Source organism: Acipenser ruthenus, chromosome 8 (genome assembly GCF_902713425.1).
Source record: "Acipenser ruthenus chromosome 8, fAciRut3.2 maternal haplotype, whole genome shotgun sequence".
NCBI classification, from domain to species: Eukaryota; Metazoa; Chordata; class Actinopteri; order Acipenseriformes; family Acipenseridae; genus Acipenser; species Acipenser ruthenus.
The window spans coordinates 35,204,643-35,493,000 of NC_081196.1; the positions used below are offsets into that span (position 1 = coordinate 35,204,643).

The 288,358-nt window shown below is 37.7% G+C and overlaps 13 protein-coding genes, 1 non-coding gene and 1 pseudogene across 27 annotated transcripts in view; 8 read left to right on the forward strand and 7 right to left on the reverse strand.

The window, feature by feature from the left end:
• Positions 1-18,653: 18,653 nt before the first annotated feature.
• On the reverse strand, positions 18,654-53,999 carry LOC117407358 (succinate--CoA ligase [ADP-forming] subunit beta, mitochondrial). Its single transcript, XM_034012314.3, has 11 exons — positions 53,859-53,999; positions 51,892-52,072; positions 45,989-46,088; positions 43,540-43,702; positions 42,125-42,253; positions 41,704-41,842; positions 38,229-38,390; positions 36,609-36,751; positions 27,423-27,543; positions 21,532-21,620; positions 18,654-20,215 (listed from the first exon to the last, which is right to left on the reverse strand). Exons 1-11 carry the CDS (start codon positions 53,940-53,942, stop codon positions 20,141-20,143), a joined length of 1,386 nt encoding a protein of 461 aa, XP_033868205.1. The 5' UTR covers positions 53,943-53,999; the 3' UTR covers positions 18,654-20,140.
• A 1,884-nt stretch (positions 54,000-55,883) lies between these two features.
• nudt15 (nudix (nucleoside diphosphate linked moiety X)-type motif 15) lies at positions 55,884-59,301 on the forward strand. Its single transcript, XM_034010468.3, has 3 exons — positions 55,884-56,270; positions 57,611-57,807; positions 58,816-59,301. Exons 1-3 carry the CDS (start codon positions 56,101-56,103, stop codon positions 58,950-58,952), a joined length of 504 nt encoding a protein of 167 aa, XP_033866359.1. The 5' UTR covers positions 55,884-56,100; the 3' UTR covers positions 58,953-59,301.
• Positions 59,302-59,346: 45 nt separating this feature from the next.
• Positions 59,347-65,559, reverse strand: LOC117407133 (mediator of RNA polymerase II transcription subunit 4). Its single transcript, XM_034011801.2, has 7 exons — positions 65,406-65,559; positions 64,799-64,865; positions 63,474-63,644; positions 62,829-62,886; positions 62,546-62,632; positions 61,460-61,591; positions 59,347-60,774 (listed from the first exon to the last, which is right to left on the reverse strand). Exons 1-7 carry the CDS (start codon positions 65,474-65,476, stop codon positions 60,602-60,604), a joined length of 759 nt encoding a protein of 252 aa, XP_033867692.1. The 5' UTR covers positions 65,477-65,559; the 3' UTR covers positions 59,347-60,601.
• A 2,088-nt stretch (positions 65,560-67,647) lies between these two features.
• Positions 67,648-80,893, forward strand: LOC117407132 (integral membrane protein 2B). Of its 4 annotated transcripts, XM_059028858.1 has the most exons (8): positions 67,648-67,884; positions 75,683-75,814; positions 77,500-77,562; positions 77,752-77,802; positions 78,452-78,655; positions 78,861-78,971; positions 79,574-79,724; positions 80,161-80,893. In XM_059028858.1, exons 1-8 carry the CDS (start codon positions 67,792-67,794, stop codon positions 80,247-80,249), a joined length of 894 nt encoding a protein of 297 aa, XP_058884841.1. In that variant the 5' UTR covers positions 67,648-67,791; the 3' UTR covers positions 80,250-80,893. The 4 variants fall into 4 exon arrangements, with proteins under 4 accessions (XP_058884841.1, XP_033867690.1, XP_058884842.1 ...); XM_034011799.3 differs by lacking the exon at positions 77,752-77,802; XM_059028859.1 differs by lacking the exon at positions 77,500-77,562.
• Positions 80,894-82,462: 1,569 nt separating this feature from the next.
• On the forward strand, positions 82,463-104,638 carry LOC117406943 (serine/threonine-protein kinase Nek5-like). Of its 2 annotated transcripts, none has more exons than XM_059028860.1 (23): positions 82,463-82,507; positions 85,117-85,242; positions 85,880-85,976; positions 86,620-86,717; positions 87,060-87,143; positions 88,460-88,530; positions 89,559-89,645; positions 90,667-90,721; positions 91,512-91,712; positions 92,827-92,917; positions 94,087-94,199; positions 94,799-94,980; positions 96,142-96,220; positions 97,046-97,165; positions 98,953-99,030; positions 99,486-99,590; positions 99,681-99,761; positions 100,160-100,213; positions 100,678-100,807; positions 101,679-101,828; positions 102,006-102,137; positions 102,655-102,754; positions 103,643-104,638. In XM_059028860.1, the coding sequence occupies exons 2-23, from the start codon at positions 85,126-85,128 to the stop codon at positions 103,836-103,838; spliced, it is 2,421 nt and encodes an 806-aa protein (XP_058884843.1). In that variant the 5' UTR covers positions 82,463-82,507; positions 85,117-85,125; the 3' UTR covers positions 103,839-104,638. The 2 variants fall into 2 exon arrangements, with proteins under 2 accessions (XP_058884843.1, XP_033867299.1); XM_034011408.3 differs by having other exon boundaries at positions 82,474-82,614.
• Positions 104,639-105,660: 1,022 nt separating this feature from the next.
• LOC117406822 (GDP-Man:Man(3)GlcNAc(2)-PP-Dol alpha-1,2-mannosyltransferase-like) lies at positions 105,661-109,393 on the reverse strand. The gene is made up of 4 exons (XM_034011145.3): positions 109,007-109,393; positions 108,482-108,703; positions 106,726-107,657; positions 105,661-106,362 (listed from the first exon to the last, which is right to left on the reverse strand). Exons 1-4 carry the CDS (start codon positions 109,042-109,044, stop codon positions 106,079-106,081), a joined length of 1,476 nt encoding a protein of 491 aa, XP_033867036.1. The 5' UTR covers positions 109,045-109,393; the 3' UTR covers positions 105,661-106,078.
• Positions 109,394-111,103: 1,710 nt separating this feature from the next.
• atp7b (ATPase copper transporting beta) lies at positions 111,104-142,088 on the forward strand. Of its 3 annotated transcripts, none has more exons than XM_034012057.3 (21): positions 111,104-111,183; positions 115,153-116,356; positions 118,199-118,462; positions 119,071-119,234; positions 119,817-119,978; positions 121,736-121,812; positions 123,297-123,471; positions 124,379-124,612; positions 125,821-125,912; positions 126,926-127,053; positions 127,904-128,058; positions 130,276-130,410; positions 131,255-131,449; positions 131,884-132,066; positions 132,276-132,483; positions 132,620-132,766; positions 133,412-133,554; positions 135,346-135,549; positions 136,261-136,378; positions 137,219-137,321; positions 138,204-142,088. In XM_034012057.3, exons 1-21 carry the CDS (start codon positions 111,139-111,141, stop codon positions 138,469-138,471), a joined length of 4,404 nt encoding a protein of 1,467 aa, XP_033867948.3. In that variant the 5' UTR covers positions 111,104-111,138; the 3' UTR covers positions 138,472-142,088. The 3 variants fall into 3 exon arrangements, with proteins under 3 accessions (XP_033867948.3, XP_033867947.3, XP_033867946.3); XM_034012056.3 differs by lacking the exon at positions 111,104-111,183 and adding an exon at positions 112,890-113,298 and having other exon boundaries at positions 118,202-118,462; XM_034012055.3 differs by lacking the exon at positions 111,104-111,183 and adding an exon at positions 112,891-113,298.
• On the reverse strand, positions 112,314-112,423 carry trnal-caa (transfer RNA leucine (anticodon CAA)). Its single transcript has 2 exons — positions 112,386-112,423; positions 112,314-112,359 (listed from the first exon to the last, which is right to left on the reverse strand). It is a non-coding gene; the product is annotated as a tRNA-Leu (tRNA).
• Positions 142,089-146,585: 4,497 nt separating the features above from the next.
• Positions 146,586-154,026, forward strand: LOC117407028 (transmembrane protein 272-like). 2 transcript variants are annotated; one of them, XM_034011560.3, is made up of 5 exons: positions 146,590-146,941; positions 150,325-150,407; positions 151,016-151,075; positions 151,992-152,074; positions 152,572-154,026. In XM_034011560.3, exons 2-5 carry the CDS (start codon positions 150,350-150,352, stop codon positions 152,932-152,934), a joined length of 564 nt encoding a protein of 187 aa, XP_033867451.1. In that variant the 5' UTR covers positions 146,590-146,941; positions 150,325-150,349; the 3' UTR covers positions 152,935-154,026. The 2 variants fall into 2 exon arrangements, with proteins under 2 accessions (XP_033867453.1, XP_033867451.1); XM_034011562.3 differs by lacking the exon at positions 151,016-151,075 and having other exon boundaries at positions 146,586-146,941.
• A 1,839-nt stretch (positions 154,027-155,865) lies between these two features.
• Positions 155,866-161,690, forward strand: LOC117406700 (dehydrogenase/reductase SDR family member 12). Its single transcript, XM_034010970.3, has 10 exons — positions 155,866-156,040; positions 156,588-156,721; positions 157,330-157,412; positions 157,901-157,993; positions 158,096-158,177; positions 159,006-159,067; positions 159,237-159,341; positions 159,635-159,725; positions 160,537-160,674; positions 161,359-161,690. Exons 1-10 carry the CDS (start codon positions 155,985-155,987, stop codon positions 161,490-161,492), a joined length of 978 nt encoding a protein of 325 aa, XP_033866861.3. The 5' UTR covers positions 155,866-155,984; the 3' UTR covers positions 161,493-161,690.
• Positions 161,691-165,419: 3,729 nt separating this feature from the next.
• Positions 165,420-193,177, reverse strand: LOC117406699 (WD repeat and FYVE domain-containing protein 2). The gene is made up of 12 exons (XM_034010969.3): positions 192,841-193,177; positions 186,842-186,909; positions 181,462-181,535; positions 180,537-180,591; positions 179,641-179,791; positions 179,350-179,462; positions 177,872-177,998; positions 173,965-174,070; positions 173,237-173,338; positions 170,895-171,025; positions 168,302-168,410; positions 165,420-167,496 (listed from the first exon to the last, which is right to left on the reverse strand). The coding sequence occupies exons 1-12, from the start codon at positions 192,975-192,977 to the stop codon at positions 167,467-167,469; spliced, it is 1,203 nt and encodes a 400-aa protein (XP_033866860.1). The 5' UTR covers positions 192,978-193,177; the 3' UTR covers positions 165,420-167,466.
• Positions 193,178-201,045: 7,868 nt separating this feature from the next.
• LOC117407440 (integrator complex subunit 6-like) lies at positions 201,046-237,429 on the forward strand. Of its 3 annotated transcripts, XM_059028861.1 has the most exons (19): positions 201,046-201,492; positions 201,630-201,707; positions 202,296-202,445; positions 209,637-209,726; positions 216,837-217,020; positions 221,433-221,558; positions 222,312-222,463; positions 224,524-224,676; positions 225,859-225,991; positions 226,730-226,824; positions 227,479-227,589; positions 229,695-229,910; positions 230,096-230,222; positions 231,184-231,326; positions 232,271-232,511; positions 234,441-234,485; positions 234,801-235,172; positions 236,032-236,125; positions 236,727-237,429. In XM_059028861.1, the coding sequence occupies exons 1-19, from the start codon at positions 201,382-201,384 to the stop codon at positions 236,818-236,820; spliced, it is 2,715 nt and encodes a 904-aa protein (XP_058884844.1). In that variant the 5' UTR covers positions 201,046-201,381; the 3' UTR covers positions 236,821-237,429. The 3 variants fall into 3 exon arrangements, with proteins under 3 accessions (XP_058884844.1, XP_033868359.3, XP_058884845.1); XM_034012468.3 differs by lacking the exon at positions 234,441-234,485; XM_059028862.1 differs by lacking the exon at positions 209,637-209,726.
• A 1,672-nt stretch (positions 237,430-239,101) lies between these two features.
• Positions 239,102-244,431, reverse strand: LOC117406519 (probable serpin E3; annotated as a pseudogene).
• A 7,444-nt stretch (positions 244,432-251,875) lies between these two features.
• LOC117406864 (protein FAM124A-like) lies at positions 251,876-274,150 on the reverse strand. Of its 3 annotated transcripts, none has more exons than XM_034011224.3 (4): positions 273,908-274,150; positions 265,840-265,871; positions 259,500-260,239; positions 251,876-255,356 (listed from the first exon to the last, which is right to left on the reverse strand). In XM_034011224.3, exons 1-4 carry the CDS (start codon positions 273,961-273,963, stop codon positions 254,517-254,519), a joined length of 1,668 nt encoding a protein of 555 aa, XP_033867115.3. In that variant the 5' UTR covers positions 273,964-274,150; the 3' UTR covers positions 251,876-254,516. The 3 variants fall into 3 exon arrangements, with proteins under 3 accessions (XP_033867115.3, XP_058884846.1, XP_058884847.1); XM_059028863.1 differs by lacking the exon at positions 273,908-274,150 and adding an exon at positions 266,192-266,591; XM_059028864.1 differs by lacking the exon at positions 273,908-274,150 and adding an exon at positions 266,033-266,181.
• A 13,178-nt stretch (positions 274,151-287,328) lies between these two features.
• The window catches only part of LOC117407193 (glycerol kinase-like), a 30,366-nt gene continuing 29,336 nt past the window's right edge, over positions 287,329-288,358 (forward strand). For all 3 annotated transcript variants that reach the window (XM_059028865.1, XM_059028867.1, XM_059028866.1), the window contains exon 1: positions 287,329-287,548. In XM_059028865.1, coding sequence (XP_058884848.1) covers positions 287,471-287,548 — 78 coding nt within the window. In that variant the 5' untranslated portion in view covers positions 287,329-287,470. The remainder of the gene's footprint in view (positions 287,549-288,358) is intronic.

Below are 288,358 nucleotides of genomic sequence, written 5' to 3' on the forward strand. Positions count from 1 at the left end.
GCGTCCTCTTTTAAACCCAGGAACTTGAGAGCTGATGCCAGCGAGCTACTGACATCTGGAGGACAAAGGCCAGCCCTGCAGGTGTCCGCTTTTGAGCTCACTGGGCACTTGGCCAGCAGGGTTTGCTATAGCACGATGAGCAGAAACAGACCCTGCCAGTTTTCCTTCCCTAACCCACGGGAGTGCCAGAGCCAATGCGACGCTGCTTTTGGAATCCCCAGTGAAGACTGGCCACTTTGCACAACCAGGACATGAACCTGCGCTGTATGTAAATCTTAAACCTGCTAAGGTCCTTATTTAGCAGAAGTTGTTTATATTGTAAATGCATCAGAATCTCAGGGGATATATGGAGGCTTTTTCTCTGCCTGTCTGAGTGTCAATCTTTCTGAGTTTTGCATATATCTGGAGAACTGCTTGGCCAATTGTGATGGTAATACCCTTTTTCATGTAACTGATGGCTGTAATTTTTTAATTTACAGCTAGGCTGGGAGATGAATGTCAATTCTAAAAGGAGGCACCACTCTATTTATTCAAGCAACATGAGTCATAAAATGCACGACTGGTCTCTTTTAATTTTATTTGGACTTAAATGACAGCTCCCGTAATGGTTTTATATCCTCTGCAAAAGTACTGAAGACACATTTAGCAGTTTTTGATGTGTTAATTGGCTCGGTCTGATCAAAAGCAAAGGAAGGTCTGTACTTAAAGAAATGGAGTATAACAGTGAGTTTGAATGAGTTTGTGTCTCACATCTATGGCTCAAAGGCCAGCCCCCATAACTTTGAAAATGCATCTCTCAAAGCAAGTTCACTCCAATTGAGTGTCATTAGCAACCCTGCAAACATCTGAAGAAGAATACGTTCAATGTGTCTAAAGGTTCAAATGCAATAACAAATATACAAAACAAAATGAAAATCCATTATGCTCTCCTTCTCAGGGCTACAAAAGCCCACTAATATATTTTAAGGAGCTCATACATATTTCACCTGGAATAAAATTGTGGATAAAGTTAGCTTGTGTCGCCATTCATATTAATCCAACGTACACAGTATTTAATAATAATGCTAGAAACTTTTTAGGAGGACCTCTTAAACATTCAACTTTCCTTCTGCTTTATCCTTTGTGCTGGAGCGCTTTTTGCAGACTGTTGTAAAATTACCTATAAGTGCTATGTTCAGTTTTGAAAGAAAGAGTTTCCCTTATAAAGGTTTCTCATAGTAAAGGCATAGCCAAGTGCAACAAAGCATAGTGAAAGCATTCTAAAGACTACCAAGGTACTGTATGGTAAAGCATACTGTATTAATAAACATGGCAAACCAGGGAAAACTATGGTAAATGCAAAGTATAACGAATTCTCAACAAAAGAAAGTGCAGGTACTCATACGCACAGCTGGGTGTAAACATTTAAAAAAATTAGACAATTTGAGTGCCAATGAATACTTTAAAAATGTATACATATTGGTACACAATACATTTTTAAATACAAAATAAGCTTAAAAAATAACTGATCAATTATAAACAATTCACCATAAACGAAGCTGAATATACTGCAAGCTTTGTACCCTCTGCTTGTATCACTCAGTCATGTACTGTAATATAACACTTAAGTTAAATCTTAAATAATAAGAATTAAGAAATATTATACTATGCAGTAACTGCTGTAGAGGGGGAGTTTTGTTTCACAATATCCTAAAAAAAAGGGATGATGTTATAAATAATGGTACAAAAAAACAACTGTGCTATAAAAAATATGATACAAAAAGGTCTAAGTCAAACAATGCACAATAGAGGCTAAAATACCCCTCAAATTTATTATGTAACAGGCACTACTACTACTAATGATGTACTTGGCTATTTTAATCTCCATAGCATTCTATTCTGAAATCATCCCCATACTTTATAGACCCTGTGTACTCACCTACAACAGGACCTGGCCATACTACAATAATAGCCTTGGATTAGAACATATATCCCTGTTTCTTTTTTTATTTTGTACTTATTACTTATCTTACAATAATATGTTCTGTGTGCTTCTCTGTTGGGTTTCTGCGTAGATTAATTACCATGCTCTATTTTCTGGCAGAAACAGTATAAAAGTAGACTTTTATTTTATTTTATTTTATCCCTGGCATTGTGGTTTCTGCACAAGAAACAAAGTGGCAAAAGACACATTTTTATAAAGTAATATTACTGTGGTTTACTTCGGCCTTGTTTTTGTAGATGTGCACGCAACAAAACAAAACGTTGATCACTATACTTAACATGTACATTGCAAGTTGGGCCAGTGTTTGAAAAGCGTGAAGCACACCTCCATCTGTATCCTGATTCTGACTCACTTACCAAATCTGAAGCTGCACTTGGATCCTGTTTTTTTTTTATGTTATTGTTATTCCCTACTGTCCCACACATCACTTTTGGCAATGTAGTAAATCGGTGCAAGGCAAAACGCGTTATGATAATTATTTCTAATATTTATCAACTATGTAATTTATGGTAAACACTGATGTGGATTTGTGCCTTCAAATTCATGTGCAGCAATGTTTGTTTCAAATATTTCAGATAGTTTCTAAGCCATACTAAAGAAAATAATTATTACTTCATAATAATAATAATTACTCCATACCACTGTTTTGACGTTGCACTGCTAAAGTTTTCTCTCATTGATCAGTTAATGAGCACTGACAAAGCGAAATGGGCAGAGATTTGTGGCTTATGACAAAATTTAATCTGATCAGAATGAAAGCTCTGCCAATCAGCATGCAGTGATTATACTGACGTTAATGGTGGCCAATAGCAACTAGCAGAAAGAGAAGCAGTGTGAGGAAACAGAATGCAAGCAGCACAAACTGTGCTGAACGAAAGGGCATTTGAGAAACGTTGTGCTGTTGGACTGTGTGAGTGGAGCATCAGAATAAGTCCCGGTACAGAGTACAGGTGAGTACTGGCAGAATTTAACCCCCAAGTATAACCATGGGAAAAGCATGGGAAAAATGCAAAGAAAGCTGTACATTCAAATGTTTAAAATAACAATAAAGACACTGTTCATCAGTTTCTAATTGCAATAAAACTCTGGTCATCAGGTAAGCCAATTCAGTCATTAATGATCAGGGTTCTGTTGCATAATTAGTAAATGAGATTTCCTTTAACCTGATTGGTCAATACGAGGTCATTAATCTCTGTTAAAGGATCTTGAATGTTATCGTTCAAACTATGTTAATCACTGTTCCAAATCCGCTGGAAAATAAGTAAATACAATATTAATTTATATATTTTACCTTTTTCTGCTTGATTAAAATCTCCGTTCTTGTACACACCCCCTGAATGTTGTCTATCAATGTAGACTAACTTCCTCGCTGTCCTATATGTTCAGTCTATCTATTTAAATTTAGTATGGCAAATAAAGTAAAAAAAAATTAAATTAGAGAATAGTGTTTACTGTCAGCGGCAATACAGTACACACAATAGCAACTCGTTTCCGAATTCAACTGAATGCAGTCTGATTGCTTTTCGCAACTTTATTTCAGCATATCACAGTAACAACACAGGACGGTGATCCATTCTCTAACAAAGCCAGGAAGGAGGCTGTGAATAAACTTTATGAACACATACTATGAACAAACAGCATGACCAGCATTAACACATGTAGACTACTAGATACTAACGGTACTAACGGTAACTTAAATACGGAAACTTGCACGAACCTGCGCTCAAGTCCTAATTAAAAAATACATTTTAGTTATACTTTTTTTCTTTTGCATGTTTTACAAACAGTTCACTATTAGCTTTTGTGTACTAAGTACCTGAGCTGAATAACAGCTCCATGTAAGTAGAAGATTTTTTTATTATTTAGGAAATTGGAAATAACCTGAAGGCTACCAGACCACAGGTGGAATTCTGAACGAACCGTATTACTCATAGAATATTGAGGGAAAAGTTTGTATTCACTAGCAACAAAAACTAGTGCTGAATAAAATCACGAAACAAGCCAAACAGAAAAATGTAAAATGTTATTTCTTTACGTATCCATTTTCAAATAGCAATAGAACCCTCATAAGAGAGCTTTACCGTCTGGTAAGGACCTTCTCATTATGTTAAATGCCCTCGCCTTCAGCTCAGGACATTTACTGTAAGTATCTCATCTTTAACATAGGTAAAAAAAACAAAAATAGGATAAATTAGAAATCAAACTAGCAGTCCTAAGTTGTTGTTTTTTTTAGAACATTTAATATAGTGATTAATATATTTTCAAAATCACTGAAAAGCAAGTTATTTGAATCTACTCCAATAGTGTGTTATTTTCCACATTTAAATGATATTTCCGTGCATTTCTTTTTTACAGAATGAGGCTGCGGAATTTCTAAATACAATACATATATAATACAAGATCGGAAAAGTCCCTAATTATTCAATCAATCTTGCGTCCTTTAGCCAGTCTGTATATTTTAAATAAACCCTGCAGCTGCTGAATGAATGCTATTTGTGTCCGTTAGAGTTTGTGTTCTAACTTCCTGGGACTGGTCTGGCTATCTTTATTTTTACTGACCTGAAAGCAAATCTCATCATTTTTTTAAAGAAAGGTCTCTTATAGAACAGTATAACTTCTAATCAATGGTACAGTGTCCCAATTTCTTTTTAAAATGTATGTTTACATATCCATTTTTTTATTACATTTTTAGATATTTTTAAAACTGTTTAGGTAAACTCTATGGGGTGAAATAAGTTGCCCAATAAAAAAAGAATGATATAGTATAGCATAGATAGGACACTTCATATTTTACAATTATACACTCAGTGACGGAAGAGGTTATTAAGGAACTTTATAACCCTTATAAGCTTGTGCTGAAAATAACATTTTCAGACCAGTTTTCACCACCTGTTTTCTTTACTGAACTGTAACAAAGTTAGAATATGTATAACCCTCTATTCCTACAAGAGGTAGGTGGTCCAAGCCTTTTTGGCTCACATGTTAATTTAGTGGTCAGTAGGTTTTGGTAAAATGCACAAAATGCAAATGGAGATATTTTATTTATTTATTTATTTTAATTTAGTCGTTGCCAATCATTTTTTTTATTATTATTTTCTCCCCAATTTGAAATGGCCAATTATTTTTAGGCTCAGCTCACCGCTACCACCCCTGCGCTGACTTGGGGGGGCAAAGACGAACACACGCTGTCCTCCGAAGTGTGTGCTGTCAGACGACCGCTTTTTTTCACTCACCATGCAGCCACCCAAGAGCTACTGCGTCAGAGGACAACGCAGCTCTCGGGCAAGCTCGCAGGGGCCCAGCCAGACTACAGGGGTCGCTGGTGCGCGGTGAGCCGAGGACACCCTGGCCAACCTAACCCTCCCTCCCCCAGGAAGCTCCTGTCCTCGGTCGGCAAAGGAATAGCCTGGACTCGAACTTTTTTCAGCAGACACAAATAAATAGTATTGAGTGTAAAATTGAACAGGACTGTGGCTTCAGTATTTAGTATACCGTGTGGTGCCATGGGAACAATATAATATTAACTAAGTAAACAATTCTATAAGTCCAGTGAGCATGGCATGTTTGACCTATTGCATCTGACCTATAAGTCATAACTAATATGTCAAAACATCTTGGCCTTCCCTTTTCATATGGTAATTCATCATCATTCATATGCCAGGAGGTTTCTAGTGAAGGTCACCAGTTTCTCCAGCTTGTCAGCTATTTAAAGAAAATGCACTTAATAGTAGAAAACTACATTTGAACAAAATCATAGCAAATAAAAAGATAATACCAAAGTATGATTTCTATACTACTTAGAAGAATACTACACAATTCTCCAAACTATACAAAATGTCTTTTATATAGTCCAAAAGGTCGGCCTTTGTGTTTATTTATTTATGTCTTACAGCTCATGCTTCAGGACACTTTATTATTAGGGGAGTTGTGTTCTGGTTTCGACCTAATGAGATAAATACATTTGAAATGGTGAAGAGACAATTGAATGAGGTTAAATATATTATTAAAACATTAAGTGCAATAAGAGTCAAATAAGAAACCCATGATTAAAGGCTTAATGCAACATGCATGAAGAGTAAGACAGTAAACTTTGGCCTTGATTCTTGTTCCATAACAAGCTGGTTTTCAGATGATGTTGAATCATATTCAGCAATGCTACCTGCTGGAAACTAACCACATTACAGCGGATTGTGATGAATGAAAAGTACCAGTGGATAGTGGTATTTTGTTCCTCACTTCCTAAATGGTTATAAAAAGGTAGTTCACCAATAGAGTTTGAATTAGGACATTCATTGATACACTTTGAGACAGGCACAATAAAGGAGCAACAGAACACCCTGAATAGAGACATGAGAACCGTGTATTGACTCCTTCCCTTTATAATGATGGCCCTGTTTATATAGAATAAATGTTTCATACGCACTTCTCAATACAGGTACATGAACCAAACAGTAGCTACACTGTGTATTTAATCAGTATTTAAGTATTTCATCTATGTGCGACAGACAGAGAATTGTCTGATGTCTAAAAACTAATGGAGTTTTTAGACATCAGACATCCCACTACTGTCCAGTAGGTGGCAGTGCAGTAAACCACTGGGGTATAAGATATCGGGAACTTGAACCTTCTTTTCATTAGTGAAGAATCCGGCTAAGGAAGAGAAAGCATAACTGTCTCGGTTTCTTTATTTCACAGTAATCTGTAATGAGTCATCCCCAGACCCGTAACAAACTCTTGGGGGCTCGTCCGGGATCGGTGTGAGATACATATTTAGAAAATGCACATTGTTCCTATGATATGAACCAGTAGACAGCGAAGCTATCGTGTCTGTGGAGCGAGTGGTCTTCAGCGAGAGAGCGAGAGGGGATCGAGTCGGCTGTTCCTGGGGAGGCACGCAAGAACATCATCAGGGACATTAAAAAGCTGCTATGCAATGTTGGCAGGGATCAACTCAAGGAGCTTGTAACGACAATGAAAACACAGTGGATAGAGAGACTGCCTGAGGTAACCTGTGTTAGTGAGGAGGAATTTTTTGAATATGTGTGTGATTTTTATGAATGGTGATGTACTTTGTGCATTAGAAGATGTTTTTTTTCTGAACTGCTCTTCGTAAAAGATCAGTTAACAGACATAATTAATGGAGATACATCTCAGAAAGTGAAAGCAACACAAATGCAGATTTAAGTGTTGAAGCACCAGCTGTAGTAAATGTAATTCCTTCAGCTAATGTAGATATTGATAATTTACATTACCAACACATGTTAAATGAATATGCAGAATTAGGTAAACAAATTGAAAAGTGCAAAAACAAATTAACAATAGCTGCTAATACAGAACCTGTTACCAAAGGGAGGTTGAGTTTAAGTAGTAGAAAATCAGATGCATATGCCAGTCATGTTCCGGTGACAAAATAACCATATTGAGAGAAATTGTGTCATGTTTGCCTAAGAAAGAACTCAGAGTGTATGGAGGACTGTGACAGAGATCGAATGATTCTTGGTGTTAGATCTCCCTCTTGACCTGTGAGGGCACGGTGCAAGAGGAACAGAGTACCCTTAATTAAATGGCACGACAATTTATTCCGAAGGGTAGATGGAAGTCGGTCATTTAGGAAGAGGGCGGAGCTACGGCACCCAAGCTCATTGACCTGGACGGTAAGCGGCGTGGCATCCGAGGACTGGAGGAGCGGATGCGCTCGTTAACCTCGGGGTCATGGGCGAGGGTATAAATAGGGGGCATGGCTTGAGTGATCTGTTCCTTTGCATATGGTTAAGTTAACTAACTGAGAAGGAGCCCGTACTGTGAATAAACCGTGAGTGTTTTCATGTCTGTGTATTAACACTGTGTGTCTTGTGTGTTATTTGTCACTGAAGATTACTGAGCACGATCCGGAGCTGCAGCCGCAGGCCAGCGAAAAACCCGGACTTCACCACTCACCTTTCCACTACAGGAACCCTCTTTGTTTTTACCACTAGCACTAAAATCATGCACTCTCTAAATTGTGTCTGTGTTTTGTGTTTTGTGCGGGTGACGGAACGGGACTTTGGGTTACGGGTCAAACCCATGGGATTACAAACCGAAGTGATACACGCCGCTGTACCACTTCCAACACTGTTATTATTTGCAGGTTTGCCTTAAGGCTCTGGACATTTATTAAATTAAATAAACACCCTTGCACCTGTACAAACGTTGTCTGTGTGATTACTCCGCTCTGCACTGCACTCACCTGCACGTCTTTACCACTTTGCCACAAGGACAAATAGGGGATGTGACTTCTGACATTAGCTTTAATAGCCTCAGTAAGCAGATAGATGAGGGCCTGAGTGAAAAATATAGTGAAACTGAAATTAAAAATAATCAAACCTGGAAATGTCAAAGAGATGCTCACTAGCAAAGACGATCTTAATCTGACTGAGTTAAGAAACTTTCTGAAATCATTTTCTCACTATCTTGGTGAGAAAAGCAGTACTGAGTTTTTCCAAGAGTTGATGAGTGCTAGACAATTTGATAGAGAAACACCACAACAGTACTTATACAGAATAATGGGTCTGAAACAGAAAGTTCTGTTTGCACCGCGTCAGACTGAGACAGATATTAAGTATGACAAGGACTTAGTTTAGGGTGTTTATTTACACACTTTACATTAGGGTCTCAGTGGGAAATATGCAGACATTGGTAGAGACATGAAACTATACCTTTCTGATCTTACAGTGACTGATGAGTTCCTTCTAAATAAAATAATGAAAGCCACAAATGATGAAGCAGAAAGACAGAAGAGGTTAGGTACCACTTCACATAGTAAAGCTACCACAGTACATAGTGTTCAGTCAGAACAGGACTCTGAAGGGGAATTAAACCCAGAAAAACAACAGCAATGGCAAAATGAAGTACAGACCAGTCGGAAAGCAATATTGGATTTAAACACCCAGGTCTGTGCACTTACAAAGTCAATTGAAAGATTGGTGGACACAAAGACAGCCAATAGAGATCCTACCCAGAATGCTGTAGGGAAGGAGTCACGAAGACTGTGTCACAGTTGCGCAAAGCAGGGGAATTCTGATTATTCTCATTGTTTTTATTGTGGTGAAAGTGGGCATAGAGCCATTGGATGTCTTAGTAAACTACAGAAGTCGGGAAACGGTTACTGCAGAGGGACAACCAGTAACCGCACAGATAGACCAGTCCCAAAGTATATGTTTAACTGCACAGATAGACCAGGCCAAAAGTGTATGTGTAAAAAAAAAAGAAACAGCAATAACAACCGTAATTGTATTCCTAAAGGTGATTTAACTAACAATGTGAAGGATTTAGAAGACCTGTCTAACTTTATGCCATCACACCAGGCTTCAGGCCAACACAAGCAAGTAGCTCAGTTAGTTGGGAGGAAATGTTTATTAAAATATGATTTGAATAAGATTGCAACTACTGTATTGATGGATACAGGATTACAGCATCATAGACTGTAAATGCAACACAAAATACCTACCTGAGCAAAAGGTACGTCCGATCAATGAGTTAATTGGTACAGAAACAATACTGAACTTAACTTCAACGAATGGAGCAGTTTCATCCTTTGACAGATGGGTGGAGATACCAGTGCAGCTAAGTGGAGGGCATGAGAACCACCTTTCCTGGTGAGTGAGATTTCTCTTGAACATCCACTGCTTGGATTTAATATAACTGAAGAGACCATTAAGAGCATTTCAACAAAAGGGAGCAATTATTTTAATGGCCTTGTTCTCCTTAAGCAATGCAATGGGGGCTGAAAAGGAAAAAAATGAAAGCATTAATTAACCTTGTTAAAAGTAATAATAAGGAGCAAAAAAATTGCCCGGTAAAAACAGGTCAAGGTTGTGTTACAATTCCTAAAGGTCACTCTGTTTATATAAAATGTAGAGTCCATCTGCCAGCTAGAGAGAAGACCTTCATGCTTTTTGAACCACAAGAATCCACACTTCCAGAAGTACTGAACATATGTGAAGGCCTAATTAGCATTCCAAAAGGAGCTTCGTGTAAAACCCAGATACTGGCTGAAAATTGCTCTAAACATGACATAGAAATCCAACAAAAACAGGAAGGAAAGCTGAAAGTTATTGGATATGGATCGATAACCTTGACTGCTGCTGAGAAAGGTTACCACATGCATTCCGGGAAGTTAGAATTTCTTGCTTTAAAGTGGGCACTGTGTGATAAATTTCGTGATTACTTATATTATGCACTCAATTTTACTGTCTTCACAGATAACAATCCACTCACTTATGTGCTGAGTACTGCTAAACTCAATGCCACTGGACATCACTGGGTTGGTGAGTTAGCAGACTTTCACTTTGATATTAAATGCAGACCAGGCAAAGTAAACATTGATGCCTGACACACTGTCTCAAATCCCCTTTGGCATTGAGAAATACGTAGACAAATGCACAGAAGACATCCCAAAATAAGTCATAACAGCAGTATGGGAAGGAGGTGAGATGTCAAAGAGTGAAGAAGGATGTTGGGCTAATGTACTTAACCTAATTGCTGAACAAGAACATGATGCTACGAATAGTGAGAATACCATTATGCCGTGATAAGCCATGAAGATAAGCCGTGAAGAACTAAGACTGTCGCAGCAGGAAGATACAACTATCAGGGACCTGTTGGTATTCAAAGCAAAAAAACAAACACCAATGACCACTGAAAGGAAAATTTTCAGTAAACCTACTAAAAAGCTATTTCATGAATGGAGCTGACTCTTTATTAAAGATGGTTTGCTGTACAGAAAAACTGTGACAAGAGAACAACTGATTGTGCCAGAAAAGTTCAGAAACACGGTGTTGAAGTCCTTGCATGGTGACATGGGTCATCCCGGAACTGAGAAAGTAACTAGCTTGGCTCATGATAGATTTTTTTGGCCATTCATGCAGTGGGATATTGAAGAATATGTAACTGCCCATGCATTAAACAGAAACGACAGGCAATTCACAATTGAGCAATGATGGGAAGCATTGTTACCAGCTCACCATTTGAATTAGTTGCAATAGATTTTCTCCATCTAGAACCAAGTAAAGGTGGTTATGAATATATTCTAATTGTGATGGATCACTTCACACGTTTCACACAGGCATATCCTACCAGAAACAAATCTGCTAAAACAGCTGCAGAAAGGATATTTAATGACTTAGATTCCAAGATTTGGATACCCAGAGAAGTTACACCATGACCAGGGTAGAACGTTTTGAGAATGAACTGTTCAAGCATTTAAGACAACTTGCTGGCATAACACATTCTAGAACTAGCCAATACCACCCACAAAGCAACCATGTTGAGAGGTTGAACAGAACTGTACTACAAATGTTAAGAACATTAGAAGAAGAAAAGAAAAGCTCATGGAAAGACTATTTACCACAGGTAATTCATGCATACAATTGCACCAAACATGAAGCAACAGGATACTTTCCATTCTTTTTAGTTTATGGAAGACACCCCAGATTACCAGTAGACTTAGTATTCGGAATTGGGAAGAATGAAAATCAAGTTAACCCACAGAACTATGCATAGAAATGGGTTGCCAGAATGACTGAAGCATACGAGACTGCCGCCACTAACAGTCAAAAATCATCAGAAAAAGGAAAAAAATATTATGATAAAATGGTGAAAGGAACTGTTTTACATCCAGGAGACAGAGTACTTGTGAAAAACCTATCAGAGAGAGGGGGACCTGGAAAATTGAGATCTTATTGGGAAAAAACACTGTATCGAGTAATTGAAAAGACAGAAAACAGTCCTGTCTATAGAGTGAAATCAGAGGTTAGTGACCAACGAAGTAGGGTTTTACACCGCAGCTTACTACTGTCGTAATGAATAACATCCCATTTGAAACAACTGATGAACGTACTTCAACTACAACTGGAAAGATGAACGAAAATCAAAAGTGCCCAAGCTACAGAAGACAACAAGTGAACCTTGGAAAGTAGCAGTGACTGACTCTGAAGACTCTGATGAGGAAGACTATGCTGGTTTAAGATACTGGTTGAGATCATATGATCAAGACACTGACGTACAAAGAAGCAGAACACCGAAGCCTGGCTGTGAGTCAAGAAGAGGTGATATGGATGTCAGAGCAGAAGAGTTCTTTCCAGAAAAGAATACAGAACCAGTAACGGAAAAACATATGGATCAAGCTGTACCAGAAGATCTGAATGAGAAAACTGTTGAAACTGTAGAAACTGTAGAAACTGTTGACTGTAAAAACTCAAACACCATCAGAGCTGCCCAATAGCACAACTGCTTTCTGTCAAAATCTGACAGAAAAGCGTTTATCAGTCTAAGTGACAATGATTGAAGTGTTTATGTAAGTAGATTGTTTATTAATGTAAACTTGTTGATAAATGTCAGGAGCCATTTTCATTTTTGTAGGGGAGAGTGTGACAGACAGATAATTGTCTGATGTTTAAAAACTAATGGAGTTTTGTTTATCACACCCTTCACTTAAAAGCTATACTGCTATTAAAACAACTAGCCTGTTATCCCACTACTGTCCAGTAGGTGGCAGTGCAGTAAGCCACTGGGGTATAAGATATCGGGAACTCGAACCTTCTTTTCATTAGTAAAGTATCCGGCTAAGGAAGATAAAGCATAATTGTCTCGGTTTCTTTATTTCACAGGTTAGTTTGGGGATAAATAAATCGAATCATAGCTAAAATAGTAAAAGTGGAATAATGGTAAATTGCTCTTGACATTACAGTGTCTATTGTTATTACTGTTGGTTTGGTTATTCATAAAAAGAAAGTAAAGAAAGTATTTTATGATTAGTACATTTTACCAAGTGCATAACAAAGAACAAGGTTCTAATGTAAAAAGTATCAAACTGATATTATTGGTAAAATACCTTAATCTTATGCATATATTTCTTGAAAAATTACAGTCAGACAATACAAATTAATTTTTTGTGAAATTAAGTTATTTTGTTTGTATTAAAATGGAGACGCGAATTGCTATGAAACAAGAGAAGATGGCGGTAGCACATTGTTTTCTGAACAAAAATAAATATAACTAGTAATGAAAATGTAATGGTTATTTTCTGTAAAAGAAATGGAAACTGATGGAAGTAAGAAATGTATTTTTGTAAATGTGCTATTTTGTGTCATTAGTAAGGAAGAGAAAGCATAACTGTCTCGGTTTCTTTATTTCACAGTAACTTGAAACGAGTCAGACCCGTAACATATGCACTGGCAACAAAATGATTACATCTGGAAAATACATCTTGGTAATGTATGGATTATCATCCAGGAATAACAGGTGAATGCTATCAACTGCTGGATTCAGATCTACCACTGCGACCCAATCATATACCCAATAGCTGTTCATCCATATTGATAAGAGGCTAGCTGTAAAACAAGTAGAAATCTGAAAAAGAACCAAGTGAATGTAAAAAAGAAACTCCAAGTAAAACATGAAGGAATTTGGGGTCCATCATTTTTAATATTTAAATTTAAAAATAGGGGTCTAAGTTGCACCCAAATATCTAATATACATTTTTTTTTGTATGTTGGGTTTGGGTTTGTGTTTGGGTTAGGGTCAGGGTGGGTTGATATCAGCCTTTTTCTTTCCAAGTGTGTCACTGGTTCCCTTTTAGCCAAGCGGTAATCCAAGTCAAACTTTCTTTTTTAAATAACAAGAGTTCAGTTTACTTCTAAAAGGAAACAATGTCCATGTTCCAATGCAGCTAACCACTTTGCAAGTATATTTATGGTGAAAAAATAAATAGAAATAAAAATAAAAAATAATGAAACAAAACCATATAATAAAGAGATAAACAAAATAACTAACTTCCAAAATAAAAAAAAATAGTATAGATTGTGCTATACTTCCCTCTAGCCCTAGGCCTAGCCCTAGCCCTAGCTTTGGGATATCACAACAAAGGTCTGTGTCGACTGAGCTCTTGGGTATAACTGACTGTAGTGATGGGACTGAAGCCTCAGCTGATTCGACCCCACATGAACCAATTGAATCAAACAGTGTTACGAAGCAAAGGTTCATGTGGTTCATTTGAACCACTAGGTCATGTGACCCATGAACAGTGTTTAGCAGTAGCTGATAGGAAGGAAACAATTTTCTTTTACCCAACAGTACTCACAGTGTGGTGTTTCAGTCAAGCTGAAACAATTTTTTTTTTTAAATCAAGATGCTGCTTTTTGTTTTATATCTCATAAACATTTGCGTATTTTTTCAAATTAACAACAAACAAAAAAAGCATTATGTACAAACAGATCTCTTTATGAACATTATTGGTACTATAAGTGTATAAAGGATACAGAGTACAACATTTCTTTAAAAATGGAAACGGCAGGGATTCAAACCCACTATTTTCCACCTCTACTTTAGAACTAAAGCTATACTACATGCGCCATCGAAGAATCTGCATGCAAGCTTTAATCAAAATATCATACTTACACACAGTCTTACACGCTACGGTTGCTGAAGGCTCAAATGACGCTGTCTTATTTCAAGCAACAAGAGCTTGTTTTCGATTGGACAACACTTTTATATTTCTAGTATGATTATTTAAGCAGGTTTTCTTGGTTAATCGCATGTGTGGTTGATACATAAAATAAATATTCCAGGCAATTTTGAAAAAAGGAACGGCCGAGCTCTGTCTAGAAAAAGCACTTAAATGTTCCTTTACACTGAAACTATTGTTAAAATTATAGATGCCCAATTAACCAAGAAAATTAAAAATGAAATTGCTCGATATTGTATGTCAAAATTATATGAAATGTCACTATAGAACACATTGCCATCTCTGAGCATTAGTGCAATTGTCCACTTAACTAAATGCCTTCTCTCTGGAGATAGGGGGCAATGTATTGAGTTGTGCAGATCTACCAAGAGATGGCACTAAAGAGTATTTAGTTCTGTCTTTCTCTGCCAATCTGAATTTGGCAATTATTGCCACTGGTTTGGTATTGACTCCACATATGGGAGACCACACTTTGGGACACATTCAGTAAGCGAGAGCTACAGGTAGCTTCTCTTTAAATAATTTGTTCATGACTTGCTCATGAATTATGCATTTTCAGAAAACGTTGTTTGGAGGGTGTGGTACTTTGTTATCTAATTATTGACTACGAACCTTCTTTTTGTCATGAATCGTTTTCCACAGGTTAAACTGTATATTGACATAATCAACCATTCAATAAATGGCACATCATGAAATGTGTTTAAAATATTGATTCCTAGTAAACGTTAGGTGGTATATAACCAATGCTTATTTATTCAGTTGCATATAGTTTTAAAATGACAAGCAGGTGCAGACCAACCAAAAGTCATTTAGCACCTGACGTGCATAGGGAATCCCTACAGTTTACATGGTAAACACATTGACAGAAACTTCTCATATTTGTCTGCTCCCCCTATAAAAGCATTAACGCATAGGGGAAACATGATAAAGCATAGGTAAGCATTGTAAAGCATATAAAAAAAAAAACATGACGAACCATGGTAAAATACATTAAATGCATTGTAAAACTGTGGGAAAATTAGCAAAATGACCATGCAAAATTACTTTATAAGGGTCTTATTACTAAGACATAATGCTGCCAGCCAGTCTAATAAGTGTGCGCTAAAATTATATATATTTTTTTTTATCTAATTGGAAATGTCTGCTCCTTATTTATCAGGGTTCCCTTGGAAACTCAATGTTGAGCTTTCGCCTGGTTGAATGATTGTGCATACAAATGATCATCATTAATAAAAGCCCTGGAGACCGGTAATGAAGGTTCCTTCATGATGCTTTTATTCTTTTCATATGCGGCACACATTCATTGCACAAAATGATAGAGTTATGCAAAAATGTTTTCCTGAGCTGTAGTGTGCCTCAAACACAGCACTGTACTTTTGTTTTAAATTTCTATTTGTGATTTTATTTTCTTGTTTAATGCTATTGTGTATGTATCATTATGGGAGCCTGTTCCAAGTTGTGGAGTCGTACTCATATGATTCATACAGCATGACAAACACCTTTGTATATTGGTTAGTACAGCAAGTTTTTACCTTCCCATAGGGTAAATGTACTGCTTATCAAATGAGACATATTTCAAAAGAGATTTCAGACAGTTGAGCAGGAAATAAGTAATACATTTGAGGTATGTAAAACAACTGCACATTTATATTAAACTGAAGATGTTCACGTAATAAACCCATTTGTGGATTTTATACTAAAACAGTAGTATTTTGCCTGCTTTTTCAATGGCTCATTTTAATGTATTTAAACTCACTAGAGCCCCTTTTACACTGGCACTCTTACCCGGGTCCCGACAGCAGCAGCGACCCACCTCAGGATTTTTTAAAGAGACGATTTTCTATTCAGGGATAGCAAGGTGTTTAGTGAGCAAGTAGTCTGAGTGAAGTTATTCAAAAATAAGTTCCCCATCCCCAGTTTTACTGCATACCAAGAAAAAGAAGAACATTTGGGGTTTCTATTATACTTGTGAGATGAACTGTTTATTAAAATATTGTGCATATTTTAAAGAGGAGGAAAAATGGGCATAGGTGTAGGAAGACTGGCCAGACTTCAGCAATGGGCCAGCTGAGAGGATTTGAATACTGAGCTTAAGATTTAAATCAGCCTAACCCTAATCGAAAGAATATAGTACAGTTTTACATTGGCCCGTCTTTCTGCACCAGCTAATGAGCGTGGCTGTCTCTCTTCACCTACAGTATGATGAAAAATGGGCAATACAATCCTCACTTCTAGTCTTGCTGTCAATCATCTGTTGTTTCCATAATTTGTGTCGGTACTGTATCTCTCATTATATATATATATTAATCATCAAATTATAATTGTTTTACATTTGTACTGTAGAATTCAGCTGTTAACACTAATGATGTAAATAAGGCCTATTAAATGCTGCTTCTGCCATTAAGTGCTTTGGCACCATCTACAGGTCAAAATACAAAATACTGTTATGACAGAAATGCTGACATGACCACAGGGAGATGTGGTGTAAAAATGTTTTGAATAGAGGGTTAGGTACCCGACTGTTTATATTGTCGATCTGGATATGTGAATGAATATATATATATATATATATATATATATATATATATATATATATAGTCTGAAGCTTCATAAAACGAAAAAAATGACCAACCCCATAGCATCCAGACCGATACTTACGGGATCAAAATCCTGTGGGGCAGGGTGTTAGTTTCTATAACTCAAGACTATGCAATTTTATTGGAAAAGACACAAGCAATGCAGACTAGATACAGGGTTTCAAATCATATATTTGTCCAGGCCTGCTCTTACCCTTTGAACCTCTGCAGAACATTTAGAAGCTTTGCTTCCATCATTGGACATGCTTCCATTCTATTGACTGTGAACCAACATATCAAACAGACAATTTGAATTTGAAACATTCAAATCTGTTTCATATACCTGCTTTTTGTAATGTTTCCAATGAAAACCATTTAATAAGATTAATTTTTGTATTGCATTGGATTGGGATTACTGCTAAAATGATCTGTGGGAATCTGGAAAGAAACAAAAGCTAACAACTATTCAAAAGGGTGATTCTCAACTGAGGCACAATTTTGTTTTTACATCATGTCAGCAGACTGCAGGGTCTATTTTAATGATCTAGACAGTGGCGGATCAAAATACTACTGCTGTGTCACATCTTAATCCAGTTGGGGATTCACCCACTTATTCAGCTTACTGACGTACAAGGTGAAGGCCCATGGAAAAAATCAGGTTTATAAATCTTAGGGTGACAGTATTAACATCCACCTTTATATCATTAAAATGCGGTTTGTTATGCTATTGGAGGGACCACAGCTACCTGTATGTTTGTTTGTTTTTTATTGCAGTTTTCTTCCACTATTCCTTATTCATGTTTTTCTGTTGTAATTGTTCAAACAGGAAAGTGATGCCTGTTTCTGAATTGTGGTAATGCAAGCACTGTTAAACTACAAAAGGGACCATTTTGGATATAGGCCTTACTCGGGTTAACCATTCAGTATGATCAGGATCCAGACTTCTTCATTGAAGATTGACAGGAGTCAGACAACTGAAATCTCCTATGGCACATTTCCATCTCCTAGTCCAGACACATGCTTGTTCTATTCACCAAGCCCCTCTGGCACAACTTGTTCTGTGTATCCCCAGGAACCTCGCCGTTAGCTAGATCACAGCTGCACAGTCCAACGCTAGCTCTCCAGATGTATCTATTTATGTACATCTGAAGCACAGAGCATACTTGGATAATATTAAAAATATCTGGTAATTGTTATATTGTGCATCTTTTGACTAACATTACTTTTGTTGACTAATGTAGTACGAATTAAACCAGTCTACATTTTACATCAATAGCTCATTGGGCACATACATTTTAAATAGTGAGCAGATAGGTTTGTTGATTGTTTGAGTAGTATTGTTAAAATTGCCAAAATGAGTTGATTAAGAATCTGTATAAATAGCCATTTTTGTAATGTTTTCATACTGAAAACTTATGATTCTTTGATCTGTATTTTTGTTCACGTTTTCTTTTGTTTGATACCTATGCTTAAACATTTGATTAAATCCATTAGACCTGAGTGTTGTGTTTCTTTTGTGCATCAGTACATAGTTCAGTTCATTCCATATCCTAATCTAGTTTAAAAAAAAAAAAAAAAAATCACACATCACTTTAACACCAACACAATTTATTTAAAGAATTAAAATGTCATTGCATTCTATTTTCAACGTGTGAATGTCCTTCAACTAAGAGTCTTTAACCATAAGTTTAAATATTTTACAGCAAGGTCTCCTTATTTACAAGGGAAATAACAGCAAAACATTGATAGGATAACAGTGTTTTCTATAGTTTGGTGAATATGAGAATGCAGCTGCAGTTCATTAAATGACTATTTTCAATCCATTTACCGACAATAAAACGATCACTGACTTTCAAGAGCTAAACGTCGTGTTCTAAAGCATGGAGATCTAGCAGCAAATTGTAATCAGTGTTTACCTGGTGTGTGCGGATACTCATTTTCTGAGTAATTGCCTTCAAGAAGAATTTGTCAGCAGGTATTAAATAAATCAAAACACAATAAATCAAAACAAGAAAAGCTGCCCTTCTCTACCCTTTGCAATTGAGTACCAATCAATGGCAATTAACTTCTGCAGGTAAGACAATCGCTTCTAAAATATAACTGAGTTTTAGTTAGTTTGATTATAACAGGTTCTATATCAAACAGCTTATTATTGATTGATAATAATTGTGTTAGAGGGAAAGAAAGGGCCTGCATTGTTTTGTGTTGAGTAACCGACATGTTTGATTCCATTTAATTAGCAGTTATTTAGAAATTATGAGTAATCGGCACACCCCAAGTGTTTCCCCATTAAACCTGGATACTCCTGAATTTACAGTGGTTTTTCCATCCAGGGTATAAGTGAACACATAGTTCTTTGGAAATCAACAGCACACACAAAAAGGTTATGAAAATCCCATTTTCTATTGAAGAATTCCTAACCACACCTGCATGTGCATCCAGAATGAAATTATTCCAACTGTATCAATTCTGAACTGAGTCACATCCTTAAATCCAGCAAAGTCTTTAAATCAAACACAAGGACAATCAACATTACAGCAAGCCTTTGTTCAGGTGGAAGTCATATTAATGATCTTTAAGGAAAAAGATCACTGTTCACTTTGTATTACAAAGCGCACTTTTCAGTCCATTGTCAAGAAAATATTCAGAGCTATTTCACTAAGTGTCAGAAGCATTGATTTGAGCATGATTCTCTGTGGTGAATGAGTTTGAAAGTTTCTAGCACAGGAGTAGACTGGTATAGGGTGGTGTAACGAAAGGGAGAACCTCGAAAATCGACAGAATAAGAAGATTGAACATAGTGCACTTTAATAAATATCTTCTCATTCCATCGATATGGGTAAATCAAGGTTTACAGCAAAAGAGAGGCAGGTGGTTCTTTTAAGCGAAGGTTAACTAAAGGGAAATACATCCTGCAGGGATACTAGAGCAATACATCACGTGTTTTTACTAGAAGTCTGCATGTTTTTGCACAGGTCCTGTTAATAAAAGTTGAGCTCATGCCACCAAACAAATGCAAACAAAAAATAAACCAACAGTATTGTGAAGAATAAACTTCAGAACCACAGCTCTTCTTTATTAGATTGGCAGCTGGAATTTCACATCCACTTGAGCTTCTTTTGCTAGCGATACGATTTCTGAAAGCTTGACAACCTAGACATGGAAAGGAGGGACAGATTTAAACAGAGCACACAAGTAAGATTCCACTTTATGTAAGATGCTTCTGCGAGTTAATCACGGATTTCAAGTGATTTCAAACCTGGAGGCCCATCCCTTCCAACATAAATAAATCATTTTGTACCTGGAAGGTATTTTAATATTGCTGGCACCTGCTTACCCTGGCAGATGATAAAGCTGGAGTGGGTGTGTGCATGTTCGAGGGCTTGCCGACACTTACCAGCCACAGTGGAGGCAGGTGTATGATTCAGGAAGATGGTAGATGTCAGTGAGGCTCCCAAAGCAAGACAAAGCAGCTAACAATACTGCCATTAAAGCAAAGCGAGCTGCAGGGCTGCAAGTCACCATGAGGCACAACCAGAGCATTCTTGAGTCAGTTTGGACACACCACTTAATTGGTATCACCCCTGAGCACTGAATGAGGTAAAGGTGCAATAACCAAGTTTTGTAATGTAAATTCTTATTATTATCACTTATAATTAAGCTTGCTCCTTTTCAATGTTTGTCCAAGGACTCTATCATTAGTAAGGGTTTGTATATCTAGATCTTTAAAAAAAAAAATATATATACTTTTTTATGACATCTGCCTTGCGATGAGTACAAGTTTAAGTAGAATGTCTTGAATGATATTCTGCCATCTGGCATTCATAGTCTTATAGCAGTAACATTTTTCTTCCTCTTAAATATGATTCCATTGCTTCCCAAAACACATCTGGATGAGTTTCTAAAGGGTTATTTGTATTTATGCAGATTTGTATCCCCTTCGCAATAAATGTAAGGAAATATTTATCAAAAACTAAACTTCTTCCTTTTAGTTTTTTGTCTGTTAAAACATGGTGACAACCATATCATCACTGGTGCATGATCCGATAAGTATTGAAGTATTGACACAGTATTAGATGTCATAATCATGTCAATTCATGAATATGAATTGTGGAGATTTTAATAAAATGTGTGGTCTCTCTATTGGGTTGTTGATCCTCCATTTATCTTTATCTCCCATCTCTTCCATAAATCAATGCACTGTTTTTCATTTTAAAGTTTCTATGATTAGATTGATCCTTTTGTGCCTTCACAGAAGCCTCATCCGTGAAAATTAAAAAATAAAACGCTTGGTTACTGCCTTGTTGTAATCAGCATTATCTAAAGTAATGTAATACTGAAAGAGTGTTTATCTTTGGGATGACATGTAAACGATTTACTTGCCTGTGACATCCTGCTATGTTAATGTAAGTTATGTAAAAGACCAATCACAAGACTAAATGCTAAAGAGTACTTTTCAAATGACTTACCATTTTTGCAGCTTCATCCAAGTCATCACAGGCCAGGATCTTGAGGCTACTGGCAGCAATCAGAGCTTTTGCATCATCAACTCGTGTTCCTGGAAAATGAAAGTATGAAATCCATGAAGTTATTTATTTCTAGTTTTGTAACATTAACTGGTGTAAATGTCTATCTTCAGAAAATTGTGCTAATAATGTATTCTCCCCAGTTTATTTTACTTCAAATCCAGAACTAAAGGATAACTTCTCTTTTGAAATGAAAACACTACTAAAGCAACTAAGCAGATCATCTGAACAACAGAATGAGTAGTTAAAGGTAAAATACAAGTGTGATTATATCCCTCGATTCTGACAATCTGACCAGTGCTAAAGAATGTCTTTACTAAGTGCATACAGGGGATGTAGACCATGGAGATCAACTTTAACTTCTTCAGACTCATTTTGAATTTTCAGCCTTGGGAGGGGGTGGGGGGGTGGTGGGGTGGGGGGAGAATGTGTGTTTCAAAAAAAGTATATTCTTGTTTGTCTTGGGTATCACACCCTTCAATATTGTAGTAGGAAAAAAATGTATTAAAGTCCCCCTGCCTCGCATACCCAGAAGGGTATAATGGAGCATAATTGATTATTACCACAACATTGTGAAGTTCTTTAATATTTAGCTGAAGTTTTCTTCTTTTATTTTCATGTTGCCACAGATCCTACCACCACACTATACACATGAACTTCCTGCGCAACATGTATTAGGTTCCCCTCTTGCCCACAGAGCGAGTGGGGACCCTATACCTGCTGCCCAGGAATGAAACATGCAGTGGTAGTATAAGTTGGCTTCATCCTAGTCCGGGTAAAAATAAAGTATGCAAGACACTAGCAAAATGATAAGGTAAGAAAATGGATTTGAAAGCTTTGATTATTATTACCCCTGTAAGGCAGGCCGTGGGAGAAAGAGCACCCTTCTAGGACTAATGTTAGGTATGAGTCATTTGTGTGAAAAACTAAAAGGTCCAACAGCAAAGGGTAACTAATGGTCTGTGGAAATGCAGTCTAACAGAATGAAAGCCTTGTCTGAACAGTATTTTTAATGAATAGGCTGAATGGAAGAGCTGCACTTAAAAGACTGAAAATAAAATTAAATAAACCCCCTCAGTACCAGCCAAGGTTTTATCTCATTCAACACTTGCTTTGAAACCCTGTTCTGAAACCCTTTCTGCGCTTTCAGTGACATTTTTATATATTTTTCAAACTATCTGCTTGTGGCAACGATGGCTTATGGGTGACGGCAGACCAGGAAATAGACACAGTAGTGCGGGGACGAAGCACTGGTATGGGTATTTTAATTATAATACAAAGGTTTGTACAAAACAACACAACACAAAACAAAAGGCACGATAGCCAAAAGAAACAGACACACAAAACAAAGTACCGTGCTGGTCGAAATCCAGCATGAGTAGCAACTGTAGTTATCTTTGTTTGTATAGTCACTCACATCTCGTTCTTACTCCCTTAACACCCAACCAAGACGGAGAGGTTTCTGTCTCTTTTATGCAGCTGTGCCTTAACTCGGTTGCTTGTTAAATCATTCAAACAAGACCAGGCACAGTCTGCGTGTGAAGTACTTTGGCAGGGAAGGCAATCAGTCCTTCCCTGCCAACCTAAACCATCTGTGCACAAATACATACATACATTCAAATCATAAAACAACAACAATACAAAATAAACAAAATAAACCAACATACACACAAGGGCGGGGTGTACCCTGCCACACTGCTTGAGAGCAGTCAACATTTTTGCAAAAAGTACTTCCGAACCCAACAGCAGCACTGAAAAGTTTCTTTTGCAGTTTGGTGGTAGGATTGGGACAATAACCTGTTAATGTGATATTATCAATAAATTTCTCAGACTTTATTCATTTTTGTACTGAAATTATTTGCGATGATCGTGCTTCTGTCTAAAAAGTATCAGCGCCACTGCTACCCTCTCTCTAAACAGACTGGTTTCTAAAGAGATGTCGGGGAATGGTGTCAGGTGTCAATTACTTTAATTCAGTCCACCCTCTGATGTGGGAGAGAACAGTGGCTGCATCTTAGCAAAAAGCTGACAGAGAAAAATAAAATAGTGTGTAAGAAAGGCATGGTATATGCAACAAGAATATGCAAATTACTGTATTTATAATAAAATACGGGAGGATAGATTTGAATGTGTTTTTCAGTTTTCCAAATTTGGCCTTGCACGAATGAATGATATCGTGCAGCTCTTAAACTGGCTTTACAAGAAGTTTTTATGTTGTGTTGAAGAGCCGCAAGTGCAGCCTGCCTCATCTGGCCACCAAAAAAATGTAACACAAAAAGCAAGGGAAACTAAATAAATACCCAGACATGGCGTTACACAAATACCAAATAAATAAAAATACCAGCATTCCATAAGAGAGCGCTTTGCACTATCCATGCATTATTTGATACATACTTTCGGACTGCATATATATTTATATACATATTATACATGTACTGTAACAAGGTAGGGAGGGAGTTAATATCCTCCCTGCCAGAAACGTGTATTTGTTTAATTGTTTTTGTTATTGTTTAAAATTATTATGTATTGTTTAATTCTCACCTGCACTTGGCTGCCATTGTAAATTAGAGCCATTAGAGTATTTCTAGAGAGCAAGCAGTCTGCTCGAGGCTGCTGTGTGAAGGAGCCTGTGACAGGGATGGACGAGTGGTGACGTCAGACCAAAAGAAGGCACAACAAAAACAAAAGGTACGGTGCAGTGGCGCGGGCGCCGTTTTATTTAAAGCAAACAAAAATAAATATTTAAACAAAAATAAACACTGTGCTCACCGAGCAAAACAAAAGGGTAAACAAAAACAAATCACGAACACAAAATCCACAATAAATAATAAATAAACCATACAGGTCAGGCTGGGCAGTCGCTGTCACTGTTCCTGTATGCTATAATTTAGTTTCGTTTTCACCCGATCACTCTCGCTCTCTCCGATTCTACAACACCCACCCTGAACTAGAGAGCCGCAGGCTCTTTATAACAGGTGACCATCTCCCGATTAGCAACAAATTAAATCACCTAATTAATTCGGGAGATGGCCACCTTCTGCACAAGTTTTAATTATGTACCATGTGGATGGGGTTTCCCATCCACATTACTAAACAGTATAAAATAAACAAACGGCTACACCGTCAAAATACAAAACAATAACACATACGGCGCTCGCCGACATAAATATAATAATTCATCAAAATAAACAAATACAAAATAACACAAGCGCGGAGGGGGAACCCTCGTTCTAAAATAAAATAAACAATGTACAGGGCTGCTCGCCCTGTTACAGAGCCCGATTGAAAGTGTGCTCAGTCTGAAGAGAAAAAAGGTATTGTGTGAAGCCTTTAAGTTAATTGTTTAAAAAAAAGGTGTTTTTGTGTTTTATTTTGTAGCCGGTAAACAGCTTAGCTGTCCGGAGTATAGTCAGGGTGTTCCTGTGTGTAGTCAGCACTCCGAAAACAGTGTTATGTTTTGGTTTTGTTTATTTTGTTTATTAAAAATAGTGCATAAGCGCCTAAAATCTCAAGTTCCTTTGTCTGGGTCTCTCATTAAAGGAGCAAACGAACCGTGGAGAGCAAGCCCGGTTTACAGTACATATATAATTTATACAAGGTTTCCTACAGAAGGGTAGCTTCAGCAATTCTGTTCCTTATCGTAGTGCTAAATGGAGCTAAATTCCAGCACTTTAGGTTAATGATATAAAAAAATAAGAATATCCAGTACAAATGTTTAGTAGATTAGATTTTCAAAATAATGGTAGTAAATCAACAATAGGCTACCCTACTCACCCACATTTCCCACTACACAATGTTCTTATAATAATAGTAATACCAGTAGCCCATACAAGTTCAGTCTGTAAGTCTGCAGCAAGCTGATATTGAGCCCCATATTTGTCATTTTGAACAAATTTGTGGAACCAACAGTTTTTTTCTTCTTTTTCATGTTTTTGTTCTTGTGAAATAAGACAAATTTTAAGTTTAAGAGCTTTTACTTCAACTCTATACATGGTCGCTAAAGCCTGGTGCTGATGTCGGTAGCCCACAGCAATATAGACCACTGGCACGAATTCCCAGCTATGCTAATTTAATACATTTCGGGATACAAACTTGATCTCTCAATTTTTTTGTTCTTAATATGTACCCATGGTAGATGCTAATTAAGACTAGTGTAACATGAATCGCATCTTATCTGCTAAGGGACTGAAAAGACTAAGCTTAAAAGCATTCAGCTACCCAGTCACCAAACATGAAATTAACAGTGTAAAGAGTAAAAAAATATCTTTCTATGTTTTGCAAGCTGCCTTGTTACTATTGTTACTGTTTCAGTTTGGTCAAAGAATCTTGCCAGGGCTACTTTCAGCAGATCTCAGTTGTTAATAAAGAATTGCTTGGTACCATCTTTACTTCTACTGCATTCCAGTCCTCTCTTTAGCAGTGCCATGTTTTGGTAGTGCACTTCCTGTAGCGTGAGGAATGTGCTTGATATGTGCGCTACGTCACACTCTCACGAAAACAGAGAGAATTTGGAGTTTTTAAACTGCATGTAATCCACGCCACTGTCTCAATTAATGTGTTGACATAAGAGAATTGTGATATTTTTATTTTTCAATCCTACTTTGTGATATATTTCCTCTATTCACTAAACTAGTTTCTACCTGCATAAATCCATTAGCTTGCCGACAGCATTTGGTAAAATATACAATTTTCTTATAAGGTTAACTCATTGTAAATTCAAAGAGAAAAACAAGTAGTTGCTTGGTTTATTAAGAAAGAACAGTGCAAAGCAGAAGAGTATAAATTGTCAATCTCTTGCTCTGGTTTGTAATAGTCACATTACATATTAAAACTTAAGCTTCTCTGCATGTTTCTCTGCATGTTTCTCTGCAGTGGGCAGGTGCTTTCATAGGCCCAACAGGGGTCTAATATGGGTTGAATCAGTCTGAGTCATCATCGGTTTGAGATAGAAAGCCCAGAGCGAAGGAAAAAAAAACACACAATGCTTCACTAGAACGTTTAATTCAGAGATCCGACAGACTTGACAAGACCCCGGGTTTCCATCTCATTTCACTGTTCCTTTTTATCACTTAAAAAAAAGAGAAACAAACAAAACAAAAAAAAAATCAGCAGCCTCCAGAAACGGCTCATCTGACATTCTGTGCTGCATCTGATCCCAACGCCTTGCCTACCTGACTGCTTGCGCTAAGTGTGCTGTAGGGGATCGCTGGTTTGAGTTTCTCCCTAGTCAGCCCTGCTGTGTGCAACTGTTTGTGTGTTACTGTTCTGTTGACAAGCAGGGTTTACCAAAGCAACATCCCTCCTGCAAATTATTCAATTTTATCTGAAAAGGGAGCTTCCTCTGAAGACGTCTAAATCTCAAGGATCATAATATAAGAGTGCCCTTCATAAAGGTCATTATGAAAAGTAGGTTTGAAAGGTTAGGATTAATTGGGGGATGAAATTCAATGAACCAGTAATGGGATGGGGGGGGGGGATCAGAATTTCAACACCTGACAACAAATATCAAAAGGTCACACGGCAGCTCAAAGGTCAGAATGTTGATCATTTAAAAATGTAAGAGATGCAGAAGAAGCTTATATTTGAAAGTGACGTTCAGCTAAAATAATCTCTTCTTGTCAGAGATCATGATAATGCAATCTACACTACTAAACCTGTAGAATTCTCCCGTTGAAAACAGGCTGAAAATGTACAGGGGTTTGTGCAATGCAGAAGACAGAAGGTAAGGAGCTGGTTATAATGGCTATACACGTTTCCTGTAACACTTTCATGTAACTGCTAAACCAATTATAAATACAATACTGATGATTGTTAGCAAAGAAAAGAATACAAACCTTGTAATCTGACCACAATAGGAATCTTCAGGTCCAGATCCGTAACTGCCATAATAATACCTTGTGCAATAACATCACAGCGCATGATACCTCCAAAGATATTCACCAATATGGCCAGCACCTGTTGCAGACAATAGCAGCATTAGACTTGAGCATTTATTTGGATAGTAGAGAAGTAAGACAAATAAAATGCAAGGTAATATATTAAAGCTATTTATTACTTATTTTTCCATATACAATTAAATGCTGTAAACATACAGTTTTATACACACATAGATGTTCCGGATATTTCTTTTGCCTCTAGTAGATACCAGAACAATTCACATCAATACAAAAATATATAACTACAGTTCTTCTGGGATCTTTGGAAAAAGCAGTTTTCACTGTCGGAAGGCTTGGAATATATAACTTTACATTAATAAGGGCACACTGAATTTGGAACGGTGAATAGTTTCACTTCAACAGAATCATTGGTTTCTAGATCACGCCGTATCAATCTCAGATTTTTCAGGACCCTGAGGAGTACATTTGTCACAAGCATTTCACCCTGCTGCCCTGAATGCAAGATACACTTGAAGAATACCTACAGGGAAGAGGACTCAAGAATCCTGTTTATGAGAACATTATTAGATTAATATTTAAGGCCCCCATCTCCACACCGTTTTTTCTTTTTCAGCCCTCATCTGCTGAAAATTGCTCTACCAACAGAAGCAGAGCTAGATTTCACCTTGCATATTACCAATAAAACAGTATATAACAGATGTCTTGGACTGGGAGCATCAGAGTACGGGTTATACAGACACGCATATCATGTAAATAGACCTCAGCTTTCAGTCTGTTTGTTCGTACCAATATTCACACACAGACGTTCGCCTAACCCTATAGTAACATTTTTTTAAACCTCTATATCATCTGCAAGGATGTGTCAATACTTGAAAGTATCTCTACCCTTCACACAGAAAGTGTTGCTTTGTGGACCAGAATGCTTGTGTATTCCTTACGTTGGTTGTGAGGACAATGCAAAGGTGAAAAATAACCCAATATGACATCACAGAATAATACCCCACAGAACCAAACATGCCATATTCTTAATATTTTTCCAAATATTTTAACTATGCCCCCTCTAACTTCTAGATCCAAAGCATAGGCTGTTATCCCTTTTTCCTTTGATTAAAATCCTAGCCTTGTTCCATTGCATGTATTGACTTAAAACATCCACGCATTCATATTGAACTCTACCACATGACATCACTCTGCTTAAATGAAAATATACCTATTGAATCTTTAATTTCCAAGACTGACAAGAGATCTGGATAAACTCATCCCAGACAAATTTGTTAAGCTAAATCCCCTGCTATGAAGATTGGCTAGGCCTGACTTTGTTAAGCACATTTAGATTGTTATCAGAACTAAGTATGGAACTTCAAACAGATTTTTGTTTACACCTTGTATCTTGAAACTGATAACAGGGCCATGTAAAGTTATTGCGAGACTCTAGTGTTTCCGAAAGTGAATTCCATAAGAGATTTGGTCAAAAACTGAGTAATACTCCTGTCACAAGCAGCTTTTGTTTGTACTTCCTGTGCTATAAGAAATTAGACCCTTTTGCATGGAATGCCTCTATAGCTTGATGTCAGGATCCTCATTGGGTCCAGATGCAGTTACTATGAATTTACCCACTGATGATATTGATGAAGGAATAGACTGGAAACCTAGTGATATGAAAAATAGTGAGTTCTGGCCTACACCTGGGTTGTGGATGAAGGGAATCCCTCTTAAGGTTACCCTTTGTGAGCAGCGTGAAATGCATCAAGAAAATAGCTATCAATCCAGTACTATTGTTGCTGGTGAAAGAATGACTCTGAATAGAGGGAGTAGAAGCAAGTCTCTGATAAAATGTAGGGGTGAGTTATCAATGATAGGGCCCAAACCCTGCCCTGCTTGTAGCCATATGGTTAAACATTGTCAAATGCTATTTCAATGTGATGGCCCCGAAAGTGTGTCATTCTCGCACCTGAATATTGATCCAGATAATGGGGTGTGAAACTGATCATACTGTAAGATGGGCACATTTGGGTAAACTGGAATTCAAAGACCGTGTCCAGATATTTTGCAGGTATCAAGTGAAGGCTATTGTCCCTCATACCTGTGATGTGAAAAGATGGCTATCTCGTCCTGTCGTGGCCTTCACAGAACCACTCAGCGCTAAACCAGAGAGAGAAGTTGAATCCTGCTGGAGCAGGGCTGATTTGCTGGACATAAATTGGAGAATCTAAAATTGCTGAAGTACCCTACTTATAAATGTATTATGCTATATTCTTTGTTAGTTTACAATAATATAATATACCCTGTTATTAATCTATTGTATTATTGTTTAAAATATTCTTGGTAACCAGTAACAATGTTATTAGTGGAATTGGATGGAATCTGTGTAGAAGATTAATTACTGGAAAATCATGCTAGCATGCTGAAAGCTTGGAGCCTCTTTCTTATCAAGAGGTAGGATCTCTAAAATAAACATAAAGTCTCTTTGGCATTCCGAACCAGTGAAGCAAAGGAGAGCAAACTCTATAAAAATAGCAAAAAGTGTTGGGGCATTTAGAATTGAATTAAAGGAAATAGTGGTTTGTGATTTTTTAAGTGTATTAGCAGAAAGTTTATAAGAAATTGGAACTAAGAGAATATAGTGCAAAAATTAACAAAGTAAAAACTTTAGTCAAAGCAGAATGGTACCAGTCTGTGTCAAGAATATAGTAGGCTTGTCAAAAAGAAGGTAATTAATCTTGGTAACCCTTGCTCGTTTGCAGTACCATGCAGAGGGTGATGTTAGGGGGTTTTGAAATCCAAGGTTTCTATAATAAGTGATCTTACATATAAGAAATACCTCTTGGTACAGGAAAGGGAGAGTCAGTGGTGAACTATATGGACTCATTAAATCATAGGAACCTGGTAAATTACGTATTTTTCAAGAATGCAGCTTTAGAAATGTATTTCAACAGTGCTTAACAAAACTTAGAACATGGTTTAAAGTAGTAAAGAGAAATAATTACCATGCTGACATTATTTATTTCTCATAAAATTTAATGCAAAAGAGGGAAACAAATAAATTTGGTCTGCAATGGTTGCAGTTGGGTTTGTGTGGGTGTGTGTTTACAACCAGTTGGATTTGTGTGGGGGTGTGTTTACGCTGCAACCTAACTCGTTTCCAATATCTTATTCTTACTATGATTGGCTGCAAAGACACCAGGGCTAACCAGCAATTGGATAATGTTTTGTTGGGTGGGTTTTTATTGCGCACAGGTTTCCTAGTAACTGTAATATTACTTGAGTCACGGAGCCCAAATGCTCAAGTCCGAGTCCAAGTCACACAAGGTCGAGTCCGAGTCTTTTGCAGCCGTGACTCGAGTCCGAGTCACAAAAAATGCGACTTGAGTCGGACTCGAGTCCTACAAGTCTGGTAAAAGCTTATATTTACTGACTGTGATGACTGGCGGCAGCATGAACGCTACGGAGGGGAATAATAATAATAATAATAATAATAATAATAAATAATAGTTACCTTTTCTATTGTGTGGCCCTGCAGCAGAGTGCTTCTCTGCAAAACTGCAGTACCTCCTTGTTGCCAGAGCAAATGCTTCTAATTTTTTTCAAATCAAAAACGCAAACATCTCAAGATTTGGTGAAAACGATTCTGTGACATTGTCTATACATAAGAAAAAATGAATACCAGGTTTGTTTACATCCAGGAGCTGGCACGTAAAACACAGACGCAGTTTCATTGAATTGCAGCCAGACCACACCACCCCCCACATTCCATTGAAATACATACTTCCGTGTGGGCTAGGAAGGATGTGGGGGTGGGTTATAGGTAGGGTTGCCTACCGACTTATAAAAAAGCAGGACAAGGCAAAGGGTGGTCACACCAAATATTGATTTGATGTAGATTTTTCTTCTGTTCACTCACTTTGCATTTTGTTTATTGATAAATATAAACTATTAACATGTCTATTTTTGAAAGCATTCTTACTTTACAGCATTTTTTACACCTGCCTAAAACTTTTGCACAGTACTGTATGCTTCTTTGATAATGGCTTTTTTATGCTATGCTATATCATATATCTACAGTATATACAGCTTACTAAATGTAGGGTCTTTTAGTTATGAAAAAAATATTATCTGCCATTAGCTGTAGCACTACATGCTTGATAATGTGATTAAGCTTTTTGGGAAGTAAAGGAAGGAGTATTGTGAGGAGTTACAGGGTAATTATTAATAATACTGTCTCTGAAATTACTTCTGTCAATAAGCAGCAAAAGCTAGTTTTTATTAAAATGTTAAAATCAGGTTAAAAACACCATATGCTAAATAAATGTGCAATTTAGTAATATGATGTGCATGAATTTGCCTACTCACCCTGTTTCCACTTGTATTTGTCATTTCTTTTTGCAGCACAAAGGTCTTTATGTTCTTCGATAAATGTTTTTAATTCAGTGCATGTTAATTTTCCAAAGTTTAAAAAGGACTTCAAGTTCTGACTTGACCACAGCAACCGACAACCTGTTCCTTTTATCTGACATCTTCCATGTGACTAAAGACACGTTCTGCAAATGCATTACTGACAGGAACTGAGAAAACAAAAGAAACAATCTTCAGTAATTCAGTTGCTTGAGCTTCCTTGCGAAAAAAATAAACCCATTTTTTGTCTGGTGTCAGATCTTGAGGTATGGTTGTGATTACATCTAAGTACAGTAAACTCTCCATAGAGCTTGTCTTCATCAATGCTCAGATGTAGCTTGTCCATCAGTGCTTCTATGCCAGTCCATTGTATATTACTTCCGTCATCCAGTCGCAGAATGCCAACCAGAATTAACCATGCTAATTCTGGCACCGCAACTCTGTCCTCTTCTGCAGAATCCTTCTTTATCATAAAGGTAGCAATTGCCTGATTTTTGCATTTTGACTGCACATTCTTTTGGTGTTTTTGGGTCTTTTCGTGATTCTCAAGTGACGCTTTCACTAAGATTTTTGCCAGGCATAAAACACAGGTCGCTGAATAGGGATCTCTTTGGGTAGGCCTTAACCACTCTGAAGGTTTCTCTTTTTTTCCACATTCTTGACTGTAAGACGTAAACCGCTTACACTTCTTTTTTGGTGGTTGGGATGTATCAGACGTTTCGTCGTTGGTTTCTCCCCCCATTGTATTTCTGTACACATAAATCCTCGAAAAATTCCACTAAGTTTTCTACTCAACGATGCAAAGTACAGTTATAATAAGCAATGCAACGCTTGAACATGTGCGCAGTTAGGCTAATTGGCTGATGCTACTGTGTAGCTAGCCAATAAAAAGCAAGAACTGACTATTGTATGATATAAGGCGTGCTTACGCTAATTTAAGGGGCATGCAAAATATCATGGGTAGCAGAATAGCTCTTAATTCAGGAAGAGGGGAAAACAACATATAAATGCATTGTTATGATGGATGCAGAACTTGTAGTATTAGGGATCTGATTAAAAAAAGAAAAAAAAACGGGACAAGTTCATGTCCAGGGCAGTCTTACAGATTTGTGACTATTGTAGGCTATGCAGAAAAAAAAAATGTATTGTATTGTACTACATGTCAAAATTACGCGTCTGGCGGTTCTAGGTAGACGTGCTTATAAAATTGTTATTTTTGCAAATCTGCCACTCAAATGCAGTCAGGATATCTAATACATATGTTTAGGAAAAAAAAATGATACCCGAATCTCGCACTCACAATGGGGGGGGGCACTTTTACACAAGGTCGACTTTTACTCGAGCAAATACGGTACTCTTATTTTTGTAAGAAGGTATTTACTTTCAACTGATATATGATAACATTGAATTGAATCAAAGTTGAATACTGTCTAAACCTTAAATCATATGCCAAATGAATCAATCGTATTTATAGCCATAATTCTTGATTACTGTAAAATATATATTCATATGTTTAAGTCTAACTTTTGATTGCACTTGGATATGATTGTAGTTTTGATGGTGATATAGAAGGATATTGTGGTAAAACCCTACATCATTACAGTAAGGTATTGTTTATACATGGCTAAAGGCGTGTCTTGAGAAGGTATCCAAATACATGTTTACTTGCCTCGAGATAGCTTAAGGATTTATGTTACAATTACTTTATGATTTTCTTCCAGTTCTATTGTTTTTAAGCACAACTAAACGTTTGGCTTTAGGTTTTTCCTGGCTATAAAAACAAATAAAAAACTGACACTTTCACCACAATCCCTGGATGCCCTAATTGAACATGTTTGGGATAAACCTGAACAGTACATTCATCATTAGGATCCTCTGCCCAGCTCCATGCACCAATTGCATTAAATATTAATGACTGAATGGATTAACATGCCTCAAGACACCTTCCAAAACCGTGTCAAGGCTCTGATCAGGGCAAGCAGTGGCCCAGATACAAGTCTTAATAAATTGGCCAGGTAGCATATGTCCGTGTAGCAGGGCTGGGGCCATGCACATAAGGAGGGGGCTTCTGTGATTGTTTATTGTAAATACAAGTGTTGTGACTGTAGAAATAAATAGTGGGATTGGTTTTAATGGGGAACCTGACGCTCTGTGTGTAGTAGCCTGCCAGCTGTGTTTAATTGCGGGAACGAGCAGTGTGTGTGTGTGTGTGTGTTTACCAGCTGTGAGCTCCTAATCAGCAGGTGGGCATGGTGTAGCAGAGCAGCAGGAATAACAGGATCCTGATTAAACAGATCAGGGCTGCTGTAAGCCATTGAGGTCTCTTCATGGGGTCACCATGAAGAGGTGTACATTACCATTCTATATTCTTGCAGCTGCTATGCAAACTCCCCCCTTACTCCAAAGATAGAATTGCCTTGTTGTCTCAAACTGACGATTTGTCTGCGCAAGCCTTCTATGTTTCATTACTCGGACAGAGTCGAAGGAGAGGCTGTCAGACTGTCACTGTCTCGTTCACGCAGAAATTACCACAGAAATAAGAGAAATGGACATCAATGAGAATTTAATTATTAAAGTCGAAAAATATAATGACACCATGTGGTAAGAAAGAGGAGAACAATTGGAAATTGATGGTATGTCTCTCTCTCTATTTCACCTTAATTTTGGTCAAAGTGACGGGGAGAGCCACACACTGGTTCCATATTTCTGTAAAATGACGCTTCTTTGTTTTAATAATGTTGATGAAGAACAAGAAAAAGAAGAAGAAAACGACGACACATTCACACACTAACTGAAGATTGTATTAAAACTGAAAATGTGTAGATGTATTCTTTTTGAATGATTTACATGTTAAACCAGATCACATATAAACATTCACTGTTAAATGTCATTTTTTTTAGTGTGTGGTGTACCCAGACTATTTCTTTGTTTTATTTATTTTATTTCGGCTCTACAAAATGGCAAAAGCAGACTATTTTGTTTTCATGACTAGCTACAGCTGTGTTTTTTTTAATTTTATGTCCTCATGCTGTATTCATGTTGTTTGCTTTGCTCCTGATGTGCATAACCCTTAAGTCTAGGTCAGTGGCATAGCTGTCAGTCATGTGCAAAAATCTTGATCTGTCTAGGTTAAGGTTTTTCATCAATCCCATGGTTTTTCAGCAGGAGTCTCACTGGTGTGAACACTTAGGGGTTGACATGTATGTTGATGCCATTAAAGGTTATTTATTCGGAAGATCGTGGACTGGAAAGTCCTTAAGGAAAAAGAGTATAATCATTATCCTGTGAAACTGACACCTTTGATGCAATTGAACATAATTTTGTCAGGAATGTATCCATGATGGGCTTCTAAATCATACACAGAGTCTATACAGTTTCTCAGCTGACAGAATTACCATACTGCCCTGCTCTCAAGACACCTAGAATCCATGGTTACTACAGTCATTCTGAATAATCCCCCTTTAAATGTGAAAAGGTGTCAAACAAGGTGAAAAAAACAGGCATTATTTTTCAAACTGAGAGTCAATCAAGCCACAGTTATTTTAAATTGATCCTCCTTTGAAAATGAGATGCCCTGAGGACTGAGGGGGGGGGGAGTATTTGTTTGCTAATTATCTTAAATAACATACCTTACTGAATAAATGAGGAAACATTATTTTCATTATGCGATTATTCAATGCAACCTGTTCCGGTTATCTGCACCAAACAGGAATAAAACATATTCTATGATCAGTATTCATTTTGTCCTTTCTATATCATTTTTTCTAAGCACCCCAACATGTTTTCACACAGACTGGATATATGTGCTACAACCCAACTCATTCTAGGCACTCGTTAAAATGAGTTGCATGCTTTCCAGGTTATATAAATAAAATAAAATAAAAATAAAAAATAATAATAATAAAAAAAAAGGACAAAATTGGTACTTCCGAAATTTCTTTTTAAAAATACTGCAAATGTTTGCACATGTTAATACAAGCTAGCGAGCTGAAGAGCCTATTATAAAATGTCATCCTTTTCTGAGATGTGCTCCATAATATGAAAGCAAGTTACATGAGAATCAGCAAGAAAAATACTGTAGATCTTGCTGTTTCGTTTTTGTTTTTGTTTTTTTCTAAAGGAACTTGTATGCAGTTATTAGCAGAACAGATCCCACTTGAATTAGGTTTTTATGAATTAGATCGCTGTTTTAGTCCAACGATGCCCAAGGCTTGTCACAGTGGTATTTCTTTTTTAATTGAACAACTTGCTGACTTCAGCCTCACAGGTTTTGAAATAGAACAGACAGAGGCTTCAGAATAACACAAGCGTGTAATCGATCAGGTTTAAATGTTTCGAGCCAAAGCAACTAATACACTTGTGTTTCTGCGATGACAGCAATACACAAATGAAAAGAAAGTTTCCCCTGGCCACGCAAAATGCAACTACAATCACAATAATCTAAATACAAACAGTAATTTTTTATCATCAAGAGGCAACCTTGAAGTTTTCTTTGTGTTTCTGTGCGACTGCCTTCGACACGGCAAAAAACAAAATCTCAATTCTCAAAATATGAAGAAAGCAGAGCAGATAACCAAGCAGGGTCCTGGGTGTTCCACAGCAGAATTACTGTACTCGCTTATTTGCATATTAAAGACCTTTGTAATAGAAGGATTTTCTTTTTGTGCTGAAAGAGCTCTGCAAGGTGCACTTACTATAGTGGAATCGGCCACATTTGGAGATCTCACTTACCTTTTTGTCCGAAGTGATTAGTTTAAATGCATCTGTGACTTGCTGAGCAGTGGCACCACCTCCAACATCCAAGAAATTGGCAGGAGTCCCTCCATGAAGTTTGATGATATCCATTGTGGCCATTGCTAAGCCAGCCCCATTAACTGCAAGAGAATTTTCCAAAACTTTCATTTGCCAAATAGATATACATGGAAGATGTTAGTCATGCTGCACAAATTCAGCTCAAAACACCCACAAGCTTTTCTGTGAAGTTAGTCAAAACAAGATGAACTGGAAAGATAGTAAATGCAAAGTACTGTATTACATTGTCATTTCAGAAAGGATACATTTTTTTATATAAAATATTTCAATAAGTCTAATAGTTATAATGTTGTCCATGCAAATGCACTGAAGTTTTGGTTTCTTAATGCATTAATTAGCAGTAATTGGGGCTTAGTATACATTATATAGATTCTTTAGAAATGTACTCATCTTTTATAAGTTGTCCTGGAAGAGTAAAGCAGAACAAAAGCCCATAAAATTGGCAAGGAGTAATTTTTTGTTAATTATTAAAACAATAAAATAATGTAACCCATATAAAAATCAATAGCGATAACTGTTTCAAGCAGCTCTACACTTGAGAACACTGCTGTTCAGATGGCTTTTATCAGGGTTCAAAAGAAAGATTTTCCAGTGCTTTGAAGACGTTTCACCGTTAGCACATTTTCTCTTGCTTTGATAAGCATGTCTAAGTGTGGAAGTACACTGCCTGGCCACTTTATTAGGATCTGTCAATCAGACTGGATTTGGCATCACCCTGGTGGGGGGCATGTTCTCCTGATATAACAGAGTCCCATGATAACACTGGAGGGTCAAACCAATGCTGTAGATACTTAAGAATCTTGAGGGTCAAGTCCACCCAACATTGCTGCACTTGTACCATGATGGCGATGGCCAATTTCAAGACGAAAGGGTTTAAGGAACATATCAGTGACTTCTGGCATTGTTAATGACAACCACAATCCCTGGCATGTGTTTGGGATGAACTTGAAAGACACATTCATCATCAATATCTTCTGCCTACATCTCTACACCAACTGCATGAAATGTTAATGACTGAATGGATTAACATCTCTCGAGACAACTCCCAGTATCTTAAGAGTCTATGTCACATTACTGCGATCACGGAAAACAATGGCCCAACCCCATATTAGGTAGAAGCCCCAATAAAGTGTCCTGGCAGTTTATGTCAAACATTAATTTCTAGATACACCGTGAGACACACTCATCCATTTTAGATTAAAGTTGGTGTACAAATAACTTAGCACAGTTCACAAGGGCATCAATCAAAGTGACCTACTTTTTCACAGTTCTTGCACCTCTTTGGCTTAGTTCTTTAATGTTATCCTAAACTGCTTTGCTGGTTTTGATGAAACTTTCTTAATGCTATTGTTTTTTCACATTCTGTGAATTGTTGGGTCAGGTGACCTATTTTTCATGGTACTGCCACCGGTAATTCACACGCTTTGTATGTTTTTAACAAACCTTGCTGTAAACAAACAGTCAGGTCTGCAGAGTGTTGTTCTAGGAATGGAATTTATGGTGTATACGAATGATTAGACAGGTACGCAGAATTGATACCTAGGCAACCAATGTCTCCATCCAGGCCAATGTAGTTGAGATCAGATTTGGCTGCCTGCCTGTCTCGCTCGTCTTCTTGGCTCCAGTCACGCAGGGCAAAGATTTTCTTCTGACGATACTCTGCGTTGGAATCAAAGTTTAACTTGGCATCCATGCACATCACTGCAACACAAACAAAAAACAAAACACAGACTCAATAATGTGAATGCAGCGGAAGTACAGTCTAATAAAGGAGATATAGTGGCTGGGGTAACACGCTACTTTAGTTGGAAATATTGGACTGGCATAGTTGATGACCTGCATAGTTAATCAGTTTGAGAATGGGTAAGTAGATACATTCTATTGCACTAGGGGGAACGCCCCCATAGCCATTAAAAACCATGTAGTCATGAGACAACGCAAGGGAAAAGAGCTAAACTACACAGCATGCCACCTAAACATGAGCACCTTAACCGGGTAGCTAATGATGTAAAAGCACAAGATTTGCTTTCTGAAGACAACTACTGATCATTATTATGTGTGGTCAGAAAGTAGGGAGGAGATAGAGGAAGATGATGGCTGCAGAGGATTTCATCTGAAGGTATTGATCAATATGACCAACCACCCCGAAAAAGAACACTGGTAGTGAGGTGCAAGGAGCAGCTAGGGTTTGTTTAAGGTTCAAAGCAGACCACACAGTCATAGGCTTTTTTTCTCTCCTCTTCAGGGATTGGTACGGAACCTCTAAAGGGGCATGGTGTGAATTAAAAATAAAGAAAATAAGCTTAGTATCTTGTGCTCATAAGAGAATATCTTGTGAGCATGACTTCTTATCTCGGGAGCATGAGTTTGTGGTTAATCCTTGTACTAGATTGGGGTAACAGAGCACACAGGTATGGCTAACCAATTGATTGCTGCAGGACTTTTGGCTAAGGCAACCATGCACTTTCTTATCTTTAAAAAAACTGCTGCTACACAAGCTACGTGTTAATAGCTTGGTCTCTGTCATTGTTCAAGTTTGTCTATCTTCACAAATTCACTTTAGGGAACATTATTAACTTCTGTTTTCTGGAAACTAGCAAATGTTGGTTTACATACATATTTGCACATAACTTACTGCTGGTAAAAAGAAAACGTGATGGTTTGTAAACTGCATGTTGTGTGTATTACTGAATCTTTTTGATATGCACATGTGTTGTAAATGAATGAATATTGATGATCTATGTATTTAATTCTGCAGTATAAAATACATTAAGACAAGCACAGGAAATGTTATTGAATATTTTTCAGATGGTCATGACAAAGCCAAGAAACTGTTTCCAGATACATAAATTAGTTTGGAGTCGGAATCAACAACAGCCCATAAAATATCAGGCTTAAATTATGTTTTCCTAAAAAATTAACACTTATACATTTTTTTTTTTTTTTTTTTTTTTTTTTTAAATTGTATACACCGTTGACTGCATACTTCACGTAGCACATCACTGTCTCAGCAATGGACCTATCTGTAGAACCGTCCGTGCATGCTTTGCAAGGGCGTGAGCTGGTCTAAAAAGCCCTTTCAGATTTAAAATCACAGACATGTTTATGGGGTGAAGTAATTCTTGTTATGCTTTTGATGTGCCTTATTTGGCAGTCTCGTTTCACAGTTATTGGCATGACAAGGGGAGGTTTCAGTTCTGAGTGACTATTTTGCAAGCATTATGAATGTTTGTTCACCACTGCTACACCCCGTTAGAAAATTGACTTTTCCAGCATTTTTTAAACACAAGCCTATGAATGCGACAGTATATATGTACACTTTTTTTAAGCACTCGCCCACAGGACTACTGAGACACAAACATCAACTAGTCCTCATTAGTTTTAATACGCCTCAGGCGAGCATTGGTTTCTAACCCTGAATAGCTGTTTGGTGTTTGAGGACTTGTGCAATAAATGTTACAGTGGAATATTCACGTCCTTCTTCCATGTTCTCTTTGAGTAAATCAACTTGCTCTATAAAATTATGTAGCTGCGATACCCTGGTATTTAAACTGGGGCAAAATAGGGTGTAGTATGTAGAACTTGGTTCTACTATTAGGTCCTAGTGAGAATTTATAATTGTGGTAGATATTAAATATTTATCTGGCTCCCCAGATAATAAACCATTATAACCCGTCATAATTATGTGATAAGTGACAGACATTTCAATTGTATTTTTGGAATTATGGGATTATTTCGCAGAAAGGGTTTCACTGATATTAATGAGGGGATTCACAGATAATATGTCGAGCCCACAAGATGGTAACCTTCCTTTTTAATTTACACCATGTTCCTTTAGGGATTCCGTGGGATGGGGGTTCATAATTCCTTAAAAAATGGAAACATTTAGGGCTACCTAAAAAGGCTGCTTGCTCATTTAAATACCAAGATATATATATTTTTAAACCTTCTAAAAAAAATGGTAATAAAATAAATGAATTTTAGCAACCTGACTAAGGCAGAGTACAGATAATGTTGTCATATTGGTTTATGAGTTGCCATGAGGCAAACTTGATTGTTATTCTTCCCAAAAGGCTTGTTCCGGTTTGCCTTTTACATGTGATCACTCAGGTAGCCTGCAAACCAAACATTAGTCAGGAGGGCTGGAAGCTTGAGAATTACTTACCCAGACACAAGACCCCTTTTGCCCCCTAAAGGTAACTAACTGCTACTGCAAAGGCAATATTATTTTGTATATGTACTGCTTATCTCTGTTACAACTTCAGGAATTTCAAACGTGAAATAAGAGCTTAGGCTCACTGTACACGTTTATAATTCTTTAAAACGTGTTTAGAATTTCTCTGCTAACAGTTATGCCTTAGAAGCACAAAAGCTGTTCTATCAAAATAAACAGGAGATTTTGAGAAAAAAATAAATGTAGGCTTGTAAACTGTGGGGGGAAAAAAATGAAGATGTTTTTATGATAGTGTCATGAACCAGGTACCCAAGGTGGAAACACTGTTCTTGTTTCCTACAAAGGAAGTAGTCAATCAAAATTGGAGGGGAAGATTCTTAAACAGACATTTACCTGGGACCTTGCATTTTCTATTTAGAATATCCTTTCATTCATATTTTGTTTTTACTTTTATGGCATTCACAATTATTCTAAGTGGTTCTAGGTTCTGTTCTCATTTTTCTCTAAATCTGCCTGTACCTGGCTTTGAGCTTGTCTTGAGTGTCCTAAGTTCTGTGACTGAATTCAAATCATGTGGTAATGTTACTTTAGCCACACCTACTAAATATAAGTCAATTCTGGAACCAACCACACATACATACTGACCTGAACAATCCCTGTCATTCAGTCTCAAGCAGAGAAACACTGTGTGGACTAATGTCCTCTTGAGACCACCTAACACATATCATGCGTGACCTCAGCCAGGTTCTAGCCCAGGCCTCCTGAGGTGAAAGGCCTTTTGGAAGCCGCATCCTGGTATATAAAAGCAGTTTAAATCTCACTGATAGAAAGACACAGTACCGCTTCCAGAAGAGTCTTCCACCATGGGGTTGATCTCCAACATGGAAGCGTCATACTTCAGGAATAAATTGTACAGCTTGATCATGTTTTCTGCAGCCTCGTTGATCAAGTTAGGCGGGAATCCCATTTTTTGTGCGACCTGCAGTACAGACAGTGGATCAATATGAACCGCAAATAATGAGCTTGAACCCCTAAAACACACACCCACACACTGACCAAACTGTTAAGCTTTCTATTAAAGAGGATCTAGTTTAAAAAAAGTTATTTGAATTGTATGCTAGTCTCCCTGGACTAATTTTAATTCTCAATACTGGTCTTCTAACTTGTCTATCTGATCAAAGCAGGTCTGTATTTAGAATCCTGCTCATCACTATTAAGGTGAGCCTTTTCATTTATGCACCTTTCTCATTGAATACAATACCTTGACAGCTTGTTCCACCTTGATGCCTTCAACAATATCAATTGGTTCCTTGATGATGGCCTCAGGATTTTCTGCAGCTACGTCTTCTATATTGACACCCCCCTGAGAGCTTCCTATTAAAACTGGGCCCTTTAAATGGAAATTCAAAGACAACATGACTGATATGTGAATGGCATGCACACCACAGTATTGACTTGTCTTAAACATTACAGCATCTACCAGAAGAGGCAGAATCTTAAAACAAGCGACTAGAAAGCCATATCCGAGAAAGGGGAATCTGGGATGCTGAAGGTAATAAATGAATTTAGCAAATCTCAGGTGCCACAAATAAATATGTATTTATATGGAAATGTGTCTTTATACTACTCGTGTTGGGTGTTCTAAAGCATATTTTTGAATGTCCACTTGTAGCAGTGACACCAAGCTCTCCACAGCAACACCTAATTGTGAAACAAAAACACATGACTTCATGAAATCTATCATCTGAAGTAAATGGTTAATTCCATACGGTATAAAAATAAAACAATGGTTCTTGGTGGGTAACTGAAAAAATAATACATTTGTAGTAAGCTCGGGACCATCATCCCTCTGTGTTTAGGTCTCCCCTCACTCAATGATTAATGAACATAGAGGGAAAACACAATGGTCCACATTTCCATTATACATCAGTTAACTCCTGTTTATTTTTTTCTTTAAAAAAAAAAATCATTTTAATGTTACCAAATGAGAAACAAACAACTTGAGGGTGCTTGGGAGACTTGTGTTATATTACCTAGTTGTTTGGTTCTGGCTTTGTCATATTAACAGGTGTTTTTTTTGTTTGTTTTATTTTTTCTCTATCCACAAAATAGGAGTTAAAGACTGGAGTAGACACATTGAAACTATAGCCCCATGGTTCTCAGTGGATAATATAAAACTAAAGGTAAAGTGTAATTTTCACCAGCAGGGAATACATGTACCACATAAAACACTGCATATATTTGAGAAATTGAATTATGTACACGCAAATCTGCATCACAACAGACAAGCAAGAGAAGTGTACCTGTTCACAGCTGTACATAAAATGTGTGACATTGAAGAGCACATAATGGCTTACTCTTAATTACTGCCATTAGTTTGCTTTGATAAAGTTAGAAAACTAAAAAAACAAATTAACAAAAAAAGCATACAGTGCTTAAGGTCTTACTGTAAAGGAGCTCTACAAAAGCAGATCTGAAACAACATTTTAAAAAACAGTTTTCTTTACTAATGTGCCATCTAGTGGCAATAACCGGGACTTTTCCATGAAGTGTGGCCAAAACAGACTACAGGCATCAGATGAAAATGTTAATACATTTTGTCATTGAAATCTGAATAAAAATGAGACTACATAGAGTAAAGCTACGGATACAACTACAAAATGTGCAAGCACTCACTTGATAGGACCTTTCCATTGTGATTGCGAAGTAGTACTCCCGTCTTGGGTACCTGCGCTCACAGATAAACACCTGGTTGCATATTCTGCCCTTCTCCCCTGTCTGCTTTGTAAATAACTTCTTCCCAATCATTTTGCTGGAAACATCTCTGGCTTCTTCAGGGCTGAAAATAAAGAATTAAGTCATTTTCCAAACCTGGGTTTCTTGTCATGTAAATTGGCACAGATATATTCGGTGGCTTGTGTTGTAATAACAATTTTGTGCTTAAAAGAAGAAATAACCAAGGCTTTACACCAAAATGCCCTACGTCTCATTAGCAGTTTAACATGGCAAACAAACAAGACGGCATGGTAACGCAAAGCAATATCTTTTAGTTTCAAGCTTTTTATCCATCCTAATTTACCAGGATATTATATTCAAACCACAGGATTATATTTTCCCCATTATAACAATTCCTGAACATAGTCTCTGGAAAAATCACTTTGACTTTTAGAATCTATCCACCTGCTTCTCAATAGCTTTGGTACTACTGCCACTACTCACCTACTACTATCAATTCATTCCATATAAAACACAATAAGAAACCTGACTTACATCCTGTATCATGAAACAAAACCATGAAATCAAAAAATCAAAAGATAAGACAGAACCGTAATTCACCACTCTGTACTGTTATTGTACATGTATGTACAATAACAGAGCTCTCTCTCGTTTAGGTATATTATTGAAATGACCAAGTGCCAAGAGTTTGAACACAGACCCCTGTTAAACTGGATTAACGGAACGCAATTCTCATCATAACATGAATAAGTCACACCTGACTAACATGCAGCTCTAAGGGAGGAACAATTTGACATCAAACTCCTGTCTCATCATTTAAAAGTTAGTTCTGAAACCCAGGACTGGGTGCAGGGTAGAGAGTGACATTAGGACGGGACTCCTGCGGGACGGGAATACATTTCTCTTTATGTTTGTGGGAATGGATGGAAACGGAAATTAAACTGGCAGGAACGGGTGGGACCGGGAATAAAGTTATAAATCTCACAGGAACGAACGGGAGCGAAACTGAAGGCTGTGGGAAGAGCAGTACAGTACCAAACTTTAGTTTGTCAGACGAGCTACAAGAACTGTAATATTAAACCAATCAATATGAGATGTTATAAAATTAAACCAATCAAATGCACTCTCAGATTTCTGGGTATCCATGTATTTACCAAGACAGACACTATAACCCGCGTATCAACGACACTCATTTTAATTGACACACCCCATTTAGTGATGTGTACTGGCCCACCCATTCAATTCAACCCCACTGCATCTTGCCATCGTCGATTGCAACTAACATTTACAGTAAAACTGTAAAATACCTAAAGTGATTTTAAATATGTCAACCTCAGCAAATAATTGGATCAATTAAACTTATAGGGAGTTCAGTTGGAGTGAAACTCAAGACTGTGTCCCTGAAATGTTTTCTTTTTTCTATTGTCAACACATTATGCATAATAAAACAGTTGCAGTTGGTTTGTGTGGTTCTTGTTATTCTTGTAATCGGTAATACGGCAGTAATGAATGAAATTTAAAACATTCAGCTGGGAACAGGATGAGAATGAAAAACACAAGAAAAAATGGGCAACCCAAAAAATATCCTGCTTGAAAGGTATGTCATACAGCGAGAGGTTAAAAGAAATCAGTCTCTTCTCTTTTTCTTAAATATCACGGGACAGGACATTTTTCAACAAGACTGGATGGGACAGGAATGCAAACAAATTATATGTACGGAACAGTACGGGACGGGAACAATTCTGGTGGGACAGGAAAAGAACAATAATTACATTTAATTTTTTTTCACGGGATGGGATGGGACAGGAACATTTCTGATGAGACAGGATGGGACAGAACTCAAGTTTCATTCCTGTGCCACTCTCTAGTGCAAGTTTCAAGCCATGTGCAAGGATTTGTCCCATGCCAATAATGGCCAGACCCCAGACCCACACGCCCAGCCCAAAGCAGACAAGTGAATCCTCTGCTCTCCAGCCATTCCATCTGAGCTACCCATACTCAATCAAAAGGTTCAGCGTGATTGTTAAGTTTAAAATATATGCTGACATCAGCTCTCCAGTGTAGTGTTATACATTTTATTGCTGCAATCAAGGCTTCATATATTTTCTCTGACAATAGTTGCCCACCTCCAATGCCCCTACCAAACAAAGCTCAGGGAAAACTGGGGTTTCAAAGCACACACACATGCCGATAATATTTCGGGCACCCTCAGCTAAAATGTTTTGGCTCTGGTCACAAACTGTCTCCACGATCAATTATCCTGTTAGTGTTGCTCCAGGGGTGCAGTTTTTCTGGGTTGTGAACTAAAATACTTAAAGTTGAACACTGTTACTAAAGGAAGAAGTAGCAATGGATTTTAAAACCTGAGGGCCTATAAAAAGTCACTCACGAGAAAACAATCTTGACTCCTCCCTTCAAGCCTCCTTCGAATGTGCCTTTTCCTCTGCCACCAGCCAAGACTTGTGCCTTCACTACCAGATCCTTGGAACCTACAAATAAAAACCACATTGTATTGGAGAACAACTTTGTATTGCAAACTTTCTGTCGTAATGCACTTTTAAAAAAAAATTAGACAAAAAAGTGTTTTGTATCTTACTGTGGGGATTTCAAAGGTCACTTCTACAGAATGTTGCAAAGTTTAAAAATGATAAAATAAATCCTTTATTTATATTTATTTACCTTTACATAAATAACATACAGTACTGCACTGTTCTTTAAATACCAGAGATTTATGTCTGAATCCAAATAAGAAAAAAATTACAAAGTAGGCTGTCCTCAAATTAGGACAATGGCACTTAAGGGGTTAATGACAACAGGGCAGAAGACCACACAAGACAGGTTACCAAGGGGCTGTTCGGATAACAGTTTGACTGTATTACAGAAATAAAGACAAAGCTACAAGACTGTCTAGATTAAAAAAAAAAAGGAAAATATTATACATTTGTAATTTGAAGATTTAAAATGTACAACAATAAAAGGTATGGTTTACCAGTTCCTAATAGCAAAAATCTGGGTTTATCTGGTAGTTGAACTACAAGTAGTCTGTATGACGGGTTAACAAAAGAATCCTTCCCAGCTTTTGCTCTTGCACACTGTATTGCTGTGTTTTCACTGGATCTTCAGTTTGAACTGTCTCAGGATAATACAGAACCTTTCCAAAGCTATATGCTCAGAATTTTCCATCACAGAGGTATGACGCAATACAGCACAAATAATTCAATTAGGGCTACATGCTTCAGCGCGTATGGTCTGGTTGTAAACAACTTGATTAAAACGTAGTTTAAATGGTAAATCTAAATCATTCACAACAATGCACAGTAAGACAGTCACATTTTGGCAGTAGGCTTCAGATATTATTCTGTACATATTACCCCTTCTTTTACCTCAATAGTTTTGCAAGATGTTTAAGACACGAGCAAAAGCAAGTAGCGCTGGATTAATTTATCAAGTAGTGAGGTGCAAAATGAAGTCCAAGATCAACAATAACAAGTGTTAAAATAATATACAAGTGCAGCGCAAAGGAAAAAGAAAAACAATGAACACACCTAGAGAGGATCCTCATTATCACACACCTCAAAAGATATATTGTATGAGTGGATCACATTATAGCCAAAAGCAATCCAGAACATCTACAAGAGACTTGGAGTGCATGATAAAAATGCAGTTTTTGTGATCACCATGTACAGTTTGACAGACAGACAGACACAGACAGACAGACAGACAGACAGACAGACATCTGGACAGACACTATCTGCACATAAGATTTCCCATACTAGTGGCAAACAAGCAAGTGGACCATGCCAAATTTATTTCGAGTGAAAATATGATTATTAAAAGAGAAAAACCACATCAGGCAACTGTAGACATTCTAAAGCAATCGCCACGTGTCGTTTAAACTGACAGTATTCTAGGGTCAAGATACAAATCAGACATTGCAGCATACAGTAGTGACTTCATCACAATTCAAGAAACCAATAACTGAACTGCTCCTAAACTGTGGAAAAGTTTTTATGGAATATTTCCCTCAGGAGGGTTGAAAATAACTTTGTAACTGATTGTGACAGAGAATGATTCTTGGTGATAAATCTCCCTCCTGACCTGTGAGGGCGCTGTTTAAAGGGAACAGAGTGCCCTGGACTGGATGGCCTGACAATTTATTCCCAGGGTTAGGTGGAAGTCAGCCATCTAGAAAAGGGGCACAGCTGCGGTACATTAACCCTTAGCGGTCCATTTATTCCGCGCAAGGTCCAATTTATTTTCACACGTGCAGTTTATTTTAGATGCGCTGTTTAAAAGTATTTTTTTTCACAGTAAAACAGGTTTAAAAGGCACTGCATATCAACAGGACACTCAGTACTGCATCTCCAGCCCCGCCCCACCCCTTGTTCGCTGTATTTTTCACATACCTCTACATAGTAGTGCATACCAATAAATCATCTCCTGATCACTCGTTTTATCACCAAACTCCTCAATAATGCGATCCAAGTTATTATTTTATTACTATAACATATAAAAAAAGCTCTGCAAAAGTCTGTGATATTCTTTGAACGCTGGATGCAGAAGCAGATATCTTGTTTGTTTATGTCCGTGTTATTTCTGTGGTGGACCGGAAAGGGAAAATTGCAATGTCGGACCAGGTCCGACATAGGACTACATTGCTGTGTATTGCCTGGGATTATTATTTGTGGTTACGAAAGACCTGGAATTACAATAAACCTCCGCTCCAAATAAAGCATTGTTTGGACATTGAAATCACTTGTTTGTCGTTACTTCTACACCTGCGCACTGCAAATCACTTTGCCACACTGACATTAAAAAAATAATATAGAAGTAAGAATAAGCCACTATCAGACAAAAAGGCAGAACTGAGATACCTAATAAGTGAAGAAAAGTAAAGTATTTAAAAAGTACAGCACTACTGGTCAAGCTGCCTTCATATGCACTTCCAAACCAAGTAAATAAGGGTATCCCATTTCAAAGATCAGGTCAGGACAGGAATAGATAACCATGAACAGCTAGGTTATTTTTGGACAGTCACTGAAGAACAGCAGCAAACGGGAGTATAAGCCCTATAAAAAGAAGCTCGACTGAGAGCATGAACCTGTTGCTCGAATAGGGCTGGGTAACTTTTGCTGTATAAACTGCAATCTTTACCGGCTTTCATGGTTTATTGCCGGGCTCTTCAACGTCCGGCCCGCGGGCCACGCCCGGCCTGCAAGGGACAACCAAGTGGCCCACCAACAGTCAGCAAAAATCAAAATCAACTCAAATAAAAAGAAAAAGTAAAAAACAAAATAAAAAAAACATTAACATTGTAAATCAATGTGCGAGTTAGACGTGCGTCTTATTTTTGTATCCGTCAAAGCAGCGTGTGCATCACACCACCTCTTTCAAGTCACTAAGTCACTCAGCGTGACTCACGCAGCCATTTCCACTGTCAGTTTAAATAAATGTCAGTTTAACATGCTTACATTAATGTAGCTTTATTTTCCTAATCCATTGTTTTTTGAGACTCATTAAATAGTATACAAAAGAAGATTAACAGTTAGGTCAGAAACATCAAATGTCATTAGTTGGGAAATTAACAAAAGTAGAAACATGAAAACATTGATTTCCCATAAGCTACTGTTATCCCTTTCCATGGGACTAATCGGTTTGTTTTTAACTTATCCAAGTGTTCATTTTTGTGTCAGAGATGGAATAGAAACAAAGACACACGTTTATTTGTTTTAAGTGGCACATTCACATATTGTGTGATGAAAGTTTTTTCTGTACATTTTTACTATTTTTTTCAGTCAAATTACCTTCCTTACAACCACATTAAGTTCTCGCTCTCAGACTGTTATACTATTAATATGTCACATAGATTTAAAAATGTTTGGAATGATAATCCCTTAAATGCTCACACTGTTCTATTATTAAAGTACTATTCATATGGTAAAATGTCTAAGTCTTGTTCAATATACTAACATTACGTTAACTTATATCATATTTATTATATTGCTTAAAAATGTGCTGAGTAAAATGCTTCTGGCACACCTACTGCTAACTTTTTTACAATCTGGCCCCCTTAAAAACTAGTTGAAGAGCCATGGTGTATTGCAACTAACTGAGGTGTTTCAGAAGATGTTATTTATACAGGGATATTCCCAGGAACTATTTAATTCACAGTATACTGAACACTAAGAACAAATGCATTCAGTTTTGTTAATTAAATCATAGAACAAGTTACAGATTCTCAAATGTTTATGATATTTTAAAAAATAAGTGTGCATTACAGAGTTAAACATCTTATTTTATATATAAACAGAAGAGAATCAAAGAATGTAAATAAAATCTATTCAGGACGTTTGACATAAGTCCTTCCTGAGCTAAAATGCCACACCGCACAGCACACATTTGGAACCCTGTTCTTGCCACTAGTAGAATTTTCAATACAAATGGTTCTGAGATGCCCAGTTTGAAGATGGGGTGTATTTATGGGATTAGACTCACTTAATTACATTCCCCTCCTTTATGGGCCCTCATATTAAATACAGATATAATATAACAAGAGATATTTGAGCATGTTAAGCCTCTCCGTGATGATTACTGAGCGGGCCAGTGTGTTGTAAATCTGCAGCAGGTTTATGAAGCAGCCATTTCAACATTCACTCAGATACAAGCAACAAGGACCGTGCTATTTTTGTGATCAACAAGGACCTTGGCGTTCCACAACTGAGGTTTGAGCGAACGATCAAAAGAGCTTTAATGACACGATCTCAAGGGTGTCATAACAAGAGAGTGAAGAGGGAGCTCCCTACGATTAAAGCATAAACACGCTGTAAGTGTTACGGATATATGAAATTAGGTTAAAACAATCACAGCTATACACATTGTGGCAATACCAAAGGTGATTGAGAGAATCATAATGAAATGAAATAAATACTGTTTCACACCCTAAACTATGGCAACATACATCCCTAAACAGGTTTGGCTGAGCACCGTTTTACTGATACCCGGTAGATTTGCAAAAATAAACAGGGGAGCGACTGCATGCAAAATACTGCAGTACTTTTTAGCAAGGAGAGCTACCGTGCTAACAACTCAAGGCAAACTCGCACAGCTTCTGCATACTGTGATGGCTGAATATTTCTCATTCTATCCTATGCATTATTTACTATTATAAAAGAACATTCGCACAGGATGACTGCAGCCTTTATTTCCCAGTCATGTGTATTGCTTCTGAGAAGTGAGGAATTTTGCCCATAATGAGTAAAACTCTCAAACTATTAGAATAGTTCTGATATGCATTTGATCATTGCTATACATGTTAGGGAACCGAAAGTCAACACCAGCAGTACAAACCTACAATTTCTTACGAAGCAAAGTGTTCAACTGCCAGATTTGTAGAAATGGTACAGATTCAGGGGGTCCCCGAGTGTCTCATCCAGTCAAAGTACTGCTGCTGGGAGTGCAGGATGAGTCACACAGCTTGGACGGCGTCAGTTCATGTCCAGGCTGTGCAAAGAGGCCGAACTTTGCTGGGGACTCCGAAGGGGGCGTCACATTGGCTCTGACGCTCCCTGGATGAGGGATGGGAAACCGGAAGGGAGTCCTTCTCCTCATTGTGCAAAAGCGAACCTTACTGGCCAGAGATCGAGCACATTCAGAGTGGATAAAATGCAGGGCTGATCTCTGTTCTCCGGGATCGGTAGCCCGCCCACCTCTACTCTGGATTGCTCAGCGTAAAAGCAATCCTGGTTTTAGGCTTGTGAGATTGGAGGACGCTCACACACCCTCAGAACGTCTGTGCTGTGTGGGGACCCGCCGCGGTGAGGAGAAAAAACATAATTGGACATTCCAAATTGGGGGGAAAAATAAATAATATTAATTGGTCACTCTAAATTAAAAATAAATGAATAAGAAAATTATACATTCAGATAACTGTGCTACTAGATATCAAAGATTTCATTTTCCCCTGTTAGTAAGTACATTTTGTTTGAGTGACACTCTGTGTCTTCCCCTTTCATCGACTAAAACCTTTACAGACACTGATCTGATCTTTGGTAAACAATATTAAAAAAAAAGTTCTATAAACAGTCTGCAAACAAGGAAGGAAGGAGATGGGAGGATTTTAATTGCAAATTATTATCTGTATGGGAACTTATTGGCAAGAATGCACAAAAGATAAACTACTCAAAATGTCTTCTTGTAATACAGAACACTATTAAAAAGAACACATCACAATATTATACTGTAAACCACTTTGCATGGCTACACATACCGAACCGGTAAAAGCAACCACCATACCTATCTCTTTGGCAACTGAATAGGCTTCTTCAGCGGAGCTTGCCACCATTCCCTTGGGTACGGAGATGCCTGACTCTTTCAGCAGCCCAATGCTCATGTATTCATGCAGTGAGAGGGCCCTCTGCTGCTGCTGTTGTTGGAATCCATGACTAGCAAATAATCCTGAAGCTCCTCCAAGCACCTGGTAAACAGAAAGAGAATACTGTATAGAACTGTATGGAGCTGAACCAGCACAGTCAATCCCCACAGTGCAGTGCTTTGTTTTATATCTAGTTTCCTTTTTCTTTGGCAGATAATAAACTGAAACATACAACAGGAACACCATACAGTGGGAACAGCAGACTTACAACTAAGGACTGATCAGCATAGCAGTGGAAAGTGGCAGACAGAGGCAAACATTATATCTAGGACAACTATACTGGTAGTTTAAACCTCTTATTGCAGGTCTGCATATGTGGTTCCATATTAAACAGCAGAAAGCAGCATTTTTACAGGGGTGGGGAGGTTAAAATGTTTGTTTTTCACCCGATCTTTAAACCGTCAAAGAGCGATCAGTCGCAAGTCACAACCCCTTCCAGAAAGTATGAACAATCTTCTACCTGATCAATCATGACCAAAAGTGGAAAAGGTCAAATGATACATAACACTGTACACTGGTGTACCATAAAAAAGCCTGCTATTTTTCTTAATTTACAAAAAAAAATGTACTGTGTTTAATTGTTTTAGCAGTACCCACACAGCAAGTCATATGCTGGTTCAAACATACGAGGTATTTTAAGACAGCTTACTTGCTTACTTTTTAAATACATGTCTGCTTTTTACAGCCATGGTATTCAAAACTATTTTGAAAACATTCTACACTTAACAGTAAAGAGAAGTGTACAATTTTAGTTTTTTGTATTAGTAGACCCAAAATAAAAAATAAAAAAAACTCTTGGGAATGTGTTTGTTTTTGTATTTGGAAATTTCTCAAGCTAAATGTGATCAGTACTTTAAAACTGAATGTTTTTACTCAGCTCTCAGTTTAAATTTCCAAGCACTATTTTAAACCCAGACGACCCCAAATAAGATAAATACCACTGGACAGTTGATATGGTTAGGTTGGGAGATCAGAGTGACAGGTGTTGCATTATTTGTATACCGCCAGCAAAAGCATTTATTATTATTATTATTATTATTATTATTATTATTATTATTATTAATAATTTGACAGACACTTTTATCCAAGGTGAATTAATTATTATTTGAGGTTAAGGAAATTATATGCATTTGCTGCTTCAAATGTAACTTTGTAAGCTGTTTATCTGCGGGATGTGACTGCTAAGTTGTCAATAACATGCACTTACACCGGTAGGGTTTGGTTCATAAATAACAATAAGCAAACCTTATGACTTCTTATCGTTGCATGGCAAGCGTGACCTTTCACCCACTACCGTGTACTGTACTATAACATAACAAACCCCGGCTCCCTTTGTAACACCAGCATATCCTCTCCCGCAGTGTGTGATGCAAGAGACGATCTTGGATCAAAAGCATCACTGCCCGAATTTCAACATCAGATAAACTTCTTTTGGCCTCAATTCTACCACTGCATCATTCATACAGTAATTCCGGCTTACCCAGTTAAATATCCCAGCAGTGATACAATGGGTTGAATATTACTGAAGCTTAGTTTGAAGGACAATCACAATCAGTCTCCGTGTGCAACAAGGACTAGAGGTCGGACTGCTATGATTTCTTAGAAACAGATGATTACATATACAACAGAAACTTGTCAGGGGCATGAAACGATAGATTGTCCATTTTAAATTAATACTCGATAACTGAACTATCAATCGTCAATATGGTAATGTCAAGTTGACCCCTTCGTTTCAAAGCAGTTTTTATATAATTGCCCTTGCTGTCTACACTCAGCTCTCCTAATGCCTCACACGGGACACTGTCCCTTTCCCCCTGATCCCTAGTACCTTGGCTGCGGCACTGATCGCCCTCCTGGATCCGGAGTTTCTCAGCCCCACCGAGACCCTGCCACAAATAAGGGATGTCGCCATCTTTACCTCAGAGCACAGACTTTACAGGCAATGCACTTGCGCACTAGGTTAGTAAATTGCATTCCGCGGCTGCGCATTACAGTGCTGCTAGATTGGGCGGGTTCACGCCCAGTTGGGCTTGAAAAAATGGCTTTGGGCGGGTGCCTATTTTTTGGGCTAGTTTGGGCATTTGTGCGGGTATTGCATTTGGATATATTTTGAATAGTTTTAAAATATTTACGATGTTTTTAAGCAAAATACTAAGCTATATAATACACAACCATTAGTGTTTACATCACTGTAGCTAAACATTGTAACAATAACACGCATCATTCTGTCGTACATTCCATTATTACTTTGGGCTACAAACGTACCACTTTCTAAAAGGCAGTTTGGTAACAAGCATTGCAAATGAGAATTTGTTCTCAAGGGTTTTACTTGATTAAAGAAAAGGAATGATTGATGGATTCGTATCAGTGTTATTCCGCTAATTAAAATAAAAGGCTAAAGTTGAGTGCCCTCGTGTCACATTATAAGATATGCTAACAGTACTATTGAATAACAATTAGTTTTTACAGGAAGCATAAATTGGTACACTTGCAAATTCGAAGGAAGTTCCACAAACTCACCAGAGTGCCATCAATCAATAATAAACAAACGTAGGCTCACCATTTTACTTTACAAATACGTCTGTGTACTACTAATAAATAATATATATATATATATATATATATATATATATATATATATATATATATATATATATATATATATATATATATATATATATATTAGTTGATCTCGAGTTAGTATTTGTCACCTGGATGGACACTGACAAACTCATTGGCACGATATTTAGGTGTGATTTCTATAGATTTCGGCATCTTTAAACGGCTTGCTGAGTATGTGCACTTACTGAAATAAACTGCAGCTACGTATCAACATGAATGTGACACTGATAGTGCGCCTCGTTCACCAGACGCAGTTTTATTGAACAAGTATGTTTACTAAATGTAAAGCAACATTGACTGTCGATGATTATATATGACAAGTGTATTGATTTGGTTAGCAAACAACCAAAAAAAAGCCTTGCATGGTTTTTGCAAGTGTAAAAATAAAAATTCTCCGACAGCATAGAAAATCCGTGTATACTGCAGTTTCGTTAGTCGATTTTATGTATTGCTGGTCCCTAAATGGCAAGACATCCCGGTTTGTAGGAAACTGTCAGAACAATAGGCTACTAACAAAAAATAAACACCACTATTTGTGTGTAGACATGTAATTTTATCATGTTCATTGTTTTTATTATATTACTGTATACTACAGAGAACAACGAAGTACAACTGTTAAAATGTACAGCAGAATAATAAATCGGTGTCAACTAGTCCACGTATTTTTCGTTAATATTATCAACTATTGTTGCTTAAAAATACATTTTAAATCGTTTATATATACTTAACAAATAAATTATACTAAAATCCGAGCGTGAATTTAGCGAGAAACTTGCATCGACATCGTAGGTTTCAAACGTTTTTGGTTTTCAAGACATACACGAATGATTGTTAACCCCGTGATTTGAAAGATTTTTCTCCACTTTTAATTCGTTTTTTTTTTAAAGTTATGCAGAAAACGAGAGCGCCACATTGTTTAGAACCGCGTAGCAACAATATCCAAGGAAGTAGGTGTTTGTTACGAAACCAAAGAGCCGTATTACAGCCAATGGCTCACTGAGCCATGTCTGTTTGATAGCAACGTTTCCAGTGGCATAACTGATTTTCGTTATTTCGTTGCACTTACTGTGGTTTCTACATTAAATATGTAAGTCCTGTGTATTTGAATGACTTTAATTTATCTTAATACATTTAACTTTCAAAAGATTAAATCACTTACGTTGCTAGAAGTTTATCTATAAAAAATAAATAAAAAGCGCGGAACCTTAAATTAGGTAAAGCTATGGATTGGTCGGTCTCTTTTATTAAGCACACCTCCCATAGAGCAAGGCGAGTGGGAGGATTTGATTACTTTTATGTCAAATTGCTTCCAAACTCAGGACTGTGCAACACAGTACTGTGGCAAAGTTGTTGATTTTACTGGAGACGAAAACACTAAATGTACCATATTAGAGAGAAATTAACACGTTTTATAGAAATTGAGCTGACTGCTATTTTTTAATGTAATTATGGAGCCGGCGAGTGGCGCTTCTATATCTGGACCTCCTAAGCGTCCTGGGGTTGGAGTGGGTGTGCTTGTTACTAGCAGCTCGCATCCAAATTGTGTCCTGTTGGGAAGAAGGAAAGGTTCCATGGGAAAAGGAACTTCCCAGCTTCCAGGAGGGCACTTGGAATTCGGGTAATGAATGTAATGGGCATACAGTATATAATCATAATGTACTATATAATAATCATTAACGTGAAGAATAGGAAACAAATAAAACAAAAGGTTTATTTGAGTTGTTTCCCAGTAATGGTGTGTGTAAATTATTGTACGCAGAATTGTGTATTTAGTGTTTTGTTTTTTTTTCCTTCTTGTGTGATAGAAGAATGATAGAATAATCGCACGAAGAGTTCTAATCTAATGTGTTTGGGTGATCTCTGTGATTTGTATAACCTGAATTATGATATTATATGAAGTTTGATGTTAACATAGTATTAGATTTACAATGTTGAACTAACACACTGGAATGTGGCCAAGGGTCAGCAGCCCTGTTTCAGAGAAGTGCATGAGTCAGCGACATGAGAATAGGACACTGTCTCAAATGATAATATTTTGAGACAGCGATAATTCCTCTTTTCTCCCCAGTCACTTAGCTAATATTCTTGTATTGGGGGAATCAACTTTGTGGGACCTCACAGACACTCTCTCCCTAGCAACTAGAAAAATCAACCAATCAGAAAAGTCGGTAGACAACAGTGTCAAGAATACCACAAGGTTGGTTTGAGCTGATGAGGAGGATAGGAATTACCACAAGTCATGAACTCTGTGCAAAAACTGATTATATAAGGAACTGTTTGACTTAGTGTATTTTGAGCTTTCTTTGCGGTTGCTTGCAGAGTCTGTGTTACTTTGTTGAATGCTCCAGTCTGCAGACTAATAAAATGTGAGTTGCTCCGACTTGTCTCTGTCTCAATCGTTCTCTCGGTACGGGACCGGTGCCTGCTCGGTTGTATGCAGAAAATTCCACCACACTTGTCATTAAATACTATTTTTTGTTTGTTTTTGTTTTTGTCATAAACTGGTACCAAAAAAAAAAGACTTTTACATCCTGAAAATTATAGCTGTGTTTAAGCTGTAAGCAATCGTTAATTAATGTAAAAATATGTTACTTGGGATTTCTGTGATATATATATTTTTCATGTGATAGAATAAAGAATCATGCAGGTTGCCTTAAAAATGAGAGTGCCCCTTGAGCCAGAAAAAAAATGAATTGACCTATTTGTGATGTCTTCAGTTGTGTTTTTTAAATGAATATTTCTTCCTATTCCATTTTCATTTTAGATAATACACACATAAATTACCTCCATATCCCTGAAAAATATTTGGTCATCAAAATTAACATTTGGGGCAGATTTGTATAAGGTCCCTGAGTAAGAATTTTGAGTTTTGTATTTCTAGTTTTGAATCTTTAGCAGCTGAATCTATCCCCTTTAAAAAAAAAAAAAGTTGTACAAAAGTAAGCTTCTGTTTTCCAGAGAAACTTGGGAAGAGTGTGCTGAAAGGGAGGTGCTAGAAGAAGCAGGGCTTCATCTGAAGAATGTTTGTTACACATCTGTAGTGAACTCCATTAAATTAGAGGAAGATTACCACTATATCACCTTAATAATGAGAGGAGAAGTGGATACAAGCTACCCATCCGAACCTGTGAATTTAGAGCCTGAGAAGAATGAAGGTATGGATGTGTGTATATATAATCACATTTTCAAGCACATGCTTTGGAATACATACAGTACAGGGTGGCTCTGGTCACTTGACCAGTTCTCAGTTGCTGAGGACAAAGTATGTGCTTTAGAACAGTGGTTCCCAAACTGGGGTCCTGCAGCACATGCAGATATATTGACACTACCAAAGCAATGTTGGTCATGCCAGGAGATTAATTCATTTATGTTGGCGCTTCATTTACATGAACACTTACTCATTTGATGCCAGCTCTATAACAAAAGGCAAAGCTTTCGAAGATGGGAATTTTCTCTACATGTCAGTGATTGGGTGAAAGAAAAAATTAAACATTTACTGTGGAAGTGGTTTCACTTTCAATGGACCTACCAAAGAGTATAGTTGCAGAAATGAATTTCATGTGTATTGAATCCTATCTTTAAACAATATAATCTTGAAGGCAAAGTAGGAAAATATACCTTAAATGAACAAAGGATTCAGTGCACATAGAAAAATAAGAATATGGCAATAAGCAAGTTCATTACTGCAAATACAATGCATTCAACCATTGTATATTTGTGTGTGTGTGTATATATATATATATATATATATATTAGTAGGTAAAATCCCATGTCCGTTATAATCTTCATTTCAAATACCTGTGCTGACATATACTTGGTGAATGGTGAATACAGAAACATTTTTAAACTTTTTTGTTGTTAAAATATATATTTTTATGTTACAAATAACTTGTGTGTATAGGAGGATAAAGAGAAGCAAGTATATCTTGATCTGAAGCTCTCCTTTTATGTAAATATTTTACACCAGACAACTAAATTGATCTGAAGCACCTTGTTTCCATTTGGACCTATGCTTGCCTACTGGGAAGTTTCCCTACACTGACGACTTCATACATTTGAGTTGCATGTCTTTGTTCTTATACTCAGTCTGTATGGTTCACCAAGATATATGCAATTCAGCAGCATCTTTCTTCTATTAACTTAAAACATGTTCTCTGTAATAGGATGGACCTGGATGAAATGGGAAGATTTCCCACCAGACAGCCAGCTTTTCCTGCCTTTAGCCTGCCTGAAAAAACAAGGATACCATCCTTTCAAAGACTGTTCAACATCTCACAGCGGAACACCAACTCAACAGTAGATATCCTGGGCTGTATTCATACATCAAAGTGCTGGTTAATGTATTGTGGGCCAGTGTGTTTACCTACATGTTAATGCATTATTAATGTGTCCCTATAGGTTAAATACATTGTGTGTCTGCTGTTTTAAATTAAATAAATGCTGTAATGTGAATTGAATTATCATAGTGGATATATAGTCAGATGTCTCAATACCAATTAGTGTATAGTTGTAACCCCATTCAATAAACCTTGTAATGGGTAACTTATGTATTAATGGTGGAATCTTAAAAGGACAAGGGAAGCGACAGCCAAAAATGACACTTTTCATGAGTATTGACTCCTACGTAGACCCATTTGTGTTGTGCTCATTACGAACATTTTTCATCTTTACATCCACTTTTTCTATGCATGTGCCATCTTTAACAAATACCACCTTTATTAACTAATCACGTCATAATGCTAAACAAACGCTCAAGACTAGAAAAGTACAAACAGAATTACCTTCAAATGAGCAAAAAGGCAAAGTTCTAATTATGAAACAATTTCCATAGCAAATATTTAATGCATTATCTTACAGAACCTTAACCATTTTACTGTGGGTCAGTGTGCACATGGAACAGTGTTATCTAAGGAAAGCTTTTCTGACTTTAATACATTGGATAGTTGGTATCATGAGATTCAACTTAGGTTAATGCCTGCCCTTCTTGCAAACATAATTGCATCTCTAATGTAAAGTTTGAGGAATATTAAATGTAGTTCAGCTCACTTTTTAAAAAAATATATAAATAGTCCCTTACTTTCCATAACTATATAAAAAAAGCCACATTTTCTGCTTTTATCCCGTATTTACATTTTTCATTAACAAAAGCATGTATCCTTGTGACTTAACTCAAGTCTCTCTGCTATGTGTTAGCAGGTAGCTTACTGTTAGAATAGTCTGTACTGGTTCTAGTTGGAACTTGTTCACCATTTTGATACACCTTGAATTATGTACATTTAATTCAATGACTGGATTATTTTTCTCTTCAACTCTTTAATTTACAAAGTAGGAAAATGTCACGATTGATAATACAGTACTATTTACAAATTCCAGAGAAATGCAGACCACTTCAGTAGAAAAGCTATCACCACTAGATACTATTTTGAAACAGTAACTTAACCAAATACATCCTCTCTGTTGCATATTATCCACTTTCTTCAGTACAAAGATAATTTAAGTTCCTTGGGTGCTACTAACTATAACATCATCCACCATCAAATCAATGAACCATTCTCCAATTAACTCTCAAACCTGAAGCAGGGTATTCTTATGTGTGTTTAGTTCTGTCCTGTCTCTATATAGCAGATTACAGTGACAAAAGGAAGCCAGATACAACTTTTGACAACCCTACAATGCAGCCTACCGACCCACTTGTGTTAACCCAGCTATACTGAAACTGTGTTTAATAGGAGATAGGGGCCTTTGTTTATTGGCTCTTTTTTGTCTTTAAATAGTCCGAGTGGTTTACAGCGCAGCGGAATCCAGTATGCTTTTCCAATTGCAGCCATTTTCATTCCCTTCTGCGACAGGGAAAAGTTTAATAGAAGTTTCTTCTCAGCTGCTAAAATGCAGTTAGGAAGTTCCGAGTCCATTGCACGCTCTCTCTCCCTCCCTTTTTTTCCTTTACATCTAGTCGGAATCGCTGCTGCTGCTGGAGGAGTCTGTGGACATCACCTCCACGTCGTCCTCGTTCTCCTTGTTGTGTCCCGGAGGCTCCAGCATAAAGTCATTGCTGTGGTTTGGAGGCAGCATGTTCATAGACATGTCACTCGACTGCCACGGGTACTGCGGAGTCAACACATCTGAAAGACAGGAGCAACAGTTAGGAGAGCTTTCACATGGGCAGACAAGGTGGCAAAGCTTACTTATAGGTTCTCTGCGTTTGGCATGGTCAAGTGATTTAGCTTCTTAACTGACAACTTTTTTGTGGTTTCAGAACTGAACAGGTATGTCAGTGATGTATGCCCCCACAGTCATAGCTGTAAATACAAAATAAGAGCCATTGGTAATCTGAAAAAGTACATATAGCCACTACAGCCACTGTGTGCCTCTGTAAAAAAGGTGCCTTTGTATACCTCAATAATTTGTGTTGAAGAATGTCATTTTTAAATCAGGTCTGGGTATGCCGTTCTCTAGATGAATACATCTGAAATTTTGCAGTTGTATGTATGGCCACAATACCCCAGTGGGAGTAAAATGAGAACACTTTATTGTTAAGCCTTTTGGGAATAGGAACAACCAGAAATTGTGGTTTGATAAGAAAAATACATCTACACATTGGAATAAGATTTGAAAGAACAAACTGCTCATTGAACATTTCTTGTGTTCTAATGTCCAAAAACCAACAAATGCAGAGCCAGCGGCTAAAACACCTACACAAACATTTTTTAAAGTGTGCAACTATGCAAACACATGTTGCAATCCACATATAAAAAGAAAAAAAAAAAACACAATAAATGAAGTAAAACAAAACAATTACAAAATTACCTGGTAATCTCCCAGCAGCCAGTGCATCCCCAGGCAGGTGTCCATTGACACCATTGGTAGGGAGGTTACTCATCTGTCCCAACAACCCACTCCTCATCTCCAGGTCAGTCGGGTATGGTCTGCGGGGGTCACCTAATGAAAAGAAACATAATATAAAATATCTTCCTTGCATGTATTAACAAATACAAAACTAACAGGACTGTATAATACTTTGATTCCGAGTAGTGAATCATAGCTGGAAGTGTAGAAGCACTGTATAGGTAGTATAAATACAAATGTACATTAATAAAGATGCCGCACATCACTTTAGATTCTTGCTGGATTGATCGTCTCTTGTGTGCTTAAAAAATGAGTGTTTTGTGGGGTATTTATACTTGTAAGCATGTTTTATACAGCCTGCTCTTTTTTTAGTACAATAACTGTAATTCCTCCCGTTTGAGCGCATGAACAATAAATTGACGAAGCATAATTCCAAACCATGTGCAGTTTAGCTGCACTCCGACAAAATGCACAAAAGCTTTAATGCTAGAACCACCATGTGGGTCAATTTGACCCATTTTGCATTTAAAACGTTAATTACTCTTCCGTTGTAAATCGTATGCATATGTCCGTTTTTGACTTTTCCTAAATATATAAATTAAATATCCCGATGGCGTTTGATAGTCAGAATCGGAAAAAATGATAAAAGTTATAAACAGTTCTACCTAGAACCACCACGTGGGTCAATGTGACCCATGCATTACAATACATGTCTTTTTTTTAATATAACAAGATAATCTATTTTTTTTGTAAATGCAGCAAACAATTCAATTACTGGTTTTTTTTTTCCACCTTATTCGTGTTGATTTGTACCAGTTGGGGGTCAAACCAAAATAAAAAGTTGTTTAAATCCATAACCAGTCAGAGGAACAACTAATCAAGAGAAAAACTGTGACATTTTTGCGTTCTCACACTGCGACAGGTAAATAGCTGGCCGTGGCTACTGCATATCATTGGGGTTGTCTTGTAACTAAATTATCGAGGACTGCTAGAATTAATTTTCAAAAGCAAGTTTATAGGATTATGGAAAAATGCCAGACAACTCACCTGGCACCCAAGTCAGAGGAGCACACACCGCATTACTGGCACTGATGCGGTGAGCATACTTAATAATTTCTTCAGAGGAGATGCTACCTGGAAAAAGAAATGGGAGAGAAAGTGCTAATTAGGAAAAGAACCAGAAATACATGTGGCAATGTTAAAATAAAGTAATGGTCTGAAACAGTTATGCTCACACATCTAAAACATTCCAAATACCCCAAACTATTATTTTTTTTAACACCCTATGGCTATATGTTTGCTTAATTCAAATGGTGTTCTGAATACCAACCTTTTCTTGCTTTTTCTATTGATTTTAATTTTTCCTTTGCTTGATATACTGCAGTTGCCTAGAGACGGAGAGAAGAAAATAACATTTCATTCATTTTACAAACACAACTATACTGTAGGATTTGGATTCAATATAATATAACAATAGCTCATTTGCACATTAGATGAAAATAAACAAAACTTAACATATTACGGTCAATTACAATTATCCACCTGATCAAGCCAGTCCCCTGCCAGTTACCTATCCCAGTAGTGAGCTGCTATGTTTCATTATAAAACAGGCGTTGTGATATTTAAGCATATCACAACACCCTGGCGTACCAGAATTCTTAATTAACCAACATGTTGGTTTGTTTTTTTGGAGAAGCAAGAATGAACTCTATCTGATCACAAGTATGTCCCCCTACCCGACAATTCAAGATTAGAGCAATAAGAATGATGAAAAAACTGATAAACAGCAGTATGTACAAAATAGTTCATAAGATGAATCAATTAATTAATAACTTGAAAAGTGACTCCAGATATCTGTGAAAAATGCAAGCATGACACAGAGGGATAGAGCATGTTGCAGGAGATATTACTGGCAATGGTGTACTGTGTAAACAAGCTTCAGCTGTACAGCAATTCTTGAAGTTTCTCCTCTCACCAGTATGTGTTCAGCTTCTTTAAGCTGCTTCTGCAGCTGCTGGATGTCACTGTCCCTCTTCTCCACCTCCTTCTCCAGAAGCTGCATCTCCTGATGCACTTTGCCCTGCTCCTGAGCCACCTTCATCAACTCCTGAAACTCCCCGTCCCTCTGCACCAACAACTCCAGGATCTGCAAAAACATTCCCTCTTAATACCAGTTTAGGTCGGCCAGGGTGTCCTTGGCTCACCGCACACCAGCGACCCCTGTAGTCTGGCCAGGCGCCTGCGGGCTTGCCTGTCAGCTGCCCGAGAGCTGCGTTGTCTCAGAGGCTGTAGCTCTTGTTTTGCTGCGTGGTGATTACACAGTGTGAAAAAAAGCGGTCGGCTCACGGCACACGCTTCAGAGGACAGCGTGTGTTCGTCTTCGCCCTCCCGAGTCAGCGCAGGAGTGGTAGCAGTGAGCTGAGCTTCAAAATAATAATGGGCCATTTCAAATTGGGAGAAAATAAAAAATAACTGGCAACGACTAAATATATATTAAAAAAAAAAAAAAAAAAAAAAAAAAAAATCATTTTTAACTGCAATGTTACTTTGAACTACTGTACAAAAACGTAGTATTAAAATAAAAATCAGAGACAAAAGCTATACTTACTCACTTTACTGACCACAGCCAATACGACTTTGAAGATAAGTACGTTAAAATAACTTATATTTTAACATTAAAAGCTAACTGAACATGTCAAAACTTCAACATGAAGCCACATAGACAAAAAATAAGGAAATGCATTAATAAGTCATTATAAAACAGTTTGTTTAATAATATAAGCACCTTTTTTTAGCGGTTGCCTCTGACGATGGTTCCAGTTGGAAGCTGCACTGAGGTGTTTACGCTACAACCCGCGTGTGTAGCTTTAAATTTCTTATTCTTACTGCAATTGGCTGCAAAGACAACAGGGCTAGCCAGAGATTGGATAAAGTTTGTTTTGTTGTTTTTTCTTATGTATAGTTTCTCACTAACTGAAGACATTGGGTGCGTTCACGGAGATCATTCTGCGTAGATTCTGTGCAGAATCTGTCAAATTTAGCCAATGATCTTCTAAGAATGATCTCCGTGAACGCACCCATTGTATTCTGGGAGATGTAGTTATTTTTACGCATTAAGTTTAAATTCAGTGCATATTTCGGATTTTGTAATGCGTAAAAACTGCTAGTACGCAGCCAATCTGTACCGCTGACTTATACTATATTATATTTTGACATACATGTATACCATGCTCTCCGTACATCAACAATACAGTTAATTACCATGAAATGCAAAGACAGGCGTCGTCATTTTCAACTTACTTGACTCTCCTCACCAGGCTGTGGTAGCTTCTGATTTCTTGATAACGCCAACATTTCGATCAATTCCCTGTTAATGTAGGAAGTCTATTAGTGTTTTGTTTTTGAAAGACCTTTTTCTGAAAGCATTCAATATTCAGGAATATATCATATGGCAATACTATCAGATGTATAATAAAAGCTTACTAATTGTTTTCGTTTATTTACTCTATTTTACCAACACATATTACATTGACCTGATATCCAAGATGTCGTGTTTATTCTGGTTCTCAGATTTTTACTTCAAATTCACATTATGTCATGGTTTACTAGAAACAGTAAAACAAAAGAATAGCCAGTTTGTATCTAAACACACATAACAAAAATCATTCATTTAATTTAACACTGTATTTTAAGTGCATACATCCTATGGCGTCTGGTTTAATTTACAATTATTTCTCGGATTAATTCAAGAATGATATTTTAATTAATCTAATCAATCGTGATAACCACAGTGCTGCATCCACATAAATGTAAACGTGACTTTTCGCATCTGAAATCAGTTTGTTTTTTTGGTTTTTTTTACAGTCTGGTTTATGGTATATATGAATTACTTTCTCTCAATATTTACCTTGATAACACCTCCACGTCGTCTAAAACACTCAATAATCTCTCTTTAGTTGATCTCTCAGAAACTGCCATGGCCGAGTTTTGCTTTTCCTGCACAGGTCCACACCAACTAAGTAAACAAGATGGAGATGGAAAGAAGAAAAGCTACCAAGAGCAAAATGTGAAATACACATGGCGACAACTAGTGGAGGAAGGGTACTACTGCACAGTATTCCCGTAGTCAGGTGTTTTCTTGTATTTGTTATTGTGTTTTACTGGCGCATTAAATTATTCTTTCCTGTAGATTAATGTACTTAATTACGGCTTCATGGCCCCTAGAATTTTCAGTGGTTTTATATCGGTTTTACCAACTTGTTTCTTAATCTCGCCATTCATTTGCATTATTTCCTACAATATTAAACAATTCTCCAGTTTCATTCACAAAAAACACTGACTGCATAGACCAGTATTATGTTTCCCAACCAAGAAAATGTAATACAATTTAAATTGCAATAGCAAATAGCCTTGTGAGAATAACGTCTTCAATTCCAGTATGCCCCTTAAACTCCACCCTCCTACCCACTTCCTGATTCATTTTATAATACCCTCTCCATTTTGTCCCTTCAATCCCCCTTCTCTGCTATCTCTCTCCCCCCCCCCCCCCCCCCCCCCCCTACATTATTTTTAAAAAATAATCAGTTCTGGAGAATAATTAAGTCACTTTCATTTAAAGTCTAACTCTTGCCTCTCCCAATTCTACGCTTGCAAAATATACAGCTTTTTGATCTTGTTATCCTTCAAAATAACTAATCAGTTGCTTTTCATAGCATTCATGTCCACAGTCGTCTGTCAGATCCCTACATTTATTTAATCTATCACAAATATCACACATGTAGGTTTCTTACTTTTCAAACAGCCAGCAAGTGCTTCCTAAGCACTTGTATTAAACCACATGTAATGTTATTTACAGAGAACTGTGCTGACACAATGTCTGATGAGTAGCACTCATTATGGAAGCTGACAACACATCTTCCAGATGCTGACATTAGAAAGTTGTTTGTTAATGCTGTTTTAATGTAAGCTGATGGGGAAGGCAACATCTGCACACTAAAAAGACAGCTACTCTTATTGACGTAACCAAATGTCAGCTGATCTAATCCAATAGAAGGCTCTACATGGTGTAAATATCGCCTGATTATCATTAGAGGTTAGTGTAACTGGCATTTAGATTCATTGGGCATTAGTTCACCCCTAAAAAGGGATAATTTAGTTAAGACAATGTCTAAAATGAACACCTTACTGTAGGTTGTTATTGGAGACACCACAGGGATCCATCTGGCTCATCTACCTGTCTCACTGACCCACACTACCCCATGCTCAAAACTAATACCATAAGTAACCAATGTCTTTTCCACAGCAAACAGCAGGGTTCCACTGTTCCAGTGGGCAGCTGCAGGAAACATACACTGAGGTGATTGACTGAAAACAACTTCTACTGGGCGTAGGAGGAGCCAAGTGTCATGGCCATGAGCAGCATGTTCAGACCTCCCTAGCAGCACCATAAGAGTTGATATGGATTTTCATTTATGTTTATCTTCCATAGGACAAAAATTGAAATACAATTTAAATCTTGATCTACAGTACCTTTATTTTCTAACTTCTGCAACAGCCTGTACAAAAAATGTTGATTAACTCTACTAGGATAATAATGATATAACATTTGTGGGGATCTTTGGAGGTCTGTCTGTTCATCCATCTGTCTATATTTCACACTTACATTTTTGCATATAGCTGGATAATCACTTATCAAATTGGTATCATATTTTGTATTCTTCATAGTGGCAGCTCTAATTTTGAATTTACAGCCATGACGGTTTATTCAATATTTTAATTGTAATACTCTGTACCATGGTTCTGTTGACCAAAAAAAACATATCTTCATAAATGCCATTAAACAGCATTTAAATAATCTTTCTAAGTACATTTTCATCATCAAGCAACTACAAAATGTTACTGATAAAGTGTTGTTTATTTAATTTAATCAAGTATCCTATAGTTTTAGTTTCTATTTCATAATTGTCGAAAGTTTATGCAAACACACGGCCACTCCTACTTTCAAAATCAGATTATGAACCATGAGAAGAACACCCTACCGAAATGTGCGGTGTAACTAGTTCTGTTCTGTACTGTCTGTATTGTAAACGAAAAGCGCGCCCCTTGTGGTCAGTTTCTAGTATGTTTTCACAGACAAGTCCTTGTTATTATAAACTGCGTCACTCTGCCAGTTTGTGTAGAGAGAGATAGGAGGTGGTAGAGTAATCTGGTGAAGGGTTCCAAAGGTTTATTGGCAATATTAAATAAATATTTGTGTCTTGATTTTTATATTCGTTGGGTCTACATTTGGCACGATGGTAAAGGTGTCGTTCAATTCGGCCCTCGCTCAGAAAGATGCGAAAAAGGAAGAAGAAAAGAGTGAAACTCTTATCATTCCTGAAGACAAGGTGAGCTGTGTTTTTGGTGTTTTAAAAAAAAGCGGCACCATGGTGATTGTTGTTACGTTTAAATACTGGTTAATATAGTTAATGTTGGGAATCAAATATTTTGTTTGTCAGTCTTTATACAAATAAAAACGTGAGTTACTTTGTGTGAGGCTTTTTTCGTACGCAGTGTCGAATTACCCGTAGCTTAGGCTACATTTCTGTGAAGAATTGGCAACGAAAAATAACACAGCGCAGGCGTCTACATAGGATGACATTAGATATCTGTAGAATTAAAACGATGCATTAATGATTTAGTGTAACATCACAGGCTGTACAGTTTAAAACCATGGTCATTTTTATAATGTTACAAGCCAAAAATGGCTGACTGTGCTAGTACTAGTACATTTGTTCTAGTTGTTTTCATTTCTTATCAGCACAGCACAGCTGTGTCTGCAAGAGTCCTCTCACAACAGAGGCCATGCAAATGCAGGTTACACATTATCTTTTCACACTAGGTTTTGGAAATGCCAGAATATTTGTATACATTGGAAATGAGAACCGACTTTATGAAATATAGAATATACCCTCAATTGTGTTCAGAAATGTATTTTCATTCTTATCCTTATGAAATGTTATACGATTTTTGAATGACTCTGGATAAAAGGTGTGACGAAATGTAATTTGTCATAACTATCTGAACAACTTTTAATTGCTTTTTATCTTTATTACGAATGGATTATTCAATTTTTGTCATTAACCCAGTTAGCAAAGGCACTGCATTTAGGTTGCAGTTAGCCCTGCCTGAGGTCGAATCACAAGCATTGTTTAATTTTTATTTTATTTTTTAAATGTCATTAACGATTATTTGCCTTCAGCTGATTGTGAACTGTACACCTACAAAAACATACAACTGTAAATCATAACGACGCTGTTTTTCTAAATCCATTACAGCCTACCTGTTCAACTTGTAATATCAAGCATTTGATATGCAGACTGTATATTTTCAATGTTGAAATTCCTTAAGCAAAATCTAATTTAGCTGGCAGGTATACCATATTGTGGTCATTCAAGACCCCAAAATTGCCTTCATATTCAGCAACACTATTCTATGATTATCTAGAAAAATGAATCCTTGTGGCAGAAATTTTACAGTGCTACTGTCGCTGCACCTCACCTGTCTAAGTCTGGTATTTCAAAGACCATTTGAGGTACTTCATGTTAGCTGGGCTAAATAAAACCTGCATGTCAGTGACTTTCACTTTAATATCTGCCTGTATGACTGTTCCTGTTTCTTCACGAAAGAGTCTCTGAGTCTGTTAAGGTGACAAAATCTAGGGGCAGACTTTATTTGCAGTTTATGCAAAATTAGATAAATTATTTTAAACAGCTGTTCCACATTCCACCAAGAATCAACATACTTTATTAAAATAATATCACAACAATAATTAATTGTGATAAAGTAGAGAGATTAGAAGTGGGAATACTTATTTTTACTAAAACAACCCCAGATGCAAACATTCTAAATTAATTCCTATAGCCTACACATTTGTTAATTTTTATTGAGGATAGTACAAGACTCACATGTATGCTAATTGTATGTACTGTAAGTAGAGATCATTTTAGTATATAGCACAGGTACACCATAGTTCTAAAATAAACATATATATACATTATTATTATTATTTATTTCTTAGCAGACGCCCTTATCCAGGGCGACTTACAATTGTTACAAGATATCACATTATTTTTTACATACAATTACCCATTTATACAGTTGGGTTTTAACTGGAGCAATCTAGGTAAAGTACCCTGCTCAAGGGTACAGCAGCAGCAGTGTCCCCCACCTGGGATTGAGTCCAGAGCCCTAACCACTACTCCATAAGTGGTAGGCTCATTTGATAATACTTGTAACTTATAATTACAGTAATGTTTCTGCAGAGGAATTTCATCTTGTTGAGACACAAGCCACAATGAAATGAAATACTTGGCATCCAGCCAGTGCAGGCTTCCTATGATGTCAAATCAGCAAATAGATCAAATGATACTTGTGGTTTGAGTGGGGTCCTTTGCTAAGAAAAAACAGCTGAATAACATTCTGGGGCTACTTCCTCACTTACTGCTCAAAATATTACTCCCTGCTATGTATGTTTCTATGTCAGCTGTAACATAATTAGAGCTTCTCTCTTTCTTTTTTTTATTAATTTCTTTTTTCGGTGCTTATTTTGATTTTCGAGTTTTATGTAAATTGTTTTTTTCGGGGCTTTCGGTTTTTGTATACTGTATTTAACGTTATTGTTTTCAGTTACTTTCCAGAATTCTTAGGCTTTTTTTTTTTTTTCTCACAGTACGTACAGTAACTCTACAGTACTTGCACACTTCAATTATACTTCTCTCCTTAGCTGTCTTCCACAATGAAATCCTTATGGACATGGGCTTATTCTTCAGGGGTTTTTGTAAATCGGTAGGTAGTAAATTCCACAAGCGTGTAAATAATACCTATCGAATTGTAATATAGCTTTAAATCTCGTGAGCAAGAACAATCCTTAATTTCCAATTGTAATCTAATTTTAAATCTCGCAAGCGTGTATAATCCAGCAATAGAAATGTAGGAATTTGCTGCCACTCGGTAGGTAGGGTGGGTTTAAAGTATTCAGAAAGCATGAATGCAAGATACAAGTCAGAATGGAGGGGCATTGCCCAACTGCACTGGGAAAGGGTTTTTTTTTTTTTTTTGTAGGTTATTTTTTTTTTCACGGGGAAAAGGGTGAAAATGTGTTTTAGACATACACCGATTTCATTTTTCTGTGGGGGAGGGGGATCGCTTTTTATCGGTTAAAACTGCAAATCAGAAGCCCTAAACATAATACAGTTGTAATAAAACTTTATTATATTCTCTACCACAGCTTACTGAGAATGTCTTAATATGGATTGAGGAACTGTAGAATTGTATTGCAGGTGTTCTGCATTCACTTGTTTCCAATTTCCTGCTTTCAAGGAATTTAATTCACAGAATTACTGTTTTGTTATGTGAAGACACATTTCAAGTGTTCAAAAATGTGAACTACAGTGGTATGGGGAAGTGCTCGTTATCCGAAGAGATGTTTAGGATTATAATTCCTCTCTCCCCATCCGGCCCCAGATTTGAGTAAACTTTACATGCCTATGACATTGCAGATCATGACCCTTTTTTGTACAGGCAGCTGTAAGCGGAGGTAAAGGCAATAATGTCCATAAGCTTGTTACATTTTGGTGCATGTGCAAAAGTTTTTCTACCAGCTGGTCACACCTCCAACACAGAAAAAAACATTATAATCAATTTTATATACTGTAGCAGTGCTGATTTATCTAATTAAATAGACAGTTTATATGTAATACTGTAGGCAATTTCATGTAAACTAGCCATGATTAAATATTACCTATTAAATACCTATCTAGAAACTTTAGAAGTCTTGGAATTGAGTAAGGGTGTTCAAGTGGAGTAGATTACTGTAGATTTCTATGGTGACCCACACCTTGCAGTGTTGGCTAACATTTTTAATACTTTGTTATAATGCAGAACACGATTGCATTTGTTAGGGTGTCGAATATACTGTGTTGGAAAACTCCTGGTCTAATGCATGGCACTCACAAAAGTTCAAGGAAAAAGTCAAATGTGAAGAGAAAGCAGCTCATAGGATCATTCTTTTGATATCTGTTCCATGATTCTTTTGTTTGTCCAGTTATTTGTAAAGACAGCTTTACCCCACATCTTATACATTTTGCTGATTTAGTGGCTGATTTTGTATAAAAAAAGTTATAATTTCAGTTGGCTAGACTTATAGAGCTGCATTGTATTTTCCATTTATGGTGAAAGGCTGTTTTACCAAAGGTTTCTTTAGAGGAAGTTTTAACTATTTCGAGCTATAGCTTTTTGGATGATTAAATTATACCCCCTTGAGTTGTAAACGGCTCCTTAGTTGTGTGGTTCTACTTTTGTAAAATTAACTATTGTTTATTGTCCTCAAATAATAGAAGTTAGGCTGGAGTAAAAGTTGTATGCTGCCTTTTTTTTTTTTTTTTAAACAACCAAATGAGCCTGCACTCAAATCTCAAGTTCAGTTCAACAAAAGAGCATATTTCAAGACAATACAGACATGCTTTGGTCCAAACATACCATCGTCAAAACATGTGAGTAACTTAGGTAAACACAAAAAGCATCTGTAGTTGATTATGATTTCTTTTAAGTAATGGAACTCACTCCTCTGGGATTCAGGGACTTACCAAATAGCTGTAGACACTCTTTAATTGGGACACCAAAGAATTGATCCCTTGCCTGGATTGACTCGGCCTAGATGCAGTTCTCAAACGAACACTCCAGGGCAGGTTGGCCGCCTGCCTGTCAGGACGTTTGGGAAATCTCATTTGATTTAAATAATTCCAGGAGAGATCTGATGGACGATGGATATGCCTTAGAAGCCATAAAGGTACTTTGTTACATATGAGGGGCGCCTACGTACTGATGCCCCTATGTCACATATTGTAGGGTTGAACTGAGTTGCAGATGGAAATAGGTTGTGAGGTTTGAATACAAGATGAAGCCTGTGAATCAGTCCCTGTCAACAGCCTGTTGAGTCATGTTAGTGTTTCAGCATAGCTCAACAGAACTTAACTGTTTAATGTGAAGTTTTAACTGGATGTCTGGCTAATGGGAACACTGGTTTCTTAAGCTAACATTAGGTGCTGCAAGATTAGTTCTAGTGGGAACACTGGTTTCTTAAGCTAACATTAGGTGTTGCAAGACTAGTTCTAGTCAGGGTCTGTGAAACAAGTCATATGTAACACATTTGAAATGCATGCCCCTAAGGGTCTGGACCATTAAATGGTTTTTCATCCAAACTGTGAGTGAGAAGTCTAAGGCAGTACTAGAAGTGACAGGGGCAACTGTTATATTCATATTATGTATATATCTCAATTTATTTAGTAAGGATTTTACTGTCCTCTCTCTCCTTTTCAAAACATACTAACAGTAATGTATTGCATTTTCTTTAATAAGGAGAGTAGTCCACCCTCTGTTATATAAAAAAAAAAGTAAGATACAAAAAAAAAAAAAAAACGCTAGTGCAGGCAGAAATGAATATGTCCTCCAGCCTGCCAAGCGGAAGCTCTCATTCTGCCCATGATCATTAGCGTTGCCATGCAGTGTAGCGAGGAACAGAGAAGATGAGGGTACTGCAGGTCAGACCACAACTTGATAGGATTTTATTTCAATTGTTATTTCATGATTAAACCTATTTAAGCTTCCTGCCTAACCACAGTGTGCTTCGTCAAGTTTATCGATGGCGAAAGTAGACATGGATGTATAGCACATATTCAAATTACTGCAGTTATTGCCCCCTTTTAGTATGTTTCTGACAGTAGTTTTGTGTGAGGTGACTTTCATTGTTCTATATAGTCACAGCAGACAGCAGCTATTGGAACTCTGCTCAAACTGAGAATCGTGTTACAGCAGACATGAAACTCCTTAAAAGATTATAAGATTGATGTATCTTAAATCCTGAGATACAGTTCACGTACTGTAAATGAACTAAGTGGTCTTCCAGCAATGAGTTTTCCTTGTGGACTTCCAATTTCCTAATGACTTGGCTAGGTTTCACACAATTGTTTCCCTCTTGCATCTGAAACAAAACCTTTGCTACAGTACATGAACCATCTGTTAGAGGTTAAAGGAAACCACACCTTTACACTGATAAAATTGTTTGGGTCCACAGGCTCTTCACAATAGACAAGGGGAAGGAACAGGAATCATTTGTGACTGGCTGAAAGAGAGATTTTTTTACAGGAAAAGTTAGTCGGTTACCACAGTTTATTTGGCTCAGGCAAAGTTTTAGGTTGGCCAGGGTGTCCTCGGCTCACCACGCACCAGCGACCCTGTAGACTGGCCGGGCGCCTGCAGGCTTGCCTGTAAGCTGCCCAGAGCTGCCTTGTCCTCTGACACTGTAGCTGTGGGTTGGCTGCATGGCGGGCCTGCAGAGTGAAAAGAAGCGGTCGGCTGACAGCACACGTTTCTGAGGAGAAAAGTAGTGCTGGATGTTCTAAGTGCCGCAAGACATTATTCTCTCATACGTGATTCTCGGCCGCTATCTTTAAGCATTATAGAAACTCAGTACACTGCAGTATAAGTAAACATTTTTGGAAAAAAAATACAATATTAAGTTTATCTAGGTGTTGTTTTGCAAGCGGTGACTTTCGCATTAACTCCATTAATTTTTTGGGCGCCAGTGCACCGAAGGTTATGCACATATTACTCAGGCACCGTAAAAGCCACTACCTGTTTAAAAGTACAGACTCTGGGCTTTCCAAAGACGTATTCGGTGTGTGTATGCGGTACTCCTAGCCGGAACTACGACTGCCTGAAGTTAAGCCTCTCATCATGTGACAGAGTTCACAGCTTAGATTTAGTTTTGAATCTATTGCCCCGTCTTTGAAGCAGCTAGACTGAAAGGGGAGGTATCGTTGGAAAGCTTAGAAGCTCAGCCCCTCCCCCCCCCATGTTCATTTCACATCGAGGTTCAATGGTGCATTGTTTTTCTTTTAGCCATCTATGATTACAATATGTATAGCAGTGACCAAACATGAGTTTTTTGGAAAAGAGTTTTTTTTTGTTTGTTTTTTACATATATTCACATCTCTACCACATATAGTATGCCTGATCCAGTTGCAACTTACATAATATGAAAGGACATTTTGTGGCCTTTCATTTGATATGTTGCATGCATGCAGTACAAACTATTCAGTAAAACATACATAAATGAAAACTGAAAAACAGGCGGAAATAGGGCTGTGTGTAAAGAGTTAAAAAAGAAATGGCGTGCTGGTTAAAAAGAAAAGCACCTTTTTCTTGTGCTGCATGCAAAAACTTCACGTCAGGCAATGGCAAAAGCAATGGAGAGTGCTCTGTCTCACAGTGATGAACAGCTGTTAGGTCTCCTGAAAGCAGCTTATTTTAAAGCTACACCAGTGTGAATGATGATGCAGTAAAATACGTATAGTTTTTTATATGCAAAAGTGCCTTTTTTTTTTTTTTGCCATTCCCCCCCTAAAATTTTGGAATCCCCCCATTGGCTGCAGCATAGGGGGTAAATCCCCCCAGCACACAAAAATGAAATTCAAGCCCTGGAATGAATTTTTTCTTTCATGATACAAGACCAAAAGCACAACATAGCTCATTGTAGTTCCCCAAATGGTTCTCTCCCTCTCTCATTTAGTATTTATTTATTTTATTTTTTTAAACTGTTCATCCTTGAATGATCATTTGATATTATTATGCATTAATATTATTATTATTTATTTCTTAGCAGACACCCTTATCCAGGGCGACTTACAATTGTTACAAGATATCACATTATTTTTACATACAATTACCCATTTATACAGTTGGATTTTTACTGGAGCAATATAGGTAAAGTACCTTGCTCAAGGGTACAACAGCAGTGTCCCCCACTGGGGATTGAACCCACAACCCTCTGGTCAAGAGTCCAGAGCCCTAACCACTACTCCACACTGCTGCCTAATCATACAAGTAGCCAGTCTGGACTATATATTGTATTGTGATATTAGTATATTGTTACACCCCTAATCAATATGTTCATTTTTCACTCGCTCGCATTGCTTTAAAATATGTGGATGGTTGTCTTTCTCATATTAATGATGGCAATGGGATTGTAAAGCCATGGTCCTGGATTGCCACTTGGTGGTGTCGAAAGAAGCCAATCATTTAGGAAAAGTTAATTACACTTTCTTGAAGACTTTTAATCTGTGTGTCTTTTTTTTTTGACTGCAGGATCCTGAAGATGAGATTCATATCCGCCATCAGTCAAAAACCTGGTGCTGGTGCATGTGCCTTGGACTAGCTCTGATGCTGTCTGGTCTGGTAGTTGGAGGTGCTTATCTCTACCGATACTTCATGTACCCGGTAAACATTTACTTTTTGTGGATACTCTTTCCCAGTCTCCATTATGGCAGATTTTCTGGGGTTGTTTTCTTATTGTTCTTTCAGGAGCCCCTTAGGTTAATACTGTGGTCCGTGCTAAACAGGAGCAGATATTAAAAAGAGGGCGATGATATGGGTGATCCTGCAGCCACCGGCGTAGATTTAGCTAGGGACGGTAGGGACATGTCCCTACCAATGTCAAGGGACCGTTGAATTGTCCCTACCAATAATTTTGATAAATCTGAAACGTCTTTGTCATGTTATTTTATCCGCTCCACAAAGGGTTAACTCTCTCAAGATCCCCTCATTGCTCCTCCCTCCTCCCAAAAAAAAAAAACGCTAATTTGATTGGCTTAGGCACTAGGTTCTCAACCGGGCGGTGAACGTTTGAATAATAACGTACTAGTAATAATAACAGTGACGTGCCAAACGATACTCCCGATTTCGCCCTTTGAGTGCAGCGAGTTATTAAAGAGAATGGCACCCTGGGATTTGTAGGTGTTTGGTGGGGTTTTGGGGTGTAATCAGCAGACAAGAAAACTACAAATTCCATAATGCATCACTGTAACACAGACTCGGTGCACGGCTGACGTCAAGGACCAAGCAGAGTGTTCTGTTTTCATTGAGGCGCGAAAGTGAACAAGGACTCTGGAGTTAAAGGTGATTCTCCGGGTTTAAAATAAGGAACATTCTAGTCAATCTTAAACGGTGTATATTGTGCCACATTTTTCACATTTATTTTAAAAAATAAGAACAAATGTAATCAGTTAAATTCGATATTTATTTTGTGTTTGTTGGTTAATGCGTTGTCGCATTATTTCAATCCTCCTCCTTCCTCCCTTTGTAACTAACTTACTCCTTGCTTGATATTTTTGTATCGTGTGTGTAAAAAGCGAACACGAACATATATTTGATTGAATGGACAGTGTGACTATCCAGGCGGCTAAATAAACGCTCTATATTATATAGGTAGTCATAAAAAAATATATATTAAAAAGTCAAATTAACCGGGGGGGGGGGGGGGGGGGAGGAGATATAAAAATAAATTTCAGTGGGGCGCGAGTAAAAAAAGGTTGAGACCCGCTGGCTTAGGCTGGACTCTGGAAAGACGCTCATCTGAAGCTGCCGCTTGCCGGTCAGTCTGATATGAGTGTGAGCCACTGACTGAATGAAATCCAAGTACCGCGGCTGAAGGTATTGTCAGCTCGTCAGCAACATAGTTTGAGAGAATAAACCTACCTACCTACCTAATGGGTAGGTAAGTAGGTTTATTACGTTAGCGACCCATTGCTAGCTGCTAACCCCACATCCTTGGTGGCTAGCTAGCTTGTTTCACAGCTAATCATTATGTGTGTGTGTGTGTGTGTGAGAGAGAGAGAGAGTGTCAGTGTGCGTGAGCATGTTTTGATATCGTCAACCAACTAACGTTAGCTAATCACTTCAATTTGGCTTTAGGTGACTAAAGCATAATGGCAGCCAAAAAAATAAAGATGGACATAAGGAAGTTTTTTTTAGAAAAAGTCAAAGTGTAAGTAGGAAGATGTTGTTAAAGTAATAAACACAATTGATAATGATTCTCATAGCAAATGAAAAAATAATTTACTAATGAAGTTAGCAGAGTCATACTTTCTCTCTAAACAGCATGCATCAATTTATCATTTTATCAGGTGAATGAAGCATTGCAACCTGGTAAAAGCAGTACAGAGGCAGGTGGAGCAACAGGGTCGCAGGTGAGGTCTGCAATGGCTTAGTGATAATAAAAGTGAAAGTGTTAGACTCAGTTTTGAGATATATTATTGTTTGAGGCACATTGTGATATGATAGTAGGCTAATGCTGTATAGTAATACTCAGCAAATAAAGTTAGCATAGCCATATATTTTCTCTCTATATGACATGCATCAATTTATTATTTTATCAGGTGAATGAAGCAATGCACCTAGGTACGAGCAGCAGCACAGACACAGGAGAGGTAGGCAGAGCACGTGAGCGTGCATGTGCTCATGCTTGTAGTGGTAGGGGTAATGGTAGCTTACAGTAAGGCTGGGATAGGTTATAATTCAGGTTATTAGTAATTCTATAGCAGGGATGTCAAACCAGCTTCCAGGAGGGCCACTTTATCATAGTGTTTTAAGTGTATACCAGCCAACTTCATGTCAATCAGATTATCCTCAATTCATTCATTTCAAGCCACCAGAAGTGACCATTTAACAGCTGTCTCCTAAGAAATGTCTTCCCGGGGGGGCACGCCCCTGAACCCCCCTAGCGACCGCGACTCCACCCCCTTAAAAAATGGTGTCCCCACCAATGTTCAAACCAAACCTACGCCCTTGCCTGCAGCTGCTTTTTCATCTCATCTTGCCAAGGCGTACAAACAAATGCAGCAGGGCAAGGCAAAAAATAAGGAAAATGTTACAAAGTAATATAAAGATTGGTTAAAACATAAATTAAATTGTGTAAACATGAATTAAAAAAGAAATGGAAAATGTAAAACGATAAAATAGACCCCGGTGAGTTAGTGGTTATTTAAACTCGGGATTGTTTTCTTAAGACTGGACTCCCTTCCTGAATATATACCTCTAAAGCTGACTTAACGTATAACTGTTCTTTGGTATTCCTAGGAAGGTGAAGGAGTGTTCTTCTGTGGCGTGAAGTACCGTGAGGAAGATTATATGATCCCAAATGCTCCCAACCCGTCTGCTCGTTTGCATGAGATTGAAGAAAGAATCCGTATTCTTGAGGAGGACCAAGTTGAGCTGATTAACATCCCTGTCCCAGAGTTTGCTGACAGTGACCCGGCTGACATAGTTCATGATTTTCAAAGAGTAAGAAGTTTTATATTGACTAAAGCAAATGTTCAGCTAATCCGTGTAATCAGCATTAGTAATAATGTAGAATATTTAAAGGAATTATTGCATATCAAATAGGATTTACTAAAATTTTGTGCAGGTGATATGATGATTAAGATAATTTTTGACACTTGCAGCAACTGTATAATATTTGCACTGCATTGTGTGTTTTTTCTGCTAGAGGCTTACAGCTTACCTGGATCTCAGTCTTAACAGATGCTATGTGATTCCCCTGAACACTTCTATTGTCATGCCACCAAGAGACTTCCTGGAGCTGCTGATTAACATCAAGGTAAGAGCCATGCATCTATGCTGTGATTAGTTCAGAAAGCCTCTCCTTTTTAATAGGGGGTTGAGGTGGCTTAAAGTTAAGTCAAGTTTTGTAGCCTTTTTTATGATTATTTTCTTGATTATTTTTTTATTACAGGTTTTGATAGATACGTGTTGTACAACTATAGCAAAGACACAACCATATATATTTTGAGATGATGGCATCTTTTCATTTTATATAAATGATGGTGGATCTAAATAATAAAAAAATGACCAACCTTTTTTTACTTTGTAAACTTTTAAAGACTGAAGAGACTACCTAATACCCTAAAGCAGGGGTGCACATTTCCAGTCCTAGAGGTCAGGAGCCCTCCTTGTCTATTCCACCTGTATCCTAAATTACCTAATTGAACCAATTTAACCTCATTCCTGGTGTGAATCAGTTTATTTCATGATCTATAAAACCTGGATGACTCTGAACATTATTTAAAAAGAGTGCTCTAGATGCAGGTTTTCCTAGAGACCTACTTTTTTATGATGAAAAAAGCAGCAGTAATTTGATCCATCATGGTATGTACTTTATTTTTTTATTATTACTAATGAATCAATAAACTGTTCCTGCAGGCTGGAACCTACCTGCCCCAGTCGTATCTGATCCACGAGCAGATGATTGTCACTGATCGCATTGAAAATGTCGATCAGCTGGGCTATTTCATTTATAACCTCTGCCGTGGCAAGGAGACCTACAGACTTCAGCGCAGAGATGCTATTAGAGGTAAGCTGACAAAATGCACATTGGTATTATAGTCTAATGAAATCTTAACTCCACACAGATCAGGAAAGGAGTGAAAATAGCTCTAACGAAAAGTATTAGAATGGCTTTTAAAACACAAACAGCTTAGTTTTACATTTTTAAAAAGGAAGACAGCTGATGTTGTATACACATTTTAATGGCTGTGTGTTTTACTGAGTATTTACTGTCTAGCGTCTGTTTATAGGCCACTGGTCTACAGAATATAACAAATTAACATTAAAAATACAATTGCATGGATAACTGGTAGCATAACAATAAAAATAAGTAGTCAAAAGTTAAAACTTGGCAAAAAGTGGGAACTTTTTTTAAGCTTGTCCTAGTTGATTGTAAACAATTTACTGTTTTTTTTTTTTTAATACTGTAGTCTAATATGCATATTATGTTTCTTTCAAAACAGGCATTCAGAAGCGTGAGGCTTTGAACTGCCACACAATCCGTCACTTTGAGAATAGGTTTGCTGTCGAAACTGTCATCTGTGAGAAGTAGTGTATTATAGAAGCACTGAAGTGACAGCTTGCTGTTGAAAAACCACACTTATTTTTTTCACTTTTGTGTGCAGTGATTGGGTTTTTAATCCTGTTTTTTCAGTTTTGTTGCTTTCTATTTTTTAATGAACTAGTAATGTAAACAGGGTTGTGTTGTAAAACTTCATCCTTACTCATCTCGTAGATAATATTAGCACCAACTAACTATTGACAAGTTATTCTGTCAAGTGTTATGTTTTAATTTTTTTAATAATAAAAAAATAGCGGCAATATTCTAAAAACAATGGTATTTACATCTTATCTATTTTTGTGAAGTTTCATTTTCAGGGTTTAACTGTTTGATTAATGTAACCTTTAAATGGAGTCCAGCTGAATTAGAAAAATGTCATGGACTGGGCAATATAATTTTATCTGTATTTTAAAATGCAAAGTAATTGAAAAAAGTGCAATTCACATCAAATTTTATACCACTTACCTGGTTGTAGAATGTTTTTATCCAATTTTTTTTTTTAGGTTTTAGATTTTACTTATTTGCTGTAACAAACAAGATACCACAAAGCATTTGGAAAATGTATACCTTATAGTACTAATTTGTATATAACCTTCCTTCTGTGTAACTTATACCACAATAAATCTTGGACACAATCCTTTCTCTGTCTCATTTGTTCATATTAAAGTTGCCATTGATGTGTAATTCTCATTTATATGTAAGTGACGATGTGCCAGCCTCGCTGGCGACACTTCAACTTATAATATATAATTTGGAATGACAACCTTTTTCTGCCGAGTATTTTATTAAGCTGCCACCATCCCAGTGTCGGAACCTCAGTGTTATGTACTTTATATCCTGCATGCTAAATGTGTGCATGACCATGTCACTGATGGCAGGAGTTTTTTTTTTATTTATTTTCTCCTAACAATGTGTGGTAGTCTGATATAATCTGGAAAGAATTGCAAGTCAGCCTAAAAGTTTCTTTCCTAAGGATAGTACTCCTCATGTTATACAAACTGAAATCACAGTATAAAACATACATTAGTCAAATAAAAGCATTTTTACTCCATAATAACTTGAATTTTTGAAGATTTTTTTTTTCTTAATGACCCTTCTACAACTTTTGCAAGTGGCAACTATGAGTTAGTACATGAAAATCTAAACAAAACCACGTTTACAAACGGGACAAATGCTGCACACTTTTTTTTTTTTTTTTTTTTTTTTTTAACTGAGCTTCAGCCTTTTGGAAGCAAAAAGTGAGTAAAACAACAACAAAAAAAGTATTTATCCAAGCTTGCATGTGTGATGTACTTCCATTTTCTGTTGATAATAAGAGACTGGGCAAGATGCCACAAGATCCTGGGGAAAGTTACCTTATCTGTGAAAGCAACAAGCTCTGCAAAAATTGATGCCAGCAATTACGCAATTATAGTTGAGTAAATGTTTCGAAAAATGAAACATAAAACAGTGCTTCTGATGTGAAAAATATATCACAATCTTTTATTACAAAGGGGTGTAGTGAAGAGCACCGCTTCCGTACTTCACATATAGAATATTGAACTGTTTTGAGCCTAGTAATATATGGAGATAGATACATATGCAACCCACACAAATAAGAAAACAATACAATGACTGTAAGAAACCCTTGCAAGATAAATAATTAAAAATTCTGAATATAGCGTGCCTCTGGTCTGGAACAACAGGTGTGAATAATGTGTAAGAGAGATGACGGGAACCTGTATCAACGCTGTGCTGAGGTGTCAGCGTTTTACATACAACTAGATGTATTGGAAGTTCTTATTTATAGACCCATATATCAGAAATTAAGTAGATAAAATAAGCTAAAGATTTATTTAAAAGATCTATTTAATCGCAAAGAAATAAAGGTGGCCTTACACAATTTTTTTTTTTTTTTGCGAACGGGTGCACTTGTTTCTAAACCTTAGTTCTGTTGAGTGTATGTGGAAACGGGGACGGCAGGCGTCGTGGTACGGTTGAGAGGGGTTGGGGTGAGGGTAGAATAGCGACCCCTCACTTCTAAATATAGCACTACATTACAGCTACCAAAATTTAACCTCACAAAGGGTTAATGGATTCAAACATTTATTAAGGTATTTGGAGTACCCATAATTGCATGACATCAATTCTGGCAATTTCCTTCCACGCTTTTCTTTAGAATTGGTAGGTACACCTCACACATAAATAATGCACAGCATTGTGAAAAAACTACAAATCCCAGAGTGCATAGGTACCCGCAGTGTTAAGAGGTGAGTTCCTGCTGCACTGAGCTTGGCATTTTGAACGACGTGTATTATATACACTGCATTTTTTTACAGTAGCTCCTCAGTGCAGAACATAAAGTGACGTGATTCAGGTGAGTATTTGATCGAACGGAGACACATGTAGGAATGTTAGGAATCAGTGGGAATAAAGTTTGTTCTTCTAAGACTGTCTATGTGTACTTGTCGCCTTGGTAACGGTGCTGTTAGTACTTGCAGGTGACATTTTGGCTGCGGCTTTTGCAGTTTTTATTTCTGAAAAAACAATCTCGTATGAATGCACAGAGGCCGTTACTTCTTGCTTAATTAGTAGAGATATGCAGCTTGCCTGTCTCGCTGAAGCTTCAATAATTCAGTTTTTCATTTTAAAATAGTGATACCTGTTTTAAAGTGACTTTACTATCACTTCATCTTGATCTTTGGAGCTCATTTATATTTTAGTCTATATTCTCTAAAATGATCGATACGGGAGTTTGTTCTGAACAACTGCAGCGACAATGTCTTTCTGTTCATCTCTGATTCTGAAACTTAAAAGAATTAATTTCCATTTCTATTTTTTAAGTCCACTTTTGGTTTGTAGAACTATTCACCACTACCAATAATGTCACATTTTGTTGAATTACAAATAATGTATGCACAGTTTTTCAAACAAACTTTTTTTTTTTATTCAAAGCTGTAGTGGTTAAACTGAACACTGTTATATGAGGAGGAGGTTAAATGTCAGCAAAATTTGCAAAGAAAATGTACAAAATGAAATTTACTGGTTGCATAAGTATTCAGCCCCTTAAATCAGTACTTGGTAGAAGCACCTGCTATGAGTTTTTTTGGATAGGTCTCTACTAGCTTTGCACAGTAGGATGGTGACATTTTTGCCCATTATTCACGTGAAAATTGCTCCAGTTCTGATAAGTTTGTTGGGGATCGCCAATGGACTGCAAGCTTCAAGTCTTGCTATAAATTTCTGATTGGATTCAAGTCAGGACTTTGACTGGGCCACTCAAGAACATTAATTCTCTTCTTGTTCAACCACTCTAGTTTGGCTTTGGCTTTGTCCTGCTGAAATGTGAATTTCCTCCCCAGTTCCAGAGTCTTGACTGACTCAAACAGGTTTTCCTCAATGATTCACCTGTACTTTGCACCATCCATTCTCCCCTCTATCCTGACAAGCTTCCCAGTCCCTGCTTAAGAGAACCATCCCCATAACATGATGCTGCCACAACCATGCTTGACAGTTGGGATGGTGTTGACTCGGTGATGTGCAGTGTTGGGCTTGCGCCAGACGTAACGCTTTGAATTTAGACCGAAAAGTTCAATTTTTGTCTCGTCTGACCACAAAACCTTTTTCCACATGTCTGCAGTATCATCTACATGCTTTTTCGCAAACTCCATACGTGCTTTAAGATGAGGCTTTTTGAGTAATGGCTTCTTTCTGGCCATCCGTCCATACAGACCAGCTTTGTGTAGGGACCGGCTTATTGTTGATGTGTGAACACTGACTCCCATCTCAGACACATAACTCTGCAGATCTCGCAAGGTCATTGTTGGCTTCAGAGTGACATCCCAAACCAGTTTCTTGCCTGCCTGACTGCTCTGTTTGGGAGGGTGACCTGATCTGGGTAGCGTCTTGGTGGTATGATGCATCTTCCACTTCTTAATGATAGACTTCACTGTGCTGAGAAGGATAATCATCACCTTTTAAATTTTCTTGTACCCTTCTCCCGCTCTGTGCCTCTCTACCACTTTATCCCTGACTTGTTTCGAAAGCTCCTTGGTCTTCATGGTTGCTTTGTTGGATCACTATGTGAGTTGCAGCTTGAAAGTCTTTATGTACCTGAGGGAAATTATCTACAAGTTAAACCATTTTGAGTACACACAGGCTGAAACCATTTCACTAATTTTGTGACCTTTCAAACAAATCATTTGCACCTGAGCTGATTTAGGGCTGCAGTAGCAAAGGGGTTGAATACTTATGCAACTGAGATTAATCTGTTTTTCTCTGTAAATATTACTTATTTATATTGTATCTGCATTTTTTTTTACTTTATCAGTGTGGAGTAGTTTGTGTAGATTCTACATGTAAAGTCTAATTTGAAAGCATCGTGGAGTACACTCAGGTGCCAACAAAATGTGAAAACTTTGCAGGGGGGTGAATACTTCTGCAAACCACTGTGTGTATATATATATACAATATCAATCCACCCTCTCGTCTATTGCTACATAAGATGGATCTTTTACATTCCCTCAAGACTGGCCTGATAAAAATACCCTTTACTTCTGATGTCTAAGAAAAAAAGTAGGCAGATATTCCTTTTATTTTTATCTTGGGTGATTTGGTTTCTGAGTTATGGGACTGAAGTTTTCGTAGAGTTGTGAAGATCATTGGGCGCATGCACTACATGTATATAACCATCTTTCTGTTGTTCACCAGTTATCAAACTACAATGAAACAATAAACAGTGTGTCTAAGTACTTTTAGTAAAATCACCCTGCACTGTGTGATTTCCACCACTATATGAGTATTGGCTTTGAAAACAAAGCAAACAACTGCTTTGATGTGACAAATAAACTATGGCTTTTACACCATTTTCATCATTTAGAAACGGGAGATGGATAAATATGAAGTTGTCAGAATGATTGGCGAAGGAGCTTTTGGAAAAGCTTTCCTAGTGAAAGCCAAAGAGAACAACGGTCAGTGTGTCATAAAGGAGATCAACTTCGCCAGGGTAAGAAGGTTCTTCTTCACATCTAGAGTGCATTACATTGCTGAGGCTAGTGTACGGCATCTTGTTAAACATTGTCAATGTCATCCATTACATGTTCAGTCCTGTTCATTTTGTTTTTATTCCTCACATTTGTAAGCCAGGGTCTCATCCCAATGGAGAGATGAATCCCAGTCCATACATCTATGTGCAAGAGTCTAACACTTTTAGCTATATCTTGGTGCAGGCTATCTCTTGAGAGCCACTTGCCTGTTTTATTGACCGTATTCCTGAGCATTTGTTATAGTAGAATTCTACTCTTGTAAATGTGTCGTGAAAAGTGAGCGTCATCTACTGTCTGTGTAACACCCTTTTTTCGATCAACCTCCATCCACCACCTTGCAGCAAACCTCGTTCAACCAATCTAATATCTTTTCTAGATCTTTATCACTGGCAGTCCTGCCAGTCCCAGAGTGTAGCTTCTTCTGATAAACGCATTCTTGCAGTCAGGCGTGTATATGCATTACCAAGTAAAGCATTGCAATCCATCATCATGATTGTAATGGTGACTGCTTTTTTTAATGGACTGACACCTGTAATGCTTTATTTAAATTACTGGAGTAGATATGATAAGTTACTAACAGCATGTCTTTTTTTTCAGATGCCTGTTAAAGAAAAGGAGGCTTCTCGCAAGGAAGTGACACTGCTGTCCAGGATGAAACACCCAAACGTGGTCACCTTTTTAAATTCATTTGAAGGTTTGCCTTGATGAAGTTTCTACTGTCACATAAACTCTTTCTCACAGTATATTGAGCATTTTGAGTATAGTGTAGTGAAAAGGTATGTTTCAGTATACAATGCTGTTATACCAAAGCAAGTACTTCTTGTCAGCTACTTATCTTACTTATTGTATTCTAGTAGTACTTGCACTTACTGTAAACTACACTGTATTTAAATCTTGTTTTTGCAGTGTAACCTTGTAATGCCCTGTACACTGTACATCGCCTTGGATAAAGGCATGAGCCAAATAAACTACAAATACTAATATCAATAGAACCAGTGCACGTGCATACATACCTCATAATCGCATATTAATCCCACAGTAAGGGACAGGTTAAAAATATTTGTAAAAACTGTAGCGGATTATAGCCAAATGCAATCTGAAATGTTGAGAGGCTAGGAGTGTGTTAAAAGTTTTGTGAAGATTGGTGCAAAATCAAGAGAGCATGTTTACTTTGTGGAGTATGATAGGCAGATAGGCAGACAGAGAGAGAGACAGGCAGACAGACAGGCAGGCAGGCAGGCAGACAGACAGACAGACAGACAGGCAGACAGGCAGACAGAGATACGATCGTCAGGACCCGAAAAAAAACAGCAACCCTGTTTATCTTTGTGTTTTAGAGAAAATGAAGCTGTACATAGTAATGGAGTACTGTGATGGGGGTGATCTAATGAAGAGGATCAGCATGCAGAGAGGGCTCCTGTTTGCAGAGGCTCAGGTAAAGTGGGATCAGTGTCATCTGTCTGTAGCTTTAGCTCAGGATGGACAGTGTTGCTTTTCAGAATTATACAGTTTTAGTGTTAACTGACTATTTTACAAAGACAGATAACACTTTAGGAGCATGTATCAGGTGGAGTGCTCTGGTGATGTCATAGTAGATGATATTCTGAGGAATGGGTTATAATTGTGCATGTGTACTTTTATATCATACGTAAATGTTGCTTAAGATGCCATTATTAATGCTAGCTGTTCAATACTATAATTTGTTTTTGTTGGGGATATTGAATGATGTGAGTTTATTTTGTAAAGCCAGGTTTACCTTGCTTTATTTTCTCTCCAGATTTTAGATTGGTTTGTGCAGATCTGCATGGGATTGAAACATATCCACGACAGAAAAGTCTTGCATAGAGACATCAAAGCTCAGGTAATGGGGTTCAGTTTTTCATACATTTATTATAAATAATGATTGCTACTACAGCTATGGTCAAAAGTTTTGCATCACCTAGAATTTTAGGATTGAGACATAATAAAAAAAAAAAAAAAAAAAAAAAAAACAAAAAACTGGATGAACATAATTTAGATCTTTTATTTAACATCATGTAATCAAAGAAACTACAAAATGATATCGCAAACGTCTACTAGAAGCCATACTAGTTGTACAGTAGTTCATGTTAATGTCAATTTCAGTATGTTAACGTGACATTATTCAGCAGGTTTCATTTGTCTTTATGAAGCTAAATTAGTTCATTCTATAGGCTGATGCAAAACTTTTGGCCATTGCTGTAGTCATTAATGACCCCCTACTTGGGTAGTTAACTCTCTTTTAACAGTGCATATCTGTCCTAAGAAAAATAGTATTGTAAAAACATAGCAAAATGTTATAAAGCATTGTGAAAAAGCATTGCTAAGCGAGCATAGTAAAGCACAGAGGTATGGTAAATAGGGCTGGGTATCGGCAGTGTCTTGGTGATACGAGGGTCATGATACGATATGTATTGCGATACAAGGGTCATGATACGATACTTGTCACGAATAAAGCATGTTTGCCAAACATGGCAAACCATGGTAAACTGTGGTAAATGCACAGTATAACCATAGAACAGTCATGGGAAAACTGAAAATTTCAGTTAAAAGCCCAAAGCAAAGGCAGTAGTGTTTTACTCTTCCAGGTACCGGTATGACAAGACTTCAGCTGATACAGAAAACCCCCAAAAAAGGAATTTGATGTACTGTAACATAAATATATACTGTACCTGTGTGGCCACAAAAATAGAGACCTGCGACCAGCCTACAATCAGGCTGAAACCAGGGGGGTCTTATCCAGTATTGAAATTTTCTGTGACTTGAGCCATGTTAATGTGTCTGGTTCTGGACACAATGCTTTGCACACGTCTGCAAGATTGATCCATCACGACCCTCTTGCTATCGGAAATTGTGCTTTCTTGTTGTGTTCTGAAAACACATTGAAGGAGGTTGGTCATTGCAGCCTCTAAGTTGATGGTCAAGCCCACTATCCCCTAGCACTGAGATCCTTCTGCTTTGCCCGTTGTTGCTGAATAGTTCCACACAACTCTCACACAAATTATCTAGTGGATCACATAAAAACTACGGTACTTACCTATTTTAGGGTAATTCATTGGTGTGTGTCTTCACTATAATCTGCCATAGTTATGTGAATTTATATCTACTGCAAATTAATAATACATCTTTTTTAACATTCCTTTTATCTTATTTTTACAGAACATATTTATAGCCAACAATGGAATGAAAGTAAAACTTGGAGACTTTGGAATTGCAAGAATGTTAAACAAGTAAGAGTGTGCTTTTGAGGGTATGTGAGGAACAACTGGAATCCCCTTCCCATTTAAAATGAAGTAATTTAAGGCTGATTGACTCCGCAGATATTGACCTATGGTGTCTCATGGAAAGTTCTTACCTCCCTCCCTCCCTTTTCTACCTCCTTCATTCCATCTTTGCGCAGGGATAATGGCATTGCTATGGTGTGTTACAGGGTCAACGAAGCCAGGATGTCAAGGGCATTATTTGAACAATGGAGTTCCATTATTACCAAGGCAGGGTCATTATCACTATTATACTACACTTCCTAAAGCAGTGTCATTGTTAACCTCTATCTGTTTGAAATAATCATTGTAGTCCACTGAAAGAGTTCACTTTGAGAGCAGGGTTCGAGCATCCGTGGCAAGAGGTGTCCTCTCAGTCGTGCTTATTTTGCTGATCAGGGTGAGCAGTGTCTGATTGTTGTATAAAAACTAAAATCCCTTGTGCTCAGCATGAAGTCCAGTATAAATGCACATTCAAGCTTGGCAGGCGTGTCAGGGTACAGCACTTGAAACATTTTCTTCAACTGCAAGAGGTTAAAAATGAAAAGACGTGACCCTTTCTGAGAGCTCCATCAAATCAATGCTTTTGTTTGAAATGTGATACCAAGTGCTTTACTGATCAGCTACTAATTAAATGAAACAAACATGGATATATTGAACTTCATGCAGGACAGATTTTCAGTACTTATTTCTTACTAAATCCCCATTCTTGCTTGGAGTTGGGAGCTTGCTTATCTGCTTCACTGCGAAGGCTTGAGTCAGCAAGGTAGGGCTCAGTTCTGCCAGGCTCAGCCCATGTGACATATGGATTTGTTTCATTGTATATGCATTCCTGAACTCCTGTAAAGTAATGTGATCTACACAGATATTGTAGCAGTACTGCTAATTCACCCTTACAGTGCAGTTATATTGTACCTGCTTGATTGGGGTGAAATCAGTGTACCAGTCATCATGTTATTTAACTTATTTATTTCTTTTTATTCACCCTTTCATAATAGCACAACGGAGCTGGCACGCACGTGTGTTGGCACACCATACTATTTATCTCCCGAGATCTGTGAGAATAGACCATACAACAATAAAACGTAGGTACCTTTCTCTTTAAGACGCGTTTATTTTCCATTGTCTGAAACCAACTTTAGTTTGTCCTTGTTTTCATAATTAAGAAGCGGATGAGCCTTGCAAAGCTCTGGCACTCATTCAGATTATGATTGTTATTGCTAGCGAAGATAAGGCTCTGAACAATAACTTCTAGCCCTTCATTGTTTAAAGTGAGGGAAAAAACATTTTGTTCTTTTTATTTTAGTTCTTACCAACATAAAAACACTACAGTCAAGTCAAAATACTGTTGCTTTAGTACACATAAGTAGCATTGCACTCTTTTTTTAATGTGAATGACCTGAATTTTAAACCTTTTAAAGCTGTTTTTAAAATAATTAAGTCAATTTGTGTACATTTACCGAAACAATTTTAATCAAATGAGAAAAGTACAAAAAATTAAAAGTCAACAACTTGATGGTTTGTACAAGAGAAATAAATTTGGCAGAACAATTAAATGTTAAAGAATGTCTTTATTTGCTAGCATGTCTGTTCCAAATTTCTTCAATACAGTTCTTTTTAAAACGACAACAAACTAAATGCAATTTTGAAATGGTCCAGTAAACAAAAGCTGAATAAACAGTCTAATAAAAACAAAGAAACCAACGCCTTTGAAACAGGGAGCCAGAGAAGATAAGTGCTGATGTAATGTGGTATTTTGAACCAGACGTGATTTCAATACCGCCTTGAAAAGTGAAGAACCATAAAGTATATGTGCAATTAGGGATCATATACCTCTACCATTCTCTGTTATTTCTGCATAGTCATTATTTACTTGGGTCTCCAAGTGGCTCACCTGGTAAAGGCACTGCAGCGTGGTGTGCAGGGTGAGTCATACAGTCAGGGGAATAAAGGTTTGTGTCCTGGTTGTGTCTTTGCTGGTGATTCCACAATAATTAGACAGACCACATAAACAAAAATAAATCACTCTGGAAATTCATCTTTTAGGAGTCCTTTCAAAAGCAGTTCTCAACATGAATATATATAACATGATGAACCTATTTTCAGGGATATTTGGTCTCTGGGCTGTGTGCTGTATGAACTCTGCACTCTGAAGCATCCAGTAAGTAAGATCTTTGTTTGAATGATGATTTTACCAGTTCATGTACCAGTATTCAAACACTGAGGCAAAATATTTCTGAGATGCAATTGGTTTAGGTAGGAATTGTTGTGTAGGGAGCCACCCTCAATTGAGACACAACCTCCGACATCAATCAGAGGTCAGTCAAGGCCGTGTGGTGGAGGACCATGAGCCCCACAAGAAGGGATAAAGCTGCTAGAAGGAGGAGGAGGATAAATAACCTTTTTTTGTGGTAAAAGCAACACTGTGTTTAAGAGGTTGGTTATGAATTAGCAAAGGAGGATGTAGTCTCTAGAACTGGAGCATCCAACAAAGGAAAAAAAAAAATTAAAGAATAATTCCCTTGAACTATTGAAAATTGAGTTATTTTTTAAAACATCAACAATACACCTACAATGGGATAATGGCATTGCTGTGGTGTGTTATGAGATAATAGTGGCGACATTATTTGAATAAGGAAGTTCCATTACACTCCACAGCAATTCCATTATCAGTCTTATACTAGACCTTATATTTATTTATTTACCTTAGTCCCCTGAAAGAGTTCATTTTGCAAGAGCAGGACTCCTATTTAGTAAACATCTATTACATTGTTGTCATTACATTAAGATAAATTCTTCATGAGCACACACTTATTGTGAACAGGCGAAGTAGATTCTCCATATTAGACCCAGAGCACAATATTAAGTCTTTTACATAAAGCGTGACAATGGAGGTTCAAGCAATAACACTTGAGATGACGACAGTGAGGTGAATGTTTCTGTTGTTTCAGTTCGAAGGCAGTAACCTACGGCAGTTAGTGGTGAAGATCTGCAGGGGACACTTTGTTCCAGTTGCTCCGAGATATTCCTACGATCTGCGCATTTTAGTGACACAGCTGTTCAAAATCAGCCCCCGGGATCGCCCATCGGTTAACTCTATTCTGAAGAAACCCTTCTTGGAAAAGCTCATAGCCAAGCATTTAAGTCCTGAGGTAACGTGCCATTCTTAATCCTCATTTTTGTTATCCTGGAGCTCAGCGTTTGGGGGCTAGGGTCAGGAGCCATCCCTCCCAGGGAGACGTTTTATTTTATTTATTCAGTTTATTCATAATTACTCCCTGAGACTATAAAGTCTCATTTCCAGAGAGGCCCCAGGGTAAATGGCAGCAGCATGGAATAGACCAGGAATCACAGTAGTCACTCCAGCCCAGTTAGAACGAAGGAAGGAACAAAACTACCATGACTATCTGCACAGGACCAAACAATATGGGACATTGAGGGTATTGCTAGCCCATTTGTTTTTAAGCCATTATATTTCACACTCTAACATAACATAATAAAATATATTTTAATATCTGTGGATATATTAGGAGTGATAGGCAGGCAAAAAGTGGAAAAAGTTCTACTTGTTGTTTTTAATCATGTTGCTGCAATAAAAAGGGGCCCATGTTTAGCTTTGTCACTTTGACATTACATCTTTACAGGACTGATACTATATAACTTAGCCCCTTTCATAGATACCACATCTTTATATGGTTGATCCATTTATGTTAACTTGGCTGTTTCTGTACATGTGAAATGTTTTTGGACAGAGAAATACAGATTACATTATATATATATATATATATATATATATATATATATATATATATATATATACCAATAAAAAAAGTCCAGGGATTGCACTTCAAAAGAGCAGTGTAATAATCAACCAAATTCACGTTAAGCCACTCCACAGGCTCTCCGCACTGAGGAAAATTACCTTGTGCCAAACATAGTTTTACATTTCCTGAGAGCAGGAGGTAGCGGCTGGCAAGATCCACATTTGGAAATGGTTCATCTCCCTGCTAAATGTTCAGGCACCATTGCAGTTGATTCTGAACTCCCCATCTCCACTACTTGATGAACAATTCAAAACCAGCTTGTCTGTGCAGAAAGGTGTGGGAGGAGTCTTACCTCTGTCATCCACCCATCCCTATGAATATGTTCCGTCAAGACCAGTTGACGCAAGATCCTGACATCATTGTTATATAAGAGCAATAAAATGTGTGTATACTAAAGCAGGTATTGTTCTGTTTATATTTGTATTGTCTTCTTTATTTCCAGCTGATAAAAGAGGAATTTAGTCACACTGTCCTGCACAGGAAGAAGCCCTCAGCATCAAAGCCTGTTGGACATGTTTCAGCACAGGCACAAGGTACAGTCAGGAACACTATTCAATCAGACTTCACTTCAAAATTAAAAGCTCCCATTGAATAAGATCAATGACATGTGAAAGATGCTCTTAAGTTGTTTTAGCATGATTAAGGGCACATGAAGATGTCAATACCAGTCAACAGTCTCATTTTAAGAAACATTTCATCTATAAAATAAGACTTACTGGTAATATCAGTTTAATACCCGTTTAAGCATATTTTATTTATGTGGGGTGTAAAAATAAAAGTAATTTTCTTTTTGCAAACGCACTTTTGTTATATAATTTAACTTATGTTTAACAATAAAAGCATGTCTGCAGGTTATTTCTAACCCACAGTAAAACCATTAGTTCAATAAAACAGTCCACAAAACAGCTTGCTATGGATGAGTATTGACTGACCAAATAGCCTCCTCTCATTTTTACATTTTCTTATATTTTTACTGTGTGTCTCAATGGGAGGTTGCATGTGTGGTTATTTACAAGTGAAATGGGGATGCATGTGCACGTTTGGGAGAACAGTTCGGGAGGATCAGGCTTGAGGAAGAAAATAAAGTCCATTTTCACATGGAAACACACATTTCATGTGAAAATGTCCACTGCACCCAACCAGACAGCCTTGGGATGGGAGCATATGTGGAAGGTGTCTGGCACAGATAGCTATAATCCTACATCTCCGCAGGTTTTCAGCCATGGTGATCTGCAATAGCTGGGTTGGACAGTTTCATTATATACCTCTGGGTTAATTATTTTCTTTTTTCTTTAATTAATAAGTCGTGTGATAAATTAGTTGAAATTTTATTCACTACTAACGATATGCCACCCTGCCAATGGACATTTGGGCAAGAGCAGTAAAACACAGTATTAAACAACCAGGCACGATACAAGATGTCACCTGACAACTATGTTGGGTGAAAAGATTGTCTTCTCCAATGGAAACCTGAAATGTATAGAGCCATTTTTTATTTGGCTCGAGCACAATGTTGAGTGAATATTATTCTGCTGCATATTCCAAATCAAGCATTATAAAGTTCCAAATCAAGCATTATAAAGTTCTCTCTCTCTCTCTCTCTCTCTCTCTCTCTCTCTCTCTCTCCCTCCCTCTCTCTCTCTCAATATCAATTATTGTCCCAGATGTTTTTTTAAATATCCCTCTTGCCTTCTGTTTGTAGAAGCAAAGGTTCTGAAGTCCCGGGAACATCGATCAAAGGCAAGGACCCCAGAGAAGCAACACCCACAGCCTGAGTGGAAATCCCCTGCCAGGAACTACCAACCAGAACACAAAGTAATCCACACTGATGCTTACCTTAGAGTGCTGGGCTGAATACATGTACTGCTATGAACTACAATACCGTTGCCACTGTGCAGACGCATGATAGTGATACGAACAGCAAATACACTTTCCAAGAAGCTTGTGTGAACAGCTGGATAAATAATATAGGCCACCGTGCAGTATTCATGTTATACCCTGAAGACTACACGATTTGGTTTATGGTGTTTCAGTAAGCAGCCATCTACTATAACTGACAGGCAGTGTGGTATATTGAGTTGAACTGTTAAAATCATTAAAATAGGACCTTGCTGGCATGTTACATGCACTGTCACAGATGTTAGCTTTGTTACACAAACAGAGTCTGTTTTAATAATCTACAGTGTTGGTATTTATATCTGCTGATGTTTATTATGTATTGGGTGGACCACTCTGGAGACAATGGACAATAATTTGAACAAAATTAGATTTTTTTCAGAGGGAGCTGTGTTTGATAGTCGAATACTCTGGGTACTGTAGATGTTTTACCAAAGTACCAGGAGCCAGTTCCTTTACGACATTGTATCAGTTAATCATAGATACTTCACAGCACACCTTGACTTTTAACTCCACAGCTTGTGTACCCTAAACCAGTGTTAGTGGAAAGGCCTATGCCCCGCCAGTGTGGCCAGTATGGGCACTACCATGCACAGCTCGACCTCATTCAGCAGAGGCTTCCTCCACAGACCCCTCACTGTAACCAGAGAGCAGATGATTACTACAGAGACAGGCTGCACAGTCCTCAGGCTCACCAGAGGTAAGTTACACTGAACATCAGATTTAGAAATACTAAAAGAAACTGTTCACCCAGAAATCTTTTCAATGTCTTCATTGCTGAGTCGAAATGCTTGTCATTGCACTGAATGTCAGCAGTGTTAACTTTAAAATAATTTATCATCTTTCCTTTGTCTGTCTTTTTTATTTAGTTGGCTTTAGAGTGTAGGGTCGCTGTGGGTAGCCAGTACAGAGCTGGAAGGTGTTGCAATTGTTCAGAAGGCCTGCCATTCACCCATGAGTACTAATTTCCAATTGGTCCATAGAGGCCTTATTTGAGTCTTGGATATGGAAGCACCTGCCAACCAAGCACCTGCTGACAGGCCTTTTCCATGACTTAAAACAGGGAGATGCAGATTTTATATATAACAGAATACATGTCAGGGATGCTATTGGCATAACAAATCCATCAGAATTGTGAGGGACAGTCCATACTGCTCTATATGGCAGGTATACTGTCCAACCCATTTATTTTTCCATGCTGTAGGAAAACCTTAAGCATTACTTAGTCAAACTTGACTGTGAAGACAGCACAAAAGGGGAACGTTTTTTATTTCCAGTTACTAGAATTTGCAAAAAATGCTGAAACAAAATGATGACTCATGTTCCAAGCATTGGAACACAGTATCCACATTCTTTATGTGTTTAGCTATGATGTCAGTCTACAATCCACTACATATATTGTAGCTAAATATGAGTTTGCATGGTCAGTGGTTTGCACCCAGCCTTCGTCCTGTTAAATCTCAGAGCAGCAGTAGTTTGTGTTCACAATAGGTGATGATGAGACCTAAAAGAAGCCGCCAGCACAGCATCTTCCAAAAGAACAGTTTTCATTATTGTATTTTGGCCAGTGGAAACATACGGCTGTAGTGTGTTAGAGCCCAATGGGCAAAGATATTTCCTGCAGGTTGGGAAAGCCTTATCATGTCTGCCTCAACTAAAATATTAGAGAACAGTCCTTGGTCTGGCCACAGTACAGATTATTTTTTGCTTTGTAGTATCTGTAGTATTTCTATTGATTGCTAAGGCAGTCCTCTTTTGTAGGGGACTTCCTTAGATATCTGTTTAGCCTAGGGGGCAAGCGTGTGATTTGTGAGCATACGTTTTATAAATAAATACATTTCTTTTTTTCTGTTTCTTCTAGACCTGATGTCATACACGACGAATACCTGCAAAGAAGACAAGAAGCGAATCAGTACAAAATTAAAGTAGAAAAGCAGCTGGTAAGTTATAGTTTCCCTTAAATCTTCATAAAACATATGTTTTTACCGTAAGGCCATCGTAATTGACATGGGTTTATTTAGCACCAGCTTTTTTCTTACAACGACTAAGTAAACTGAGGGCATTCTTTCCCTCTGTGGGTGAGTTTTGAAAAGTCCATCTGGAGATAAATGGGGTGATACATTGAAATAATCCCAGACTATCATTTAATGGCATGAGACAAAGAGCACTACTTTAGAAAATATTTTTATTTTCTTTGTATAAAATGCTGTCGAAAAAAAAAAAAAATAACAGCAGCGGCACTCAAACACACTGGCTTACTCTTTAATGAAAGATGAACTTATTTTCATTGGAAACTGGGTGTGTTTGAGTCATATTGTTTTACTATATAGCACAAACCCTTGTGAAGTATGTACAGCTTAACATCAAACCAGTCCATTCGAAGTCCATTCCACTTTTTATTTAGCCTATAAAGAAAGAATTACGTCAATATTAGGATAACTATTAAGTGTTGAACTGGGGAGATGCAGGGTGTATGTAAATTATGCAATTCAGGGAGGTGAAGAGGACTGTATTTATTTAGATTGGTTTAGGATGAATTCCATTGTAATAGTGTTAACAACAGAGCAGTCGAGTTACCTAAACGCTAACTTTCAACACACCAAATACTCTGGTATGTTTTCTGTATACTTTTTTTTAATAAAGTGGATTAATATTGCTTGTTTAAAATTAGTTTTTTTTAATTATACTAGCAGGCGTTCACTGGTAGATAATGACTTGAACTGTCCAATATTAGTTATGATAAATATTTGATGTCTGTGTGACAGGGGCTGCGTCCATCTACAGGAGATGCTTACCACCACTACAGGGGTCAAGTGCAGGAGCAGCGGGTAGAATCTCCAGGAGAAGCCCAGAGACAGCAAGCTAGGAAACCAGGCTCTGAAGAGGTGAACATGCTTCATTAGAACAGGCTTTCATTAGAAGAAGAAAGAGTTTAAAACCAGGTTCATTTCACTGACTGGTATAAGCCACAGACCACCTCTTTTACAAGGAGGTTTTGTAAGGCACACATTATTATTATTATTATTATTATTATTATTATTATTATTATTATTATTTGTTTATTTAGCAGACACCTTTATCCAATGCGACTTACAGAGACTAGGGTGTGTGAACTATGCATCAGCTGCAGAGTCACTTACAACTACGTCTCACCCGAAAGACGGAGCACAAGGAGGTTAAGTGACTTGCTCAGGGTCACACAATGAGTCAGTGGCTGAGGTGGGATTTGAACCGGGGACCTCCTGGTTACAAGTCCTTTAACCACTGGACCACACAGCCTCCTACATAGTAGTGTATATATATATATATATATATATATATATATATATATATATATATATATAAAATAACCTAAAAGCCTGACTCCACTTTATATTATGAATCCAGTCCTCTTTTATAATATAAAGTTTTGTTATCAATACAATCCTCTTTAACATCTGTATGGTATCCAGTATACTGAGCTGAGATAGTTAGGGGTTTCATTCTATTAATCAGGAGCTTTGTCAGCAAATGCATGTCTGCCCCTATCTCTCGTTACTCTTGTGATATAGTGATCTGGCATTAATAAATAATGTCATCACAGCAGCCCAGTAAGAGCTCCATTTCACAAGCGAGAGAGACATTATTGTTTGCAGTCCATTCTCTTCTAAATCACGGTATGATGCAGGAGGATGGCACGTGGTATAGGCTTATTCTACACTGGTTCTGTGTTGGCGGATACTTTGAGAACTGGCCTCCACCTGTATAAACGTAGTGCTTATGAAGCAGTCAAAGTAAATCCTCTCCCCCTCCTCAGACATGTCAGGACATTAGAGGTCGTTAAACACCAAATGCAAAACTTCATGCAGGTGAGGCTCGACTGGCAGTCTTTCAGTACAAATTAAAAACATTACACACCTTCTCTCTTGCTTGAATGTGTTATGTCTTTGGTCTTCCAAGCTGTGGTAACTCCATATGAAATTCCCCTTTATCTGTTAAATAAAAAAAAATTCAATAATATACACCTGACTGCTTTGAAATGGACTCAACACAAACTCAGGCTTACTGCGCACTTTCATGTGTGGACAAAGTTGTTCAATTTATTGGGACAGATGAACACATGCACATCAGCACATGGGGCATTTGGCACTGGTTTTACCACTCAGACCCCCTGCACACTAGACATCTGGATGTCCCTGAATAGATAGTGAGTGGGAAACTGAACACATTACCAGTCTTGACAGTCACCATTTTGAGGGCAAAGTGAAAAGCAGATACTTGTTTATAGCTTTCAGTATTTTAAAGAGCTTGATTAAGTCTCGTCTAACCCTTTTTTGTTCTGGGCTAAATAGGTGAATATCTTGGCTGGTATTAGTCCTTGGTGTCCTTTCTGTAGTGTGGGGACCAAAAATGAACTCTATATTCCAAGTGCCGTGCATTAAACAACCTCATCATAACCTATTTTGATTTGCAATCTACAATTTTGACTACATAACTAAGCACCTTGCTTACCAGTACTCTGTGTTCATTTTTATTTTACTCATACACATTGCTTGGCTTTTACTGTACCCTGGTGTACAGAAGTAAACTTGTATAAAGACTCTGGCTTTCATGTATCATTTCCTGGGGCGTGTGGAGAACACTATTGGGTTTGCAATGTTGAAATATAATTCTGTTTATCTCTTTCCATTAGGTGTACCTGAAACAGCTCAAAGAAATACGTCAGCAGTATCACAATGATATAAAGGACATTAAAGTCAAAGCAGGAGAGGTAAGTGTCATTTGTTTCCAGTTTTGAAAAACCAGATTGCACTTCAAGGTGGCAATTTTGCTAAAATAAATAAGTTAAAACAATAATACAACTGAAGCTTAGATAAACCAATGCTCACACAGCTGTAAAACATGAACCTAACAACACTGTATCTCAATTGGGCAAGCCTGGGGAAGCGACTTCTAAAAATATGGAAGTTTAACATAAGAAACACATTTTCATTTGAAGCCTTAAGGGCTCCAGCAACACAAGGCAGCTTCCCTTGAAATCAGCAGGTAGTGACAGCAACAGCAAAGCAGACTTCATAAAAAGCTGCACCTGTGCTCACAGTTTGTTGATATTAATTCCTTGTCACAGGGGTTCCTCCTGGTAGTTTTGAATATGTTTTAACAACCTGTAAAAAGTGGAATAAATATTAGAATTCTATTTATTTTCTTCTTTTTTCAATACTGTAGGTTCAGCCCCCGGTGAATGTTGAGACATACCTAGTGAAACAAGGGAAACCAAGTGATCTGCCTGTCAGAGCCCAAGTTACACAAGAGAGAAAGGAACCAGTCCAGGTACCACAAGACTGATCATGTAGATTCTAGTTTTTTTTTTTTTTTTTTTAAATCTTCACTACACTAAACATTCTTTTGACTTTTACCCAGGACAATGACGAACGTCTTAGACAAATCATGTTTGAAAATCGACAAGAAAGAAAAGCACTAGAGAAAAAATATAAAGCAAAGGTAAACTTGATACCACTTTTACAAAATAAATTTCATAATTCTGCCACAATATTTTTCTCAGGCCGCAGTGCATTGAAGAGTGGTAAAATGGGCCCTTGTTCACGATTTGCATTAAGATCTGTGGGGTGTGTTCATAACATGGTATCCCACCCAGTAAAGTGCCTAACATTTAAAATAACAATCCTTGACACTTAAATCTAAATGTAAATGTGTTAATATGTGTATGCAAGTAAGCTGGTCTCAGACAAACTCTGTGAGCCCAAACTTTAACACATTAGTTATTTAAAGTCATGAATCATCATGTTATATGCCAACAATTAAATAACACATCTTTAAATAACTCATGAGGTAAAACAATTTGAATAGAGCCAAGTATATGCTTTTTTTTTCCTTCACAGAAAGGTGTAATGTTTGAGGTTCCATTGGAAGAAGACCCAAAGCAAGAGGAAGAGGTACCAAAACCCAATTTAATAACCTAATGGACTCAAACAAAACTAGGGGCACCCAAACTTTTTTTCACAGTGGGCCGCAGTGCTGTATCACACTTTAGCTTTTACTGCTGCTTCTCTAGTTAACAACATCACTGATTTCATTAATAGCTCCTTTCTTTGCACAAGACATGTTGACATTCCTTTAGCAGCCCACCTTTCGGTTGTGGTCCACAAGTTGGTTGCCACTCGTTCAGATCATAGGAAAGAGAGTGGGTACCCATTCTGTAGATTCCTAAGAATACTCTTCTATGATAGCAATGTTGAGTTTTTATTTAAAACTACAAGACAAAAACAAGGACACCAGGTTGCATTCCAGGAATCAATGACAGGTGCCAACAAACAATATTTCAGAATATAGATTTAATTATTGGTTGATTTTATTTTTCATGTGATAATGCTCATATGTGGCACTTGATTGATTTCAGGAAATGGATATCTTGAACCAAACCCTGACCTTTCATGATGGAGACAACCTAAAACAAAGAGACTGGAAGAATGTCAGCATACAGGGCTGTTTAGACATGATAGCAGGCGACAAGGCAGCACCACAGAAAGGTGGGTGTTAAGGACTATAATGTATTACTTTTTAAAAACTTTATTCAATGTATTTGTTTTAGGCCAGGCGTTAAAATATGTACAATTTTAAATACAGTATCTTCTTAACTTACTCGGTAATGATCGCCATCCTAGTTTACCCAATGCTATGTTTGTGAATTGCAATATCTAGTTGGATCAGCAGGGGGCAACATGCTACTACATAATGTGATTAATGAGTAAAGCAAACATAAACAATATGTGTTGTACTTACAATCAATTCTAGAACACACTTTTAAAATAAGAAATTGTCCCACGTTATCTGCTTTTTACAACGTACCACCCCCCCCCCTCCCCGCTGTAAATCCATCTCAATTTTGCATGCAGCTTCGTAGCCAGTTTCAAAGCCATGATTTTGCCTCAGTCCACCACGCAGTTCCGAAGTCAATGGGTTATAAAAGCTGCATGAAGTATGTGCATAAATCATGCAAGTGTACTCTGCTTGCAGTTACTAAGCAGCGTGCAGTTACTAATATCAGAATTCCATTAACATTAAAGTCTATGGGATGGGATTGGCTCCTAGGAAAATGTTGTTAATAACCGAAAGTTGTCTTTATCAGGGTTGCTAATAACTAGCATCTACTGTAATTATGCAGTTGTATTTAAGGAAACTTAGTAACAACATTAGACATACAGTACCTTTGGTGATATATTGGCTGGATATTATTTGATTGATTCAGGCTATTACTGGTACCAGAAATGTTGTTATCCAGACATTGATCTAGTTCTCCATCAAATTCTTTTTTTTTTTTGGGTCATAGGGACGCATGTTTTCTGACAACCACCCTTCATCATTCGTGCCTGTTTCTTTGTTTTTTATTCTGTTTGGCAGAGCCCTGCCGCACAGATGTAAATCTGGTGGACAGAAGCAGCCTGGAAAACAGGAGACAGTGGAATCAAGGACCCCCACAGACACTGCTCAATGCCATTGCTGCCATAGAAGTGACCTCAGTCTATCCTAGTATGACTGGGGATGTGCTTGGTAAGATACCGTTTGAGGAGAAGGTGGTTCCAATGGATTTTATATTTTTCAAAAGACATCACTTTGATTTCAATTTGAATGTGTAACACTGTGATGGAATATACAGTTCCTTGTGTATCCCAGTGCTGCTCATGTCACATGCAGTGATGATGATAAACAAGCCTCACTCTTTCTCAGGACATGCAGCTTCAGTGGATGAAGCCGCTGCAGAGAACAGGAAGCAATGGGGAGCAGACCCACCTGCAACGTTGCTCAACGCATTGGCAAACGCTGAACTGGTCTTAGGCACACTGACTGACGATCAACGAGGTATGACACAGAGCTCTTGCAATTATCTTCCATTTAGTCAACTACATCCAGCAAAGGGAAATTCAATAAAAAAATACAATATCATGCATTTACAGTATTTATTTTTTTCATTGGAGGAACTAATGTATTTTCCCAGTACTTTGTGAGCCCATATGGTGTGGTACATTAAGGCCGATTTTCCAGACACTGATTAGCACTAATCTGTGACTCCTATACCTTAGGAAAAAATACTGAAGCAAACAAAAGGGCATGACACAAGCAGTAGGGATAACGCTTTACAAGCATTGGTAATTGAAATATAGTTACATTAGAATGAACATATTTTGATTCCAGCGGAAATAGGAGGTTCATTTATGCAAATTGCAACCTGTTTAACATAAGGAGAATGTAAACACTGCTTTTGAGAGTCATGCTGGGGTTATATTTAAATTTTCCAAATTTTGTACTTGTGGACAATTATTTGGATAAAGGCACCATAATTGAAATTGACCTCATACCTTTGTTGCACTTTTCACAGCAACCTTTAAATCGTGGAGCCCAAAAGAAGATGATGAGGTAGCCTCTGATATAGACGTGGATGACGAGCGACTGGAGCCCAGATCAGACGACGATGACACGTATGTCCACTCACATCTCTGGTTTCTGTTCTCTCAAAATCTGTAGTAAATCAGTGGGGCTATGTTTACAACAAAAACAGAGGTAGCACGCTGTGATAGTAGTGTTATTATTTCTGGGGAAAAAAAAAAAAACACTTGACCCTGTCCTTTTTATTTTGACAAGGGTTTACAACAAACTTCTAAGTGCCTCACCAGTGTGTCTTATTTTCTGGTAATTAAGGAGGGGCTATATTTAATGTGCATTGGTTAAAAATTGTGTTTAAAATGACTTTGTAAGATTTTTGAATTATTTAAAGTTGAAACACAATACGTCTGGTAAAATATGTATGATTCCTAACTCCAAACCAATTTAATAAATTCAGATTCTACAATTATCTTACAGTGTTGACTTCGCAAGTAAGGAGGAGTTTAACATTACTAGAAAACAATTTGAAAAAAGAAAAAAACTGTTAGTGTTGCACTTGCTTGGTCATTTAACCTGGAGGGTGAAATTGTCCCCACCCCTTCAATGGCTTCTTTCAATTAACCAAGCCACTGCCTCCATTATTGAATCGCACGCTTTCAGACATGCTTTGACCCACAAGACACTGCTGAGGTGAAATGACCCAGGAAGTGCAAATGCAAACAGATAACAGATGGATAATGTGTGCTATAACATGTGTTTCTTTCAAAACTGCGTTTTTAGCTAATGGAATTGCAAAACGGGTATCATTTAGGAAAAAAATTATTTCTCAATTATGATGCAACTCTTTTTGGTACCAAACATGGTGTATTTAACTGCGTCATTTACAGATGATCTGTAAATGTTCACGAAAAATATATATATATATATATATGCGAGGGTGTAACTAATGTGGATTTCCTGTGTGTGTTGCTTTTCCATTTTAGGAACTTTGAAGACTCGGAAGACGAGCTGAATAAGGAAGTTGCCGAGTCCATGAAGAGCTTTATGAGCCCCGCGGAGGGAGAAGAGCAAGCGGAGGAAACGAAGGAGATCCCGCCAGCTGTTCCTGAAGAAGAGGAGGAGCAGAAGGCTTCCATTGAAGGGGACACGCTCACAGAAAAACAGCACCAGCCACATTAATGATTCTGCACCTGCAACTGGACTTGAGGGCAGAAAGTTACATTGCAGAATCTAGCTCCATGCTCTTCAATAGAAAGTGGATTTCACAATCATACATACAAGTAAGGTAATTGTACCATAGTACTTAGAAAGGGATAAACAGGTCAAAGTGTTGAACTGGTAAAAGTAATTCAGTGCCGTTTATTTTCTTACTGATTCAACTTTGAGTTGTTTATGCCACTTAAAACATTTCTTGTTCGATAATGAGATTCAATTGATTGTTCATTTGGTAATTGGATTTGGTTTTTGCTCTTTTGTTTTGCTTCAGTTAAAATGTTTGTCTCTCACATTGGGAATGTCATAAGTTCCTCTGAGTTACTTACACAGAAATAATTGTCTATTGTAAGTGAAGGTAATATAGTGAGGACTATGCTTTAGATGTACAACATGAAACTGGCATTCAAAAAAGAAAAAATGCAAAAAAACAAAGGAATGTAACCAGCAATGGAAAGTAAAGTTATCGATCGTTTTGCCAAACCTAAAACAGACAAAGACCTAAATATCATTGCCAGCAATCATTTTTTGTAAAGCACTCAGGCAAAATGTAAGGGAGGATGTTTATGTGGAAGTGAATTTGTAATTATGAAAACTTTTTTTTTTTTTACATTATGTTAGTGCATAATTACATTACTTTTATTTAATAATATGAAATTCTAAACTGGAATCATAAGCCCTTTTCTAAATGTTACATTTGAAATGTGTAATACTGTAATTAATTGTTGATTGTTGTGTAATAAAATGGTATTCGCGTTTCTGTTGAATTGCTCTCGCTGTGGTTTCATTGACGAATCAACAGTTTTCTGTGGATTCATTAATCAACAATATATCTGCACTGCACTCCCCTTCTCTTCAATGCCACAGCCACTTTTAGTTAGAAGATTCCTAGAATGAATCAATTAAAAGTTCAAAGGGTGACATCACATAAATCTTTTAAGTAGTTTATAATACAGTACACCTTTCTATTAAGGAAAAGATTATTTGCACACATGCGCTTCTCTGTTGGTGCACAGCGCATTTGGAAGAAACTCATGTCTAATTAACATTGCATCAAACACCAGTCTGCAAGAAAAATGCTAGGTTTAATAAAGAAATAGAATGCCAGAGTCAATACGTGACTGCAACATAATACAAAAATATATCAGGAAAAATGATATTCGACTTGTCAGCTGCATAATGTTAGTTTATATATGTTTATTAGTAGTAAACCAAATGGAGGTGTTTACACATTTAAACAGAAGCCTTGGTTATCAGTTTCAACTTTCCCCAACAAAAACTAAAACAGTTTTAGTTTGCACATATTTTATGTACTGTTTAAGTGTCTTGAGATGTTTATCATAAATGGTGTCAGAAATATTTGCATAATTGTATTGCGTTGTATATAAATGTAATGTTCTGATTCGTGCCTGAAATCCAGTAGTTTGCAGTGGGTCACTGTGGTGTAAAGTGGTGCATATCATCTAGTATTCCTATTGTTTTGTTTGAAATGTAGCTTACTCGAAGCATGCTATAATAAAGTACAAATCACAAAGGAAGATGTTCACCTTTTGGACGTGGTTATTTTTTTGGTGTAACAGCACACTCTAGACTGACCTATGTCTAACCATTTTCTTCAACCCACGTCTCAAGCTATCTGTTTATTACTACATGATATGTTTTCTTAATAATAATGTATTACTGTTCCTGCACTCGTGGATATTTGGCAAGAATAATAAAACTCTGTTTCTTTACAACCGATATAGATTTACACAAAACTATCTGAAATAAAGACGCACAGACCCCTTGACAACATCGCCATTATATTTTAATTTAACTTTTTCAGATTGCTACTCAATTAAATATCACATTACATCTCTTCTTTAATATATACAGTCTTCATTACATACAGTGCTTGCCTTTTATCCAAGGGACACAAACCTTCCATTACATGTACTCTCTTAGAAACTGGAGAAAAAAAAAGAAAAATAAGCCCCTCCCTGCTTGACGACATCTGCATAATACCATCACAACCCACCCTTGTGGAGTGAGCTCTGTGTATGCAACAAAATGCTGTATTTAACAGGAGAAAGGATTACCCATTCCCATTTTCACCTGTATAATCTAAGAGCACCCCTGGTCCCTGCATATCAGCCTCATCTTTAGTATAAAGAAAATTATGGAAAGCATGGTCAACTTCAAGGCATACTAGTGTGACTACTAGCTTGTTATCTGTTTTCTGTCAACATAAGGGGTTCCACGGCAGCCAGGAAAGACCTCTCAAACTCCTGGTCAGAGAATCTGCCCACTGAGTGGCGAGCATTTCGCCTGATGTCCAACCTCTTCTCTGGGGAAGACGAGAGAATGTTGTCCATGGCTTTGGCATAGCTGTCTTCATCATCGGCCAGAAATCCAGTCACTCCTCCATCATAGGGAACCACAATGTCTAGCTTGGGGCCTCCCGAGTTGTGAGCCAGGATAACTGTTCCAGCAGCCATACATTCCACAACACCTGCACAAATAAGAGTGCAAAGCAGAGGGGAGAGATTTATCTGGTGGTGAAGTGGTAACACTATAATAAGTGGCATAAACAACAGTATTGACTTGTTGATAGACTGACCACCCATATAGGGAAACTCTGTAAAAGGTCACAACATTAAATCTCTCTTGTATATTGTCCATTTAAGAAAAATAATAATACACAATAATGTAACTACCTGAAGAAAATATGGCGCCACAAATATGAAATGGACCTAATTAAGTCAACAAATACATAAAATGTAAACGTCGATGTTGTTTTGTTAACAAAATATACATTTATTGTATACTTTTTTTGTTTTACTTTGTTAAGTAAACAAACCGAGGGTTATATTACCTATTCCAAAATGTTCATTCCACATGGTATGTAACCCAATAGTAGCTTCAGCCAGGTGCCTTTTCAATTCCTCAAATGGAATGTTGATTTTAAATTCCACTTTGTCCCCGATTCCCAGCTTCTCACACAGGTCTCGGAGCTGAGTCACCCGGTCCTCATCCTCATGGTTACGGCAGCCGCCAATCAGAATGAGCTTCAGATCCGCCTGCTCCTCAGCAGTCTTCTTATCAAGCAGCTTGCGGAATGCTCGGATCTGCAAGGAGTGGTCCTTTTCTGGCCTGAACTGGCCAATGGAAACAATGGAATGGTGGTTCTTCTTCTCGTCTTCCGCCAATTGAATGTCTAGGAATGTCTGCACATCGCAAGGGGGGTACACAATACTCGTGCGCGCACCACATCTCCACAGAGCAAGGATGTGATTCTGGGTCCATGTGGAATTTACCATTATAACATCACTGCAAGAACCTACCAGTCCATACAAAAACGCAAACATGAAGTAATAGAGAAGCTTGCAGTTGCTAAGAATAGGATTCTGGGATATGAAAGCAGAATTGTTGAATCTGGGATTTCTGTCACGAACCACAGAGAGCATATCGATGCTAATGGTAGGGTAGTGAACATAACTCCCAACTTGGCAAGCACCCAGATATTTGAACAGTGGCAGTGTGAAGGCATAGCCCATGGAGTCTATGTAGATATCAGGAACACACTTTATGAGTGCCTCCCATCCCAGTACAATTGACCCAAGACTTTGACCCAATAGGGTGAAATAAGGGTAAGCACTGGCTTCCACAAGCTGGCGCGTTTCAAGGAAAACAAACTTCACCGGTCCTGGCAGCTTGATGTTGAACCTTCTGTAAGCCCCCTCCACGATCTGTTCCCCAGTCACACCTGTGTCACCAGTATATACCACATAGGTTGCATGTTTATACCTACAAAATAAATTTGACATTTTATTGCATGTATATTGTTTTGAGGGCACTAATTTGATCTATGATTTATTAGTTTTAGACTCAGCAATAGAACATTGTAGCTATATACATTACTTACAAAAGCATATAAAAAGCAGCAAGTACTTTGGTTACTTGTTTAAAAAAGTGCGCATCTGTTCGATTCCTCTTCATTTTGCTATCCGACGCACATAAAAAAAACTGAAATATTGAAAACAATGAAGGGCCACTTCACTGTAGAGAATAGTACAATTTACTGTCAACATGCCCTAACTGTGCATTAAGCGAACTCATGTATTATAGAATCGTGAAATATCCATTTTAATCTGGCATATGAAAGGGTTAGAGTAATAAAAAACACCTGCAATAAATAGTCCTCACTTTTGTGTAAACGGTCTGTCGCTCATAAGACATCTTAATGTGTTATGCAATTGCCATTTCCTACAGTATAAAAACACCATCTCACAGTTGCATGTCAGTTTCAGGCATGGTGGGCAACACAGCAGATACTGACAGAGGGCTAATAGTAAGCTTTCAGGTGGGCAGGCACTTCTGTATCCAAGACAGGACAAATGTTTCAAAGTGATTTCAATGGGCCATTTTGCTGAAGATTCCTACCACCGAACAGCCCTGTAGGAATTAACGGTGTTAATCACTGAGGAAAAGTATCGCGTTTTCTTCCAGTAAAATTTCAAACCGTTGAACAGACGCTTCAAATTAGTGTTTCCCTGGCTGCCCATGGAGGTGCCCATGTTCAACCCCTGTTATATTATAATCTTAATTACAAAATACATGATTTTATCTACCTCTTCTGAAGGGCTCGAAGCGCACACCACAGCACTCTTTCACCCCCTCCTCCAGCATTGCAATAGGGGTGAAAAAACGCCACCACTGGAGACTTATCTGACTCTTGTCTGTTTTTTCTCTTCTGTTGCATCCATAATCGAATTCCCAGGATCAGAAAAAACAGCAGCGCTGTTAAAACCACACAGGCAAAGAGACTGGGGATCAACAGGGACCACAATAATCTGGAAAAGGAAAGGAAGGCATTTAACGTAATCAAGTCTGGGGTGTTGTACTGGAATCGGACAGTGAACCCTAAATGCCAACAGTGTGACATGCTGATACCTGAGTGCAGTAGCTTCTATAATGTTAGTATATTTATTTAATTCACCGATTGCATTAGTAAGTGAAGCGGTACAAGATAATCAAATACATTTTTTTTTTTATCTTGACAACGTTTTCTTTAATAGTGTAATGCCCTTACATTTCCAACTGATTCATTCAACAAAGCCACTCAGAAGATACACATTTCAAGAAATAAAACTTACCGGATTAATTCACACAGACACAACCCGTGCTCAGCCATTTTCTGACAACAGTAAATGTACCTTCCACCCGGAAGTGTAACACATCATGGCCGCTGTTGTTTACAGTAGTTCCATCAGATTCCGTCGCAGGATTTTTATCAATAGCAGAAAGCTCTGATTGGAACATAAACTAAAATCCAAGTTTTTTTTTTGGTTTAGCTTTTCCGGAGGGTGAAGTGAAACTTAATCAATCGTCGAAACGGTGCAATTCATTTTAATGTTTCGCTTGAGCTGAAAGTGTTTTTGTTTTTTGTGTGTAAAAGTTATACTGTAAATGTATGTGTTTCTTACACACACACCACTGACACACTACTTTAATCGCCACTGCAGGCTATACAAAAAACTATAAAACAATGTTTATGTATTTTTTATTAATAAGTTTAGACAATGTTAATATTAATTTATTTTATAATTTGGTCAATAAAATGTAATTTTCGAACATGAAAATATTGTTTGTGCTGTTAATTATATATTTTGCCACGACTGTGTTATAAGAACCTAAGGACATAACAAAGTTTACAAACGAGAGGCCATTCAGCCCATCTTGCTCGTTTGGTTGTTAGTAGCTTATTGATCCCAGAATCTCATCAAGCAGCTTCTTGAAGGATCCCAGGGTGTCAGCTTCAACATTACTGGGGAGTTGGTTCCAGACCCTCCTAATTCTCTGTGTAGAAAGTGCCTCATATTTTCTGTTCTGTACATGCAATTTTGTTAAAACATCTTACTTGTTTCCAATAGCGTTGCTTCTTTTACACGGAATAAAAGCAGCCACTCTAGCCACTAGAATAAATGTAGTATGAGTACATTGCTAAACACTGTTTTGCAATGTCACGTGGTAGGTCACGTGGTAGTTTGCTAAATTATTTATGGATTTAACGTGTTATATTCGCCACTCATACTTAGGAAATTGAAAAATAAGATCTGCTGTGAAGTAACTGTTTTTATAGCGAAATGTATGAATGGGTAAAATCCAATGGGTTGACTATAGTGTAAAGCCATATTGCAAATTATAAGCATTTTGTACTGACATTTTTTTTTTCTTTTTACTAATTTTCAGTCCTTTCCTTTTACTAGTTCATGTTCTTGGGGGTGTGTATTTTATGTACATGACCTAGGTTCGGAGTCCACCGTGGACTGTGTATTTGACGAACATTTAGTAAGTTTGTCGAGTTTTATATAATGTTGCTAGGTTATTGTTTTATTTTAAACAGTACACACTGCATTTGACTGACAATAATGAGTACAGTACTAGCCACAACAAAATAAGTTCGCTTTCTTCAGTTTTGTTGTACAGTAAGTAATAGGGATGTAGCTTTAAAACATAGGCAGCTTACACTACTGACGTTTTCAAGTAATTTCTTACCGTTTGAAATAATTATGTAAGGCACTTTTATTGTACGTGTATATTTACAAATTGGAGTATTCGTGTAGTTTTGTATTGCACTATTTAAATGTTTTGCAGTTAAAGTTTTATTATTATTATTATTTTTAATGAAAATACGTTTTCTATTTGATACCTTAACATTCCGATTATCCTCGCAGTGAAAATGCAACAGGAACAAGGATTCCAATTCACTGGCATTCCATTGACGCCACGAAACGCGACAAGAGTGTACGTTAGTACGGTAAGTTAAGACTTAAGTTAACGTAAGTAAGTAACACACAGCTCATTCCGAGAACAATGGGAATATGACAGAAACTTGTTATTTGCAAACAAAAACTCACCTTTTTATTGTAACTCGTTTGCCTCGCTTACTTCCAAATCAAAAGAATCCACACATATTACAACCAGATGTTGTTGTTGTTATTATTATTATTATTATTATTATTATTATTATTATTATTATTATTATTATTAATAATAATAATAATAATAATAATCATATATAAGTAGTATGTGCAACATAGTAGAGATTGGTGTAATTGGATAAAAGCAATTGAATTCCTATGACAGTCATGTGGTCTGCGACTCATGATTGGTCAAAAAATACATCTTGCCTTCAGTTTAACCTAAAAAAAGATTGTGCTGCTGGTCGTTATAGGATTTGAGGTCGCTGGTTTAGTACCTTCAGATACGTTCATTTGTGTTCATAATGCACAGTGTCCCACTAAGGAGAATTAGACATTACGCATTCACAGTAAGTTCTTTTTCCAATTTTTCATTTTGTATTTTCATGATGTGTACATCAGAGTGATGGAGAAGGTGAAGATTTTTTTTTAAATAAAACATTTAGACTTCTGTTATAAGTGCTTTAAAAGAAATGCATGTGTTTCTGAGGTTTACAGGAGTAGACACTAGACAACTGAAGTTGAACGGGTTTAGAAGATGGCCTGGTGTCCCTGGACTGTTGCCCTTTACCTACTGTAAATTTGACAGGAACATACACACATTAAATGTTTATTGTTTAAAAACATGCATGTGATCATTCTGTAAAAAAAAAAAAAAAAAAAAAAAAATCTATTTGTGGGTCTGTTCAAAGAAATTCGTCTTTGCTGTATTAGTCATGGCAATATATGAAGATTTGATACTGTGCATTAGATTAAATATGATATAAAATAGCTAGCTTTCAAGAAAAGTCTCTTCTGTTCATAATATAGGCGCATGGGCCTGATTTGTGAACTACATTTGCTGTTTGTTTTTAACCTTGCGCGTGTTTCAAACAGAATTAATTATCAAAATTATAGCGGTTTTTAAAAAGCATGACAAACCATGCATGGTACATATTTCCTTACGATTGTAAGTCGCCCTGGATAAGGGCGTCTGCTAAGAAATAAATAATAATAATAATAATAATAATAATAATAATAATAATAATAATAATAATAATAATAATAGTATATACACAGTCACTGTGGTAAACTTTTACAGTATAAGGGACCTTATGCAGCACACAACAAATACGACGTTCTTATTGCTGAAATGTTCTAGCACCTACTGCTGGTAGAATTACATATGGCATTATGGGAATACAGCATTATTTTCTCTACCCACTTCATTGTGTATAATATATAGAGAAAACTATTATTAATCCACAAATCTATACTTGCCATATCGACAACAATGGCATGTAAGAAGTTTACTTTGTAGTGCATTGTGGGTACAATAAATGACCACTCCATGAAGTAATGCTTTTTTGCTTGAATATGTATATGTATTATTTATACTATGAAATACCAATTACGTTTACATACAGTGATTGAAAACCTTGAATTTGATCGTTGAAAATGTAATTTTATAATGAAATTTAACAAACATAAAAAAAAAGTTTGTCAGAAGTGGGATTTGAACCCACGCCTCCATTCGGAGACCAGAACACCCATCTACTTGGAAGGTATTAACCTTGAGTCTGGCGCCTTAGACCACTCGGCCATCCTGACAGTCATGAAAGTCATTCGAAATAATTCTATAATACGTCTTTATGTAATGCAGTAACGAGGCATTTGTCAAGTAATTTTTATTCAAGAACAGCACTGCGCTTTGATAAACTGTAACATCGGCATATCAATACGCTTACGAAAGCACGCTCATAATTAAAATGTTTGTTCGGCAGGAAACTCTTGTGTTCAAATTGTGTATCAGAAATATGATACAAAACTCCGCAGAAAAGCTTATTGCATGACATTTTCAAGGGTTTTTCTTTCTTTATTTTTTTTTTAAGATATGATATTAAATGTTAAATTTACTATCGCCATAGTTCCTGTGTTAAAAATTAAGTGACGGTGCAAAATCGATATTGGAAAGTGACTCAGCAGTTTTGTACGTTTTATACAGTTTTACACGTTGGAGTTGTGCACTCGGCTGGGATTTTTTGGAAGGAGTGCTGAGTGCAAAAAAAAAAAAAATCGTAGTACTAGCACTAGGAGGAGGAGGAACTAGCTGAGTTTTTTTATTAACTTGTCGGTCACCGTTTAAGTTGTGTGCAGCACAGCAGAGTGCGGTCTGCAACACTAACGGATGTGCGACAAGCACACAATGCCTAACTTATACAAGAAGACCATTGCGAATGAACAGCTGGTTTAAAATGAGAACGTTTTCACCAAAAGCCTTTAACATACCGGTTGACGGACCTGACCCTGTACCTGGCAACGGGCAGGCGACATTGGTGTCCTGTCATGCCAGACAACCAAGTTTAGAAGGTGCTAGCTACGACGAGTGGTCTGCCAGCGCTGGAACCAAAATCGAACACAGACTTAATAGAGAAGATAAAAAGCTTATGAATTCGAGTTCTGAAGAAAAAGTGGATAACGAACAGGTTAGTTAAAAAAAAAAAAAAAAGTTTATAGAGTTGCCTGTAGTCGTTTACTGTGATTGCTGTTTAAATGACTAGACTTTGTTTTAAAAAGTTAAACAAAGACTCACCGTTAAGTGCAAAATAATTGTAATAAATCCGATAGATATAATAATAATAATAATACATACATACATACATACATACATATTAGGAGACATATTTCTGTTTGGTCTAACATTTATAGATAAATAATATTCACCTTTACGTTTTACTTTTGTGCCAAAGGCCAGTGGTTTTAACTGTTTGAATGGGATTTATACATAGAAGGCAGTGTCACCATGTGGTTATATTGTGTAACTGTTTATATATGTATATCTAGAGAGAATAATAGATGGGCTTCAGTGAGTTACAGGAAAATACCATCAAGGGTTTCTGTCACATCATAAATTACGAGACCGAAGGTCGATTAATTTATAAACTGTCACAGAAATTGAATTGTTTTCGTTAACTCACTAAAGAGGCCCATCTATTGTTTTTTATAATACATGGATACCCTTGTGATGCTAATATTAAAGAAGATGAGGTTCAGCAGTACAGTTGGGGTTTTTTTAAACATAGTATTTTCCTTGCTGTACAGACGTTCTATGTCGTTATCCGTTAGTGCTTCAGCTTTATTTGGATAATTGCCTTTACCTTGTTTTAATTTCCTGTTCCTCTCCAGTTTCTGAGATACAAATGTACCAGCTTTACATGAATTTTTAACTTATTCTCATTTTGTTGATCATGAATGAACATTTCCGTACTGTGGGTGTTGTCGAGTGATTGAAAACAAGACATTTTGTGTTTGAATTGAAAGTGACGGTCTCGAAAAAAAAGTATCTACAACAAACAAAAAAAAAATGATTCCAGTTATTTTTGCCTGTTAAATATACTATGTATGTCAGTTGTTACTTTTTATCCAAAACATCAAAAACTATGGTTGAAAAAGGTTAAAGATAATGTTCACATATATTCATTCAAGTATTAAATCTATAAATATGGTGTTTTAATAGAGGTTTTTGTTAAAAAATAAATAAATAAATAAGGAAAGATATCCCCACCTAAGAACTTTCTGAATTGTTTAACATTTTATACACCTATCTGATAGCATAACAACAGCAAAATAGCATAACCTTATGTTTTGTTGACATTGTAGAGCTAGTAGATAAATGTTGCTTTAATCTTTTTAAATAATCTTGTGGATGAAACACCCACTTTAAAAAAACAAAGAAACTTATACAAAAAATGAAACAGAATTAGTAATCTTTTGGCCTATTACTATGGCATCAGCAAGTATTTGAAAATATGGTCTATTTGCACCTGTTCTTCAGATGATTGCAAAACTGGTATAGAGGGGATCTCTTAACAGATACACTTGATTGCAGTGTTTGCGGTTTTTAACTCAGGTGCAATTACAATCACCTGATTAGAAACACTTGATGACAAAGATTTGAGGACATGAGTCAGTCAAGGACAGGGGAAATAATGTATTTTTGGGCCAGCTTTCTGGAAGAGTACACATACATGTGCTATGGAACAGTGATCTCTACAGCTGCAATCAGCATGCATTTCATTGTGATAGCATGGTTCAGAATATACAGCTATTAGGGTGTTAAGTTGTATCCCATATATTTTCCATTGCTGACAGATTTTAATGCAGCCAAAATATATACAATATGTAATGGTTAACACTATTAAAACATTAAAAAACATTAACTGTTCCCTGTGTGATTCTTCCCTTTGTGGTCTTATGCAGTTTGTCATGGGTAAGGACTTTTTTTTTTTTATCCAATCAAGCTTTCTGGAACTTGACATCTCATTTCTGTTGTCTTTTAGGAGTCATTAGAGCATGCTGCTTTATATCCAAGCCATGCCTTTGAGAACTTGGGGTATGAACCTGGCAGCCAAAATGAGCTATACCCTTCCCCTACTGATGTCTGCAAAGCTACTATTAACATCGTGGGCATGACATGCCAGTCCTGTGTACAGGCCATAGAGGGCAAAATCTCCAAAGTGAAGGGCGTTGCGGGGATAAAGGTTTCTCTGGAAAAGAACAATGCCTTCATGGAATACAACTCCTTCACCATCAGTGCACAGAAGGTGTGCCAAGAAATTGAGGCTATGGGCTTTGATGCCAGTTTAGCCAGATCTGGTTGGCAGGCCAAGAGGAACCCCTCGTTCACCGAGTCCGTTGTGAAGATTCAGGTTGAGGGCATGACATGCCAGTCTTGTGCAAACACCATTGAAGGGAAGATCGGCAAACTGCAGGGAGTGCAGCGAATCAGAGTGTCTCTGAACAGCCAGGAGGCTGTCATTTCCTACCAGCCAGACATCATACAACCAGAGGATTTGAGAAAACAAATAGATGACATGGGTTTTGAGGCTACCATCAAGAGCAAGCCTGACCCTTTAAAACTGGGCTCCTTTGATATTCGGCGCTTGCAAAGTGGCACCAGAAAGACAACTCTGCCTGCAGAGAAGAATGAATTCCATAAGGCTGCAGGAAAACAACCCAGCTTGAGAACTGTAACACTGGGCGTGGGAGGGATGCATTGCAAGTCTTGTGTTTGTAACATTGAGGCTAACATTTCTGAAATGACAGGTGTGCAGGGCATCAAGGTGTCCTTGGAAACAAACAGTGCTGAGCTACAGTATAATCCTGCCCTAATTACCTTGATTTCAGTGAAGCAGGCTATAGAAAGCCTCCCACCTGGGAATTTTAAAATATCTATTCCCAATGAAGTGGAGGACCAGACATCTGCTCCCATAAAAGTTATTGTGCCAGTGTTGCATCATAGTTTATCAAGCACTGAACGAAACCAGTCTCAAAACATGTCAACTGTGATTGATATCAGGGGGATGACCTGCCACTCCTGTGTAGAGTCCATTGAGGGCATGGTTTCTCAGAGGATGGGAGTCCATGTGATAAAGGTTTCGTTAGCAGAGGAGACAGGAACAATACACTTTGACCCATCAATTACCAATCCTGAAGACTTGAGAGCTGCCATAGAAGATATGGGGTTCGATGCATCCATCTCTGGTAATGACAGATGCCTTTATCATATATTTCTGAAACTAGTTAACTTGCTTCTGCTCCTTATTAATATCTCAGTCTAGACTAGTCCCATATTTAGTTTCATCTATTTTACAAGTGTCACAAGGCTGTGAATCTGATGATAAAGAAAACCTGTAAGAAATTATTGTTGTCGTCCATCCATCAACAGTCCAAAGCACCTTTGACCATTGTTCCATAGTCCAATTTCTGTGTTCGTGTGCATATTTTAGCCTTACTACAACACATAATTTAAGTCCTGATTTCAAAATTGACCTTTTGATGGACAATGACACATGTGCCTTCTGTCACTTCTGTTGTCTTTCTATTCCTTAAGGATATTATCTTAAGTACTGCTCATCCTTGTTAGACAGCTTTTTGGGTCTTCCAGTCCTGGGTTTGTCAATTACAGATGATGTTTCTCTGTACTTGTTGATTATGCTACGGATACCACACCTTGAAAATCGAGTGATGCAAGCTATTTCACTCAATGTTTTTCCTTCTTTATGCAAGTCAAGGTTGTTATAATAGTAGAAAACACTAAGGCTCTGAGTAAATTGTTGATGCTCATAATACAACTGAGTAGAAAAATGCAACATTTCTAAGACTTTTGCACAGCAGTGTGATGTATATATATATATATATATGTATATATGTGTGTGTGTGTGTGTGTGTGTGTGTGTGTGTGTGTGTGTGTGTGTGTATATATGTGTGTATATATAATGCCAACACTGCCAATAGAATAAACCTGCATGCACATACTATATATTTCTACTATTTAGAAAAAAACTGCTGCACTAATGCAAATAAAGAAAAGAAAATATTGTATTCATTATTGATCACCTTGCTATAACAATATATAGCATCCTGACTCTCCAAACACAGAATAATGTATTTATTAGATAGATCTACTGTCCAAAAATTCAGTTGACAGATTGGTAGGTTAGGTTTAATGGGGACTAAGATGATACAGAGAAATCCTTAGGATCAAGAGTCCAGCCACTTATTCACCATTCACAAACAATCATTGCAAGTGAGTGGATTCAACCATGTATATTTTTAATCTCACCAACCAAATGATTAGCCACAGAAACTCACCCACAACATGTACTGTAATAATACATTTCACATTGCTTTTGCTTGAAAGCAACAGAAATACAATTCAAAAGAAAAAGTAACTCACGTAACAAACATTAAAACATGAATGTTAAAATATGCTCCCTTGTTGAGTCGTTTTTAGTTAAAACAAAGGTTATTTAAATACAAGCTATATTATCCCAATGTGCCTACAGCCAGCTGTATTGGAGGTATTACGAGTGGCAATTTATTTAGAGGAGATAATAAGGTAAGAATCCCACCATAATGGTAAAAGGGTGGTATTAATGCAAATTAATTATTCATGAGAGCTGATCAAACGCCACAGAAAAACCTCCATTAGGATGCTCGTGAATAACAGCAAAGAGTAGTTTGGAGGAGTGGTAATAACACACCTTCAGTCTTAACTCCGGTTTTACTGCTGGTACGTGAATCAGGCCCTTAGTTGTTCATACATGGTTTGGTAACTCTATTGGGTGTGTTCTTTCTGAAAGAAAATGTGCTAATGGTGATTTGGAGTAAATAGCTTTGAGAATGTGGCCCTAAGTGTTTTGTAGTTGTGGATGGCTTACATTACATTTACATAAAAAGTGGAAATACTGTAGAGGACTGGAATTGCTAAATTGATTATTCGTGTAGTAGCATTCAGAATAAGCAATATTGTGGGTGCCAGTTTATTTCTGTGTATCTCCTTTCCACAATAGTTACTCAGCTTATTGTTTCTGTATTTTAAAGCAGATGGAGATAAACCAAGTGAGTCGGGTTCATGTGATGAAGCTGCCAGATCCAGGCACGGAACCCCACAGAAAAAGAAACAACCAAAAACTCACACCAAATCACAGAGCTCAGATTACATTCTAGATGCTTTTCCAAAGAAATCCCTTGCGGACGACCAGAGCTCAGAGGCAGCCAGGACAGAGAAGTGCTTTATACAGGTGACTGGTATGACCTGCGCCTCCTGCGTCAGCAATATTGAGAGGAACCTGCAGAAACGCAGTGGTGAGTGAGGAATTCCACGTTTTGAATTGTTTTGTATTTTTTACTGTCCCTTACCATTTTATGACCTTTGTTGTCAATCTGAGTGGTTCTGAAATAGTGTTCGTGCTTGACAATAGCACTAGGTGGCACGGGCTCTGACCACACTGCAGTCCCTTTGTTATTGTCCTCAGTGCACTTGGTTTTGTAATGGGGTCACTTAGAACATGTTTGTGCTGTACCATTTTTTTCTTGATTATTTATTTATAATGTGCGACCATATTAAAAGATTACTGTTACTAGTAATTACAATAATTTTAATGAGCTATAAAATGTGATACCACTGTAGAAGTGGAAGAGCTAATATACCATTTATTTGCAGGTTTAAGAATTTTGATGAATGTATAAATATATCATCCATAACTTGCACAATCAGAATTCTAAGGTGAATCTATCAGAAACTGAGTCAAGTATACACTTGTTTTGGTTAGTGCGCTCTTCAATGTACAGTACACTGAAGAAGGCAAACACCTGTCTACTTGATTTAGGTTCATAATGCATAAATATAATATATTGATTATATTTTTGTATTAATTTCCAATACTGTGTAATATTCCATTGTCCTTTTGAAGGTATTGTCTCAGTTCTGGTAGCCCTGATGGCTGGAAAAGCAGAGGTTAAGTACAAGCCAGACGTTTATGATCCTGCACAAATAGCACAACTGATTACAGATCTGGGATTTGGGGCCACAGTAATGGAAGATCAGGCCATTACTGATGGGAAACTACAACTAATTGTAAGTAGAATTACATTGGAACAAATACAGTCAAAGGCCTTTCTGTGGTGAAATGTTATTTATACAGGGCCTAGCCAGAAGTGTGCCAACTGCACATTATAAACAAAACTGATCATTTTCAATGAAACACTGTTTTGCAATATTTTAGTATTGACATTACATAGAACTGAACATTCCTGAGGTCTCCTGTTTTGTTTGTAGAGTGGAATTCAAAGAGGATACACAATGGTTCTAAGCGGTTAATGTAAAAATAATCAGTGAGTGAGAGAAGCCATAAACACAGAGGTACAATGGTCCTGAGTTGGTTATGTCTTTACTCACAAACTGATTATTTTTAAGATACCCACAAAGAACCATTGTGTTTTATTTTTGTACTAACCATTTACTTATGATGATAGATTTCATTAAGTAATTTATTTTTGTTTTACTGATAAAACAGTAGCTGTATCCAGCTCTGAATTCGAAGCTTGGCGAAACCGCTGTTGTGACGTCACTGCTACAAGATGGACATTGACATATAATAATAAAATAAATATGCTTTGGAACGTGTGGTGTAATATTTAAACAGATTGTGTCTCTTAGATTACAGGTATGACGTGTGCATCATGTGTGCACAACATTGAATCCAAACTTACCAGGACCAAAGGGATTTTGTATGCCTCAGTAGCTCTTGCCACGAGTAAAGCTCATATTAAATTTGATCCTGAAATCCTTGGCGCTCGGGACATAATCAAGATTGTTGAGGTATGTACCTTGGTTTATATTATATTTTATTTTAGATTTTAACCAATGGTTACAGATAAAACACCTCAAAAAAAATCTTAAAAAATACTGAAAGAACACCAGAGACACTCTATTGCGTTCTCACTACTGCCCCCCCCCCCCCCCCTGTTTATGGTGCAGTTTAGTGTGCTGGACAAGAGATCCAACAGAGTATGACTTCCATCTGTGCTCCTGCAAGATCTGTAGTTCTCAGGGTGCCTCAACACATCAACACTCCAGAAGCTTTTGAGAAATACTGTAGAACCCCAGAGTTACGAACACCAAACTTACGAACTGACCGGTCCACCCCACTTTCAACCGGAAGTATGCAATCATTCAACCAGATAGGCACTTCAATTAACTTAAATTTAGCCTTTTTTAGCCTTTATAGTACTGTTTTAAAGACTTTAGAACCATAACAATATGAGTATTGCATTACTGTGCTGTATCCTTGTATTATCCGCCAGATTGAGGGTGCAGATAGCAAGTGTACACATTTAATAAAACCATTGAAAATTCATTTTCGGACTTACGACGAACCTCCATTCTCAAGGTGTTCGGAACTCCCAGGTTCTACTGTACCAGAAACAATCAGTTCACTTCGAGTGGTGAATAAAATCACAAATAAATAGCATTTTTTTTTCTACTAAAGTATCAAAACTCATAAAGATAAACAAAGAAAAACACCTTATATTATAAAGCTCACCCGAGACCTACTGTACACCTTGTGGAATGGAGATCAAGGGCCATAGAAATCACCAGAACATTTGTGTAGGCAGCCAATGGAATGGCCACATGTGTAAATGTTATTGTGTGATCTGTACATTTGATCATTTTAACCCTTATTTATTCAGTACATGTGGCAAAGTGGTAATTAGTGTGCAGGTGTAGTGCAGGTGAAGTGCAGCTGCAGCAATCCAATGAAACAAACAGACAACAAAGTACGGGTGAAATGGTTTGTTTATTTGTAATCCAACGGTCTGGTGACCAAGCAGTAAATAATAAAGAGCTTGCAATACACAGCAATGTGTATTGCACAGTAATGAGAAAGGGTTGCAGGCCCGTAAATAATAAACACAGTACTAAACACAATTGGACACAGACACGGTCACCAGTCCAGAGTGAGTGCTGTAGTGTTTGTGGTGAAGTACAATTTATTACGTGCAACAATGGTGAACAAGTAGTGCAGTGTTATCCGGGTTTAGTGCTGGATAACTCACAGTTCTCTATTACAATGCACAGGTCCTTCCGGTTTCAGCGTAACTATAAATAAGGAACAGATCACACCACTACGACCCCTTTATATACCGTCAACCATGACCCCTTGGTTAACGAGTGCAACCGCTCTTCCAATCCAATTTAGTGTACCGCAGCTCCGTCCCCTTTCTAGATGGCCGACGTCCGCCTAACCCTGGGAATGAACTGTCGAGCCATCCAGTCCACAGCGCCCTCACAGGTCGGGAAGGAGATATAACACCAAGAACCAATCTCTGTCACAGTACATTATAAATACAAAACGTTTTTTGTTCGATGGTTTTGTATGTATAGTACAGGGAGGAGTGCACAAATCAAGTCCTCGAGGTCAGATTTTATACGTATCATTAAATAAAATTGTTTCCTTAAGTAATTTAGAATATATCTGGATCAAAGACCATGATCTCTGGACCTTGAAGACGGGAATTTTGAACCCCTAAAAGGTTGTACCTTTTAACACAGTACTTGCATTTTTTATTTTTAAGGGACTTGGATTCAGTGCCTCCCTGATGAAAAAAGAGACAGGGGCCAATAATCTGGACCACCAGGTGGAAATAAGACAGTAAGTATATTTGTCATTGTGGCAAAGTGGGTTATAGTGCACAGGTGTAGAGGTGATGCAGTGCTCCTAACAATGACAAACACAGTACTGGTGATATGATGATTCTTTTATTTTTAATCCAATAGTCGAAACTGACCAACAGAAAACAATAATGAAATACAGGCAGTACTCAATGCTTGGTACTGCTCTGTATACAGAATGCACGAGGAAATCCCAAATGATAACACATAAATCAATAAACAGACAGACACAGACAAAACATACACGGACACTAGTCCTTTAGTGAGTGCAGTAGTGCTAGTGGTGAATATAACGATAGTGTGCTTTAGTACAGTGATGTTCTGGGTGGGTGCTGGCCTCTGGCGACAGCTCAGGAACATGCGTTTAGCCATCTAACAAACAGACAAGTAACAGTTAGACAAACGAAGACAAAACACTCACGGTACATTTAACACGGGTCCTTCTGGTCTCCAATACATTTACCCAAAATGAAGGAACAGATTATGATTCTGCGTCCCCTTTTTATGCTGTCACACGTGACCCCTTGGTAAATGGGTGCAACCACCTCTCCAATCTGTGGCTTCCACATCGTTTACCTTCCGGGTCAATGCGTTCTTGCAACAGAGTCTCACCTTCATCCAGACTGGCCGATTTCCCGACCCTGGGAAAGAACTGTCAGACCAGCCCGTCCAATGAATTCAGTTCTCGCTGCTTAGCACCCTCACAGGTCGGGAGGGAGATTTACAACCAAGACTCATTGTATTTCTGTCACAATCATCCACAACAAAGAATTCCATAATCTTACCGGTTGTTCACTTCCATTCATTATATAGGATCTCAAATGTTCAAACACACATATGATACTATACTTAAATAAATCTATGTTTACAGTTAGTGTTGCACTTGCTTAGCCATTTCAACTGGATGGTTGACATTTTCCCCCACCGTTTAATGGCTTCTTTCCTGTCTAACCAACTAGCTGCTTCCCCTGTTGACTGACATGCTTTAGCCAGCAACATGCTTTGACCCTCACTGCTGAACACAGAGTTAAGTGTGGCACAGAATCACAAAAACCCGTTTTAAGGAATGTTTTGTTGAGGACAGTTTTTTGAAAAACAATTTTGATTACATGTCAAGTTTGTAGTTCCTGACAACTTTTTTTTACAGTATTGGAGAGGGACGTTTATTCCTTTTTGCAAAGCACTGTTTAATGCAAGAGCATCTTACATTCAAAATAGTTATTAAAAAAGATTCCTTCCAACAGTCTTTAAAGATAAATGGGTTGCAGATTTCTGTGGAAAGGTCAGGCAAAAAAAAAAAAAGAACAGGAATCTTAATAAGACTACCTGCCTTTGGTTGTCAAGAAGGCTGTGCACACACAGTAAACACAGTAAATAGAGAAGCTGCTTTTAATTTACATTATATTTTTTTCTTTGTTTGAACCAGTTTTGCACCTCTACATTCACATACCTTTTGGATTTCAGGTGGAAGAACTCGTTCCTGTTCAGCTTGGTGTTCGGTATCCCTGTCATGGGTTTGATGATCTACATGATCATAATGGACAGTAAACACAGTGGCTCCATGCCCCCTGAGCAGAACATTGTTCCAGGGCTGTCCATTCTCAACCTGGCCTTCTTTGTTCTGTGTACCCCCGTGCAGGTATTTTATTTATTTATTTATTTATTTATTTATTTATACAGGAAATTAACCCATTGAGGCCGAGGCCTCATTTACAAGGGGGTCCTGTCATACACAGACACAATCATACACAAAACAACACAATTCTTATTTGTGTGGTCCAGCCTTAGAAAGTAACACCAAATAAACAAAGGAGCAGTAATACAGCAGGTTTTTTTTTTCTTTCAATGTGAACTAAAAGAAAAGCAATGGCAAGGAGTTTTAAGCAAATCCCCTATACACTTTTTATAACCAAAAAATGAGAGGTTATGAAATTCCATTCTTAAACCATGTGAAAAAGTGTTCCAGGTTTTTTAGGTATGTGTTTATTATTAACGGTTAGAAACAAAACACACTTTCTGGCAAGTCTCTTATTTTCCTGTTGATCATTTTTTCCAAACTTTATTTTCACTCTCACTCTGATGAAGTTAATTTAACTTAGTATACCGCACTGTAGATTCTCTTCCATTTTCTGTTACTTGAACAGTTCATTAGGTAAAATTTACAAGAAACTAGACTGAGTAGTCATACATTTTGGCTATGTGGCTTCATCAGTGTAATTACTTATTAGTTTTACCTTAGAGACTATGATAAACAGTTTCTGTAGTTTTAGAGTAACAGTTTTTTAGAACATTATATACTGCATAAGGGAGCACTGTTTTTGCAGTGGCTAGTTTAACATGCAACATTTCTGAATGTTGGTACACTGAAGAAGGGCACTACCGAAACATTTGTCTGCATGAGTTTCTTATTGTTTTGAAGTGATTGGTTTTATCTTTTCTTTTGTGTGAGTTGGTTCCCTAAATTGTGCTTTGTAAAACAATTTTTTTTTTTAATTGACCTGGTCTTCATGACAGAGCTCACTGCATGTTTTGTTTTTGCTTTTCAGTTTCTTGGAGGCTGGTACTTCTACGTTCAAGCCTATAAATCTCTCAAGCACAAAACGGCCAACATGGACGTCCTCATAGTGCTGGCAACATCGGTCGCCTATGTGTACTCCTGCGTTGTCGTGATAGTGGCCATGGTAGAAAGGGCTGAGCAAAGTCCAGTCACCTTCTTTGACACCCCGCCTATGCTTTTTGTTTTCATTGCCCTCGGCAGGTGGCTGGAACATGTTGCAAAGGTAACACTAGTGCCTTTGCATTATGAAGTTATAACTATGGACAGAAATGTGTTACAATAATTACTGCAGAATACCGTGATAAATGCATAGTGAAGTGCAGTGTAGCAGAGTAAACGCACAGGGAAATCAAGCACAGGTAGTCAAAGTAAATCACTCTTTCGAATTCATTGGTACTGTTTGAGTTAATGATCTTCCTTGGTGACCTATTCCGGGTTTATAGCCCTTTGTATCAAATAGTTCTCTCACTATTCCTTATTTGCAGAGTTGCTCATTATTTAACTGTTACGGGAGGGGGAGGGACATTGCTACAGTTTAAATTACTTATCAGTAAGGTAAACAAGCTGGAATAACATCTCTGGTAGAGTGTACAAAAGACTAAGGTGTGGAGAATGTAGTTAATAGCAGACACAAATGAATTACATTTCAATGTAAAATCGAACCTCCGTTATTGTAAACACGGTCAAACCTGCTCAGTATCACTCCTGTTATTATCACCACATGGAAATGTCCTGCATGTCAGAATACAATTGGAATCAAAGGGGACATGCTCCTGAAAACAGCACTTTGCTTATAGCACACTCTGCTTAATATCAGTCACATTTAACAGTCATAGAACGCATTTTCATTTGTGACAATAAAAAAAAAAAAAACATAAGCTTAGTTTTAAATGTAGTGATATTTAGTATAGAAATGTTGCAAATATAAATGACCCTTTATCAAAGTTTTACCATAGTTTACTGTAGTTTGCCATTTTAATTAATATGCTTTACCATACCTCGCTGGTCTTTACAATACCTACCTGTGCTTTATTATACTCTCTCTCTATGCTTTATTACACCTTGCTATGCTTTATTTTTATAAGGGGCAGTAGCACAATTTAGCATACAGAACACTGTAATGTGTGTTTACAGCTTTCTCGTATTTGTAATTATTACAAATATAATAATTATAATTGTAATTATGTTGTATACATACAGTATACAATCTAATAGACTGAATATTGAATTAATGTATTAATGAACACTATGGTAGTCAATGACATGCCTAGTACTATATTTGAGTTCAACAGCAAAAGGCATATTTGTTGGTATCAACACTCCTGTATTTTATACATTGCTAAACTACTTATAAAGTGAACCTTGCTTATTGTAACAGTCATTTTTTGTTATTCGTATTAAACAGAATACTTGGGTGTTTGTCATTTTTAGAGTAAGACCTCGGAAGCACTGGCTAAGCTAATGTCCCTGCAGGCAACAGACGCAACTGTGGTAACTCTGGGACAAGACCATTCTATTCTCAGGTACGGTGTATTTCACAAGATTCTGTTGACAGCTGTAATGCATAACTACACTGTCAACACCGTCACTACTGTGGCAACACTGTCAAGGGCACACCGCAGATAGGAGTGACGCAAAAGAGGGTCAGGAGATACTGTAGAGATAAAGAAAGACCAGACTAGTACGAATATTCAAACATGCATTCATGAACACCATTACAGTCAATGCTAGACCTAGTACTATTTTGAGTTCAGCAACCAAGCGGGCATATTTCAATATTGAAAACTGAAAATGTATGTCCTTTATTTTCAGTTAGTAGTTAGTAAAAGGCAAAGTTAGTAAAAGGCAGCGTTATTTAATTAATTAAACCTATTGTAGTATACATTTATAATAACGTTCCTTGAGTTACCTTTTAATGTCTGAAATAACATAAATATTCATTTTTTTATGCCTAGATTCTATTCTCTGATGCTGTGTTCTCTTGGTACAAAATAATGATCAGTTATTTCAAATAACGGCTTTGCGGATATGCATGCACATTTTACTAAATAACAAAAACACCTCAATTCAATACACATCAGAAAATAATACAAGGTTGATCCCTGGTTTGCCTATTGTTTTGAATATTAATTTTTTTAACAATTATATTTCCACATTTTACTGTAATATTCAGAGGTCACCTCGCTCATTGATATGCATTTATTGAAATGACCCATTTTATACTATTATTATATTAATAATAATATTTGGGTTTACTTTAGTTAGTAGTGTGCTGTGCCACACATACATACATTTGTATTTTACAGTATTTCATATACAATCTTTACTGTAGGCCATGCTGATGTTTTACAGTGTTATGTATTGAAATTCAGAACTTTGATTCAAAGTAACGTGACCAAAGGCAGCATGGTACTAATCAAGCCAATGAGAGATTTAAAAACCTTTAATAAGAACACGTTGAAGGAGTCCCTGCCCCCATAAGCTTTTAACACAAGCAGTCCCTCCCCATTAAAAGCTCCCTGTGATTGTGCTTCAGCGAGGAGCAGGTTGCGGTGGAGCTGGTTCAGAGAGGAGACATTGTGAGGGTCGTTCCTGGAGGGAAGTTTCCAGTGGATGGGAAAGTTATTGAAGGCTGTTCTATGGCAGATGAATCTCTAATTACAGGTATGTTACAGCATGGTTAGTTCAGCTGAACAGTTACAGCACTGAATCCACCCAATGTCCTCCAAATACTTTACCACGTTACCAAGTTATTCATATGTTACCAATTTGTCTGCTTAAGATTAGCATCCACCCAACCATGTTCAAAGTCAGCCGCCAGGCATATACTTTTACTTAGTACAAACAGTAAACTGGCTCCCCGCTAGCCTCTAAAACCAGGTTCGAATCCAGGTTATGTCATTGCTGACCATGACCAGGGTTCCCAGGGGGCGGCGCACAATTAGCCAAGCACCGCCCGGGTAGGGAGGGCTTAGGTCAGCAGGGCAATCCACTGTTAACCGCGGGCACTATAAGTCTGATGGCTTTGCTGTGGATCTGCAGTGTGAAAAATGACTTCTTGGCAGGAACATGTTTCCGAGGTTGTGTGTTTCAGCCTCCATTTCCCAAGTCGAAGAGGGGTTGCAGTAGTGAACCGGGATTAATAACAACACAACTGGCAATTCTAAATTGAGGAGAAAACTGGGTAAAGAATCATTGGCAATGACTAAATTTATATAAGAAAAAAAGAAAAATATTAAAGTGGACTGGAAAGGTTCAAATTTGGTGATCTTCAGCAAAATTTTTTTAGAAAATCCTTCTGTAACACTTTTTAAAACAGAACAGTGCTGCAGCTTGACGTGATTTAGTCTTGTCTCGGCCTTGACCTTGGCCTCCGAAGACTTGCACAGACTCACAGAGCTGGTATCCACACCAGCGTCCTAGCACAGTGCTGAGGCTCGCAAACACACAACACATCATCACATAACATTACCACTGCGATCCCAATGTTTGTAATTCATATCTGTGTTTTCAGGGGAGCCCATGCCTGTCACTAAAAGGCCTGGAAGCATGGTTATCGCCGGCTCCATCAACGTGCACGGCTCTCTGCTGGTAGAAGCGACACACGTTGGTGCCGACACCACCCTGTCACAGATTGTGAAGCTGGTGGAGGAGGCACAGACATCAAAGGTAACAAAAGAAACACTCCCTGCTGCTTCACAGAATTCTGAACACCAAGACATTCCAAGAGCTTGATATCAGGGCAAACATACAAGGACAATGTATTACAGGTTAACAGGCCTTTCAAGCCGTATACAAGCATTGGGCATTGAGGATAACCTTAGGGTCCCATGTTCCAGTTTATGTTATATCAAGGTGTCATAACTGACAGACAATTTAAAATGAGTATTATAGTAGGGCTTCTGCTTTTCAGTTTTTATTAATTTCATTTTTTGGTACTTATTTTTGATTTGGTGCTAATTCTTGAATGTTTTTTTCTGTGACAATATGTATAGTAACTTGACAGTACACTTGTACCTTCTTTCCTTATCTGTCTTTCACAATTAAATCGTTATCGTCACGTGCATATTCTTCTGGAGTGTGTTTAGGCATTTTTTTCCATTTCGACCACAATTTGCAATTCTGTCTTAAATTCCACCTGCATGTAAATCAACCCTATCAAACTAATATAGCTTGAAGTGTCACAAGCAAGAACAATGCTCCGTATTATTAAATTATAATCTCGTTTTAAATCTTGCACGCATGTACAATCCTCCAATAGAAATGTAGGAATTTGCTGCCACTCACTAGCGGGTGGTTTTAAGATATTCAGAATGACACCTGAGCCTTCTGCCAGTTCTGTTGTCAATTCAACGCTTGTCTTCTTTCTATTCCTTAAGGATATTATCTTCAAGTATTGCTCATCCTTGTTAGACAGCTTTTTGGGTCTTCCAGTCCTGGGTTTGTCAATTACAGATGATGTTTCTCTATACTTGTTGATTATGCTTCGGATACCAGACCTTGAAAATCGAGTGATGCAAGCTATTTCACTCAATGTTTTTCCTTCTTTATGCAAGTCAAGGTTGTTATAATAGTAGAAAACACTAGTGGAGGCTTTGAGTAAATTGTTGATGCTCTAAATGCATCAGTGTGTGTGTGTGTATATATATATATATATATATATATATATATACATATTGGTAGTTTTTGTTTTTTTTAATTGGGGGAAGGGGTCAAGTCAACGTGAATTAAGTAACCATCTCTAGTGTTTTTTCAGTGTTTATTGGATATACACCAGTTTCATTTCTTTTGTATTGAGGTTGTTTTATCGTTTTTTATCGGTTAAAACAGAAAATCAAAAGCCTTAATTATACTGTACATGCATATTCCTTCTGAGTGTTTTATTGCTGTAACAATAGTAAAACAGTAAAAAGAACATCTCTACTGGTATTCAGTTGTAAAAGAAGGGGAATTTTCTCTTGAGGTAAAAATGTGTTGTTTTATTTCCCTGCCCTAAAGGGTGTTACTTGAATTTAGCACCGTTTTCAAAAGGAGACACATATGGCCCTCTGCTGGTCAGGTTAAGAACTGCTTATTCATTTTATTGAAGCTTAACATGTTAAAGGAGAGGTAACCAATACTTTAAAATCCATGTTTTCTCATTGGCACTACAAACATGGCCCCAGTTTTTGTTTTGAAGATCAATCGGTTCTTTAGGCCAGATAAATAAATAGTTTGTCAGAATCAGCACTCCCAAAACATAATTTTTCCCCTTTTTTTTCAAATTATGAAACCGGAGAATGAGTGTATTCCAAAAACTTTTCATTGCATTGACTCCAGTTAATGCTATTACAGCGCTGTCACAATCTCACTGACACTCCACTTTATCTTGCTGTCAGGTACCCGGTTCAACACAGCCGGTAATAGTAGGCTACTTACATTTTCTCCTTCTTTGTGAGGCTGTGTGATGATAGCATTTTCTACAGGGTTTCAAACAAATCACTAACTACGTTGCAAAAGACATACCTTAAACATACGGTTATATCAAATAACAATAAAAAAAGTATTTATGTACCAGTATAGTTAAACAAGGTTCTGTGTTTTGCTGCAGCATTTTCTCATATAGCAAACAGAATAAATGTGTTTTTTTTTGTGGGTGTTTGTGTGTGATGTATATTGCCGTTTCCCTAGTGGCACATTAATCAGCAACAAAGCTTTGGATCATGTAGTATATATATATATATATATATATATATATATATATATATATATATGACTTTTCTTCAACCAGGAGAGCAGTGTAAGTATGTAGGACTGTGGCCATCTACTTGTGTGTAGTACGATATCTGTACAAAGATGCATTTGGTTGTATCATCATCTAATTAATGTCTGTTTTGTGTTTTACAGGCACCAATCCAGCAATTTGCAGACAAACTAAGTGGATATTTTGTCCCATTCATCATCTGTGTTTCAGTATTAACATTAGTAGTCTGGCTCATCATTGGTTTTGTGAATTTTGACATTGTGGTTCACTATTTTCCAGTAAGTAATGAAACACCTACTTTTGTTAGCAGCATTGCTTTTGCAGCCAGAAATATGAAGCACAAAATTCAGACCAGTGAAATTAATTTGGTGGGGACTGCTCAGTGCTGAGTGGCTATCAAGGGGGAGGGGGGAGTAAATGAAAAATGTGTTATGTCAAGATCGCAAGATTAATTATCCCAGGATCTCTGCATTACAAATTGTTGTGTAGAGACCACAAGATAATGTGTGTCTTAAACTCGACATTTTGAAATGTCACTACCATGAGATAATTTATCTTGTGATCTTAACACAATAAATGTCCTCAGTGTGCCAAAGTAGAGCTATGGGGCAATTGAAGAAAATGTGACTATTTTCTTTGAAGCAGCGCTTATAAGTTTACCAATGAAAATGTGCACAGTCATTTTTCCCATGTTTTTCTTGTGGTTTACCATGGATTGCAAAGTTTGTTATAGTTGTGAAATTCCAACCAGGAATTTACCATGCCTTTACATGCTTACATCTATGCTTACCAATCCCCTTCCTGGAGAACCAGAGCTCCAGGTGTGCTTGGGTCCTGCTCTGAATAAAACCTCTGCATTATGTAATGGGCAGTGTTGTGTGATACACTGCCATTATAGATTCTGTCCCCTGTCGTGAGATGAGATGAGGTTAAAAGCTCTAAAACCAGCCACTGCTACCAGAGCCCGGCTCTTTTGCACTGTGATTTAGAGGCTTGCTTGCGGTACGCAGGGGCGCGGGTTCGTGCTCAGCCTCTGCCCTGTTACAATTAGAAGAAAGAATGTGAGCAATTGAGTGGTTGAGGGGTTTAAACATCTCAGCTGACTGGGCTCATTGTCTTTAGGGTTACAACAAAAGCATCCCCAAGACAGATGTGATTGTCCGGTTCGCATTCCAGGCCTCCATCACAGTGTTGTCTATTGCCTGCCCCTGTGCCCTGGGCTTGGCCACCCCGACTGCTGTGATGGTGGGCACTGGCGTGGGCGCTCAGAATGGAATACTGATTAAGGGAGGAGAACCTTTGGAAATGGCACACAAGGTAACAGTTTCAGAAAAGCAATATGACCCCAGTACAGTACTGTATGTGCAACATTGGGGAGGGGCTATTCTGTATTGTTTGTGTGCAACTGCTCAGTGGTAATGGGGCAACAGTAAACATGCCACTGAAGCTGATAAAGGGTAATAAACTTGATTTATAAGCTTTAGGAACTACACCTTTAAGAATAAAATGCAGATAATTAACTTACTGTCCTGTATAGAGGTTTTGTGCACTGAACTAACAGAGACTTGTTTCCACTGTGAACTAAAGTGCATATTGTTTTGCTGGTGGATTTTAAACATGTTAGAGGAAAGATAAGCAACTCTTTAAAAATCTGTTTTTCTAACTCTTGTTGGCACTATCAACATACTCCCTATGGTTTTTGTGTTAAAGAACTGGGAAAAAATATTTATAATTACTCTCACTCTCTCCAGATAAAGACGGTGATGTTTGATAAAACAGGAACCATCACGAACGGTGTCCCCAAGGTGATGAGAGTGCTGATGATATCGGACACAGCGCGGCTGCCCCTGAAGAAGGTGCTTGCAGTGGTGGGCACTGCGGAGGCGAGCAGCGAACATCCACTGGGAATGGCTGTAACAAAGTATTGCAAGGAGGTGAGTTGCTTAACCTAATGTTTTTAAAACAGAATCTGGGATGGAAACCAGGCCTGCTTAACTCTGTAAATATGGGGGTTCTGAGGCTGCTTAGGAATTCAGGCATCCACTGTCATGCCCTTCATAAAACTTGAGACATTTTACTTCTAGTATGCTATATTGTATTATTATTCATAGCCTCGAGTGACTGTGTTACTTGTTGTGTTTAGGAGCTTGAGACAGACTGTCTCGGGTACTGCACAGATTTCCAGGCAGTACCTGGCTGTGGAATCAGCTGTAAGGTCTCCAACATCGAGTCTCTTCTACTGCAAAGTGAGACAAGCGTGAATGCCAGGAATGAACAGAACTCCCGTCTAACCCAGATCATCGGAGCCACAACCGACGAGAGTGCACTAATTATTGATCAGGAGACTGAGGGTGTGTAGCTTAAGGATGAACCCTGGGACAAACCCCTTTCTTATATATATATATATATATATATATATATTACTTGTAACTAATAAAGGACTCCAAATATTGTATCTTATATATCTTACTGACTTGTGTTTTACAGGTGCTGCAGCTTCTCACACCTACTCTGTCTTAATTGGAAATCGGGAGTGGATGAAGCGCAATGGTCTACATGTTTCAAATGATGTGGATGAAGCCATGTCTAGTCATGAAATGAAAGGGCAAACAGCAATTTTAGTGGCCCTAGATGGTACTTTTTTTTTTTTTGTAGATAGTAGACCAAAGAAAAACTGTTGTCATATGTTGGTATTTCAAAATGAAAATCAGGGTTGTGTATCTGATTAATGTTGCTGTTCACATAATCAGACACTAAGCTGTTGTTTTTAATTTGTGCTATTTACCTTTACTAAACTGAAAAATCTTTTTTTTTTTTTTTGCATGTGATTGATAGGGTTTATTATTGTCAAATTTTGCATAACGTATCATTCTGTCTTTGGGTCTGTGTTCTAATCTTACTTTACTCACAACAAGACACATATCTCCATATCACCAAGTCTTTCATTAAAAAGAAATAAACAATTTTCAGTGTTAATAAATAAAAGGCTATGTGGGAAAATGTGCTAACATAATTCTAACCCTCTTGGCTACACTCTGATTTGGCCAAGATTGCAGACCTGATCTGGGCTTCACAGTCTTGAACTCTCCATGAGCTCTTATGGCTCAACTTCAGCTTGACCTATCTCAGAGTCAGTTAATGATTGGTTAGCACCTCCGCCTGAATCCTACACACCACATTGTTGAATAAATGAATGTACTGTATTGTTATGAATAATTATATTGATAAAATAATGTTACTTAATGTTTTCTGGATGATAACCTGTGCTTCTTCCTCCAGGGATCCTGTGTGGGATGATCGCAATAGCTGACACTGTCAAACCTGAATCTGCCCTGGCTGTCTACACTCTGAACAGCATGGGGATTGATGTGGTCCTGATCACTGGGGACAACAGGAAAACTGCCCGAGCCATCGCTACTCAGGTGAGATTTAAAACACAGTGCAGTAGAATGGGACTGAATGGGATTGAATTGATGATTATGGAGCATGGTATGAGATGAACCATTTGGTCACAAACCCGTTTGGACGAGATGAGAGACCCCCCTGGGGTTAAGCATTGGGGTAACTGAAAAAAGGTGGGGGAGGTGGACGAGTGTGTGTTTTATTACATGAACCATACCTTTTGGGATAAAATGTCAGTGCAAGAAATGTCCTACTTTTCTCAGATTTGATAGTTGTTAAAACCCAAATCTCCCTGGACACTAAAATAGTGAAAAAGTTTCCTTATGAATAGCATTCACATACTTATGGAGCACACTGGATATACAGTACACCCTCGCTATAACGAACCTGTTTGGGTCCATGCCTTTTGTTCGTTATAATGAGAGGTTTGTTACAGCGAAAGGACAATCAAAATGAACAATGAACTGTTGGAGTAAGTTAATGAGATGTGATTGTTAATAACAGTAGAATTACATGTGCCTGTTTGTTTCATGTATGCAGTATTCTGCCTTTGCTTTATCCTATTCGTTAAAGAATTAAAAGGCAGTGCAAAAAGCAAAAATCCCGAATTGAAGCTGAATTTTTATTCAAAATCATTCTGACATGAATCGTTTCAAAGCGCACCAGATCTTAATCCAACATGCAAGAATCCAAACTGAGTTTTTATTCCAAATCAACCCGACATGAAAAGTTTATCAGATTGTCAAGTTTTTTTTTTTCTTTAATCAATTTTGCTTTGCCTCGTGGTTGCTGAACAAGCCAAAAAACAGAGTGCTTTTTGACAACTTATGTTCATGACAGAAATATGCCTGTGTTACTCCTTTTTTCAATCAATATAGTTTCCAGCTTGCAACATGAAATGATTTTCGTTTCGGAAATATAGTTACACAGCGCGTATTTATTAAGATAAGAGTTGCGCAGGTGGCATCCCATGCATACAGACCGGAATGTTGACAATGTATTTATCTTATCTTTTTTTTGTTTTGTTTTTATTTAGGGGCCAGGGGCCAGGTTCATTATAGCTGAAGGTTTGTTATAATGAAGGGCGTTATAGCGACGGTGTACTGTATGATATGTATACAATGTTTTATTTATTTTGTTATCCATACTAAAATGGATTATAAAACCAAATTCTGCATCAGCCATAGCAATATAATGTAATTATTTTCTATGGAACTGTGGATCAGTTCACTGGCTGCTTATGTATTTAATTGAAAAATGCCAATATATCCTTTTGTTATCCTCCCCGTGCAGCCTTTGTGTTATTGTGGTCTCAGTTATAAATTGCTTTCCTGTCAGCATATAAAGATATAAATAGGCAGGTCTGCCAATCTTCAGGGATTTGAGCAAGTAAATATAGAGGTTGACCTTAGTGTTTATACAGTCGTAATCATACAGTGTAAGGTTCTATGTTTAATGTTCAGTATTTAGTAATAGTCTACATGTGTTGTACACGTCATCTTCTACAGAACACCTGGGGTGTATCTTCCAAGAGGTGTTGAAGGTTAATTTTGTAGTCATTTATTTTAAACTCTATTTGGAATCCAACATCCCCAGAGGAAATCTGTGGCAAAGTCTGTTCTTCATAATGACCAACAAAGGCATCACTTTTGAGACCTACTCGTCACTTTTTTCTGTCTTCAGACCTGCAGTCTTGCCCATTGTGACTGAAACTGACTTGCAGCAGGGAGATGCAGTTATGTGTCACAGGGATTCCATTTTCGGGTGTTTCCAGTTGCTTGTCCAACCCCTGTATCTTTTTATATTTACAGGTTGGCATCAAGAAGGTGTTTGCAGAGGTTCTTCCTTCTCACAAGGTGGCGAAGGTGCAGGAGCTGCAGGAGCAGGGGAGGAAGGTGGCGATGGTGGGCGACGGGGTGAACGACTCCCCGGCTCTGGCCAGGGCTGACGTGGGTATTGCCATCGGGACTGGAACCGACGTGGCTATTGAAGCAGCAGACATAGTGCTCATTAGGGTAAGAGCATCAGTATCTGAACATCTGTGTTTGCAAAATCATTAAGTACTGTTGTAGTGTTAGATGGGCTTGCATTACTGTGTTTGGAATATATAAAATGTGTGTTTATTCAATATGCACAATGACAGCCCTGTACCCAGAGTACACAGGCAGTGTTCTTCCAGTAGAAATGACGACCCTGGAATTCAGCACGATTTGTAAGTAGTCTGCCTAAAATCAATGTAAATCTGGCCATGCAGTCCGGTACCAAGTCATGTGATTTTTCTTTTCTAAGTTTATAGTCAAGTATGTGGTGTAAATACACACGTATCCCACAGCTATGGTAGCTGCAGTCAAATTATTTTTACAATAAAATGAAAATGGACACAATCCTTGAATTGCAAGTGCCTGGACAGTACTGAACTGTAAAGTGTTCAAATGTTGATCGGTTATACCTTTTTTAGATACAGTATTAGATTTTACAGTACCTCTGTAATCCAGCACACTGTATAATCCGACAATGTTCCAGTCTCAAGAGATGCTGGATTAGACAGGTTTTAGTGGTACCTTTATAAAACTAATAAGAAACGATTTAAGACAAGCTCCTGAATTAAATGTTTGAGTTGTTTATCTGTGGTTTGCTATGTACTGGCAGACTGAATCCCTGGACTGTGTGTCATTTTAATGCCTGTTAAACATTTTAATGTCTGTTTTTGTTGTTTGTTTTTGCAGAATGATTTATTGGATGTGGTGGCCAGCATAGACCTATCCAAGAAAACAGTCCAAAGAATAAGAGTTAATTTTGTCTTTGCTTTAATTTATAACCTGGTTGGAATACCAATTGCTGCAGGCGAGTACAAGTCAGGTTTGGAAGTCTTTTCCAATTAGCTGTTGTTCAGTGACATCATTGTATTTCTTACAACACTTAATAATAGCTGCAGAGCAAATTAAGAACTATTAAACCACAAATATTTCTCATGTGAAAAAGATAAAGGCAGTCTCAGGTTGTTGTTTTTTTCAGAAAAAATTGCGCTAATGATTTGGAGTGAATAGCCTTGAGAATGTAGCCCATTTTATTTCAATGAGTGTTTGTTTTTATGATAATTTAAAAAGTATGCTGTTCTCTTTCAATGCATTAAGAAATGCAGATCCTTGGCAGTATTTTAAAAACCACAGAGACTATTAGAGTGCTCTATGGTGCGACCAAAAAATGTTGTTGGTCTGACCATCAATGTCGTTTTTGTTCATGACAAAAGTATTGGCACCTTTAAATGTCTGTAAAATGTCATAGAACTAAATAAAAAATATATTGATTGAAAACCATTACACAGTAACTAAACTGCAGTATAAAGTCAATAGGCAGAAATGTATGAGTTCTATACACAAGTGAGAACGTTCTTTGCTCAATTAGGTTGATTTGAGTCATGCATCTGTAGATTGTAGTTACCCACATTGTTAAAATTCAGATTGTCCAGCTAGCAGTATGGAGAAAAAATATGTAATAATGGGGGAAGGGGACAAAGGTAAAAAATACTAGAACCCTCCAAACCTGTTGTGTAACAGCCAAAATATTTGTGCTTCTAGTGTTTACATAAACCCACATGCTGTTTTCTTGAATTGGGGGTTGCTTGCTGAAAAGAGCAAGACTGTGGTTGTGGTTTCTGAGTGCTGCTGTATGTGTCTCTCGTAGGTGTTTTTATGCCTGTGGGCCTGGTACTGCAACCATGGATGGGATCAGCAGCTATGGCAGCTTCGTCAGTCTCTGTGGTGGTTTCCTCACTCTTACTGAAACTGTATGTATCAGTGCGTCCCAATATACTTCATATATATGTTGTTGTTGCATTACAGGTATATATGAAAGCAAAAGCACAGGTCGGGGCTCAAATGTGGTCCAGTTTTTTAACAAGGTGGCGAAGCCAAGTGCTGTTAAACGATGCCAGCCTGCACATTTTGCCAGCCTGCACATTTACAATTCTAAAATTCTAGGTAATGCTAAACTTTTGGCCATAGCTGTACACACTGGCCTCAGCGATCAAAACAGTTTTTAAGTGACCTTTCTGCCTTCAAGGCCCTGCCCTCCTGAAATAGTGGTGTAGTTTTGAAGAATCTGCCGTTAACCATTCACTGCCAGTTCATCATCTTTAGGAAACTGCGTGTTTGATAACATTAGACACTGGATTGTGGTAGTGAAACAGATGTTTTACTAAGTCCTAGTCTTTGCTCAGTAGAACTGTTACTGCCTTAATTAATTTGTTCCATAGTTCACCTGGAACACCATGTTACCATTTTAAAAAGAAGCACTCATCGTATTTACTTTTATTTCAAGCAATTTGTCATACTGAAGGATGGAGGAAGGGCTTAACAAACATGTAGGTCATTATGGGAAGTAGGTTTCTTTACTGTAAGTAACCAACCAGCAACTTTCCCCTGACGACTGACATGCTTTGCAGCCAATAGCATGTTTCCAACAACCATAGAAACCCTTTGCATGACCTTACCCAATGTATCTGGCACGGACACAGGTAATTAACCAGGAAGTGCAAGAAAGGAAGGCATTGTAAATGAAAGTTTTAGGTAGCTTTTTATTATGTTCCAACTTCCAAACTGGAGGTTTCATAGAGCAGTATTTGTACCTTGTGGGATTAATGATTAGATTATTATTATTATTATTTTAGATACAAGAAACCAGACCCTGAAAAACATGAGTGTCACGCTCAGGGTCGCATGAAGTGCCTGACCCCCGACCAGGTGAGCGTGCACATCGGGATGGATGACAGGAGGCGTGACTCCCCAACTCCCAGCGTCTGGGACCGGATGAGCCGTGCCAGCCACATGTCCCTGTCCTCCATGGACAAGCGCTCTGGCCACAGCGGCTCTGTCCGGGAGGGGGGTGACAAGTGGTCCCTGCTGGCTGCTGACAGAGATGAGGAGCACATCATCTAGAGCAAGGTTCTCAATGGCGAGCCTCCTTGCCGGTCCCAGGCTTTAAGAAGACACTGAGCCGGACAGCACTGTATAACAAATTGAGACATAATCTTTTACTAAGTGGTCTTTAATGGCCATGCAGTGGGAATACAATGGCAATGGGGTAGTCCTGCACTCAGTTGTAGCACAAGGGCAGTCAGCATGGTATGATGCAGAATGATTCTACAGAGGTAACAGACAGCATTGTGATTGTTTAAAGCAGTATACTCTGGTAATCTACTGAAGTGACAGAGTGTGGAGATTCTTCTGTGGAGATTTGATTTGAATATTTAAAACTTGCAACAGGTCAGTCTTCAAAAAACCCACGGACACCCCACTGATCATGTTTAAATGTTTTATTTTTTTAACGAGAATTAAAACTACATCAGCATTATCATGTTGGCTGAAATATGCTGTATTTCTTAAATTTACATCTATGTGTTTGTAAGCCCAGTAATACAATCTGAGGTAAAGCTTTTGAAGCTCAGCCAAGTCGCAACAACATTATGGCTAATGCCTTCATCAGTGTGTGCTGGTGGGACTTGAGGTTTAAACCCCTTTGGAATTACATAATGTTCCTTTCAAATGGTTAAGAAAGCTGTTGGAGAGATATTCTGCTCATGTTGAGAAGATCTTATATGAACAATCGTTGTTGTCTTTCAGGCATTGTAGTCCTTACTGTCTTAGAGATGTGTAGTTTTGTCCCTAATTATCTTGTCATAAGTAAAGAAAATAAATATATATATATATATATATATATATATATATATATATATAGATATATATATATATGTATATATATGTATATGTGTGTATATATATATATATATATATATATACATTGCCTATAGTAAGTATTCACCTCCCTTGGACGTTTTCACAGTTTGTTGTGTTACAACCTGAAATCTTGATGCATTTAAATTTGATTTTTTTCCCTTTGATTAACAGAACCTACTCAACACTTTGAAGAGGCAAGAGAATTTTTACTGTGAAACATAACAGTTAATGAAAAATAAAAAAACTGAAATGTCTTGGTTAGATAAGTATTCACCCCCCTGAGTCAATACTTGGTAGAACCACCTTGGGCAGCAATTACAGCTGTGAGTCTTTTGTGGTAAGTCTCTACCAGGTTTACACATCTGGATCGTACAATATTCGCCCATTTTTCTTGGCAAAACTGTTCAAGCTCTGTCAAGTTGGATGGGGATCGTTGGTGGACAGCAATCTTCAAGTCTTGCCACAGATTCTCATTCAGATTCATGTCCAGGCTTTGACTGGGCCACTCTGGCACATTCACTTTCTTGTTTTTAAGGCACTCCAGGGTTTGCGCCAGACATAACGCTTTGCATTTAGGCCAAATAGTTCAATTTTTGTCTCATCGGACCAAAGAATCTTTTGCCACATCTTTTCAGAGTCCCACATACCTTTTTGCAAATTCCAAGCAGGATTTTACATGGGCTTTTTTCAGAAATGGCTTTCTTCTTGCCACTTTTCCATACAGGCCAGATTTGTGGAGTGCCTCAGCTATTGTTGACACATGGACAATTTCTCCCATCTCAGCCATGGAACGCTATTGGTCTTTCAGAGTTGTCATTGGCCTCTTGGTGGCTTCTCTGACCAATGCCCTTCATACCTGGCTGCTCAGTTTGGGAGGACGGCCTGCTCTAAGCAGATTCTGGGTGGTGCCGTATACCTTCCACTTCTTAATGATCGACTTGACTGTGCTCCAAGGGATATTCAATGCCTTTTAAATCTTTTTATACCCCTCCCCTGATGTGTGCCTTTCCACAACTTTATCCCGGAGCTGTTTTGAAAGCTCCTTGGTCTTCATGGTAGTGTCTTTGCTTTGAATGCACTACCCAACTGTGGGACTTTACAAAGACAGGTGTATTTAATCTGAAATCATGTGAACGACTTTTATTGCACACAGATGGACTCCATTTAACTTATTCTGTGAATTCTGAAGGCAATTGGTTGCACCTGAGCTTATTTAGGAGTGTCATAGCAAAGAGGGTGATTACTTATCTAATGAAGACTTTTCAGGTTTTTTTTTTTAATTGATTTGTTTTTTCACCCCCCCATTTTTCCATTTTTTAAACCGTATAATAACTTATGAACAAGGTACTATATATATATATATATATAAAATCACAGTGTACAAAATTGAATGCATGTGAAAGAAAAAGTTTTTAAAAAATGTACACAAAAGGTTTAAAAGACAAAAAAAATGTGTGTGTATCTATCTATATATATATACTATAGAGAGAGAGAGAGAGAGAGAGAGAGAGAGAGAGCGAGCACAAGAACATAAAAACTACCAAAATTCTAAAAAAGGAAGAAACTTGAATGCTTGCATTTCAAAACCATAACTTTTGTTATTTACAATATTCCTGTTTTCAGCTGGCAATATATATTATACATGTGTTTCAATTATTGCTTTATTCCAATTTTCACTAATAATACAAATGGACATACTGTACAGTATACTTCGGAATAATTTGTCATTATTGAATTTAAATAAAGTAACTATTAATTGTTTTTGTTTTTATTATATTGTAAACAGAATAAGCAGGTTTATATTTAATTAAACTGTTTTTTAATCAATAATCAGCAGTGTCTTACTAATCATTATATCTGGTTAATCAGTATGTATTTGTTCAATATTAGCCTACTGTGTATTTGTATGTCATGACAGTAAAACAAAGGAGGCATGTTTGTAAAGTAGGCAGCCATTTAAGCACAATGGGATAGTTATAATTTTGTTGAATTTGTACAAGTGGGTTAAAATTAAGAAAGAAGCATTGCAGTGGAAATCCATTTCTTTTCCACTCAGTATTTTGAATGCTTTTTTTTGTGTGTTTTTTTTATTTTTATAAATACATTTTTAACTTCAGTTTGGAAGGTAAGACTGCGTCCCCACAAACATTACATCACTATCAGTGCATCATTAAAAATATAAATTGACCTGTCATTTCCTCCTCTTTTCATTCAATTAATTCACATCCCTCCACCTCTCCTAATCACATCCTTTCTGCAATTACTCTGTGGTTAATGGCCAGGCGATGGACCCTCAAACCAAGTGGGTTTGAGGCCAGATGTTTCATTTTGTACTCCATAATCATCAAGCAAATACAATTAGGAGATACATGCAACCACTATGAGTTCGCCCTTCACAAAAATGGCCAAGAAGAGGGGCCTTTTTTGTGAGGGGCAATTCAGATTGAATTCCTCACTTCCAGTCCCTGAGGTCGGATATCTTGGTAAGGGCACTGCAGGCTGACTGTTAGGTGGTCTGGCAGTGCCTGATTAGAGGTTTGGCCAGAGGGGGCAGGGTTTTGAGGGATGGATGGATGGATCTTAACTTGAACTTCAGTTGTATTGGGGATCCCTTGGAGAAAGCATTACGCAGGGGTGGTTTGATAAATACACTGAACTTTTGCTCTGCTTTTGTTTTGACACAGGATGAGAGACTTTAGTTGCCCGACGTCTCCTGGACGTACTTTTTTTTTTATTCAAGTTGTTCCATGCTTCCAGCTCCTCCGGTCCCTCTGATGTTAGTAAATAGAAAACATTAATAAAGCACTTTTTGAAACTTGTTTGGACATTTGTTTTTTTTATACAGACCTACTTTGGTGACGTCACTGTCCCATAAATTCTGTGTCGGTGGATTGTCCTGAACTACTGAAGTCTGAAAGTGTTAAAGAGCATCCTGCCATGTTTACAAGAAAGTACATTGGCCATGTCATGTGTTGTAGTTTTACTCGAGTGCTGTTGCCAAGAACAAAATAATTTCTCTGATGAGCATCATAGTGTATCCATAGCATGGTCCCTCCTTCAACAATGCTGGTGCTCTCTTTTAAAGGAATGGGTTATTGTGGAAACAAAGTGATAAACAGCGTTGCAGGAGGCAGCATGATATGAGTGTTCTATGAGGCTTCAGAGAAATTAAACTTAAGCGGACAACCACTCAAACAAAAACTTGAGAAATGTTTTCCCCAGGTGATTTAAGATGACCCATGATGTGTGATAAAAATATGTTCAAAGCAACAGGATACAGCAAAGTTAAATTAATGCTTTTTTTGAAAAGAGATCAATTTAAACATCTGGGATTGTAGAGCACTTAGTTTTTTTTTATGTGCACTATCCATTTTCTTGTGTTCTAAATGAATCAATAAAGTAACCATAGTGATAAATGTATGTCCAAGAGCTGTTTTGGAGCTCCTCAGCAGTTAGAAACTACACTGTATTCTTAATGGACCTATTGGTGAAGAAACGTGAGCCAGATCCGATTAAGCTAATTCAATCATTAAAATAAGCGTTCAAGTGGTTTTTCAGGTTTTAGAAGATGTTAACAGTTAATGTTTGTTTTTACATGAATCTGTCAGAAGAAAAAAACAGCTTTATCCTTAGGGATACTGATATTTATATATTAACAGCTTCAAGCCTCATGCAGCATTCTAGAAAGGCTTGGATACACCCAAACCATTCTAAAATAGGTCAGAACCACCCTAAAACAGCTTGGGTTTTCTATTTGCTTGCAACATATAAATTATGCCCAACACTGGCAAAATCACACCCGCGTCTCTTTTCAGCACAGAAAAATCCTTATTTAGCCTACATGGTAGTGTTGTTGCTTCCCTGAGATAGAACAAAAGAAAATAATTCCAGTAATTATGTTCCTTATGAATTGCAGTGCTTCATTTTTTTAACTGGTTAAACTCCATCAGAAAAAACTAAACAAATCAGCATATTTCCCATTTTTAAATCATCAACTTCTTCAGTTCTTTGTTTTAGAGTAATGTCATGCATTAACAGCTCTGTGGAGCGTAACAAAAGCTTTCTTTTTCACAGACATTGATTAGAATTTTTGTTCTTAGGCTTGCCACATAACTTGTTAAACACCAGTGGGTATACCAACCCCTCGACCTTCCTTCTCTGTAACCTTGTGCAATGCATGCATCATAAGACTAGGACAAAAGACTGAGGTGATGGGTTGTGAGGAGGCTTCTAGTCCTGGAATATTCCTTTTGTTTTGAACCAAACCTGTATTTAAAGGCATGAATCATCTGTCTTTCCACTGAAACCCTGCTGTGAGCCTTATTACCATATATCTCTGGCTGTCTGCCAGGCTCATATAGGTCTCAATTCAGGAATAGTAAGATGTATCAAGAAAGGAATGGCTGTGCTACCGTGGTCTGACTCACCATATCGTATGCACACCATATGTCACCACCATCTCCTTATGTCTATATGTTGAATGTATTCTATTTTACAGTCTGTATGGCAATTTTGTAAAGAGAAACAATATGCTATGTGTAGTATTATTACTGATATTTGAATTATATTTTGTTCTCATAATAAGGTAAGGAACAGTGGAACTGGTTACCGGTAGTTTGACAGTCGCTTCCCCTCACAGCTCTGAAAGCAAACCTCAATCAGCCTCAGGCTTCTTTCAGCAGATTGCTAGTTGTGCCGAACAGTTTTGTGATACAGGCTAATGCCCACTTGGGGCTAAGTTGAGAACAGCTGGATCCAAACCCATTTATTCATGGCTTTGGTTTGTGTTAATTTCCTACACAGTTCTGGTTGGTTTAAAACAGGTCCACTGTCCTTAATAATCTCTTTGAGAAGTTATCAACATGGGAATAATGGTAAAACAAACATAATGAAACATATTTGATTGTTTCCTTAAACAGAATGGAAGATTACCTTGCATATACACTGCTATAAGCAGAATTTTAAAAATGTATTTATATCCTCTTATTGGCTATAGCAACATTATCAGTGGTTCTTGTTTTTTTGTTTACATGATCTTATTTTTGGGCTTGTCTCTTCCTGTGTTGTATGTCAATTCTACTCCAATGGTCTAGCTGCAACCGGACCATGCAACCTATATACCTAAACATTGCAAGATTGTTTGCCTAACACAGCAAATCTTGTGTTCTCATTCATACACACAGCCTTTGCTTCTGTTCAGTGAATTAGGTACGATCACGTCAAAGTGGAAACAAACGAGTCTGTGATGCAGGCTTCTCCAGCCCTATAAGGCATTGCTTTGCTGGGGCCAATAATAATAAATTCATCAGATTTAATTACATTAAAAAAAATCCCTATCTACAGTTTATCGTCAAAGAAAGTGCTTTTCATACAATACCAAACAATTTTCAAGAGGCCTGATTCCTGTCTCAATTTAGTGCCCACGCGATTGCAATTCATGGTAAATGTACAAGATCATGACATACAGCTAGGCATTGCTAATGCCCTATAGTAATATTAAAATCCAAATGCAGTAAATTGTGTGTAGGATTTTAGTCTTATTATTCTGTTCAAGGTTATACAATTCCAATCTTATGCCCTCTGAGTCAGTCTAATATGTTGTACTGTTCCTTGCTGTTTGTGGTGTGTGTTCCTCATGAATCTTCACTACAGGGGCACTTGCATGCATGGAACCTACCATATAATTTATCTGATGTTTTCTTTGAATCCCTGTTGAAAGTTGAATGATAGAAACCTGATAGTGCCAATCATTTTTCATATTTTATAATACCAATCATTTCATTTGCAATTCATATTTTGAAGAAGTTGAAAATTGTGTTTTTGTCAAAATATAGACTTTTTATAAAGACAACTTCATATGCTCTGTTCCAAGTGTCAGCCATATGATTCTCCTCGTTCCAGTTCAGCTGCTTCTGGAATTAGACCTCTGGAATTAGACCTCTGGAATTAGACCTGCAATGCCTGACTGCAAGAATGAAGAAGAGAGCAGGGCCTGCCCATGAAAATACAAAGCCAATATCAAGATCAAACTTGAGGCAACAGGAAAAGCTAAGTAATAGGGATACACATTAAAGAGTAGACAGCTTCAAATGACATTTTCTGTTCCTTTACCCTTACCTGTATGACACTTGCTCACCTGGGTGGTTTGTATTCCAATTGCTCAAATATCTATACCAGACAACTGGAACTGAAGAGCAGCTCCTGAACTAGGGTGAAAGCACCTTAACATAGTCTTATAACAATATAAATACAGTATTTGAGTCATTCCATTACGATGTGAACATCATAAAAAGGTATGGGTACAAAATCAGCTTGTTAGTCTTTAGGCAGCTTGACTCACTACCATCATTCATTATCCCTCATTCCATTGAGTGAAAGAGCTTGACTTGCACTTTTTAAATGCAAGCTCTAAATGAAATTGCAGGACCGCTTTGTACTGGTGTGTCGTTTACCACACAACAAAGAGAGTCTTTTTTTATACATTTGCATATCAAATAAAGTTAAATCGAAAGATATGCAAATGTATTCAATAGTTTTCTCTCTTAAAACATTCTAAGATATCATTTTCTGTAGAATACAAAAACAAATGTTTGCCTTGCATACTGTATGAAGCATATTGTATGTCTATATGGCAATTTTGTTTGACTGTTTGTTCAATGTTTGACAGGCCCTTATCAGCAAGCCATCATTAACTGTTGGTCAATGGTAATAAACCCTGTCTTGAACAGTTATAAAATGTTTAATGAACTGCAAACATTGTTTAATTAATCAAAACAAGTTTTTATAAAAAATAATAATAATAATAATAAAAAACAAAGCATTCCTTAAAAAGTCCTTAAAAGTTTTGTGAATAGAGGCCATAGCCTTTAACAGCCCAGCCAATCACATGTCACTGGCAGGTCAACTTCACTTCGTGTGGAATACATTATTGTAATAAATGCCTATTCAGAGTTTCATCAGATTCAGGAACACTGTTTTCTGATACAGCTTTAAGTTGTACAGTATGGGGCAATGTACCAGTAAAGTTATATAACATTTTCATTGCTATATCTTTACTAATCCACCGTAAACCCTAATACTATACACTACTATAATAATAATACAAAACAATGTGTAATGTGCATTTGACTGCTTCTGATTGACGTGATTATTAAACAGTCAACACATTGACGAGTAATTTGTGTACTGGGAAAAAAAATAATGATTCGGTAACGATCTAGTTCATCAACAGAAATCGTACTATTTGAACTCTAAGTAATTTGGAAACTAACGTGGTAATGCTTAGGATTGCTCAAGCCACACTTTGCTGTTCATTCCCGCAGCGCAACACTTGGAAGGTTCCGCGATAAAGCGCATTGATTTGCATGATTGATGTGCGCTGTTAGGTTCAATGAGTGGGTTGAAACCAACGATTACTGTATCTGTCGTTCATCACTGCCTTAATGACAGCGATACCCTGCTGTGTTCTGCAGAACATTAAAACTAGCAGAGGAGACGGAGAGACTGTGCCGAATGATTTTCTTCAGAATTAGCCACTGTTTTAGTTAATCGACCAAGGTCAACAACTCTTTGGAAGTTAATCTTTTGAAACTTAATTTGATATTTATCCGTGGGTTATAATTTAATTAACTAGAGCTGTAGGACGACCTTTCCTCCTAACATCTTTATTAAGGTAAGTCGTTTCTACTGCAGATATTTAAACTGTAAAATACAATTGCAGCACATACATTTTACATAAATTAATATGTGAGGTTGTTAATAAATTGTCCACAAACATTACCAAACTTCTGTGGTTTGTTTTATTATACAACGTGATGAGAAAAACATCAGAACAGAAAAACACATTTTCCATATTTAAGATGTCAGCGCTGTTTCTTTTCTTTGTAAATATACCAATATAACCAAACAACATTTAGGGGAAAATTGTATTCTTCTTCTTTTATTATTATTATTATTATTATTATTATTATTATTATTATTATTATTATTATTATTGTTGTTTGCTTCCTTGAGATGAGTTTGCAAACACGTTCGTAATAACGCCTTGTTGCAGCTGTATGTTTGTTTAGTTCATAGACAGGCAAAAAATGCTCAACAAGGGAGAAAGCTTGTGTTTCACAACTGAAAACTACAGATGGAGAATGCAAACAAACTGGAGAGCACACAAGCCCCTAGGAATCTTAATCTAGTGCAAATATAAACATGAATGACATATACTGCAGCTTTAATATTGTATTTGACTTAACAGCTGCTGGTAATTATTTATGAATACATGTATTTAAATTGTTCATTTCTGTCTTGTTTTATATTTGCCAAACACCCTGATGTGTAGGTACAACATTTAAAGTCACTGATACAGAAACAAGGCTACTGGGGAGAAAAAAGACAAAAGTGTGAGAAGGAGAAGTTAATACTGCATGGCCAACCCAAGAAATATATTTATTTTTTTTCTGTATTTTGCTTCATTGCATGAATTTGAAAATCTCCATTGGTGCCTTCAATCAGTTGTCAAATTCCTACAGTCAAGTAAAGTTGTGGGCAGTATTGTGTGATACATGGCTGTTATGGATTCTGTCCCATCGGTGAGATGAGATGAAGTTACAAGCTCGCAAACCATCAATGCAGACAGGCCTGGCTCTTTTGCATTGTGGTTAGGACTCACTTGTGATGCGCAGGGTTGCCAGTTCGCTCCCAGGCTCCACCCTGTTACACACATCCCTGAACCCCCTAGTGGTCATTTTTATACCTGCCTCTTACAGAAATTCCACTTTGCTCAGTCTTGTCCAGAGACTTCCCCAAAATGTAAAATATTTTAAAATATTGTGTATTATGAACATAAAATGATACAGAGGGTGTATAGAGTATCTTTACATGCAGTTTGAATGCCACATTACAGACAGCCCAGCCGTTAACTCTCAGCAATAGTGTCCCCAGGGGCTCTCAGCTCTCAGTTAATGCTTATACTCTGTGCATGTTAATGATCTCTGTACATCTTTCTGCTGAGTGCTGGTGTGTATTGGTCTGTTTCCGTCCAATTTACAGGTCATAACCGAAAGTATTTCTCTTATTAACATCTAATTTTATGGTATGTGGCCCCCCCATTGTAAAACTGAAAATGTGCCTCCGTACTAAAAATAATTGCTTGCGCTGAGAGTAGCTTAGTTCTAGTTTGTATCTCCCTGTTGTACTCTGAAAATCATTCTGAGCCATTGCCAGATGAAATAAAACAAGTCTCTTATACAAATGTAATTTCTAAAGAACATTACATGTAAAATGACATTCATACAGTTTATACTGCAATTTAAGTTGCAGAACTGGAAAAAAAAAACATTCACAGTATACTTCTGTAGTGTATTTATATAGTATTTCAAGCAGTAAACCTACAGCTTGAAACACTGAAATCTACACTAATGAAAACAAAAAACACATAACAAATATAGAGCACTTATGATATGAGCAGGACTGTTGGCTAGCATTTGCTTTTGTCTTTGCTTAGTAAGTCAACAAATACAAAAAATGGCTTTTCAATTGGTAAAACCTACATAATAAAGCAAAAAACAAAAATATCAGTAGGCCACATCCACAGATTAGTAGTTTCTGATGTGCACAGTCCCACCCTTCCTGTTTGTTTTTAACCCAGGCGCATGTCTTGGGACTGATAAATGACAGTTAATAACTAGTAGCATAGTGCTTGTATAACCAAAAAATACAGTGTCGGAAAATACGTGTGACGGTTATTATGTAGTATTTTATAATAGAATCAATCTGTTACAGCGCTGACCGACGGCTAAATGAGATGACGGATTAATAAGAGGTGGACAAACGGGTGCTGACTGTAGATTTATCCTAGTAGTCATGTCAGAATATTTGTTTTAAAAAAATATTTCTGAGTTGTTAGTTTCACATAAGCATGGTTTTATGTATTAACCAATAACACAGTGCAGGAAAAGTCTCGCAGGTCTTACAATCTCTGCCTAGGCATTGTTTCAAGTGATTAAGTATACCCAGTATGTTTACCCAATTGTGTGTTTTGCAGTATATTTTCTGTACTGCACTGAAGTAAATGCTTGTATGTAGAAGCTGAACTTAGTCTGAGTAAATTACCGGCTGCAGGCGATCTTTGAAAGTCTCTCTGGACAAATGCCTCTCTGTATTCCTGGTTTGCTGCAGTATTTTAGACTCCAAGTACTGTCCCCGGGCAATCAGAATCTCAGTTTGCACTTACCAATTGTGGAAAAAAACATTTTGTTTTGTAGCCTCTATTATAGGATGATTTGCTAACACATACAAATGATACTAGAAATCCTGGCTGTTGGGATTTTGGAAAAACCCTTGTTTATCGAAATCTTTGACCTGGTGGAACTAAACGGCCTACTGATGAGTATTTAGCCAGTCGCGTTGTTTAGAATCTGGGAAGCATTATAAAGCATGGTGAAAACTCTTGTCAGGAAGACTAAAGATACTTTTTACTATCACAGTTCAGAATCCAGTAGGTCCATTCTTTCTGCAACTAAATAAATATATTATATAAAAAATATATATTACAAAGATAATTGTTTGTCTGTTCCATTTTTTTTACTGCTCCTGAGTATTTATAATCTTTCAGAAGGTTTTATTGTTAAAAAGAATTTAAAAAGTGTCACTAAACTGCAGAGCAGACAGCACAGAATTGTTCTCGCTGCAACAATACAAATTATTTAGATAACAAACACCCTGTGGATGAGGTCGTCTGCTGGCTTTTCCAGTGATGCGGAACAGAGGACCCTTTCAGCCAATGGGGTCTCTAAGCAAAGGATCAATTCCCAATGAAAAGTCAAAAATAAGATTGTGAATTGTCACCTGCGGATGCTCCAGTATACCATTAGAAACAATGGAGGTGCTTTCCTGAGTCAAAATGCTCTATTCTGACACAAGGTGAGATATTTTTTGAAAAGTTGGGCTACTAGGTGCTATACAGCTTTCATGGGTCCCGAAATAATCATACAGTATGATGGCATGTGACAGAGAAAATGTCTCATATGAAACCTGAAATATTGTTTGTCATTTCACACCTAGAAACATCTTTCCACAAGAAGTAGAGATGGCAGCCGGTCTGGAAAAAGCTTGGCACAGGTGCATTTCTAAGATTGCCAGCAACGGTGAGCATTCTCTGACAGTAATATTAATTTGAATAAAGCAGAAAGGGGCATCATGGGAGATGGAACTGCTGCTGCAATAATGTCGAATTCAATATGTTCCAATTGCACACTGTTACTTTGAGCAGATTTAACTGTTAACTGGTGGAAATCACAAAGTGTTCTAACGTACAGCATGAGGGAATAATAGCACAGTGTTGCTCTACAGTATAATAGCTCATAGTAATGCTCAGTAAATATTTGGTATTACATTGTGTTGTGAGGCTCCACAAGTATAGCTATTAAAATGCCATTATACATCAGTTCTATAAGTATTCCCTGCCAGATATAGTTTTTTTCTCTGATGGTTTATTTAATAAAAAATGCACCATGTGTGAATTAAACGTTGCTATCTATTCCTGTGTTGTAGGTCAGCTTCACTCTAGTGGCCAACACAAATCAGACCATCTACTGCACAGGTTTCACTCCTGTAAAATACAAGTTTAGGCTTAAATGGAGTGATAGTTGGGTTACTCCATGTACACCTAAAATGTAGAGCATTTGTATTGTTTTAATGTAAATGTATGACTGATATTCATGCTAAAAAGTTCTTACATTTGTGTTTCATTCAGCTTACCTGATATTTGGACTTCTTGCCTTCCTAGCCTGGCCCCTCACTATGGCTTTTGTAGGTAATAAATTCCATAAATCCCAGCCATTTTGCACTTGATTTAGCTACTTAGGTCTGAAATGTGCAGTTTTGAAAGAAACACATGTTATAGCACACTTGTGTTTACATTAAAACATGCTATTTGGTACCACTTTAGGTTTAAGGAAGCACTTTGTTTATATGCCTTATTCTGCTGTTAGCTGTTTGCATTTCCTGGGTCATTTCATCTTAGCAGTGTCTTGTGGGTCAAAGCATTACTGTACTGGCTGAAATCATGTCAGTCAATAGGGGAAATAGCTGATTGGTTATTGACAGGAAAGTAGCCAGTGATTGGATGGGGACAGTTTCACTCTGCAGGTGAAATGACCCAGGAAGTGCAAGGCAGTCTTAAAGCATGGCTTGTAAACAGAGATTTCTTTAACCTGTGTAGTACTAGATATCTTGTTTTAAACTGAAAATACATATAAACTGAATGTATTATGAATTCATATTCATGGAACCATTTTATGAGCTACAATTACTTGCAGTCATTTGTTTTTAATTGCAGTGTAGGAGGGTATCAACACAAGTGATGTATTGCATGGTCTTGCTTTTTATTCTTGGAACCTTGAATACACTCATTTTTACCTTTGTTGCCGTAGTTACAATACTGAAAAGTAGTAGGATATGGTGACATAATCTACTACTGTGGAGCGATCTGATTGGTTAGAAAGATTGTAATGGTGTATCATTTTTTGTTATTCTCAATTACTTGTATATGCAAAATTAATGTCATATAATAGCTACAGGAGGCGTACAGGATACATACAGTATCATTATTATATTATATATATGTAGTTGACATTAAGAGGCAGCACATTTTTTTTTAAATATTATTTTTTTTAATTACCTGGGCACCTCATAACTCTTTTTATTTGTGCATGTCTGTTTGTTTTCAGGAATGAAGTATTTGGAATACTGTCCTATTCAGCCACTGATTCCCTTGTATTTGCTGGTCGGAGGAATTATTGGAAGTTTAAAGGTAATTATAATCTAGACCAAGGAGCCTTGATGTAGGTTTCAAAAACCTTTGCCTTTTTCATTAGTATGGTATTACCTCTGTAACTACAATGTAATATAGTATTATATTACTATTGTAATTATAATATACTTTGGTAAATAAAACTACAGTACATGTGTAATACAAAGCAGTCAGTTGCATTTTTTTCTGTAGCAGCTGATACATATATCCAACACTGTTACTAGTATTTATTAATTTATTGCACTATTTTTACAATTTTAATGTAAATGGATCATCCTGGGCCAGTGGCTTTACCAAACCCATAGTCCTGCAAAGACTGTATAGAATAACAGAACTTGACCTGGCCTATTGGGCTGTAATACTAGACCATTGTTTACTAAGTTTAAAGGATCAAATACAGTGTTTTTTATAGTTATCCAATGGAATTCCTTGTGTTTCCAATTTGTGCTCAGGTGACTGTTACAGTACTGACAGTGATTCTTTTTGTTCATTTGCAGGTGACGTTTCTGCTCTATGACTCCGCAAAGATGAGGTCACTTCTTTCCAAGTCAGTTGTCATAGACGATGACGATGATGACGAGTATCCGTGGCGACAGAATGCCCACAAATACTACATCCACGTCACCCTCAGCCTGTTCCTCTTCATCTGGTTCATTCTGGGAAATTACTGGGTGTTCTCTGTCTATAAACCTAACTTCATCCGTCCGTTCCACCAGCCCCAGGATTACTGTGATAAAACCGTGTACATCTTTGCTGTCTGTGTTCTTGTCATGAGTCACACGGTGCTCGCTCTCCTCCTTCTGTGCACCTGCTGCCTTTACTGCTTCTCAAAACTGACATCCACTGCAGAGTATGACTGAAAAAAATATAAGGATGTGAATACCAAACTATTGTAGGTTCTTGTGGTGATAAGAAACAAAGATACCAGAGAAGCAGTAGTGGAAATGCTGGCATGTTAGGTCATTTTTGTACGTCCTTGAGATCTATAATGGCAGACATGTCAAGAGTCACACCCAACTTTTTTGCTGTCAATTTTAGTACACCTAAAAGAAGTAGTCCCAAAACTTGATCTTATTTATTTGTTTAAAGCTCACTTATTTGGATGGTCTGACCTTTGCATCTTAATGAAGGTCTGACCATAGGTTGCGGCCCTTGTTATATGCCTACTCTCATGCACATTTAATATTATTATTATTATTATTATTATTATTTATTTATTTCTTAGCAGACGCCCTTACCCAATATACTGCATCATCTGGCCTGCTTGTATCCATAGACATTACAAACGTGTGCTGAAAGAAAAGAGATAAGATTATTCTTGAACGATTGCCCTTCCCCCCCCCCCCCCCCCCCCTCCCTCCAACATTTAGCTGAAAGTAAAATTTTTACCATTAATTTCCGGTTTTTAATAACCATGCGCAAATAATGCCTGAGGGGAAATATTGCGGCTCACTGAATAGAAATAACTGCCTAGAAGTAGTTGCTCTGTGCATTAATGATTCAGACAATTGCTTGCATCATCAACGATGAAGGTTCAGGTGATGGAGTTCAGCGGTTTCGGATCAGATGAGACTCCGCAGTCTGCTTTCCTGTTACGCTACAATCCATATTGCAAGAGCTTGTAACTCAGGCTTTTTTTTGTATTTGACATTTTGTATGGTATTATTTCGTGTTGTGTTTTCACACCAATTTCTTACTTACAGAGATTAGGTAAATCCATTTATTTTAGTGGAGTGAAAATGTCACGTGTTTATATATTTTTTAAATGTAGCGACTGTTATTCTAGTGTGTTTCACCTACAAATATGTTCTTTCATGATGTGCTTTTGCACTGCACACTGTAGCTCTAAAGTTTAATGTTTATTTTGTGAAAATATTTGAAATGACAAAACAGTGGACATACTGCAGCAGCGTTGAATTGTATTTCACCAGTCAATAAATATGTTAACTGCACTTCTTGATTCTTTAGCATGACTGTGCTGGGCTCCACCTTTGAATTTTAAGCATGACTAATTGTAAACTTAATCTATGTACTGTGGTAGCGTGGTTTGTGCAGGATGGTAATAATAGACAATTATTCATCTGGAGACTTTGTTCACAGTTCAAACAAACAGACTCTTTATTATGGTTCTTCCAACACACAAAACAAAATTATTATTACTATTTATTTCTTAACAGACGCCCTTACCCAGGGCGACTTACAGTTGTATACAAAAAATACATAAAGAATTACAGTACAATTAAGAGCAAGATACAAAACACAATGACTTCAGTCCTAATAAGAGCAAATACAAAACAGTACGATTTTATGTTGGGGCAGTTCAAGAGCAGATAACAGTGTTGATAGTTACATCAGGGTTAGATACGAGTGAAAGTGAAATACAAGGTACTACAGATCGGGTTAAGTGCAGGATTAAATACAGTAAAATAGGGAGCAGATAAGTGCACGTTAAAGTGCATTAAAGGCAGAGTGCTATATTGTCCAGAAGGGAAGAGTTGAGTTTTACAGGTGTTCAAACAAAACAATACTTAACTTCACTTAAAGTACTTACTACACCATAGATAGCTGTCCCTGACTAACAACAGGACGGCTAAGCCGTTTTCCTGTAACAAAACACTTTACGTTTTTCAAAGTTGTAATTTTCACATCCACACCTAATATTAATAATTTTTATTTGTGTGTTTACATATTCTGACTCCCAGCTGTGTTAAAACTGCACGAAGCTGTGATCTAGGTTTTTACAGAAATGTTAAAAAGACTTAAAAAATAGACAACTTTTTTTTTTCCTGCCAATCAGTGACATTTTGGGTGGCTTTTTATTAAATATGCTTCTGCATGTGTTTATAAATGTATAAAAGAACACGCACAGTAAACTAATGATTTATAGTCTTCTTGACTGCCTTAAGTAGTTTTATTATATTACAGACTGTGTGTAGATGGTACTGTACTGTTGTATTTATCAGTACAAAGAGTATCACTGTTATATGTATGACACACTAGCTGTACATATCAGATAAGACTGGCCAGTGGAGAAGATATGCTATAACTATGCTAATAATACATTTTTCTTTGTAATGTACTGTATTTGTTGTTTTTAAATGTAGAGTCTGAAGAGTTTGCTATGGATGTAAAAATAAATACTTTCATTACAAAACTTTAATAATGCTTAGTTTGTGTATTTGTCACAGTTTGTGTTTTAAAAAATGAGGTATATTGCAGATGCTGCTATTAATATATATATATATATATATATATATATATATATATATATATATATATAGATATAGATATAGATATAGATATATAGATATATATATATATTAAGCGATAACTAAAATATAGAAGGAAAAAATACATTACACTCGACGTGCCCTCTATTATGTGAAAACGGACAACTTTGGACTTCACTTTTCAGTTGTCTGACTGCAACAGAATCATGTGTCATGTGAATGGGAGCCTTTGTGAGGTTTGTTTTTACCGTTTATTAATTGCAGGACAGGATTCTAAAACCCCAAAACATCGACATTTACATACTGCACTGCATTTTATGTTAAATGTTTGGTTCATATACAGTATGTTGGTATATCTTATTTTACATGGGCTGATTCTCCTAAAGCTGCTTGTGTTTACTTATGCATTTCACAACCTGTGCAAAATTCACGCTCAACGGTTGCTTTTATGACAACCCGTCTTTCTATTCCGTGCAGCATGTGACGTCCAACCCATTCAAGGCAAGCTATATAACTCGGGTTTATTTAACCAGTCATCGTTACATATGAGAGAGAGGGAGAGAGGGCGTGTCTGTCCTCACGTGTGTGTTTTTGCGGAAAATACATGGGAATATATGAGCAACAAACTACAGTAGAACCAAACTCTCCATAGAATCGATACGTTACAAGAGCAAAGCATCATGACTTTCTACAGAAACGGTGTGTGGCTCGTTAAAGGACTTAAGGAATATACAAAGTAAGTAATTTTATATTAAAATAATGCATGTTTGCTTTGTTTTGAAAAATATAGGTTGTCAGCTACAGCTAGTGCTTTTCTATCTTCGTTTTTCTATTTTACAATCTAAACTGCATTTTCTTTTTCTCCTTTTTTAAATTGAAATTTTGTTTTAAACTCGTTTAATTGTTGAGATACTTTTTTGTAATTACTGCTGTGATACAGACAGTGTTGACCCGCCTACTTCACATTACAAAATTACACTAGCGCATACATTCAAGAGATTGTGTAACTGGATTGTCTTAAAGGGGCAATAAATACAAGACGAAAAACATTTGCAGTGACATGGTTTTAGATTATACTTCAGTGATTTGAATTCTGTAGCACGAGTAATGAAGGATGGCTGTCAAGTCACAAGAAAAATAGCAGGTGTCTGATTCCTGACGGTTTGACAGAAAACCACTTCCTGCTTGCAGCAGGACATTTCTCAATACAAAGCAATGGGGCCGTTCTGTTTAACGGTAACATGATATAAACAATTTATATTTTTATCATTTGTGTTTTACAGAGCTGGTTACGAGGCTGCTGCAAAACATTTTGTTCCTGGAGATTTGGATGTGAATTTAAAAGGGAAATCCTTTATGATCACTGGGGCCAACAGCGGGATTGGAAAAGCTGCAGCGATTGAGATAGCAAAAAGAGGTGAATATCTGAAAAGAACGGGCAAAGGCAAACACCAACTCATTTACACTTGTCTCTGAAGGCACAACACTGTAGACTGTCCCTCCTTATTGGTCATTGTTGCGCTCCATGCTGGACAAAATGTCTCTTTCAAATACAATATTTAACTGTATCTCAGACAAATCTCTTAAAGAAAAAGCAAATGTATCGGAAGTCACCAATGTATGAAGATAATCAAGGAATAATAACCTTACTCTTATTTCAGTGAGTCGTTCACTGAGGAGAAAATACATGTTAAATTTAAGTTTGTTTACTTTAAAAAAAAAATGTGATGAACAGTTTTAGTGGTAGTGCTAACTTTATCAGAAAATACCAGAGAACACCCCTACATTGCTTTTAATCACCTAACAGAAGAGGTTACTGATTAATAACGTTTTGCAAGGGATGGTGTGTATATACAGTACTTCAGACCTATCTTGAGAACGAGTCATCTCATAATAATAATAAGAATGATGAGTGGCTATGCGAATGAAGGCTATACATTATTAACATGCTCTGAATGTGGACATCTGTTATAATAAGTTATTGATCATACCATCCATGAATGTCACTTGATTATACTTTCTTAGATGGTACAGTGCATCTTGTCTGTAGAAATAAAGACAGGGCTGAAGAAGCAAAGCGGGAAATCATAGCACAAAGTAACAATGAGGTAAGCCTGCAGAATTATATCTTCTCAGCTGTATTGGATTCAGGATCAAGCTTCAGTACACCACACAGATTTGTAGTTTCACTCCAAGGATATAGGCGGTTAGTCCTGCAGAACTCGTCTTAAAACCATAGTCTTTGAAATAAAAACAGGGTCATCCCATATGTATGTCTGTATACTAGCATCCTGCTTTCTGCTACATACTGTAACTGTAATCCATGAAGTAGTGGGAGGTTTTACTTTTTTATTCAACTCATTCCTCAGATTGATTATAGCATCATAAAAGTATATGGTTATACATTTCCAAAATATATAAAAAGCGTGCTATAGAAAACCATAATACAAAACCAATTGGCACCAATCTTGGACTGATTTACCTAAGGTAACATAAATTAGATGCAGATTAGTGGTAATTGGGAGCTGAAACCAGCTGTAAGTGATTAAACGCATTAGTAAATGTAGTTCAAAACTTTCCTGATGTTTCATTTCAGAATGTTCATGTGCATATTCTGGATATGTCGAGTCCACGTCAAATCTGGGAATTTGCTGAAAACTTCAAGAAGGGAAATAATTTAAATGTTTTGGTAAGTCATACGTTTTAAAGCTGGCAATGCTTGCCCATGTATGTGGATGAAGTAAACAGCTACAGATTGTGAATTTTGCTCTTGTTTAAAATGTGTTCCCAGATTAACAATGCAGGGTGCATGGTCAACCAGAGAGAGCTGACAGAGGATGGACTGGAGAAGAATTTCGCCACAAACACTTTAGGTAAGAGACATAAGAAAATGTACAAACGAGAGGCAGCCATTCCAACTGTATCTAGAGACCCGCTTTCCCAATTATGACGTAACCTGGTAAGGACATTCCCTTTTTTGTAAAATTTAAAGTTCTGAATCATTTATTTGACCTGTTCTCTCCCCAATTTCAATGTTGATTTACCGCTACAACCCACAACCTCCTTTCCCGCTGTTTAGCCAGTCACTGCTTTTTTCAAGGTGCTGTTGAACCCTGGAGTTAAGGGTTTGCTTGACTGGTCTCTGCCTGGTCTCGTTTGGCACCGGACCAGTAGGTGTAACTGCAGTGCAGTGAGGGGAACAGACCCCAGCTGTTTTCTCTCCTTAGTCAATGCAGCGCACCCTGAGTCCTTAGCTAAGATCGGCAACTCGCAGAGACCTGCAAGCTCTTCATTGCATGATCCACTTGACACAAATCTATTAATCAATGTATTGGGTTTTGTTTCTCCAAACTCATTTTATTTTACACTGTTCCTTAAAGTTGAAATGATAATTTTTCCAAAAATGGGATTCGGTAGGCCCTTTCTCATTAAGTAATTAAGGCGTTCACTTTCAATAAAAATTCCCGGTTATAAGGGGCAAATAAAGGCGCATGTCTGTCTTTAAGTAGGCATGTCACACATGCTGTGGGTTAAGGTCATGTTGGTCTGCATTTTCATGATACTGCTCTGCTTACAGCAGTAGCAGGGTATATGTATGTTCCTGTCATAGATTATTTGGTTTGATACATAATTATTTGGTGGTGGTTACATGATCATTCAAATGCTATCCTTTATCAACCATGTGTGGGGTGTTTTTCAAGGGACCTACATTCTAACCACTGCTCTGATACCAGCCTTGAAAAGTGCACATGGCCCCAGAGTGGTGAGTACAGTATATGAGATACTTTGAGATGTCTGTTCATTTTCCATTATTACTGTTGGGTGCATATTATTTGGATATATGAGAACATGAAGATCACTTTGGCGATATGCCTTTTCATAGTGCTGATAGCGCTACCACACTTATTCATAGTTGTAAAAATGGGTTGCAGATTACAGTGTCCTCAGGTGGCATGCTGGTCCAGAAGTTAAACATTGCTGATCTACAGTTTGAAAAAGGGCAGTTTGACGGAACAATGGCATATGCACAGAACAAAGTAAGAACACTTTCTGTTTATGATTTCAAAATAAAAGTGTTGCGCAGAATGTATGGGTATGTTTTTGTGTTTCAATATTGCAATCTGAAACACAGTACCAGTTTTTGAATTGTATAATAAATGCCTTTGTCATCAGCATACCCTAAACATAAATTGCATTTTTTTTTATTAATTAACAATATATAAATCTGAGATAATCTTGTATGCATACAGAATACAGTGTATTTATAAACCGCTTCTTATGCACCTTTATTGAACTTCATAAAATCTGTGTTCTGTTCTTTTGGACATAGAGACAACAAGTGATCCTGACAGAACAATGGTCAAAGCAGCACACAGACATTCACTTCTCTTCAATGCACCCAGGCTGGGCAGATACACCAGGTAAAAATAGGTGATTATTTAAAAAAGAGCTTGAACTGTTCAAGATGGCTGGCAAGACAATTGGTCGCTGTATTAGGGGTGTAAAGATACCCTTATGTCACGATACATGGGATGGTCCTGATGGGCTACTTGTATGATTCATAATATGATAAAATGATCATTTAACGATGGACTCTTTTTTTAAAAATACAAAAATGAAGGGGACCTCAAGTGGCTCACCTGGTAGAAGCATGGCCGCGTAGTGTGTAGCATGAGTCATACAGCCAGGGGAGCGCTGGTTTGCGTCCTGTCTGTGTGAAGTCACCCATCTTTGCTGGGGATTCCAGAGGGAGCGTTGCATTGGCCTGACTGTTTCTCCTCATCGTGCTACAGACAACTCGCTGACATCTGCTTTCGAGTCCCTGGGTGTAAGAGGAAATTGGCTTGGTAGTGGGATCGGAGGACGCTCACTGAATCTTCAGTTCTCCTGAGCTGTGTGGGGAATCACTGCAGTGAGGCAACATAACCAGCCATTCTAAATTGGGGAGAAAATCGGGGGTAAAATAATTGGGTGTAATTCTAAATTTAAAGAAATAAATACAAAAATAGCAGGAGATAGGGAGTGTATTTATTCATACCAAGTATAGAACACTGGTGAACTACAGTGAGCTATGTTGTGCTTTTGGTCTCGTATCACAATACAAACGATACATACCTCTGTTACGATATGACGTTGTGTAAAGAAAAGGTCGTAATTCATCGATACACAATGAATCATTACGCCCCTGTATTGTATGTTACAAGAATTGTTTTTCTCATTTGATATTAACAGCTGTGCGGTTGTCCATGCCTGACTTCTACGAGAAGATGAAGAATAAGCTGCGTTCAGAGGCTCAGGGTGCAGACACTGTGGTGTGGCTCGCTGTCTCTCCTTCAGCTGCCACACAAGCGAGCGGGCAGTTCTATCAGGGTAAGACACGTGGCAGGGGCTGCTTGGGTAAGGGGCAGTACACCGCCTTACATGTGGAAGTCTTGAGGTCTGCAGCAATAAAAAGTCATTTCCACTTTCTGGCTCTTGGGGTATTGGTGACCAGGTGAAGCCTTGTATGTACATTTCGATTTTTTTATTTTATTTTAGATATATTTCTCTCATCTCTTATGAAACCTAATAAGACACATATAAAAACCAAATCACTTTACCTTGTATCTCTATTGGCCCCTGTATGCATGTGGAAACTTTATTTTGGGTTCCTGAAGAAAATCATACATTTGACGTCCTAACACCAACCCTCGTTTTTCATATAACTGCATCAGGAATCATATGTTTCTGATACATCACACCAGCAAATTATACAAAATGCAGGTGGTTTTCAGACTGAGGACGCTGCATTTGTTGTTTGGTTCTGGACAGAAACAGAAATGTTTAATGTGCTTCAAGTGGATGAACGTTTAAACGTCTCATCTCAAGTACAACATAATAGACTGGGCACTCTGCTTTCAAGCCTGTTTTGATTCATTAAATACGTTTTGGTATTTATGAAGTATTTCTTGAGTGTTCAGAGTGTGTCTTTGAGTTTCAGATCGATAGCCTCAGAGAACCGTACTGTTCATTACCGTGTTTAGTGAACATGACCTCTTTTCTCGGATTTTGCAGATCGCAAGCCAGTCTCTGCACACTTACCCTTGGCCTCCACCAGATCTTCAGCTGGGGATGAAGAGAAACTGCTGACTGTGTTGGAACAGCTTGCCGAAAAGTTTAACCCTAATACTGCTCAATCATCTGATTAGTAGTCACACTCTGAAATAATTAATACTGTATATTTTTTAAAATGTTTTGCGTTTTTAAACAAATGTAAACTTGTATTGCTTTTATATTATGTTTTTTTTTAAAATAAATTAATAAACCTGTGTAAAGCTTTTGATAGTTGCAGTGATTGGAACATTAATGGTACGTTTTAAAATAAAGCTAAAATAAAATAAAAATGGGTACATTAAATCTCCTTTTATTTGCTTTATTTGGTCATTTTATTAATTAGTGGAAAGATAGCTATTAAAACAGATTGCTTACAGATATACATACACAGCCCACAAAAAACAAAACCATGGAGAAGTAAAAACTTGATTTGAAGAAAATTTTAATAAATGTATATACACACTTAGCAGCTGAAATGAAACCTGCTGGGGTATCTTTGAAATGGGCAGTCAGTAATAATTATTTCCACATTTAGGTAACATCATTTTTACACGGTTACATTAATACAGATTTATAAAAACATACAAAAGACATTTACAAATTACAAACAGGACAGTGAAGCTAACAGGGTGTTTGTACTGTGTGTTGCAGCAGTAACAGAAGTCAAAACAGGACAAGAAACATATTGAACATTTCTTTAAAGTATATGTACATTATTCCCTTATTTCTACAAGGAGCCAAAAACCCAGTTTCCACTGCAATGTATTCATCCCATCTCCCTTGCAAGCAGGTTAATGTAAGTCTTAGTAAGAATGGTAACAAAGATTAATAGGCACATTTTTTGAAAGGAATACAACCATTTTAACTATATCATTGACGTTATTTGAGTGATTTCAGATCATTTTCCTTTCCTTTCATTCAGTCAGACATTACTCTCTCTGCTTCATAAGAATGACCCTTTCGGTAAAAATCATTCATTTGGTGTCCTGGCTTCAGTAAAACAGGATTACACAGAATATGTCCTAAATACAAACGGCTTCTCTCTGATCATCAAATACAGGAAATCTGACTGACGTCAACTAACTAAACTGTATAGTGCATACCCACATAAGACACTTCAAACTGAAGAAGAAAAAAAATGAGCAAATCGAAATTAAAGTTCAACTAAACAATGATAAGGAAAGCAGTGAAACAGCAGAGAATGGTTTCAGCCAATAAGACTGCTGATCAAATTCCGAACCCTGCCATACAATATTTAATGACCCTCAATGCAAGCTAATGAACACACCAGATAACATTGGAGAATGGAAATGTAGCTGGAGAGAGTCTTATGAAGTGATTGACACAAATTTCCTTAGACCTGGGTTTTACTCTTGATTAAAGACACTCCCTTTTTATTAAAATAAATACAATATATATATATATATATATATATATATATATATATATATATATATATATATATATATATATATATTATATTCTGGGTGAAACATTCAATTTAGTCAGTAAAATCTGCAGCACTTTTGCATACAGTACGGCTGAATAACAGTAAAGCTGTGATAATTCTAAAGCTTAAACTGAACACTGATGACAAAAAATTACATTTAAGAATAAATAGCGGGATTCCGAAAAATAAAAAAAATAACGTTACTCGGGCCAACGTGTTGCTACAACTGTTTAAATAACATACCTGTAATTTTTCCTTTTCATTGTTAACATCCTGACAACTTTTTACACTTATAACTTTAAAGTCTGTTTCAAAGCTCTTTTCAATATGTCCGCTCTAGTGCACTGCTAGTGTAAGGAGTATTACCCTTATTGTCAAACAGGTAACAGCAATAATGATCCATGATGTGGTACAGAACAGAAAAGCCAGAGCACCTGTTATGTTTTGTTTTTTAATTGCTCTTCCTGCAGTGATTTACAGGGTAGATCTCAAACCCCAGTGCACTAGAGCAGACATTTTGAAAACAGCTTTGAAACTGACCGAAAAAGTTGTCAAGATGTTAACAATTAAAATAAAATTTTAATAACAAGTCACAAGTACTTTGTGTTGTTTTTCACTGTAAGTAATATAATGTTACTGATACAGCAGTAGCTTGGCAAATAAGGTGTAGAAGTTTAATTAGTAATGATATAAAACTATTAAAAAAAAAAAAACTGTACCAGCACATTGGCACACCCCAACAGATATGTACAATTAATACTAGCAGTGACTTAGGTCTTACATTTACAATTTTGAAAGATACACATTATTGTAAACATGTATTTCATTTTAAAATATGATTCCTGGCACGATGCTACAGTAGGTTAAAGACAGGTCTCATTTTCCATGCCTTACTCTCAGGAGGTCTGTTTCATTTCAAAAGGAAACTAACTGCTTCACTTCCTAAGTTCTTTCACCTCTGCAGTGTCTCCTTGGTTAATGTCTGGAGCACAATTTCACTCTTTGGGTGAATGGCCAAACGCAGTGCAATGCTATCTGAATGTATGTCTTGCAAGAAATCCCAATTTAACATGGAACACAATGTTTACACTAACATGTTTCTTTCAAGAGTGCAAATCTGAGTGTATGAAAGTGCACAACACATCAGAGTTATGAAATCACTTTGTGAGCTGTAAAACCTTGAAGTGAAATAGACAGCTTCAAGTACCATTTTAAAGCTATATGGATTTTAAGTTATATATATATATATGGGTATATAACTGCAATTTGTGAAATGGATCTGTACAATAGACTTTCTGTGAGAAATACAAAACGTAACTGAAACGTAATCCAGTAGCCAATATAAACATATTATTGTTATCATCATTTATACACTGTAACAACAAAAAGGAGTTCCCAGTAAAACATACAGTATCAACGGGAATGTTCACATTCAAATTACCAAATTCATTAAAACATAAAACAAGATACAAGCAAGTGTATTACATTAGGTACATTAATGTTTGAACTAAAACACAATACAGCTCTGCACTGTGACTAGTTTAATGTTTTATAACGTTACCTCTGAAAGGCTTTTTTTAGGTAACCAAACATGTAAACACACAACTAATCTGGGATGAGTTATTAGTCATATAAAAGACAAAAATGGGGATTTGTAGCTATTGCTCAATTTGTAGAAGTCTTATTTAATGTTAAGAGCTAAGAAAGGCTTGTGCCTTCTTCAGTATGCTCACTTACACAAATGTTTGTCTACTTAGTTTCCTATTTTACCTTAGAATTAAGGTTAATGCTACTTTCACTAAAGCACCATGTGTGTGTGAATGCAGGCCAACCATTGTAAACCATAAGCCAAACTTAATACTATACACAACAACTAGGACATCATTTCCAAAGCTTTTTGCTTTAGTGCAAAATTTATAAAATACAACATAGAACATGAATTTAAATGACTGTCAGCGATTTCAGAATACAATTGTCCAAAAAGCTTTGCAAATGTACCTGTAATTGCACATGCCTGTAACTGCCATTTCTCTACTCGCTTAAAACCGATTTCAGCAGTTCAAATCAGTATTCAACATACAGGGAGTGCCAATAGTTATATTGTATGTCCTGGACATTAGTTAATGTGCAGCATAGGGAGGTTACTCTTTTGGAATGGTCTTAGTAAATCACGTGGGTCCCTGTTTTCCAAAGCTGTTTACTCATTTCAGACAATTGTTTTGTAAAAATAAAAACTATGGTGGCTCACTGAGGACATTTTTTTTTTTTTTTTAAAGAAAGAAATAATTTGGTATATCAAAATGACTCAGGATGTCACCAGGTCTAGTTCATAAGTACATGGTAAATATCTCAATTTGGGTCAATAAGCTAATATATATATATATATATATAAAAACCCTGGTTTTAAAATCCGTCTTGTGATGCAAAAAAAAATATTGCAGAAGAGCTTCCTGAAGCTTTTCAACAAATTCTAATTGAAAACAGTTGTAATAAAATTGAATAATATATATATATATATATATATATATATATATATATATATATATATATATATATATATATATATATAAAGTTGTTTGCATTGCAAAGCTATGCCAATCCCCTAAAGAGACTTTAAGTGCCTCTGAGTGGATCACACAATAAAAACTTGAAGAGCAGCAATAGCAAAATAACAGGCATGCCAAATAGGATTGTGCCAGCAACACATGGGTGGCAAAGAGACAGTGTTTACTGGGGGCTATGGGTCTGTGTGCTGTTTTTATAGGCATAGATCCCAAAACCAACCTAATAATAACAACTATTCTTATTTAATAAAAATGACTCATGAAAAAATAAGCCAACAAATTATTTATTTTTTTGGTCACATTACTATAATATTCACACAAATAAAGTATTAATATACTTAAACCCTTACTTTCCAATATCATTTACACTATTCCCATTAGACACCATATAGAAACCTAGGTTATAAAATTAACAAGAAAATGTCCAGTGGGCATGTGGGAACTGCTCACCTACTGTATTTCAAACCAGGAGTTCAGTTGCTTGTTTGTATGGAGTATTACATGGCTCTCGTGCCACAAGACTGAACTTACAAAAGGACTGCAATGCCAGGATGTGATATATAAGTGTTAGAAACTCATGCTTAATATTAAAGAGCATGCAGATGAAGATTAGTAATTCTTTATGTATGATAGGCGAGATATATACGGTAAGCAGCTTCAAATGCCATTTACAGACCCAGTATCACAGTTTAACCTTCATAGTGTTGTACATGCATTCAATTTTACCTTACCTAAAAAGGTTTTTATACAAAAGTAAAACATGTCTATAACCAATAGGCCATTAAGACATTCATTCTAGATAATGAATGCTGCACGTGACACCAGGCATACTGTAGCCTAACAACCTGAGCAGCTACTGTCTGTAAAAGTTAGCCTATGAGAACTCTCAAACGAGAATAATCAACAGATTCATCCACTAACTTTCATCAGCGTGCACCATGCAAAGCACAGAGTTGCCCAAAGTAGTTCATAATACCAGAAAAATACGGAGAGTTATTTCTAATATAGACAAGATACTGGCTCTTTAAATAGACCATTGTCATTGATTTTCCATGAAGTTTGCAATCATTCTAAGTGGTTAGCTCCAAGTTCAGATACTTCATGTTTATGAGTAGTGTCCAGTGATGACCCGAGTGACCTTGCTCTAAACAAGCACATTCAAGCTGTCAGACTAACCAGTATGAGGACTGGTCAGTACATAAGGATTGTATACACACAGTTTTACAATAACACTAGAAGAAATTGAACACATCTGCAGTAAATGACAATTCACCGTTAATTTTCGTTCTTTTTTTCTCGCACTCATAATGTGCTGTCATAGGCAAACGTGAAACCTGGTTTACATCACAAATTATACCTGCACAGCAATCATGATATAAAGCAGGTTCATCTTTATTTTAAAAAAAAGTAATAGAATACAAATGTGCAATGGTTGAAGTAAATAATACAGTCACTCACATTTAAATAATATTATTATATTATAATTGAAACTATTAGCTTACCCCTCCCCCCCCCCCACACACACAAACTGCTACAAATGAACAGAGGACCCACTCCTGAACAACCCTCCCCCAAATACTCTCTGTACAGCTGTCAGAAGTCATAAATGGTGGTTGATTGTAGAATATGTTTCCAACATATGCATTGAATGGGTTTGTGCAATCCAGTGTCAAAATCTGTAAAGGATCATTTTGTTTTATTTATGCTGTTAAAACAATTTTCATATATCAGAAATCATGCCTTAAAACACTGCTGTGTTCCAGAAGCAGTCTGCTCTAAAGATAAATAACACCACCGCAACCGTTTCCTCATGCCGTCGTTCTTACTGTCTCCCCGCTGGAAATTAAACCTGATGAGGGACATTAAAAGGCAGAACTGCATCGGAACAAAAATTATAACATATGCTTTTTAGGTTCACAGCAAGCAAGCAAGCAAGCTGTACAAATACCAGTCAAAAGCCAACCCCCCCTCGCCAATGATGTTTCCTTTTAACCTGTACTTCCAGAGCTTTCAGTCCTTCACTAAATACTGTCTTTTGAGGTCATTGGGAAGCCATCAGGAAACCACTGGCGTCATATCCCAGAGCTGCAAAGAGAAACAAATATAAAACACACACACACACACACACTGCCTAGACACTTAATTAGGGCCTATACTTAATATCAGGATGGGCCAACATTTACCCTGACCCATCTGGACAGGACAGCAGTGTGGAGTAGTGGTTAGAGCTCTGGACTCTTGACCAGGAAGGTCGTGGGTTCAATCCCAGGTGGGGGACACTGCTGCTGTACCCTTGACCAAGGTACTTTACCTAGATTGCTCCAGTAAAAACCCAACTGTATAAATGGGTAACTGTATGTAAATAATGTGTAAAAAATTATGTAATTGTATGTAAAAAAAATAATGTGATATCTTGTAACAATTGTAAGTCGCCCTGGATAAGGGCGTCTGCTAAGAAATAAATAATATTAATAATAATAACATGGCACAGACTCCAGGTGCTGGAAGGTGTCTTGAATCCATTTAGTTATTCATATTTCGTGCAATTTGTTTAGAGACAGGCAGAGTAACATGACAAATGTGTTCACCCCAAACATGCTCAATTGGACTGAGATCCGGAGATTGTGGTGGCCATGGAAAACGCTGGCTAAATTATTCGTGCACAGTTCTTGCATGGTGGATGGGTGCACTATCGTCTTAAAAGTAGCCATCACCATTATCTGTTCAAGGATCCCAAGATATTTACTGAACTAGATGGATAATAAAAATGGACAACCAACTGCCCAGCCCCCAGTCGTTCTCCATATTCATCTGTTCCAATACTTGTAGGATGATCGTTTGCATTACATCAGTAAGTCCCATAGAGAAACTGCACTAGTTTTGAACTTACCTTAATAATCTTATCAGCCCCTGATGTCAACAGCCAGCCTCTTGTTACTTCATAGTGAATGTGAACAATGCTGTGCTTACTGTCATGGAAAGTGGCTGTGGGTGCCCGGCTGAAACAGAGAATGGAGGCAGGAATCTTAGGGCAATGTTACAGAAGGCAACCTTTGTCCAGAAACTGGTGTATGTGACCTTTATCATCATTTCCCCAGACATTTAAGAAACAAAATTAAAACACTGGTGCTTTTGGATACTTTGGAAGAATTGCCTACAAATATCACCTATAACAAGTTACTTCAACTACCTCCATAAAAAGAAAATATGCTTCAGCCCAACACTATTCCTATATACACCATTATCCTTATAATAATCTTCCCTTTACAAAATGGAGATAGTTGTATTGTTGCCTAGCAACAAAAAGCCAAGAGCAACAATAGTAGGCTTACATAGCTGTCCAAATTGTTTTAATTTAGTACTATTACATTGGTTGCAAAACAGTGTGACTAATATATAACGAAATATATGAATGTTATATAGGGAGAAATTATTTTTCGCATGCCACTTTTGGTCAACCTATACCCAGCAGAGTTGGGATTTTGCTTGAGCCTGATTTTTCTGTTACAGTTCCAGAGAATCCACCTGGCTTGCATTAACCGCTTATTTTAAGTTTCAGTTAGGTGTACTTAGACCTGATCTCCATAACCTAAAAGCATTATTCCTTTGCAATACACACCCATTTCATATTTTCATTGGGCTGCAATTGAAAGACTAACCTCCATGTCAGGAATAATGTGAAATACAGTCTGCTATGGAATAATACACCCTGGCAATCAAATCGGTCTATAATCTCCAGCCGTCTTGAGTATTCGGAGTACTGGGAGCCACCACAAGGAAATAAAGAACTGTATATGAGATTGATCATGGTACCCTGGAGTACCCCATACAAACCGTCCATGTATATCAAATCAGTTATTTTTGGCACAGGTCCAAATACATAAAGTAAAACCATTACAAACATATATTTTAAGATGTGTGTTAATGGACTTATGTCAACAGTTAAGAACATAAGAACATGAGAAAGTTTACAAACGAGAGGAGGCCATTCAGCCCATCTTGCTCGTTTGGTTGCTGGTAGCTTATTGATCCCAGAATCTCATCAAGCAGCTTCTTGAAGGATCCCAGATTCAACAATGTCAGATTCAACAACATTACTGGGCAGTTGGTTCCAGACCCTCACACTTCTCTGTGTAAAAAAGTGCCTCCTATTTTCTGTTCTGAATGCACCTTTATCTAATCTCCATTTGTGACCCCTGGTCCTTATTTCTTTTTTCAGGTCAAAGAAGTCCCCTGGGTCGACATTGTCTATACCTTTTAGGATTTTGAATGTTTGAATCAGATTGCCGCACAGTCTTCTTTGTTCAAGACTGAATAGATTCAATTCTTTTAGCCTGTCTGCATACAACATGCCTTTTAAACCTGGCTTCTTTGCACTCTTTCTACAGCAGCAATATCCTTTTTGTAACGAGGTGACCAGAACTGAACACAATATTCTAGGTGAGGTCTTACTAATGCATTGTAAAGTTTTAACATTATATCCAAGCATCTGTTGGCCTTTTTTTTATAGCTTCCCCACATTGTCTATATGAAGACATTTCTGAGTCAACATAAACTCCTAGGTCTTTTTCATAGTTCCCTTCTTCAATTTCAGTATCTTCCATGTTCATGTGACATTGCAGAAGTAAGCTTCCAATGTTGTTACAAATGATTATTACACATCTAGAGTGTGTACTAAAATATATTTCTTCACCTACGTTTTGAAAACTGTAAATAACCTGTTGAAACAAAATCACTTTGAGACGAAGTAGGCTAAGCCACTGCAGTCTTTAGGCAGCATTATAACAGAATCATTATAAAGAAGTCTAAAGTTTAAATAGAAATCAAAATGATGCTTCACCGACAGTGAAGATAATAGCCTTAATACAAGTTATGCTCCTAACTTTTCTGCTGCTCTTTGCAATGCTTTTTCTATTTTTCCTCATGTGTCTGGAAAGTGGAATTACATTTTTGTTTTAGCTGCAAGAATCCATATATGCATGAAGCCGTTTTTGTTTTTACGGGTTATGTGCAACCAAATATTTGCATGATGTAAAATGTGTGGTGTCATTATATCAACAATGTCCAGCAGGTGGCACCAAACAGCTCATTAACTTTTAATGAAAAGGCAAAAGGAAAAACAAGCATAGTTTTTTTTCTCTTCTAGTTCTATTAGAGGTTGTTTCCTTTTTTTGTTTTGTGTAAATGTCACTGTACATGTACTGACCAAAGAGGGCTCTTGTGCTACAAAACTACCAGTGGAGTGTGTTACTAGGCAAATGTAAGCTTTCGACCAATGAGTTGTTTCCATGTGAGTTATTGTGAATTAGTTTACTCCTAATATATGGTTTAATTCTTAACGCATATATGAGTCTTTACACAAGAGAGAACATTTTACCAAAGTGCAAGGTGCAGTGTAATATCTGAAGAAAGCTCAATTATCCTGCAGAACATCACAAATCAATAATTAGTCTTCAAGCATGCCGTGATTACTACACACTTACTCCTCGTCAGTTATTGACTCGTGGCAGCTGTCGCAGACCCTCACTTCAAACTCAAATCCCATCAGCGGTATGGTGGAGCGTTTTGAGCTGCACTTCCCACACATTGCCTTGCCACACTTCCTACAGTGGTGCTGCAGAAACAGGAAACAGGAAACAAAAAACAGAACACTGGCTTACACAGGGGAACCTGCTGCATTCCAAGAAACTGCAATGCTTCCTCATTTTAAACTATTCAAATTGAAATATCAGGATTTCCTCTACAAGCTTATAATATATTACCAATCGAGCTAGTCAGAATACAGACAGAAGTCAAAGAAGTTTATATGTGGCACGGCAGTATTATTTTAATGAATACATTTTCTTATTTCAACACCCATAAACATTTACCACAGTAAATCTGTATGGTCATTTTGCAGTTTTTCCATGCTTTCCAATGGTTATACTATGCCTGTACCATAGTTTACCACGGTTTGCCATGTTTAATATGCTTAACCATACCTCACTGTGCTTTACAATGCTAATATATGTTTTAACATAATACCTCTATGCTTTACTACACCTTTCTATGCTTTTAATATTGGAAACTTTCATATGGGAATTTGTAAAGCAGTAAACTGAATCTCAATGTAGATGGATTTTTTGGTTCTTGTAATTCAAAGCAGTGCCCTTTAAAATGGATTGCACTGTATAACATACTGGAACCTGTTACCATACCAGTCTAAACCTCTTGCAAAGACCACTTTACAGAAGAATCCGTACCCATCTTCTGTGCTGTTTACTGTCAAACACGATTGGTAGGGTTTTTGATTTCATGTATTTGCTGCATTTGTCATTTTGCTTACTTTTCTGAATTACCAGTAGCTTGCTTTCCAGAACTGCACAATGGCCATACAGGCAGAGACTACCTTCCAAACCAGCCTCGTCTCAATTCCTTCCCAATCCCTATTTTTAAACCTTTTTTGGACTGCTGGGATACATGCCAATTTTGTCCACAGTGTTATACTTGACAGACATTATCCATTTTGTATTATTTTTATTTTATTTACTGCCAGGTCAAAGAGAGGAGTTTAGTTTTATTAGCTTTTGTCCTTTTTGTCCTTTTTTCTTACCATTCGAGTTCTACTGTGAAGACAAAGAAGTCTACTATGAGGTTTTTATGCCCCCTTCTGGAGGCCAGGCAAATTACATCTTACTTCACCTCCCATGCCAATACACACCGTTAGTAATATACACTACAACCACTTCCAAATTGAGTTTGCTCATGAGGTTACAGGTGTTTTCCTGTACATATATGGTAAATCTGCATTCATTTGTAAAAAAAAAAAAAATGTACCTGATACTGCCAAATGTAGCTTGCAGGACGCTTTGTTTCTGAATTGGAAATGCAGGATGACTTGTTTATGAATTGAAAATTCATAAACAATTCATTGTGATTAAATGTTAGTAGACAATTACAACAATTTATGTGTAATGTATTGTATTCAGCGTTTGTAACTGGGTTTCTTTGGAACTGACTATAACTTAAATAAGCAGCAGGTGCCCATGCTCAACTTTCACAGAACGCATAACCATCGAAGGCAAGTACCATTTAGCCACTGTAACGTGTTGGGTGTAGAATATCCCGGTTGGTGTTGGTTCTGTTTTAGATGCTATTTATCCAGGATGCCCAACACACAGGGAGCAGTGAAGAAGTGTGACTTATCCAGTACATGCACAGATTGTAAAATACATGAAAATAAATAAATTTAAAAAAGAAATCCTCGGCTTGATAAGAGGAGGTATTACACAAGTGCTGTATTACATAACAGATCTGAGCATTCTTAAATAAATGAGTCATTCACTGGGTGGGGTTATTACAGTAATGAAAGTTTTGAGTTTCCAGTTCTCTGGATGCAGCCTGCAAGCAGTTTCATTTCAGTGTTACTTACACTAAAAAAGTGAACCCTAACCAGTACACTGCAGCACAGAAACCAGGACCAGAGAGCACAGCTGGAAATGAAGCAGAGATAGACTAAGGACACAGGATAGGAGACACTGCTTTGCACAGTGGCAAGGGAATGGAATAGATTACTTAGCAATGTTTTTGATGCTCAATGATATCCTATAAGACACAACTTGACAAAGTTTTAAGATCATTCAGCTAAAAGGAACCCAGATGAGCACCGATGGGCCAAATGGCCTTCTAAGTGTAATTTGCCAGGCATTGAACAGACTTCCGCATTGCATTCAAAGCATGTGACAAAGGTACCTCGACTCTGCCAGCCCCATCTACTCCCCCTCTCTCTTATGTAGGGGGGCTTGTCAGATGCTTTGCAGTTAGGAGAGGTACTGGTACTACTTACCTGCCGCAGTCCTATCTTCTTGCTGTCCCACATCTGCTTAAAGTTCCAGAAGAAAGGCTGTTCACACTTCTGACAGGAATCGCTGTCTAGCCACTCCGGAGTCTACATCGACACCATTAAGTAAAACAAATAGAAAAAAACTTGGAATCTGCTGCGTTGGCGCTCAAAGAACAATGCTGTGAACCAAGCTTTGTCTCAGTTGTAAAGTTAGAAAATAGTTTACAGGTTTACAGTTATATCTAATAACTTGGGGATGCATTAAATCACTCCATCACATTTAATAAACATGTAGTAACCCACTTCAACATGTCTAAATGTCTGAATTCCCTACATAAATTAAAACACAGTAAAGAACTGTGACAAAATAAAGTCACAGAATTCACAGAGAAGGGCTACCAAAAGTAGTGGCCTGCGACCTTCCCTCCTTGTTTGTTTTCCCCACAGGTATGCTTCAAGCTGCCCAGGAATTAAATAAATGATGCCCAAATATGGTGGTTGTGTTATGTGGACTACTCTCTTCTGATGACCACTAAACTAATTGATAGAATCTGGAACCCAGGACTCCAGTGGTGAAAAGCTAGATTATAAAATGCTCCTCTGTTCTCCCCTCTCCTGTATCACAAGCTAAGGTACTTACTAAAGGATAAACAGGGTGCTTAGGTGCCGGCATCCTCTTAGCAGCCCCAGTAACATGCTGTATCAAGTGCCAATAGTTTTAGCGTTCTAACCTCTTGTCTTTTAACATCCATGTTCCAGATGACAATCCCTCCGTCTGAGCTGCACGAGATGAGCTGCCGAGTGTGATGTGCGTAGCACAGGCCTTGAACTTTCTCACTTGAACAAAGAAAACTGATAATGAATTCACTATGTCCAAAACCAGGACCCACCCAACACACCTCTCCCTGCCACAACTGTACAAACCAAATTAAAGCTATCCATGCACTGTTCAGCAGCTGTGTGTCACAGTATTTAATATTCTGCAGTTCAACTTTGAATGTCATGTGAATTGTGTAAGTGGTTTAATGAAGGGGGGGGGTGGGATCTTTAGCAGGAACTGGGGCTGTTTTGATGTAGAAGGTCTCAGTCAGCAGTTCAGATAAGCTGCGTATCTGTCGTTTTTAAGCATAAAAAATTCTGAAATACGCACTAAATTTCAATTGAATGCGTAAAAATATGCATAGCAATTTTGCTGCACAGCTTGTCTGCCTCCCCTTCCACCTCCCGTAAAACTTCCACTAACAGCTACATCTCCCAATACAATGTCTTCAATTACTAGGAAACTGTACACAAGAAAAAAACAGCCCAACAAACATTGTCCAATCTCTGGCTAGCCTTGTTGTCTCTGCAGCCAATCACAGTAAGAATAAGAAAAATTCGAAGCTACACAGGTTGAAGTGTAAACACCCCAGTCCAGCTACAAATCCAACTGGAACCATCGTCAGAGGCAACCGTTAAAAAAGGTGCCTGTAATATTAAACTATGGGGTAGATGTTTCTGGGCCAAACATACTGCAATTTGCGTTTTCGTTGTGACAACTCGCAAAGTATACATTTTGTCATATGTACCAAGAGAAAATTTGTTTATGTAAAAGAGCCGCATTACACTAATTTAAATATTTGTTGCATCTTCTTTGCGAGATCTCTAGCATACATTGCGAGAGTCGTGCCCGAAGGATAACCTCTATACGTGCTAGGGTGCAAGAATCAAAACAACATTGCTTTTGTCAAATGTAAATGTCATCTGTACAATGCATTCTGTTTCGTCTTCATTTTACCTATTTTAATACTGTTATACATATATATATAAAATTAAAGGAAGTTTAATCCCATCAGATTCTATAATGGGGCCCAAACCTCCACCCCTAAAAAGCTTTTCATAATCATACAGTAGCCCCTCGCTAAACCAGACATGTTTGTTTGACATAAGGAGGTGTCGTGTTTAAAAACAATACAATAAAATCGCACGCACATACATTTACAGTTCTCGATGTATTTTAAATATAAATAATTGCGCTGAAATAACACTAATGTGTTTTGGGTAGGCTACACCATTACATTATGTACAAATATAAATCTGTACAGTAGGCCTATACAGTACAGTAGTAAAATCAAATGAATACCTAGCGCACTTTTTTTTTTTTTTTTTTACTTTAGCCTAATTGTAACACAAAATAAATCATGCTGCTGCATTGTACAAACTATAGGCCCTTACTTCTGATGTCACCAGCACATTCAGCTGGAGTAGTTGCTCGAAGTCTGAACTTCAAACGGTTTCTGAGATAGGAGGTGTGGAATATGTGAAAATATACAAGGAACCCCTTACAGGAACGTTTGGTAGCAGAATAGGTCAGGTAACATAAAGCAAACATAGAAGACCATGAAAATAAAACCTCAAATTGACCCATTGTTCCCATTACCACAATTCATTATTTGTATCAGAACACCACAGTATAAGGGTTTGACTGTGCTGGTCAAAGGCAGAGTGGTAGCCAGTGCTGAAACACTGAAGCAGGAGTCAGAGAATGTGGTTCAAGCACAGAGTTACACACTTTTATTAATAGAAATCAAAAACAAAATACTTTTAACCATACCAGCCTGCTAACAAAATAGCTCTATTATAGCAGAGCTCTAAAATAGCTCTATTATAGCAGAACAGGAGAGCACACCGATAGCTAGCCTCTCTGTGGAGTCCAAAACTGAACTAACTACTTGCACAAAGGGGCGTGCTTAAATACAGGAGGCCAATCAATTAAGCAATTCAGCTTGACCAGCTGCATTCACATGAAAATGAACTATTTCCTGGGAACATTTGTAAAGTAATGCATTTAACACAAAATAAATTGCAAAAACACTGTTTACAAGTGAGGGTTTTTCACCTCATCAGAATAGGGGATAAATGGCTGCTCTAATTCCTGAAGATACATGGAGGAACCTGTCCAGCTGTCTGTAAGTCACATTTACTTTTTAAATGCCTACAGAGGATGCAGGTCATGTTGATCTGCTTTTTCAAAGATGGCTCTAATTCTAGCTTTACAGCACTATCAGGGGTATATCTATGGCCCTGTCCTTGGTATCAGTGTACACTCCGCACTAGGTATTCATTTTTATGCTTCAAAAAATCTGTCCGGACATCTCTGTGGGGAAAATAACAAAAGCACAACGTTAAATTAGGCGACTGCAAAAATGAAATGCGAGTTAAAAGTAGGATCGGGGATGAACAAATTACGTAATTTGTCAGATCTGCTTGAAATAATATTAAGAGGACCAGAATTAGGCTCAGGCAAGATATGAAGGTAAAAACAAACATTGTTTTGTAATTAACAGAGTTTAATTCTGAAACAGAATCAGCTCAATTTGTTTAAAGGGACTTCACCTGATTAAAAATAAAACCTGAAAACTTCAAGCCCTACTTGTGTGTGTGTGTTCGGATTTACTTTTTCCACAATACTTGTTATATTTCATTTATGCAATATGGACCTCTGTTAATATGGGGCATAACACATTATTTAAAAATAAAATACAGTGCATGGTGGGATACTATCGTATTAATTTCCACGGTTCGTTGCGCTGCTGGGAATTGTAACTAAACTATTTTAGTGTGTGGATGCATTAAGCCTGACTAAACATGAAACGGTACTTCAGTGTGGACGCTTTGAGCTGTATTAATTAGAACGGTTTCGAGTACGGTTCTCAAGATCGGTTATGTAGTGTGGACAGGGCCTTATACTAACATGCTTGTTAAAATAATGCTGTTTTCTGGAGCAGCTATCACATGATTAGGAAATTAATATTTACTGTTAATTACATGCCACGGTGCAGTTTATATGCAAATCAACACAGTGGGAGAGGCTTCCTAATGTCACTTTTTTTGTTGTTGTTAGTTGCAAGTTCACTGTCTCTAAACTGATCATGCAGAGCTGAACTGCCATTATGTGTTGAACTGACAAGCCATCTGCTGTGCCATGTATGTCAGTTGAAACACACGTTGAACCCTTTTGAAGTTGTTTCCTGTAAATGGTTATCAGCACAACAAGTGAAAAAAAGGCTTTACATTTTGATTGGCTTCCTAAGCTATAACAGAGCTTAAGTACCTAATTTCTAAGCAGTGTCAGGAGTTTGCTATTTTGGTGTACAGAGTGACATCACGTTAAAAGGAAACAATATTACATAAACAAGGTTTGTTTTGCTAAAAGGAGAGCACAGAAGGCTAAACTGTGGATGAACGATGGAACAGAAACCATTACACTTTATATAAAATTATATTTTAGTGTAAAATGGGAAAATGAAGCTGTAACACAATGCTGTGTCCTACTGAAGAGAGTTACCTTGAAATAGTTCTAGTGCTAATTATAATGATTTAAATTGGTATCACATGGTCATGGTTTTGATAGGAATCTTGCTGTTTTATTTTGAGCAGTCTTCTGAAATACAGAAGAGTCCAGCAAAGAAATGGAAAGTATGGCAAGGTATGATAAAGCACAGTGAAAGCATAGTATAGCATAGGTAAGCATTGTGAAGCCTAGATAGATAGGGTAAAGCAGATTACAAAAACATAGCAAACCAAGGTAAACTATGCGTACTATAGCCAAAATGTGCAATGTGTCTGTACTAGTGGAAGTGAGTTATCAGCACTTACTTGTGTCCTTGCAGTTCAATGGCTGTCCCTTTCCTGCCTCCTATGTCCCACATTATAATGGAATGATCTGAGCTGCCCGAGAATAGAACTCTCTGGACAGGATCCCAGCAGAGAGCTGTAACACTGCCTGAAACGAGCAAGAGAACAGACAGCTCCTTAACAGTATTAGCCGAGGGCAGGCCTGCAGCGAGATGACTGCAAGAACACATAGCTCTAGTGTGGTGGTGGTGAGGATGATGAGAAGAGTCTTTTGTTAACGCATTCTGAAAAATCTGAAAACACTAATTCTATTTTTTTATGTATTCAATCTGGCACACAGCGTTCTATCTTTATACGGACTTGGCAATGGTATTAGAACACGGACCAGCCGACAAATGAGAGGTCTGCCACTGAATTGCTATGATTGTTTGGATAGAAACATTGGTGTCTTTTTCACTCTTGAAGGCTTCTTTTGATTTGGGCCTCTGCAGCATTGCTGTTGCTACGGTCACAATACCCTGCACACGACTGTTGCTAAACAGGATGTACATAACTCTCATACAGCTTATATAGAACTATGCACTGAACTGAGCAGCTTTGGATTATATTTCTTGTATAATGCGCACCTCCTATGTGTTATAGACTACCCTATAAAAAACATAGTAAAAAATCATAGTATACTATACTATTCCCCCGGTATACTGCACACCATGTATCAGTGGTGTAGTCGAGGGTATACACAGGAATTTGGACAATATAGCGTTTACCCACTTCTCATATAAGGGATAGGGTTTACTAATTTCTATTCTCCTGTGAGATGCAAATCCTGGGTTAAAGACACGATATTTTAACGGTGAGCGTCTGTGTTGTGTTGCTGCACGCGACACTGACAGCTGAGAGCTCTCAGTCAAAACTGTAACACGAGCATGACTGTGTGTTGTGTTTTTGTGTGTGAGTGTTCTGTGATTGGTTGTTTATGTTCTGTTAATGTTCTGTTGTTAGGCACACTGAGCCTGTAGGGCGGTGTTAGTAGCCTTCATCCTAGCCTGCGAAAGGACGCTCACAGAACTGTTCAGTGAAGCGCACCATCGGGTCTGTGACTGTTCACACGTGAACAGCACCTGAGGAGGGAAATAACTGTATGGGGGTACTCTGGTTGGCTGAGGGCCAATAACAATGTATGTGTTCATGTTTATCTGTTCAATCCATCTGTTCAACTCCATCAAACAGGGGAGTTTACCGACTTTATTTACCACTACACCACTGCCTTGTACATAACACGCAACTTGTATATAACACAAAGACATTCTCCCAAAATTGGTCAAATACATTTCTGTTATATTGCAAACTCGGGAGCCCTACTACAGTAATATTTGTACTGAAATCTAAAAACAAAAGTAATAACAGATCTTTAAATAATAATAATAATAATAATAATAATAATAATAATAATAATAATAATAATAATAATAATAATAATAATAATAATAATAACATACCTGTATGCCCTTTAAATGTGGTGACAAGGCTGCAGCTCTCCTGCTCCAGCTTGAGAATTGTGACCTGTCCTGAGTGATCCCCAACAAAGGCATGTCTAGTCTCCACATCAAACCTAAGGAGACTGGTCAAGGAGCTTCACATTTACAATTCACTGCATTATATATCACACGTAATACAGTATAAGTCAAAGCAGTACTCAATAAACCATGGTATAATCTTCTCTATATCTATTACCAGCAATATGCAGGACATACTGTTTCCTGGACACACATTCTGTTTGACAAAGATACTGCAGACAAGAGACCCAGGCAGTTGTCCGATAGCCCCCTAATCGTTGCCCGCTTTCTGAACAATGCCAGTTGAAGTTCTTGTCCTGTCCCGTGCTTAGTACCCACTCCATCTCCAATACAAACAGAACCACTGTTACTCTGCCCTGGTGAGCTGCGACACAAAAATGAGCTTGGTTAAAGACACATCCTCCTTTATAACACTGTGGCCACAGAACAAAACATGCCGACCGGAGCACCTAATGAAACAGGAACGCCTTGTTTTTGTAACATGTTGCTACTCTTTCGAGCACTCATTATAATGCTGTATTCTGCTTACAAATCCATAACGTTCTTGGCAATTCAGCAAGGGATATATAGTAAACACTGCCTGCAGATACACAGGGTCCCTCATAATTGCAAAGTACCTGAATGGTAAAAAATATTCAGATGAAATCGAGAATTTATTGTATATCACAGCCAAATGCAATCTGATATGTACATACAGTATGCGGCTAGGACTGAATAAAAGCTTAATAAAAAAAAGGGCAGATACCGTATTCACCATGTAGAGTGTTGCTGCTTGTGATACTGTCAGGAATCCCTACTGCTGCTTAACACAGTTAACAAGTAAAACAGACGAACCTGATTGGCTAACAATAATTCATTGAGGAGTATCAACCCCAACTTTAAGCGGGTAAACTGGGAACTAAATTATTTCCTATTTGAATTTTCTTCCTGATAAACACTAATACATTCTTAGGACATTTTATATTAAATAAAAAAATGAAAATAAATGACCTTGTGTAAGTGTAGAATCTGTGGTACTGAGGTTTCTTTTCAAGCTTTATCTCATAGTAAACCATTTTTTTTAAGCTTATCCTATTGAAAGACCTTCAAAATCAGAAGTGTCTTCTTACCCTGGAAAGTTCTGGAAGGAGTCATTTTGTTGTAATCTTCAGCGAGGACAAATTCCTGAACAAAATGACAAGACAGCATTTGTTGAAAATGGTGTCTTTGTTTAACCTTTGTTTTCTGTTTTCCTACTGGCATCATTTACTGACAATGGTTTGTATTCAGTACCTGTATTAAGTGGCTCTTCAGGTCAGTTATCCCACATTGAATCACCATTTGTAGACAGCAAATAGCACAGTTCAAAAAATAAACTGTCAAATTCCAGTCACACTCTTCTAACAGTTTCCCATGGTAAAAGCATAGCAAAGTGTAATACAGCACTGTGAAACCTTTAGAAGGGTCACAAGTTATGATATTAAGAACTGGGATAACTTAAGAGGTGAACTGCAACATTCGTATGTTTACTTTTTGAAAAAAGAAACTTCTCAAAAAAAGATCAAAACTCCAAGAAAAGCTCTTAAAAAAAATAGAACAGAAATGTAACAAAAAAAAATGTGGTGAGGATGTACAATATTCAACTTAAAAAAACCAAAACCTTGCTATTACTTAAAATACGATATCATGCTGTATTCATATTGTGTTTATTTTCAACCGGCCAACTGAGAGAGGGGTATAGTGCTCCCTTGTTAATTCCTTTAAACTGTGGAACTGGTTACAAAGCGGAAATGTGACCATGGCTTACGTTTGCCCCATAATGCCATTACATTAGCACTTGCATTCTCGTTATAAGGCGGAACCCAAATAGCATGGCCTCCTAACAATGGTTCCTGACACAGCTTTATAAGAAAGAGCACTGTATAATAAATCAGTCACTGCCTTTTACAGGCTGCAATAACATGTCTGTTACCCTCAACTTTACTGTAGCTTGCAAAATGCCAGACAGCGACAGTTTCTCTCTAGAGTTACTTTTCATATGTGAGCTGCACTTACAGAGATGAATCCATTGTCCATACCGACAGAGAGCCGTCTTGTCTCTTGATTGAAAGACATACAGGAACAAGGAGCTGTGAACAGAAAACCGTGTTACTGTAAGTGCAGCAGGCAACACCATTATACTGGTAACACAATACATTTGAGAGCAAAGCTTTCAGACAATGGTGAGCAACTTCATTTCATTTAAAAATTTTATTTGGAAAAAAAGGCCATATGAGCTATAATTAGCTTGTTTACAACAGCGTCCAACAGCAGCAAATTACAATCACATAAAACACCCAGAATACACATTTAAACCACTATACAACATCATATACATACACAGGGCTTCTTCAGATAATGAAACAACACATTTTTAAATTGACGATGGGGTGTCTCAGATCTAAGTCCCATCGGTAATGCATTCCAATATGAACTGCAGCAAAAGATGTCCTTCCAGTAGCACTTTTTACCAACAGTATTTTAAAATATTTGGTACCAACATTTCATAAACTGTAATCACAGGTAAACTCCTGGAATAGATTACTCAAATAAACAGGCTGTTTGTTATGTGCCCCTTTAAAAAGAATCTGATTCCAGTGAAAGTTCATTCTATTATCAGGTGACAAGAAGTTTAACCTGGAATACAAGGTACAGTGATGTCCTAAAGGAGTACACTGAAGAACAAATCTACTTGGTACAGTCCAGGCGTACAATATCATTGTTTATCTTAACTATTGTATTCTTCCTGTGGTTTAGATTCACTTGGTAAATCATTTTCCGTTTCAGTTGTCACATCCAGGTGACTTTTAGAAGGCTCTTTATTTTTTCTCTTTAAGCATGATGACAATAGGTACTTAGGGCAGCAGTGTGGAGTAGTGGTTAGGGCTCTGGACTCTTGACCGGAGGGTTGTGGGTTCAATCCCAGTTGGGAGACACTGCTGCTGTACCCTTAAGCAAGGTACTTTACCTAGATTGCTCCAGTAAAAACCCTACTGTATAAATAGGTAATTGTATGTAAAAAATAATCTGTAAAAAATTATGTAATTGTATGTAAAAATAACGTGATATCTTGTAACAATTGTAAGTCGCACTGGATAAGGGTGTCTGCTAAGAAATAAATAATAATAACAATACTTAGAGACTACAATATCAATAGTAATATCATTAAGAGTACATTATTATTTGATATTTTATACCCAGTAGCTCTTTATTTTTTTGCATACATAGAAACTACAATAGGTTCATATCAAGACAAAAAAAAGACTATAGTATATCACTAAGACCACTACACAAGATGTGCGGTCAATAACATTAAAAAAAATTATTTGGTACAGCACCTTGTTGCTCAAATTGCTTTATAAACAAATTATCACATTCCTTTTAATTTAAGATGCACTTTTTGAACAATGTTTTGCTTCTCAAAAATAGCCTAGGTCTTAAATTCGAGTACAGTAGTGATGCATGTATTAAAATCACCAACAAAAGACATGACTACTCAAGTACACAAACAGCAACATGACTGACTGCTGAGATAAGACGAACCAAAACGTTACTGCCCGATCTCGAATCATCCATGACATACAGGCAGCCATTTTCAAAGAAGTGTCATTAGCTTCCTGAGGAATTCAAAGATAAGCTTTGTACATCATATAGTCTTTGTCATCACAAATATATTGCAAATGTCATGGATATTATATATGTTAACAGAAAACTAAATTGAATTAAATCTTTAACCTAATTTGTCTAGCTTTGACTAGTGATAACGATCGATCTAATACCTCAAATACATCAGGCACTCAGGAAACAAAAGGCTGATCAAACCTGTCTCTGCGATTGAATTACCCAGTCTAGTGAGGTAAGGGGGGGTTAGCACAAAGCCTACAGTAAGGCAAAAGAAAGAAAAAGGAAATAACAATGTAGTTTAAATCAGCTTTAAAGAAAGATTTTAAACAATTTAACATCATTATTGACTTAAATTCACTAAGAGTATAAGATGCAAGCATTTTTATTCTTAAACCGCCTAACAAGCGCAGAATAACCCGGGTAATAAACCCTAAGTAAAGTGAAACTGTTTGCAATGTCTAACCAAAGTCGTAACTCGACATATTTGGTGCGGAAACAAATGTGATTTCTTATGGGAAAAATAACGGGAATTCAGAATAAAATCTGAATGATTTAGCAAAACTTATGTATGTTTTAAAAGTTTCCCCTTTCTAAATTATGATAATGAAATAACCAAGCAAGAGAAAGGGGGGGGGGGGGGGGAGGGACGGACAATCAAGACTGTAAGCCCTATTCAGGCACAAACTAGCCAATGAGAATGTGCAATGGGAAATTTAAACAACGCCTTTGTTCTGAAAAAGTATAAAGCTGACTGTAAACATTAGTTCCTTGCTCTCTGATCTCTTCCTACCTGTTCCCTGATCTCTGGCTACCTGTTCTGCTCCCTGATCTCTGCCTACCTGCTCTGCTCCTTGATCTCTGCCCACCTGCTCTGCTCCCTGATCTCTGGATCTCTGCCCACCTGCTCTGCTTCCTGATCTCTGCCCACCTGTTCTGCTCCCTGATCTCTGCCCACCTGTTCTGCTCCCTGATCTCTGCCCACCTGCTCTGCTCCCTGATCTCTGCTTACCTGCTCTGCTCCCTGATCTCTGTCCACCTGCTCTGCTCCCTGATCTCTGCCTACCTGCTCCGCTCCCTGATCGCTGCCCACCTGTTCTGCTCACTGACCTCTGGATCTCTGCCCACCTGCTCTGCTCCCTGATCTCTGCCCACCTGCTCTGCTCCCTGATCTCTGCCCACCTGTTCTGCTCCCTGATCTCTGCCCACCTGTTCTGCTCCCTGATCTCTGCCCACCTGTTCTGCTCCCTGATCTCTGCCCACCTGTTCTGCTCCCTGATCTCTGCCCATCTGTTCTGCTCCCTGATCTCTGCCCACCTGCTCTGCTCCCTGATCTCTGCCCACCTGCTCTTCTCCCTGATCTCTGCCCACCTGTTCTGCTCCCTGATCTCTGCCCACCTGTTCTGCTCCCTGATCTCTGCCCACCTGCTCTGCTCCCTGATCTCTGCCCACCTGCTCTGCTCCCTGATCTCTGCCCACCTGTTCTGCTCCCTGATCTCTGCCCACCTGTTCTGCTCCCTGATCTCTGCCCACCTGTTCTGCTCCCTGATCTCTGCCCACCTGTTCTGCTCCCTGATCTCTGCTTACCTGCTCTGTTCCCTGATCTCTGCCCACCTGTTCTGCTCCCTGATCTCTGCTTACCTGCTCCCTGCTCTGCTCCCTGATCTCTGGATCTCTGCCCACCTGCTCTTCTCCCTGATCTCTGCCCACCTGCTCTGCTCCCTGATCTCTGCCCACCTGTTCTGCTCCCTGATCTCTGCCCACCTGTTCTGCTCCCTGATCTCTGCCCACCTGTTCTGCTCCCTGATCTCTGCCCACCTGTTCTGCTCCCTGATCTCTGCTTACCTGCTCTGTTCCCTGATCTCTGCCCACCTGTTCTGCTCCCTGATCTCTGCTTACCTGCTCTGCTCCCTGATCTCTGGATCTCTGCCCACCTGCTCTTCTCCCTGATCTCTGCCCACCTGTTCTGCTCCCTGATCTCTGCCCACCTGCTCTGCTCCCTGATCTCTGTCTACCTGCTCTGATCTCTGGATCTCTGCCTACCTGCTCTGCTCCCTGATCTCTGCCCACCTGCTCTGCTCCCTGATCTCTGCCCACCTGCTCTGCTCCCTGATCTCTACTTACCTGCTCTGCTCCCTGATCTCTGCCTAAATACTCTGCTCCCTGATCTCTGGATCTCTGCCCACCTGTTCTGCTCCCTGATCTCTGGATCTCAGCCTACCTGTTCTGCTCCCTGATCTCTGGATCTCAGCCTACCTGTTCTGCTCCCTGATCTCCGGCTACCCACTCTCGGATTCAAAGAAACAACAAAACTACAAAACTGCACCTGGAGCCCTCAGCTCTCAGTATTTATCCATCGAGATCAAGGGCCCTGACACTCGGAGAAACAAGGTAACAGCATGCTGAAACTTGACTGCTTCCCAGGCTAGGTAACAATTCTCTTAAATAATCTATTCAGGTATTGTGCGATTCCTTGTTAGTGTCAGTATGTAATAACATTTAATTGGTAAATTGTTGTTTAAAACTGTAATGTTTTAATGTGATATTAATTGTGTAACTGTTTTGTATGATTTTCAAACGTATTTTGTTGCATGCTTAATAAATACCATCTTTCTAAGAGGAGATTCACAGTATTGAATTATTTACTCATGTTGAACAAACATGATTTATGAACTTTGAACAGTCTCGAATGTGGTCTATTTTTGGCTTGCTGTAACGTGTAAATCCGTTATTGTTTTCTGAGAGCGATATTGAAAACAGGTTTATACTTTATAATAGGATGCGGTTATTGTTTAAAGAATATGAACTGTCTACGATAGCCCCTACAGTTTTAACAATTTCAGCGTTTCTAACAAACAGTGCCAGCTTGGACAGATCGGAAATGCTGATCAGACCCCCATATTTTTCGACATGTCAAGGAATGCCACAGTTCACAGACTGGGAGAAAAACACGTGCGAGTAAACACGACTGGAAACGAGAGGTAGCACATAACTGTAATGCTGTGTGATAGCAGACAGCCGTAAACTGACTCCATATGCACAAATTAGGTTGTATCTTTGTAAATGCATATTTATTTGATGTTTTATTTTTTCCTTAAATTGAGGATGGAAAACTTGGGCTGCATCTTAATTTTGAAGGAATACAGTAGTGTACAGCAGAATGTCTTTTAGTTGTTTCACACATATGCAAGACCTTTTAACACACTGCATTTTTCAGTTATAACAACATAAGAACATAAGAAAGGTTACAAACGAGAGGAGGCCATTCGGCCCATCTTGCTCGTTTGGTTATTAGTAGCTTGATACCAGAATCTCATCAAGCAGGTTCTTGAAGGATCCTAGGATGTCAGCTTCAACAACATTAAAGGGGAGTTGGTTCCAGACTCCCACAATTCTCTGTGTAAAAAGGTGCCTCCTATTTTCTGTTCTGAATGCCTCTTTATCTAATCTTCATTTGTCACCCCTGGTCCTTTTTTTTTTTTTTAATAGAAATCATAGTGCCCAGTGGCCAGGCATGAATAATTTAACTTTAACCCTTTATCCTTTTTAATATGCAGAACTAGCAGTCGGTTTCAGATTAGAACACTATCACTTGGAGCCTTTACAAACTTACTCTAACTGAGGACAGCAGGAACTTACTGTAACAAAAGTCCACCTACCTTGAGCGTTTTTTAACTGTGAAAAGCCTGCACAGTGCATAGCCTTCTGTCTGAGTCACACTTTACACACAGTGAGTCACAAAACAGGAGAACAGACTCCAAACGGTGACACTTACATGGCATGGAATGGTAGACACTGGGCCAGTACTGCCCACTATCCCTCTTCAGCCAGATCCGAATCGTCCTAAAAAATAAAATAAAAAAAGAAACAATTTAGAGCTTGGAATTGTCTATTTCCTAAAACTACAGAGCGTCACCTGAATTTAAAACCATTGTACTTTTACTTAATGACCCATTCAATGCAAACCATTCATCTGTATGAAACTGGTGCAGTCAGTAGGGTGTAGCGCCAACAAGGGCAGCCAGGAAGGCCCTGATTCAGCATGACTGCAAGGTATTCAAATTGTTCTGAATAGTGGGGGCAGAGGCAGATTTGACATTATATATTACAGAAAGCATGTCAGTAATGCTGTTGCATAACATAATCAGTGCTGGAAAGTTTGTGTTACACACTGTAGGTGTTTCTCCGCTTCTTTGTAAAGGGTTTGAGGTTAAAGGGTTAACTGGCACTCTAAAATTTTTTATTAAAGGCTGCTAAAAAGAGCTATTGTAAGGGGGGTGAGAGTTCATACTATAGGGATAATAGACTACAGTAGTAGATCTATTTTAAGGAAATTATCTAGCTGCTTCGGCTGTTATTAGAAAGCAGAGGTCTACCACTTCTAGTTTGTGCTGTGGTAAACTAGAAGTACACTCTCCCTCTGAACGGTGCAGAAAAAAGTTCACTTACTGTACTCAGCATTCTAGTACCACAAGTTTATATAAGGACATAAGAACATTAAAAAAAATACAAAAAAGAGAGGAGGCAATTCAGCCCATCAAGGCTCGCCCGGTTCCTAGTTGCTGATTGATCTCAAAACTGTCAAGTTGGGTCTTAAAGGATCCCAACGATTCAGCATCAACATCATGGCCAGGTAACCCATTCTCTGTGTAAAGAAGCGTCTCCTACCCTCTGTCCTAATCTCATCTTAATTTCTAACTGCTGCTTCTGGTCCTGGTTTCATTTGTGTGTTTAAATTATTGATTAGGTTTAACTTTCTTATCTTCTTTTAAGATTTAAAAACACTTCAATCAAGTCCCCCCCCCATCTAATTATTCTGTCTTCTGGGCTAAATAAATTCAGTTCCTTTCATCTATCTTCAGAGCTCATTCCTTTAAACCCTTGTATTAGTCTGGTTGCTCTTCATTGGACTCTCTCCAGGGCCACAATGTCCTTTTGGTAGAGTGATGACCAGAATTGAACACAGGATTCTAAGTGTGGTCTCACCAGCACGTTACACAACCTCATTATCAGCTACGTTCTATTGATTTATTGATCAATCATTGAAACCAATATGTCTGACTGGATTGACAATCTGGTTGGTGGAGTATTTAACTTCACGTGACTTGTCTGAAACCAAAAGCCATTTTTGTGTCAGCCCACAAACAGCATTACATCAAGTCTGGCAGACCAAGGTCTTAGTTTAATATCTGACTGTTTCTCAAAGCATCTGTCAAACTAAATGAATAATGGTCTCTCTCCGTAGGCTGTTGGGAGCAATGCCATCTCAACCCTGATCATTTTCTAGTTGGCATGGTTTGAGTTTTTTAAAGACAGGTATCTTTGCACATCTAATTGGATTCAAGCTACCTTTAATACAATAGTACTTTGATAAATATCTGTTTCAACAAATTATACAAGGAAAAAAATCAATGGTTCATAAGATTTACTCTGCCTTTCACTGGATTAGCATTCAAGAGCTCAAATTCATTGCCTTGCATAAGTATTCACCCACCTTGGACTTTTCCACATTTTGTAGTGTTACAACCTGGAATTAAAATGAATTTAATTAGGATTTTTTGTCACTGATCTACACAAAATAGTCCATAATGTCGAAGTGAGGAAAAAATCTACATATTTTTCAAAATTATTTACAAATAAAAAACTGAAAAGTCTTGATTGCATAAGTATTCACCCCCTTTGCTGTGACACCCCTAAATAAGCTCTGGTGCAACCAATTGCCTTCAGAAGTCACATAATTAGTTGAATGGAGTCCATCTGTGTGCAATTAAAAGTGTCACATGACCTCAGATTAAATACACCTGTTTCTGGAAGGCCCCAGAGTTTGTTAGAGAGCATATCTAAACAAACACCATCATGAAGACCAAGGAACTATCAAAACAAGTCCAGGATAAAGTTCTGGAGAAGCACCAATCAGGGTTGGGTTATAAAAAAATATCCCAAACTTTGACCATCCCCCGGAGCACCGTTAAATCCATTATTAAAAAATGGAAAGAATATGGCACAACTGCGACTCTGCCTAGAGAAGGCCATCCACCAAAACTCAGTGACCAAGTAAGGAGGGCATTAGTCAGAGAAGCAACCAAGAGGCCAATGGTAACTCTGAAGGAGCTGGAGAGATCCACAGCTGAGATGGGAGAAACCGTCCATGGGACAACTATAACCCGGACACTCCACAAAGCTGGGCTTTATGGAAGAGTGGCGAGAAGAAAGCCATTGCTGAAAAAACCCATATAAAATCCTGTTTGGATATTGCCAAAAGGCATGTGGGAGACACAGCAAACGTGTGGAAAAAGGTTCTATGGTCTGATGAGACCAAAATTGAACTTTTTGACCTTGGCGCAAAACGCTATGTGTGGCGCAAAACCAACACTGCTCATCACCCTGAGAACACCATCCCCACGGTGAAGCATGGTGGTGGCAGCATCATGTTATGGGGATGCGTTTCATCGGCAGGGACTGGGAAACTAGTCAGGATTGAGGGCAAAATGGATGGAGCCAAATACAGGGAAATTCTAGAGGAAAACCTGTTCCAGTCTGCAAGAGACCTGGCACTGGGGCAGAGGTTCACTTTCCAGCAGGACAATGACCCTAAACACACAGCCAAAGCTACACTGGAGTGGTTTAAAAACAAGAACCTGAATGTCTTAAAATGGCCCAGTCAAAGCCCAGACCTCAATCCGATTGGGAATCTGTGGAAAGACTTGTAAATTGCTGTTCACCAACGGTCCCCATCCAACTTGACAGAGCTTGAGCAATTTTGCCAAGAAGAATGGGCAACAATTGCAGGATCCAGATGTGCAAAGCTGGTAGAGACTTACCCAAAAAGACTCACAGCTGTAATTGCTGCCAAAGGTGCTTCTACCAAGTATGAATACTTATGCAACCAACAAATGTCTTTTTTTTTGTTTAATTAAGTTTTGTGTCGCAATAAAAAATATTTTGCACCTTCAAAGTGTTAAGTATGTTGTGTAAATCAAATGGTAAAAATCCCAATTAAATCAATTTTAATTCCAGGTTGTAACACTACAAAATGTGGAAAAGTCCAAGGGGGGTGAATACTTATGCAAGGCGCTGTATTTGTACTGCTTGAATACTCAAATATGTTTTATATGTTCATCCACATAGGGTAGGTTTTGATGGGCATGGAGACTTACGTGGTGGTACCTCTCATTTAATTCGTTGACAGAGAGGTATTGCATGTCAACTCAATCAAAAAACAAAAGTAGATCAGCCTTTGTGCTCAACAGTCAGAGAGCTGTCTCCAGTCTCTTAAGTGTTTTCTGATTGTAGTCAGCATCTACTTCTTTATAAAATAATTGAATCCCTGCTGCTATGCAATGTGTTATCATTTATTTGAGTAATGATTTCATTTAGAGTACCTGAGTTCTCATACTTACCCCTTACCTTTGTTTGTTTTTTCCCAGTACTTCAACATTAACAGTTTTCATTTTTACAAAAACATAAATAAATGGTGGAAACTTAATATGGTGGAAAATGCTTTGTAAACAGGCCATATGAAGGTTCAAGAATGCCGTAGCTGTGGAAACGCTATATTTGCACACAGTGTCTTTGTTCAGTACAATAGTGTGCAAACAATTAGTAATTGGCTTTGGAGCATCTGTGGAACCTGGTTTGGTGATCTCCACACATTAACTAGCATCACTTTTTGCCTTCAGTAACCAAACACAGGACAAAACAAATCAGCTGCAAATACTACATGAAATGGAGAACGAAAAAAAAACACTGTAGTGCTCTATTGTCACATACTGTATTTGCAGAGAGATACTCCTTTTCATTACTTCAGTGTGAAATACAAACAGGCACCGCAGCACTGCATATGAAAGAAGAAAGTGGAAATGGAGGAGAAGCTGTGAACGCACTTGATTGCTTGTAAGACACATACTGTCATTTGTTGTGCAGCAGTAATAAATATGCGGCTCTGCTGATCTAAAATCTGTTGAACTCAAATATGAAGAACATCTGCTTGGGGAAGTGGTTCTCCCCAAGAGACTCTCTTCTGAAATAAGCACCCCTCTTTAACCAGCCTACACTATAAACAATACCATTGCTTATAACAAGCCATCAATTCCTCACTGCCTGTGAGTGCACTTCAACTGCTCTATAGTACTGAGATAAACTTGGAGTTGTGGTCTTGGAATTAGTCCACACTGAACACCAACTTTTGTTTTAATTTAGATGGACAACAACAAACAGATTTTGGTGTAATATAAAAGCAGTTATATCTCCAAACTTTAAACTCGAGTGTCTCTGTCTTCAATTGATGTGAAAGTGACACTGTTGGAGCAGAGAGGCTCTTTTAACACAGACTGAAGATTTTAAAGTCAACGCTTACCAGGAGAACTTTGCCTGCTAGGCCTTGCAGCGTGTAGTAATCAGGAATGTCTTCTCTTTTGTGGTATGTGCACAATGTCAAGTAGACAAATGCTTCAGCTACTGAAGAAGTCACTAATGTGTGTCTGCTTAGTTTCTTACAGATTTACCTTATTTCACAGTTCACCTGCTATACCCTGGAATTTCACAAATCCCATCCTTACAACAGGTTGCTAAATGACATCAAGATGTTTCAGTTAATACAGGCATTCCAGGTGGTTCCTAGCAAGGACTATCTGTTTAAAATCATTCTACTTTTTAACTAACATGTTTGTAATAAAAATAATGCTCCTCCCACATCAGACTCAATACTGAACACTGGAAATAAAGAATAAATCAATGAATATATTGTTTTTACTGAATATCAGCAAGGCTTGTAAAACATATATTTGAAACGTGATATTGGAGACATCACTTCAATTCACTTTGCAACAACGTCTGCAGAAAGGCTTTGCTTAACTGACAACTACAGATAGACGTTTATGGACAAACCGATTAGCATGTATCTTGAACGGTTTACCTGAGATTAGGTAGTCCAAGATATGTGATAATCGGGGTCTGTGAAACCAGCGGTAGATGTCATTCGATGCCTTTAATGTGGGATCTGTGTTTTTTCTAAACTGTAACTAGATTTGCTAAATGTTACACTGTGCATACAAAACGCAAAAGTATAATTATTTTTAGCAACACTTGATGAATAACAATGTATACAATCAAGATGAGCATTGCATAAAGTACTTTCTGCCCGTACTGAGAGAACACTTCAGAATTGTTTTTTGTGCTCTCTTATGCTTTCTGCTTGTTGCATCTTGTCTGTTGCGTATCTGAACAGTTGCATTGTAACAACTGTCCTATGATTTGTTTCAAGTCACCTGACTAAAACTTGTTAAAGGATTGTTAAAGATTACATGAGTTGCCAATACTCGTACATGAATTAAACACAAACAAAAAAACTCCCAAAAAGAGAACGCTAGTGCCAAGTTCACGACATATTGCCGTACACCTTCATCGCAGACCCCAGAATGCACACATGCAGTCATGTTATACTTACTGGATAGGAAATGCAGTGTTGTAATAATATAAAGTATTATTACATGTGCATAGCAATACAAAATAGATCGACATTGTGATTATAATGGCTGTTGCGCTATCCTATGCAATAAACTTAAATGAAAATGATATTTTTGCCTATACTGTTATATCCTTAAATAAATCGAGATATTCTTCATTATTAAAGATAAAGCGGCATGCAAGTTGCAATATGTGCATTCTAGAATGAAGACATACAGACTGACTGTGACTGATAATAAAAAAGAACATACCAATGATATACCCCATTGCCAGACGACCAACAATGCTTTGCTAGTATAATCCACCTACCGATCTTCTGAGACGCTGATGACCCCATCCTCCTTGGGGATGATCACTGCAGTATTCACCACATCCTGCGATCCCTCGATCTTATTGAGAAGGACAGGTCTCCGCGTCAGTGGTTTTGGGTGGATTTCTGCCGCCATTGCAACGCACTAGTATTTTGCCTGCTGTGTTTGTCTGGGTACCAACACCCCTACCCTATTCCTTTTGCGTGTACTCTGTGTACAGTTCAGTGTGGCTCGATGACGGTCACCAATGCTGGACGTCAGCTGACTGTGCTGCTGGTGCTGCTGCGCCCATATTCCCAGATTGTCACCAACACCAAAATATTTACTGCGGCTGCGCTAACCCGCAATGATTTCTAAAAGAGACAGTACAGCATTTTTGTCCTAATGATTTCTGTTTTTAATCACTTTTCAGAGAGAGAGAGAGAGAGAGAGAGAGAGAGAGAGAGAGAGAGAGAGAGAGAGAGAGAGAGAGTTGCACAAAGCACAGAAACACATTTTGCAAGATACGGTTTTACCAAGGAAGTCCTATTGAAATTGGGCGATGTACTTGTACCCTGTCTACAGACCAACCAAGCGCACTCATCCCATTCCTGCACATATACAAGTCCTGCAGTTGACATCAACTCTTGGCTTTTTGGCCACTAGTACCTTTAAAAGACAGATCGGAGACATAAGTGGTACTTCACAAGCCTCTTTTAGTGCACTAATGCCAGTGGTTTTGGACTCCATCATTGCCCTTTGTCCTCAGTACATTCAGTTTCCTCATACTGACAGACAACAGATTGAAATAAAAAGGGATTTTCATTTAATTGCTAGGTTCCCCAATACCGTTGGTGTTATAGACTGCACCCAAATAGCAATTAAAGCACGGACATTGAATGAATTTAATTTCGTGAACAGGGGAGAGTACCACGCAGTTCAAGTGCAGCTTACATAGTGCAGCTTACATTGGACGCCCGACTCCGTCTATTTACTGCTGTTGCTAAATAACCATTCTTCAAAACAGCAGTGTGGGCATTCGCGGAGAAAACTGAACCATGACAGGCGGTATATTCACAATATAAGGCTCTACAGGGGCGTATTAAATGCAAATTCCCAAGTTCGAACAATTTTTGTGACATTGAGATTTACTAACACGTATTACTTAGAAACGTGCGTACGAGTGCTTTACGCACGATTGATAAATAGCCCCAGGACTATGACGTATACACACTAAGGGGCACGGAGCAGGTTTTTAGTCAAACAAAATAACATATACGAAGGTATAATCTACAGGTATATATTTCAGAGATCATCATTCAAAGGCAGTTCTTGCAGTTTCTCGTGATTTAGGAAATGCAAAAATACGGACTTCTTATATTGGACAGCCAGAAAGTATAAATTGTTGCACGGGTTTACAACAGTTAGATTCATCACTTTAAAATGTTATTTTTTATTTGTTTATTTAGCAGACGCCTTTATCCAAGGCGACTTACAGAGACTAGGGTGTGTGAACAATGCATCAGCTGCAGAGTCACTTACAATTACGTCTCACCCGAAAGACGAAGCACAAGGAGGTTAAGTGACTTGCTCAGGGTCACACAATGAGTCAGTGGCTGAGGTGGGATTTGAATCGGGGACCTCCTGGTTACAAGCCTATTTCCTTTAACCACTGGACCACACAGTCTATGGCCGCATATGGCCCCTGATGTTACAGCATCAGGGGCAATATTCACAAAGCATACTGTGCTGTAATCTCCAGTTGGTGGTTTTTCATTTTCCAAAAACATGGTGCATACTTTTTGACTATGACCCTAAAAAAGGTAACTTAAATCATCATCGGAAGATAGAAACCAGCACATTCTGAAGATAACATAGGTTATTATTATTATTATTTGTTATTTGTTTATTTAGCAGACGCCTTTATCCAAGGCGACTTACAGAGACTAGGGTGTGTGAACTATGCATCAGCTGCAGAGTCACTTACAATTACGTCCCACCCGAAAGACGGAGCACAAGGAGGTTAAGTGACTTGCTCAGGGTCACACAATGAGTCAGTGGCTGAAGTGGGATTTGAACCGGGGACCTCCTGGTTCCAAGCCCTTTTCTTTAACCACTGGACCACACAAGGCAGAAACTGAACTGTTTGTCTACTCAATAATTAAAATATGAACTAATAACATCTATATAGTACTCTGCCTCTCCAAAATACCATTACTGACTTCAAGCGGGCATTACCACACTATAACACCACATATATGTCAACATTGTAGATAGATTAAGAAAATGTGTGGTATATTACCATGTATTAAAATATAATAATAATTTTAAAAAAAACAGTCAAAACTCTTCTTTTTTTCTTGTTCTTGTTCCTCCTGTAAACAAAGCATATTGTAACTAAAGAAGCCTATTCATGAACTGCAGCATACTCGATGAGATTAAGACTAACTTGGCCACCCTTTTTATTTATGTTGCTATACCAGTTCCTGTTGTATTTCTTAATGATTTGGTGTACAGTACATTTCACATCACTTTAATGTATTCCCTTTTTGACATGAACATTTTTTTTTGTCAGAAACACAGTCGAACAGGGGTGGCCAACCCTGGTCCTGGACAGCTGCAGGGGCTTCTGGTTTTCCTTCCACCTGCATTCTCAATTACTTAATTGAACCAATTATTTTCTTAGTTGGGCAACACTAACTGTTTTTCCAGGTCTTAGCAATTGATAATTTAAAGATACCCTGTAAATCTGCAGCATTGTGACTCTCCAGGCCACCCCTGCAGTAGAAGCATGAGAAATAACTGAAAAATACAACATAGCACAATGAAGGTACAGCATATGCATAGAGAAAGTTAACATTATTATGAATATTCAATATTTGCATTGTTTTCTGAAAGGAGAACCATTGTAAAAAAACAAGTATATGCTTTAAAGATAAATCTTCTTCAGAATCTTAAGGATTACTATTTATTAAACTTTTTTCTTGTCTTTCAAAACACACTTTCCTACTTTGGAGAAAGTTTACAAACTTGCTTGAGCATGAGTCATTATTAGGAGTAAATGCTCAAAAGCTAATTCCGCATCAGGTACTGTACCTTAGTTTCAGTGTCTAAAGCAAGGGAGTCCAATCATCGTCCTGGAGGGCCATTTCTCTCCAGATTTAACAGGTACAATGATATCATTTACTACAGAGCCTACAGGGTACCTTGGGACATATTTCATGCAATCTGTACTGAACCCCAATTAAACAATTTAGAACAGGGTTGGAACAAAGTCCAGGAGTGGAAGAGTCAGCTTTGGACACCCCTGGTCTAAAGGCTGGTTCATATTGTTCAATCGTGCCACAGTCACAGAGGGTGATTTCTAGTCTCCCTAGTTGTGCGACTGCCTTGCGATTCCATGGAGACTAGTCCCAAGAGTTGTATTTTTGTACACTTTAACTTGTCTTCTTGCAGGCGGTCTTCCGGTTGTCACAAAACTGAAGTATGGACCAGCTTTTATAGTGGAAAATAAATAACATTGGAATATTATTAGAATATGCACATGCATACAGGTCTACAGTGTTAAAAAATAGTTAAGAATTGAAAAAAAAAACATGTACCTCAAAAGATGTGTAATTGAAAGATAATAATATATATATATAGTGGGATGGGAAAACAGTAGTCCAAATCCAGACTTGAGTCATGCAAATCTCATAGTCTTAAGATACACTGCTTGCCAGTGATTTCAACTAGAATATTTACAAGCATATATGCTTTGAGAAAAGAAACTCTGAAACGAAAGGGAACATTCATCTTTTACTAATATGTTTTCATGTTCAGGTTATTTAGCAGATCAGAAGAACAACTTTGAAATATGAGTTCATGAGTCCATATTAATAAGAGAATAACAAAATGGGAATAAAAAAGACAATCATTGTTTTATAGAAGGGTGGTGGTTGACTCCTTCAGAAAGATATTACTGCTATTACAAATCGATCTCCACCTTCTGCATATCAACCTCCCTGCCAGTTACTGTTAAATAGACCATTAAAGAGTAGATCAAATCACACAAAATGAAAACTGGCTTGTGGTTCTAGCCATCATGTGGCTCAGAAAGTTCATGTCATGCGCTTTACAGCACAGCAGAATCCCAGTACTCCTGGACGTACACCGTGTTGGTTAGAGCTACAGACTGATAGCTAGGATTTAAATACCACATAGGCTGCTAAATAACTAGCCGCAACTAAACAGATTTGTTTTGATTATATTTCTTGGTTATTGAAATGCATAGCTTATAATGCAGCACACACACTATAAAGACTGAACCATAAGCAGAAAACAGTTTTAACAGAAATGGCAACACAGTGGATTTGGAACAAATACTGCTGAAATACTGTAGCACACTACTATTGGTATAGCTTATTACATGGTGGCTACCATTGGCCCTTTGTACAGTTCCAGTGTTATCCTTGGTAAATGATGTGTTACTGAACAGTAACATAAATGCACTGAATGGCACAGGTACATTGTAATTACTGTCAATTTGCTTCTTCTTTGCAATGTTGCATTTGCAGGTCGCTGGAGTTCAGACACTGGAAGAAGTATAAAGTGTGTTGGAATGCACCTGGTTGATTAGATTATAATGCACTGCATGCACTGGGTGCCACTGTAGAGAAGCAATGAAACCATCTCCTGCTAACATGACTTAATCAATCCTGGACCAATCTACTGGACAAAGAACAATGGGAAGCAGTCTGGCACAGCCATCGTCAATAGTGGGTAGTATAAATGGGAAGCAGTCTGGCACAGCCATCGTCAATAGTGGGTAGTATAAATGGTGCAACGATCTTGTGTCTTGTAGGAGATGATATACTGTAGTGCTGTACCAAGCCGTCAGTTCAACAGCAGGAGATATGAAGGATGTTTTGCTTTCCTCAAGGGTGTAAGTACAGTTTGAAACTAGACAAAATTCATTTGGCAATCAGAGAGCAAAGAAAGATTTTATCAGACTGGGTGCAGGGAGACTGAACTGCTCTGTCTCCCTTTTGGATGTTTTCATATTATAGGTTGCTGCCTCCATTTCATTACTGATTCCATAATAAGTTCCCCAATTAGACAATTCTGTACTGAAGGTCATGTTCATGGTATACTGTACTATTTGCAGAGGGTTTAGTTCCATAGTCACCTGGTAATAATGCATGAATAATAATGAACTATTCACCTGAACAGCACGAACACCATGCACTGCTAATACCAATCATTGGCTGAAGGAAATCACTTTACTGGGGCAGCAGGATAGATACCTGAAGTGCTGACATTCCTCAACCCCCAAACCCTTTACTGGGGAGTATCTTCCCTAGTGCTGAAGTTAAACATAGTGTTCTACAGATCTATAGCATTTGTTTCTTACTTACTTGCATCCGAAGCACAAAAAGAAATTCCAGTAGACAGTCTCTGTTGAGGTAAACACATCCATCCAGTTATAGGTTAGCAACAGACGATATTGTCAACATTTCAAAAAGGAGGGATAACCAGGTTTCAATATCATACTTTTTAGAAGTTTGAGCAACCTTATTACTGGTTCCCCTTCTCCTTGTGACGAAAGCATGTTTGTTATTGGCTTATATGTAAAGCTACACTTCCATTATTATGTTATGGTGCTGGCAATCACTCTGAATGGCTTCTGTCTGGAAAATTGAGGCTGAACAGCCTTCTTCATTCCATTCAAACCATTTGACAATGTGACCTTTCAGCTCAGCAAACCCAGCCCGGCCTACTGCCTGTCTATATAACTGCATATCAAAGTAAAGAATAAAAACAAGGGGGAAAATTGAGATAATACTGTTATAAAAGTTTACCATAGTGAAAGCAAAGTGTAATAAAGCACAGCATGGTAAAGCATATTAAAAAGCATGTCAAACCATGGTAAACCCATAGTATAACCATGTGACAGTGCAAAATGACTGTATTTTCGTAAGGGTGTAGCTAGTAATAAGAAAAGTGTATATTACATCTTTGGTTATCACTCCTTTAAGGAATTACACTGCTATTGCATGAGATTGCTGAGAAAGCTACCATGGATTCACCCTGAGGGGGTTGGCTGGTGCTGCTGGCAGCTTTTATACACTTACTGTTCCCTGTCTGGATATGTTGTTTGATTGTGGGGCAGGAGGTGGGGCACTCACTGGGCCTGCTATATAATGCCATTTTATTGCACCTTTTCTTGTGCGTGAGGATTAAATCAAACTTTTATGAACAGACACCATTTTCAAAGATTTCTCTTATAAAGGTTTATCATAGTAAAAGCATACCAATGTGTAATTAATCTAAGTAAAAGCATTGTAAAGCCTAGAGAAGTATGGTAAGGCTTATTAAAAAACATGGCACACCATGGTAAACTATTGTATAACTGTGGAAAAACAATGGGAAAACTGCAAAATTGCTGTGCAGATTTATCGTGCTAAACTTTTCAAGGGTTATTATAGTATTTTTCATGTTACTATACCCTCAGCTTGATCAAATAAATGACAAAACAGCATAGGGAATGCAATTTTGTATTAAAATATGTGGTTGAATCTATTAACCAGTTTTCACTGTAGTTTTATAGGACTATTAATTGTATTTTCATTAGAACACATATAGAGCTGGAGGCATGTCCTGTTAATATAATAATCTGGGTGACAAGGATATAGTGGAGGCAGGCATAAGTCTCAATGTCTGGTATTGAAAGTTTAAGAATCAGTGGGTATTTTGAAGGCAGCTGTCCATCATGTCAAATTTACATTTTCACAGTGGATTTTGCAGTGGATTTAGGTCATAGTGGTAATAGCTTGTAGATGACATTCATAAACTTCAGCTGCTGCAGAGGTAGCAGGCGTGTTACTGTTAGGCTAGAAGAACACAAGCAGGTTTCAAGGTGGAGGAAGCTGTGTCTCTTTGCAGCTAATATCCTTTGGGGAGTCTAAACAAACTGGAATGCAGTATGTATGATGAGATCTATCTACCTGCTGATGAAAAGAGTGCAGCACCCACCATGAAAGAATGTAGAGAAATAAAATACAAAGGACTTGTGTTTTAGTGTAATATCAATAGGCTTTGAAAAAACACAGTATTTAACAGGGAATCCACCAGAATGTCACATTTTTTACATTACACTAAATACTGCTCTGCCTGTAATTTATTTGAACAATATGTTTTAATATGTTTAATATATAGCAATTGAATATGTGTGTCAGTGAAGTTAAAATTAGGTATATTATATTGTATTTATTTATTTGGCAAATAGTTTTTGTTTTAAAAATAATTTATTAAGGCCTATTAGCGGCCAGTTAAACAACACAAAACGTACTTTTTATTCTCATTTTAAACTACTTAAAAAATCAAACGCGTGTCACTCATTAGTAAAAAAAAAAAAAAAGTGTTCACATGTCAGCCCTCATACCCGGCCTTAGTCACAACAGTGACGCCGAGGTGTCTCTGCTCCACGTACCGACAGCGAGACCGGGTTGAACCCTGTTGCTGGGTGTACTTTTTCAAAGCTCAGTTCCTGCGTTATTGTTGCTGTCCCAAATCCAAAGCCAGAATGATCTCAAAAGACGACTGCTATGGATGTATGACGTTATCAGTCATTTCGCTTGTACTTGTTTACAGTATGCATGTGGTGATTTGTTACATGTATATTCAGACAAGACTACGAAGTGTTTATGCTTTCTGATTATTTAAATAACTAAAACAACTACATCGCGTTCTACTAGGTTAACCCACAAACACAACCCTGACGTCAAGATTTTCACTCTTAGACAGACGAACTCGTCCAGACTTGAAAATAGGGCCTTGTAGTAGGTTACGATTATAATTATTGTCTGTGTGAAGTAAATCCATGCCAAAAAGTAGGACTTACTCTGTAGCTAACGTATGTTTGTGAAATTATTCGTTATCATCAGTGTGAACATATTTTCAATATAATGGAAATGCAATATATTGAATTACGCTTCTAAAAAAATATAACAACCACACATAAACCCACTAACTGCCTGCGGATGCTTCCACAAATAGCAAGGCGCGTGCGCCGTTTAACTTTCCAGTACTCAGTCTCGCGCGTGCGCAGGAGCCGAGCCCAACAAGCTAATTTAGGTATGTTAATGAGGGAGTCCTCACCAGCCAACTGTTAGCGAGATTGGTGGTCACATGGTATTAAGAACGCCTCTTAAGAGGCGGTGACAACTCTCGAGCTGGGGTTAAAACCAGTGAGTGAGCTAGGAGCTTTCAGTAGAGGGAGAGCTAGAGTGAAAGTGGTGTAGGACTTTATCAAAAACTTCTGTAAAACTACAGAACAAAACAAAAAAAATCCCTTGTAAATTAACAATTTCCTCCCGGGTTTTGAGGGTTTTAATTTTTTTTTTTTTTTTTTTTTTAAGCAAACGGGGACAGACCATCAACATTCACGCTTTTACACTTTTAGAGTGCAATATTTATCTTTAATGAAGCAGCAGCCAGGGGGTGGACAAAAGAACATTTTGATCTGTAGTTTGGTTGATGCTCTTGTTCAGTCCATGCAGTACGTGTCATCACCAACACAATGCCCGTTTTACTTTTCCTGATAGACACGTCCGCTTCTATGAACCAGCGCGCCCATCTGGGCACTACCTATCTGGACATAGCTAAAGGGGCAGTTGAGACTTTTATGAAGGTATTGTAACGTTTCCCAGAAGGGACAATGAACAAAAACCGTTACCACCGAGCAGGGTAGGCTTGGTTTATTTTCTCGAGCAGACGCTTAAAAATACGTTTAATTGTGTTGTCTATTTTTTATTTATTTCCTAACAGCTCAGATCCCGAGATCCGGCGAGCAGAGGAGACAGGTATATGCTGGTGACTTTTGAGGAGTTCCCCTCTGGAATCAAGGTAAACGCGTTTTTTGATTAATTCATATTTTTTATATTTGCTATCTTTTGTTGTCTCCTGTCGTGACCTGCTGTTATGACACTTAATTTTATAAATGATCAGCGGAGGTCCAGTAGCTTTAATAAATATGGCCGACATTTTGTTCCAATGTGCAGCAATGAACTATGGGTATTATGTATACGAACAGAAAAATGTCAAGGGAGGGGGAAGGAAGAGACGAGACCTGCTAGTTTGCATTAAAGGGGAAATTATCCCAACTTAAGAACTACGATATAAAGTATGTGAGTTTTGTCGGGTCACGTGTTAAACGTTAACCATCAAGCAGACTTGACTAAAGCATTGACATTGTTTATATAACACTTGTGGTGCATATGGTACGAAAGAGAATTTAATATAAATAGTCGCTTGACAGACGATATTTATGAATTGAGAGCTCAAGCGTTTATCTACAATTATGCACTTAATTTCAAAAGCAGAACTTCAATACATTTTCAACGTGTGATCTACTCACGTTATCTGTGTAATGTTATTTCAGCCTAGATCAGTTTTAACATCTAAAGTTAACTTTTTTTTTTTTTTTTTTTACAGGCTGGATGGAAAGAGAACCATGCCACATTTATGCATGAATTGAAAAATCTCCAGGCTGTAGGACTTACAACTGTTGGCCAATCCCTAAGGACAGCTTTTGATTTATTAAATCTAAATAGATTAGTTTCTGGAATAGACAACTATGGGCAGGTAGGTCAATCACAGTAAAAGTAAAAACTAGACTATATATGGCGAGGGCCCCAAGACACCCCTCACACAGTCTTTCAAGCATTACACTCCTAGTCAAATACTCTACCCCCTATTCCATTCTGCTTGGGATAGTTCAAGGAATGAAGGTATGTTTTCTGTACAAGCAATTAGTAGTGAAAATGAACAGTTTGGCATTGAAAAAAATTAGTCAAAATCCAGTTATCAAAACAGAAAAGTACAGACTGATGATTTTACATTCTTTTTTTCTTTATTTGCAAGTGGATCACAGAAGACATGTCTGAAAAAAACACCAAAATAGTATTCTGATTGTTTACTTGGTCCTGGAACAACCCCCCTGAAAAATATATATCATTTTTTTTTTTTGTAAATCATTTTGAAAACTTGCAATGGACATCCCTTGACATTTATTCTTGACAGTTATGTCAACCAACAAAAACAAACTAGCAACAGTACAATACTACAAGCTAAAGAAGGTTGCACTATTATCGTATTCCTTTGAATTTAAGATGCACTTTTTTAACCAATTGTTTCTTTTAAAAAAAAAAAAAAAAAAACCAAAAAACATGTGTCTTAAATTCGAGTACAGTATAGTGATGCGTGTATTAAAATCGCCAACAAAACGTGACTGCCAGAGTACACAAACAGCAACGTGACTGACTGGCAGTTGAAGGGTTCTTTAGTAGTTATCCTGTGGAGCGTACGCTCTCCTCGATGTAAACAAGCTTTTGCTCAGTGCACGTCTATGTAGCTATGGCAGTGGTGCAGTAGCCTTGAACTGGAGTGGCTGCGTTAAGCAGGTGTAGGTTCCCTGGGCTCGCTTCCAAGCCAATCGGGAATTCCTGGTCAGCTCTGCTCCGGGCAAGCCTTGTTTACTACAGCAGCAGTGTTTTGTTATTAGGCTCAGTTCTAATCAGACCCCTGTATTATTCTACTTTCCAAGCAATACCACAGTTCACAAAAAGGGAGAAAAATATGTGCGAGTAAACGCAGTTGAAAATGAGCAGACGCCTGCAGACTGCCTCCATACCTCGTTTTCTTATGAGTAGATGCATCTTTGTAAATGCATCCTGTTTTTTTTTTTTTTTTTCCCCCCTCAAGTTGAGGGTGGGAAATTTGGTCTGCGTCTTAAATTTGAGATTAGATAAAGATTTAGAAGAACAAAAGATAACAAAGTTAAGATTTATGGGTGGATTTATATTTCTTTGCTATCTTGAAATTAGTGTTTATCACAAGTAACATAATTCTTGTATCAGGAGTGTTGTCAGAATCTACTTAAACCTCCAATAACACTCGGTCACTAAGTGGGTGATGCAAGTTTGGAGGGCCATTAGCCTGCAGATAATACATAAATCTGTTGAGCATCCATAACCATTTACACCAGTGTTGCCAAAGTAGTCAATTTTAATTTATGCTCCTTTTTCCTTTATATCTGCAAATGTTAATCTCTGGTAAGTGCTATAAAGATGCCTGTTTTAACAGCTTACCCTTGGTGTTTTACTTCGAAATTGTATCTTAATTCTTCATTATAAATGCCAACAGTTTTAATATAAACAAAAAAATTACAGCCTATAAAATAGTTATCCAATAATGTTTCCAGCTATAACATAAATAGTTTAGCGGTATTCTGTTTTTGCTGCGTCTGCTACCCACAGCACAAAGTATCTGCAGGATAGGAGATACTCAATATTTTTGAAGTTCCAAGAGTTGTGTGTTGCAGAAACAAATCCAGTATTGATCAGGTGATCAATGCTGTAATTCATTAAAATAATTATAGTACAGGTGATAGCTTAGTGTTTTTCTTTATTGGGTGGGTGCCATTTTGGATCCAACTTTTCTGTGCATTTGTATGAGTTTTCAATGCGAGATTCTGAGCGAATGGACGTTTTGCAAGCTGGTAAAAGTTGTGCTGCCTCGGGCTTTTTAACCTCCCCATTCAATACCCTTGTCTGAAGCACGACTGCTGGTTGTGCTCAGAGTTGCTTAATGAGTTTGTCATGTGGAATGATCTCCACTAGGAGCTAGGTTCAGACTAAACTAAACATCACTTGTGACCGTCAAATCCAGTCCTCTAGAGGTGAAAGCTAGTTTTTGAAGGATGTAAACAAACTGGACTGACAGTCTGCAGAGTGCACTTTAGTCAGACTGGAATAATATAGAAAATTGAATTCCAAGGAGTCTGGTGTAAAGTTGCTTGCTTCTGGGTATTTCCATCCATGCTGTGGTCTACCTAGCTGAGCAAAAATATAACAGATAAGCCACAGTATGTATATGTAGACTTTATGCTAGACCTTCATACTAATGTCAAGTTTTCTGTGAATGTGACTGCAGCTTTAGGTTAAAAATATTGGATTGAGATTCAAATATGGATGTTGAGAGAGATGTTTTGGGACTTCTGAATATATATATATATATATATATATATATATATATATATATATATATATATATATATAAATATATATATATATATATAAATAAATATATATATATATATATATATATATATATATATATATATATATATATATATATATATATATCATTGATATTTATTAAATGCTTAAATCTTGAAATTCAGAAATACCACTGGGTGGCGATTTTAATGTCTTTGTTAAACCAGAGTGAATGTTTAATGAGATGTCTGTAACGTCGGTATTCACTGACACTAGGGTAATGGATGTCCGCTCTTAAATGGGTTTAGTGCTTTGAGTACGTGGATCAAGGTCAATGTCTTAAACTGAGGTGGCTACCGTATTTTACAAATATGCTTTAGTGCATATGTTAATCAGTTTGATAGTATAGGGAGTACATATATTGAGTTGATAACAGTATGCATTAATTTACTTCTCAGATTGAAAATGGAATGTTGTTTCCCTTTTTCTCCCTCTAGTTTGCACCATTTTACAATATATAAAGCAATAAAGATTATGTAAATCAATTGCAAATATAGTAAAAGTTAGAGTCTTAATTAAGGTGTAAGATTGTTGTGGGGGTGGAGGAGGGGACCCAATTTTTATTGTAAAAATATACAGTGTAAAACACCAGAACATGCTAGTATGATCTTGCACTATTAGTTTGTTAGCAAAATTAGAACCTGCTTCGCGTTCAGGTGGACATAAGATCAACTTCCACTGCCGCTATCAAGCCGAACAACACATTTCATTCACAGAACCAGGTTATGGTAGTTACCAAACTATTGAATCTTCGAGGAAAGGCACAGCCTGGGAAGTCTGACGCTGAGGCCTGACCAGTAGGGGTTGCTGCATTGCGATGTGGTGAAAGGAGCACAATGGCCAGTGGGTCTGTAGCCAAAATCAGCAACTTTATGCCAACTGAATTCCCACACTTGCATGGCACATCCCCACACCCTTCCCAATATCATCCATAGCTATTAAACACTCAATAGTGCTACATTTGGAAATATCTGAAGAAACGGAATACATTCCATCATGGATGTTTCGACTAGGTGTTTTTCACAATATCTCCCAATATTTACATATGCATTCTCTAGGTAAAACAAGGTCAAGTTCCTTCAGTTAGAAGTTAATCATTTTAATTTTATTTAACTTGGTGGGATCCTTCTAGCTTAATCCTCCCAGACATTCTGTTTTGCACATTGTTGCTTTACTCCTCAAAGTGGACTTTTTTTTTTAAGGATATATTTAAAAAGCAAAATAAATACATCTAAATGTGGTGTGAAATTTAGATCTGACCATATTTAGTTATCTTGCAGTGTTGGCTCTGTATTTTTACACAGTTAAAGAAACATGAGTGTCACTTTAGGCATCATTTTCTTTTGCAGAAATTCCTTGACTCTAACCCTAACTGGAGAAGTCACATGTTTATATAATAAATCATGTTATTTGATTGACCAGTTAATGACTCCTGCCACAAAGTCAGTCTTATCAACATTTGGAAAGGTTTTACAGTGTCAGTTGCTTAACTATTGCTAGGACTTTTTTTATATATAAAAGTATTATTATTGATACTATATTGCTGCGTCGTCTACATTTTCACCTCCAGTCCTGTCAAATCTGCCAGCATTTGGCACTGATTCATCTGCCAGGGAAGTTAAGGGATTGGAAATCTGCAGCGATCTTCTAAATATCCCCAAAAGCTTTTGACTTTGAGGCGTCATTTTTTGAATAGAGAAGCACCTGCCCACTGAGTGAAATCTTCTCAGCTGTGTTGATCATTATGACAAACTGCAGTGATGGAAGTAAGATTGCTAAGCAGTTTCAGCAGTTCCATGTTTTAAAGCTGAATGATTTACCATGTATCATATAGGCAGTGTGAATAGGGTATCTGTTGGTCTAATGAATCTCGCAGTAAATCATGAAATGTTGCAAACTGCTCTTGCTCACAGTAAGATTCTGTATCCCTGTGCTGATTTGCATCTGATGCTACTTGCATAACAGATGACTATTTATGTTCGCATCCCCCTGAAAAGCAAGCAACAGAGGGGTGTGTGCGCTTTTGGTATGTGGTTTATTTTCAGAGGCATGTCCACCTGGATAAGGGAAAGAGTTGTTGTGAGCCAAGAAGTACACTTGAGAGAGAAGTGAACTCTGAGCCAGCAGTCAATGGAGTTTGCAGGGCTTGACACCCAGTTAGTTCTGCATCATCTAGTGTCTGATGCTAACGGACTATTTTGTTTTTGCATGTGCGACTAATATATATATATATATATATATATATATATATATATATATATATATATATATATATATATATATATATATATATATTTAAAAAAAAAAAAAAAAAATTGACATCTAGAATAGTTATTGTTCTATGGTTCGGCCCTAACCCTCAGTTTTGAATAAGCAGACTTTCTACTGTATGTGTGACTTCTGGTGGTTGTATTAAGAATTCACACAAGACTATATATAATTATTTTTCTTATCATACATTGTAAACGTGTTGCTCAAGTTCCTGTAGATTGCATTTTTTTTTTTTAAACTGGCAAAACTAAGATATATCATAAGTGTTTTATAAGTCAACTAGATGGAATAAAGGGCTAGGTAGTGATTTTTTTTCCAGCACAAATCTGTTTAGACGTGCCCATTACCAGAGCCCTTTCAGAGACTGTTACTGCTGTAGCAAGAACTGGGGAATCCAGATGGGGAACTTCGTCTAATTGGGTTGTAATGATATTGTTAATGTGGGCCTAATCCTTTTATGCTTGATTCACACTGCATTAAGTACTGTCAGACCTCATTAGGAGCAATTTTCAGTGTGTTGTTTCAACTGGACTGTTGTGGAGTCTATAAAAAAAATAAAGCAACCACAAAAGAAAAGTGGTCTCTATCACCCTTGGCCAGTATTACCATTGGCCTATTTCATTTACACTGTTTTTAAATAAAATAAATGTAGATATAATGTTACTTTGATACTCCAGGGAGCCACCATTGTAAAATCTTTTGGTATTATGTTTTCAGTGTTACGATGAAGTTATAAATGCAGAGTGAACCATCTTAAAATGGGTAATCCCTAGCTAATCGTAGACTTGATAAATGCTCCTTGTACATGCATTTAAACATGTGTTTTTACAGATTCTTCAGGTCCCTTTTGATATTTATAAACGTAATGCCTGTCCGCATTGGATGTATAACTGGAGCAGAGTCTTAATGGTTCTTTTAAGCTGAGAAGGTAGCTGTATAAATAGAAGTGAAACCCTGATTCAGAAAAGGATGTGCAAGGCAAACCTCCTCCAGCTCTTTCTTGTAGAGGTTTCCCTGAAGTTGTTTCTGCTTACACTTAGTTGAATACAGTGTGACGATTAATGAGAAGGTGTCGTGCAATAACCCAACCTGATTTTGTTTGTTTAAATAATTTTTGTTCATAACTAGTTAAATCGATTTGGTATTGTTTTGTGACAGCCACATATGCGAAATGACTGTGTTGCCCTTAAAATAAACAATTAAAACCATTTAGCAAATGCAGATGTTAACATCAAATGTTTAATTCCCAGTAGGGTTATATTTCCATTTTTTTATTCCCTTGACTTTTTTTCTTTTAAAATCTAAATGGTATGCCAATTTAACATTTATTGATGATATTGTATACTGAGCCCTGTAAAAATATCGAAGTATTTGATTTATAATGGTCTATTTTAAATCATAAATATTTGAAAATAACCCGCCCCTCCTTCCCATATAATAAACATGTCGGGTGGTGTTTGGGGATATTGAGGGGTTTGTGTTTTGTTGGCAGAGGGTCCTGTAAGGTTTAGCAGCACCTGTCTCCAGTCCTCGGAGATCTGCAAGATGAAGTGTAAACTCTCTGGTCCCTCATGGCCAATTATTATGATCTCTCGGGACTGTAGGAGTTCTCTGTACCAGATGTCGAGCCCGTTGGAACCATAAGAGAACCCACTTCAGACTTCAGTCAACCTTGAATCCACAAAAATATGTGTTCATCTAAAGGTGTCAACGAGAAGCACTACTGGTGCCTGAACAATCAAACAGTATTGTTTTGCAATGAGTCAGGGCCCTATTTAGCAAGGACAAAGGCACATTTTCTGAAAGGAATAACATTATTTTGATTAAGATGTTATTTTTTGGAATAGGGATGCACCTGCCAACTGAGTGAAATATTATCTGCTGTCTTGATCATTGTGACAAACTGCAGTGATGAAAGTAAGACTGCAAAGCAGTTTCAGCAGTTCCATGTTTTAAAGCTGAATGATTTGCCATGTATCATATAGGCAGTGTGAATAGGGTATCTGTTGTTGGTCTAATTAATCTCACAGTAAATCATGGAATTTTGCCAACTGCTACTGCTCACAGTAAGGCTTTCCATCCCTGTGCTGATTTGCATCAAGGATGCTACTTGCATAGCAGATGAGACTATTTATATTCGCATCCCTATACTGTTCAAATTGTTTTATTCCTCTCTGAAAATGTGATTTTGCTTAATCTTTTAAATAATCCTATTAGGCAGCCAAGTACAATTTGGGCTATTCTCAGAAGAATGTACTTGTAAATAGCGTTTTTTTTTTTTTTTTTTCTTTTTCATCTATTTGTTCCAGAATGAGTGTTTTTGTATCACTCACTCCACTTTTTTTTCTGCAGAATAGTGGCTCTGCACTCAGTCATGGGGTTGATGTACACGCAGCCATGGATAATATCTGTTTTTAATTAAAATATTTGCCATTTTATTATCTAGGGAAGAAATCCTTTTTTCTTGGAGCCATCAATTATTGTCACAATCACTGATGGGAGCAAGCTGACCAGTAACAGTGGAGTTCAGGATGAGGTAAGTGGTCTCTCCCCCTGATAAAAGCACAATTAAGTGTTCCCTGTACCTGGGCGCTGTCACTGTTTCAGTTCAGGAGTTTCATTCGTTACCTCGCCAGGTTTATAACAACATAAAGTTGAGGTCTTGGGCAGTTTGGTTACGGCAAGTTTATTAAATCATTGGTGTAGTCTTGGCTAGAAAGACAAGGAATATCTTTTTGAAAAATAGCCCAAAAAACAACGGACAACACATTTATCAGAATTACCTCTCTGAGAACTCCATCTACTGCAGAAGCACAATGTAATGGTTGAACAGCTACAGTATAGTAGAAACATTTACATGCCTTCTAACTACCGCAGCCAGCATTTCATCAAAAACTATATCACCAACCACATGCCAGCAAGGAGACACTTTGTATTTAAAAGTTGATTTTTTTTTTTTTTTGGGGGGGGGTCAAACAATGTTGAAAATGTGTTCTGTAGGTGTATTTGTAGTTCTAACAACATCTTTATGTAATGTTGAACTACAGAATTATACACAAAAAGTGAGAGCTATGATAAAATCCATAACTACAAAATGCTCAATCAAAATTCAAGAAAGTGCCCTTTTGGTTCTTCCAGGGTCCTTACGGTTTTTAAAATGTCAAAGAAAGAGGTCACTGCTGAGCACCAGGCTTCTCTCCAGTGCTTGTCGTTCCCCTAAGGGAGCCCAGATTTTTCCGAGCAGTGGTTAGAGTGCTTGTTTGTGAACAGATGGTGTTGCCAGTTTGCTTCCCAGTTAATGGCCACTAATAAATAAAAAGAGGGTGTTAAAACACAGGGGTTGTTGTTGTACTACGGTACTGGTTCCATCTGCACCTTGACGGCTTGTTTTGACACAGTAATGATGACCAGAGGAGAAGAGGTGTTTGTTATGAGATTTACAAGACAGTAGTTTGTCACTAATTTATAAGTGTTGAAAAGAAAGCCTGGCTTTTAGCGGTGTAATGATGACCAGACTGGTCTGGTGTTCATCCAGGCCAGAAGGCAGTGCAAAGAGTCCACTGTTTCATTCAGTAACATACAAGTCAGAGTCGGGTACTGTTATTTACCCACAGAAGTGGATGCATCCGAGGGATGTCTGCACAAATCTCCGCCTTCCTCGCAACTAAGACCTATTCCCAGTAGATGGCGCAAAAAAAACTACTGGTATATACTTTACTTAAAGGTACAGTAACCAGTTAGTAAAAGATAATTACAATGGCCTGAATAATATTGAAATAAGAATGAAAAAATAACATTTAAAAAAAATAAATAAACAATAGTTTAGTATTTTTTATTTGTCAAAGTTAAAAAGGCTAAACTATAAAATTAAGTCTTTAATTAAGTCTTTACTTAAATATTGACCAAAGCAGCATCTGTAATGGAAAAGGGCATCAAGTTCCATAATTGGGGGGGCATCAAAACTAAATGCACTTTCTCCTCTCCTTTTTTAATTTCACCTTTGGGAGGCACAAAAGGCTAGTGTTAGCTAACATTAAAGTATGCAAAGTTTTGTTTATATTGGGATAGAATGTCTTGGGTAATCCAGTGCCAAGACATTTAGCACTGCATATGTAAATCGTCAGATTTTAAAATCAATTATAAAACATAATGGAAGCCAGTGCAGTAAGGCCAACACAGAAGTTATATGAGCCAGTTTGTCCTATATTAGATTATTTATATTAGAGGTCAGGTTGTCCAAATCCTATTTAAGGAATTTGTAAGCTCTAGTTGTTGCTGAGAACCTACCGGTAAAACGTCTGTCTTATCTGAGTTCAATTCCTAGAAATTGAGACCTCCAACTTTTGATAATTGGTAAGAGACACTAGTCAGGCTGAAATATCAGTGGTGTCACCACAGACATATAAAGTTGTGTGTCATCAGCATAACCTTGAAGATTTACACTGTGTTTACGAATGATCTCACCAGTGGTACAAAAAAAATATGGGAGCAAGAATAGAGCTCTGGGGGACCCCACATGTAATGGTAGATAATCCTGATACAGACTCCCCTAAAGAAACAACATACTGTCTGTTCATTAGATGCAACTAGGCCAGTCCAAAATGGATATAGAGTTAGTCCATCAGAAAGTCATTTCAAGTCTATTCCAGTTGACAGAGATCTATTTATTATATCAAGCACATCATTACATAAATAACTAAATACATCTTTTAAGGAATTCAGTTGGTATTGGATCTAAGAAACAGGTGTAAGATTTAATTTGCATCACTGATTTATTCTAACCATCCAGAGGAATTCAATCCCAAATAGTACTCCTTTTATTCTGAAAATAGTTGCATTCTTCACACTTGGTGGGAGAGGCTTCAGTATAAGGAGGGGCAGAAGATGATGGCTGTACCAATCTATCAGTAGTTGAAAAAAGCACAAGTTATTTTTTATTAACATCAATGAGAAATAGCAGCATCTGGCTGTCCTCAAGAGTTTCATTGTACACACATAGACACACACACACACACCTGCCCAACAGGGTGTGCTTTCTGGGGAAAAAAGTGTAATTTGTAAGGAGAAGTAGAAAAGCAAGTCTATACATGGCAGTCAATAGAAAGTCCTGATTTAACAATTTACATAAACTTGTGTTTGTATGGAAGTGGTGGTAGTCAGTTTAATTCTTCTGAGGTAAAAGACTACTGGTTGTCTGCTTGACTGGATTGCTTCTAGTTTTACCTCTGAGTTTGATAGATGGTGTTTTTGGAGTTGTGGAGATTAGTGTGTGTGGTTTTAAGAGATTTAGTCACACATGTATTGGCTCTGATGTAAGGCATAGTGCTTCGTGAGGGGAGGGTTTGGCATCTGAATGATAAATCACAGCAGCATAGTCAAAGCATGCCATAATCCCTCTTGTTGCAAGTTAAAATCGGTCTTTAACAACAAAAAAAAAAAACATGTCACTCTCCATAAGGTCTGCTGATTTTTCTATTTCTAGTGAGGGAAATATGCTTCCTGTCATGTTGATCTTGAGGCACACATACATTTTTAGCATGTAGGTACAAGCTACAAATAAATGTCTTAATCCTGCCTTTCCCTCTGACCACTTAAAGGCACAAAATGAGTAGTCGGTATATTCATACAGTATTATCTTTTGGTGGGTTTATTTATTCTTATCTAGACTGATTATGATTTGGTTTCATTTTGTTATATAGATTTTGAATATGAGTTTTATTATTGTAGTTCAACTAAACCTATACCTTCCTTTTTATAGCAGGAAGCTGAATAAAACAAAATCAGTTCTGGAAATAATTCCCATTGTATTGCAGTTTGATCCCTTCCTGGTTTTGCTAGGAGTAATGACACACCTGAGCTTGTCGCCGATACACTGTGGCTAATTAAGCTTGTATTAAAACCTGGAATGGGTAAAACTGATATGCAATAGGAGTATTATTTCCATTCCTGAAAAGAAATGCGTCTCTCTGAATGTACAGACAACACATTCCAAATATCGTTTAGGATTGGCCTTTTTAAATGTTGAATTGCACCTCAACCACATGTTCATTTAATCAGCTGTCAACCAGGGTGAAAACTGATCGTAAATCCTTCTTGAAAATAATCTGGCCTGTGACGGGTCGGGTGAATCTGCTGCTCATAGCGAAGTGTGGAGTGTAACGTCAGATTGTACAAGCCTGTCCATTCGCTCTGGGCTGTAGGTTTGGCATGAGTCCAAGAGCTTGTTTACTGTGTGTTGATTGTTCAAAACCACACACAGGAATAGGAGCAAATCTGCACATATAAATGTGATCTCATAAACTCCTCACATGCAGGTCACTCGTCGGAAGGAGCAGTATCTGTGCACAGTTACTTTAAATATAAATGTCGCGGTGAGCCAGTGAATTCTACTGTAGTAGTAAGTATGTGTGTGGTTGTGGGAGAATTCCAGTTTTGGTTTCAGTGTTAACTGCTACTGAGACAAAAGAGGAATAGGGTTGCTAGGACTAATTCTGTTGCACATACCTGCCCTCATTTTTGAAAGATGTGTGTTTTTTTTTTTTTTTTTTTTTTTTAAGAAAATAAGTAATACTAAGTGTGTTTTATAGTTCTGTATACATAAAGGTGGAAACAAAGAAAAAACACACACTCCCCATGTATCCACTGAAAAATTTGAATATAATCTGCCTGCTTTTTATTATCCCGCACTGTGAATGAAGTCCCCGCAAAGGGGATATGGTGGAGGCCGTCGCACGTGTGTCACACTTCACATGTTTCCACTTATTTAATTATCGTGGAGATTGATATTCACAACAATTTCCAACTTTGTGTAGCAAGAGAAACGGGCGCGTTTTGCAGTTTGTTTGCATGCCATTTTGTAGCGATGAGGTGCGCTTGTGGAAATAGGAATACAAAACAATTCCGTGATATAACGGCAGTTCTGGAAAGATTTAATAAACCAATCGGTGTCCCTCAAGACACTCACGATGACAAGTCGCTTTTTTACAAAACAGTACTGTATCCATTGTGAACAAATCTCTATCGGTGCCAAGAAGGTGTTCTTTTAAGCAAAGTTCCTGTTCCTTTTTAGCCGGAACATTTACAATGGGGGGGGGAAAATGTGTTTCACCACAAGGGTGTTCTCTTAGGTGAAGTGTTCTCTTAGGAGGTGTTCCTATATGTGGAGCCTACTGTATGTTATGGTCATCAACTTTGACTTCATATGGAGTTTTGAATTTACAGCCTGGCGGGGATTATATTTACTGGAGTTTCATATTTAACAAACTTTAACCAGCTCATGCATTGTGCACCACTTTGTTTGCTTTTCTTATTTATCAGTTGGTGTATTTGTTCTGTGATCATGTTTTGTGTTGATTTTGTTTTTTTGTTGCAATTTTGGTGGAATACATTAAAAATAAAATGCATAAATAAATCTCATCTCCCTACAAGGGGGATTCAAAACTGGCTACATTCTTGACAAAGCCACTACTGTGGCTGTAGCCCTGCAACATTTAGTCATAATCCGTGAAAATTGAGCTGCGCCCGCACCAATTCAAACCAGTGCAGTGCAAGACTTTCAACGGCAGTAACCCTGTTTTTTCCATTTTAAAATGAATGTCACATTTTGAAGTGTAACTGAACCCTGATTTCAAATTCTCTTTTGAGATTCAGATCTTTTAAACATTCTTATTTACTAGGAATAAGAGTTTGGTTTTACATGCATTTTATTTCTCAAAGCATATAGGCCTATACCTTATTCTGTTTAACACGGAACACTGTAAAAAAAAATATATATATATGTATATACAGACGTGCTCAAATTTGTTGGTACCCTTACAGCTCATTGAAATAATGCTTCATTCCTCCTGAAAAGTGATGAAATTAAAAGTGGTAAAAGTGGTATGTCATAGAATAAAGCAAAGAAGCTGTGAAAAGAGATGAATTATTGCTTATTCTACAAAGATATTCTAATAGAAAATAATAGACAAGCATGGTAAGGGTAAAGGCTACAAGACCATCTCCAAGCAGCTTGATGTTCCTGTGACAACAGTTGCAAATATTATTAAGAAGTTTAAGGTCCATGGAACTGTAGCCAACCTCCCTGGGCGCGGCCGCAAGAGGAAAATCGACCCCAGATTGAACAGAAGGATAGTGCGAATGGTAGAAAAAGAACCAAGGATAACTGCCAAAGAGATACAAGCTGAACTCCAGGGTGAAGGTACGTCAGTTTCTGATCGCACCATCCGTCGCTTTTTGAGCGAAAGTGGGCTCCATGGAAGAAGACCCAGGAGGACTCCACTTTTGACAGAAAAACATAAAAAAGCCAGACTGGAATTTGCTAAAATGCATATTGACAAGCCACAATCCTTCTGGGAGAATGTCCTTTGGACAGATGTCAAAACTGGAGCTTTTTGGCAAGTCACATCAGCTCTATGTTCACAGACGAAAAAAATGAAGCTTTCAAAGAAAAGAACATCATACCTACAGTGAAACATGGAGGAGGCTCGGTTATGTTTTGGGGCTGCTTTACTGCGCCTGGCACAGGGTGCCTTGAATCTGTGCAGGGCACAATGAAATTTCAAGACTATCAAGGCATTCTGGAGCGAAACGTACTGCCCAGTGTCAGAAAGCTCTGTCTCAGTCGCAGGTCATGGGTCCTCCAACAGGATAATAACCCAAAACACACAGCTAAAAGCACCCAAGAATGGATAAGAACAAAACATTGGACTATTCTGAAGTGGCCTTCTATGAGTCCTGATCTGAATCCTATCGAACATCTATGGAAAGAGCTGAAACTTGCAGTCTGGAGAAGGCACCCATCAAACCTGAGACAGCTGGAGCAGTTTGCTCAGGAAGAGTGGGCCAAACTACCTGTTAACAGGTGCAGAAGTCTCATTGAGAGCTACAGAAAACGTTTGATTGCAGTGATTGCCTCTAAAGGTTGTGCAACAAAATATTAGGTCAGGGGTCCCATCATTTTTGTCCATGCCATTTTCATTTGTTTTATTATTTACAATATTATGTTGAATAAAAAATCAAAAGCAAAGTCTGATTTCTATTAAATATGGAATAAACAATGGTGGATGCCAATTACTTTTGTCAGTTTCAAGTTATTCCAGAGAAAATTGTGCATTCTTCGTTTTTTGTGTAGGGGTACCAACAAATTTGAGCACGTCTGTGTGTGTGTGTGTGTGTGTGTGTGTGTGTGTAATATATATATATATATATTAAGAAAAAGACGGGGTCTATTCAGTTGATCTAAACTGTGGCAGACCTAAACAAATCTGTCCTTTTAAATCATTTAAAAGGGGACTTTGAGAAAACCAACATCTCTAACAGTATTAGTGAGTTTCCAAAGTGTATTTTTGTCTTTTTAAAATGACAGGTTTGAACGTACAGTAATTTAATATTTTAAACAGTGGCTAGATTTAGATCTACCATGGTTTGTAGATCAATTAATAGACCCCAGTGTGTGTAATTCGCTTTTCATCCCTTGTATATCCTTGGTGAACGTGACAGTGTAGGCCCCCACAGGTAGCTGTGTATGCTGCACCTCATAAATGTAATACTGCACAATAACGCAAGGTTTATTATAAATGGTAATTTTCCTTAAATGTTTGGATAAAACAAAAATATAACTAAGCTTCTAATTTGCATTCATTTTCAGCTCCATTTACCCCTCAGCACCCCTTTACCTGGAAGTGAATTGACCAAGGAACCTTTCCGTTGGGATCAGCGCCTGTTTGCTCTCGTCCTACGGATCCCAGGCAACATGGCTGTTGAGCCAGAGCAAATGATAGGTGTTCCTCAGGACGATTCTGCCATTACTCCAATGTGTGAGGTCACAGGCGGTAAGAAACATATTGAACTGTTTTACCTAAACCAGATTCTGTTCATGTTAAATTAACATACTTTGCAAAGCAGTAAAAAGTTGTTTGTCAGCCAACTTTGAACGGCCTCCCCAGTCCCTGAGATGCAAAAACAGAAGAGTATTTATTGTACTGGAGGCCCAGTTTGCATGAGACTGTTATGAGAAACCAAAATTCAATACAAATTCTGCCAAGCACGCAGTGAATTCAGTATACTGGTACACCATATCAAATTATATTACCTGAACCCTAATAATTGAGTTTTAATAGCAGGCAGACTGATTTTGAAGTTAATAGCTTTTGACAAACCATTCCACTCAAGATTGTCTGTCATTTTATTTTAGAGAACTAGATCATCTTGACTCTTCCCCTTCAAGGGTTAATTACATTGCAATGTTTTCACCTGATTTACTGAGCATCTATAAAATACAAGATATATTAGCTCAAGAGCCAGCTGCCCAACATTTCGATATGTTGTACGTATCTTTCTCAAGGGAGCATGTGTTTAAATCAAAACATTGGAGGTATTTATAGGTTTGACGGCATGACAACTTGTTTTTATATTGAAATCCATATTGAAGTCCATGATTTCATCTTGTATAATGTAGTGGTGTTCTATATATTGTGACTTGGCTTTTACTTCTATCTTTAATTCTGTTAATTCTAATTAACATTAGTTTAGTGAAGGAGAGTTCAGTCAAGGCACACTACAGTAAATGTAATGCATCATGTCGTAAGATCGTGAAACGAAATGATTTCTGTTACAGAACAGGGTTCTCCCCAGGAATTCTGTTCTCTGACTAAATACCACAGTATATTTGCCAGTTTAAATGCTGTTTCAGTTGTATGTTGACATTTTTACCTACAGAAACACTGTTTAGATAATTGTTACTATTAAGGCGTAGTAATATTAATACATCAGGTAAGTAAGTTGGTTTTGTCATAGCGGTGCGGTAAGACAATTATTACTGCACGGTCATGTGATCGTTCAGCCAATCACAGCACTTAATTTATCCAAGTATATATATATATATATATATATATATATATATATATATATATATATATATATATATATATATATATATATATATACAGTTGTATGCAAAAGTTTGGGCACCCCTGGAAAAAATGTATGTTACAATGAATCTTTCGGTGAACAGAAGTTGACCTGACCTCTACATGGTACAAAGTTAAACATGACACCTTTCTGCAAATTTTTAATACAGGATTACTATTTATTTGCATTTATTACAGATTCAAAATAATAAACAAAAGTGAACATGGCGCGTGCAAAAGTTTGGGCACCCTGTCACTTAGTACTTGGTAACACCTCCTTTGGCAGATATAACTGCTTCCAAACGTTTCCTTTAGCCAGCTAAGAGTCTTTTTATTCTTGCCTTTGGAATTTTTTCCCACTCTTCCTTGCAGAACTCTTCCAGCTCAGAAAGATTCTTAGGTCTCCTTGCATGCACTGCATGTTTGAGATCTCCCCACAGATTTTCAATAATATTCAAGTCTGGGGACTGTGATGGCCATTCCAAAACCTTTCTCCTTCTTTCTTGTAAATATTTCATTGTTGATTTTGAGGTGTGTTTTGGATCATTGTCTTGCTGAAATATCCAACCTCTTTTCAGCTTCAGTGTCCTGACTGACTTTAGGACATTAGCTTCTAGGATTTGTTGATATTTAGTTGAATCCATTCTTCCTTCCACCTGCACAATATTTCCAGTTCCACTGGCTGCCACACAACCCCAAAGCATAATAGAGCCACCCCCGTGCTTAACAGTTGGCAAGGTGTTCTTTTCTTGAAATGCTTCACCCTTTTTTCTCCAAACGTACCACCTTTGGTTGTGGCCAAACAGTTCAATTTTCGTTTCATTAGTCCAAAGCACATTGTTCCAAAAAGCTTCAGGCTTGTCAAGGTTTTCTTTTTCATACTTTAGACGCTGACTTTTGTGATGAGGTCGTAGAAAAGGCTTCCTTCTGACAACTCTCCCATGCAGATCCTTGTGTGTAAGGTATGCTGTACTGTGGACCTGTGAACAACTACTCCAGTGTCAGCTAAACTGTTCTGAAGGTCCTTTGCAGTGACTTGTGGGTTCTGTTGTGCAGATCTGACCAGTTTTCGGGCAAGTCTATGTGATATTTTTCTTGGTCTTCCAGATCTTGCCTTGACTTTAACCGTCCCATTTAACTTCCATTTCTTGACAATGTTTCTGACAGTTGAAATTGCTAGCTGGAAGCATTGAGAGAGTTTTTTACAGCCTTCTCCTGTTTTGTGAACGTCAATTATCTTCATTTTCAAGTCCTCAGACATCTGCTTAGAGGAGCCCATGGTTTTTGAAGCCAGGCAGAACAACCATCACAGTCTGACAGATTAGAAGGTATGAAGTTACTTCAGAGTAATAGTTCAACACTGGAATTGACTTCACCTGACTAACTGAAGCCCTAACGAGTGAATCAACCTTTCTGGGCCTTAGTAATCATCTTTTTAAGAAGTAATTAAGAATGGTCCAAAAGGGTGCCCAAACTTTTGCACGTGCCATTTTCACTTTTGTTTATTATTTTGAATCTGTAATAAATGCAAATAAATAGTAACCCTGTATTAAAATTTGCAGAAAGGTGTCATGTTTAACTTTGTACCATGTAGAGGTCTGGTCAACTTCTGTTCACTGAAAGATTCATTGTAACATACATTTTTTCCAGGGGTGCCCAAACTTTTGCATACAACTGTATATATATATATATATATATATATATATATATATATATATATATATATATATATATAAATAAAAAATAATAATTAAGACATAGTTAAGGTTTGAATGAAGGTTCAGTAATATATGGATATATAGATACATAGATATATAGATATACACACACATGATGATGTACTGGAATTTTGACAAATGCTTCACTGCAATTGGATGGTTTCTCATACATAATATCCAGTGCTTAATATGTACACTATGAAATTATCAGCAGCAATCTACAGTTCAGAAAATAGAGTACAGTTTATGTGGAGGGGGTATAGAAGTAGATTTGCATATTTGCTTTGTAAAGCCATAATTTCCATAAGACAAATCGGCATTTAAATCCAAAGTCATTTGTTTGGGGTGTAGTGGTTGTCATGAAAATGTTGAACGTTCTGGAGCTCAAACCCATAATTTAAATTCAGCTGTTTTAAATTAATAATTGTACCTTTTGTGTCCCACTGTTTCTGAAATGCAAGCATACAAGAAGATAACTGAAGGAAGCAGATAAGGCAGGCATTCTAAACTTCATTCATACATAAGACACTGCTAATGCATAGGGATTGAGTCGAGTCACATAAAACCTTGGAGAACAGCAGACTTCAAGATACTGAGTCCTACTAGAAACAGTTCTGGCCTCCTCCTGAGCATAGCAATCTCCCTGACCTATTTCTGTTCATCTTCTAAAAGCCTGGCTTTATTTTCATCCTGACACAGGTTGTGTATTGTACATTGGAAGCTACATGATAAACATCAAATGCTTTTTGCAGATTTGTTAAAAGTAGATATCAGTGTGTCCAGCATCATTTCAGTTTTCAGTTTTGAAGTATTGTAATTGCTTATGAACATCTCAAAAAAGTAATCTGTCTTTTACAATTTGTGATCATTGTTTTTTTATTATCGTCTCATCATTTTTCTTGAAAATATGTTGGTTCTTTTTGGTTTTATATTCATTTGGAGATATGCAGTTATACTAAAGTTTGTGGCTGCTTCCTGGTTGCAAATCACTTCTTGTGTTGTAGTTTTAAACTCTATCCAATGATTTAGCTTCAATCAGACCATGTGACATACAGAGCAGATACTGAAACTATTTAAACTATTTGCATATCCTGATTTAATAAAAAAAAAAAGTGAAGAACTAAAAGGTTCTCGGCACAATAAAAAGAGGAGGGCAGTAATAAAGCTAATTAGTGAAGAAAATTGATTTTAAAACCTTTATCAGCATTCCTTCATGTGGTACTTTTACTTTGTACATTGAATTATATTATTTATTACTTGTTTATTTAGCAGATGCCTTTATCCAGGGCGACTTAAAGAGACTAGGGTGTGTGAACTATGCATCAGCTGCAGGGTCACAATTACGTCTCACCCGGAAGACGGAGCACAAGGAGGTTAAGTGACTTGCTCAGGGTCACACAATGAGTCAGTGGCTGAGGTGGGATTTGAACCAGGGACCTCCTGGTTACAAGCCCTTTTCTTTAACCACTGGACCACACAGCCTCCTAATTGTAGAATGTAAAGCGTGCGAAATGCAATATTCATTCCCACCAGTGACTGATTGGTGTAGATAATCATCTAATTCCCAGGACTGTTGTATTTAGATTATATGAAAACGGTGTCCTTGTTCTTCCGCAGGTCGTTCATACAGCGTCTGTTCACAGAGGATGCTCAATCAGTGTCTGGAGTCACTGGTGCAGAAAATCCAGAGTGGAGTGGTAATAAACTTTGAGAAAACAGGACCAGACCCGCCACCTATAGAAGGTAATTGAAAATGGTCCTGTGGGTTTATGCTGACACCTCCAGAGCCAATTTTACTGACAGACGCAGTCCACACTCTCACAAAGAACCAGTTAAAACCCCACGGCAGAAAGTTAATAAGACATTTTATTTCCTGAAGCGATATAAAATTAAATGTATTCATTTTGAGTTTTATCTTCACTCTTCTAAAGAGCATTTATTGGGAGAAGGCAGACCAAGGCTGTCTGTAAAAGAGGGTTTTTAGAAAGTGGTTTCTCCTCAAGGTTAAAGTATCTGAGCCTACACTGGATCATTTTTGTATATGTTTATCATTAGCTATATTTTAATTGATGACTGTGATGAAGGTGTTTGCCTAATTCATTTATTTGACTGGGGAGTGTTTTAAAAGCATTTGAACCCATCTTAACCTGCATTTTATTTTAAGTCACCAAACAAACTTGGTTTTACAAACGTACAGCCAAATTTAAAGATAATTCATGGTCTCCTTAAGTACTCAAGGTTTTGTGTCTCATTTTTTTGTAATATTAATTTAACCCCGCAGTAAATGCTTTAAAGTATGGGGCTATATATTTCTTATAGCGCTGCCTCGTATTTCATTCTTACTGGTTAACACTTACTCTTGCGTAACCTTGATTTAAAGTAACAATCATTAAAACATCTGTAAACCATTTAGAAGAAATGGCAAGGTTTTTGGTTGACTTCCTTTGAAGAAACTTGTATTTCATTGTACTTTTGTATTTGATTTATTTGCCACAGATGGACCACCCGACACATCCAAACCTGGACCCCAGGTTTGGCACAGCTGTCACAAACTCATCTATGTCCGACCCAACCCCAAAACAGGAGTTCCTATTGGCCACTGGCCGATCCCAGAGGCCTTCTGGCCTGATCAGAACTCGCCAACTCTTGTAGGTGTCTATGTAAGATAATCATTCTCCAGAATGTGTGCGTTTTGATTTATGCATTCATTGTTTCCTGTTGCGCTAAAGTTATCAATTACATCACAGCCATTTCTGATTCTGGTCAGGTCTTCTCTTTCCAGTAACCTTTTCAACCCTTCAAGGAATGGACCAATATATATATATATAGGCTCATTGTATTTTTGTACATCTAGACTGCAATTTGCAATGTAAACAGTTTGCTGTGGAAAGGCGATTTTAACCTTCAGAAAAAAATTCTTTAGCAGTTCTACTGTGAAAGATTTTATCTTTTTATAATAGAACAAGTTTTTAAAAAGGTAACATCTTTCAACCTTATCTGGTTACAACCAACATGAGAAAACAGCTCATCAATAAGGCAGTGTTTTTTCCATAGTTCCTCTTACAAAAAAATGGGCAAAGCGTTAAAGCAGTTCTAGGGGATTTCTGTAGTCTTAGCACTGTATGCAGCCCAGTAAAAAGTATGTTTGCTTTACATAAGCTTGTGTAGTGTTTTGATCTTTCAGAGTTCACATAAGAATATATCTTAACAATATTAGCTGTCGTATGTTGCCAAAGAGGGAAGTGAAAATATTTGTATTTTAAAGAGCGTTGTCCTGATCTGTATTCGCAAAGTTATTTTTAAAAGGTAAAGCCTCATGGTTCCAAAATATTTAATTTTGGGACAGAACAGGTGCTCCTAATCCCAGATGTATGTTGATTTCTTAAAGTACGAAGTTTGCCTGAAGGTAATTGACAGTCAGGTTTGGTGCTTGCCAAAATGAAACCTACACAGCTTCATTACCTGCTGGTGCAGTGGCTTAACGTGAGTGGTGCATTACCTGGCGCTAGCCCATGTTAACAGTGAAGAGCAGTTCTGGTAGTGAGATTTTAGTTGGCTCTCTGGAGTGTTGGTGCAATAGAAGTGAACAGTAATGACATTGGAGCTTTGCCACTTATTCTGCAGTTCCCATTGCTGCTAAGGAAGCCATTTTTGGCAGATGCCTCACCCAGCTGTACTTATCATTTTTTTCAAAATGGCATAGATTTTTATTTTATACAGCATTTGCGCATTTTGCAGTTTTGTTTTCCTTTTTGAAGGGTTCATTCACCAATAATTCCCAACTGAGAAATAACTAGCTTGGATTAAGGTCTTGTTGTGTGTGTTGTGTTTTTTTTTTTATTATTTTATTTTATTTGGCAGTACTGACTGATTGGTGAAACCAATGTGCCAGTCTGGTCATTCCTCCTAAAGAGATTATATTGGCATTTCAGAAATGCTAACAAAACCAAAGTGTGTAACAAGTTTATGCAGCATTCAATGCCAATGCTTTTGTTAAAATGACATTAACGGGCTCCCGAGTGGCGCATCCGGTAAAGGCGATCCGCGTGGAGTGCAGGATGCGCCCTGTAGCCTGGACGTTGCCAGTTTGAGTCCAGGCTATTCCACTGCCGACTGTGGACAGGAGGTCCCAGGGGGTGGCGCACAATTGGCCGAGCGTCGGCCGGGGGGGGGGGGGGGGGCTTAGGTTGGCCAGGGTGTCCTCGGGTCACCACGCACCAGAGACCCCTGTAGACTGGCCGGGCACCTGCGGGCTTGCCTGTAAGCTGTCCAGAGCTGCGTTGTCCTCCGACACTGTAGCTCTGGGCTGGCTGCATGGCAGGCCTGCAGTGAAAAGTAGCGGTCGTCTGACGGCACACACTTCGGAGGACAATGTGTGTTAGTCTTCGCTGCTTCCGTGTCAGCGCAGGGGTGGTAGCAGTGGGCTGAGCCTAAATACAATTGGGCATTTCAAATTGGGAGAAAAACGGGGTAAAAATGAATTGCCTACTACTAAAAATTTTTTTTAATTAAACCCTAGGTTATTCGCTACTGTGACCGACTGGTATTTCTGCATTTTATCAATGCTCTTCAGCTAGGACCAGGAAATCTAGGGCCAGAAAATACATAAACCTGCATAGAACTGACACCATTTACAGGAATGTCAAAGTACCCAATTATTTTGCCCGTGCTCAATTTACAGAGATTTTGTTTGTTTTTCTTTCTTCAGCCGTCCCGTACTGCCCATCCTCAGGTCCGCTTCTCCTGTATCGACTCGGAGCCCATGGTAATCGACAAGCTTCCCTTCGATAAATATGAACTTGAACCATCACCTCTCACGCAATACATCCTGGAGAGGAAATCGCCTCATACGTGTTGGCAGGTAGATAAAGCACCACATTTCCTGTATTACACAAACGAGTACGAAGTGTACTACCCTTACAAACTGTTCTTTTTAATGTGAGAATACAGAAATAGATAAGGAGTGTATTACACTTACAAACTGCTCTTTTTAACGTGAGAATACAGAAATAGGTACAAGACATGCTTCAATTTGCCAAGTTACACAAGGGGGAGGCTGCCATGCTACTTCAAAGAACTCTCAGATCTGATGTGCAAAAGGAAATGAGATGTGCATTGAAATGTGTGAAACCTTATCAGACTACCTAATGTTTGCATTTGTGATCTCTAGACGTATGTCCATATTTACAAATATCTATAAAACCTAATACAAAACAACTAAGTTGCACGTAGGGGCACTTAAATTTTCCTCCTGCATTTGAGGCTTTTTAACATCAGTGCTTTGCTGGGAAAAAAAGCTAATTTGTGAATATGGCCTTCTATAGTCTAAACTCTCAATCCTGCTGGCTATTTTACCACTGTTTGTTGATAATATTTTTAACACTAAATATGTGAAATATATTTTGCGGGTGAAGGGGAGAAAGGTCCATACTAGATCATGTCTGAGTATTATTGTGGTTCAAGTAAGATCTGCTGCTATTTTTAGATTATAAAAATGTGCCTTGAAAGCATACTGCACTTGTTAACATCCTTCTATTAGTGGATTACTATACTTCCCTAGACTGGGGGACCATTTACACACTCTGAGAACATGCGCTAGTTGTAGTTGCGATTTTGCTTCTATTGTCTCTGATTTGTACATATGTAAACTGTTAATGTTGTGTTTGTCAAACCTTTTTTTGTCTCTGAACAATTTTGATTTGTTTCAAAATTGATTTGTGCTACAGGATTTGACCAATGTACGTGTGTGTGTGTTTGTTTTTTTTGTTTTGTTTTGTTGAATAGTGCCTTGGCAATATAAAGGATGCTCTGTTTAAAAATGTGTGTTGCACTTGCAGTTATCTACACACACATACATATGTATGTACATATCTATCTTTAAAAAAAATAAAGAAAAAAAAAACACACACAATTGTAATGAAACTTAGAAAGGTACATTTTACATGGTGAATTACTTGCATACTTTTTCTTAATCCCGATGGCTTGGGCGTTGGTGTGGGTATGTATATTACTGACACACCTTACTGTCACCCTTTTCCTAAAGGTTTTCGTCTGCAATAGTGCAAAGTACAGCGACCTTGGCCAGCCATTTGGTTATTTGAAAGCCAGTACAGCTTTGAACTGTGTTAACATGTTTGTGATGCCATACGACTTCCCTGTGCTCCTTCCTCTTCTGGGTGAGTATAGAATGGGTCTTCTGTGGGCTTGTGTGTAGTTATGCGTTCATGCATGCCGGTAGAAGTTTTATTGTTTCTGTGAATGAATCTCAACAAACCGTGCGTGTTACACAGGCAACATAATGTCTTGCACTCCCTCTGCCTGCAACAGACGACTTACTACAAACCAGAATTTGCTGGTGAGACATGCCTACCAATACAGAAAACATCACCCAGATTGTTTTCAACTGACAGGAAGTTAAGATTCAGAGGATGAAAGTGTCTGCTATCATGTTCTGTCTTATAAGGAGACATTTACAGTTTTACATATGCAGATATGATGCTTTTACTGTGATTTAATCACAATAACGCAAGCTGTGCAGTTCTGGAGCAGGTAGCACTTTTTTAGAAGCTTGGTTATTTTTAGGGGATAATTCATTTTGAGAAGATTTACTACTAAATACATACTTTTTGTATTTTTGCTGACTGAAGGTTTTTGTTTATAAAATGTGTTTTTATATGCCTGATATCCCTTCTGCTAGTTACACATACTACTTCTATGACATGTATGTGTTGCATGTTTCTTTTATTGCAACGATTTTGAATTGGATTTGATTTCTGTGTTTTGGGCATTGATTTGTGCAACTAAACCTACTAAATTAAAATATATATATATTGTATTTCATGTCATTGCTCGATGTCCATGTATATACATGTTGTAATTTGGCTGGTTGAAATTATTCTTGCTTTTTATTTCAGATGATTTGTTCAAAGTTCACAAGCTAAAGCCAACTTTAATGTGGAGGCAGTCATTCGAAGTATATTTAAAGACGATGCCGCCATATTATATTGGGGTAAGACAGTACTTGCATTCTTTTATTTAAAGGTTAAATGTATATAAAAGTTTGCATGGATTTTATGATGTGCACGTTATTTAGACATGATGTACTTTATTTATGTTAAAATGTGAAAAGGTTCTGTTTTTTGTTTGGAATACATTCATATAGACCTCTAATCATTTACTATACTAATGATTGACTCTAGTTTTGTTGCCAGTAGTTGTAGTCTGACTGCTTCACATACGAATACAAGCTATTCAGAATTAAGGCTTAAAGCATTTTATTTATTTTATTTATTCATTTATTTATTACAACAAACTCACAACTTTGGTGTTTGATAAAGGAACTTTATCACTCATATGATCTGAAATGTACAGTAAACTTATTTAAAGGAAGTTTTTGTTAAGGACTCCTTTGTCATCGATTTAAAATGAAGTTTAGGGTTTGTGAAACCTTTAGAAGTGTTAAGAGGGTTTACTAGTTTATTCTCATTTACAAAGCACTGTTTAACCTATGAACATGCTTAAACAGTCCTTAAAGTTTTGTGAATATGGCTTAGTATACGAGAACAGCCTGTTTTAAATAAATGTATGTATTTCTATAAAAGAGAATTGTATTATTTCAAATGTACATATAATAATAAAGTACTAAATTTTGTCCTCTTCATAGCCTCTGAAGAAAGCTCTCCGGATGATGGGAGCACCTAATCTAATTGCAGAAAACATGGAATATGGTTTAAGTTACAGTGTCGTTTCATATCTCAAAAAGCTAAGCCAGCAGGTAACTTATGTCCTGTCCCCCTTTTATTTATTTTATTACTGAATATTTAAGTTGTTTTAAACCAACATTATTTTATATATAAGCAGTGATGATTATAAATTTAGGTGTGTTGGTCTGTTTTTACTTCCTAATTGCTTAACATATTGGGAATCTTTGTATCCAATTGGAAAAGCCCCCATGAGAATCCTTGTTGTTTTGATGTACTACATCATCAATGTGCATGAGAATACAGTTCACATGTACAGATTGTCCATGCACTTTACACAATGGGCTAGATTCTCAAAGCCATTTACATCAAATCGTCATTAGCAAAAATGTTGTTCAAGAAGGGGTGGGGAAAAAAAACACTCATTTACAGTTCTAAAATGAACTAGAAGTTGCAGGCAACTTGAAGGCTTCCAGGCTTTTACAGCAGAACAAGATACAGTTTGAGACTCGTGAAAATGGAAATCAGACGAACATGTTAATTGGAAAGCATCATTTTAACGTGTGTGTTTTTTGCAGGAAAACGGTTAGTATTTTATAACTGTCGATTTTAGTATTCATTTTGATAACTACTTGCGATTCGTTGTGGGAGTGCAATTCGCGCTGTGGAACTTTCAGTTGCATATTTGAAATACCCCGGCTGTCAATTTTCTGTACAGCCCGAGATTATAGTAATTTGATGAAAAAAAAAATTCTAATAATATAAAAAATGGCAATTTTACGCTGTTATAAATAAACTGGGCACAGTATTTTTTTTAACCATTATATAATTTGCTGTTAGATGTGATAATAGTATTAAGCAGTATATGCTTTTCATGGTCATAAGCGGCCTCCTGTGGTGAGATTTCACCGTGTAACAAATTTTTTTTTTTTTTTGGTTCCTGGGTAGTAAGTGTTATTTCCTAATTGCTTATGCCTCAAAAGTATAGAAAATGGCTATTCCCCACAAACTTTGCTTTTGTGACCAGGACAGTGATATTTTGAAATTTACCTATTTCCAATGAGAAAACGGGCGAATTTGTGTCTTTTCGTTCACATAAAGTCAGAAAAAAATAAAATATGAATCCAAATTAACATGTATTTATACTAAAGAAATACAAAAATGACTACAAAAGATTTAGAAGAGAGTAGGTTTTCGAGATTTACGATTATACTGTAAATCACTTTCACGAATCAGCCCCCAAATGTGAACTTTTCCTGAATAACCTTTTTAGAGGACACTACAAAGATAACATATACCCAAGATTCACGTCAATCGGCCAAACGGTTCATGAGGAGATGTCGTTTAAGCGTTTTACGCAAAGTGGCACATAGTTTCCACACCATGTGACCGATCAACTTTTTTCTTGCGTAAAATCAATCATGGAGATGAGTGCATTACGTACAAAAATTGTCACAGCTGTACTATGTACCGTTCATGAGAAGACATTTGAAAATTTCCCAAAATTCATTAAATCCAAGATGGCTGCCACACCATGTGACCAAAAGCCGCCATATTGACCATGGCACAACATCCCATAGTCCTCTACATCCGTGCCAAATTTCGTGAGTTTTGGTGCAGCAGTTTAAAAGTTATAGGCTTTTGTAATTTGGGAGTAAGGAAATAATAATAATAAAAATAATAATAATCAAAATCTTTACAACAACAATAGGCTTCCCGGCCAATAAGAAACAACTTGACACCCACAAGCCACTACATTTAAATACCTGCGTTTTCAAGTTTAATGTCTTCTCAGGTGTGTTTTTTTAACTGTCAAAGTCATGTTAATAACTCTTAGGAGTTAATAGCTTTTGAGAATCTAGCTCACACTGAACAGTAGAGCTGACATCTATTGACATTTTGAAAATGGTTACACATTACGAAAAATTCAAAACGTTGAACTTTTTAAAACTCTAAACAGTTAACATCCCTACCACATATGTGTCCATTTAATTTAACTACCTCAGCCCCCCTCAAACTCACACCAATCCAGTTTGTGCCATTAGGACAGCTCTGTATCGTCCTATGTCCGTATATCTAATCTTGTATAATTCGTGGCATGGATTTAAATTTAGTTGCCATATTATTTTTTATCTTTTATAAAGATATATATTTTTTTCCCCTCCTTCCTTGTTTCCAGGCGAAGGCTGAGTCTGATCGAGTCATTGCATTGGTAGGTAAGAAGCCGGTTCAGGAGAATGGGGTGCAGGTGAAGAACAAGGCCAGCACCCTGTCGCTGGCGCACTGCAAAGACTTCAAACAGCTCCTAAAGGGCATCACCGGGGAGGCTCCGCATGTCCTGCAGGAGCTCAACATGAAGGAATTCACTGGATTCCAGATCGGCATCCTGAATAAGGTACTTTTTGAGGAGGAGAAAATATTGTACAGTGACACTGTACATTGTACAGACAGTTAGATAGATAGTTTTACACTGCTTTATTAGACAGACTCAATAATAAAACAGTTTCTGCCTTAAATGTGGATACCTCCTGCCTTCCTGCTAAGTTGTAATAAGTTCAATATTTTACTCATTATTGCTAGGATTTGAAGCCTCAGAGTTTTAGAAATGCATATGACATACCCAGAAGAAGTCTGTTGGATCACTTGTCGAGAATGAGATTCAATCTTTTAAAAGCCGCTCAAGGACTACTGAAGGGACAAGATGAAGGTAATTTCACTGCGAATTGTTTTTTTAAAATACAAAAGCAATATTTGCTATTTCAGGAATATTAATACAAACATGTTTCAATATGTATTATCCAGACTGATTTTTAAAGTAACATGGGCTTTAATTCTCCACTTTCCCTCGAGTGGCGCTGAAAATTCCCCTTTTACATGCAAAATGGAAATAAATAAATTGTAAATTTTAAAAGGTAAACGTGGAACAGGTGTAATTACATAGTGTGATTTTATAGCATCATACTAACCTTACTAAAGCCATGCCTTGTCTTTACAGCACAGTGGAAAATAGGGCCCCGTGGTCACTTAGTCACTTGGCCACTGTGTTACCCTTTTAAGGTATGGTCTTTCATAAAAAGCCTGTTCAGGTGCTGTACTGTGTTTTTAAATGGTTTCTGCAGTGCAGAGAGGCGTGCTTGACTTCAGCTCTCAGTTGAAGTACACAGGGCTAACTAATAATTCCAGTAAATCTTATCTAATACGTATTACCCTTCCTTCACACAGCTCACATTTTTCCTACATGAAACATGCACACATTATGGTAAACCTTGTATTTGTATTTTATGGTATATTTTTACAGCTATTGGTGAACAAAGTCTTGTGTGTTTTTTTTTTTTTTTTTTTTTTTTTAAATATATAAACACGCTCAAAAAAAAAAAAAAAAAAAAAATCAAGAAGAACTTGAAACATTCTAAATTCCTACTATTTATTTACTTCAAGAACTCAAACTTACCTCCCCAGTAACAATCCCTGTCTTTCCTTTCTGCGTTTCTTCATGTGAAGTACAATGCAGGGACGTGGAAGTGTAGCATTGGAATATCTGCAAGGGGCAATCCATGTATAAAGGATAATGTGAGACTTATGAAATGTTGGCAATACATATTGGCTAAGATTTACTTGAATTGTTTTGATACAGGCAATGGGCACAAACTTTAATGTTCTCTTCTCAGATCAATTGCACAGCATTCCTATAGCGCAGATGGGGAATTACCAAGAGTTCCTGAAGCTGTCACCTTCTCCCTTGCGAGAGGTCGACCCTGACCAGCCAAAACGACTGCACACATTCGGAAATCCCTTCAAACTGGACAAGAAGGTACAGGAAGACAGTAACTCTTCAAATGCTGCAGTGTTTGCTGCTCAGTCGTAGATCCCAAAATCTTATGCAGTTAAAGGGCCATTCCATGAAAGTGTTGGATAAGTCATCAATAGCAACATGAAGCCTTTGATGATCACACTTGTGTATTATCTAGACCCATCCCCACAAAAACCTTGTGCTTGCCTTTAGTCGGATATCAATTACTGTAGGAAGCGCACCATTTTCATATAATGACTCTTTGTGGAAACAGAATATTTAGCAGGTCTGTGATATCCTTTATTCTTTAGCACATCAATGTTACTGTAAAAACACAATAGCTAAAAGGCTATATGCATTCATATAGGTGATCAGATGTACAAATTATCCACAATGAACAAACCAAAAGGATATTTTCAGTTTTATTGTTCATAGGCAGACCTTCAGTTTGCTTATTTTGTTTATTCATTTATTCAACTTTTTAGCTATTCAGTATAAAACCCATTGATATCCTACTTGCAAGTTACTGCCAGTAATAACCTGTAGTGCATGGCAATAGATTATGTAAAGCATTCATTTTAGATGCTGGTATTTGCAACGCTCCAGCAGACATTGTAGTTGGACAAACCAACTACGTTCCGCAAGATAACGATTTCATTGAGACTCTAATCTACCCTAATCAATACTAATCAATACTTTAAGCATAACACAGGACCAGGGGACACATTTCAAAATGAAGTGGAGACAGAGGGTAGGAGACACTATTTACACAGAGTGGCGAGGGTATAGAATGGGTCACTTAGCCATGTTGATGCCACTTGGGCTCCTTTTAAGACCCAACTTGACAAAGTTTTGAAAAGAACCAGCTACCAGGAACCGGACGAGCATTGATGGTCATCCTCACGTTCAACCTTCTCATGTTCTTTTGTAATGTGTAAGCTCACTCTTCGATGTCCTCTCTGCAGGGAATGATGATTGACGAAGCAGACGAGTTTGTCTCAGGTCCCCAGAACAAGAGCAAGAGACCGGGAGACCCCAGCATGCAAGGGGTGCCGAAAAGGAGAAGGTGCATGTCTCCACTGCTAAGAGGGGGCCGGCCCCTCACTCCACCAGCTGTCAATAACCACATAGGGGGAAAGGGCCCCCCATCCATCCCTGTAACACTGGCACATCCAAACCTTGTAAAACCCATTCCTGTCTGTAAAGGTAAGCCTCAATCATTCACCATTTGCTTAGTTCATGCAGGTCTCAGGTGAATGATAATGCTCTATGAAACTTGCTCATTCAAGACTGCTTATCGCACTTCATTAATGTGTTATTTAGTGAGTCCAGATCTGAAGTTTAATCAATCTCCCCCCCCCCCCCGACCCCCGTCCCCCGCCCAACAGTTCTAATCATGTGTGATTTATTTTGTTGCAGATTGTGTTTGTAAGTCCAGCGTTGCATTGATTACAGTAGTGCCTCACTTTACCTTAGTTCAACCAATATGTGGTTGAACTGTTTTTGTGCGGTCTAAGACCAGAAATAGAAGTTTCAATTAACTTCTTGATTATGGTATCAATTCGTTTTATTCTCTTTTCACATACCCAGATCAGTCTTCTGGAGTTTCATCTTGTTTAACCATATGTCCTACAATATATAGGGGGTGCAACATATATTAAGTAGTTTAAACAAATGGATAACCAAGAACAAGGGTGATGCAAGTCCATTCTTGTTGTGAATAGTGCTTATGGGGGGATAGGGATAGTGTACCGTGCATACCCTCAACAATTGTTTAAAAATAGGTCCCAAATAAGGAAAGTGTCCATCTGAATTTCTTTTTGTGTGGAAAGCACAATGTGATTTGTAAATAGCTGTGAAACGTATGGTGATGCTCGTAGCCATCACTGTATGTTGCTACTGGCAGGTTCTGTTACCATTTCTCGTTTTGGTGCCTGTAATTACCAATTTGTAATGGGGTATTCCTCAGATAGACTGCCCTAGAATCCAGTTGCCCCCCACCTTTATTTGTATGTTTTTTCTGACACAATAGCAGGCCTGTTGCTGCTGACCTGAATGTTTTAGTGCTTGCACTCACCAAATAAACTTTGTTTCTGTTGCAAAAGTCTCTCATGCTATCATTGCTGTCATGGCATCCCTGGTTGCCTATTCTAGAAAATGAAAAGCAGTAGAACACGTAGTCCTCTTCACATGTGGAAATAATCTGGTGGATTCTGCAAACATCAAGCCTACTGCAACAATCTCATCTTTATTGTTTTATGACATGACTCGGCTTTGTAAAGCCCCAGTTTCAGACCCCCACCCCATTCAACGCCTTGTATTCTCCATATTCTTGATCACCCTCTAGCTCTTATTCAAATGTTTCATGTCCTCAAGTGCCAGCCTTGGCAGTCACCAACCTGTTTTCTGTTCTCTCTGTCTCTCTGATAAATATAGCACCTCAATAACTTCATCCACCTGAAGTATTGGTGGATGAAGTTATTGATACATTGCCTGGTCTCCCATAGATATGTTTCACCAAGATCAATCAAATGTGTGTTTTTTTTTGTTTTTTTTAAATCCATGTTTCCCAGTAAATGAGCCCCTTATACAATGATGGGTTCAGCCATTTGTGATTCCCATTTAATCATATGTCCAGAAGTTATGTAAATCAGTCAATTAACACTCTCTTGAAAGTGAATGGTTCAGGAACTTTGGCATAAAGATTGAATTGCAAAACAGGTAACATGGCCTTAGTGCTGCTTGAACATTCTTCCACAAATTGTACAGAATGGAATGAAGCTGCTACAATTACTGGCCAAGCCAAGGGATAGAGACACTTACAATTACTCTGGAAATTGCTTTCTGCTGCAAGTTGCCCAGTGTCTCTGCCCCCATCTCACCTGGAATGCAATGTGTATGCCGTTGTGTGTAGTCTTTGCTGGGGTTGGGCAGAATGTTGTAACCAAGCACCCTGACTTTAAATGTATTTACATTTAATTGTATTCAGTGTTTATACAAGCCTAGTGGCTACTTCATTGTTACAGTACTGCTATGTTTCCAGGTAATGCAAGTTACATTGAAGAGAATATTCTGACCACATTTAGCTTCTTACTGTTCTCACTGAACCAGCACCCATTTTTTTTTGTACTGCAGCCGTACATCAACAACGAAGTTCAGATGAAATGTATATGGCACACTGCAAGTATTGTCTTTTTTCATGTTCAGATCCTTGCAATCTGACACCACAATTACACATTCCTCCACTAGGTGGCACTTTATTCTCTTCAGATTATATAAAAAATACATATTAGGACACCACTGTGTAGCAAGTAAAAATGATATTTACACTGCGTTGCATTGAAATTAGGTGGTTTTAAATGGCATATATTAAATCAGTTCATCACATGTGCTTGAATCCTTTTATTTATTAAAAGAATATCAAGGTGAGATTCTTACCACTGTTCGGTGTAATTGGTAATGACTTTACTTGGGGAAACTGTCTCTGTCTTGCAGCTCCTGAAGAAAACTCTAATGTGTTCACAGACGGTGTGGTTGAAAACCACATAGGGAGCCAATATTCACTTGAAACTTTACCAGACCCTGTTCCAGACCTGAATTCAGACACTGATCCTTTCAACATGAAGCAGCTTCCAGCAGGAGCGGAGAACCACATAGGCGAGCTGGGAAACAACCGTTCAGGGGTCGATGACCTTTATACAGTGAGCCCCACGGGAACCCATGAAGACAGCGAGGAGGGGGAGGCGTGTCTCATGGAGGGTCTGCACCAATCACGCAAAATGAAAAAGCTGAACAACTCCAAGAGTGAAGAAAACAATGCAGAGCTTAAAGTCCTCATCACCAGAGAGATCAGAAAACCAGGCAGAAGTATGTATATGAAACCAGGAGTCAGAATAGGATGTTTAAAAGTGTATTTTATACAAATAGGTCTATGTAACCCTGGGTAAAATGTGGCTAAGTTGGTGTTTGTTAATGACGAATGATCCTAACAATGTTCATCCATTGCTCAAATATTTTAACACTAAAGTTTTTTATAAGCTAACAAAAAATGGAATGTGTTTGAGCTGAAATTGCTACTTTCTTGCTTATTTTACAAATGTGTATTCCTCATACCAACAAGATGCAAGTGTTCAGATTGGTTGTAGGAGTTAATATGGCAGGGATGTTGGACAAGAGATATTGCCCCCGCCACCCAATTTATCGCCAAAGGATGCTTAAACTCAGGTCTCTTTGAACAGCCAGAAGATCCCCTTGATTAATGGAAATATCTGATCTGTCAATGTGAGGGATTGTACACACGTTAAATCAAATGCCTATGCATGAGGAATTTATGATTATTAGCAGATTGCAGTGAAATGTATCTCGAGCGGATACCACTAATGGTTTCATTCATATAAACTTACATTCTGAAGCTTTATCATAACATGTTTTTTATTCTAGATGTGTAATGTAATAGGAGGATAGAATGACTTGGCATACATCTCCCCAGTTTTTTTTAAATGTGTTTATAAAACAGTAATTTAAAAATGGAATAGGCTTTGAAATAAGCAAATAAGTACTTTTAAAAAAAGTATTAAACCATTTCTCATGATAGTTCATTGCTTGAGAGATGCAATTAAAACCAGATGCTTTTATTAGGCACACAGATATTAATTTTTATGTTTGATCTGCAGCTCATTGGCGAGCTTTCAGTATCTATCTAACATAATTTCCCTTCTATGTTAAGGATATGAAAGAATCTTTTATTTCCTGGAACAAGTGCAAGGCAGTTTACACACAAGACTCCTATTCCTGCAGAATGTTATCAAAGAAGCAGCAAGGTATGTACAATTCAGAATGCCATGCGCTCATTTTTAAAGTGTCACCAATTGTAAATGTTTATTTAATGCAGACGTGCAGAATTATTTATTTCAACCACAAAGCTAAACTGTGTAATCAACTTAGGACAATCCAACTGCAGTGGTCTAGTCAGACCATGGTGTTTATTCAATTGATATAAATGGTTACAGATCTAAATATTATCCATGTTTTAAATCATTAACATATACATTTGTGAAAACCAACATGTCTAATGGTGTGTGTGTGTTTGCTTTTTGAAAGCAAGTAAAATACCAGGTGTGTGCTGTTTAGATCCATTGCATATCATCCCATGTGATCTACAACTCCTGGACATGCATGATTGGATGCCTGGAAGCAATGGCTTTAATGTATGCAGCAGCCCAGGAGCTCCAAAGGGATTTAGACACTCTATAGAATTGGACAGAAACGTGGCAAATTACATTTATATGTTAACATGGTGCATGTCAGTAATGAAAATGTAGAATTCAAATATCAAGAGGTACTGAACTAGAACAGGCGTTTTAGTGAATAAGTTGAATGACCTGAAGTAAGTTTTAAACAACTCTGATCTTGTATCTGCAGGTTTAAAAAGCGGGTGCTTATAGAGCAACTGGAAGGGTTCTTGGAAGAAATCCACTGCCGATATAATCAGATGAACCACGTGGATAGCATATAAATACACTGCTTTAACACTCTGGATATGAATGCATTCAAAATAGAGTGCACTTGACTACAAAAGGCTGCTGCAAACTTGTTTGTGACACAGTAGTGTTCATGTTCACTCCTACCTGCATTGTGAGGCTGACCCAGAACTGAAAGTCAGAGAGAAGCAAATGGTAAAGAAACCTGCCGTTCAAAATGCACCAATGACCAAACAATATTCTGCTCGTTTATTTGCGGTTGTAGAACATTTTAAACCCCAGTTTTAACCTCGGTGACGGTGTTAATGAGGGTTAACACTTTTTTGTAATAATACTTTCGGACGTCTCCCTTAGTAAAATAAACCTCCCAAGCTGTGGAAGTGGGGAGAACGCTTTGTCTTTTTATGCTGGTTGTAGGCTACTGTCCATCAGGTTTTACCTACTTGGCCAAACATTGTGGAATATGTTTGGGGGGGAAGCACATTACATAAAGGTATTTTGGATATAATGTATAATTGTAAATAAGCATATTTTGAAAAAATATTTAAAGAAAATGCACTTTTTGTAATTATTTCCATCAATAAAGTTTCTATTTTACACGGTGGATGGTTAATGTAAATAAAAGCAAGAGGATTTGAAATTAATTGTGCAGTTAACTCTGGAGTCTTATTCCCCCAAACTTCTATGAGACGGTAAGATAAGAGAACACTGCTTATCATGGTTTCAAATGCCACGCTGTATTGAAGTCTATACAAACTCAATTTTATTTGAAAACTATAAACATCTTGTAGCTTTTTTGGTTTTTTTGAGGTGCCAAGAATAACAATGAATTCCACACAAACCTTAATCGGTGTTGGTTTTACTCTTCATTGCGTGAGTTGGACCTGATACTGTGCTTCTCTTGAATTTGGCACCATCGCGAAGGTCCTGAGTTGCAAATGTAGTATAGTTTACTGCTAATGGATTCTGTGAAGGTAGAAGCTGTAAAGCCACTTATGTGGTTTCAAAGTACAAACTTGGTATACTTGTTTAGTCAATGAGTATCAACTTTGAAATTGTATTTCCATACTTTTTGTTTTAATGCAAATATACATATATAGGTACTTTTGATCTTGAATACAAGATGCTGTCGGTGCCACAATTGTTCTTCAAATGCAGCTTGATTTTAGGTTTAAGGTTTTTAGTTGTCCAATGTCATGAGGCATTGCGAACTTCCATTCATATGTTCTGGTATAACCTAAAACAACTTGATAGTCTAGTAGTAGATGCTTCATAAACAGTGCCTTTTTCAATGTCTTGTATTTGGAAATATGTTTCTTTTGTTAAGTGGCTTTTTAAACGGACATGCAGCTTGAGTGTGAATCTTTTTCCTGCGGAAAACAAATTAAGTAATTTGCTTAAAACTTGAGCATAATAAAACACTCCAATTAATCCTAACTTCCCTCAGTGGAATAAACTGCTCAGCAGTGTCTCCAGCAAGAGGGGTCAGTTGCTGTTGGAGAGGAACAGGACTTGTGTTGTTTTTATTACTATTATTACATTTTGACTTGCATGACTTCATAATGCTGCAACATGTAAAAAACGATTTCTCTGTACATATAAAAACGTCCAGTAATTCATATATGTTAGTCTGCTGGCAGGGAGGGATCCATGTGCATGGTAACAACAGTTTATTGGGAAGGAACGTTACTTTGTTTTAATTGTGGTAGCAACATCAGTAGATTTATTTAGAACTAACCGTTACTTTCAGCATTAAAATAAAAATAAAAAAAAATGCTGTTTTGAAAAACTATTCTAATTTTGTTTTAAACGGTCTATTTATTAGGTCAGAAGAACATAATTGGTTTCCTGAACCTGTAGGAACTTGAGTTTCAGCCAAACCTCTACTGGAAATAGGCTTTTGAAGGCTCAGAAGTGGTTTAGGATATGGAGCAGATGGCCCTGTAGCAGGTTTTCCCATACAATCGTAAAGATTTAACCATTTAAGGAGTTTCGGCTCATAGCAATACTTTATGTGAGGACAAGGCAAGACAGACCATAGTCGGTGCTTCCAAAACATGTCACGTTTTGACACAGCAGCAGCTTGCACATGCAGGGACTTATTTACACAGACGTGTGGTGTTCTCTCCAAAGATAGAGGTGACTTTTAATAAATTAAAAGTGAAGGAATACCATAAATACAAAATATGTATTCACATTTTATTTACAATTATTTACAGAACATGGTCCCTAAATTCCAGTAGGTCCAATATAAACAGGAATTCGCTATGCTCCTTAGTCTGCATTGCATATGTGAAAGCAGGGTTCAGACCCTGTCTATGCCAGTGGGTTTTGAACCCTCCCAACAAAGAGAATAGAACCTGTCAATAGAAAACTTCAGGTTAGAATCAGAAATACATGAAATGGAAATAAAAACAGGTTGTACACCAAATATGGAAATTATTAAAATTGGAAATGGTATACAGTATGATCGAGTTATACCGAACCAGTTTTACATTAAACACCATCTGATATTTTCAGCAAGCGCTTATAATGCAACATGCAGTATGTAAAACAAACAAAAAAACAAAACAATCGATACTTACTGTGAAACCATATATGATTTTCACCTTTAACATGAACTGCAAACAAATCAAAATCATGACACTATACAATATACAGTAAGTTTGATTTGTCCTGTAACAGTTTAATTTACTGTACATAGGATGCAATTATTATACTGTTTTTAGATCATGTATTACTTCATGATAAACAGAAATGAAATGCGGCTTACCTGTATTGGCCTGCCGCAGCAGAAAGAAGAATGGCCTGTCTGCTTTAAAAACTGGGGCCCTGGATCTTTTGAGTAGCACCATGGCTGCAACCAACATCGACAAGAGATATTATTAATCACTGCGACTGTTATAAAGCAGGTCTTCCATGACTACAAAACGTGGTAACAGTTTAATTTAGAGAGGTCTTACACTGTATCTATAATGTAGTGTAGGGGTCTGTACAATACAAGCTGATATCCACTCTACAAGAGGTCAGGGTGGCTACCTGTGTGTGGATTCCCTGACCCTGACCCTGGGGGGGGAATCAGCTTGGATTTAACAGCACTCTATACTATACATTTTATGATATATACAGTGAAACCCCTGCATTAAGGCCACTCAAGGGACTAACACAATGTGGTTTCAACGGTGGGGTTGCCTTAATATTGAAGGTCTATTAACACTGAAGTCGGTGGAATGGGGACGGTAAAAATAATGGCCTTAGCGTGGGGGCCTTTTTACCAAGGTGGCCTTGAAGCGAGGTTTCACTGCAGTTAAATAGGGATAATGAAACAGTAAAGCTAGTTTTAATGTGCCGTCATTTCTATCTGATGCAAAGACATTTCAGATGGCTGTAACAAATCATATTATTACAAACGGTTACTTTTTATATGGATTAGGTAAATATTTGATTTAATTCTTATAACATGTATTGTCATTCAGGGTTATTCTTTTTTAATCACAATTTATAACTCTTAACAGCATAACTAATAACATGATTTGAAATAACTTTATAATGCATCCCTAAAGTATTACCCAAATTATGTTCCTTCATTTTTTCTCTAAGCTCATAATAATTTAAATAATCTATATTGATAAGAAAGTTGCAAGCTATGGTACCTATTCAGGTCAATAAACCATTCTCTTAGTTTTTCCTTCCTAAAGTCAGGTAGAGCAACATTTGTCTACCTGACTTAGTTGCTTGTGATTGAGCCTTTTAAGTTATGGATTTTTTTAAACCTAGCTGGCACCCATAATAAAGGATTTATTAGTTACACAACTTTGTTATCTTCATTAGGATATGCACTTTATTCTTACAAATGTCTGTTTTCATTTTCTATTTAATTTGGTTTTGTGTGCATGGGGTGCAAGTATGTTGCTACTTTTTTTTCACAAAGCAGGCACACATAGATATTGATTCAATATTGAGTCTGATATTTCCTCAGTACAAAGCAACAAGTGTTGCACTGTGGCCATAACTACCTGTAACTGCTGAAGCTTTGGTCCCTTCTTCGGTTACTTCAGTTTTTGCTTCATGTATGGCTTCTAAAACAAAGGCTATCCTGTTCTGAAAGAGATCATTTGTGAACACATGTCAAATACTGTAAATTACTTTATTTTTTATTAAAATGATGTTAAAGAAATCCAGCAGGTCTCCTTACCTGAAATTCCCCTGAAGTCTGCCTTGTCAGGATCAAATAGATCAATGATTCCCAGCGCAGGTAAGACTGTCTTCAAATTGAATTTATTTTGAATTTTAAACCTATGACGACAAGGAATACTGTATTTAAAATGATATAATTTTACATGGGATGTATGTCTACTTTATTGGTACTTTGTGTATATTTCTATATATATTTAGGCTTATCGTATCAACAGAAAATAATCAATAGCGCAATAAAAATGACATTAAATAAAAAAATCATATGACATTAGACATAACATTTCAAAGCATTTCAGTTCTCAGTACAGTTTGCATGTAATTCATAGAAACCAAAATCATCACATTGTCCACTTAAAGGAAAAAAAAAAAAAATTGAAATACATTTTAGAATAAATAAGTTTATACTACATTTTGGAAAAGTTTGTATTAATGCTCTTTCACCAGAGTAAAAAAAAATACTGTATGTGCTGGTGTTTGTTTAATTCTCTATCAAACATTCTCTGACCTTGGTAGGAAAACATCCATTTTGATCTTCCTCAGGCTGCTTGCCCACAGTGCAATCCCTCGTGCAGTGATGTATGGCTCTATAAGAGAGGGAGGTCTTCCTCTCACTGGGCAGGACTACCAACATGCTGACTGCATTGCCGAGTTAAGACAGCTCCACCACGGCGAACCTCTGCTCGAGTTTTAAACTGACCTGCAGGTCAGAAAACAAGCACCTCAAACGTATCACCAACCCAAGGCTGTCCAATGGATGGATCTTGAGCCTCAATATGGCTCTCTTGAAATATTCAAATTTGTTTTGAATGGGTTTGAAAAGACAGGAAGGACAATCTGTTGTCTTAGGTAGAAGCAAGTTGTTTCATGAGCAGTAAACTGGGATGTCTTTGTGTAGTTGATACTAGTGTGAGTTTTTGTTTTTTGTACGGCTCTATAAAAACTACCTTGTAATCGGGGTGTCTATTTTAGCTTTTAAAAAAAAAAAAAAAAAAAAAAAAAAAAAAAGGTTGGACAGCTATTATTTGTTTGGAGTACTGTAAATAAAACAATTAAAAAGAACACATCAAGCTAGAGCATGTTGCATGTGAGAGGTCTGTCAATAGAGGGTGCTGTTGAGCTCTAAGTACTTTACCGAAGTTGACTTCAGCTGCTTGGTACTTTTTTAAGGTGGATACGTCTGCGATGGTAAAGGGCAGGTTCTGAGTCTGTGAATAAGAACTGCTTCTGCCAAGTGCTCTTGAAGAACACGGTGTTAACCATGGCAATCTGAGTCAGGGTTGAACCTATCAGGTCACAAGACATGACGTCAGTGATTTCACCTGAGGAAGGAAACAAGAGACAGAGTTAAGCCAGTGAGGCAGTTTTGTAAGGCTATCTGACACATTGTGTCTTGGAAGTAAAGCTTTTTTCATCGGGCCAGTAATCGGAAGCCCATATTAGTAGAAAGAGTCTAATCACATCCCAGGTATCTCTTAACTGGGTGAACTTGATTCGGGAGATGTCCAACACTGAAGACAAAGACTTCAGGTTGAAACGAGTGTCATTCGATTTAGAGATGGAAATTCTACAGTATATAGTGTGTCATGAAAAGACTACAGAACACCCTGTAGCATTTATAACAAACTCATTACCTTTGCTGTATCCTGTGTTGTGTGTATCACCGTGATATCATTTTCCAAACACTTACAATTCAAAATGTATTAATACATTCTGGATAAACAAGTCAGCTAGGGAGGTGAAACTGATTGTCGCCGTATCCAGTGCTTATTGTATCAACGTCAATGTGCAACTCTGATTCTGTTTTTCCATTCAGTCAGAGCATCAGAGTTGTTACAGCCATGGTTAAGTAATGAATGTGTCCTTAACACCGCAGGAGGTTCCCTTGTGTGGTTTCACAGAATCCCTCTATGCATTTTAAACTTAGGGCAATGTGTGGGGTTTATACTGTAGGTGTCTGAAGCTGAGGGGCATGGATCTTGACACTCACTAAATGGTTTGCCATGTCTAACAGCTGCTCCTCTGTGTTAAAATAGACTTCTATCCACTGCATTTAGTATCAAATGAACCGATGAAAGTCTTTGGCCCCAATATGTAAATTAAAATTATACAAATGAAAAGCCCAAACACATTGTAGCATTGTTTCGCTTTACTAGAGTGTAAAAAAATTCTGCTGCTTTGCAAAGAAACCTAAACACAGCAAATTACACAAGGTAAATTACAGTCTCAAACAGTGCAACATCAGTCCTATTTAATGACCTAAATAACGATAGCATTCAGCTTGCTGACATTTCAATCAACTGAACAGTCCTCTGCTTCCTCGAGAGGATTTCTGTTGCCTGTTGAAGCCATCAAGGGCTCTGTGGTATTTGCACTGAATTCCCAGCACATGCTTACCTCCGCTCTGACTGTGGACCCACTGGCTTATTTGGGTGCGTGTCCGGTTGGGCTCACTGAAGTTGGCCTGTTGCAGGCTGCTGTTCACCGAGGATGAGACGTACTGAGCAAAGGCAGGCGAGAGCTTGGTTCCGTTCTGCACAAAGAGGGCACAGGCCAGCTGGAGCACAGTGCTCTGACTCGAGTTTGTCACATCCTCGTACATTCTGTGGAGGAAGTCTTGTACTCTGTGATCTGGAAGGGAAATAATAAAGGTAACTGCAACAGGTTTGAAAAATTACCGTTTGAATGGTTCTCATTAAATAATGGCTTTGGAATTTCTGTTTTATTAACTGTATAAATGCGGCAGTCTTTGCTGTTCTTCAGTTGCAATTGGATTTTAAAGTAATGGAAGAGCCTCTTAATGCCGTTTCTATGGAAACAAAGGTTTGTTAAAGTACAAGATATTCCACAGTAGTACAGTACTGGCCAAATTTATTCAAAACGTTTTTAAAATACTGCATTATACGCACTAAGCATCGTTCATAACAAGACATTCAAGCAATGATACTCGCACAGATAAGGACCTGCAGGGGCATCGTTGTGATTAGAAGCTAATAAAAATACTGAGCACGCTGTCTGTGTACTTTGTAATTATATTGTTTGGTGGTTATGCATTTAGTAGAGATTTTGTTTTAGCCAATATGGTAGGCCATTGCTTTATAATTGTACATATCTCAAAGAAAACAATCATTACTTTAGGAAAGTCCCCCAGCCAGTCTTACCATTAACTTTATATCCCAGAGCACTTTCTAGCTGGGAGAATGTGTTTCCTTTGTCTCCAAACTGCAGTAACCCCAGTGTCACAAACGCTCGCCGGGGACACTATCAAGTTGCAGTCGTTTCCAGTTTCTGCTAATTTTTGGTAGAAGCCGAGAGCAAATTCCGTGTTAAGTTCCTTGAGCGCGTCCTGGAGATGGCTGCTTCCCTTCTTGACGACCCACAGGCACAGAAACAGTTTGGTCACAGCTAGCTGCCACATGACGTCAGTGGAAGCTAAATAATTCAAAAGAATGGTGTCTCTGGAAAAGAAGAAATATATATATATATATATATATATATATATATATATATACAGTACTGTGCAAAAGTTTTAGGCAGGTGTGAAAAAATGCTGTAAAGTAAGAATGCTTTCAAAAATAGACATGTTAATAGTTTATATTTATCAATTAACAAAATGCAAAGTGAGTGAACAGAAGAAAAATCTACATCAAATCAATATTTGGTGTGACCACCCTTTGCCTTCAAAACGGCATCAATTCTTCTAGGTACACTTGCACACAGTTTTTGAAGGAACTCGGCAGGTAGGTTGGCCCAAACATCTTGGAGAACTAACCACAGTTCTTCTGTGGATTTAGGCAGCCTCAGTTGCTTCTCTCTCTCCATGTAATCCCAGACAGACTCGATGATGTTGAGATCAGGACTCTGTGGGGGCCATACCATCACTTCCAGGACTCCTTGTTCTTCTTTACGCTGAAGATAGTTCTTAATGACTTTCGCTGTATGTTTGGGGTCGTTGTCATGCTGCAGAATAAATTTGGGGCCAATCAGATGCCTTCCTGATGGTATTGCATGATGGATAAGTATCTGCCTGTACTTCTCAGCATTGAGGAGACCATTAATTCTGACCAAATCCCCAACTCCATTTACAGAAATGCAGCCCCAAACTTGCAAGGAACCTTCACCATGCTTCACTGTTGCCTGCAGACACTCATTCGTGTACCGCTCTCCAGCCCTTTGGCGAACAAACTGCCTTCTGCTACAGCCAAATATTTCAAATTTTGACTCGAGTCCAGAGCACCTGCTGCCATTTTTCTGCACCCCAGTTCCAGTGTTTTCGTGCATAGTTGAGTTGCTTGGCCTTGTTTTCACGTCGGAGGTATGGCTTTTTAGCCGCAAGTCTTCCATGAAGGCCACTTCTGACCAGACTTCTTCGGACAGTAGATGGGTGTACCAGGGTCCCACTGTTTTCTGCCAATTCTGAGCTGATGGCACTGCTGGACATCTTCCGATTGCGAAGGGAAGTAAGCATGATGTGTCTTTCATCTGCTGCAGTAACTTTCCTGGGCCGACCACTGCGTCTACGGTCCTCAATGTTGCCTGTTTCTTTGTGCTTCTTCAAAAGAGTTTGGACAGCACATCTGGAAACCCCTGTCTGCCTTGAAATTTCTGCCTGGGAGAGACCTTGCTGATGCAGTATAACTACCTTGTGTCTTGTTGCTGTGCTCAGTCTTGCCATGGTGTATGACTTTTGACAGTAAACTGTCTTCAGCAACTTCACCTTGTTAGCTGAGTTTGGCTGTTCCTCACCCAGTTTTATTCCTCCTACACAGCTGTTTCTGTTTCAGTTAATGATTGTGTTTCAACCTACATAATGAATTGATGCTCATTAGCACCCGTTTGGTATAATTGTTTAATCATACACCTGACTATATGCCTACAAAATCCCTGACTTTGTGCAAGTGTACCTAGAAGAACTGATGCTGTTTTGAAGGCAAAGGGTGGTCACACCAAATATGGATTTGATTTAGATTTTTCTTCTGTTCACTCACTTTGCATTTAGTTAATTGATAAATATAATCTATTAACATGTCTATTTTTGAAAGCATTCTTACTTTACAGCATGTTTTCACACCTGCCTAAAACTTTTGCACAGTACTATCTATCTATATATATATATATATATATATATATATATATATATATATATATATATATATATATATATATATATATATATAATATCATTTATTTTATTTTTACTTGAATAAGCAGATACCAGTGTTCAATTCCTTTAGTGACCAGCTATATAATTCAGGTTTCAATGTAATAATACTTATAAAATATTAGGGATAGTAACCTTAAGTTGATAAACACTTGTATCAGGCATTTATTTATTTATTTTTGTATGTCATATATGGAGCAGTCAGAAACCAACTTATGGGCCATGTTACAGGAAAATACATAAATAATAATTGTCAATAATTGGGTTATTGATGATTGCTCATTTGTTTAATTGATTTATTGTTTATCAAGTATTTCCATCTGAGATGAATAAAATAAAATGTAGTAAACAGCTTACTGAAACACCTGCATTCCAGAGCTAATTGTAATGTAGACTTTCTTATTTTACTGATTGTTTTAGGGGAGACCATATAGGCACGCAATCAATCATCCTTTACTCCGATTTATCAGTTACAATAAAAAAAGAAAATTAAGATAAAACCACAACAACTCTAATAATAATACTCTAGATCAGGGGTCTCCAACCCTGGTCCTGGAGAGCCCCTATCTAGCATGTTTTATAGGTGTCTTTACATCATCAGTGGCTAAAGATCTGGAACACCTGTTAATCTTGACTAATTAAGCCAATAATTGGTTCAATTAAGCAACAGAGATTTGGTTGAAACCAAAACCAGCAGCCACAGTAGCTCACCAGGACCAGACCCCTGCTCTAGATGGATATATTCCAACATCAAACCAGTCATTCTAAAGCAGGGCTTCTCAAACCCGGTCCTGGGGACCCCTTGTGGCTGCTGGTTTTCATTCCAACCTAGCTCTCAGTTATTTAACTAGACCCTTAATTAAACTGATAATTTGCTTAATTAGACCTTTTTACTTGTTTTCAGTTCTTGAACAGTTGCATATTTCAAGTTAGCGATAACATTTTATGAGTAACTTGAACTGCAACTGTTTAAGAGTGTGAATTACACAACAAATAAGTAGCTACAGTACTTACAGTTAGTGATTGGTGTAGCAGTCGAAGTGCTGCTCCCAGTTCCTGGTCTCAGTCCTGACTGCGCCTCTGTGTCCCCGTGTGTTCCGATCGCTACTGTATGTAAGCCTGTCCGACTCTTTGATGCGCTGCTGATTGAGGTCTGCAAGTTACAAGACTGTGTTTAAAGGGGATGGTCAGTGTTTGCAGTCTCTATCGGCGATGTCTGTACCACTCTGTCCAAATTCCTGCAAGCGGGGGCTATATAGAGCCAAGCAGAGAGGCAAGTCACTGACCAGAAAATCCAAACCCATGCTAGGAACAAACACAGACACATGTACTTGCTCTTCAGTGAGTACGAGACTTGCCTTTCGGTTCACCAGTAGCCAGCTCTAATCCTGTAATAATTAAATAAATGAGGCTGTGTTTCTGTCGCAGGGCAAGTTAACACATTAACAAAATAAATGAATAATTTACATGACCTTTGTGCGGTTATTAACGTGGTTTTACTAACCCTATTTTTTAATGAGACATTGTAAACTGCTGTGGTGCATTTCAGTGGCAGACTGTCAATCAATTTTTAGATTTAATAATCTTCCAATGCTACAACAAAAACACATTTTCTTTAGTTTTAAAAAAGAAAATATGAAGTTAACTGACTAGCATTATAAAATGTGTTTCTTTGTGTTTTTCAAAGAAATAACTGTCCTGGTGCAAACATCTCTTGTATCTTGTATCATTTGTTTTAGATTAAAATAATAATAAATACATAATCTACGAATTACAGTTGTAAATAGTGGCTGCTTGCTTTAATCAAAATGCAACTAAATCGTTTTTTTTCCCCCACAAATCAGTAAAGTCTGTTTAAAAAAAATAAAAATAAATAATTACTATACAATTTTACAATTTTTAAAAATTAACTACATCAATTCATAACATGAATAGTTTTGCGCATTCAGTAGAAAACATCCACATTTAATTGCAGTGGCAAATTTAAAAAAATTTTCCTGTCAGGGAAATACTTTAATAATCCCAATCACTTCATTTCATTAGGAAAAGGGGTGCTTAACAAGAAAGCCATCTTTTGTCCCAGGCATCAATTTAAACTATTATCCTTGTTCACTTAGCCGAAAATTACTTGGAGTCGCGTCTTCGGATTCTGAATTCCTCGGTGCAGTACTGATATTAAAGTATGTGACGTCTCTATTCAGCGCTGCTATGTGTTTCCAGTTAACACACCAGGGGATGGAAAAGAAACCCCTACAAAAACAATGGAACCGAATACCTGATTCCAACCAATCGCATTGCTGCAAAGTACAGCCTGGGAAAAAAACATGTCTCTAAATAAGGTTCTATATTGAACAATTGAGCTCTTAAAGGTTCTTGATCCTCATTAGCTGTACATGCACATGCTAAGAAGTGGAAGGCACTACCGACACTTCCTTGAATTCACAACAGAGAATAGCCTATGCATTATAATCTGGCTATATTTAATCTCCAATTCTGTAACTGCTTGTCACACACACATTCCCTGTTTTTTATATATATATATACATACATACACAGGCCGCCTCCGTAAAATTCGGCTAGGTACATTTTCGGAAAAAACAAAAAATATATATTAAAAAATTTGTTTTTAATAATGTGCCCACTTTCATTTCGCATAATCGACATGTTTTTTATACATTTGCCATTTCTTCGTAACATTCCTTTGATTTCAGGCTGTATACAAATTAACCCGACCTAACCTAACTCTTACTATTAAACTAACTGTATGCAATCAAGTGGTTTGATTAATAAAAAAAAACATTGTACCATAATAATGCAAATATAGACTAATCCTCACCCTTAACCTAACCTTAACATTACAAATATAGACTAACCCTCACCCTTAACCTAACCTTAACATTAGAAAAAAAGGCTTCACTTCAGGATGCCAACAAAACATGCAGAATTTTATGGGATACAAAATATTACACAACCGGACCTGCTCTACCCGTTGGGCGGCTCTTAAACAGTTGCAGATTTCAAGTGTTAAATAACATGTTTACACGAATAAAATAAAATAAAAGGAGTCTCGCTTTCATCTTGGCAAATTTGTCTACACCAGCCTCAATTTGTAAGTAATGTTTTTGCTTGTTGGGCTAGCTCACAATAACCAAAAGATCGCTGAATCTCTTCTCCCCAGTAGCGGTGTATTTTTACCATTTTCATGCATTTTCCATATAAATGCATATTTAAGCAATGTAACATTTTAAATCCGTAATTATAACGGTACATTTTAACCAGAGTCTGTAATACTGTAGTGCAGTGTTTCCCAATCCCCAGTCATTTTATAAGCACAGTAACTTGAAATATGCAACTGTTTAAGAGCTGAAAAAATCAAGCGGTGTTGGCACCAGTCTTACCAGTCCCAGCACTGTCAGCACCAGTCTTACCAGTTCCAGGTGTAGCATCAGTCTCACCAGTCTCAGCATTAACTTCAGTAGCAGTGAACCAAACTCATATCTCGCAATGAAGGTATAAACCCATCTACATATTCATATTTATAAGTTCTGTTCTTGTCCCTTTTTAATATCACATTTTTGGACATGTGAATAGAGTAATTTTAGGTTGGTATGGTTTTGCTGGGAGACAATTTGTTTTAAATGTGGGTCATGAAATTTCAATCGTCCAAGGCGGGTCACTGGTTAAAGAGTTAACGACTTGTATTGTTTTGCAGTTTGCATTAAGTCTCCAGATTTATAAGATGATAACTTTCACCTTCTTTTCACATATAGAAGATATGCAGGAGTCGTTCATTTGCCCCTTAATTACCTCAGTGCAATTATAAAATATGAATCTGTCAAAGGGTCGTTTTTATATTAAACCCATTTAACCTACTATATTACTTGGAGTTTTCTATATCAGTGGCGGATATTTAAAAGCTGCTGCTTGAAGAAGGCTTGAATCTGTGAAAAAAAGGGTTACCAATTCTCCTTATGAAAGTATATCAATCTGAAAACCCAGTAGCTTTTTGTAAAATTATGAAACAAGGTATTTATAGTTATGTATCCTTTCTAACTTCTGGTGCCCTATTTACACAGAAAAAAAGCTGTCAACTGGAATTAATCTGATCCTAAGTAACTGCAAACGAAGCATGCACAGAAGCATGCTGTCAGGTATGCAGAAGTAAAACAATCTGGATTAGCTACCGGAGCATGTGCTGTTTCCTTGGGATGTGAATCGGCGACAGCCCGCAGAAAATAGGATATACACCCAGGAGAAAGGGGAAGCTGCTGTCTGTGCTTGGACAGTGTAGGTTAGGCTTCCTAATAATTTCAGAAGGGAAAGCCTCTGGGATAAAAAAAAAACCCAGTTCTTTTAAAAAATGAAGGACAATTGTTTTGCAAGTTGGAAGTCAAGCTTTAATTAAACCCAAACTCAGGGTTGTTAAATCTCATGTGACTGGAAACTGTTTAGAAGTGTAATCTTCAGGAAACTTTGGAAGGAATGTACCCCTCTCGACATTTCTAATAAACAGGACACATTTCCAAACACAGTACGACAGGAAATTACTAAAAGCTGTCTCAAGTTTTGGTCATGCAGAACATTCCTTTGCACATACAGTTCTTAATTAAAATGTCTTTACCTGGACGCTCCCGAAGGAATGGGATTTTTTTTTTTTTTTTTTTTTTACAAGCAAGACAGCAACAGTAACACACCATTGTGTTCAAGTAATAATCTCAGAATGTATTGTATCTTTGTTTAATTGGTGCATCATATTGTACACTTGCACATCCCACTGCTGATAGACCATAAGCTAACTTAGCAAGTTAAGGGCAACAGAAATTGATTAGGGATGATGGCCCAGCTTCTGAGTCTCTGTCTCGCCACTACCCTGCAACAGATGAGTCCAGATTCAGTATTCGGGAAAAATTTTCACCAGAAACTGGGGCTGAATTCCTGGCCCCTAAACTAAAAGTCTCACCACTTTAGTTAACTGAGAGAAAACTAGACCCAGAGCTTTATGGCATATTTTGCCACCTAAGCACACCCCTTACACCTACAATACAATGCAATACAACTTACTTTTTATATAACACTCTTCATGTGAAGCATCCCAGGGCGCTATACAATAAAATAAAAAGAAAGCCAAGCAATCCAGCTCAAAAATAAGTGAACTCAAACAGATACGTTTTTAAAATTGATTTATAATGTGACCTGTGCCAGCGTTCCTGATCTAAAGGCAGGGAGTATAACTACTAAAAGCCCTCGCCCCTCCTAATTTCAGCCAACTTCTAGGAGCAACCAGAACCCTTTATCATTTGTGTGCTAGCCCCGTTTTACATGCATACTTCTTTGTGGCTGGTGACTCTGTAAAAGGACATACACGGTTAACTACTGTAAAATGAGTGCAGTCACCTTATTAGAAATTATGGTAGGTGTCCTGAATGTGCTTCCTTGTCACCTAGGGTCCGGTTTTGATCTCGTTGTGAAGTTGTTGCCTTTTTCGGTGTCTCAGCAAAGCAAGTTTAACAGAGGCCGTTTTAAAGAGTCAGGATCAAAGTTTATCCTATGTGTTGTTCAAGAATGCTTTTTTTTTTTCTCTGAACAATATTACTTTATTGGAAGAAAATAAAACTGTAGGCTAATCCCGGGATTGCAGCCAAAATATAAATACAGTCGCCATGCTTTGGAAGAGATGGCAGTTATACAAAGCTACACAAAAGGTTAAACTTCTGAAAAAAAATAAGCTTTACTGCTCAAGTGAAGATGTTACTATTTAATGATGAGACGGAATAAGCATCAAACAATGACATTTCACAATACATCCAGGATACATTTTGCAAGCCAAAACATATCTGGTTACATTTTTTTTTTCTTTAGTCTTGCACTAAGACGGTTCTCATTTATTCTCTTTAAGTACATTTACCTTTATAACAACAAAAATTTGTTGTTGTTTTAAAAAAAAATTCCAAAATAAACAGCCAGTCATAAAATAACCCACTGAAACACCTGCAACAAAATTGCAGTCTGGTCCTAGGTAGCACTTGTACTACAAAAAAGGTTTTTGATTAAATGACTCCAGAAACTGTCACTGTGGCTTACCATAAATCACTCTAAAAGAGAATTAACTAGATTTAACTATTTTTTATTTAATGTATACCTGATGGGAAGTACTGTACATTCCAATAAAATTAAAAAAAAATAATTCAACATAACGTGTGTGATCAATATACTTTGAGGAGAAACAAATCTGTAAAACTGTCCTATCAAATGACCCAGTTCTATATTAAACATTGATATTATGTTAACATTAAACCGTTATATTAAGTACATTATGAGGCAAGAGCAGAACCACCTATTTGAAACACGTTCATTGTCCACAAGGGGGCGCAAATGAGCCAGTAAATAAAATTAAGTTTGTTTGTTCCAGATTTGGGGAAGCAGCATTAGTTTTTGGAACTGTTTACCATCAACCTTTCCTTTTGTAAAAATCCTCCAGTCATTAAAATACCCCTTATTAGAATCCTAGTAAGCAGTGAATTACCTATTTTTTTTTTTTTTTTTTGTGCAACCATGCAATCCAATCAACATTAACCATAACGCTGTCATAGATTCACTTAAAGTAATTATATCATGATGATGGGATACATCATGGCACTAATTCATGAAGTTGTATTATCCTTTCTTCTGATTCATTATGTTTTCTAAAGCAGGGCTTTACGTAAAACTGTAACTGATACAACAATTTTATTGCTCAGCGGCACAATTTGACTTTATTTATCAATTAACTACTTGCCTTGAAACAGTTCATTTGAAAAACTAATGCAACTTAAATATACAAAGCACACTTCTACACACCAACTGAAAGTAAGAGAGAGTATGATGTATGACACCAGAGGAATTTAGAAAGCATGCGCATTTGGTTTTGGAGAAGGTCAGCTGCTTTACATTCCCTAAAAGCTACAAAGTGTGTGTGTGTTAAAGAATGTGGAGCATTGTATGTGTAAGAGTGTGTATGTAAAACAATGTGGAGCATTGTATGTGTAAGATTTAGAGGCATGAATCCTACCCCCAAACAGTGAAGCCAGGGCTTTAACTTACAAAAAACTAAAACCGCACAACAGAAATGATCCCATAATCAAACCCAAACTTCCTGCCTCTCTCTGTAGCCAGTGTCTTCCTCCATCCTCCTCATCCATTAGCTCTCGCTCAGCTAAATTCATACAGAGGATTTCTTTATTTACTCAGAAGTACCCAAGCTATAGAACTGATTCCTTGTGCATGAAAGCATAACATGCACTGTACCCCCAGAAGCCCAAACTGCTACTCCACAGTACTGCTTGTTTGTTTGTTTATTTATTTGGTCCAGACCAATTTGCCCTCTTCTTTACAAGCTTTCCAGCTGACCTTTCTGAGTTTCCTGCTTGTGATTCTCCTACGCTTTTCACACTGACCGTGTTGACTTGTTTCTGCAAGTGAAATAAATCATGTGATTCCTGCAGGTTGTGCGAGCCACACCCTCTTTATTTCTGTCTGCAGTGAGCAGTCTCCCCCATAGCCCTTAAAGGGATACTTTACATTTGTATAGAGCTTTCCCATTTACTAACTCCCAGTTTCCACAGTTGTAAGCAGGGCAGATATTACAGCTGCACACACTACATGTGTGCACACACAGCTGCACACACTGGCGGTTTTATTTCTGAAACCGCATCACTTCAGAAATTCACAACTGGTTCAAAAGAAACATTGTTGCTGTAATAGTCATTATAAGACATGTGCCCACTGGAACCTATTAGCAGTAACTACACTTATAATTTCACTGAGAGTGTAGATCTGTAGGTCCATGACAAAGCATTTTAAAATGATTAAACTGCAACATGTTCTATAAAAACAGATGGAAGTACATTAATATCAGGTTTGTCTGTTTTTTTAGTTAGATTTAGACTTTTATGTTTGTAAGTTTTCAGTGGCTACTTCTACTCAAGTTGAGTGTACTTTATTATTACAATATTATTTATTTAATTATTTGGCAGACACTTTTATCTTGCAGTCTTTGTATGACAAAGCAGAGAGTGAGTGAGAAATACACTCTCAACTTGATTAGACAAAGCCACCAAACATTAACAAACATACAGTTAAGGAATTCCTTTAGTTTACAGTAAGTATGCTCTGGCAGCACAGCTTAGAATATATTTATTTTTAGTGCTGTAAAGATCAAATAATCAGACTGTGTTTAAACCCTAGCACATTTCACAGCTTGTCTTGTCTTCAGTTCAGTTTTGCTCAGTTTTGTGGCCAGGCGACACTTGACTAAGGAGGGACAGTCACAGAGCTGCGGTTTGATCCCTAGGTCTGAGCTTTTTACAACAACCCATTCATTAGTGACAGGTCAGCATTCTAGATGTAGAATTCCTGCTCAGGATCCTCCTCTGGCAGATTGTGACTTCCGGCTTGTTGTCGGAGGGTGATGCTCTCAGTCTCTGTGCTGTGTCCACTGTCTCCAGAGTGCCTGAGGGCCGAGGGGGTCAGTCTGTGCGAGGGGTTGGACGCACTTTGAGGCCGCTGTGGTTTGAGAGACGAGGGGCAAGAGGAGCCGCAGAAGGAGATATCTGAGAGAGAAGGGAGAGAGCCGCAGGAGAGGCCGGAGTAGGAAGGGAGAGGGTTGTTATGCATTGAAAGAGGCCGCGTCCGAAGGGGTATGGCTCTCGGCGGGTGTCTGTAAACCTTGTCGGGAGAAGAAGAAAATGACTGGAAATTAGCAGCCAGCCTGGTGTAGGCAGAGACCACAGACATGTCAGAGCTGGTGAGCTTCAGCCCAGTGTCCACGTCTGTCTCCTCAGCATCCTCCAGGTCGTCAATGTTGAAGTGGAAGGCCGCAGTCCTGTCAGAGAAGCTGCTGGAGAGCAGCGAGGGGGCTGGGAATGGGGAGTGTCTGACAGTCGGCAGGCAGTACAGGGAGCAGCTCCTCTGCACCGTCCGGGAGGTCTCGGAAGTGCTGCTGCTCCTCTGGCTGCTGTCGTCGCCCTGGCAAGAGCTGGATAAGTCCTGCTGGGAGAGCCGGTGGTGCTGTTTGGAGCGGGAGGGTGGCTGCAGCTTTTGGTAGCGTTTGTTTCGATAGGAGGCAGGCCCCCGGCTGCGGTGAGTGTTCGTGGCAGGTGCCGTGTAGGATGACTCCAGCTGGGGGTCGAGCTGAGAAAGAATGGGCCTCCGATGGGAGTTTCTGGATGAGCCTCGGACCTGCAGGAACAGCAAATGAGAAGTTTTGGGTTATTGTATCAGTATTTTAAATTAATTGCACTATTTCAATAAATCATCAGTTTCATAAAGTCCCCCCTCTCACACAAAGTTAAAAAGTGACAGAACAGCTCAGCTCTTTGGTTGCTCTCTTCATTCGCCAGGTCCTCAATATTTAGCTACAAGTGCTTCTTACTGCCTGTGGCAGGCATAAGCAAAACTGTTGAATAAGGTCATATCAAATAATCAAAATCTCCACGGAGGACTCCCTGAATTAGGCAAGGCTGACGCCTCACAGTAAGAAGCTGTTACTGGTACAGTATTTTCAGAAAGGGAAACCTAAATCACACAACTGATGTTTCCAAGGATCTGTTACTGATGTTTCCCTTTAATTTCCTAAGTGTTTAAACTTGCAATGTTTAAACGTATTAAACATATTGGGAGTGTTTGTGAAAATCAGAAAAGCCATTATCAGATGCCCTCCATCACTTCAACATGTATTTGTGTACAACTCTTAATATGTACAACATGTAATTGCATATGGAAAAGACTGTGAAGAAATATCAAATACCAAATAAACTGGCCTATAGTTATATTTTTAACAGCTATATTTTGGACAAATGTATACTTTTAAGCAAAATTCTAAATGTTTAACACATGGCTCACTAAATACAATATAGTCTAGCGTAATCTGCAATATAGCACATGTATGAATTTCAGAATAACAAATTTAATCCATCAAAAAAATGAAAAAGTTAAAACTTTGTGAATAAAGCTTTATTTTTGAGGGAACAAGTGAGAAACATCCGTTGCGAATCTAAGTGCACCAAGGTCAGGTATAATGATGCCACCAGAGGGCGGTGTAAGACTGCAATGACCACTTCAATGTACAATTATGCTCAATTATACATTTTAAAATATAATGTATTGCTGTCTTCTGTGCTCTCTACTTTATCACAAAGCAGTCTGGTATATTAACAGTCTCATAAAGGTAGCTCTGCCTCCTAATAATAATGCATTTACAAAATGCAATTCTCTTTAGTTATGCAGCAATGACATCATCAGAATTGGGCTTGCTTTTTTGGCCGAATGACCTTTCCTTGTGCCCTTATTCCTTATTTTCTTAAAAGCAAGCTGGGCGATGTCATCTAACTTTAGTTTGGTGACCTCTTAACAAAATCACATTACACAGAACGGGCCATTTTAATGAAACACACATTTTTCACATAACTAGCCCTCTTTTCTCAGGCTGTTGTGCCAGACACTTTTCAGCACAGTGACCTGCAGTTTAAGAGGTTTGTTCTGCCTCAGTGGGTAGGGCAGTCCTTAAACTGGGGTCGGCCCTGTGATCAATAAGGGTTGCTGCCCTGTGTCTCGCACCCAGCAGGACACGGCTGCCTGTTTATTAATCATGGCAATGTTTCAGTACAGGGTCTATGAAACCAGCCATTCAGCCACAGGTGACAAATAGCGAAACACCATCATAAGAATGCATGTTAATAAAGCAAGCCTGCCTATCTGCAGACTGTGACATGTTTCTTGGGTCCTAATGAAATGTCTTAATACCATTAAAGGCAATCCTCACATTTTTATATAGAGGAAGAAGAGTTACTTTTGAAAGTAAATGTATAAATGGTAAAGTCTAGGAATACTGAAGAATTACTATGCAAAATTGTGTTACATATTTATTAGGGAGAGTCAATGTCTGACTGATTAAATTTAAGTGTATTTGTCTAAAATAAATACAACATTAAAAACAAAGGTAGAAATAAATGATGATGGTAATTTATATTCCCACTGATATCTACACACTCCTTATTAGTTTTGTAACACTATTTGTTTGTCCTTTTTGAAACTTTTGCGCTGAAGCTACATACTTTTTATACATTTGTTTTTATTTGACCATATTTGAAAATCGGATATGGAAATCATAATCCCAAGAGGTTTGTAACCCCTTAATACCAAAGACAAGTATACTGGGGATACTTGGAGGAGGCTGTGTGGTCCAGTGGTTAAAGAAAAGGGCTTGTAACCAGGAGGTCCCCGGTTCCAATCCCACCTCAGCCACTGACTCATTGTGTGACCCTGAGCAAGTCACTTAACCTCCTTGTGCTCCGTCTTTCGGGAGAGACGTAGTTGTAAGTGACTCCGCAGCTGATGCATAGTTCACACACCCTAGTCTCTGTAAGTCGCCTTGGATAAAGGCGTCTGCTAAATAAACAAATAATAATAATAATTCCATTACACAAAGGTACCTGTACTTTTAAAAACACATGTATGGTGCCAGATTCAGTTGTTGAAGCAGTGGATGATTAGCTGTACTTTGCTGCTCGTTGTCTGTGTGTGAAACATTAGCCTGGATTCCTCCTGGTTACCTCATTTCCACTTTGCTAGGCCCTGTCTGACATCTCTCATTGTGCCAAAAACAGAATGCTCTGGCTGGGCTGAAAACTGCTGTCTCCTGACTAACAAAGAATTTGTGTGCTGAATGGCAATTTATTCATGCAACATTAAGCAATGCGAGCGAGGAACCTCATTTACCAACTCATCCCGAAAATCAAACCAGTACAAATTAATATTAAAATAATCTTTTTGCTCAAAAGAGCCAGAAAAAATAGTTCTGTAATATATCATCCCAAGTGTGTAAGCAATAAAATACAAATAAAACGGTGTCCCAAAGTCCCAGCTAACCCTTCAGCAATGCCATAGTCCAGTACATGAAAAACTATACTGGGTATAATTTCCATTTAAGTGTAGGTCTCACTTTGTAGGAGTGCTCGTATTACCTGTGAAATAACTAATCTAAACACAGAGCAAAATCCTAAAGATCTTCGTTTTAGTGGCCATTTAATGCAAGTTGCTACCATATAGGGGACACACAACATATTGGACCATATTTTCAAAGTGTTTACTGTAGACTTTGATTTATTTATTGAAAGATAAAGATTCAACATTAATGCACAAAACTCAGAAACAAACAAGTTGAGCGTGCTTAAGAGTCCTTCAAATACATTAGACTTAGATGTTGGTTATGTAAAGTCAATTGGTGTTTTTCTCCTTCCAAAAAATAGGGAGTTAATTAAAGACTGGAGTAACTATTTGAAAATATAGCCCATTAGCATTAAATATAATTGTGAGTAACCCAGTGTTTTTGTAAGGGTCCATGAAGTAGTTGACAAATGTAGTTTTGTAGGCAGCAGGTATCCAATTACAAAGAGAGAAAGTTCCTTGCTGTAACTAATGCCACTTAAAGGCCAAACAACTATTGACAGTGTAAACCATACAGCAGTATTGATTTCCAAATGCAGGCACTGGTACAATCCATCTCTTTTAGTTATAATATGATTATTTTTTATACTTCATTTAATAAATGCAGTGGTACTTAGTCATACTGAAAGTGACTTACGTCACACAGCTATGAAGAAACATTTATATTAAGACTTTTTGGAGACTTTTTTATGTAGCCCTCCATGACAGGAAACTAATAGTAACACTAAAAAGACAGAGAGAGAAAAGCTGATTTCCTGGTATTGTGTGCGGAGAAAAAGCAGCCATCAGCACTGGTCTCAGAGGGGAGAGATACGTTTCACAATGCCTTGTTTTTACAACAGGACTGCATTTGCAAGGCTAGCTTCCAGCCAAATATCCATACATATTCATTAACCTAATTGTTTCTAGTAAACTGATGGTGCTTTTAAAGTATACCTGGATATCATGACAAACATATGCAATACCCATGTAAACCTGATGCAGTATACAGGGGGTGAGATTTTGAAGACTGGTCTCTTTCTGGGAATACTGGAAGGGCACTAAAAGTGACAAAAACAGGCAAGTCAGCACTTGAAGGGGTTGACGATAACTGGTAAGATGTAATGATTTTGTGTGTGGCTGGTCCTGCAAAGTACAATAGCCTGCTGTGGTTATTTACTGTGTGCAGTGACTCTGATTGTCCTTCCCGTGGTAAAACAAAGGCAGCCATGGGAAAGAAGTATCATTTAGGCAATGCTTTGCCATTTGTTAATCATAATATAGCATAGAAAATGCACAGCATAAGCTTGGGAAAAGCATGACAAACTGTAAATGTATTAAGCAAATTTGGCATAACTTTTGTGAGGGTTACCGCAGAATATCAGAAGATGCTTATACCTGTAAAAGAATCTTGTTTCCATCATAGTCTTCCGTCTGCCAACGGATATCGCTAATGGGGGTGCAGGGATTGGGAAGCAGGGGGACCAGCTGGCCGATCTCTTTGACGCGGAACTCGATGATTGCAGACTCGGCGGGGGTGGGGTACTGGTCCTTGGGGAGCCTCTTCAGGGAGAGCTGGATCTCCATGTTCATGTTGGAGTAGACAATGAAGAAGCAGAAATCCCCCTTTTTCTGAGACACCTCCCTCTTGAGGATCAGCTGGTACATCTTCACCATGTCCACAAAGTTCTCGTGGCTGCAGTAGATAGTGAAGCGCACAATCTCCTTGCCATAGTGCACCTGACGGATGGCCCACAGTGGGGTGCTGCCGGACAGGGTGAAGAAGTCCTGGTTGTACGGCATGTAGGGCAACATGCGGCCATTCACTTTCTCTGTGTGGTGGTACTGCCAAGGCGGGCGTCGGAGGGACTGGTGGAGCTGCTGGAACTGCTCCTCTCCGTACTCCTCCTGCAGGAACAGGATGATGGCCAGCGAGGGCTGGATCACGATTCCAGTCCTGCACCTCTCTGGCTTCTTCCAGCAGCCTCGCTCAGAGACACGGAAGAGCTGCAGGTCCGGGCGGATCCAGGCCAGCACATTATCCATGGCTTTCTGGAGGGTCCTGCCGTTCCCCGGGTCGGTGATGATATGGACGCTAACCAGAAATGGGTCCTGCACATCGCCTATGGACAATTCACCTTGGAGAAAAATAAACCAGATGTTAATCCAAGTTTAAATACATATATGTATGATTTTTAAATTGTTGATGAGCTCTTCATATTCATTTCAGTAGGCACTTTGTGCAATGAATGTATCAGAAGCCCACAAAAAGATTATAAACTGTGTACTAGTATTGCAGTATATTGTATACAATACAAGCAAACATTACTCTAGTTGATGACATATTCTTGTATTGCTTTTTTTTTTGCAACACTGTGTCAAGGCAAGATACAGCTACTGTAAGTTGGGGGAGGGGGGCATGGATGAGCTATGGCTTTGCGGTTATCACAAGTGCACAAGCCAAACAACTGTCTCTGCTAAACAGTGCATGCTTTGAACTCCAGGACTGGTGCTGGGAGACAGCGAGTGTGCTGCCTCTTCTGTTTTTATATACTTTGCATTGTAGCATAGGGAGTGAAAATAGGAGACTAGTATTAGCTCCTGGTGGCACGTGTGAACAGATAGTAATAAGACTATTGTGAAGGACGGCTACTGCATTCTAAAATCTGTCTAAAAGCCCAGACCAGCTGCTTATTACAGATTGAGAGCTCTGAGTATTTGGTTTTGTTAAAATGAATTGCAAGTGTCTGGCCATATGTGAAATGAAACCGTGGTGGTTGGGCATTCAGAGAGCAAGCTAGTGGTTTGGTCTGGTACTATTTCTTGTTCAAGTCATCATCAATGCCTTTACTCCTGCTTTGGCTCACATACATGCCTGGTATTGCTCTGACTTTCAAGTGACAGTCCCTGTGATGCTCTTAAACCTACATTGTGATAGGGGGAGGTTTGTTGGAGATTGAATATTAAGTCCCTCTCTGCAGACCAGTTTGACTTCCATGAAAAGTGTATCAAGGTAAATGCTGATAATCAATGTGATGTATGGTTTATTAGGGACACTCCATTCAACAACAGTGACAACTAAATTACCTCCTTCATTTTATTTTAAAAGATTAAAATCAAATTTTTTACAAGAGACACATGTTGGTGAATATCAGAAAAAATGGGGCCTGAGCAAAGGTATGCAATTTAGCAAGTAGTGTTTAACATATAGCTGAGGAGCCATTAAATCCGGATTTCAAGGCCATTCTAAACAGTGTTTTATATTAAAAATATCTGTCACACAATGAAGTGTATATCTATTACATATGGGCTGTGATTGATTCTCATCTCAACCAACAAGAGACATCCCTCAGCTATCCAGGGTAAAGAGCAACGCAACATACAAAACAGCAATGTTTATTTCTCAAATGGCTCTGACTGCCCTCTCACCAATCCACCCACACACTCAATTAGGGTGATCATTCCTTTATTAGTCCAGTGGTTTTACAGAACATTGCTGTTGCCTTTATCGCTCAAAATGAGTACATTATATCACTTCCAAATGAAAGCGCAATATAAACAATGAATCCAGAATCCCTGTTCAGACATATTAGTCAGAAAAACAAAGACAACTGAGGTAGGCTAGTCTACTCAGAAGGCCCTGGAGCCTGGAAAGCTCGCGCATTAGGATTCTATAGTTGTCCCTGAGTGTGCCACAAGGACTCCAAAGTGAAAACAAGCTGCCTCTAAAGACCACCAGCGCACCCTCATTAGGATCTGAAGTTACGTACACGGCGAACAAAATCTTCTTTTGTTGAGCAGGAAGGAGCTAACAGCTAAGCTCCAGGGGGAACAGTGCAACTCACAGGCCCTGAACCAAGCCTGGCAACCCCCCTAACCTTTGTACAGAGCTGCCTGAACCTAACCTCCTTCCCTCTGTCTCGTGTATTGCACTCTGCAGACTTAACATGACGTGAGATGTCAGGTAGAACAAATGTTCAAAGTCTGTAAATAACATACAGGCAATATATGATGCACAGTTTCTAGATGTTTATAGTGTATGCAGTGCTTCTACTGAGTTAAGCCCATACGCCTCAGAGACACACCCCGGCTGATTCCAGGTTGAACACATCCTCCTCACTATTTCACTTCACACCAGGGTGACAAGAGTTTTCCCCTTTGAGATCACAGTAGCATACGGCTGCTTAACAGCAGTCAGTCATAAAAGTTACAGGCATGATGTGATAAAAAAAAAAAAAGAAACCTGTTGATAAGTATGAAACAGGCGGGGTAAATAATTAAACAAAACCACTGATTTAAAAAAATGTGTTTCAAATCTTAAGATAGGACTGAATAAGAATCGGACAGGGAGGATTACTAGCGTAAATGCTGTCAGTGAAGTATTAGTAAGCTGTTAATCTGTATCAAATGTCTGATCCTGTCTTTGAAACAGCTACTGGTTGTAAGATGTAACAGTAGGCAAGTTCAGTAACGCAAACACTGAAGGCTAACATTTTATATACACAAATTCTATAAGAGCTATTTTATTGTAGTCTGTAGTAGGCTGGACTGGAGAACCCAGGTGTGTTACAGATTGCGACCAGTCTTTCTGAAAGACTACCCTGACTCCTCTCTTTAACAATGCTGCTGACAGACTATGCGGTGAGATCAAATTCAAAGACAGGCATTGCCCAGATTGCCAGACAGACTGAAATTGTTACACAAATTGAACCCCCGAAATAGAGCTCATATTCTTCTCTGGATGGGCTTTATAAAAAAAAAAAAAAAAAAAAAACTGATAAATCTGATATGGAGAGCTATTCTGTAGGACCTTTTGTATAAAGTAAGATTTTTTTATGAATACAGTAAGCTAGCGTTCTACCAAAATCAAAACCTCCTGTATGTATTGTATGGATGTATACCACTGAAGCTGCTCATCAGAAAATCTAATACAAGATTTTGCTGCTGAGGCATTATTTGTAAGGGATGAACAATTGCCAATGCACATGTTTTTAATACATTCCACGTTACATTACTCAAATTAAACAGACACATCTGTTAGTTATAACTGGCACGTGCCCCTTCACTCATTTAACTAGTACAGTAGTGTGTGCAGATCCTAAGAAATGCAGACTGAATTCAATGCACATGTTCATAAAGCCTTTTTTACACAGTAACTCACTTTTGCACCTGTAGTTTCAGCAACAGTTTGTAATTGACTCCCCCTTATGGCATTAAGATATTAAGATGAAACAGCCCCGGGAAGCAGATTTTCTAAGTGTAGTGTTCATAAAGGGAGGGAGTTTTTCAGTGGCTCTCTTTAAAAAAAGGCTGGTGTGGTAAATATCTTCTTTCCACATGTTATTGCATGCAAAAACACAAGGAGGGCACAGCTTGAAATCCTGTTGTAGATAACCTTGGATAACTTGTATTCTTTCAGTAAGTTCCTTAGGAAAAATGTATAATATACTGGATGAATACCCCCCAAAAGGGGCTTATTATTTAATTATGTTTTTTTATTTTTATCTTGGAGAAATTCAGTGGTTTACTCCCGGTTCAAGTGAAGACAGGGCCGGTTTGAATGGGAAAGCTCCATTTGTGTTCTCCTTCCTACCAGATAAACAATGTATCAGCTATGAATTGTGTTCTGCAGACAGGATGGATGTACCAGTCAATACAACGGACTGTCAGCACATTTCCAGGGTGCATGTTATGAAAACACGCTTTTGCCCATTTGAAAAAAGACAGGCACCACAGATAGCTCCAGATATGTGTCTGTGTTTATTTGGATCAACCTCCTTTCTCCAAATAAGCACAACCACACTGACACTGATAAGAATGACAGCTGAGTTACCTCAAGGGCAAAGGTCAGCTCTGGGTGACAGAACTATACTGCTATGCTAAACAAACAGAGGTCCTTCAAATACATAAAGGGACAGCTGTCTGGTTCAAGGGCAAGGCAGGCAGTGAAATAAATACAAAAACATGTTTGTGTAGGTATTTCTTTTACCACTAGTGTGGCCTTGGCAAGGAAGCAGTAAAAACCTGCTTATGACGACTGCTCAGGGGACTTGAAGTGGGGCATATAGACAGGCGCTCTTTATGCATTTATCATGGCAAATATACACTATGAGGATTTTCCTTTTCTTTCAAAGCAGGTTTCTCAGGTGATCTTTTTAAAAACAGTTACTGTTAGTACACATAGGTAATACAATAATCTGGGGTTGTATTGCAGACATGTACATATGTATGAAGTGTTTAAGACTTGTGTACATTATGAACAAATTAATGACAAATGCAAGTGGTTTGCACTACTAATTACAAAATGAGGGGTTGGTCTTAACAAATGGAAAATTATGAAAAGGGTGCTTTTCGTCCTTTATAAAAGCTTCCCATAGTAAAAGTAGAGCAAAGTGTACTAAAGCACAGTGAAAGCATGGTAAAGTATAGGTAAACGTTGTAAAGAATAGTGAGGCGTGGTAAAGCGTATTAATAAACATGGTAAACTATAACCATGAGAAAAGCATGGCAAAACTGCAGAAATACCGTGGTAAACTTTTATAAGGGGCGCTCATACTGGTGTATTCTGAAAATGTAAACTAGGATCCGTGGATAAGGTTTTTGTTTTCTCTTTTTTCTGTGAAGCAGATTTAAAATGATAAAATATTTGTCTACTTAGTCTTACAGGCAGCATCCTAAGGACTGCTGTCATTGATCTACCTTCAACACAAATTTCTTTCATGGTCCATTAAAAACATTATCTGGCAAGGAAAATGACAGAGCTAAATATGTAAAGATATTCTACATGCGTAAGTGGCCCCAGCTGCAGTATATATTGTAAACAATCACATACCTCCTGTGCATCTGGGGGCAGCATCAAATTATGTGCAAATGCACCACACTGCCCACTACCTATTCACTATTGTTCAAGCACTGAATAAACAGATCGTTATAACCTTCCTTTCACATAATCTGCTGTACCCGTGGAGGATATTTGTATGTAACAGTTAACATAGTGAGTATAAAGCACACAGCATGCATGACTGATCTTCCTTACGTTACATCAATTGTGTAACACACACCTCTTGTATAGTACCTACCAAAATCACCACAGGACACTACACAGTTACGCAAGTATACTGTGCATATTGTATATAACTCTCTACCTGTGTTTAACATCCATCACAAATGGATAAACGAATCTCTAAATGTGTGTAAAACTTTATAATGTACAGATGGGCACTTCCACCAATTCTCTCCAGCAGGAAGAGAAAAGGCACTACTGTGCACCAGTTAGTTAGGCTAATTCCGTTTCCCAGAGCAGAGATTAATGGTCTAATATTGGAAATAATCTCTACATTGTGATCTACTTGGGAGCCTGCTGCAGCAAGGTCATTGAGCACATGTGTGCTGTGCAGTGTGGGTTTTATAGTACAGAAGTTAAACTGCGGAAGGAACTGTTAGAGGCAAACCCATCCCCTGTGTTTCTAAATGTAGCTTTGCATAGTTCTAATTCATGTTTGGGGAGGTATTTGTAGCGTACAAATACATCGAAAAGGCATGTGCTGTAATTAGAGAGAAAAAGAATGGAAGTTGGACCCTTTCAACTTTTTTTAATAAAAGTTCAAGAAACGATGTGTGGAATTCCAGTAGTTTTGTTAAATTACCAGTAACTGAATCATCGGATGTTACAGATAGAGAGGGAAAAGGTTAGGGTTAGATATGAAATTCAGAAACTGTATACAGGAACTATACTTACTACAAGTAGAAGACATGGGGCTGAAGTCAGACCTGCAATGAAAAACGACACAAGATTAAAAATGAAATCAATAAGGCTGTAAATCTACAATACCAAGATGTTTAAATCTTTTGTGTAAATGAGTTCAATAAAAAAGCACCCACAGAACACATGTATACACCACCACACAAAGAACACATCTTGGATGACTAACCTTGGTACTGCACCAGCCTCTAGATAAAAGTTTTGAGAATAAATTTGAGCGAGTGATTATCTATATCAAATCCAGGCCTACGCTTTTGCCAATCCTCATTAGCATGCAAATAAAAATATATCTGATGCTCCAAAGTAAAAGCCACCAGTGAGGGAATACCTTCAGATAACAAGCTAGGCATCGCTCCTTATTCAGTGATTATCACTTCTGGCCCAGTTCTCCTTTGTGTTGTTGTAGATCAGGGGAATCTGTAGCACCACAGTCCCGTCCAAGTGGGTGGGCCCTGGGGTCAAACTGGGTTCCATCATGGATGAGCTTCAAAACACTTTATATCTCCATACTGGAACCAATTTTATTCCAGTTACACGCTCTCGGTAAACCTATCCGCCAGCGTTCTGTAAACCCAGTTGTTGCTTGTTGTATGCTGACTTGTGTTTTTCCATGTAACAGAGGGGCACTGCTCGAAGCCGTCTGACTGTCTAAAGGACATTAAGCTCTGGATGAGCTGCAGCCTTCTTCAATTCAAAGTAAATAAGACTTGATTGGGGCTCATCGCCAACTGGCATAGCTCCAGTTGACTTTAATGGATATTCCTGAATGAAGGCTACATCTCCCCTGTCGGGAGCCTTGGTGTCTAGTAGAATGCTTTGAGGTTCACAACTGAGGAGGTCTACTACTATTACTACTACGACTACTATGACTACTACTACTAATACTACTAGGCTACTATTACTAATAATAACAATAACTACTTCCTAAAACACACTACCTACATCCTAAAAATAGGATATATTTCAGAATAGCCTACATTTCAGAAATCATCTTTCTTACAATATAAATTCTCATATAAGAAAGGTTACGAACGAGAGGAGGCCATTTGGCCCACCAATGCTTGCCAGGTGCCTTGCAGTTGATTGAAAACCAGAATTCTGGCACAATGATTTCATACGTATTTGTATGTGATTGGCATTTGTTGTTTCAATAACTTAATGTTAAGTGGATTTTCATCTAACGATGCACAATTAAATCCATTTTCATGTGTGTATTTTTTTGCCTATTTCTGTGGCTTGTTTTTAATCCCAAAAATACTCTTCTAGAGTTTTGATGTGCTGAGGCAACTGCTCAAACCACAGTGCATGCTGTACCTTGAAACGAAACACAGTAAATTGGTAGCAGTCTCCTTCTACATTCATCATTTTTTTTTCTTTCGGGGGTATTTACTGGTAAAAACCTCTTAGTCACAAACCTAAACTCACCAGTACAGTTTTTCAGCAGGAATGTAGTTACAGTAGTACAGTTTCATGAAGACCTTCAAAGCTCCTCCCATTCAAGATGAGAGCCCTGAGCAACAGCAGCAGCCGTGCCTCATGTCAGGGCCAGGGGCAGCTGTCAGCCCCTACATCATCACCATGCTACAAAGGACCATCTGGGTCAGACCACAAAACAACATATTCTGTTTCCAGTTTCATGGTGAATTTGAAATAGACACCAGACATCCGAGGTGGGTTTCTGGGGTGTGCTAACTTCCTCTCCCCCTAAGCAAGTGAAAGCAATGGGCATAGGTAATATGACACACACCCTTGAGTGCCTTTCTTGTGAGGGCCGCAAGCAGACCTCTTGGCTCTGATACTGGAGATGGTTGACCCTCCTTCTCACCATGGGAAGATGGTCTTGTATGGGGTGGTGATCCCATCCACCCATTCAATTCTTTTCCCATTTCCCAAACTCACATACCAGCTCTGTTGGTTCATGCGCTGGAAAGAAGAACTGTGACTAATCAGATAAGTGCTGAGGAGAACAGAGATGAAATGGAAGCTGTACATTCCTCCACATGGTGTCTTCATTCACTGCACTCTTTGCTCTGTCACTCTAGAAAGTATTTAAACCAGCCTGTACTAAATCTATTAAATCTTCTTACAAGTTCTACTCATGCAATCTTGAGTGGTGGTTTTATGATTTGGACTACTTTCCACCGAAAATGCAGTTTATTACACATGTTTCAATACTTAGTAATGATGAAATACAAGTGCTGTTACCACTTCTTCACTTTATCCCCTATAGCAGGGGTGGCCAACCGGCGTCTCCTGAGCCGCATGCGGCTCTTTTGTGGTCGAAATGCAGCTCTTTGAACTTCCCATATATTTCATTACACAATGAATGAGTTATTAGTTTTTTTTTTATGTGTATTATTTTTACAATAAGTCTCAAGAGTTTTTTAATTAATTTTTTTATCACAAGCTGATCCATTTCCAACCTTAGCCAATCAGCAGCAACTAACTAGCAAATCACATCCACCCTTACTTTACTGTGTATTTGGGACTCGAGTTACAGAAGCCTGGAAACCGTTAACTTTACTTTGAATAGGATCTGCTTCTGTTTTGTTCATAATGGCAGAAACAAAATAAGCGAAAAAGAAAATATGACGATGAATATTGAACCTTCTTACTGGAGTGGGAGAGTATTTTTTGTTGAACACAATGGAAAACCTATGTGCCTTATTTGCCAAGTCTGTATGTCGCAGTTCAAATCTGCAATGTCATTTCACTACAAACCATGCCCACATTGACAAGGAATTTCCGAAAGATTCTGAACTTCGGTCTTTAAAAGTTAAGACCTTCAAAAAGCAAATGAATAAACAGACGCAAATATTCACCAAATTTGCCAAACAATCTGAGACTGCGACTACAGCCACCTACCAAGTGGCTTGGAACATTAGTGATGTTATTGCTATCCTATGTCCAGAAAACAATCAACTGCAAAAGCAAATTTCAGACCTGCAGCTCTCACATCACACGGTAGAACGTAGGATCTCCGATCTAAACAGTGACATTGAACTACAGCTAGCCTGTATTCGGAACTTCGTAAGCATCGCATTGGACGAGTCGTGCGATGTTCAGGACAAGCCTCAATTAGCTGTGTTTGTGTGAACCGTGTCAGACGACTGTACCGTAAGAGAAGAGCTGCTTGACATCGAGCCACTTAAAGATAGGGTGACCAGATAGCAAGAGTGAAAAATTGGGACACTCAGTTGGTGAGGGGAGGAAAGAAACCCCGTAAACTACTACACAAGGCAAACGACGCAAACTACGTATCTTTCTTTTGTAGATAGTTTTTTTTTTTATTCCTTTGCCTTCCAGTGTGCATTGCACTTAGGCAAAAAAACTAACTTAGAGAAATATAATAAAAAAAATACTCCAAAGCGGTTAAGGCTGGTTTATACTTCCGACTGCGACTCAATTTTTGGTCTCAGTCAGTGGTCTCCGATGGTCGGAATGACATCATCCGCACTGCAGCGAGCTGCGTCTTTTTTGAAAAGTCGTACGGCCTTTTCTTGTGTGTCTGCGACCGCAAAACGCACAGGGTCGGATGATGTTGAAAAAAATCCAACATTTGCTGTATGGTTGCAAGCCAGTGAAGTGCGATAGAGCACGTTTTTGAGGAACCCAATAAACATGAACAACAGAACAGGATTTTAAACTTGCCTCTAAACTGAATGAAATTAAATCGTAACTTTCTTGTTTATAGTTCAGATGACAACAATGTTTTAATCAACTTATCAGTGCATCTGTACTGGCTTTTCTGTGACCTGCTGTACTGTGCATAGCAGGTGGGACAAAGTCAGTGCTGCACTGTTTTGATTTAGGTTGCTAAAATGTAGTTTTCAGCATTGGACATAAAATACCAAAAATGGATGACAAAGCAAAACAAGCAAAGTATATTTCGGCTGAACTGTACATGCAGATGGAGGTAATTGTTTTGCACATCTTGTAATGTGACTTAAAGAAAATACGATCGTTCGCTATAACTTCAGAATCACACATTAAACAAAAGGCTACTACAGAGGCTGCTGAACAGAACTTAAAATAAACAACAGCTTTCAGAAAACAAACTGGAAAGTCAGCGCAGACAAAAAGTATTCCTGTGTTGGTTGTACCCAAGTTAAATCAGCACTACAGGTACCTCGGTTCAACCAACCTGCTGTTTACTTTGTAAACGCAGTTAGAATTTTAGACTCGAATAGGCACGTTTTCTTTATTTTGACTCGGTACTGATAAAATAAATTCCTGGATGGGACAAATAACATGACAACGAACATGCTGCATATATGGACTTTATTAAAGAATGCCAGACACCTTTGGGTAACCGAGTTTTGGGACTGTTTCTAATTGATTTCCACATCTGTATAACTTGCAAAGCTTTGCCTTACACTTCCAATCAATTCAGTGGATGCAGACGTGCAGTCTCAATGTATGGGCAAATCCACACCAGACAGAGAATGTCGGCAGCAACTGTTGGGAGATGTTGCCTGCGTGCCTTTTAACAAATGACAGCACTCTGTTTTAGTATGGAAGGAAGTACCACTATTTTTAGGCTTTTATAGTGCTCTGAAATATTAGGTGTATTTAATGTTTAAACAGGTCCACGAAATGTCAGTGAAATCCTAATTATTACCCTATTTCTAATTGGATGACTTGACCATGCGTTCTGTACTTGCACTGTCTTTTTTGCTTTTTAGTGACAGGCTTGTCAACAACACCAGTCATCATGATATTTTGCCAGTAAAACCGGACGCACAGGCGCACGCTCCAAGAAAAAAACACGAGACGCATACCGCATGCCCTAAACCTCTAGAGTATGATGTTGCACCGCGACACAGCACAGCAGCCACATATACAAAATTTCCTAACGAGAAAATCAAAATGAAACATTTTATGCATAGGTTTTCAATGTTTACTTTAAAAATCTGGACAAATGGGTTCCCGACAGTACCTCGATAGGGACGCGGGACAAAGCCCCTAATATCGGGACAATCCCGATTTTATCGGGACGTCTGGTCACCCTACTTGCTATTGAAGCTGTTGTTACTATTAGGCATTTAGGCAAAATCCATCTCAATGATCTCGATCACATTCCTAGTGGATCTGTGTGTCCTTGTGCGCCTGTTCTCCGTTCTTGTGTGGATTAGACACAGGTGTTAAAATCCAAGGACGCATTGGAAATCTGCAATCACCTAAGGAAACTTTATCGTAATATCTAATATGACATTTTCTATACCAAGATTTAATTATTTACCCTTAGGTTTTTATTTGTATAATTCAAATACAATCTACAGTAAAGGTTAGCTGTCACATAATGTACGCATCCAGATTGCATTGATAATTTCTTGGTAGTAACATTACACTGGGTACAAATAACGGTATATCATTTTAGCAATACAACAAACATTCCGTAAGGTTACAAATGGTTAAAACAAGTGAATACATCTCATTCATAACCACCAGTATAGAAAAAGTATTTTTATAACTACAAATATTGAATTATCCCGGTAGTCTGTAAGAAATTAACTCTGGTTCTGCACACTCTCTCTGTATGGTCGGCGTCACAGCCGCGGTCTGTTAAATTTCTAGTCTTTCGTTAATTAAAACCCTCCTTTTCCAAGTTCAAATTAACTCCTCATAAATTATGCCAATTAACACAGATTTGCTTTTAAATTTCCACGCATACAAAAGAAATAGTCGCAAGAAGCACCGCTCGTTAAGATATTTTTTTATAACATTATTTCATAAATCAACATAATTTTGGAAATCACATTAGGACAATTATTTAATAACAAAATAGGTATAATGACCGCTTGAAAATGCCAAAAATCAATGCTACATACCGATTAGTTGATTAACACTGGAGTTATCATTTACAACCTTTTGAAAATCCTGCCCAAGGTGTCTTAGATGTAATTATCCTGTATTATAAAATGTTTCATACTAAAGCAATCAGCTCAGAGAAGGCTGAGAGAAGCCTGCCTTCTGATTGGACTATTAACACTGTCTCTGGCTTAAGTTACTTTAGGACTTTTTTTTCAACCTATTCTATAACATTTTCAAGTCAAACCAGTGTATCCATTTGCTTTCCTCCTGTGTTTTAGAGAACTGTGTTTTAGATTTGGTTTGTTGCAATTTGATTTACATTTCCAAGGGTAGGTAGGAGATTTTTTTTGTATTCTATTTGTTTCCTCTGAAAACCTTCCTAATCAAAGAATGATATGTATATATATACACATATAGTATATTTGACTAAACAATTTACAATGTTCACTTATGATTAAAGTAGGCCTTAGTATCTCTACATGCATTGTTAAGCATATGCAATTAACATACAAACACTCATCTGATTTTGTTGCCTTTGTATATGGAAAGTTACTTCCAACTGTGGATATTTCCTAAAAATAAAAACAATCCTACTCCATGCAGGTGAATGTGAAACACTGAAAGGAGCAAACGGTGCTCTGATTCTAATCTGGAATCACTTCCGTCTCACAGGACTAGCAGATTCTGCATAATCAGGGTTACATCATGGATAACAAATGACAGTGAGCTCTGTTCTGTGATTGTAAAGAGGATACTGTGCGGAGAGCCATCTGGCCAAAGCTGCGCAACACTGTGACAACATGAATGATGACCGGGCCTCTGACTCTGACAACCAACGCAACCTTAACAACCCATCAATCAGGAGGTATACAAATAGTTTGGAAAGGTAAAAGGGTTGACGATCTAGACAAGTAACTTGATCAAAATACAAATACACAAAGAACTACACCAAAATGCAAATATTCCATAACCAAACAGCGCAGGCATACCTTTGAGTCTTTAATTTAACCTTAAGTTTAATAGCTTTATTTTACTTGTAGAAAAAAATTAAGGAAATGTAATTTGGGGGTTGGCCTTATGACTTTTAGTGGTGACCTCTACTGTAGGAAGAGTGATAATGTCCACTTAGAAAGTATCTGCTGATTTCAACTTCAAATACTCTTTCGGAATGCTCCACCCCTCACGCTAAAAAATACAGTAAAAGCTAAGGACAAAACAGCCATGTCTTGCTTCCAGGAACTAAATGATTTCAAGCTGCAATTACTTTTCACCAAACGTTAATACTAAAACTACACTTGCATGGCACATGATCACATCACAGTAGAATAGCCAATAACACAATATTTACTGTACTACACATTACTAGCATCATTAGCTGGCATCTACATACCTAATAGCAACCCTGGAACAGTCCCCTAGATTTAATAATTTCTGCAGAAGAGACATGATATAGTTGTCAGGGGAAATACTACTACAACTACAACTACTACTACTACTACTACTAATCTATAAGTTCTTTATAACTGTCAATTCATATTTTAGTTCAAATTAACTATACTGTATTCAACCACATTATTTAGACACATTTAATACTCCCCCAGTCGTTACTTATATAAATGGCACTAATCTGTTGTAAAGAATGACTTTTTTATAATTCACTACCACACTAACTTCTATACTGTTCTAACACCGGGTTAGTGTTACTTATTACTATTAGTTACTTGATTTGACAGTGCTTTCCAGCTGTAGACTTACCTTCTACACCAATCAGATTCGACTAGATTCCTCCTGGTTCCACTCTCAAACTCTCAGGATGTAAAGATTACTGTATCTATTGTGCTGATTATTGTTTAGCGTTGAGCGCAGAAAACTTGAAAACGAAGTCTGTTCTAGCGTTAAAAACTAAGCGTGTCACTCTGAAACTCTTGCGATGTCACAACACGACAATATACAGGAGGTGAAGGTGTGACATTGTGCTTTTGACGACAGCCACTTCTGACTTCCCCAGAGGTTAACGGTCACAAAGTAACCCAGCAATACGCTACTGTAGCAATCATGTTTCTAACTACCACAATAACAACGCGTAATGTAATCATTTTAAATCATCACATATTATTTGCAAACACAATTGGAGTTAACAGACATTATAATAAGTAATTGTAGTTTATTTTAGTTAATCCATGTATAATTTGTGGGAATGACATGTGTTCTGTAATAGTCTACAACTCACCCTGCTGTTTCGGCTCCCGAATCCACACACTCATCTTCGGTTGGCTTCTTTTCCATTTCAGATGATAAAGATAGGTCTTACGCGCATTCTATACAACTAACAAACGCTTTCCCATAAACAACAAAATGTGTCTTCTTTGTGGCGCCCCAAAGCAGTCCGGGCTGTATTGAACTACTCACAGTTATTCTCTGCAGCCCTGCCCGTGCAACAGGCTGGTTTTCAATGCGTCATCTGCAAGAGGCGTCGACGCTTTCATTCCAAGGCGGAGGCATTGTCTGTTCCACACACACACACACACACACACACACACACACACACACACACACACACACACACACACACACACACACACACACATACACTTCACAGCATACCTCTGTAAAGCGCTTTGTGATGGTGGTCCCCTATGAAAGGCGCTATATAAAGATAATATATTATTAACATTATTAACATTTTAATAATTATTATTATTAAAATGTGATTGCTTAGATTATTTAGCTTAACATGCTAACTAAGTAAATACAAATGAACTTTTTGGGGTAGAGAAAAAACTAACAAGCCACACGTTCAAATGTCTACAGTCTACACCGACCCAACACTAATGTACAGTGCATGAAAATATAAGTGGGCGTGTGCATTTCCATTGTCCATTACTGCCTGTTATATAGTAGGACCACAACTGCAGTGCATCTTGTTCACCAGCAGATGGCTCTACAGTCATTTCCTTATTTGCATGCAGGCTCAATCCTATCTATTTGAATTGTGTGGAGGGTCGGCTTTAATAACAGATGTTTCCCCTCTGATAAAAACGGGGGTGATATTTAAGTCTTTGAACCTATGTTATAAAATCTACTGTGTACCACAGGCACTGCTTAATTTGAAATTCTCAACAGCGAGAGACAGACGCTGCCAGGGATGTTAATCGTGCTTTTACTATTTCAGCTACGTCACGCGCCTTAAAGATGACACTGGCTGCGAATGATACACTGTATCTATTGTCGTTTTTTATACACAAATAAGCTTACTTGATTTGAAAAACGTCTTAAACGATACAAGCAGATTCGTACACTACTTGGTTTGACTGAATGAGTTGTAAACAACAAGATTCAATATGAAAGCTGAACATTTCAATAAAGGAAAAAAAAAATATTGTAGCCTATTTCACTGAAGTAATAACGGTTTTCTGTTATTTTCAAATACCACTGCTTCAGATTATTACTACTGCTTAAAAACAGTAACAACGTTTTAGTTAGGGTTGGTGTAAGCTCTGGCTGTGAGGGAAGAGTGCCCCCTATTGGGCCACCAACAACACTCACTGCAGCACTTGGTTTCCTTAGCGAGCTGATGATCCATTTCCATGGTGTGTGGTAATATACTGCAGTGAAAATGTGATGATTTCCCAAATGTCCCGTTTATTAAGACGAGCACAGTAGACCACTAGAGTTGCATGCAATTCATTAAACAAACTGACACTATTTCTGCGATTAGAGGGTTTATTTATGTTTGGGCTTACGAGTCTAGGTGAGCTCATACTTATCACACCTAATGTTATTGTCGTCTGGAACTTGTAATGCACCAACCAGAGAGACAGTGCACCCATTCTTATTAATACACTCTTAAAGTGACAGAGTCCTGTGAAAGGGCACAATCGTACATTTATATTACAGTACTGTACATGAAAATACAGCACTATGAGTTTAGCAATACCTGACTTCCCTGACTACAATTTTCTTAATGAAGTAGTATTTAAACATTTTACAGTTTTTTTCCCTTTTGCTTGTATCTCCTGGACATTCTGGTTACTGTTTGAAAATTTCCAAAGGAGCGTGTAAAGGTTTTCAGACTTTTTAGACCGTGGCCCTCTTCCTCTAGTCTGTGGCACTGGTACTTGATGCACCAACCCCCTCCACACACATACACATACTGGTAAAAGATAAATCCAACATGCCACTTTCACTAAATATTAAAAACGGTAGTGTATCACAGGTTCAAACAGACAGACATGTTAGTATACACTCAGTAATATAAATTTCAAGTGGGATACTGCTTACCTATGATTATTAGTGACATGGGTGCGTCTTTTGGAGCAGAGCAGTTGTATTTGACATGCTAGGATGTGTCAGCAATAGAATTTTCTTTAAGTTAATATATATATATATATATATATATATATATATATATATATATATATATATATATATATATATATATATAGGTAAAGATGTGCACAGTAATAAAACAAACAAAATGTTTTTATTACTGTGCACATCTTTACCTATATATATTAACTTAAAACAAATTGTATTGCTGAAGACAGAAGAGGCGGAGGGGTAGCGCTATACATAAGAAATAGTCTTGACGCCAAGGTGGTAAATCTGGACCAAGAAAACAACGCAGAATCACTATGGGTCAGAATAATGGATACAAATTCAAAGGGCATAATAATAGGAGCATGCTATAGACCGCCAAATTCAAATGCCAAGCAAAATAATCTGTTATACAACGACATTAGAAATGCGTGTAGCAAAGGAGAAGCCATACTAATTGGGGATTTCAACTTCTCCCATATAAAATGGGAAAACCCAGTGGGGAGCATGACAGATGAAATTGAAATGGTGGAAATGACAAATGACTGCTTCCTAACGCAATTTGTCAAGGCACTGACTAGAGGGGAGGCATGCCTTGATTTAGTCTTTTCAAATAACGAAGACAGAATAACTAAAACAAAGGTCAGAGAGCCATTGGCAAACTCAGACCACAACATGGTCTCATTTGAAGTGATTTTTAAAACCCCCAAAGTAATGACTAAAGCTAAGGTTTACAACTTTAGAAAAACAAACTATGAAGGTATGAAACAAAGACTAACAGAAGCAGATTGGAGTAAAATAGAAAAAACATCCACAGAAAAAGGATGTCTGTTTTAGTAGTACTAGAGGCGCAAAACAATTACATCCCAAAAATAGACAAAGTAGAATGGCCTCCTCTTGTTTGTAAACTTTCTTATGTTCTTATATATTATATACATTTGCGCGCCCCAGTTTGAGATCCACTGTTATAAAGCAGGGCTGTCCAATGGGTATCTCTTGTCATATATAGCTCCCCAATATGACTTTTTTGATTTCAAAGTGGAGTATCCCATTCAAGGCTCCGAATGGGTTTGAAGAGTGCAATTGTTAGTTGATATTTAGAGACTTTAAGTGGTGCAACTGTGATCATATGTTATATACAAATTGTATATCTGTGTACATATCAAATTAATTGTGATGTTAAAATATTTTGTTGGATTTGCTGTTTTACCTGGTCACATCCCCCTCCTTTATGCTGGGCTGTTGTCTAAAGAGACGCATGTGATACCACAGAAGACCACAAGAGGTAGCTCATTACACATCATGTGCCTGGAAGTCAGCTGAGCAGGTGAATGCTGTGTGTTAAATAGAAACATCCATTCATCAAATACTTTGAGCTGAAACTTTAAGAAACACTCATTTGTTTTAGCTTATCCTATATATAAATCATGATAAATGGAAACTGATTTTAGCCACAGATTTTTGTATTATATATATATTTTTTTTTTACTGTTTAGCTCCTAACATAAAAAAAAAGAAAAAAGAAAAAAAACACCTGCCTGATGAAACCATTATTTCTGACATTACATTATTGGGGCATATTATTTCATTTGGTGAAAGCATGGTAAAGTATAGGTAAACATTGTAAAGCCCAGAGAGGTAGGGTAAAGAATATTAAAAAACATGGCAAACCATGGGAAACTATGGCAAATGCATAGGATTGTCATAGGAAAGGTGTGGGACAATTGAGCACTGGTTTGGTTTGTTTTTATCTCTGTGAGATTACCAATGCCTTAGTGTTTCACCTAATACAAGAAGAAGATCTGCTGCTAACAGCATCCAGCATGCATTCCTTTTTAAGACAGGGTCCCCACCAAAATGGACAGTCATTGCCCAACAGACTCTAAACACATGTACAAAACTAGATGAGAGCTGACAGTACTGTAGGCATCTGTATCCAAGACTGCAATCCAAGAGATGACTGTTGAACAGGAACCTCCTCAAAAGTGATGACTCTTTCATTCTGGAAATCAGATTGCAAAATTCCACCTCCAGGAATTAGGAGTGGTAACCATTGAGAACTCTCGAAGAGATCAAATCAGTGCTTTCCAAGGTTGCCTGGTCACACTAAACCCTATGGTGTGGCGGGTGTTTGACCAAACCCTATTCATACCAAATCAATGATATGATATGATTACCTTCTGTGAAAGATGAGAAGCTAATTTAAACACTGAGGGGATACCAGTGACCTAATATTACAGTTGTGTCAGGACCTAGATTAATAACTGACACATGATATTTACAGAAAACTTCAGAATGTAAAAATAAAACATAAAGGTGACACTAAGACTCCTGGAGAAGCCTAATGCAAGGTAAGGGTGAATTTCCAGTCAGCAACATATCACAACACAGACACCTGACTGTAGCAGAGGTCCACCTGTTGAAGTGGGCACAGAATCAAAATGTTAAAGTGCGTCAGCTAGCTCGTGTCTTTGGCAAAGCCCCTGCAGTTTAGACAGAAAGGGGATTGATTTTCAAGTGGGTCAATAGAGAATGCTGTTGGTTCTGTCCGAATAGTGCAAAAATAAACATTTGATGTTCATTGTTTATTTTCAGTTTACTCGTGACGCCTCTAGACAATATAACAACGGTCAAAATGAGTTTGGTGAATTAACAATCCAAAAATGTTATTACATAGACTGCTATATTAACATACAATGTGAAGTTGTTCATGCTAGTCACAAAAATGTAGATTTTAAATATAAAATGGATGACAGAACTAGAACAGGCACAGCTTGGGATTGTAATGTTCTCATCGCTGTCAGCAACAGTGTGGGGAAGCAATTAAGTAGGAGGCAGTGTGGTCCAGTGGTTAAAGTCCAGGGCTTCTAACCAGAAGGTCACCGGTTCAAAGTTAACACCATTTTTTTCTAAGACGAAAACAAAATGTTCATATTAAAAAGCTTAAAATAAATAACTCAGGAGGATTATTTAAGAGCTCCTACAGAACATGAACCTTAGTTGTTACAAGTTAGTTCTGTAGCATTAGCAGGACGTCAGCTCTGCATTGTGGTACAGTAGATGCTTTATGAATATGACCCCTTGTCTGTTGCAAGGAGCTGACAAGCAGGATAAAGGTTTGCTTGATGACTGGCATTTACATCAAATTATTAATCAACCTACTAGGAGGAATAATTTGTCAGGAAATCATTCTACTATTGACTGGATTATGGTTTCAAAAACCCAGACAGCAAAAACAATATTATCAGATGAATTTAATGACCATTGTCCAGTTTATTGTGTTTGGAAGACAAAAATGATCAAAGGTTCAGTTAAAATTATTTTATACAGGTCCTTCCGTAAGTTTGATTTAAATGACTTTGTTAATGATATAATCAATATAAAATGGGATAGGTTAAAACTAATTCCTGAATTTACAGTGGTATTTAATAAATATGCCCCGTTTAAGAAAATGCAAGTTAAATCAAATCACTTACCATGGGGAACACCGGATTTATTAGAGTTGTTTCGTACTAGAGATTATGCTTGGCAGAGGTTTAGGTTAACTGGAGACCATTCTGATAAAATATTATATAAACAATTGAGAAATAAAAGTACAGCTTTAATAAGAAAAGTGAAAGCTGAATATTTTTTAAATTACATTGATACAAATGTAAATAACCCACATAGTTATTGTTACTTGTGTTTATTTATTTATTTATTTCATTTATATAGCGCCTTTCATACCGAAGTATCACAAGGCACTGTACATAAATATAATTATAATTATAATGTGCATAAGTAAAGGGATAATCAATATGAATTAAACTGGATGTAATGCATTTTATTTTTTATTTATATATATATATATATATATATATATATATATATATATATATATATATATATATATATATATATATATATATATATATATATATATATATATATAAACTTTGATATATATTGTAGCGATCTCGGTTAACGCAGGCAGGCACATCACACAGGTTGAGGCAATTCATACTCAGAGGGAGGACGGGTGCAAACCCAGGACCTCATCTACTAAAGCATAGCGCCGATACCGCTGTACAAAAAAGTCGGCTCCCTTGCAAGGAGCGTGTATCGGGCTTATGTCTCCGTGTGTCATTACGTCACCTAAAACATAATTCAGGTACAGGAAAGGGGGAGGGTACGTAATCTTGAGTGCTTTTCTGTAGGTTTAATGACATCACTGTAGCCTGTTCATCCTGAATGGTGTTGATACTTTTACTTGTCAATGTATGGGGCCAGGCTGTCCAACTGAACTTTCTAGCAATTGCTAGTTAACTGATAACAATCGGTTAGGACTGTTTTTTTTTCTGTAATTCAGCTTGTGTGTGTGTGTGTGTGTGTGTGTGTGTGGTGGGTATGGCACATGGGTGGGTGTGGCTCCAATCAGTAAAACTGAGTGTGGGAAATTTTAGGTTTGTTTTCTTAGAAACCCACAGTAACCAAATTTACCATAGAAAAACCATAGCAAAGTGTAATAAGTGAAAGCATGGTAATGCATAGGTAAGGACTGTAAGCCCAGAGAGATCTACAATAAAAAGCATGGCAAACCATGGTTAACTGTGGTTAAATACTACATTTTTATAAGATATTTGAAAAAGAGAGAATAACTCTGATTGTTTCACTTGATATCATGACAGATGTTTCAGTGCAAAGGGTGAAAGTACAATACACATACTGTGCACAGGTCATTCCTTGGATCAATTGAATTGCAATAAAAGTGAGTTTCTTTTGCATTCCCATTGCAATGATAAGTGAACTCAAGTTCTTATCTCCAAACAAACTGAGACAAATCTCTTGAGGTGCTTTACAGAAATAAGTTGCGGACTACTTAATCTAGTTTATTGGATTATGGCCAAATGCAATTAAAAAAGTGCAATCACTGCAGGTATCCTGTTCACAATATAAAGAGTGTGACAGATGGACATAGTGGTCTACATTTTGAAGAAACATAGCCCACAAGTGTACAAAGGCCTTACAGATACTGACTGTGCTACAGAGCTTTTCTAACTCATTAACCAATTTTACAATCTTCATATCCAAATTCTTCTTCTTATTATTTGTTTATTTAGTAGACACCTTTATCCAAGGCGACTTACAGAGACTAGGGTGTATGAACTATGCACCAGCTGCAGAGTCACTTACAACTACGTCTAACCCAAAAGACAGAGCACAAGGAGGTTAATTGACTTGCTCAGGGTCACACAGTGAGTCAGTGCATGAGCCGGGGACTTCCTAGTTACAAGCCCTTTTCTTTAACCACTGGACCACACCACCTCCAAATGAAGTGACACATATTTTTTTCTTTTTCAAAAACCGAGAATCTGGAAGCATTTCCTCATAAATCAAGTAAAACGTTTTCTCTTGGTAAAACAATCATTTGAATAATGTTGTCTTAGAAGAAGAAGAAGAAGAAGAACCCTAAACAGTCCAGGAGCCAAGAAGCAAGTGTGTTACTGATCTGTGAAAATTAATGTTTAGAATAGCCTACTTTTAAAATATATAAAGGGACAAAGCTAGAACTGGTATATAGCAACGGTTTTCAGGAATACATGAAAATATTATTTTGAGCATGCACTTTTATTTCAAACAAACTGTAAAATAATAACCACATTACAAAATTAAGCCATAGCATAATATTACATGTATTCATTTTGTAAATTAAAAAAAAGAACTTGCACTTATTGGCACTGTAGTTTTAAACAACACTGAGGAGGTGAATGTTTTCCCCAGATAAGAACCATCAACCGAAATATTTTTTTTCTTTATAAGAAAAAACATCATTGAAATGTTTTGAGAAAAAGTTCACCTTGGAGTGTTGCTTTGCTCTTGAAACAATTTGCTCAGCTGTTCAGACACAAACACAACATGTTGTTACAGACAGAAGCACAACCTGTTAGTAAACTGCAGTATACAGGCTTTGACAATGCCACTTGTGCATAAAGACAATGGGTCTTTCCAAAAAACTTACGGCGTGTGTCACTGGCAACGCAAAAGCTATGTAAAACATTTATAAGATCTATATAATCAGTCAGATATTTATGAACATGGAGGGCGGTGGTTTAAACACTGTTCAGTTATAGATAGGGTGGTCTTTTTTATGGTAAAAATGTGCTTATTTCCATTAGAGCAAACAATTGGATATATCGGATAGGATAGTGTGAAAAATAGTCCAGTGGGACCATATTTCACTGGGACCAAAATGTGCATAAGGTGGGGACATTTTTTCATAGGGGGACTAGATTTCATAATGAAATTTAGTCCAGGCGGACCATTTTTCATGGGGGGACCAACATTTTGTGTGACAGTGTTAGTTAGGAAAACGTTTGGTGTGTTTATTTTTTTTTAAATATGTATATTTACTCTATTCTTTCAGAATGGCAATTTTCACGAGAAACTACATATTACACGGCAATGGGTAAATTTCACGGAAATCGTGAAATCTGTGCTAACTGTGAAAAAAATACAGCATTAGTCATGAATGATCGTAGGTATATTTTCAGCCGTCGAAGAGCTGTGCTCAGCAGTTGCATTAGACATCGGGATAGTTAGGTAGGTTCTTATAGGATATAATCAGCACCTTGCTTTGATTTAGGACTGTGATAGAGAGAGAAAGGATCAATGTTGTAAATCTCCCTCCCAACCAGAAAGGACGCTGTGTAAGGGGGAAGGTATGCTGCCTCCTAGATGTGCCACCTTGATGGTAGGTGGAAACTGGAAGGTAACCATATTAGGAGGAGCACATAGCTGCAAGTACTCAGGACGACTCCATTGCAGTCAGCTGTGGGGCAGCCCTCTATTGGAGAAACCATGGCGACGCGTTGATTGCAGGGAGGAGTTTGCTGGGTACAAAGGGGAAGCAGCTACGTCAGTACCTCCCCTTGCGCTGAGATACTGAGAGCAACCGGCCGGAACCGATGTGTGTTTATGTATTACGTGTTTTGTTTTGTGTATTGACAGAGGAGCTGGAGGACGGGAGGCTGTAGCCAGCAATCCAGCAAGCCAGCACTTACCCCAGAGCACGCCCCTCATCGCACAGCACTACACCGCACAGCACACGCACCACAAGCCCCAGAAGAGAAGACCACATTTCCGTGCACGGAGGACTGTGTTTATCGGAGTGTCTGTTTGTTTTGAGCCTGGACCCTGCCGTGTATTGCCCCAATACCATCGCTGGTAGCGGGGCTTCTTATTATTTTTCAATTGTGGATTATTTTTGTGATATTTCTGTTTATTATTAAAAAGGATTATTTTTTGGGAAACAACAGTCTGGACATTCTACATCTCTTGCACTGCACCATTCATCCTGTCACAAGGACACAGAGTATAAATCCTTCTTTTAAAAGTGAGGGGTCCATGCCCCCCCCTCCCCCTGCCCAGGCTCTGGTGCCCATGGTTGTGGTAGGAGACAAAGTAGATAGGAAAATCAATATTGCCATCGGCCCAAATAGCAACAAAAAGAAAGCATAATAGCAGAGCTAGCTTATAGACACTGTTCTGAAAAATATAGTGTTTTTTTTTTTTATAGTGTTTTACACTTATAACTTTAAAATCTGTTGCAAAGCCCTTTTCAAAATGGCCTCTAAACCACTGCAGGAAGAGCAATAACATAAATAAATAAAACATAGCAAGAAGTGCTCTGGCTTTTCTGTTCTGTACCACATCATGGATCGTTTTTGCGGTGTTACCTGTTTCACTATGTGGGCGATAATCCTTACTATCAGTGCACTAGAGCGGCCATTTTGAAAAAAGCGTGAAAACAGACTTTAAAGTTATAAGTGTAAAAAGTTGTCAGCATGTTAACATTGAAAAGAACAATTGCAGGTAGGTTATTTAAACACTTGTAGCAACATGTGGGGATATGTAAAGCTATATTTTTCGGAACTCTGCTACTTACTCATTAAGGAAATGTTATTCTGTAAAATGAGCAACCGTATAACGTTTTTGTCAAAGTGGGTGAAATGGACTGAAATTGCCAATAAAATGAATGCTGCTAGCGAAGCGAAGGCCATAACAGGGAGGGGAGCAAGCAAAAGAAGGGAACAGGCTATAGCAGCTTGACCCGAAAAAACACAAGCAGTGGAGACGTGAGTGTGACAAAGCAGGCGGAGCAGCCGCCACCTTAGTACAGAAGAAGAGTGTCATCAGTCCTCCCTCTTCAAGCGGTACTTCACTATAATGTCTTGATCAGAAACCATGTCAAAGATACTGCCCTGTGAGCCAATGCCCTCTGTCGCTGTAATTGTCTCTTAAACACACAACAGCAATTAGAGCAGCCGTGTGTCTCAAAGTTTAATGTCTTATTTATAGGACAGGTAAATATGTGCAGTGGAATACGACAGGTAATACTATCTAGTGTGAGCAACTTTCTATAGGAACGCTATTTCTATTATATATTCTGCTCCCGACATTGTACCAGCCTGATAAGACATTGTATATAGAAACAAGTGTAGTGCTATTTTCAGGTATGCATATAAAAAGTGGTGCGCCGCGCACTGCTCGCGCATGCCTAAACAACTTCTAAACAACTTAAGAACATAAGAAAGTTTACAAACGAGAGGCCATTCAGCTCGTTTGGTTGTTAGTAACTTATTGATCCCAGAATCTCATCAAGCAGCTTCTTGAAGGATCCCAGGGTGTCAGCTTCAACAACATTACTGGGGAGTTGGTTCCAGACCCTCACAATTCTCTGTGTAAAAAAGTGCCTCCTATTTTCTGTTCTGAATGCCCCTTTATCTAATCTCCATGTGTGACCCCTGGTCCTTGTTTCTTTTTTCAGGTCAAAAAGTCCCCTGGGTCGACATTGTCTATACCTTTTAGGATTCTGAATGTTTGAATCAGATCGCCACGTAGTCTTCTTTGTTCAAGACTGAATAGATTCAATTCTTTTAGCCTGTCTGCATACGGCATGCCTTTTAAACCTGGGATAATTCTGGTTGCTCTTCTTTGCACTCTTTCTAGAGCAGCAATATCCTTTTTGTAACGAGGTGACCAGAACTGAACACAAGGTCTTACTAATACATTGTAAAGTTTTAACATTACTTCCCTTGATTTAAATTCAACACTTCTCACAATATATCCGAGCATCTTGTTGGCCTTTTTTATAGCTTCCCCACATTGTCTAGATGAAGACATTTCTGAGTCAACATAAACTCCTAGGTCTTTTTCATAGTTCCCTTCTTCAATTTCAGTATCTCCCATATGATATTTATAATGCACATTTGCCCACTCACGGAAGTGCACACTCAAATCTAGTATGTTATGCTGTTTTTGGTCTTTTTCACCTTTTTAAATGGAATTTGTCATATTTTTCCACCATTAAGAAAATAGTATGCGAATATTTATCATATGCAAGAAATTGGGTCTTGTACTTTTTTTTTTTACTTCTGCAACTTTGAATTGTTTCCAGTTCAAGTTTGCAAAAAAATAATTTATAATTAATGGTTTGCAAAAAAATAATGTAGAATTAATGGTAAATATACCTCTGTTTGACAATAGGAAAACACATCACAATTGATTGCACCTGTACCAAAATCTCATGGGTCAAGTTTCGGTAGGCGTACCACATTGTGACGAAGTACCACTTTATAACACTACACCTGTTCAAACTGTTTTGGATTACCGAGAGATTTCATTTATTATTATTATTTTTTAATTTAGTAGTCGCCAATTATTTTTATTGTTTTCTCTCCAATTTAGTAATGTCCAATTTTGTGCTGACTCAGGGGGGTAAAGACGAACACACGCTGTCCTCCGATGCGTGTGCTGTCAGCCGACCGGACACGCAGCCACCTCAGAGCTACAGCATCGGAGGACAACTAGCCCTGGGCAGCTTACAGGCAAGCCCGCAGGCGCCCGGCCAGACCACAGTGGTCGCTTGTGCGCGGTGAGCCGAGGACACCCTGGCCGACCTAGCCCTCCCTCCCCCGGGGGCGGTGCTCGGCCAATTGAGCGCCGCCCCCTGGGAGCTCCCGTCCTCGGTCGGCAAAGGACTAGCCTGGACTCAAACCGGCGACGTCCAGACTGGACTGTAAAAACACTGCAAGAATGTGAGTGTGCTAAAGGGGTCTAATGAAAAGAAGAGTAAAAAACTAGAGAATGGACTTTCTGGTAGAGATGCAGAATAAATATTTAACAACTACCCAGTTAAATAATAAAAAGACACGTATATATTTTCTCATTCCAGTGTTCAGTATTTGTCTGTATAATACACCAAAGTTTCATAAGTACATGTATTCTTTTTATGCAACAGCATGAGCACATTTTCTGAGATGTAATTTAAACTAGCAAGTATTCAAAACAACAAACTGTTCCTTCCCGCAACGAAGTTGTTACTTGCTATATTTGTAGACTGTTACATTGTTCAATGTCTTAGTGTTTGCTTCGTATAACCCATAGGTGTATAAGGCGGGAATTTTGCCAACAAGTGACGGCCAAAAATGAAATATTTTCTGTGAGATGTTTTACCTTTGAAGGAACTATACTGACAGGCATTACACATTTTAGAATGTGGCAATAGCTTAATTTTTGCAAATGACTGTGTTTTTTGAGGCCAAAGGAAACGTCTCTACAGCTTTACTACTGTGGGGAATAGAAACAATTAAACTCCACAAGGCGTGGTTTCAGATAAAGACGACTACATGCACTGCTGCTTTGTTTGTAACAGAGACCACTGAATTATTTTAAGTGTAAAATTGCACTTGGCCAGGGGACACTGCACTAGTAATCTATTCACTTGTTTAAACTGAGTGTTCCAGGTTTATATGTATCAATAAATAATGAACTGATTAAGACTTGGACAAAGGCTAGTCTTTTGAACTACAATATTATTACTAAAAAAAATAGAACGATCTGGTTTCCTGTATTTTATATATATATATATATATATATATATATATATATATATATATATATATATATATATATATAGGCTTTTCTGAGGTACGATAAGACACGACTTTCAAAGATCTTAATAAGTTGCTTCGAAACCAAAACAATTAATCGACACCAAAACAAACTGGTATTCTAAAACAATCCGTGTGTTTTTGCCTTTCACATACTACAAATGTGTACATCTTACCCTGGAGACAACTTTTTGAAAAATAGAGACCCCAATGTCCACGCACTGCTTGGTCGTGACTGATAAGCACATGCTCAAGATACATTAATGGGCAGACACATGACAAACAGGTCGGGTCACTCAGTTCACTGTTTGACACTGAACTCTTTTTCTTGTGATTGGTGGAGAGACGGCCAGCGCCTCCGAACACTCCCTTCACCCGGATTCTTTGCCTGCGTCACTGCGAGGGAGGCGTGCTTGGTTACCGGTTTCCGCCGGTATGGCAGGATTAAAGTGTCAGTATGGAAGACAGTCGCTGGTGTATATAAAGCCGAAACACTTCTGCATTCCTAGGGTATCACCAAGACTTGTCTATAGTATCACTGGAGAATGGCAGCATCTGACAGAATAATGCTGGGGCCGTTGGTGGGAGCTATTGACCAGGGGACAAGCTCTACTAGGTTTTTGGTGAGTCATAGAATTGTATATCGTGATTTATTTCGTTTGCCCTTCGATATAAATGTCAGTTAATTACACATTTTTGCAGATTATTCCTGTAGTAGTTTACTTTAAGTGCATATCACGTCAATTTATGCATTAAGAATTAGTAGCCCATTAACGTGCTTGCACGTAGTGTGTATGCTTGTCGAATCGTATCTGTGTTTTGTCCTGGTTATTACGTTTGGTTTGGTGAGGTGAACTGCCTGAACCGAGTTGTCAGGTTGCATTCACCGTCTCTACATCTGTAATGTCACAGAGTTACTAACGATTAGTTAATGTTGACAGCCTTGAACTGTCACTGACTTACTGTATGTAATTCCACAGAAAGTCCGTAATGCAATAGGGGTCTCGTTTCCATCCCTGGGTTGTCTATTCAGTTGTTCTAAACAACAAATCATGAAAACTACTGTAAATATTTATTACAGGGTAGGAGTAAATAGTTAAAAATATAGCAGTACTACTGGTAAACAGGAAGTGAAGTGGGTGTTTAGAAAAAGAAATGCAACTCTAGTGTACATAGCGTGCGCGAAACCATACCTTCTCCCCCAATATACACACCCACAAATCTACATTGACAGTAAAAAGGTTTGCCACAGCTATATTTAAACAGCCAATTTAGTGTTTTTAATGTTTTTTTTGTTTTTATAATTAGGCCTATATATTTAAGGAGAATGCCAAGGTTGACTTTTTTGTTTGTTGAGAATAATAACGTTAACCTTCGTTCAGCTTCTAATAAAACGTAGAGGAACACCATGTATTGTAGGCACTGTAATTCAA

Bases quoted from the DNA above. Each gene is read 5' to 3' on its own strand.
- LOC117407358 (XM_034012314.3), bottom strand. From the start codon at position 53,942: ATGGCGACATCCCTTATTTGTGGCAGGGTCTCGGTGGGGCTGAGAAAC. The intron at 52,073-53,858 runs GTACTAGGGATC...TCTGTTTACCAG, and splicing joins CGATCAGTGCCGCAGCCAAG to GTGCTTGGAGGAGCTTCAGG. The intron at 38,391-41,703 runs GTACTGTGTCTT...TTTGTGTTGCAG, and splicing joins GGAAGACTCTTCTGGAAGCG to TGATGTGCATGGATGCCAAG.
- nudt15 (XM_034010468.3), top strand. From the start codon at position 56,101: ATGGAGCCGGCGAGTGGCGCTTCTATATCTGGACCTCCTAAGCGTCCT. The intron at 56,271-57,610 runs GTAATGAATGTA...TCTGTTTTCCAG, and splicing joins GGAGGGCACTTGGAATTCGG to AGAAACTTGGGAAGAGTGTG. The intron at 57,808-58,815 runs GTATGGATGTGT...TCTCTGTAATAG, and splicing joins AGAGCCTGAGAAGAATGAAG to GATGGACCTGGATGAAATGG.
- LOC117407133 (XM_034011801.2), bottom strand. From the start codon at position 65,476: ATGGCAGTTTCTGAGAGATCAACTAAAGAGAGATTATTGAGTGTTTTA. The intron at 61,592-62,545 runs GTGAGTTGTCTG...TCTTTTCATTAG, and splicing joins TCCTCTGACTTGGGTGCCAG to GTGACCCCCGCAGACCATAC. The intron at 60,775-61,459 runs GTAATTTTGTAA...CCTGTCTTTCAG, and splicing joins GGCTGCTGGGAGATTACCAG to ATGTGTTGACTCCGCAGTAC.
- LOC117407132 (XM_059028858.1), top strand. From the start codon at position 67,792: ATGGTAAAGGTGTCGTTCAATTCGGCCCTCGCTCAGAAAGATGCGAAA. The intron at 67,885-75,682 runs GTGAGCTGTGTT...TTTTGACTGCAG, and splicing joins TTATCATTCCTGAAGACAAG to GATCCTGAAGATGAGATTCA. The intron at 75,815-77,499 runs GTAAACATTTAC...TCATTTTATCAG, and splicing joins ACCGATACTTCATGTACCCG to GTGAATGAAGCATTGCAACC.
- LOC117406943 (XM_059028860.1), top strand. From the start codon at position 85,126: ATGGATAAATATGAAGTTGTCAGAATGATTGGCGAAGGAGCTTTTGGA. The intron at 85,977-86,619 runs GTTTGCCTTGAT...TTTGTGTTTTAG, and splicing joins CTTTTTAAATTCATTTGAAG to AGAAAATGAAGCTGTACATA. The intron at 100,808-101,678 runs GTGGGTGTTAAG...TCTGTTTGGCAG, and splicing joins CAAGGCAGCACCACAGAAAG to AGCCCTGCCGCACAGATGTA.
- LOC117406822 (XM_034011145.3), bottom strand. From the start codon at position 109,044: ATGGCTGAGCACGGGTTGTGTCTGTGTGAATTAATCCG. The intron at 108,704-109,006 runs GTAAGTTTTATT...TTCCTTTTCCAG, and splicing joins TGTCTGTGTGAATTAATCCG to ATTATTGTGGTCCCTGTTGA. The intron at 106,363-106,725 runs GTAATATAACCC...TTATTTGTGCAG, and splicing joins GAATGAACATTTTGGAATAG to GTGTTGTGGAATGTATGGCT.
- atp7b (XM_034012055.3), top strand. From the start codon at position 113,050: ATGAACAGCTGGTTTAAAATGAGAACGTTTTCACCAAAAGCCTTTAAC. The intron at 128,059-130,275 runs GTAACAAAAGAA...TGTGTTTTACAG, and splicing joins AGGAGGCACAGACATCAAAG to GCACCAATCCAGCAATTTGC. The intron at 135,550-136,260 runs GTAAGAGCATCA...TTGTTTTTGCAG, and splicing joins CAGACATAGTGCTCATTAGG to AATGATTTATTGGATGTGGT.
- LOC117407028 (XM_034011560.3), top strand. From the start codon at position 150,350: ATGGCAGCCGGTCTGGAAAAAGCTTGGCACAGGTGCATTTCTAAGATT. The intron at 150,408-151,015 runs GTGAGCATTCTC...TGTTTCATTCAG, and splicing joins TTCTAAGATTGCCAGCAACG to CTTACCTGATATTTGGACTT. The intron at 152,075-152,571 runs GTAATTATAATC...GTTCATTTGCAG, and splicing joins GAATTATTGGAAGTTTAAAG to GTGACGTTTCTGCTCTATGA.
- LOC117406700 (XM_034010970.3), top strand. From the start codon at position 155,985: ATGACTTTCTACAGAAACGGTGTGTGGCTCGTTAAAGGACTTAAGGAA. The intron at 158,178-159,005 runs GTAAGAGACATA...GTGTTTTTCAAG, and splicing joins TTTCGCCACAAACACTTTAG to GGACCTACATTCTAACCACT. The intron at 159,068-159,236 runs GTGAGTACAGTA...AATGGGTTGCAG, and splicing joins GTGCACATGGCCCCAGAGTG to ATTACAGTGTCCTCAGGTGG.
- LOC117406699 (XM_034010969.3), bottom strand. From the start codon at position 192,977: ATGGCGGCAGAAATCCACCCAAAACCACTGACGCGGAGACCTGTCCTT. The intron at 168,411-170,894 runs GTAAGTGTGTAG...TCTCTGTTTCAG, and splicing joins GAGTCAATAACTGACGAGGA to CCGGGCACCCACAGCCACTT. The intron at 167,497-168,301 runs GTAAGTTCAAAA...TTCTCTTTGCAG, and splicing joins GGGCTGATAAGATTATTAAG to CTCTGGGATATGACGCCAGT.
- LOC117407440 (XM_059028861.1), top strand. From the start codon at position 201,382: ATGCCCGTTTTACTTTTCCTGATAGACACGTCCGCTTCTATGAACCAG. The intron at 201,493-201,629 runs GTATTGTAACGT...ATTTCCTAACAG, and splicing joins CAGTTGAGACTTTTATGAAG to CTCAGATCCCGAGATCCGGC. The intron at 226,825-227,478 runs GTAAGACAGTAC...TCCTCTTCATAG, and splicing joins TGCCGCCATATTATATTGGG to CCTCTGAAGAAAGCTCTCCG.
- LOC117406864 (XM_034011224.3), bottom strand. From the start codon at position 273,963: ATGGAAAAGAAGCCAACCGAAGATGAGTGTGTGGATTCGGGAGCCGAA. The intron at 265,872-273,907 runs GTGAGTTGTAGA...TTTTCATTGCAG, and splicing joins TCGGGAGCCGAAACAGCAGG to GTCTGACTTCAGCCCCATGT. The intron at 255,357-259,499 runs GTATAAGCATCT...CTGTTCCTGCAG, and splicing joins GAAACAAGATTCTTTTACAG to GTCCGAGGCTCATCCAGAAA.